Source organism: Vipera berus (assembly GCF_964194415.1).
Source record: "Vipera berus genome assembly, chromosome: 1".
Classification (NCBI taxonomy): domain Eukaryota; kingdom Metazoa; phylum Chordata; class Lepidosauria; order Squamata; family Viperidae; genus Vipera; species Vipera berus.
This window is the reverse complement of record NC_138202.1, coordinates 107,806,618-108,080,043: the sequence shown is the minus strand read 5'-3', so window position 1 is coordinate 108,080,043 and position 273,426 is coordinate 107,806,618. Positions and strand designations below refer to the sequence as shown.

The window sequence follows — 273,426 nt, the reverse complement described above, 5'->3', positions numbered from 1 at the left end:
CTCACGGCAAGTTGCAACTCTGTACCTGGGGATGGTCAAAGATATACTCTGGGTAGGCATGCCCCATAGAGCTCTCACCTCTATGGGGCTGCAGATGTAAAAGTCAGCCACTCTCCCACCATGGCTGATACCCAGGACCGACCAAATCCAAAGGGGAGAGGGGGAGGCAGACAAAGTTATATATTCAGGCAAAAGAGTAGACGGGCCAAATAGGCGAAATGGTCTAAAAGCGTCACCGCCGTTAGAACGGTCCAAAGGTGGTATAAAGACCGCCTGTTGCTCCATTGAAGCGGTCCAAAGACGCCGTTGCCAACACAAGCGGTCCGAGGCAGCACAGGAAACATCATCGCCGCTAGGATAACTCTCAGTCGCCCTCTCCGCCGCCAGAACGGCCCGAGGACGATGGAAGGCTGAGTCAACCTTGAGCCAGTGAGAATCAAACTGCCGAACTACTGGCAGTCAGCAGTCAGCAAAAGTAGCCTGCAGTACCGCATACTAGCCACTGTGCCACCAGGGCTATTACAGATATGAGATATGGGTCACGATACATCAGATGGGGCCTCACATGGCAAATTGGATAGCAAAAATCAGCTTCACTAGCCAATTCTGTGGAAGAGATGATATTTTATGTACTCTTATCTATCTGTGTCTATCCTTTATTAAATGAGGTTGCTTGATTTAACCAGACAGTCTAGAAGTAGCAACAAGAAGCAAAGGAAAAGCAAAAACAAAACAAAACAAAACAGCTAAACATTGTGCTTTTAAAACTAGGTGACATTTGGATTATTGCAAGCAATTCATGTTTAGACTTCTAAGTGAAAGGTCCGTTCCATCATCATCATCATCATCATCATCATCATCATCATCATCATCATCATCATCATATTATTGTTGTTACTACTACTATTACTACTACTACTACTATAGTATGAGACATCTCCTGCTACATTAGACAATCAAACTTCTTTGGAAAGCTAGACTGCAAACAGCCAGAGAGGCATTCAAGAATACAAGGATTTCTGATAAAGAGGTTTATTGTAGAAAAGTTAATGAAGCCATTACAAAACAATTCCAGGGACTGCGGGTTATCAAAGGTAAGTCGTGTTGATAAAGAAACCCAATTTCACATTCTTGTGCCTCTTTCTGCCTTCTGAATGTAAAGAGCTAGAAGCCATTTCTTCAGGGTCAGAGTGATTTCCACAAGCACATAAAGCAGACATTCCTTCATGTTATTTATCTCCCTTCCCCATTTGTAACATTTGTTGCAAGATATCAAAGAGTCTTGACTTTTGTGGTAGTTCCTCAAATTGAACTCCATAATTAAAGCACTTTTGGTGTTCAGTGTGTCATGGTTCCGATGAATGAGACAAATCAAACAAAATGTTTGTTAAAATAAAATAAAATAAAATAAATAAAATAATAAAATAAAATAAAATAAAATAAAATAATAAAATAAAATAAAATAAAATAAAATAAAATAAAATAAAATAAAATAAAATAATAAAATAAAATAAAATAAAATAAAATAATAAAATAAAATAATAAAATAAAATAAAATAAAATAAAATAAAATAAAATAAAATAATAAAATAAAATAAAATAAATAAAATAAAATAAAATAAAATAAAATAAAATAAAACGTATGTTAAAATATAAGCTCTGTTGATTTCAATTACATATGGTCCTAGTTTATTTAGTGAGAACAGTTGGGACTTGCACATACATAGATTTTTAGCTCCATTATGTGAGACAGCTAATTTTGACTGCATAGCTTACTTACCAAATATATCTTGAAAATAAAATGCACATAGCTATGGGAAAGCATGTATATGTATAACTATATATAATAGAAGTATACACACACATGCGCGTGCGCGCACACACACACAATTAGAAAGTAAGTATAATTTAGAAAGTAAAAAATAAATACCCTTATCAAGCAAGAAGCCAGCATAATGTTCAAATTTTCAAAATTTAGTACCACCTACTGAGAAAAATGTGAATATATTCCTGAACTTCAAGGCATTTTTTTTGTTGACACTGATGTAACAACCAAATATGTCACCATACAAATATTCTAGTAATTTTCACTATTCATGTAAGTTAAATATGGATATGATAGTCAACTAGCCCACCAGTCAAGTAAAAAAAAGGATATCAAAGGATTCATTGTAGTTAAAAATACAGGGTATACAGGCCCATTTTTAAATTACTTTAATATTTCTGCACAACAGAATTTGAAAACTGATCTGTTTACTTCAATGTTTCAGTTGCTGTAAGTGTTATAGCCTTAAATAAGATGTATGATGCATCAGCAGGAAGATATCTGAATGCAAGGGTGTAGTCCAATTGAAATGAAGTCCAGAATACAGAATATAGATTAATAAATTCAGTTGCATTAAAACTTACTGGGTGAAACCATAAGATGAAAAGAAAGTGAGCCACATGCAAAGCAGGCCATCTGTGGGACACCCAGAAGCAAAGATGGAGGCACATGCCCTTTTCCAGAGCCCTTTGCCAATGACTATTGTAATGGCAGGCAGGAACAACCTTGAGATACAGGGGAAAGAGCCACAGCTAGAGCACTAGAAGACCTCCAAGATCAATTCCAACTCTGGTGTTCTATATTCTGTGACAAGTGGCAGCTTAGCCTGCAGAAGGAATGTGGACATGGCAAACATTTCAGAAGGGACCCTCCATATAATCTTGGACTGTAAAAGTGGGGGAGGGAGAGATGTATTTTTAGACTTGCGAGTTTCAGTCAGGGTAACCTAACAATAAAGTTAGAGCTAGTACTTCTGGGTGTGTATCTTGTTTGAACACCCCTGCAAGGCTGACAACTATCACCCATGTGGCACATTCACTGTTTCCAGGGTACAAGAACAGATAACTTTGTCCTTATCTCAATCTCAGTGGTCCCCACACCTTTTCTGTATGCTTGAGTTTCAATTCAGAACTGTTGTTTCCCAATCTAAGTTGCCATAAACTCTTCTCCAGTACTTTGTTCTATTTTAATAGCCACCCCAGCTCCCACTGGCTGCCATGCCTGTCATGTCTGTTGTCCTCCAGTGGTTGGCCATGGTTCTGGGTAGCCATTTTACCCTGAATTATCAGACCTACGTTCTTTGATGCTTAGCAGGAGATCCAATGTTAACCTGTTAAGTCAATGGACTATCCTTAACCCTAAAGACTCAACTCAGTTCAACCCTTTTATCTCATCAGTGGGCATCTTTTCAATTTCTACCTAGGCTGGGTAAAACAAACCTTTGCTTTTCCAGTCCTTTTCTTGCAAAACTTCCTTTTCTTATTTTTTTTTTAAAAGCATCTTTAGGTAGCAAAATAAGTACATTGCCACTTTGTTCCTGCAAAGGAAGAGAGGACCATAAAAGCAATTGTTCTTTTTGTATTGATTATTGTAGGATTGGAACTTTGAGGGCATCATCATCGGGGAAGGGAGGAAAAGTAGGGACATAGGAGGTAATTGGGAAGGGGCTACAAGCATCCACATGTGAAACATCTGGAAAAGTAAAGGAAAAAATTGGGGACTAGTGAGAAGGAAACCCAAGCAAGGGTTAAGACTTGTAATGGCTGAAGTGCATATTACAGTATCCACACAGAGAACCGGTTGTTCACATATTTGAATCCCACCACTGTCAACATATTATAAACAGACTGCAGCTTTCAAGACCATCACCCAGAACACAGAAGCACAGACAAACTCAGAGCACTCAGAACACAGTAGTAGTATTTTGCACACATTAGGGCCAGTGAGTCATTGTTTAAACCCACTGTGAATCTCTAGTCTATGTACTACTAAAACTCTCATTGTCATGACCTTTAACTGGTGAAATGGTGCGTCACAGGGCAACAATTTTTAAAGCCAAGTACCTCAAATGGGCTAACTTACAGAATGTGTTCAAACTCTGGGATCTGTGACTCCTGAGGAAGTGAAATTTGGAAAAGATGTGACTGCTTCAGTCCCTCTGTCTCCTGCTATGCCGCTGGGTTGTTGCTGCAATTACATGATCCTCATTTGCAAAGTTCTGTGGCAGTTTCCCAGTCAATCTCGCCATCCCTCACTGCCTCCCCATATATAAAGAACATGCTTTCACCAAAGTTTTATATTCAGAAAATTATATGGAATGAATGAGGTTGTTTCTATCTAGCGTATGCACTTGGATATCTTCATCACAGTATCTCAAACTATTCAGTCTTCCAATTTTTTTTTCTTGCAACATGCTAAATCTCTTGTAATCTCCGATAAATCAGATGAGCAGTTGTCCTATAAATTCAGACCATTTTTTTCCTCCAGAGTTTACATTATAGTTTCATACTCAGTTACATGAACAGTGTTGAATAAAAAATGTAATGCAAGGGGAAAGGTGGTTACAGAAAAGTAAAAGGAAGATGATTCTGTATGGTTGGCAAATCCAATCCTGCAGATTTAGGGTTAGGATTTGTTCCTTTTTCACTTTTCCACAAACTGGATAATTTTACTTTTCAGTGCATTTTTTATGTTTTGTGACAATCTGATGTTATTTTCCTTTCCTCCCTCTTTGCTTCAATGGGTCACAGACATGTACCAATTCATTTGAAATTTCTTTTGATGGAAGTAAGTCACTGGTCAGTCTTTGGGACCTGTTTGCCTTTAAACCATGATGTTTAGCATGCTATAACATTTATAGCACAGGTTACTAAAGTTAATATTCAGTGGATAATATATTGCAAAAAATGCAGTTTCAAGGGCTCTCTCTTTATCGAAAGATGGTAAGGTTTGTAACCAAACGGCCCATACAGTTCATTGCAATAAGTGGAGCTATTTCCTGAATTACTTCATGTGTACGTTTTGAAAGTGTTGTTTTCAGGCAATGCTCTGACTCACTGCATTGGTCTGATGAAATGTCCCTTGCATAGGAGATGCCTCATTGAACTATGATTTCACTTAATCCAAATTGCAGAAGGAATGTAGGTAACAGAATGAAGAAACTTCTTGGATGAGAAGCAAAATGTCTTCAAGGAAAAACAAAGGAAGTCCAGTTGCTTTTTGAAAAAGCACCTCTGGGACAACGATGAACTGAATGACAGAATCTCTACAGACATTTAGCTATGCACTTTGGGATGAGCACCCTTCGAATGGTGCAGGAGTATGAACGGATTTCCAGAAAACATGCAGACTACAGGAACCATTTGCACTTCAGAGATGCAGACAATACAGACTCATCCCCAACAGCCTGCACCTGTATTCAATAGTGAAACGACATAGGGCAGAAAACAGGCAGGCCTCAATGACTCTCAGAGTGAGTGCTAACGACCAGATGACTGCAATGAATCCTTCCATTCAGTCAGAACTGATGAAGCTTCTTGAATGAGAAGTGAAATGTCTTCAAGGAAAAAGAAAAATTCCAGTTGCCTTTGGAAAAAGCACCTTTAATAGAATGAATTATAAAGTTGTTCCTTTTTTAATATTTTGAGGAACTGTTTTGCTGCCTAGAAACTTTGAATAATTCAGGATAGATTTTGATCCTCATTTAATTCTCATTGAATTGTCTGCCTTGTCCTTATGCCATGTGTCTCTGGGGTAGGATTGAGGGGAAAGAGAGTTAGTTTAAATACAAAATAGTCCTGGAGTTACACGGGCTAAATTAATTCTTCCTGGTTAGCTAAGTTGCTCAAATAGGAATGAGATGATTAATCCTTTTGTCTTTTGCATTTTTAATATATATTTTTGCTTTAAACCCCTCCCCCCACAAAGATAAAAGTACATGTCAAAGAAAATGAAAAGGAAAACCACTCAGTGTTCTTTTAAAAAATGAAAAAATACAAAAAAGAAAAAAGTATATGATTTTAACAGTAAAAAGAATTCTTTATAAAGTTATCTAATGCAATTATTGAAGTGTATGTATGTATATATGTGTGTGTGTATTTGTGTCTCTGTGTGTATCTAACACATTTATATAGCTATCATTTTAATGTACTGTATTTTGTATAAATGAGTCCCATAGTTCATTATATTTGTCCATATACAAAGCCCAGGTCTATAGGCAATCTGCTCATAAATGGCAAGTGCAATCAACTCTTCAAACCATTGGTCGAAACAGGCCATACCTTTATCTTTCCAGTGCTGCAATCTCACTCTTTTGGCCATGGTAAGGGCATAATGGTAAGGCCATTTATATTGTCTGGTTATCAGATTTCAAGTACTAGGGATATAGTTCAAAAATATTATAATCTGAATTTTTTGTTTTTGTCACACAACTATATTTATATAATTCAATTTTTTAAAAAACCCAAATCTAGGTAAGTGTAGGACATTGCAAAGACATGTGTTTCAAAGAAGCATGATCTTTATTGCATCCCCAACAAAATTCTGATTTTGTCTGTCCTTTTCTATATAAATGTAATGGAGCCCAATACATACTAAATTGTACTTTTTGTTGCATTAGTTGTTATTGACATTCTTGCTATGAAAGTTAAAATACTGTCCCATTGTCTAGGCAACACAGAAGCCTCTAATTCCATTATTCCATTCAGGTCTTAACAATTCCACATCACATTAATTTATTGATAACAAGTATCCATAGAAACTCATGGTTTTAAAGGATTTAACATGTTGTTCTAGTGCAGGGATAGGCAACCTTGGCTGGCTCAGGAATTCTGGGAGTTGAAGTCCATGTGTCACAAAAGAGCCAAGGTTGCCTACCCCTGTTCTAGTGTCTCAGAAGCTAAAAATGCTGCTTCTGGTCCAAATGTACTTAACAAATGTTATAACTATAAATATTGCCGTTGAGTTACACCTGGGAGATTGTATTTGTTTCTTAACAAATATGTTAAAATTTGTCTTCATCATCTATCAATTAGTCCAAAGTCATTATCTTCCATCCCTTCTTCTCCCTCCTCCTCCTCCTCCTCCTCCTCCTCCTCCTTCTTCCCCAGTTTTTAAAGTTGAGTTTCCCCATAAATTCAATTTAGCACAGGAAAAAGAGTCGAATCTTTTTAAAATTAGATGTGGCATTCCATAGTTTTCTAAGTGATATAATTCTTTCCAGAGAGAGAACTAGAGTTTTATTATATTTAGATCTTAAAGTGTTCATGCAACCAAAGGTGTTTCTCTAGGCATTCTCCTCCTCTTTTATATTTCACCTCAAGTTCTGACTACTTGGAGGAAAAAGTTGGGTATGGGTGAGCTCCTGAACCTTATAGATCATGTAGTTGCTGACTTTGATTAGGTGACTCCTGCTTTTTCTGGAGACTATCCCTTCTTTTTATTATATTAATTTTGCATCCTACCTTTCTATTGATACATTTGCAGTGGGCTAAGACAATTAAAGTGCAAATTATAAAACACAAAGGCACCATTGCAGTGGGATGGACAGGAAAAAATAAATAAATATATGTTAAATGTAAAAATTAATGTCACCTAAATCAGTTCAGTCAATAACTTGTGTAAGAGATTAAATTTTGCTGTTTTCCTAAATACTGGACAAATGGGGGTGGGGATGAGGGTGACAAATATACTCCATTGTGGAGGGCATTTTATAGCCTAGCAGCCACGTAGGAGAAAGGCTTTTCCCACTGTCAGATACACGAGTTCTAGCAATAAAGGTGCTCAAAAGGATTTCTTGCTGACGTAAATAGCTGAAAAGGTTCAGAGTCAGGCTTAGTCAGGCCCTAAGCACCATTGCTTTAAAGATCAATATTAGCATCTTAATCATTGTTCAGATTATCATTGAAGATCTATTGTTTCAGGCATCCTGTAGTCTCAATATCTTTCACTGCATTTTATTCCAAGTGTGATTCTAGGACATATTCCAGGAATATTCCCATGGAAGGCACCTTGCAGTAGTCAAGAGGGTGTGAGCACTGGAGGTCAAGGAGCCCCTCCATACTTCAAATTTATTCTTTCCAGGGATGTGCAGAACAATCCCTAAATTCACTTTTCTTCTACTGACAGCATCTCTGCCTGACCTGTATTTAAGTTCCCCTTGTTCTCCCTCCCCATTATCTTAGGTAACATTCCCAGGTGCTAATTGTTTCTTTAAAATTAGACTGCAGGGAGTAGTAAGGCTGACTGTCATTAGCATCCTAATAGCACCCCACTTAGCACTCTACATGATCTCACCCACTGGTTTCATTTAACAACAACAACAACAACAGAGTTGGAAGGAACCTTGGAGGTCTTCTAATTCCTCCTCAGGCAGGAAACCCTATACCATTTCAGAAAAATGACTGTCCAATCTCTTCTTAAAAACTTCCAGTGTTGGAGCATTCACAATTTCTGGAGGCAGGTTGTTCCACTGATTAATTGTTCTAACTGTCAGGAAATTTCTCCTTAGTTCTAGGTTGCTTCTCTCTTTGGTTAGTTTCCATTTGTTGTTTCTCGTCCTGCCTTTAGGTGCTTTGGAGAATAGCTTGACTCCTTCTTCTTTGTGGCAACCTCTGAGATGTTGGAACACTGCTATCATGTCACCCCTCGTCCTTCTCTCCATTTAGATGCTAAACAGCATAGAGGGCAAAATAGAATCATATATAGGGCATCATAGGGTTAGTGCCCTAGGTGTCAAACGATAGCCACCCAGCACCACCTCCTGGATGCGTCCAAAATAGATGAATATGTTTTTTCATATTCAGAGCAGAGCCATCTATAGTGGAAAGTCTGTAGATCTTCCAATTTTCTACCATGAATCACTCTCTTGAAGGTTCCTGCCCATGCCTGGGGCAGTTTTACATAATGGTGATGCTGTTCATATGTGTTAATTCTGTTCTGTAGTCCATACTAGGGGGATGTCACAGTATACCAACAGTTTCATGTACTCTGAGTGCATACTTTATACATACTGGCTTTGCTCCATCTCCTCAGAAGCTTGGTGTTTTTTTTTTGGTTTGGGAGTCACTTCAGGCTCTTGGGGCAAGAGGTGGGTGGTTCAAGAAATGTTAACAAAGGGAAGAAGGTGTGCATGTGGAAACAGTCCTAACTTCTGTGACCTGAGGTTCTATTCTCACCATACCTATTGATTCCCTTCCACGAGGATCTGTTGGCATTAGCTGGATCGACTGTCTTCTGCTGCTGTTTTGGCTGCACCATTACCAGCAGGTGGCAAAAGGAAACTATCTTGTCTCCAACAGTGATGTACAACTTGGGCATTTAAATATTAAGGAAGGTGCCTTTCTCCATTGCAAATATAAATATAAAAATATAAAAAATATAAAAAAATGTCCACTCTTCTGGCAAGAAGGAGCTATGCAGAATATGCTCATCTGTCTTTTCCCTGCTGCAATCTCCATGCAGGACTGGGGGAAAAAAAGTGTTAGTATATAGCTGGCATCTCAACAGAATGAATGAATTAGCCCTTCTTTTTTCTGTCTGTGGTTTAATGGAAATTATAAATCAGATATTGGAGCTTTTCTCAATCTCATAGCTTTTGCTTCTTATAAATAAGGCCATACTTCTTTACTAACCTCTTGCAGTTAAAAACAACAACCCTATATTCAAGTTCTGAATGTTGAGGTAGTTTTAAAATTGAATTTTAGCATAAGTTGACAAATTATTAATATAAACTACTGAAAGCAAACTTTAGAAAAGTACCCCACCCCCAGCCCACATAGTTTGAGAATACATGCAAATATATTTCTAATCTTAAGGAGAGATGTAAAAGTTTAAATATCCATGTGAACTTATTTATTTATTTCCTGCCTATGAAGCATGATGGGTCGAGTGGTTAGGATGCTGGGTTGACAAGGAGCAAGCCCGTGTTCGAGACCCAAGTGCTGCCATGGGGCAGGGTGAGCTCTTGTCCTTTGCTCCAGTTCCTGCTGGGAACATGAACAAAGTTTGAAGTACTTCCTCTGAACCATTTTTGAAGTGCACAGCCCTAATAAAGCACCCACTCACTTCAACCGAGAAGTCAGGAATTCAGAATTCCCTTTTGCAGCAAACAAACTAAGTACTGTATTTCCCCTTAAAATATTACATGGTGATATTAATATAGATCTATGCTGGAGGTTACTTAAATTACATTTCATGAATCACACAAACAGTGGTGTAAGAGTCTCTCAATGTGTGGCATAAAAATTTAGTAAATAAAAAAATAAAAGCAAGTATCTGTGTTCGGCCTAAGCTACTGTTATGTACTGAGCTTTTGGGGGCTTAATCACGTGTGCTGCTGGAGAACGTCTCCAGCCTGGCAGCAGTTAACATGGCGGGAATAATGGGTTCAATCTGATTGGTTGTTCAGAGCATGTGGACTATATATATTGTGTAACGTTAACCCAAAAGCCCCAGTACAGTTCATTCTAATTACAATAAAGCTATGATTCTTCTGTACTCATCTGCCTAGCATCTTTCCTGCTCTTCTACACAACAGTGGCAACGAAGGTGGGATCCTGCTTCACCATAAAGAACTGAACTCACGAGGGGTCGGCTTACGTGCTGGTGGAAAGAGGCATCTTTCCTCCCCCTCCTTTGGCTAGCTAGCAAACTATGCTAGTGGCCGTTTGCTCAGAATCACCCGTCTGAGCTCAAGAAGCAGGATCAGAAATGCAGGAAATTAGTCAAGATGCCAAAGGTCGGCAAATTAAGGGAGTTCAACATTCACCACCCAGAAGAATGGCCGTTGTATCTTTCTCAAGTCGAGAATTACTTAAGGGCAAATCAGATCGCTGAAGAGGGGCTCAAAGCTGCAACGCTGCTATGCGTCTGTGGGCCAGCAATGTTCAACCTCGCCAAAAACCTGTTTGCCCCCACGCCAATCGAAGCAGTATCATTTGCCGACCTCAAACAAAAACGTAACAGACATTTTAAGCCAAAAATGTCAGAAATGGTGTGGAAATTCAAGTTTGACCAGAGGGTACAACGTCCAGTAGAATTGGCATCAGAATAAGGGGGAGGCCACCATATCAGTAAAATTTAAAGCATTTTTGGGGCACCTGGATGTCATAGTAGTAGAGGGTCAGAGAACAAGTCTTATAGGACTTGACTGGTTTGAGGCTTTAGGAACTCAGATAACAGGCATCAACCGAACGCAGAGTACTGACCTCAGAGCTGTCTGTGAGGAATATGCAGATGTGTTCGATTCTAAATTAGGAACTTATACAGGCCCACCTATTTCATTTAAATTAGACCCAAATGTAATACCAATCAGAGTCAAACTGCGCAGAGTTCCTTTTGCATTAAAACATAAAATAGATTGCTAAGCACATTGATTTGTGCTTTAGATTGTAAGCTGCCCTGAGTCTTCGGAGAACGGCGGGATATAAATGGGATAAAAAAATTGATAAATTGATGGAGAAAGTGGTATTACAGCCTGTTGAAGGGGGAGAGTGGGAGACCCCTATCATCACCCCACTTAAACCAAATGGGAAGGTTCGCATTTGCGCAGACTACAAATGTACCCTAAACAAAGCTTTAAACCAGCATGCCTACCCGGTCCCAATAGTCAGCCATATTCTAGCCTCTTTGCAAGGGGGCGCCATTTTTGCTAAGCTCGATTTAGCGCAGGCATATCAACAACTGCCAGTAGCTGAGGCCACAGCAGTGGCCCAGACAATAGTGACTCATAGAGGAGCTTTCAAAGTCAAACAGTTGCAGTTTGACGTAAGTGTAGCACCAGGGATATTCCAAGTGTACACTAGTGTTCATGGAACTGACCCTCAAGGGCATTCAGGGTGTTTGCCCGTATTTTGATGATGTTCTCATTGCTGGAGAATCCGCAGAAGTATTAGCACTTAGGCTCAGGGCTGTCTTCCAAAGACTTCGCGAGGCGGGCCTTAAACTGAAAAAGAATAAATGTAGTATTGGGGTCTCATCAATGGAATTTTTGGGGTTCTGTATCGATGCCAGTGGAATTCACCCCGCAGAATCAAAGGTAAAAGCCATCAAAATGGTTCCTAGTCCTAAGAACAAAGCGGAATTACAAGCATTTTTGGGGTTACTGAATTTTTATCACACATTTCTACCTCATAAGGCAGCTATAGCAGAGCCTCTCCACAGGCTACTCAATAAGATAGCTGTATGGCAATGGACTAATGTACATGAAAAGAGTTTTCAGGACCTTAAGGCCCTCTTATTAGATAAATCCACGGTCACTCATTACATAGAGTCTAAACCTGTATGTCTTGCATGTGATGCATCCTTATGGGGTGGGGGCAGTTTTGAGCCACATAGAAAAGAATGGGAAACAAGTTCCCATAGCATTCTATTCCAGAACTTTATCTGCTGCTGAACACAATTATGCACAAATTGATAAAGAAGCCTTGGCCATTGTGGCTGGGGTCAAAATATTTCATGATTATTTATATGGAAAAAATTTCACTGTGTACAAACCCCTTTTGGGATTATTTACAATAGATAAACAAATGCCCCACATATTATCCCCAAGGATGCTCAGGTGGTCTATATTTCTGTCTGCTTATAAATTCAAGTTAATTCACAAACCTGGAAAGGAAATGGGCCATGCAGATGGCCTCAGTAGACTACCACTGCCAATTATAGATCCTGACCCAGCTCCTGCTGCAAGGATATTATCTATACAAGAGTTGCCTGAGTTCCCCCTCCATGCTGGGGACATTGCTGCAGAAACGGCCACAGATAGAATCCTAAGCAGGGTATTGTCATGGGTATTCACGGGATGGTTAGAGAAAAGTCCAGGCCCTGAATTCCAAAGTTACTTTGTCAGAAGGCATGAATTGTCTGCAAATAAAGGATGTTTGCTTTGGGGAAACAGAGTCGTTATTCCCTCAGTATTAAGGGACAGAGTATTACAGTCCTTGCATGAAGGACACCCTGGTATAGTGCGCATGAAAGCATTAGCTAGAAGCTACCTTTGGTGGCCAGGTTTAGATAAGGCTGTTGAGGAGCAAGTACACGGATGCTATATCTGCCAGAGGTCAAGGCCTGAAATGCCCCAAGCGCCTGTCCATAGATGGGAGGAGACTCATACTCCCTGGTCCAGGATTCATATTGACTATGCTGGGCCCTTTCAAGGACAGCTCTTCTTAGTAGTAGTGGATAGTAACTCAAAATGGCTGGAAGTGATTCCGGTTCCTAATATGACTACTGCTAGGACCATCCAGGTGTTGAGAAAACTCTTTGCTACGCATGGGCTACCTGATGTCATGGTTTCAGATAATGGGGCTCAATTTACTGCTGCTGAGTTTCAGGTTTTCCTCAGAGCGAATCTAATCAGATATGCCACATCTGCGCCTTTCCACCCATCGTCGAACAGGCAAGTTGAACGTATGGTGAGAACAACCAAGGACACCCTCAAGCACATCATCACAGGGGACTGGCATTTAAGACCACAGGTAAAAGTCCGGCGGAGCTTCGTTGGGGTAGATGACTCATCACTAAACTGGATAGACTTCATCCAGACAGAGTGGCATCAGATGCTTCTCAACCCAAACTCCTGAGGGGGCTACAGACTGGTGATTTGGTATGGGCCAGAAATTATGGGCCTGGGAACTTGTGGGTCCCAGGACAGGTGGTTGACAAAACTGGACCCCTATCTTACACAGTAGGGGTGGAGGGAGGGTGGCTGGTCAGACGGCATGTTGACCAGTTAAGGAAAAGAGTTCCAGAATGGTCACTAAGCTAGAACCTTGGCACAAGTCCCTCCCATAGTTCTCCAGCTGGCACACAAGCAAGCTCTCATCTGTACCACCAGTATTTTCAGCACACAGTGGAATTCGAGTCCGAGGAGGACCAAGACAGCTCTGAGGTGCAACATGGGACCCTTGATCAGTCAGATCAGCCATGCATCAGTGACAGTTGTGCTCATTCTGCTCCAAGTCTTGACTCTGGGGTGGACCAACCTGGCAAGGCCAGTCAGAGCAGTTCTCCGTCTTCAGATTCTGCAGCACAGGAGAACATGAATTCACATGGAATGCCAGATAAGCGGGTAGACCACAAAGTGGTAGGAACCCCAAGGTGTTCCTCATGGCTACACAAACCTCCTGCATACCTTACAGACTATGTTGTTAAATAAAGGACAAAGTATTGTGTAAAATGATTACCAGTTCTTAGTTGCCTGCTCGTGTAAGATATTTTTTTGATTCTTTTGTTAATCAACACAGGAGTGGTGATGCATTGCATACTGAAAAGGGATTAACAGAGGGCAAGTCTTTTCATTGAGACAGTTTTTAATTTCATTGTAGCTATCATAAGGTACTGTTAGGTAGTGTAACACTACTGGCAGAACAGCAGAACTGTCATTAGTCTCATTGCATGCAGTTGGGCATAGCACGTCCGAGAAGGTTGCATTATGAATCTACTATCTTCAATGGGGTCAAACATTCACTTACATATTGGAAGTTGGGAGTGAATTGTATTCTTTAAACTTGTAATTGGTTATATTATTTGTTCTTAAAAGGGGAAGGGGTGTTATGTACTGAGCTTTTGGGGGCTTATGACACCAATGACAGTTCTGCTGTTCTGCCAGTAGTGTTACAGTACCTAACAGTACCTTATGATAGCTACAATGAAATTAAAAAATGTCAAAAGTTAAAAAAAGTTTCATTTAGCTTACAAATAGATTTTATATTGTTATTTTTATTAGTAGTTTATTATAGTGAAATTTTTGATTAGTTTAATAATAAGGATATTATTTGTTTATGTTATTGGTATGTATATTCCAACTTGGTTTGTATTTTTAGTTTAAAGGGAGTTAAAGCACATTAAGAACTTGGTTACTTACATAGTTGGTTAATGTTAGTTAGATTATGTTTATTTTATTTGTAACCCTGTATTCAACTCTGGGAAGCGAGGGAGGGTGGAGGGTGGGGTGGGCTGGGTTTATTTTGTAACTTTTATAAAATTAATAATAATAAAAAAATATCTTACATGAGCAGGCAACTAAGAACTGGTAATCAAACCCAGACTGGACGTCTCCAGCCTGGCAACAGTTAACATGGCGGGAATAATGGGTTCAATCTGATTGGTTGTTCAGAGCATGTGGACTATATATATTGTGTAATGTTAACCCAAAGGCCCCAGTACAGTTCATTCTAATTACAATAAAGCTATGATTCTTCTGTACTCATCTGCCTGGCATCTTTCCTGCTCTTCAGAACTCACTACACAACAGCTACCTCTCTCTTCTTAAGGAAGGATGTGTAGAACTTAGATAACACGCACGATTAATGCACAGTTCAGTGGGTGTATCTTCTTATCCCTCCCATTCACCAGATTAATTTTCCCTACTTGTTGCCTAAAATCAATGACTGACCCACCCATAAACATTCATATTTCTCTTTAGGAGGATTGCCTGATAGTGCCTGATTTCTCCAGGGCTCCTTGACGGTTTCCCAACCTAACTGCATTAACTGAGGGTGGTGATTTGTATTTCTGGATCCTTGCACTCTATTGGTCTGAGGAAGGCTTCATGCCCTTAAAGAGAGATTTTTTTTTGCTGAGCTGTTTAAGAAACCCATTTATACCTCCAGAGGAAGCCGACTGCTTGTGGCTTGCCAGTTGAACCTGCCCTCCCACCAGCGCTCTCTGTTTTTCTCCTTGGGACTTGGGTGAGCCCTTTGCATGTCTCTTACTCATCTCACTTTACCTTTAAGAGAGTAAAAGGAAGGAATAGAAGTGCTCTGGTGCTTAGATTAACAGTGTGTGCTTGGCTGAGTGAAAGGATCTAAACATGAGCATTGAATCAAAAAGCTGTTCTCCATCACTTGTCAGGAAGTCCAGTTTCTTCCCCAATCCCCATTTTTAACCTACCTGTTTTCATCCGACATTCTCCCCTCTCTGTTTCTTTCTGCTCTCACTCCTTTCAAGAATGCCGGTTTTGTGGCACTTCAGAAGGAAAATGCTTACATTTCTTCTTCACTCCTCTCTTCTAACTCTCATATGCTAAGTAAGAAAATTGAAAAATGTAAATCTGCATGCTAGCTAAATTTACCTGAGTTTTTTTGTTGTTGATTTTTCTTCATCCAGCCTTGTCAGATGAGGAAGCTTGGCCAAAAGCATCAGTTTTTACTTTTCCAAAAGAGGTTTTGGGGCAGAATGAAATGGAACGGATGCTCTGTTCAAGAAGCAGTTTGAGGCTGCAGGCAGCAAGCACTAAAACTGCTTGTTCAAAGGGAGCGGGGGAAGTTATCACACTAGGCTGCCTGTCTTTTTCACATTTGCTGGCAAAAAAGAAAATTAGAAGGGAGAGATGGCTTTTCATTTTAGGGAAGCCAAGCTGTGCCGCTTTCCCAAGCTGTGGGGGCTGACATTTTTTGTCAAACTTATTGTCACTCATACTTTGGGCTCATGCCGTTGCCACAGTGACTCCCTCACAACTCGTGTCATTGGGACTGGAAAAGGCTACAACCCAAGGAGACAGCTGCAGTTCCTTACAAGCCATTTTTAGAAGCACTTTCTTCTCAGTTATGTGATAGGTCCTACACATTTTTAGGATAAGATTTCTTTTGGGAGTCTTGCCACTGCCTTCTGGATGCCCTTGCTAGGCAACTTTTAACTGCTCATCTTATTCCAACTCAAAAGGACATTGGTGGTGACTGAGGCTAGCATAGAAAAGGACACCACCATTAGCTTCTCACTAATAAGAGAAAATGTCACCTTATCATCCTGACATTCTTCAAACACAAGTAGTGCCTAAAGTTATAGTTATGCTCTGCGCTAGTGAGCACACTCACTAGTAAGTATGCAAACATTGACTACAGAAGATGCCATTGGCCAAGAATCCTTATAATAAATATAAGATGTTGGATTAAAGCTCAAAACATATTTTGCTGCCCTGTACGTAAATATCCCCTGCCATAAAAAAGTGCTTGCCGTTATTCAAGCAGACACTATTTCTAGGAAAAAAGGAATAAAGCTTGGGAACTTTCTGAAAGGCTTGGTGGACCATGGTTTTCTCCAGCTATGATTAACAACACATTTGGCTGCTGTCCATAGATGTGGTAACTGTGTCTCCACTCAACAGAAGGAGAAGAGTTAGGGAAGCAGTTATCACCCAGCTGGTTTTCTTTTTAAAGCAGTGTCCAATAATTACTAATCTGAAGAATTCAATTTTATTAAAAAAGCTTATTCCTTCTGCTTTATTGCAGGGTGTCATCAACAAAACCAAGATGTCAGAGTAAGTTGGTCTTTGCAATATGGATTCTTTTTTTATGAACTACAGATTCAAATGTTTTTAATTCTCAATTTTTTAAAAAAAATAGTTTTTTGTGCCCCAATTCACCTGGAGTTCTGGCATGTGGATTTTTTTAATTATTATTCTTATCTTCATCTAGAGATGGGAAATGCATTTGCAGTTATGGAATTCCTGCACTGAACTTTTTCCTCTGCTTTCTTTGTTCCTACCTCGTAACCTTTGGAAATATTTATCAGTGTTGCCTTTAATGTCTCATGGTTGTTTTTTCAGATAATGGTGCCTATATTTCATTTTCAGACCTTCAGACTAATGATCTTTTTTTCCCCTCCCTCCCTTCTTTTCTTCTTGTGATCATCTCTTCTTCTCTATCAGCGAAGAAGTAAGTTTTACTTTGTTGATTATTTTGGGGACTCAATTTGGAATTAGAATATGATTAACTTGATAATACCATTGACTTATCTAAATTTTCTCTTGGGTAGAAGAAACTGAAGGACAATGAATAGTTGATAGTTATAACAGATCTTCTAGCTTCTTCATCTTTTCCTATAAATGCCAGTTCAGTTCAGTTCAGTTGTATTACAGAGTTATTTTTATAGATTAGTAGACACCCCCCCAAACACACACACACAAACAGACACCCACACTGTATACTTATTTAGTTAAATCAGGGTAAAGTCAATCCTGCTGGGTTGAGACTCATTGTTTTATACTGAAGCCCTCTATTTCTGGCCCAAAGTCCAGCTGATATGACATCACTGTTCCCAACATTGCATCACATATTCTTGGGTGATAAAAAAACAGAATCCAGAAAAGCAATCTATACAAATGAAGAAGAAGGGTTACATACATAGGATGAAGGCTTATGTTTAATAGCTAGATCAAAAGAGCTGCGCTGTAGATGAGACTGTTCCCAACATGAATATTTGATCTTACTCCCACAATTTAATAAAGTGCTACCATTTTGGGAATATACTGTCATAGCAAGGGAAGGTCTCCTTCCCATTTCTGATAGTAGATTGCATATTCTTTTTGCAACATCCTGCAAAAGGGAACGACATTCACTAATGACTCCTTATTGTTAAGTACCATGCAATCAGTATTTTAGGTAGCACACAAGTAAAATATTTGGATTACAATAAATTTCCACCCACTGCCCCTCTCCTTCCATTTCTTGGAGTGGCTATTTCATAGTTTCAAATGGGAAGCTATTGGTGTAGTTCTCTGGAGTGCATGCTGACCTCAGTACCTTGCTCAGAGTGACGTTCACACACTGCATCCAGGATGGCTTTGCTGTTCCAAAGGATTCCTCTACGTTCTTGAGGGTAAAGCTTTTGAGTAATCTGATGAATTATGAACAAACAAAGCTTTGCTTTGAGGAGTCCCAAAGCAAAAATTTAAGGACTAAAGTAAGCCTGTTCCACCCTACCATGCAAGAAAGCAGCTGGAGCAGGCCCCTAGGCATGCTTCAGGCAAAGATGACTTGCTTTAAATCTTTTAATACCTCAGAATTCTGCACTCTCAAGACCCATTGAAAGCAGTGCATGTTGACTGCAAACCCAGTGAAGGAACAACAGCTGTAGCAGTAAAGTAGGGGAAGAATGATGCAGCCCTTCCTCTTAAAGAGTCTCCTTGGACCACTCTACACACTGCATGGACCAGATAACTACAGTTATACAAGTCATCCTGCCAAGCACAGCTTTCCTTATATAATAAAAAGCTATTAAAGCAACTTAAAAAGCTTAAATAGACAATACCTTAAGGGTTCCTTCTCTCCTGGTGACTATCATGGCACTGTAATAAGGCAATCTGTTTTCTTATAAATTGTGTGGGTAGCCTTGAAGGATTTGCAAAGTTGCTATCTGAAGAGCTATTAAAGGAGGACGTAGGATGAAATCAATTGCAAAGTTCATCCTTCCTTCTTTAAACTTCCATGTCCCTCACCTTAATAAGAACTAAAAAAAAATACAACCTTAAATCTGAAGATGTTTACAGGCTGAACTAAAAAGCTTCTAGAATATATACAGCCTGCCCCTCCCTGTTATGCTTCTACAACTACTTTTGCTACAGTTGGAATCCTGTTTTCCAGAGCAAATTTTTAGTAGCCGAAGAATTTGCTCTATCTTTAATGATATTTGTTCTCTTTATGTAATTGCTTTGTAAATTATTTGAAGAATTCTAGACCAACAGCTTTTCTAAGGTTGTGTATTACCAGGAGGTATTGAATTGGTGAAAGGGACATTAAAAAAAAAATCATGATTAGTTTTTTTTTTCTTCCCAACCTTCTTACCTTGAATTGAGCTAGATTATGCCAAATAGTAAGTTGCATTCAAATATCCAGTTAAAATCAGTAAATAAAACCAGTGTGTCAATACAAACAAGCTGACAGATATCAATACTATAATGCTTGGCTGCATTCTCAAAGGTTTCACAGGAAAAATATAAAATATATCATTTTCATAAAGAGAATGTAGATTGGCTGCTTCCTTTGAAAAGAGTTTAATGTAGATTCAATTCCAGCCTTTAGCAATGATTGGAAACTCTATCTTGAGTGTCATAATTCTTTGGTAGAGCACATGTATGCATACAGGAATATCCTGGCATTCAGTTCTGGGCATTTACTCAAATCATTACCGCCTTTGGACCAAAATGTCAGAAAAAGGTATTGTTTCACTTTCAGAGAAGAAAAATTATAGTATAAAAGTTAAGTCTCTGATTAGCATAATTTATGGGAAAATTATCTTTACTTCTGTATAACATGAAAAATATATGGGTACAGATATGACAGAATTTATGGAAATCAAATTGGGACCTAAATATTTCCTATCTAATTGTTCAATCCTGGTCATTTCCAGGTGAAGCTGGAAAGCTCTAATTGAAAACCTAACATTAACTCTGCTAAGCTAGAGGGACCAGTGGTCCAGGTTGACATAAGCAAACTCTTTTTGTGTTCCAGAATCAACATAATACACTGAGCTCAAACTGAAGGAGTTCTTAATCTAATAACTCAGAGAATATAATACAGCTCTGCATCTAATTAAGTCTCTTTAATGTACAGGGTTTCTTTTTTAATAGCTTCAGAGCTTCCATTTTGTTTAATCTCATATTTATTGAATTGGAATATCTATACACAAGAGGAGCTGCTACACAATTGGTTTCTGGAACAGCCATCTTAGAGCAAACATATAACTACAAATGATAGATTTGACCAAAGCTTACTAAAGTTGAGCCAGGTCTTTCCATGGCTTTCAAAAGGCCAAATTCTGAGCTGAAGCTGTCCACATACTGAAGTGACCTTATCAGATTTCTTAAACATTTTTAACTTGGATAAGAGGCCCTCAAATGAATGTGCAACAAGCAGCATATGAAGCTATTCAAAACATGAGTAACTATTCCCATTACACCAAACCATTAGAGACAAATATATGGTTGCCTATATTTGTAGGCAACCATATATTTTGTAGAAGTTAAATTTGTAGTCAATTTGTAGAAGTTAAAGTTCTTACAATTCAAGGACACATTTTGACATCTATATCAGCTAATTTGAAAAAAAGATAGCAGGAGTAGAAATAGGACAATATTAGTAGGAATCAATTTTTGACTTGACTATTTCCTGTCCCTAGAGTGTGAGGGACTGTAATTCAATCTTTTCACCACTTTGAATTGTGAAAGCAAGTCTGAGAAAAGAGAATTTTGAATAGCAAATGGCAGGACAGAAGAGAAGTGGGTTTGTCGCCTACTTCAACTATGGATGTTTTTCTTGGGTTGCTGTCACATGTTTACATGGGAAGGGCAGTCAGATTTCTAGGAAATATGTATGCAAAAATGTGGCTCGTGGAAAAGGTACTGTAAAAGCTCAAAGTCTTCTTTTTCTTTTTCCTAATTTTAGAAAAAGAAGAGGGCTATCACTGCCCGCCGGCAGCACCTCAAGGTATATATAAATATATATATATATATATATATTATTTGTGGAGCTCATTTTTAAAAAGCTATGCTACTTTAATGCCTTCTTGCCTTTCTCCTAGAGGAGAAGGAAGGTAATTGTGAAAAGTCCTATGCCATGCAGCATTTTTCTTCTGGAATGTCTAGCAAAACACTCCCCCAAACAATGTCTGGGCACCTGAGACAGAAGAAAACATGTATACAGATATCTGCTGTCAGTCATTAGCAAAGAATGTTTCAAGTTCTTGAACAGTTTAAGGTTTCTGTCCCATTTTCAATATAGGAGCTGAAGGTTAGTTGTGATGGTGACAATTCTGACAATACTTTAAATGCAAGTCTGGCCCAAGTGTTAGGAGTGGATTTTCATTCCCTTCCCTCCATTCCCTTCCCTTGTTCCTAAAAGAAGAGGGCACGTGAGGAAGAAGTTTCTCCCCATACCAATTACCTTCCATGCACCCCATTCCAACAATGCATTTTGCTATTGAAGTAATTTCTGATATCAAATTAATCTCAGGGGGAAAATGCTCTGGAAAGATCTACAACCAGTAACCTACTGGTGACTGGGGAAAACTTCTTGCTTATGGACAAATTCACTATGTTACTATGTTCAGACTTTCATTCCATCTTCCTACATGATTGGGGTATTTCGTTCGTTAAACTAATGGACATTGTGCTTAACACCTAGTAATGATGAACATAATTAATAATCCTGAATAATTACACATTTTATTTTAAACACCTTCTATTGAGACTTGAGTGATTGTGATTTGCTGAAAATCTGTTAGGGAATTCCTGGTGTAGCCTCACCATGAATGAACATTCTAGATGTAGGAATGGAGAAATGATGGTCTTCATATTTTGTTGAACCACAAATAGTAGCAATCCAGTCCATTTGGCCAGTGCTGATGGCTACTAGGAGCTGTAGTTTAGTAACATCTGGAAGACCATAGATCTCTCATTCTTGTCCTATGTTTTACTTCTTAGATCAGGGGTCTTCAAACTTGGTCCTTTTATGACTTGTGGACCTCAGCTCCCAGAATTCCTCAGCCAGGCACGCTGGCTGAGGAATTCTGGGAGTTGAAGTCCACAGGTCATAAAAAGGCTAAGTTTGAAAACCTCTGTCTTAGTTAAAGGACCACTATACTGATTCTGTTCTGTGCTGCTTTCTAAGCCCTGACCTTTGTTTTGATGTTAGCAGAGGTGATTGCTGTTTTGGACACAACTATACATCTTATGATGCCTTCCCTTCTCTTCCTTGATAAATACTTTTTCTGTCAATGTAATTCGACTTCTTCCAACATTATCTTCCAGAGTGTTATGCTCCAGATTGCTGCTTCTGAGCTTGAAAAAGAAGCTGTAGCTAAGGAACAAGAAAAAGCCAATTATCTTGCAGAACACTGTCCACCTCTGCACTTGCCAAGTTCCATGCAAGAACTGCAGGTAAGGATTTAATCCCTTTCATCCCATATGCAAGAACAGGAACATTTAACTTCATGTGTAATGCATTAGTTGATTTGCTGATTTGATCTGACAATTAGTTTCTTTCCACACTAGGTATTTGCAAACTATAAAGAGTAAACACCCATCATCCCCAAATATAAATATATGTTCTTAATTTGGTTTATGTGATATTAAAACTTAAATTTATATGTTTGTATTAGGGATCGGGAAAGTAAATATCTCAGGGTAGCATTTATGTGATAATGTCAATACGCTAATGTTGCATTTTGATCCAACTGCAGTTTGCTGAGGATGCTTCTTAGTGTGGAAGGACCAGTGATGAAGAACTATCTATCTATCTATCTATCATCTATCTATCTATCTATCTATCTATCTATCTATCTATCTATCTATCTATCTATCTATCTATCTATCTATCTATCTATTTATTTATGGAATTTGTATGCCGCCCTATCTCCCAAAGGACTTAGGGCGGCTAACAATGATAAAAAGACAAAATACAAACATTAAAAGGTATTAAATCAAATTGTCCCATAAATAGTCCAACTAAAAATACAATAAAACAAAATTAAGAAAACCTCCCTTCCATCAGTCCAGGTCGGCCTGTGGTCACGACGAAAGGAATGGAGATCCAGGGCCATCCGGAGCTCCAAGGGGAGTTGATTCCAAAGGGCAGGTGCCCCCACAGAGAAGGCCCTCCCCCTGGGGGTCGCCAGTCGACATTGTCTGGCTGACGGCACCCTGAGGAGGCCCTCCCTGTGTGAGCGCACAGGGCGATGGGCAGTCGTTCCTAGCAGCAGACAGTCCTGCAAATATCCCGGACCTAAACCATGTAGGGCTTTATAGGTAAGAACCAGCACTTTAAATCTCACCCGGAGGACAACCGGTAACTAATGCAGCTCACGCAGGAGGGGTGTAATATGGGAGTATTGGGACGCTCCCATCACAACCTGTGCAGCCACATTCTGCACCAGTTGAAGCCTTTGGGTGGTCTTCAAGGGCAGCCCCATGTAGAGAGCATTGCAGTAGTCTATACGGGAGGTAACGAGCTTATGAGTGACCATACGTAGGGCATCTCGGTCCAGATAGGGGCGCAACTGGTGCACCAGGCGAACCTAGGCAAATGCCCCCCTGGCCATGACTCCTATATGATCTTCTAAACTGAGTCGTGCATCCAGGAGGACACCTAAGTTGCGCGCCCTTTCAACGGGGGTAACACCTCTCCCCCCATAACCAAAGATGGAATATCCTGGATTACCCGAGATGCCGGTACGTATAGCCACTCAGTCTTGGCCAGGTTGAGTTTCATATAAAGATGTGCAAAACCTTTTTTGTCCATGAACTGCAAACCAAAAGCCTAACTCCAAAATATTGGTGGTGTTAAGCCAAAACTAGATTTGAAAAAAAAAATAAACTTATATAAGGGGTGTCTGCAGGGTATAATTTAAAAAGTCAAGATGGTAATTACAATGCCGGGCAGCACATAATAATAATGCAGAGCTTTGATCCCATCTCGTGATGCCATTTTTAAAAACTATCTCTGTGGACATCTTTGCTTATGTTAACCAGAATTAACATGAATATTCCTCTTTCTTAATATTTTCCCCTTTGGTTGCATCCGATATAAAAATTCAGTGGCAAATTTTGGAGATATAATGTCACATCCAACGCTTTGGGGGGAGGGAGTGTTTGAAGTTGTGTACTCTTATTTTAGATGATACAACTATTATTGCTTATAGGTTACAGGTACAATTACAGTGAGACATTGGGTTACAGCTGTTCATATTTTTATGGAGCATTCCCTCCCATTTCTTTCCCTGATTGAGGACCTCTTTTTTTTAAGAAAAGTAGTTACATTTATTCTCCCCAAGTCCTGTTGTGTTCAGATCTCACGTGGTTTTATTTTATTTTATTTTTTTATGGTATTTGAATCTCAAAGTAATAGCAAATGAATTGCTGAAAGGCATCTCCTCCTGCTTCTTCTTCAGCCAAACCAAATTGAATGGCCTTGAAAAAAACCCAAACAAAACAGTGACCACAAAGTGACAGGGAATCCCATCATTTATTAACTCTATTTATGCCTTACTTTTCTTCCCAGAAGTCCATGCTATGTATATACATCAGCCAGGTAGCCTTACATTTGAAACATCTTTAGGCATCTAATTGTTTTGATCTAACAGTTAACTATATCACATCATTTTAAAAACTAAATAGTTTAGACTAAAACTTTACCAACCTGGGTTATGTAGGTGTATAGGTAAAGGTAAAGGTTCCCCCGCATATGCGTGCTAGTCATTTCTGATTGTAGGGGCCGGTGCTCATCTCCGTTTCAAAGCCGAAGAGCCAGCATTTGTCCAAGGACGTCTCAGTGGTCATGTGGCCGGCATGACTAGACACCAAAGGCGCACAGAACACTGTTACCTTCCCACCGTAGTGGTCCCTATTTTTCTACTTGCATTTTTACGTGCTTTCGAACTGCTAGGTTGGCAGAAGCTGGGACGAATAACAGGTGCTCACTCTGTTACGTGGCACTCGGGATTCAACCTGCCAAACTGCCGACCTTCTGATCGACAAGCTCAGCGTCCTAACCCACTGAGCCACCGCGTCCCTTAGTGTGGGTGTATATCCCATCCCTAAAGACACTGTTGGCTTGGTATACCTCACATTTTCTCAGTGTGATGCAGGACCAATTCGCTATATCTCTACTTCTTTCTTCATAATTATATAATTTTACTTGACTTATGAAGAGGATATTCACTTAATTCCAAGAATCAAAAGAAAATAAAGATGTAGAATAGACTGAGTAATTCTGAAACTGCACATCTACAGTAAACATATCATCTATCAAATACAAGTCTGCAGAAGAATTAGGAAGGTTGGCATAAAAAAAAGTTAAGTAAGTTTGAGCAACCTTCTTTAATAATCACTTGTTCTTTCTCAACAGGAACTGTGCAAAAAACTTCATGCTAAGGTAGAGCAAGTTGATGAAGAAAGATACGACACAGAAGTTAAATTACAGAAAACTACCAAAGAGGTAATTATCTTACTACAGCATCCATACATATGTTCTATTGAGTGTGTGGGCAATTTCTAATCATTTGTGTCTAAGTGGGTTGAAATTTACTGTGGCCATGAGGAATGGGGTTAAAATAATAAATAAAATAGGTGCAATTGAATGATGCAATTAAAGCCACACCCCTTTAAATATTTAAGTATTGTGACACATATACTGTACAAAAAGGTTGAGTCTGATCACATGGTTTGGGCTACCAACTTGACTTTTTAGATACCCTCCTTTGCTCAAAGTAGTGTAGGCTACTTTGACATTGCAGCTAACTTTGAGCTAGAAAGATTGAACAGAGAAAAAAACTTTATTAAATAGCTGGACTTATGTTCCTAGATAGACTGTATCTTCATTGCTCATCTTCTCCATTTTAGTAAACATTTAAGATGTATACCTAGTAAATGTAAGTGGGATAGGAAAACACTCAGAATATATGCATCCACATCAACAGCAAAAAAGTCTGGTAGGGGTGTGTTTGTGTACACACACACACACACACACACACACACACACACACACACAACATTCTAGTTACAAAAAAGCAAAATGGTTAACCCAGAGGAAGAGCCATGGGAAAATAGTTGAAGCCTTTTTTTATAATATACAGATTAATTGTGAGCTTATTTATTTGAAGAGGTAATTAAATTCCAAGCACAGGATTATAAAGAAGATATTTGAGGTTAAGGTGCAAAGTGAGGGGGTTTGTATGCATTTTATTTCAGCTGATGCAGAACTGCCTGTGTGTGATTTTCTGTAACTCTTCTAATATTATTTTCCCTTTGTCTTCACAAGCACTTGCTCCTATTGTTTCAATATACTTACAGTTAGTCAGATTCTCTTCTGACTATGGATTGGATTCCTCTGGCAGCTCTTTGTTTAAAATTTGATTTTGCCTTCCTTTGCCATTCTTTTGTCATTTGGATATTTTCAACTCTGTCTGTAGCTTGAAGATTTGAGCCAGAAACTGTTTGACCTGAGGGGCAAATTCAAGAGGCCACCCCTGCGTAGAGTCCGCATGTCTGCTGACGCTATGCTGCGGGCCCTTCTGGGTTCCAAACACAAAGTCTGCATGGATCTTAGAGCTAATCTGAAGCAAGTCAAGAAGGAAGACACTGAAAAGGTACCTAGATAGTTGAAAAGTTGTAGTTTTTGTGGCTTGGCTTTTAAACTAAATGCATCTCTCAGGAATTTCACTGCAAACCACCAAATAACTTGATGGCTTGGGTATGTTAAACTTATGCTCAGCCATCTATCATCCTCAATATTTACCTTGGCTGTTCAGTCCAATATTTGAGGGAACTGGGTCTGTAATAAAGAGAAGGAATCAGAGTGATATGGTAGCTGTCTTCCACAACTGGAGGAACTGTCACAGAGAAGAGGGGGGGTCAACCTATTCTCCAAAGCACCTGAGGGCAGGACAAGTGGAATATGATTAAGGAGAGGTCCAACCTAGAACTAAGGAGAAATTTCCTGACAAAGAGCCTTGGTGGAGCAGTGGGCTAATGCCTCCTTAAGTAACACCAGCTGCCTGCAATTAGTACAGGTTCGCATCCCACCAGGCTCAAGGTTGACTCAGCCTTCCATCCTTCCGAGGTAGGTAAAATGAGGACCCAGATTGTTGGGGGCAATAAGCTGACTTTGTAATAATGCCGCTTGGGGGGGGAAAAGCCCTAATAAGCAGGCATATACATAGAATGAAGGCTATTGCTAAGCACATTGATTTGTGCTTTAGATTGTAAGCCGCCCTGAGTCTTCGGAGAAGGGCGGTATATAAATGGGATTAAAAAAAATAATAATTAGTGGAACTGCTTGCTTCCAGAAGTTCCAGAAGTTGTGGGGGTTTTCATTTGAGGTTTTCAAGAAGAGACTGGACAGCAATTTGTTCAGAATGGTATAGGGCAGGGGTCAGCAACCTGAAACAGTGAAAGAGCCACTCGGAACTGGTTCCCTCACAAAAGGAAAAACTGGGAGCCACAAAAAATGTGTGCGCATGTGTGTACATGCGCACATGCGCAGAACAGGGTTTGACTGAAGAGTGGAGCCAAGGCAACTTTTTTAGTCCCACTTTTTTTTTGGGGGGGGGACTGCACGGCAGAGGACTGGGAGCCGCAGGAGACAGCTGAAAGAGCCGCATGCGGCTCCGGAGCCGCGGGTTGCAGACCTGTGGTATAGGGTCTTATGCCATGGGCAGGTGGTCAGACTAGAAAACCTCCAAGATCCCTTCCAATCTTGGTATTCTATGTTCTACATTCTAATACTGAATGAGTACACTGTGTGCTATAGTTAGATATGCATTAGATCAGGGAAAGCTTTCAAATCAAGGTCAAAGTAGAATCCTATGTTGTCTAAGTAAGGCCAATCATGCTTACTAGGTATTTGATTATATTTGCTGACTTGCAAATAAAATGAAATATTTAACCATACATTAAATGACATCATTTAAGATAGAGGTCATAGTTAATATAATCTTTTTTTTTTTTAAAAAATCACCTCCTCCTTCTGCCTAATTGTCACTTAGGGCTTCCTGCTAGAAAGATAATATTATTAAAATATGATAGTCAATACGTGAAACACAGAATAAAATTAGATATTAATAATTGTTTCAAGTTCCATCAGAACTGATAGATCCTTCCTTCCAAGAAAGTCTCCCTATGAGTTTTCCAGATTGCATACAGGAAGCTTGCCATGCAGATTTCTAGAGAGTTAGCAGCTACAAATTGTGTCATAGCATATTGAACACAGGGACATTAGATTATAGACGGACATAGATGATAGATGATGGATGGAGAGAGAGAGAGAAAGAGATACAGTATATATTGAATATTTTTTTAAAGACTTCTAATAGTGAAGATTCCAAACATGGTGTAATAAGAGAACTGGTAGATGAGACATTCAGCTTGCAGCTTTACCATCATTATGCGTGAACTCAACCAATGTGGAATGTAAAGAATAATATATAGTTTAGTGCACTGTGTGAACCATGGTGTTTCATTAAACAATCTATGACTTACTAAAGTTTGTAAATGCAGTCAGTGATGGTAAGAATGGGCTTTCTGACTGTAATATATCCAAAATACTATAGAGTTCTCAGCAGGATAGGCAGTTTTAATTTCTTTCCAATTTACTGTCTGTTGAACATTTCACTCTTTTGGAATGTGTTGGTAAGCTTCCAGCTTTCTTGATGAAAACTTGTGAACCACCACAATAAATATTAGCACATTTGACAGTCATCTGTGAATGAACAGAGGGTTTTTCTCCCCAGGGAGACATCGTATCAATAAGGCAAGGGTTGCCCCCTGCATGAGCCCTGTCAAAGGCACTATCCAACCATAACATTTTATCTCCTGTCTTCCCATAGGAGAAGGACCTGCGTGATGTGGGTGACTGGAGGAAAAACATTGAGGAAAAGTCTGGAATGGAGGGCAGGAAGAAGATGTTTGAAGGCGAGTAATGAGATCTGCTCAACTCTATAGTCCAGTCCTAACGCCTATCCAAATCTTCTGCAAACTTTTACAGCGCTGTTTTTGGGATGACTTTCCTCATGACACAGTTGCATTCATAGTGCAGCCCACCATACAGAGCCTACCTGCTGTCTGACCCCTTTTTATTTCTGAGTACTAGGCCACAAGATCCTTAAATACATTTTACAACAAAGGTAGTTGTATGCACTTCAACTATTCAGTCTTCATTAACTCTTGTCATTTGGTAGGATCTGGTGTTGCAACATGAACTAAAACTGATGTAAATAAAGCTTTGAAAGTATGGCTGCTATCTTAAGATTTGGGAAGTCCAGGCATGAAAGGGCTGTGTGTCACTTGGGCTTTGGTTGCCTAATAAGGAAATTGTACATAAATTTTCTCATAGATAGAAATTACCTTTGATGTTTAGGAAAGCAACATGAAGAACCCGTCAGTAAATTAACTGTACCACTGAGAACTATTTCCGAAGCTGAATGCATCAAGTTTGCTATTGCACTCAGATTTATTCTTGAACTAAATCTTATGGCAAATGATCAAATGTTTGTGAAACACTGGAGGATAATCATAGGTGGCAACAGGATGATAAAAAAATGACAGAAATTGTTCATGAATGGGTGAATAGTTTCTCAGATGCATTCACATATTAACTGAACAATTCTTCTCCTATGGGAAGCAACTCCCAGTACTGAGAATAGTCAGAACAAACTGGCACCTATTTTGCCCTGGCATTAGGATGATGATTGCCTGCTTCAATTCTCCATTCTTCTGGATCAGTCCAAAGGGTTTAGCAAGGAACAGCATGAAGGGTATATATCCCAAAATTTCATTCAGCAACAAAAACAGTTATTGTGAAGTTATTGCTCATCAACTCTTGGGCAAATTTCCATGTGATTCAGAGTGTGTACCTTTCAAACCCCATTTCTCTCTATCATCTGAATAAAGGGAGATGTGAAGATGCCTGGATAAGGTGAGAAGGAAGAGGTTCTATGGTTAGATGAAGCCTGGTGTGTGCATATGTGTACACACACACACACACACACACACACACACACACACAGAGTCAATATATTTTGGTCAAGTTGTATTACTTCCAAGAAAGCAGGCCCATAGCTGGGAGCTGTTTCTAGGCCCAGCTTTGTTGCCAGAGAACCAGGTGGCCTCAGCAGTGTTAAATGCTTTTATTAAAGTTGCCTGGTTTATCAAGTTATAGCCAACCCTGGACAGGAATATTTTGCAACAGTCATCCATGCTCTAATAATTTCTCAGCTGGCTTCCTGCAGGATTCTCTCTGTGGGCCTTGACTATAATTTGAAAACATAAGAGTATGACTTCTGGAATTCTGGCAAGTATAATCAAATGCATCACATCTGCAATTTACTTCTCATTTATTTCTTCTCCCTTGTGACTTCATTTCAAAGTATAAATATTATTTACTCTAAATCCTAAATAGTTGAACATTCAAATGCCTCTTCTCATACAGGTTTGTGTTTATTATAAGATTGTCAGCCTTTCTTCAATTGCCTACATTGTCAGAAGAAAATTATTTAAAGACACAGGAGAGGGATGTTGTAGCATCCAAACCATGATTTTGAAAGTCCTCCTTAAAGGGGATTGGCTGGCACCTTCAGGGCAATAGTTGTAATTTATCCCAACCTAATGTTTTTCTATCATTTTAGGCTGTGGAATGGGTTCAATTGATATATTGATTATAATATACGGTAGTACAATTTGCATTATGATAGTCTTGCATCAGTAAAATACACTTCTGAATGCAGACCACTTTGCTTTTCCAAGGCCAGCTAAATGGTAGATTCCCTGTATTAGGGAGGCTCTGATGTAATATTGGAAGTAGAGTACGGCTTTATTACATAAGGGTCAACTGAACTGAAGCATCCACTCAGGGCTTAACATGGATTACATCTGTCTGTCCTTCTATCTGTCTGATCATACAATCATGGAGTTGGAAGGGACCACAAGCATCATATAGTCCAATTCTCTGCAATTTGCAAGAAAATTAATTAAACTATCTACGAGAGGCAGTTGTCCAGCTTCTTCTTAAAAACCTCCAGAGATGGAGAACAAAACCACAACGTTAATAGACAGATTGTTCCACTGCTGTGGAGATCTTACCTTTAGAATGTTTTCCCTTATAGTTAAACAAAACCCAGGTAGCTGCAATTTATACCCATTAAGCCTATTTCTGGTCCTAGTTTTTTGTGGCAATGGAAACAGCTCCTAAACATTTTTCCTTTTATGTATCTGAACCCTAATATATTGTCTATGGTTGGTATGTGGGTAGAAAGATACAATATCTGAATATGTGAAAGGAGCAGACAGTTGGGAAAAGAGCAAGAAAAGCTAGTTTTGTAAAGATTTTGCAAAATTAGTTGGGCACTTGTACATCCCCCAATACTAGGCCGAAAGGATAAAAGGAAGAAAGGAAAGAGATGAGAGAGAAGTGAAGAGTGAAAATCAGACAGAGAGATGGAAAAGAGGATGAGGATACATCGCCTAGTTTTAACTTCACTCTTAAATAAAGCTAGCATTGGTTCTGCCCACTCTCCAGATATGGACTTGATAGATTATTCCTGAGAGTCTGCAGTCTAGTCAGGAAAAAAAAATATTCTTATTTTTGTCATGTAGGTGTATTCTAGAATTATAGGAAAAAAGGGGGAAACTATTCAGTACATATGCTGCAAAAAGAAATGGTGCAGATGACCAAAAAGGGTTGAAAAGCAACCCATGATCAGCAATAAAATAACCCAGTGGTTATTTTTCCTCTTCTAGACCACCAACACTTTTATATTGAAAAAAAAATAGCTGGCAATTAAATTTTACCCATTACCCATTTCTTCCACAGATCTAATAGTTCCAATAGCTCTTTTTTTCTACTGTTTGTTCTCCCATGCGATCATTTTCTATGGGAACTCAATTATCTGTCTCCCATTCCATATGTAGCCAAAGTGGCATTTCTCACACACTTGGGAAATATCAGGAGGCTTGAGGAAAATTATGAGATCTGCAGAAGTACCAAAACCATGCCACATTTATACAAGGAATTTTTAGGGAGGAGGGGAAAAAGCATGCTTAGTGGGTATGAAGTAGAGATGGGTTAGGAAGGGGAGGCTATAATGGAAGAGACTGCCTTGGAAGAAAGCACATCTGTATTGTAGATACAGATTGTAATATTTTCTTGGAGATTTCACTTGCATATCATAAAACCAGATCCAGAACTGCCATGCGGGATCAGCTTTATAATATATGAACAACGCAGCAGAAAGAACTGGTGATGATTAGTCTCCTGGGATGTTTTCTGCTTAGAAAGAGATAATTCAGTATGCTGCTGAAAACAAACATTTCCAAAGCTGACTACTTCCTTATGCTTCACTGATAACATTTGAAGAAAACATCCAGATACAGGATAATGAAGCAAACCCTTTTCATGTTTAGGGATCTGGAAGAATCAGTCAGAATGTTCTAAATCTAAAGAGTTCTTTGTCAACTTTTCAAACTCTGAGGACAGGAAATACATATTTCTGAGGCTCTTTCCTATGACTGTACTGATATCTATCCTCTAGTCCTTGAACTGGGAGAAAACATGCTGGCACAAATTAAACTGCCCCAATGGCTGAACCCTTTTCTGCCTTAGTGCTGAGACAGTGAGTGGAGCTGCCTTTATAGTTTTCATGCAGGAAAATTCAGGTGCAGTGATTAGTGGTTCTCCTGGATGCGTTTCCCCTCCCACCTCTTGTCAGCAACTGGTGGAAGAAAGAATAGTGTCCTTGATGCGTCATTAATATGTGTAACCCATGGTGGGATTCAAACAGTTTGCACCACTTCGGCAGAACCGGTAGCTAATTTTTTGTTGCCCAGGCCCAGAATGGACTTCCGGAAGCGACATCCACACAGAGAACTGGTTGTTCACATATTTGAATCCCACCACTGCGTGTAACCATGCTTAGGGGGCAACCCAAGAGGCTGCCTGAGAGGGGAAGGATTGGATTGGAGGCTTTAGTCACCTTTTAAATTGCCTAAGTGACAGGTCATTGGTGTGAAGGTTCTTTCTACCAGTGACCTATTGCTCAAGCTCAGTAGACAAAGGTCTACTCTTTTTCTGGGAGAGTATTAAATCTATGTCCAAAAATAGCCCAGCTTACAGATTGGTGGGGAGGAATGCAACATGAAGGAGAACTGATGGTTCCTGGTTCATTGCACAAAACTCCCTTTATTTCATCTGACACCCTTTCTTTAGTCCATCAACCTGTTAGCTGGGCTATTTGGAGGTATGGATTAAATGTTCTTCCAGAAGGGTGGTAGACCCTTGTTCAAAAATAGCTATCATGACAGATCACTGGAATGATGGAGGAGTAGCAAGGAACATTAAGGGCTCCTTCTGTGTCACCCCATGTCCCTCTGTCCCACATTTGACTTTCACATGGGCTAAAAGTGAAACAGACAGAACGCTTTTTCCCCCACAGCTCCCATATCTCCTAAGCTGGTAAGTAGGCAAAATGGCATTGAAGGAGGACAAAATGGCAGCTCCCTACCCAAAAAAAATACAAACAGCACACTCATTGCTGGCAGAAGCAGTAAACATGTGTAAGACACACATTTTGGATAGAATCAGCAATGCAGACCTGGGAGAACCTGACTTTCTTCCCTGATTTAAAAATCAACTTTCCGTGAAACACAGGACTAATGCTTTTTCCAAGGAGAGGTAGTTCTATTTTTAAACACAAAACCAATATTCTTTCAAACTAAAGCTAACATTATGTTTTCAACAAACAGTTCTAGTCTGTTTTAAAAAGCACTGAACCCACAAATATAAAAAGCACTAAACCCATGTATTTAAGAAACCTGAGTAAAGCTGAATAAGCAACAGACAGGCATTGCACACACAGGCAGGTGCTTCTGCAGAAAAAAAAAGTGTCTGATCTCTATCATATCCCAAACAAAAGTGGCCGTAGAAGGTAATATCCAGTCACTGGAGAGAAGGGGACATGCACACAGGTGTCTAAAGTGGCTTATAGAAGTGACTGTGTCATCAACAAAATCAGCAACAAAACAAACGTCATTGATTGTGTACTGTATGTAGCAAGGCTTGTGTCAGTTGAAGAGGGAAAATACTTTTACACTCGAACAGCTGAAGATGAACTTAAGTTGCTTTCATGGTCAGATAGGGATGAGCAGTGCTTTTTTTGTAAAAGAAAAAGGTGCTGGAACTCACACATGTCATACATCCCGCCTTGCCTACCCTACAAGGTTCCATCCAAAAAAGGTGCCAGAACTCCGTTCTGAGCGTTCTATGAGAAAAAAAAGCCCTGGGGATGAGACAAAGGCAACATCAGCAGACAGGATCATTAAAAATGGCTATCAGAGTATCTTCCTGCCATGACTAGGAGGAAGCAAAGATGAGTCTTTGATGATGTGAAAATTAATATGGTGTTGAGATCTGCTTTGCAATTTCTCAAGTTTACTTCCTCTGCAAATAGTACTTCTGTTTTTTCTTTTTAAAAATAATACTATTAAATTACAATTTAAAAATAAAAACGAATTGTTGTTGTTGTTAGTTGCGAAGTCGTGTCTGACCCATTGCGATCCCATGGACAATGTTCCTCCAGGCCTTCCTGTCCTCTACCATCTTCTGAATACAAAGTAAAAAAAAGAAAAATGAAAAGAAAAAATAGAAAGTGCAAAAAAGAAGAAATAGAAGGAAAAATAGAAAAGAAAGAAAAAATAAGAATGTAATAAATAAAAAAGAAATATATAAAGAAATTACTTCCCTGTTCACCACAAGTACAAACAATGTTAGTAATTTATTACATTCTCTTAAAATATAACAAATGATGTCTTCCCATATCCCATCACTTGTCTGTGAACATATCCTTAAAGCCTCATCATTCAGTCCTGGTCAGCAAAAGTCCATTAAGGGTTATCAGAGAAAACAGCATCTCTATTTTAACACTGACCAAATAAACCAATCCATATTCCTTCCTTTTACTAACTTTTCATCTTTAGTCCCTTCATATAATGTCCTGAAACTTGATTTATTTTCATTTTTTCTTTGTTTTCTTTTCTCACAAAATTCTTCAAAGGTTTACCAAATCTGTTTTGTAAATCCAATAAAGAAAAAAATATCCAAATAACTCCTTGGGTCTGTTATTTGAATATCCCTTTTAATTACAGTATTAAGACATCACCCAATTTCATTTATATATCCATTCCAACGTCTTTTTCCATATTGTTCTTATAATCTGCCATTTTTAAAACTATTTTCAGATTAGTCTCAGCCTTGTCCAGTAAAATGAGTTCCTCTTCCATAACATCTTTTTAAATAGGATTTATCTGTAGAGTCTGTCTGTTTCTCTTAAAATTAACTTCTGGGGCCATTGCTTAAAAATGTCTAATGTTAAAATATTTTGTCCTAGTCTGAACTAGTAAGTCAAATTTAAATGTTCTTCTTTAATTGTAAACTTTTATTCCTTCTGATTCCTTCTAGCACCAAGTCTCCAAAGTCTCATCCTATTGTGTTTCTTTTTTAAAAAAAAGAGATTTAAAAAAAACATTTTCCACAGGAAGCACTCTTATAATTAATTTCAATCCCATCTGGAACCCTAGTCTATTTGTAGCTTCCCAAAATCAAAATTCTAATGACTCTTTTGCTGTTTATTACAAAAGAAAAAAAATGTCTTTAAACTTGTGTTTAATACATTTTTCACTAAGGATTGAAGGAAACTCACCCACTGTTGTAAAACATGTCAATCCAGAGGCTCCTAATAGCTGAAAAGCAGTTAACAAACTATTTCCAAAAGTGATAAGGGAGGGAAGTATGTGAATCCAGTGTCCTTTTAAAAGTGTCAACCACAGTTTCAGCAAAATGTTTATTCTCTCATCTCTCAAAGTTCTAAATCTAAATAGTTCCTCATGAAGAGGAACTGTCTGGAGCATTTGTGAGTAATCTCAAGTTCTTTTTTTTGTCCAAAGAAGAATTAAGAATGAGTTAGTCTAGTCACACCCACTCTTCATTTTGTCATGGTCATTGTGGAGCTGCCTTCACTTGTCCCTTTGTTTCCTGGAAGTCCCTTCAGGAGAAATGTTGTTTTACTAGACACTGCTGAGAGTGATTGGAGTGGCATATAAACATAGTAAAATCAATAAATGCAACAATAAGTATCATTTAAGCATGAAGGAATGTTGGGAATTTAACCAGCAATGTTTTCTTTTGAGATAATTCCTCACTCATATTTTTTTATCTTTACAATTCCTTTTCTCTTTCAAACTCCATACTTCATAATCAGAAGCAGCTGCTTAGTCTAAATTTCACTGCATATAAAGCATAAGGAACAGTTACATGGAATCAAAAACTCATCCTTCTGCTGTCTCAAGATGTTTTTAGCATTATGCTGTGTTTTTCACTGTCTGCAATGCTGTAAAATACAGGTCCCGCTTGCCATTTTCTATGTTCCATCCTGCTGTGGCAAACTTGCCTTCTTCCCTAGCTGCCAGAGAATGAGAACGCAAGTGCTGGAGTGTGGGACTGGGCTACATTAAATGCAAGTTCTCACATTTGGGTGCTGCCAAAGCAAGAATAGAGTAGGCAAAATGGCGCAACTCTCCCACTCAGTAGTGTCATAATCATAATGCATGGCATGAACATCTGCAGAATTGCTATTTTGTTTGCATCTCCATATTATAATTATTTTATAGTTGCATCAGTGGGAATCTATTTTTAAGTGCTGCAACCACAGCTTTCTACATTGCAATGTCCACAAAATAACAAGAGATGTCAACCTGGATCTTTGCTGTTTATTTTCCAGATTACCTGGATTCCCTAACCCTAACCCTAACCCTTAACCCCCTCCTCCAGCAAGCTCCCCTTGAAATGAAAGACCAGCTTGCCACCAGTTACTCAATTTCAATTATTTTTATTTTTTATTTATTTTAATCCCATTTATATCCCGCCCTTCTCCGAAGACTCAGGGCGGCTTACAATCTCAGCACAAATTAATGTGCTTAGCAATAGCCTTCATTCTATGTATATGCCTGCTTATTAGGGCTTTCGGGGGCCCCCAAGCGGCATTATTACAAAGTCAGCTTAATTGCCCCCAACAATCTGGGTCCTCATTTTACCTACCTCGGAAGGATGGAAGGCTGAGTCAACCTTGAGCCTGGTGGGACTCGAACCTGCACTAATTGCAGGCAGCTGGTGTTACTTAAGAAGGCATTAGCCCACTGCTCCACCAAGGCTCTATCCATTTTTATAGAATCTAGCCAGTTGGCCAATCTTCTATCTTTCTGGAATTATTTTTGCATTGGTGTCTTCTCTTATGTTTCTTTATGTCATATAATTTTAAATGTGGGAGATGTCCAAATGAGAGGTAAGAGAAGGAGCAGATAAACTAGGCTTATATGGAGCCCCAAAGTCAGACCCATCCCGTTTGTGCTGCTCTGTTGCATTGGTTGATCTTTTCCCTATGTCAGTGACAGGAAAACTGGAGGAGAAAAATTAACACCTTGCCTGTAATAAGTGGTCAACTCATCAGTCAAGACAACCAATCTGCCAATGACCTGAATCATATATAACAGTGGCAGGATAAGAATTAGCAATGTGCATGGCACATTTTGTACCATTATTACTTTATGCTGTCTCAAGAAGGAAAGTACTTTAATTCGACAGTGGGAAGGGCAATAGACTGCACTTTTAATTCTTCTCTGTGCTTTACTTCATGACACACCACCCATACTTCTGCCCTGATGATGATGGGATGTGTTGGGATTATTCATGCTTGCCCATGCACCACAATCTTTGTTTGCATTCTGTTCCTTGAGGTATCCCCCAATATCACAAATGCATTCCCAACCTTAAACAGCAGTGGTGGTTGTGAAAAAGCAGTGGTGGTTATGGCAAAAGCTTTTTGAATCTTTTCATATATCAACAGCAATTGTGATTTAATTTTTGTGGCTAGACTTAATTTAATTTATTTTATATTGGATTGTTTTTAAATTTTGCCTTGTAAACCGCCCTGAGTCCTTTGGGAATAGGGCGGTATATAAACCGAATAAATAAATAAATAAATAAATAAATAAATAAATAAATAAATAAATAAATAAATAAATAAATAAATAAATAAATAAATAAATAAATTTGAGTGGGAGCAGAATGTTTTTTGATTTAGTTTTTTTAAAAAAATGGATCGCTGCTTCCCATCTAAATGTGTGAAGCAATATACAAAACTTAAAAAGATCCTGGGCTAGCTATAAAAATCATTCCCCGAAAGACAGTTTAAGAACAGAAAATGGCAGCAGTCATCACCTTCAAGTGGAGCCAATTGCTTATGACAGAACAACTACTCTTAAGAATGCTGACTTGACTACTGTATATTCTTTGTCAGGCTGAAACCCCAGAACAAAATAATAATAAATAAAACATATGGCTAAAGATATATCCAGAATGTGAAACTTAGGAACTAAAATCAAGGGTTTTTCAGGGAATTTGTACCAAACTGTGAAACTTGGCACTCTTATAACTGATTTATATTAAATACTTCTTTGAGTCCCATTGAATAATGAGCCATTTTGTGCCAAACAAAAGTTCTTATCAAGTACAAAGAATGTGATATTCAGCAACCTGTGCAATACAAGAATTGGGAACCAGGTGGCAAAAGTACATATTTGAAAGGGGAGGGTTACGTGTAACCCCTATGATGTAACTCTTAATGATGGCTATATCAATTAGAATTACATATAAAGCTATGTAACTGCTGCAGGTTTATTCTACTGTTATTAATTTATCACAGCACTGTACAATATCTTGCCACTTATCCTCCATATCTTGGAGATAGAGAAATAGGACCATCTTCAGCAGATGGCAGCACCTGGTCAACTTAGTTTGGTCTGGGAAGCGAAGTCACGGTCTGTCTGGGTAATTCTTAGATGAGAGACCTCCAGAGAATTCCAGAGATGTAGATGTTGTGTAGCCAGTTCTTTGAAGGCAGTAAGCGAGATGGAAGGTTGCAAACAGTAACATGCTTTATTTAGGCAAACAGGAACAGAACTGAAACAGAGGCTGCTGCACAGCTACTTATATGGTTGGCCACTAGGCAGTGGCCAATAGGTTTAAAGGAACCCATTCCCATCCCAAATCAACCAATGATCTTCTTGGAGACAACAAGTCTGGCTTAGTCAGTGACCGTTATACAGACACACCATTGAGCAACCTTAAGCAGCATTCAAACAGACACGTGAATCAGTTCAAGTAAAAATCCCAATACATTACAGTAGACATGACTGAGACATTTAAAGATATGTACTGGAAGAAGGCAATGAAGCAGAAGAAACCACTTCTATGCTCTTGTCAAGAAAACAATATGGCCATGTTTGTTTGAATCAAAAGACTTTTCCTATGGCTGTCCTTCTGTAAAACAAGAACTGGCCTGTTTAGAGAACATTAACATGCAAGACGGATGAGATTACAAACATATCTCACATCTTCAGACCCACTTTTATGAGTTTCCACAGAAGTTTAAAGACCTCTGGATTGGGTGACATGCAAATTAAGTAACTAGCATAACATAACATGTGGGATAAATGTGCAGATTCAAGATGATCATTGGTTTTAGAGAAATATTTGGCTGTGGAGAATCATTTAAAGTGCTACCATTTGCTAACAGAATACAATATTTCTGCATCTATTCAGTGCTTCAGGCTGCAATCCTATGCATAATAAACCAGGAATAATTGATTTCTCAATTGACGTGTAAAATATGAGCTTCTTAAAATTTTCTAAGCTTTCCACATGCTTAATCTAATTAATCCGAGGATTCTTGCTTAAAGGCAATCTCTCTCTTTTCACTAACTTTGTTCAAGAAAGAATACACGGTTTCATGGTTTCAAACCACCCGAGGTACTGTAAATTATATCGTGCAAGCTGTGTGTTAAAGGCCTTGCTTCACATATGAACTTAGAAAAAAATGAGGAAGATATTAACACAAAGGAAAAGAAGACAGCAAGAGGAAGTGGTAGAATGGTGAGCATGGTTGCTTCATGCTCTTATTTCCTCTTCCAGGGAGTCCTATCTGTGTACAAGCTGTTCCAACGAAGCAGTTTCATTTTCCCCACCCTATATACTTCTAACCACAGTTCTTTCATTCAGAGCCCCAAATGCTTTGGATGAGATGCTTGTAAAGTGCCTAAAGCAGGGATGTCAAACTCAATTTCATTGAGGGCCGCATCAGCATTGCGGTTGCCCTCAGGGGGCTGGGTGGGTGTGGCCTGGGTAGGCGTGGCCTACTGGGTGGGCATGGCTAAAGTGCATATGGCCTACTGGGTGAGCATGGCCAGCTCTACATCATTCCCATCAAGGGTGCCTATGGGGGCCTGGGCAGGAGTGGGACAGATCTGAGGGTCTGTGGCAGGAGAAGGGTCTCTGGGCCAGGGCCAAGGCAGTGGGGGCCGTTCCCTCACTGTTTCCAGGATGGCTTCGCGGGCCGGATGAAACCACTTTGCGGGCCGGATCTGGCCCCCGGGCCTTGTGTTTGACATGTCTGGCCTAAAGGAACACAGACAAGCATTTATACCATTTTGTACTAACACTCCATAAATTCACTTGTGCAAGCACTGAAAGTACATTGATCATCAGTACTTATGCAACAGAGTACAATCAGCAAGTTTTAACAATGGTGGTTCTTGTCAAAGAGCTTGATTGGCTTAATATGATTAGACAAGTAATGTTTTACTGGGCAATCCTAATATTTGTTCAGAAATAAGTTCAGTTGAGTTCAGATGGCCTTTCCCAGGTAAAAAGTTGTAGAAATGTGATTAATGTGCTCCAGGAGGATTTCCGAACACGCTTTAGAAAATAATTGCACTGTTTTATCCCCTTTTTTTTAAAAAAAGTATACAGTTTAGGTGCACTTTATACCATAGCTGTATTTATATTTTAATTGCTACTGATCTTGGTAAAAGAAGCAACTAAGTTACTACATTACAATGAAAGCAATTTGCATCCCTTTTAAGCAAAACATGCAAACAAATTTATTAGAAGGGGTAAACTTCAAACTCTTAATAAAACTAAATATTGGATTTCTCACATTTTAATTTTATGAGTTTAACCTAGCCAGACAGGTATACAATATGTACTTGCATCAGCAAAAAAACATTATGGAGAAATCCTATCCGGAAACTCAAGACATGCTGAAAATGCTAGTAACCATTGCTTCTTTTAAAAATCAAAATTACATTTTCTTACATCCAGGTTAATTATAGGCCAAGCTTCCTCCATATTGCAAAGTTTTCTTTATAACCTCTGCATTATCACACTGAGGTTCATATGGAATATGTAATTCCTGAGTTGAAACATTTTTGTACAATGATATGGTAACAAGAAAAAAAAACTTTTGAGGAAATTTGCTTTCTCATGCTTACCAGTACATAATAACAATTTTCAACAGTAAAAACTGATAGTCATTAGTTATATCAAAAAGTCAAGTGGGCAGCCATAGCCATGTGATCAATATATCACATCTTAATGCAATGCATGTGATAGATTTTGTCAGAAAGCTTAATAATTCCTAATGAGAGTAAAATGATTTGTCAGACATGCCCAAACCACAATTTTAGTTTGAGAAATTGGAGAATTTGTTTAAAGTACAAAAAACATTTTTGTGGCTTTTTTCAATTAAACAGAAGCAATCTATGTATAGGTTGACACAAGGACAATAAAAAGTATTAAGGCCATAATTTTTAATAATATAAGACAGCAATTCTATGCACAGTTTCCTAAAAGGATGTAGATCTTGCTGAACTTATTAATAGGATTTATTTCTGATAAAAAGAACAAACCCAGCAATTTTATTATTGCCTACAGTTCATTTTAGCAGATTTTGGAATAAAGTCCTATAAAAAGAATGCTATAAATGTGGAATCTTTGGTGCTCTCTGAGCTTGGTTGTTTCTTTTTACATTGTGCACTGAAGATGTTAGCTAGTTGAGTAATGAAAATCTGGAAGCAAACAAACAGCTCAGAGCGCATCAAAACCCCCCACAGTTCACCTCTGACCTACAGATATTCTCTTTTATTAATATTATACATGCACACATTTCTTGTGAGTTAGAAGAAAAGAGAGAAGAAAACTCATTTTAAGATTTAACGCTCATGGGTTAAATTAAGACTAAGGTTTTTTTTTATCAGATTACATACTTTAGCTAGCTATGTAGTCCAAGGCAAGAGACAGGATTATTTTAGAAGGGAGCAAGCATAAAGCTGAAATTCAGCTGTGACCAGTATGTTTTTGATGCCTAGAAATGTATGAATGTGGCATTCTGGATACATGTGAAAGGTTCTACAGGTACCAGGTCAGTAGTAATAAAATAAAAGTTACACTTTTCTAATAAATTGGTTCACTCTCTTCTCTGAAAAAAAATCTGTCTGGATCAATTGGTGGGAAATGAAATGTTTAAGTGGGCTAATCCAAAATATTTTGCTGTCCGGAATAAACACTAGTACATGAGAGTCCTCAATTCTTTCAACTGAGTCAGCATTTTTTTTGCGACGCTCATTCCATTTTTAATCTTCTGAAATGGCTCGTCTCACCCGTATCTTCTTCTAAAAGTAAAAACATTAAAAGAAAACCAAACAGCCATGCAATGTCCTCTCAGGAAATTTGAAATTACCTATCCTTTTAAGGAAGTCACTTGGCTGATTGGCAGAAAAGGACTGTTTCATGTGGTTAGATGCATTATATGTAGTTAAAGGTAAAAGGTAAAGGTAAAGGTTCCCCCGCACATGTGTGCTAGTCGTTTCCGACTCTAGGGGCCGGTGCTCATCTCCGTTTCATAGCCGAAGAGCCAGCGCTTGTCCGAGGACATCTCCGTGGTCATGTGGCCGGCATGACTAGACGCCAAAGGCGCACGGAACGCTGTTACCTTCCCACCGTAGTGGTCCCTATTTTTCTACTTGCATTTTTACATGCTTTCGAACTGCTAGGTGGGCAGAAGCTGGGACGAGTAACAGGCGCTCACTCTGCTACGCGGCACTCGGGATTCGACCCGCCAAACTGCCGACCTTCCGATCGACAAGCTCAGCGTCCTAACCCACTGAGCCACCGCGTCCCTCCTTATATGTAGTTAAGGTTGCTTAATACTGATTAAACCTTTAACACCCCTACCCCCACACACATACCCCATTAACTTGAACAGTATCTCTTGCTGTCCTATACATGGCCCCTCTGGGCAGGTTTGTTTTTTTTTTCTTTTGCAAGACTGTGGATTTCTTATTCCTTCCATCCCTTCAAATATGCAGCTTGTAGATACTTGAAATTGTGTTGCAACTGCCCAGTCTTCCAACCCTGTTATTTGCTCTAAGGATCCTTACACAGACAAAACACAGATAAGGTTGGAAAGAAGAATGTGAGGTATCTAAAGTTTGCAAGTACAGATGTGCTGCTGCTTTGTGAGTTTGACTTAAAACACCAAGATTGCTCTGTGAGCTGCAATTATGCTTTGTTCCCCTTATGGCCTGCATTAGTACTTGAGATTTTTTTTTCTTTTTTTGGAGGGAGAGGAGGGATCAGTTCTCTTCTTTTAAGACTTTTTTTTTTAAAAAAGAATGATTCTTTCTGATTAAAAAGTAAACTCACACCCCCAGTCCCACATGGTTTCCGGTGCATCTGGCTTTAGAGTCAATACAGGAAGAGTGGTGAGAGAACAACTGCACTCTTATCATTCTTACAAAACAGTTTGGAGAGAAAAGTGACTCAACTCACCATCTTAAGCCAGCAAAGAAAATGGCTGAGGAACAAGAATGTTTGAGAGACCTTGAGGGTGAAATCGGGGAACTGGAAGGTGCCGAAGGAGAGACCCAAAGGTAGGGAAGTTCAGTTTACTAGTTAATCCCTTTTTCTTCTGTTTTTCCCCCCCTTTAAAGTAGCTAAAATGAGACTCGTTAGAAGAAAGAGGGAATGACAAATCCAGAGGTATATCAGGTAAACAATTTGGGATACAGGGTCCAGCTTCTTTGCTACATTGGCCTTCTTGACTGTAGTTGAGTTTGCAAGACACTCTTATGGGTAACTTAATCAGTTAACCCAAACTCCTCGGTACACATGACCCACACATTAACCACTTGGTTTGGGTTTGTACAACAAGTTAGGTAAAGATATGATTGGCTAAATTGTGTTTCATATGAATCCACATGGTCTTAAGTATTAAATTCGGACTTTTAGGAGCAAATTAGATATCACAGCAGCAGACACCATATGTTTAAACCTCAGTCATGAGAATTGTATGGGAGCTGGGAAATGAACCAGCCCATTACCCTGATACCACTTTTCTCTGAGCTAGACTCCATACTATGCAAACTACAATGGGCTGATGGGAAAGCAACAGGGAATACTGTAGCTGCAGAGTTGACATTTTGGCTAAAAGATAATTTTATGTAGTCCTCACGGCAGTACCCCTCTTGCTCCTCACACTGGCCTCTCACTTTCTACAAGACTGTGGGAGATCTATTTTTAAAAAACCTGATGCCTAGCCTGAGTCTTATGTTAATGGTTATGAGACACAGAGAGGCTATGCATCTTATAGCATAGTGGAAGTTAATACAGCTACAAATCTTAAGCCTTTCAAATTCTTGATGTCCGCCTTGGATTTCAGAAAATGCAATGACTATGAAGATGCTCATGATGTTACAGTCCCATAGGAATCTTGGCCTTCTTTTAAGTATGTGTGTGCATGTCTTCCCTAGTAGCATTGATTTAAATGCAGAAGAAATTATATTTTCTCATCACAATTCTGAAAATTCAGATGCATACCTATGCTTCCCTTGTTTGTATGTACTTATGATTTTGGGTGGGTAGATTTACGGTAGCACCTATTGCATGGGCAAAACTAAAATGACCAAGACTTAAATTGTGGCATATCAGATAGGAAAAAAAGGTTTTCATCATCTTCCCTCCATATTATAATCTTGATGAAAAATTTCCACCACTATTACCACCCAGTTCCAATTTACCCTAGATGGGGATCTTTCTTGAAAACCAAGGGCTTTAATGAGGAAGAGATTTTGTTTCCTCTTACAAGTATTTTGTAATTGTAAGCATAGATTTAGTGGTATAGTGTCCTAGGAGCAAAGAAGCATCAAATAAGACCACTCTGCAAATGAAAAACAGTAGATATGAACTTTGGGCACATGGTAGTTTGTCATTTAACCAAGTTGGCATTCTTCAGCAGCCTCGATTCTTGAGTGCCCTTGGGAAACCCATTGCCTGGATCTTCCAGTATCATAGGCACAAGCATTTGGTTTGGCCCCTCATCACAAATGAATGAAAAGTAACATTTTGGAGTGGACAATTAGAATCAGTCACATGCCCTACTTTGCTTCAATACTGTATATCTATAAGTTTTGCATGAAGTCAGTGACGGAGTAAGAAGCAAAAATGAATGTAGAACAATAGATCAATCATTTTGGTAACATTTTAAATACTCTCCTTGCAAAGAGTCATTAAAGCACACAATGGATAATTCACCTAATCTTGAGAACTCAGAGATAAAGACTGGAATCATAACAACAGGGAATTGATTCAAGTGTCCCTGGATTTTGCTTTTGGTATTAGGTTATTACCAATCTCCTCCCTTCACCATTCTAAAAAGCAATGTATGGAATTAGTAAAAGAAACCTGTTTTGCGGAACAAATATGCTTAGGTGTTATCTGACAGAAAGTCTCAAGGTCTTTGCAGGACTTCATCTTGATTTGCAAAGACTCCCAGTCATTGCTGTTTCCTAACCACGGACTTCCCCTTTATGTTTTCAAAATGACAGGTACATGGCTGAGTCAATGTTGAGTTGCGGGGTGTGTGTGTGTGTGTTGTAGTATTTTTATTGAGGTATTCTTTTTATGATTTTTTTTCTGATAGTCATTCAGAACCTTTGTAAGAAACATAAAAATGTGGCAGCACTGTATGTAAGTTAATACATAAAATAGATGGAATTGTCTATGCAAACAGATCCTATATTTTTTTTCCTTAAAATCAAATCTGTAGACATCAATCTTTCAGAGTAAGAGGCTAGTTTGTGGTAATCGTTGTAGCCTTTATGAACATATTGAAGGTATTGATTCTACTTACCCTATTTGGGAGCTAGTTCTGATTTTTTTTCTGGATGAATTGAAATTGTTTGGAACTCATGAATAGCAAGCATTTTACAAATTCCAGAGATAGTTTTGCCAACTAGCCAGCATTTAAAAATTTAGCTGTCTTGAAAAATGGATAGATGGATTTGAAAATTATAGTCTTAGAATTATCCATATTGATAGATATACCTGGTAAATGATCACACTGGTTCAAGACTGGGGATCTATTTCCTGTCCCCACTGAGGGAAGAGAGTTTATGAATGGGTAGCCCTAGAAACTGAAATTATATTGATCAAACAAACAAATAACCAACTCAGAAAAGCAATTATAGCAGTGGATAATTTCAAATTTATTCAGAAATGCTTTTCAGCACCTTGCATGAATTCAATTTCTCTTTGTGACAATTCCAGCAGCCATGCCTTTTCTAAAAAAAAAAGTACAGCTGCTTTAATGCATTAATGATTGATGTGATCTTTAAAGCAGTTTAGAAGCTTAGTGATGTAAAAAAAAAGCAGAGGAGGAAGAGGAAGAGAAAACTATGGCAGAGATGAGCAGGACTTGCAGATTTGAAACACTTCTGTGGCTTATTTTCAAAGCATGCATAGTCCCAATTCATAATGTTCAAAAGGACAGTTTTCACACTGTAAAGTAGCAGTTGCCAGTCACCACATATTTCCTAACGCATTCAACAAGTTTTCAGCACAAAGGCACGAGTATGTATGACTCATCTACAGACCTGCAGTACTCCTTAGGGGAGGCCTTATAGGAAGGCCTGTTGCAATGAGAGAACAGTTGTATGATTTCTTGGGCCATGTTGGTGCATGTCTCTTTCAAGCCGGTCAACTTGTTCCAACTCTAGTGAGGATCTCCCATTAATTAGCTGGTGTTTATAGCTGGTAAGTAGAGCCAGAAAGTATTTGTGGAACTCATGTAGACTTCATGCTTTGGGCCTAGATAGATCATCTCACCAGAATGTACTTAAGAGGTTATTTCCACACATGATTATTTGATTTTCAAAAAACACCAACAATTCTTCCATATTTTTGGATTTCTAGTCATCCCTTTAGATACCTAGGGCAGAAGCTACATATTATATATCTTCAAACTGTAAGGAATGGGTCTTTGGGCAAAACTGCAAAGTTTTCAGAGGTTTTTTTTTAGTAAAAAAACCTGGCATACTTATTTAGGTAGCCTTTGGGGTTTTTACCCCCTTTAAGGAATCTATTTTCGTCTCAATTTTAAAGTAATACAAACTCAACTTTCTTGAAACAGGACACTGTAAACTGCATATTGAACTTTATATTTGAATGAAAATGACAGCACTCAATAGAAGTGAAATACAAATGAAGAAGGATTTGTGTGTATGAGAAAAAGGGTACTTCCAGACAGATGTCCCCTACAATCAAAAGCTTGTGTGGGTTTCTTCCATCTCTGTTTTCTTTCATAAGAAAAAAGATGGAAGAAATGTTGTAGAAAAATATGGGAAAATTATGCTGATAGTGAAAATGATGTTGTTTGGATAACTTCCCTTTTGCAGAATTCCAAAAATGGAGATGAAGGAACATCAATGCATGATAAAAGTCTTCCCTGGAAGTACCATATGAATAAAGGTTGCTTTAAGATGCTTATACTGTAATCTTGTGACTATTAAATCAGAACTAAATTCTTCTGTATTTAGTGGGGCATACCCCCAAGCAAAGATGTAAAAATTACAAGTGCATGCACCATCAAATATTGTGTGTGTGTACATGTATGCACATGTGTGTTTTAATATATTTCCATTGCATTTTCCTTGAATACCTGCTTAACCTGAGGTAATTATATCTGCTATAGACAAGCAATGGTCTAAAAGAATTGCAAGGATCTGAAGTAGACTTCCCTTTCTTTAACTAACTTCAGCTCTTCAGCAAGAAGTGTGAGCAAAAAGGACTGAGTCAGAAATTCAGGAGAAGTGGGATCTACAACAAAAATGTTGCAGTAGGTTCCAGATTAACCGCATGGCCTTTTTCAGGATGTCTCCTTCCCCCTTTCCATTTTTGTCATCTTCCCATAAAACAGTATTTTATACTCACTTCACACGCTCCATCCTCACTATTGTGTAGTGGGTCCGACGCAAGGAAGAGACGCCAGCCGGTGTGTAAGTTCAGCTCTTTATTGGAAGGGGGAAGTGAACTGGGGAGTGAGGGTTACCTGGCCTCCTTAAATACCCGGCCAGGTAAGCGTGCAGCCAATGAGGTTGGTCCTAGGTTTCCCGCCGAACTAGGTTTCCCGCCGAAAACCGTCCAGGTCAACGCCCCCTGGTGGCTGTTGCTATGCAGGTGCCTGCATACATAACACTCACAGTTGCCTTACTTCCTCTTTTTTATAACTTTTTAAACTGTTGTTTTAAAAATACTGGGAGTTTTCCCAAGGCTGTTAATTCCTCAGTCTTATCCCAGAGGTGCTTTTTCAAAAGGCAACTGAACTTCATTTTTCCTTCAAGTTAAAACAGAGTCCAGTTGCCTTTTGAAAAAAGCACCTTTGGGACAACCATGACCTGGATGACTGACAATCTCCATAGATATCTCAGTCTTATTCACTCTTTGTTTATTTATAAATGATGCATTTTGGTTTATTTATTGATGGATGTGTGCAGAATGCATATCAACATACCTTGCCATGCCATGCCATGCCATGCCATGCCATGCCATGCCATGCCATGCCATGCCATGCCATGCCATACATACCCTACCATAAATATAATGCTATGTCTTTCCAATCTCCTATAAGTTAAATAGCTTCAATTGGTTGGGATTCTTTTTTAGCTCTCAAATGCAGCAAGAGTCACAACTTCAATTTTATATATTAGCTAAGCTGTCAGTTTGAGGAATGAAGTAATGTCAATACCATACAAACAGAATCTGGCATAATATTCTGAGCAAATTAGGTACTATTATTACTATGAAGGTACGGTATTATTTCAAAGATTTAGAACCAATTTAAATGAGTTCAGGAAATCTCTTCTGATCATCCAAGGAAAAATAATGCCAAATGATGTAAATTCTTTGGGTGATTTTCCCCCCTCCCCCTTAACCTCCAAATCATTGCTGGGGAGCACACAATAATGCCTTGGTTGGAAAATGCTCTCCTAAGCTATTAGAACAGCAGATAAAACATCAACAAAATGTAACAATCTAAAAAAGACAATGCCCAGCCTTCCCTAACTGAACAGTCTTCACGTATATTGGATTAGAACTCTCACAATCTGAAGTTAATACTGCCTATGTCCATCTTAAATGAATGAATGATTTTGAAATCTAACATACTTGGCTATTCTAATCCATTATTTTAATATTGATTACATTTATGCAACACGTTTAGCCATAAAATAGCCAACATAGTTGAGCTAACTGTGTTGTGCATGTGTAGTATATGTAGTTAGTTTAAGGTTGCCACCTAGTGATGGTTTGGATTTTGGCAACACAGATGCAGTAGTTTTAACCTGATAAAGTCAACCATGTCTAAGCATATGATGCAAATACAGGTACAAAATCATAGAGTCTTAGCTTAATCCAGCTCTTTCTGTTGTGAAAGGAAGATCTGCTGGCATAAATATATATTTCCTAGAGTATTTTAGCTCTCTGTATTTTGTACTTACTTAATGAGAAGCAGGGATAAAAAGCTATGCAAATCATGATGCGAGTGTTGTGATTCAGGGTCAGCCTGTGGGTTCGGCAGTTGGGTCGGACGATTCAGAGGAGGAGGAGGGGGGTGTTGAAGAGCTTGCTGAGAATAATATTGAGGCTCCACAGAGCCCTCAGCCAGGCCCCTCCCATCTGGTCACGATGCAGACCCAGCTGTGTGAGCCTGACAGCGTGGATGAAGATGACCCACAGCTGGTCCTGTTCAAGGATGCCCGCCGCAGGAGGCAGTCAATCAGGAGTAAACAGAGGAAGGCAGTGGGGCACCTCAGAAGGAAGCAGAGAGAAGCTACGCCCTGAACTGTTTAAAAGGGGAATGTGTGGGAGGGCTGGTTTGCTGAAGGCAACCGTTTGAATAGCTCCTGTTTCATGGTTCGTGTCTTGTTTTGCTCTGTTTGCTTTTGTGTCCATAAATTTGGCAGGCTTAGTTCCAGCCTCTTGCCGTTTGTAAAGGGGTTGTCCCTGCCTTTTCTGCAGGGCCGGTAGTAGGCTAGTACAGAACAGCGAGGATGAGGCAAACGAAGGGTTGTGAGGACACAGAATAAAATTGGCTGTATCACTTGGTACATTTGGCAGAAAACTCTAGCAGCATAACATTTGCTGAACCTGTTACCCAGTTACCTTATGCTGTCTCAATTTCCTCTGTTCTCATTCACTGCAGTTACCTCTCTCTTTCCCTAGAAGGAAATGGGTGACAAAGTCTTTGAGATTTTGCCCTTGGATGGGGTTAGAACGAGAGTACTTCATTATAAACTACATTTTCTTGGTGATGGCACAGGATATGGCAAAAAAAAAAAAAGATTATCAGGATGTGTCTTTGCTGTGGTTAGCTGCAACTGGAGAAGACAGCTTAGTCTTTTTAAAGAATAAGCTCGTTCACATCCGCAAAAATCTTAAACTAGTATTCGAATGCTTCTAATAAAAGTATAAGGTTAAGCACAGGGCCCAGCTTCTTCAGAGGCACCCACATCAAAAACACGAAAATAAAAATGAGCGAAAAATACTTCAATATTTTGATCTTTTGAAGTAATTACAATGTGGAGCTAAGACATTTTGAATTGGGGGATTGATGCCTGCTCATTTGAAGACTTTTTTTTTCTTTTGAAACAAAACCGAGCCAGTGGTTAAGGCACCAGGCTAGAAAGAGGGAAAATGAATTCAAGTCCTGCCTTAGCGGTTGAAAGTCAGCTGGTTGACCTTGAGCCAATCATTGTCTCTCAGCCCAACCCACCTCAAAAGGTTGTTGTAGGGAAAATAAGAGGAGGAAGGTGTGTTGGATGCATTCGTCACCTTAAATTATTTGTAAAAACAGTGAAGGCTGGACATAAATAAATTGTTGCTGCTTAACATTTTGGGCTAGACTGTTCTCTAAAACTGAAGTGGCATTCCTGACTAACTCAGCACAAAATGTTCCATAGAAATGGAAAGGAGTTTTAGTTATTGTTTGGTTACTAACCTTCCTCTCCCTCTGAGGTAGACCTTTCTCAACAAATATGTGTCTTGCCCTAAATTTCCAGTAATTCTCCTCCCCCAAAGTCACCTTAGGGGGAGAATAAATGGGCTGGCAAAAGTGTAGGTTTAAATAGTGCCTCCAACAAATATGATAACTGAGGGGGTTGTCTTAGCATGCACGACAAATATTCTCTGCCATTCATTTCAGTCGATAATTGAACTTCTGCATTTTGCATAAATCAAAACTGGACGCAATTAGAGAGAACACCAATTGCAGGGAAGTGTGAGCGCGGGCTGGTGTTGTGTGAAGGAGTCTCACCATTTTTGTGGCTCGAGCTATGAGCTCGTGAACTAGAAAATAGTTCCTTACAGACATGGTTAGTTATCCCTGCCCAACCTTCAAGGTTGCCTCCTGCTCTGGCTTCTTGTTCTCAATATCTGGAGGCTGCCCATATATGGTCGTTGATTAAGACTTGCTTTGTGGGGCCAGTGAGCTACAGCCTTTCCTTTGCATGTTCATCCTCAGCTGTCCTGAATTCTCTAGATCTCTTAGAGGAGACTTGGAGAGTCCTAAGTCAATTACAGCAATGGCTAAAAATATCCAGCACTGGAAGGAGATTGTCTAAGAAAATCGATACCCAAGGAGGCATCTTTGGACTCCTCAGAACTGCATTCTGTGGGGGAGAGCAGAAGAGGTACTGCTCTATGTTTAACTCCAGTGCCTGGGGCTGTATTAAAGATGGTAAAAAAGCTACACATTCTATTTTAGTGAATAGACCCCTTCCTGCACGTACTCTTTTTCTTGTCACGGCTTACACAATTTGTGATAATGGGTTTTAAGGAAACCAGTTATTGGTGAGGTTGCCTACCCTGGACAACTGAATGTTCCAAGTGAATTGATTTTTACTTCCTAAGTTTCCATGCTGCCCACTGAAGGTTGCTATTCTGTTATCAGGTTAGGCACAACTGCTAATTTAATAAGTTTTTGTATCATGTGGTAATGGAAATAAACTATACATGTTCCTAGAAAACTGGTAAGAAACACAGAGAAAAAAGAACTGGCAGTTTTTCTTTATGCCATAAATACTTACAGTTCTTTCTTGAGTATGAAGAAACAGTTTCTTGCTCCAAAGAGTTTACAGTCTAAAATTCAATATAGAGGAAACATCAGAGAAGGTGGGGAAATGGGACATATCACGTTATGACTATTTCAAACAAAGGTTCTCCTTTAAAATGCAAGATCAAGCAGTAATTTTTCTGTGTGATACAGGATAATGGCATTTGGACTAAATGTTATTAATATATGTTGCCATGCCCAGATAGATAATCTGCCACCATTTTTTTCATTATTATTCAGCAGTCTTTCAAGATAAAACTGATAACTGTTTTATCATCATAGGACTGTGTAACATCTATAGTAGAACAAAGCTATATTTTGCTACAGTAATTGCCAACTTGATCAACAAGTAATTGATCTTTAGACAAGATGCACAACATAGTCTTGATGCAACAACATAGTCAAACAACTCTCTGCTGAATGTCTCAGACAATTTTCTGGGCTTTGTGACAGATAGCATAATTGCCATACATTGAGCACAAGACCAATAGAAACAATGATTATTGATGGTTCTCTGAGATCCTGGGCTAAAAATCTTACCTCTACAGATGTAAAACATCATGGTTGGAATCTACAGATGTAAAACATCCTGCTTGGAAGTAGTCTACAGATGTAAAACATCATGCTTGGAATCTCCAGATGTAAAACATCATGCTTGGAAGTAGTCTACAGATGTAAAATATCATGCTTGGAATCTAACATATATAGTTGATGTGCTGTGTTGTTAAACCCAAGATCATTTGCCCTATGGATACTTTCTTTGGAGTGGGCTGGCAAATTCTATCATGAAACAACAAATTACTGCAGAGATGTTCAAACTGTGGTTTGACAATCCAGCAGTTGGCTTGTCCAGATGACATAGAACAGGGGTGTCAAATTGCAAGCCCACAGGCCGGATGTGTAATGGCAAAACTGCACCCACCCCATTGCTGGCAATGGAAAAAAAGTCACAATACATTGCAACACATCATGTGGCGCTGTGGGTTTGACACCTCTGACGTAGAAGATGGACCAACTGGAACGCAAGCTGATACTGAACCACTGTTTTGTAAATAAGCATAAAGTTTTCTTGATGGACTTCTAGACAGAAGCAGCCTATATCCTATGCTAAATATTAATACAATGTTATATTGAATAGCTGTACCTAATCAACTGGCTCTCTGAGTAAATGAGAGAATACAATAACTCTTTCCTTTGCCTAAGATACTTTGCTACTAAGATTATTAGCAGATTACAGATTTCTGATTAAGAGAGGAGATAACTTCAACACTAGAACTCTACATTTATCATTGGTGATGGGGAGGGTGGCAGCACTGAAATTTTAAAATACCCCCCTCTCTCTCTCTCTCTCTCTCTCTCTCTCTCTCTCTCTCTCTCTCTCTCTCTCTCATATAAACTTAGAAGAAATTACAGCAGACATAGATTGAATGATACATTCTTAGAAAATGAAGATGGCAGATGGCTTTAACTCAGCATTTTGCTTATAAATATACCTATATGTCCAGAAAAAAGGCAAAAGTAATTTGTGAGCTGATCATGAGAATCCTGGGTTGCAATGGAAAGTGGCAGAAATCTACCTCCTGATTTGTAAATGACCGCCCTCAGTGGCAGCCATTTTGGAAATGGACAAAGCTTTTCCCCAAGGTCAGCCATTTTTTTTGAGTGGCCATGTATTTTTAAAAGGTCAAAGGTGGCACTATCTAAAATATTTGGGAGCCCCTTACTGACCTGACAATGTCAAGTATATGCAACTGAGTTTTACAGTCATAATAACATAGCAGCCAGGTATGCTATTCTTGTAAGGGTGCAAAATCCAAGGCCTTTGTCAACTGTGGAAAAAGTTATCAATACAATCATATAGATGGCCCCAATTTAGGATTACCAGTTCTCTGCTTCCAAGTACATCTGAGCCAGAATTCATTTTGATTTAATGTCAGAGCTATAAACTTCAATTAATCACAAGCTCTCATAATTGTAAGCTTCAGTGCTTCGATTATTAAAGTATGGCCTTTGCGGAATTCTTTGTGAATTAGCTTGGCAGTAACTCATTGGGACAATGTTGATATTAAAGAATGACTGGTGTTAGTTTAGAACAGTACCCTCATCCACAAGAGATTAACCCAGGCTGGAAAAGCAGCTCAGCTTCATCATCCTGGTATTTGTAACTCCATTGGACTACAGTTCCCATTACCTACAGATACCATACCCTCTGGCTATGTTATGTGGAATTAACAGTTACAGTTATGCAAAACAGCTAAGGAAGACCAGAGAGCAGAAATGTAGACAAAATATGTACCAATATATACAAATAAAGAAGATTTGGTGACACTTCAGTTGTCCTGTTGATTGATTGATTTCAATTTTAATTTTAATTGGAGCTTTATATACTTACTTAGGAGAAATTCTGATGGAACTTTCTTCTCAATAGGTATGCAAGATTACAACTTTTGAATCATATTACTCTTTTAACATACAATCTTTGCATCTGTCAAATTATATTTGGAGTGGCCTAAATATAAGAATATGCATCTGAGAGTGCATATCTTATTTCTGTGAGGTACTTCTATTGCACAAAACATCTCCCTGCTTCTGGGAAGACCAGTTCTAATATAATCATTTTTCCAATTGCCCCACCTTAATGGCTTTAGGCACTGAAAAGTGGATGAAGTGCTGGGAAAATGCAATAGGGTCGATGATCACTGCACAAGCAAGATAACATGAATGAAGCAAAACATTGCACTAGTAAGGATCGCTTTGAAAACACCCCCACCCTTCTAAGCAGTAAGGAGTCAGATGCATTTTCTTGCTTGCCCTCAAGGGGGCAGGCTCCACTGTGTCATTTTCTAAAAGCAGCTGGAGAATGGTGGCTAGTGCAACATTAGAGGCAATCTCGGAATAGAGAGAATTTCATTCACTTTGCATTTTAATGTGATGTCACCTAATTTCCCTATTTGCTTCAGAACAAAACACGTTAGTCTTTGGTTGTTCTTACTTTGCAATGCAATTTTAGAACTGAAAGCCAGACTGGTGTAGTGTTAACTAAGCTACAAACCGGCAGTCTCGTTCTGTATTAGGCACAAAACCAACTAAGTGACCTTGGCCCTGTCAATCTCTCTCAGCCTGAAGAAGCCTGAAGAAGCCTGAAGAAGCCTCTGTCAGCCTCTCTCAGCCTGAAGAACCACTTCCAAAATCTTGCCAAGAAAACTTCAGGGTCTTGTCCAGCCACTTTCCAGTAGTTAAGACTGATTCAAAGGTGCCCCTCTCCCACTGACACGAAAGCTGTATACAAAAATACATTTATTAGTGGAAATGATGTATCCACTTTGCACATGATTCATTGAATTGTTCATCAAAATAGACAGGTGGTCCTCAACTTATGACCACAATTGAGCCTAGACTTTATGTTGCTAAGTGAAAAATGTGTTAAGTGAGTTTTACCCCATTTTATGACTTTTCTTGCCACATTTGTTAAGTGAATCACTGCAGTTGTTCTATTAGTAACACGGTTTTTAAGTGAACCTGGCTTCCTCCATTGACTTTGCTTGTCAGAAGGTCACAAAAGATGATCATATGGGACACTGCAACCGTCATAAATATGAACTAGTTGTTAAGCATCCAAATGTAAATCATATGACCCTGGGGATGCTGCAACGGTCATAAAATGGTGTGAAAAATGGTCATAAGTCACTTTTTTCAGTGCCGTAACTAAATGAAGCATTGTAAGTCGAGGACTACCTGTATACCTTAAGAAAAAAAAATCCGTGCAGATGGCATGTTGATGAGGAACTGGTTTCAGAAAAATATAAGATGAGAGAAGGTTTATCAGTCCCAACCTTAACACAAGCAGAAATATTGAGATGCTGACATCTGTGAAGGTTGCTTTATGAAAGTAACTTGGTAGGAAACCGAAACACTGTTTCTCACATTCACACGCTCATGAGAATCGAACAAGCCTTGCTTCCTTGGTAGTTGACTCCCTTTGGTGTAAATGGCTACACTTTTCATCCGCAGTGGCTCAACATTTGAACGGGCAGCTTCTAATACAAAAGAAGGACAAGATGGCCTTGATCACCAATGTCAAATGACTTCCACACTGATGTTAATTTCTTCACGTTATTCATGTGAAATTCCGAGGAGGGTAGTTCCCAAAATACAGTAAGCCTTAAATAGACTTTCTGCGATATGATGATACTGTAGAAGACAGATAAAGTGAGGAGGAAACAGAGGAGAATTAGACATGGAAGACAAGGCTGTTTGGTGCAAGAAATCACTGTTGAAGAATGATTATCCGGGAGTGGAAAATGCAATTTAAACTACATGTACCAGTTCCTTGAATTCTTAGAATTTCTTGTGTCGTTGTTAATTGACCCAAAGCTTCAGATTTCTTTTCTGTAATGTACAAAATCATCCTAAGTGAAGACAGATTACCAGGGGCTTTGAGATGGCTTATAGGTTCCCCATTCAGTTCCCTGCTGCGTTGGAACTTAAGCCTATTTTTCTCTTACATGAAAGGTTGGTTTTGTTCATGATTGTTTTCCACTTGAGATTGTGGATCTATTCACTGTTCCCAGTCCAGTAAATCCACCACAAAGCTGTGATTGTTCCCTCCACTATGCCAGCCCCAGCCCAGGGGTTAAGCCTTTTCTTGCTTCAGATTGGAAGCATGTTTTCCTTGTCAATATATCTGACTTAATATGCTCCAGATGTGTCAGACAGCCACTTCGGCATCTTAATCTTCGTTTTCAATATAGTTGGAGTTGTCTTTTTCACAGCAAGGAAGACTGCGGATGGAGACATCTGGGAGATTTATGGGACTGAATATTGGGGTAGAAAGTTGAGCAGACACTCCTCCCTTCCCACATGAAAAATGTCTGTTATGCTTCAGGATAACAGAAGCAAAATTATTATTTTGTAAACCCCTTCTTGATGTTGAAGGTCCCTGACAAGAGCTGTATTCATAATTCCATCATTTCTCATTTTAATGGTGCAATATGTAAAAGGCATGCAGAAATATCTGTCCTCTCCATGTTGGGGACTCGGAGAACGTACTAAGCCCACTAACATGCATTGGAAAACTGTGGCAAATTTGAGCTGTTGATTGCACTCAATTAGCAAACGAGCATTGTGCTTTTCTGCCCAAGTCTCTAAATTGAGCCCTCAGAGTTGCTGTGTCTTTACCCACCAATTATCTCACTACTTATTTTCAATAGATGCCTGTGTAAATTGCATATTCAATCACATTTTATACTCACTTCATACTACAGTAGTGAAGAATGTACTAACTGGAAGAGAACTGCATTTTCCCAGTGATGATGTCTCCCAAATAAAAGAACTTTGCAAAGTGGAAATCTGAGTGAAGCTGTGCCAAGGGCAAAATGCAACGAATGCAATAAACAGAAGATATGATGGAAAATTGTCGGCAATTTGAATGTGATTTTTTATTATTCCACTTACACTGTTGAGCACTAGGTATTTCTCCAGTGATCAATGAAAACAGCTGTCATTTTTTAAACATCTTAAAGATTTCTATGTGTACATGCACAACACACACATCTCTGTCTTAATACATACATATGCACAAACACGAACACACACACAGAGGGATTGAATGGGGTTAATGTTACAAAATGCCAGACAACAGCCAATGGTGATACTTAATTACTCTGGTGTCATCAAGGGGGGAAACGTTATGTCTAAGGGGAAAATGTAAGTAAGAAAGGAAAGGCAAATATCATTTTCCTGCCCAAAACAGAGCAATGCATAAGGGCATTTATCTGCAGATTAAAATGTAGACAGATACCTAAGGCCAATGAAATTATGGTGCATCTCTTTTGCTAGCAATTAAAAAAATGGAAGTTATGATCAATTAAATAACCAGTCACTCCCTGTTCTTTGGGATAACCCCAAATCAACTTATTTAAACTAGAATCAAGGAGAAATTTCCTGACAGTTAGAACAATTCACCAGTGGAACAACTTGCCTCCAGATGCAGCGAATGCTCCAACACTGGAGGTTTTTAAGAAGAGACTGGACAGCCATTTGTCTGAAATGGTACAGGGTTTCCTGCCTGAACAAAGGGTTGGATTATAAGACCTCCAAGGCTCCTTTCAACTCTTGTTATTCTGTTCTGTACTAATCTTCCTGATCCGTCTAAGCATCAAGTGAGAGATCATTGTGTTCCAAAGATCACTGAAGGCCAGTTCTGTTAGGTGGAGAAGCTGTGTGGACTCTAGTCCAGGGTCCCTGTGGGCCTACAAGTGCCATTCATCAGAGGAAGATTTACATCGATAGGTTTCTGCAGATCCAAGCCTGGCTTGGAAACTCCTCAGGAACAGACACACAGATCTCTTAGACCAGGGTACAGGTGGTTCTCGACTTAACAACCCTTCATTTAATGACCGTTTGAAGTTATAACAGCACTGAAAAAAGTGAGGAACAATTTTCACACTTATGACAGTTTCAGCATCCCATGGTCATTGGGGGAAGCTGGATTTGCTTAGAGACCACATGATTAACTTAACAACCGCAGTAATTTGCTTAAAAACCATGGCAAAAAAGGTCATAAAATTGGGCATGACTCATGGAACAATCGCCTTGCTTCGTAATGAAAAGTTTGGTCATAAGTCAAGGACTACCTGTAGTCCTGGTGACCTCCTCTGTGATGCTTTGCCACAGTGCCTTGTTGCAGAAGGAGTCAAAGGGATCAGGAAGGTTTACCACCTGAGACATCAAGTCCTGTTTGTGCTACCGCTGACCATTTTGTTATGCAAGGCTACACTGAAGAATCACTTAACAATATTTAATCAGTGAATGCACAGAATTTAACCCCATCTTAACTTACTTGAATCCTGAGTATTATTATTATTCCTAACCCTTTAGCCATTATCTTGGACTCTATTTCCTAGTGACAAAAACTGAAACATTGTTTTAAAAAATCCAAATCTTAGGGTCTAGAAAAGATGCTGGCGGGTGTCAATACCATTTAAGATGACTGTTATTTTGAAATGGAGACTGAGGCCTAAACTATTATCATCTAAACAATTGCAAGCTTTTCAAAAATTATGCTAAAACTGTATTTTTTTGCATCCATCTCCAGGAATAAATACATATGTATAGCATTTTCAGAGATGGATGCAGTACACTACAAATGTTCTAGAACAGGGCTTTTCAACCTTTTCACCTATTGTACCACATTTAGGATATGGCAACATCCGAGTAACGCCAGTCGCTTAGCAAGCTGTCAAAAACTTGATGACCAAAAAAAAAGGAAAGGAAAAAAGTGATGAAGTATAGGTAGTCCTCGATTTACAACAGTTGGCTTAGTGACTGTTCAAAGTTACAATGGCACTGAAAAAAGTGCTCCCCAAGCCACAGCCAAGCAAGAGACCTGTGTGCCTGCCCGGCAGCATTCTTCCTCCTGTCCGAGGTTTTCATTGTTGTGAGCATTTCTGTTGAGGATTGGCAGCTGGGATGGGGTGGGGTGGGGGGTGTTTGGTTTTTATTCCCCCTGGCTGCATGGTTGCAGCAGGTTTTGGTCACTTCACGTGACCCTGGTACACTGTGACCATTATAAATATGAATCAGTTGCCAAGCATTTGAATGTAAATCACAAGACCCTGGAGATTCTGCAACATTCCAGCTGATTGGCGCTTCTTCTGGGCTCAGCAGAAGCACCGGGATTAGTGCCGAGCTCCAGCTGAGCCCTGACAGCCCTGCAGCTCCAGCCGTCTCTCGCTCAGGCTTGTGCGGTGATGCCATTCCCTTCCCCTGCTACCACTTTTCTAGGATGGTCACGTACCACCTGCCAGGTGCCAATGTACCACAGGTGGTACCTGTACCACTGGTTGAAAAGCTCTGTTCTAGAAGGTGTGTATGTGTGTCTCTGTTTATTATTATGAAGACTGGCCAAATCATCATCTTTTGTTAAATAGTTAAATAGCTTTGATTTTTTCTTTTTTCCTTCAGAAAGGTCTGATCATTTGTGCTACCTAGAATCCCCAATGCCAAATTGATATTGTAACTAATAAATGGACACTGATGGCAATGCTAATATTTTTTTAACCCTAAGCTTGTAATGAATTGCTAAGGCTTGCTACTATAAATACCCACAAAACGTGATTCCTTTGATTACCCACCAGATAGAATGGAAAATAGGACATTTCTTCCTGCATGGAATGGGAGGGAGCAGAGACAGCTTTTGTCCCACAGATGGAGTTTACATAACAAGCAGAGAATGTAATGGCTGTTTCTGTTTCTCTGTGGAAAAATAATAATTTACTGAGAGACCCTCCATGACATAAATTTCTGACTCCACTTGGACTGCTCTGTTCAGGAAATAGTATTTGAGTTTACACTATTAGGCCTGCTGAGAAATAATTTATGTTTTTCAAAAAGGAAAAAAGACTGTCTCATTCCATATTGTCCTTATATGTTTTTTTTCATGCACAGTATTATAGTAGCCAAATCAATAAGAGTCGTTAATGTGGTTTAGCTAACATTTAAGAACCCATTTCTTCAATTACATCATCCAGATCATCACAAAATTAGATTTTCCAACTTATTCTTTTTTAAGCATATTATATGAAATAATTCATACAATCTGATGTTGCTTTTTCCATACAAATGGCCCAGGAAAGTCCCTACTATTTAGCATCATAGATAAACATCTCTATGTGATCTCTGAAATCCTTTAAGGGAGATGTATGAAAAAAACTACATTGGATTTGTCCCTTTACATATTTTCCTCGCCCTTATTCTCTGTGAATAAGAATGGATAATAAGGAAATGTGACTTAAAAGCTTATTTTTTGATATCTGCATCCAGCACAAAAGTGATAATCTGCAGCTTCTCGTGATGTCTTTTACTGTATATTGCTTCTATATTGGATTTTTGAAGAATGAAAAAAGAGAGCGTAATGCTCAGTTTGAATGTGGGATTGGAATCTACTGGAAATGTTCTTCAAATATGCAGGAGCCGCATGTTAAAGTTTTCCCTCCTGTCATTTGAATCTAATCTACTTTGGAAACATGTAATTGCAGAGAACTGAGAACTGTGTGATATCTTTCCAAACCCAAAGCAGCGAAATGTAAGTCTTATGGAAAAAAGGTGCTATGTGCTTCATAAATCAACATAGCATACCTGCTTCAAAGAGCATACATTGAAAAGTCAGAATAATTTTTGCCTCCATGGTTCATGCTGGCATAGCAAGTGTGTTTAAGCATGATGAACCAGGCTAGTTAGCTATGGATTTTATAGCATTAAATCAAAGAACTGGATTTCAGGAAGCAAGGCATGAGCCCTGGTACTTAGACATGGCAGTTTGAGGTTTTTCTTTATAATTCCTATGATCCAAAACAGATGCCGTGCTGCTCTTGCAACATACTTTCCCCATCATCCTCCAACTTGCAAGATGGATTAGACAAAGAGTACTTTCATAGCAGCCATAAGTAAGCCCTTCTTATCACCTGCTGCAGTTTTGCAACCATCCCCCCCACAAAAGTTTGGATCATTATTACAGTTGGTTTGCCTGGATGAAGGAAAGAAAGGGAGAACTGAATGCCCGTCCATCTGGCCAATGGGAGGGCATATAAATTGGTAATGAAGTCAACACACTCTTCTGCTCATTTTCCTCATGGGGAGAGAGAGAGAGAGAGAGAGAGAGAGAGGGAGGGGGAGAGGGAGAGGGAGAGGGAGAGGGAGAGGGAGAGGGAGAGGGAGAGGGAGAGAGAGAGAGAGAGAGAGAGAGAGAGAGAGAGAGAGAGAGAGAGAGAGAGAGAAGCTATCCACTCAAATGACTAGGAAGACTGGGAGAATGAAAATTCCAGGACAAGGTGGGGATTTCTACCAACTGGAAACCATCTTGTCCACAATTTCATAGAGTTAGGGCTAAGCCCTAACAGTGTACCTCAACAGTCTTAATTAGTCTGCTTCCCAAACCTAAGTTGGTCAGCCCAGGCCAGGCCAAGTGGGTCCAGAGAGGCAAACAGGATAAACAACAGGAAAAAGACACTCAGTGGCAGCCCCTTCATTCCTCCCTTCCTCTTGTGTCCTCTGCTGTTTTTGATTACATCTTGTTAGGATTAGGAGGAGGCAATGGCAAGAACTTCAGGTGTCAGAGACTCTCTGCTTGCTGGAGTCTGAGGATACCAAGTAGCTTGGCTGTTCAGCACAGAAGGAGATTGGCCTGGGGCGGGGGAGAGGGAATATATGCTCCTTTTCTCTACCCAAATTGGCACCCATACTCACATATTGCTCAGATTGTCATTAGTTGTTGGCACAGGGTCAGCACCAATTAGCCATGCTAGGAAGGCAAATAAATTGGTATCAACAACTTTGCCAAATATTTTAGGTTTCCACATCTTCTAGTCTAATCTCCTGCTCAAACAGGAGACCCAATACCATTCCAGACAAATGGCTGTCAGTATCATCTTGAAAAGCTCCAGTAATGGAGCACTAACAGCTTCTGGAAGTTCTTCGTGATGTAAACTGTAGTCTGACCCATTCAGAGAACATCACTTTAATCAAATAATGGGAAAAACCAGAATAAATATTATTATGTGATAAAGTTCTAATTCCAGCTTCCCTCAATCTGGTGTTGTCTTCCATTAATAAAACTAGTACCAGTGTAGTATGTTAGGCATCAGTTTATGAGCTGGGAGACCCAGGATCAAGTTCCTATCAATCAAGGCCTTACTGGGTGATCTCAAGCCAATTAGTGCCTTTCAGCAGTTGGTGAGGAGAAAATGAAGAAATGGCCTCTTGTTTGTTGAGTCCTTAAAAGGAAGACAAAATAAAAAGAGAATGCATTCCATATAATAGCCATCACTCCCAACCAGACTGGAAAATCAAAGGTTGAGGAAAACTTTTGTTAGCACTTTTTGTTTTTTAAAAGCCTGCTCCTTTATTTTCTAAAATCAAGAGAAGCCTGTTGAAAATCATTCCAATTAACAGCCAGTCTGAAATGAAACATAATGTTGCCTCATGAATGAGGGGAGAAGACTGGCCTCAAAACACCAGGAGGGTCATTCTAGCATTCCGATAATGGATGCTGGATTGAAGGTGTGGATCGCAGGAAAAAGAATGGAAGAGGAAGGAAACGTCTGAGGAGTAAGAAATATATGCCCTGAAATCACAATTCTCCACAGCATCAGTTGCATAGGAATGGTGGGGAACAAACTGATTCTCGTCACCCTGGCCCCACAAAGCTGTTCAGACTTGCTGTGAAAATATTTACATTGAGTTTTCCTGATTGCTTGGGCAGCAGCTGCAGTTATGCTCCCCCCCCACACCCTTTAACTTGTCACAGACCCAAACCAGACTCAATTGTAATAACTTGGCATCTTACAGTGCGTTTCTATTTTTTAACATTCTACATGTCAGAAATTCTCTGTGGTATCAGAGAATTTTTATAAATATTTTCTTAGGTTTCCTTTTCCCCATCCCTTATTTTTTGTTTGCGTTCTCCGGGTTTTTCCAGAACCATTCTTGTGGCTAAACACAGGAGATTTTATAAGAGATCAACATGCGGTTAGTCCTATGTATTGACGTTATTCATGAAGACAGCCTAATCTATGCCCTTGCATCTACATCCTTGCAATTGTTATTATAATGGGCATGTCTTCAGTTGGTTAAGAACACACATTTTATACATGTCCAAGTTCTTACAGCCTTCATCAAGATATTATATTCAATATGGCAAAAGCAAATAATGTGAATTCAAAAAGATTCAGGTATAGTAAATTGTGGCAATGGAATAGTTAAACTTTTCCCCACTAGTGATTTACAGTAAGGTTGGAATAGCTAACAATTGTAGTTTAATCTTATCTCTTGTCATGCTTTACTTAGTCATAGCCCATTGTTTTCCAGATTGCCAAACTCATAAGACGGAGAAGAGATTCAGGACAATGCATCGTTATTCTGACATTGATCTTTCTATCCTTATAACAGTGATTTTGGAAAAGATTGCAGCAAGGAAAAAAACCTCTGTAAAACAGACCTTACTGAATTGTCCTTATAAGATGGTCAGGGGAAAAAAAACCTGTTTGACTTGCTAGATACTTATCCTGAATTTCTAACATTTCCTGGAGATGGCTTAAAAATAGATTCTGGATTGGGATATGATTTTAAGAATCAGATGATTTGAAATCCTATGATAGCATAAAGTAATAGAGAGTTTGGAAGTACATTGCCTTTCTGAGAGGAGAACAGAAATGAAGTGTCATGCCCTTCATCCACATCTATACACTGAGGCGTTCTCAGGACAAGAAATAAGATTTGATATTGTTACCACCCCTTAGAATTACAACATTGGGAAGGAATTGGGAAGGAAATTGAGTCCAGTGACCTGCTTAGAGGAAAAATCTAAATAAAAACATCCCTGACAGAGGCTGTCTAGCTTTCCTCAAAAAACACCAATGAAAAGAGGCCCATAACCAATTTTTTTTTATTTAGTTAGATTTCTATACCGCCCTATTCCCGAAGGAAATAGGGCAGCATAAAATACAATATAAAAGATAATATAAAATTAAAATAAATTAAATTAATTAAGCCCAACAATTAAAACAATATTTAAAAAGCTAAAACCCCTTCAGTCCAGGCCTGATAAATCGAAAAGCCAGGTTTTCAGGTCCCGGCGAAATGAACACAGATCGGGGGCGGTCCGGAGTTCCACAGGTAAATCATTCCAAAGGGCAGGCGTGCCCACAGAGAATGCCCTCCCTCTGGGGCTCACCCGCTGGCACTCCCTAACCAGCGGCACCCTAAGGAGGGCCTCTCTATGGGAGCGCACAGGACAATGGGAAGTTGATGCTGGCAGCAGGTGCTCCCTAAGATAATCCGGACCCATGCCATGTAGGGCTTTATAGGTCTTCACCAGCACCTTGAATCTCACCCGGAGGGCAACTGGAAGCCAATGCAGCTCGCGGAGAAGAGGCGTTACACGGGAGTATCGGGAGACTCCCATCACAACTCGCGCGGCTGCATTCTGCACCAGCTGAAGCCTCCGAGTGGTCCTCAAGGGCAGCCCCATGTAGAGAGCGTTGCAGTAGTCTAACCGAGAGGTCACGAGCGCATGAGTGACTGTGTGTAGGGCATCTCGGTCCAGATAGGGCCGCAACTGGCACACCAGGTGAACCTGGGCAAAAGCCCCCCTGGTCACGGCACCTATGTGGTCTTCTAAACTGAGCCGTGAATCCAGGAGGACGCCCAAGTTGCGAACCCTATCAACCATTGTTATGCCCACAGTTGAATGGCAATTACTACTAAGAAGGTTTTCTTACTGCCCCATATTCATTCCTGTAACTGAAATCTAAAGAATTGATTTGGTGTAGAATTCAAGGTGTCAGGCTAGAAACCAGGAGTTCTAAGTCCAGAACCATGAGTTCTAGTTCCACTCTTGGGCACGAAGTCAACTGGGCAATCTTGGGCCAGTCACTCTTTCTCAACACCAAGAAACAGGCAAGGGTAATCCACTTTTGAACTCTTGTGTAGAAAACTGCAGGGACTTGTCCAGATGGTAGCCAGAGGTCAACATTGGTTCCAAGACACCAAAAAATCCATAAATCTATTATTAATTTGCTATAATAGAGAACAGATCTCAATCTTTTTCTGTATGACATTCAGTTATTTGAAGGGAGCTTTAATATTCTTCTTAAGTCTTCCTTTCTTATAGCTAAATATTCCCACTTCTTTCAATATTTCTTCATAGGACTTGGTTTTGATCATCATTGTTGCCTTTCTCTAAACCAGTTGAAATTTAACTGAATTATTCTTAAAATGCGTAGATATAATATTCAAGAGGAGACTGACCAAAGTACCTCTTGTGATTTGGAAACTAAGTTTTAACTGATACAACCTAAATATGTATTTTTGCATGGATATCAGCCTGTTGACTAATATTCAGTTTTTCATATATTTTGTCACTGATACTATTGTCAAGCCAGATATATTCTGTTCTATATTTGCATATTTGTATGTTTTCTAATGAAAAGCATTACATTTATCTCTATTAAATTTCATGCTGCTATTTCAACCCATTTCTCTAACCTATCAAAATCATTTTGAATTTTATTTTGATATTCTAAGACATTAGCTATTCTACACAATTTTGTGTCATCTGTAAATATAATAAGCAATCCATCATCCAAGACAGCAATTAAAAAGTTTGAGGAAAAACAAGGCCCAGAATTGAATGCTAACTGGATACTTTTAATTGTCATTGCAAACCATTCCTCACTTAATTAGCTTGGTAATCAGAAAGTTACAAAATGCTATATCAAATGCATTTGTCAAATAACATTAGGTCTTTTGTATTCCCACAGTCTACTAAAGTTACTTGATAAGAGAGTGAGAGAGACAGAGACAGACAGACAGACAGACAGACAGACAGACAGACAGACAGAGACAGACAGGCAGACACACACACACACAGAGAGACTGGAAATAAATGTTACTGTCAAATCTATGCTGATTTCTGGTAATTACTGCATTGTTTTCAAGATGGTTACAATTTTGCAACCTGTTCTTGCTTTATTAAACTAAAATTTGTATCATACTCATCAATGCAGTAGACATTTGGTAATACGTATAGGACAAATTAGAGGTACAGACTAACAAATCTTTACCTCTCCATTGGATGGGACTAGCATAGCACATTTTGGTTTACCATAGCCTCATAAAAATATGCAACAACAGTAAGGCTTTTGGTTCATCACCATAATCAAATATCAATATACTTTGTCACAACCTTAGCATTCTCTTCTTGATAATCAATCACCTGCAATTGGATAACAACTTCCTCAGAAAGATCTTTCAGTCTTTTTGTAATCTCCAACCTCCATGAATGTTGAAATATGATCACATAACCACTCTTTCTATTATCTAAAGGAAGCTGAGTTACTAGCCACTCCAGTGACTGCATCTGAATTATGCACGAGAAAGTTGTGGAAATGAAAATCAGTTTCAGGATTCCAAGGCATCTGTTTCAACTTTGAATTTGGATATGAGCCTGTGTATTGTATCCTCCAATCTAAGCCTAAACAATTCAAATTACCACGGCACATTCCCAAGAAATTCTAGAACTGTAGCTTTGTGGGATCTCACTTAGCAGTGCTTGAAATAGGTAGGGAAGAATACTCAAACACTGAATGATAAGCCTGAATCCCCATCATTTCAATATTACCAGTGATAGAAGGGAAGGGAAAGAAAAGGAAAGGAAAACCATTAAGTTTCCTTATTCTGGTTTGCCCAGTAGCCACACTTTAATCTTATTAATTAATAATACTTTCTATTATTCTCATTTATTTTGGGTTACTGTTGTTTCACAAGATCACAGGGATGTTCAAACCATTGAACAAGCAGGGACAAAATGATGGCCACTATTTTTATTCGGAATACAGATAGCCCTCAATTTATGACAGTAATCGAGCCCAAAATTGTGGCTGTAAGTCATGCCTGTTGTTAAGCGGATCATTATATCACCATGCTCAATTTTATTATCTATTCTGCAGCAGTTCTTAAGCCAACATTGTCATAAAGTGAACTCCACTGTTGTTAGCACAATGCCGCAGTTGTTAAGTGAAGCCATATAACTGTGGGACACTGCAAATGGCCATAAAAGCAGATGGGTTGCTGAGCCCCCAAAAGGCAATTATGTGACTGCAGAGGGTTGTGTGGTGGATAACGACCATCAAAACTGAATCTAGGTCATAAGTACCTTTGGGTCTGTTGTAACTTTGAATGGTCACTAAATGACCTGTCATAAATCAAGGACTACCTCTATGTTAATTCTACTAGAAGCACAATGAGATTAGTTTTTACCTGCAGAAAACTGTGCCATTAAAAAACCAACATCTTCCCACTGATTTTTTTGCTACATGCAGCTTAGAGGCCATGGCTTTCTCACCTCCTGTTCAATTTCCTTGTTCCCTAACTTGGCAAGCATGAAATATAACTTTCATCCCAATATGAAGGAATGGATAATTCAATTCACAGGGAGGATACAAAATTAGAGAAAGTTGTTTTAGATCCTATAATCCAGGCATGTCAAACTCGCGATGTCACGTGATGTCACGTGACGTATCGGAACTTTTCCCCCATTGCCGGCAATGGGGTGGGCGTGGTTTCAGCATGATGCATCCAGCCCGCGGGCCGGCAGTTTGACATGCCTGCAAAAGCACTATGTATAAATTCCATTCGATTTTAATTGGAAATTAGAGTAACACAATAAAGCCTTTCCCTCTCTGTATAGGCATGTTGTCACCTATTTCTACATGAGAAACCCCATCCGTGTTTTTCCTCTGAAACCATGTCTCCATGCGATTGTTACTGATATTGCCTGAACAAATAAGCTCTTTTGAACTAGTTCTCATTGTTTCCTTAGGTTTCAAGGCCAACTAATGTGGCTAACATTCACTATACAGTTATTTTGATCACATTCAACAACCCAGATTGCCCTAAGCATGGAGCGTGCTGGAAGTTGCCTGATAATAAACCTGGCATTACAGGTTTTCTTCACAAGCTCAATCCATCATATAAAATGAATTTACTCTTTCAAGGTGTAAATGTTCCTCCTCTGCACACTTATCAGCCACATCTAAAGTCACCTACACAACTCCCTTTCCTTACAAAGCTGTTACAGATTCAATGATCACGGGAATATGTTTCTCTGCAAAATGTCAACCAAACCACATGGAGCAAAACATCTCTCTTATTTTTTTAAATTTATTTATTAGATTTTTTTTACATCTCCTTCATTACTTTATAAGTAACTCAAGGCAGTGAACACACATAATATTTCCTCCTTCTCCTCCTCTTTTCTCCTCAGCCACAACTCAATGAGGTGGGTTGGGCTGAGAGGGACTGTCCCAAAGTTATCCAGCTGGCTTTCATGCCTAAAGTGGGACTAGAACTCAGTCTTCTGCTTTTTACGTCAATTTAATCACTACTACAAACTGGCTCTTCTTTTACTTTTAATTACAATTACAGTTCTTCTTGTTAAAATGGTGAATGAAGAACGCAGAAGCTTTGGCTATAAAGGTAAATGAAAGAAAGATATTCAGCATACATTTGTAAAAATAACCACAAAAGATAGTTTCTCACTATTAGTTTGCTAAGCTGATCACCTCTAGACCACCAGTTTATTTTTCTCTTCTCCCTAAAATCCCAAATGTTTTTTAGCTTGTTGAGACTTCCCTGGTGCTCTCTGAGCTGGGTTGTTTTCTTGCAGATGTTTCATTACTCAAACTAGGTAACATCATCTGGTGATATTTCAGCCCTGAACTACAAATATCCTCTTTTATTGACCAGCTTGTTGTGCTAGCTGTTACGATGAACTATTATTGTGCATATAACTTCATATTTTTTCAACATTCCCTGAAATACTTGTTGCTAGCATGTTTATCTCATTTCCTGCCCTTTTCCTCTCCCCTAGCCCTGTGCGTTCCCACAGAGAGGGCCTCCCCAGGGTGCCCCCGGTCAGAGAATGTCAGCTGGTGGCCCCCAGGGGGAGGGCCTTCTCTGTGGGCGCTCCGGCTTTATGGAACCAGCTGCCGGTTGAGCTCCGGACGGCACCGGACCTTCGCTCTTTCCGACGCGGTCTGAAGACCCATTTATTTGAACAAGCTGGCCTGGCCTGATGGGGGAAGTTAGGGTTTTTAATTGGGTTTTTATATTGTTACTGTTTTATCTGGGCGATTATTTAATTCTTTTTTTAATTTTTGTATCCTCTATTTATATGTGCCCTGTTCACCGCCCTGAGTCCCTCGGGAGAAGGGTGGTATACAAATTTAATAAATACAAATACAAATACAAATACATGCATGCTAGTCGTTTCCAACTCTAGGGGCTGGTGCTCATCTCCGTTTCAAAGCCAAAGAGCCAACGCTTGTCCGAGGACGTCTCCGTGGTCATGTGGCCGGCATGACTATACAAATTAATCAGAGCTTGGTCTTCTGTGCTTGTTCCTCATAGAATGTATAACCTATCCTTTCTCTGTTTGTAACACACACTGACTTTGTAGATACAAATGAATATGTTAACATTTAGGGGCACTGAATGCTGTCTCTCAGTGTAGAATAAATTTGATAACCTTCAGTCTGAGTTTATCCTGAGTTTATCTGAGTTGGTTTATGGGATTGTGCCCTTGATGAGTACAAGTTTGGAGTCTGTCCCAGTGCCAGGCTGTTCTATCTTAGAACAGAAACGATACTGGGAAAAAGAGACCACTGATGAAATAGTGAGAGCAGCATTTCAAAGCCCCACTTTCATAGAGATTAAGTTCTAGGCTCTTCAACTTAATGAAAAGAATTGTATTACATTCAAAGGTTAGCAAGTCTTGCCTAGAGTAGCACAAGCATAATCATTTATATTTTTATTCTTAGGGGGAAAGGATCATTGTCTTTACTTACTTTCTTTTTCACTGGGGATGAAAAAGAAAGTTGTCATCTAGGCCAAAATAACTTCTTGGCTGATTTGTAAGCAGCTTCTTACAACTATCTTAATTTGCTTTCAGAAGAACTAAATGTTTGCAAGATGTCGTAACTCTTTAAAAATTATTATAACTCTACTGTTTCTTTTTTTATTTAATGATAAGTGTGATCAAACTGGAATAGGAAGCTTTCTCATAATCTTCTCCATTTAACTTTAATTGTTTCCCATTCCATGGCTGAAACAGAGCTAGAGGCATGGTCTCATATTTATTGATGGTGCTAGATAGTGAAATATAGATTCAGCCAAAATATTAGCAACATGTGTTGCCACTTTAACACACAGAGTCAACCAGAAATTTCTGATACAGGGAGAAAATGGTAAACAGGGAACTGATTAACAAAATAAATAGAAAATGCCCTTGAAAAGACAAAAGATGTGGAAATGTCAGATAAATTAAACATTTTTTTAAAAAAATGGCTCTGCTGTCAAAGGGATAAAGAGAAATTCAATAAAAGCTATTTGTCTGTATTTCAGAAAAAATCTGGCTCTGCTCTGAATAGCTTCTCAATTATTTTATTGCTTCCTGACTGCCATTAAAGATCAAATCTCTGTCTCTCTCTGTCTCTCTCTCTCTCTCTCTTTTTCCATTATGTTGTATTCTATCCACTTCTGTCCCTTTTTACTTTTTGTGAGCTATGCTGAAAATTTGGCAGGATCCATGTACTAATGCCTTCCAGTTTGAAGACTTTAGTTCACCATGGAGCTGCTCAGATTTCTTGGAGCATATTGGAGCATATCACATTGTTCCCACCCAACATAACAAGGGGTGCTAGTTGACCCTTGATTTTTACCTATCAGATTGCTAAAGATAAATGAAATGTTGCAATCTCAGAAATACATTGACTTTTCTCCACTTATCAGTAACTAGCAAAAATATAATTTAGAGAAGATAATTTAAAAGTGTTAGCTAAAAAGGGCCATTAGGCTAGCTAAGGAAATATCTAAACAGAGACTTGGTACTTGTGAGGGACCCAGAGAAAATCCTGCACTGAGATTTACCAACACCTGAGTTAGTAGTTGCTTTTGCTACAACTTCCCTCTTTGTACTGAAATACTATATGTTATTCAGGGGAAAATATGATCTCTCTTACTTACATATAGGATTGCATTGGTAGTGACTTACTGGTTTTTAGTCTTCAAATCCCTTCCCCTGAGGCAACATGGTAGATGTGGAAAAGCAGTTTAAGGTTCACAATGAAATGTGATAGTTTCTTTACCAAAAAAATAAAATAAAAATGAAAACCCATGAAGTTGATGACATTCCCAATGTATAAAAACCTTTTCCAAAATTATTCTAGCATGTTTTATTTTATAAATATGTTACACAGTCTTGAATTAATATGGCCTGGAGCCATGAAGGTAATTTGGAATCCATATGACTTCATTAACATATGATATTGGTTGGAAAGAACCTGTTACAAAATCTGTCACTTTATACAAACACTTTTGAGCTTTCCTCATATCCTGAAAAGCTGGTGTATATACAGTTGTACATGATGCCACAGGGAAAAATTATCGGAAGTTTAGGGGGGAGAGATTTTATTACAATAACATCCCATTACTTTACTCTTTCTCTTTTTCATTTAGAGCCAAGGAAGTGATAGAAATACTTAACTACTGTATGCCTGGATGCCATGAAATATTGGATAGTCCACATAAATTAGACCATCTGTTGGCTTAGGGGTGTTTTTTTAGTTTTTTATCCCACCTTTTTTTTCATATACAGTGCAAGGCAGTGAACATACCAGTACTCTTACCTATTTTCCCTGCAACAATAATTCTGTGAGGTGAATTGGATAGAGAAAGAGTGATCGGCCCAAAGACACCCAATGAGTTTTTCATGCCTAATGTGGGATTAGAATTCACAGTTTCCTGATTTCTCGCCCAGCTTCTTAACCACTATATCAGACTGGTTCTCTAACTCTAGCTCTTTGGTAGGATAAGGCATTCCAAGATTCACATTGCAACTTGTTATGAATCAAGAAACCCTCATTCTGAAACCAAGATTAACAATCTGGATATATCTTTGGACAAAGCATTGTTTCTAAAGTGCCCAGATGACTTTTACTATGTTTTAATTATTTGGCAATATAGAATAGAATCCACATTTTACATATAACCATTTATAGAAAGTATGAGACAAGCATCATTTGATATATCCAAACAACTTATTTATCTTGGCCATTCCTGAGCAGGGGTGAAAGCAAAATTAATATGTAGCCATTTTCTTAATTTTACTACATTGGCTCTCATAGGACGCACCCATTTTAAAAACTGGATCTTGGGAAAATGGACTGGTTATTTTTCTTGACCATCCATACGTCATCCTGAACTGCCATTGTGGTGATAGCGTTTATTTGCTTAGGACTTGAGTTTATTGACTGAGTTATGTTTGGTGAGTGACCACAGACAGTGTTTGAGAAAGTTCTTGACTAAGTAGATTGCAGAACCTCATACTCCATGCCATTTGCCTGTGATACATACTAGTATCTCTGGTACTATAGTTTTGCATTTTTTTGTGAATGGGCAGTATGCAAGTCCTATGTGGATAGTATTATACTGCATATGTCCTACCCTGAGATCAGTCTGTTGCACTATGTAATAGAGGAAGATACTTTCCATTGTCAGGGTTGAAATTAGATTCAACTAATATATAAGAGTTTGGAGATGGAGTTATCTTGTCTTCCTCCTCAGGTTTTTAGGTATTATCAACCAAGTAAATTCCATTCATCATCAAAATCTATGGTGATTACTTTGAATCTAAGTAAGATTAAGGACTTTGAAGTGTTTATTTGTTTATTGAGATTAGTTTCATCTCTTTATTAATTCAGTTAGTTGTATGGCACCAAATCTGTTAGATATATCATGGTTTGCAACAGTGTATAACACAATAATAAAACATTCATGGTAAAATGGCAATTTGCAAGATAGTTGTATATGCATAGAGAAGAAGAAGAAGAAAAAAATGACTTTTAACGCATGAGGTTTTGGTTACTTAGCTGCCCTAAGGAAAAAAAAGAGAAAGAAAGAAAAAGAACTCTCTTCTACTCGATCTATTCTGTTTTGTATTTTAGCAAACCTAGGGAATGTCTTCTTAATTTTTTTTGTTGTTCAAAAGCTAATTTTCATAGGGAACACTCTGTTTCATTGACTGGAACCCATACATACATAACGGTGTCTCTGAGAAAAGGCTGAGCTAGTGATGAGTTTTGCTTAGATACTTTAGTCTTCTTGCCAAACATGTTTTAGCTTTCTGATGATTTTGCAACCACCCCCACATAGCAAAAGAATTGTGTAATGGATAGAGGCTGGTGTGCCTTTCACTCTTGGGGACTTTCTCCCTCCCACCACAAAGCCTGAGTCACTTCCTCCCTTGAAGTAGTTTTCCTTACCTTGAAACACTTCCTTTTTTTGTAGGGGAGCAGATGAGTAACTCCCTGGGTGTCTTCTTGGTTTGGCTGCATATTTACTGGAGGGGTTATTGTGCAGAGTCCCCCTCCCCAATGTCCATTTCCTCATATTTTACACTACATTAAAGAGTCCTGTAGCAATTGAAAAATACTTTATTTTACAAGGTATCTGCAGTGAATATTTATCTTTTTCTGCTATAAGCCATCCCAGGAATCTATCCCTATTTCTTTCTTTTTTTTTTGCAATTACTGGGAGAGGACTAAACCATTTCTGTCTTTTGCTGCTTCAGCAGCAAAGATGGGCAGAATGACAGAAGAAGGATACCTTTTTAGCTTTGCCACAAGGACTGGTATCAATAGAGGGTTAGTTGTAACTAATGAGCCAAGATATTTTGCTATCTGAACAAACAAACAAACAATAAGAAAATTGACAAGAACCTTGGAGGTCCTCTAGTTCAATTCCCTGCTCAAGCAGGAGTCCCCTATACCATTTCAGACAAATGGCTGTCCAATCTCTTTTTAAATGCCTGCAGTGATGGAGAACCCATAATAAAAAAATATCCCAAATAACAAAAATATCCCAAAATAGTGCCCATCTCCCATTGTACAAAAGCTCACCAGATTCGTTATCACATTAGCTGTTCTAATACCATCTACTTTTAACATACCTCAGGCCAGCTTAGAGATTGCAAGGTGCTTTATATGGAGCACACACAGCTTTCACTTTGCTCTTCTTACCCTCCCATAGAATTCATGCCCTCCCATAGAATCTCATTCTGCCTAATGCAGAACCACCTGTAATCCTCCTCTATAACAGTACTGTTTTTCTTGGGTGCTGACAGAGACAATTTTACCAAGGAGATGGTTGTATGAAACAGATTAGGACTTAGTTTTGCTTCAACTGTATCATGGTGAGGGGTTCTATGGCAGTATTATTGCTGTTGGAGTAATATTACTCTCAATCATGACAATAGGCCATCATCTAATTGCCCTGATTTACCTATGTGAGTTTTCCCCCACTTCATCTGAGGTAGGTGTATTAGTCCCCTTTATCATCAAACTCCAATGAGCATTCTGTGTCAGAGTTTTATAGATTGTTTAATCTAGCAGCTCCAGAGGGGATTAGAATGAGAAAGACCATCCTATATGCTTTTCTCACATTGTATTAAATCTTTTTTTTAAGACTTAAAAGAGAGGTGAGAGTACACTCAGAAGCGCTTTGCTTAATCTGAGTTGAAATAGGGAGCAAAAGATCTGAACTGGAAGTCTTACTCCACATGTAAGTGAGAAAGAAGGGAAAAGGAGAAAATAGTGGCTAAGTGGGCTTGTGTGTATTTTACCTTTTATGGAATTAATGTTTCCATTGATTTGTCTTCACTATCTAGTCTCATCGCCAAATTGATCTTTCCTTGGTCATAAATGTTCTATAAGCTTAGGAAATACATGTGCTGTGAAAAATTGTTGGGCATTTAGCTCCATAAGCTGTCTAAAAATTGAGATGGGGGGAGCATAGTGTTAGAGCTGGAGGGGGTGATTGAAAGAAATATTTCTGTATATTTAGTATTACTCAGGTAGATAAAATACTACAGGCCATTTACAACACACCTTTAACATGAGGTTGGCTTATGTGATTCTAAACCATGGTTAGTTTATGGTTGGATAAATTTACTCGGTTTTGTTCAACTATGGGTTAGGGCACTGTGTGAACACAGCTCCAATCTCCACAAGCCACATTTACCAGGATTTCAAGATACAGCCTTCTGCTTCTCAACACTCCTAGTTGTGGCAATTGTGATGCTAGTATAATTTGTGCTATTGTTTTTTGAACTCAGTCCTCGACTCCTACCCCAGATTTGCCATGCTTGTTATGACTATGCCAGGTGTCAATACTTTTTCTTCTCAGCAAAGTCAGCTTTTCACATTCCTCTCTGCCCCTCCTCAGTTTGCTATGACTTCTGCTGCATACCAGGCTATAATAAGAACAGGATGACTGTTGGTCCATAGTTCCATTTCATTCCCATCTTTGCTGGTGATGGCTTGACACTCTGGTTTCAGCCTTTAAGTGGATAACTCCAGGGCAAATTTCTTGAAGCCAGTGGAATTGCTTTAGGCTATATTTTGAAAGCAAATTTGGATGTTATTTGTTGAGGAATCTGAATATTCTGTTTGAGATTAAGGATAATACTTGCTCTAACTCCAGGGATTGAGGAAAGGACTGTTAACCCTTTGAAAAATATATATATCAGCCTGGTTTTCTGCTCTACTCAAATCTAGAATCCACAGGATATGTTGACATATTGAGCCCAAAACTAGCCATCGTTTGGCAATTTTGACCCAGTATGTTGTTTGAGGACAGTTCATGGTTAAGAGTATCATGCAAACCAAACAAAAATGGGTTGGTTTGATAAAATTATTAGTTAAAGGATTACAAGTCTTCGGATTGTTAGCAAAGCCACAGAAAATGATGGATTAGTAGATTTGATGCCATAGCTTTCTTTAAATACACAAATGTTCCTTGGCATGCAGTTGACTGTATTTGTCATTATTAGAGTGAGAAGTGGTTGTTGGCATAGCCCAAATTTACAGACTGTCAATAAGGTGAGCTGCTATGAAACTTAAAATTGGAAGTGCTAATCCTTTTACCACATCTTCAGCAAATATTGGTGCACATAAATTCTTCTTATAGCCATCAAATTAATCCTATGGCAAGGTTGCATTAAAAAACAACTTCTGTATTAACTTTTCATCACATAAAGAGGCTATTTCTCCATCAGAATAAAGAATTTTGCTTCTCTAGATGTCTATAGAGATTCTCAATCATGCACATCATGGTTGTTTGATTTTTTTTTAGCTGTTTCCTATGGGACAATCCTACAAATGGTTGTTTGTTTGTTTGTTTTTAATTACACCTACTTTGGAAGTCCACACAGGGAGCAGTGGCTGCATGGATGTGGAGCACATCCATTCTACATATGCATGCATGTTAATCCATGGATCTGCTGAACCTTTACATTCTGCAAAGAAGTGCTTCCTCTGGAGAAATTAGGGAACGCCGCTCAATAGCCCCAGTTTCAGTTGTATTGCCTTGGATCAGACTAGAATAGCTTTCTGTTAGTTCCAATCTTGGCCAAAGCTTCCGCAAAATCTGGTGGAGTTGGACAGGCTTACATCCATGCATTGGAAGAACTCTGCAGAGCATCTTTAGATGCCGGTTGGTTCTTCTTTGAAGAGAAAGCATCTCTGATCCAGTTTGACATTCTCAACAAGTAAACTTTGGATTTTGATGGGATGGAAGGAAAAGTATGTATCTTTGTGTCTGGCAAAACTGTAACTTGACAGCGTGTGTTTTTTGGCGATCAGATGGGAGCAAAGGATTTCTTTGTCTCTTGCCGTTTTTTCCAAAAGATCCTTCGCCCCCCCTCCCCCCCGGAATGCTTCTTCTAGTTTGAGAAGGAGGGCGTCGAGGTGAAAGAGGGGGCGTATTAGAACGCGAGTGGGATAGCGGGCTTAGAGAAACAAAAGGAAACCAGCCGCAGAACTTGCTGAACTGGGGGGGGGGGGAAAGAGTGTGAGATAGGGAAGGGAGAGAGAGAGAGAGAGAGAGAGAGAGAGAGAGAGAGAGAGAGAGAGAGAGAGAGAGAGAGAGAGAGAGAGAGAGAGAGAGAGAGAGAGAGAGAGAGAGAGAGAGAGAGAGAGAGAGAGAGAGAGAGGGGTGGGGTGGGGGAACAAGCCGGTCCACAGTAACTAACAAGAGACTTAAAAGCTGGGGTAGGGATTGGGGTGGGGGTGGGCAGAGAAGAAGGCGGGTTCGCAGGCAGGAGTTCCGTCTGCTCCACATTCATTGTCGCTCACCATGACCAGTGCGATCTTGAGGCGGAATTCCAGCAAACAGGGCTTGCAGAATCTCATAAGGTAAGCCCTTACCTGCCGGCGGCGAAGAAGGGGTGACCTCGACCCCTGTCTTGTGTGTGTGTGTGTGTGTGTGTGTGTGTGTGTGTACCCAGGGGCTGAATCCCTCACCCTACCCTCCGCGGTCTCCCCGATAGCTGAACTGGGTCTGGGAAAGCAGCTCCGTCCGTTTGCAAGGCGGCGGGGCGATGTCCAGCCTGTGGCAAACGCATTCCCGCAGGCAGGAAGAACGGGCGTCAGGACGCAGCGAGAAGGGGGAGCGGGAGAGAGAGGTAGACATTTAGGGATCTCTTTCCCTGAAAACACCCCTAGACAATCGTTGCCGGCTCCTGGCTCTTGGCCTTGGTAATGTCACTGACCCGGCATCTGGAGCGAAAATCGTGTTGGGAAAAGGGAGGTCGATCTCGCCCTTGACGCGTATTTGAAGGGGGACTTGTGGCGGGGGGCGGGGGCGGGGAGAGGAGCTGGAGCTGGTGGCTGATGGCTAAACTCAACAGGGCAAATCCTTGGAAGAGGCAGTCTTTCATCCGTTTGAAAGACGGGGTTTTCATCCCCGGGGAACTCTTCCCATGAACCACGGTGGATTTCATTTGTAAGCGAGACAAGGTGAACTGGAGTTCTCTTCCGAGACTGCCTTTACGGCGGCCCGCGACCCTGAGCGCTGGAAGGAGTCCAAAAGAATGCAACAAGTTACTTCTGAGCGCGTAAGCTGTGGGCAGAGGGATTGCAAAGTTAATGTTAAAAGAGAAAAGAAAAGAGGGCTAAATAACTGCACGGCTGTGTACCTTCGATTGCGAAGAGAAGGGGTGATAAAGTGCCTTCATCTGGGACTAAGATGACAGATCTTCTTGAATAGTGACCATTTGCTAATTAGTTTGTGGGCTTCTCTCTCCCTCTCTCGCTGCATGTTTGTATGTGTACACACACACACACACACACTCACAGACCGTTGTCTAAGAGTGTATTCAAAAACAAATTTTAACAAGCTTATTGCATAGTGGTTTGGATAGATTTATCAGGGACATTTAATAGAGAGTTCATTCATTTCTTATTGTTGGTTAGTTAATTAAATAATGTTGGCCCAACAGGAAGTCCAACTTTAAAGGGGGGGGGGAATCATCTGGTCCAAGACAGAGAAGAATGTCTGTCATGAGATTGCTTTCCCCTCCTCCGTCCTCCTCATCACAGCACAGTTGGCTAGTAATACTGGGAATCACCATCCCAACCCATCTGAAGTGCACCAATTGGGGCAGGCTAATTAAAACAGTTTGGCCAGGCAAGGCATAGCAGATGGCATCTATTGTATGGCGAATCACTGCTTAAGCATATTTCATTGGAAAGTCAACATTTGTTTGGAAGCATTGACAACATGGTGGATTTTTACGTATTTATGGAAGTGTGAGAAGCTTCTTGACCATGTGGGGTGCCTTTGAGCAGTGTCCATATGGTTAACAGCCTTCACACTCAGGTTCTCACGCAATTCCTGGACACCACTGCTCAGGCTGGTTACAAGTTTTAATGTACTTACTCTACTTTAGCATCTCTTTCAAAGAGTATCCAAAAAGAAATATGTTTTTGTCAATGATGGCTCCTCCACCTCCTCCTCCTCCTCCTCCTCCTCCTCCTCCTCCTCCTCCTCCTCCTCCTCCTCCTCCTCCTCCTCCTCCTCCTCCTCCTTCTTCTTCTTCTTCTTCTTCTTCTTCTTCTTCTTCTTCTTCTTCTTCTTCTTCTTCTTCTTCTTCTTCTTCTTCTTCTTCTTCTTCTTCATGTTTCGGTACCCTTGGTGGCTTACAGAATGAAAAGAGAACTATGCAACCAGGCCAGAAAAAAAATGAGTATGGTGCTGAGGAATGCAGCTCTGTAAAAAAAAAAATCTGAACCCATTCTCTATGTGTTATTTCTCCCTAGGCAGATTTTTGTCTCTCTATTTTTATGCGTATAAAAATATTGTTTCTCATTTGTCTAGTTATGCAACTGTTTGTTGAAAATAAGTAATCAACTGCAATAGAAACCCAAGCATGAAATAAATACTTGCAATATTGATTAATCTACTCATTTTTCTGAAACAAGTTTTAAGTTGCTAGAAATTCATCTGTTTTAACATTTGCCAGAAGTTGGGTATGCTTTTTTTAAATGTTCAAGTTCCAGTTAAATCAATGGGCATCTGTTTTAGAATGATCCTATTAAGAGCAATGGGCTTACTCAGACAAATGCACATTTTATCTTCTAACCAATGTTTAACATTACACGTTTTGGAAGATTTATTCAAACATATGCTGAGTGGGACTTATTCTTATATAAATATGTGTTGGGTTGCAGCCTACATTTCACTGACATGTTAGCATTCCTCCTTTTATCTGGACTGTGGCCAAGATTTTTTTAAAAAAAAAATATTCATACAGGTTTAAAAGGCTAAAGTGAAAGAGGGATATCCTTTTCTCTGCATGAGACATAAAAACAACCAAATTGTACAGCATCCTATTTTAGAATTTTTTAAAAAATTAGAATTACATCAGTGTTATCTGGACTGATATATAATACAGTTATGCATATGGCTGTCCAATAGAATTCTAGCATTCTAGAAAAGCCAAAGCATCATTTATGGAAAATTAAGCAGGGTCTCATTGGTTAGCAATGTTGGTATCAGACTAATAGATTAAAGATGCTCTGATTTTTTTAAAAATCCATGTTACAAAATAGCATACAAAGTTGAGAATAAGAAAAACTTTTCTCTCTTTACCTGCACACACACACACACACATCCCAATTAGAATATGCTAGTCTGGGTGACTTTGGACTAGTCATCTGAATGATTTGTATATACTTGTACTGTATGAATTGTCTCCATCCAAAAATAATTGTCCAGTATGAAGTAGTGTGAATGTCATGGTGGATTCTGAAAAGATGGAAAGAACTGATTCCGTCTCTGATTTCTTGGTCAAGGCTGAGACTTCAGCCAAGAGACAATCGTCTATTGCTCTGCAGCTCTCCTTCTGTCCTTCTTCTTCTGGTGAAGATCCAGCTAAAACAGTAATGACATCACTGATCAACAACTATAAAAATGTTATTCACACTGTGTCAGAAGGCACAAATATTGCTTTTAATGGAGACAGTTCATACCAGCATATGCAAATGAAGAATGAAATCACCAAATGATCTGTTCTTGCTTATCAATTAGCTCTTAATTAAAACAAGCTGATCAAGAAACTAGCTGACGGATCAACTACTAGGTTCATGAATAACGAACTAGCAGCATACATTCTTTGGAAGACTTCCATCAGAATTTGGATCAGCAAATAGCAGCACTAAATTTTTTTGATTTTTTTTTTAATTGAATGAATTCAACATTTATTTAGCAACTGTATATGGCCGCCCATGTCATATCTCTGGATGGCATGCAAACACAAAATGGTACATTAAAGCATTCCCTCCCTAAAAGAAGAAGGGAAAACAAACCCCAAAGTTCATTTTTTTCCTATCTCTACAATACTGCACCAGTGCCTGTTAAGACCTTCAGCTTAAAGTAACAGCAGCAACATGCCACCTTCAAGCTCACAGTTTTCCCAATGTTTAACCAAGGTTAAAGTTTGTGACTGCCTTTTTGAAAATAACCACTCGACAATTCAGTGTTATGTGATGTATAAACTATGTCCAGTGGCCCAGTCAGACAGTTTTTACTGGAAGCCCCATCTGGAGGGAGGTGAAGTAATCAACAGTAGGCTCAGAAGCAGAAGTGTGTGTGGGGGGGAGGGAAACACCCATTATCTCTCTAGTATATCTCTTTTGTCCTTTGTTTTTACAATTCTATTTTGTAAATTATTTTTTATCTACAGGCAGCTACACTCTTATGGCATTTTAAATACACACATTTATTGTTATGATCAGGATAGGGCATAAACATTTGGGAAACAAAGTGTTGACAACAAATGCCTTGATGAAATATGTCTAGACTCTTCTGACATCATTGTTTTTTTAAAAAAAACATGCCTTTTGAAACATACTTTTGAATTAAAATGCATCTAATGCAATTTATAAAATATGACAATCACACATTTTCCAAACGAGAGCAATTTCTCCATATGAGCATTTTATAATGTTGCCAGCATTACACTTCTCTTTAAGCAGTTGAGTGTAGTGACCTTCTGCCATATTTGTATGATAGTGAATACAAATCAGTGGAAATGTTTTTATCTGAAATAAGAATGGCATAGTAATCATCTGTAACCCATCATTCCCTCTTGGGAGGGGAGGGGGGGTCAGCAGAAGTTTGCAAAACACAAGAAAGAATGAAAATTAGTGGGCAAATGAATTTGAAAGCAGAAAATAAGCTATGTCTAGTTTAAAGGTAAAGGTAAAGGTTCCCCCGCACATGCGTGCTAGTCGTTTCCGACTCTAGGGGCTGGTGCTCATCTCCGTTTCAAAGCCCAAGAGCCAGCGCTTGTCCGAGGACGTCTCCGTGGTCATGTGGCCGGCATGACTAGATGCCAAAGGTGCACGGAACGCTGTTACCTTCCCACCGTAGTGGTCCCTATTTTTCTACTTGCATTTTTACGTGCTTTCGAACTGCTAGGTTGGCAGAAGCTGGGACGAGTAACAGGTGCTCACTCTGTTACACGGCACTCGGGATTCGACCCACCAAACTGGCGACCTTCTGATTGACAAGCTCAGCGTCCTAACCCACTGAGCCACTGCGTCCCTATGTCTAGTTTACACCAGGTCAATTCTTGCAAGCTGTTCTTGCTGTCACTGTCTCTCTATAGTTCATGCACTCTCTTTAGTTTTTTCTTGAATGCCTCCATGGCAAGGCCTACCTTTGACAAGGTAAAAGGACCATACCTCTCAACCCTTTTCCAATCTTCATTTTGCTCCTAGAAAACTTTGAACTTTCTTCTATAACAACTGGCCTGATCAGCTGGGCGTAGTGTATTTAGAAAAATCCATCTCCTTCTCCTTTTGTAAAACACATATTATGTTCTTTGTTTCCTCTTGCTACACTTGTTGCCATTACATGCATTTAATCTGCTAACTGTCTGGATGTCACAATGCGTCCACTTCTTACAACAGCCTTGGGAAACACCTCCTTAGACTTTATAACTGGCCTATCATGTCTCAAAAGGTTTGGGTGCTGTTCTGACAAGAGGTGATCTCTTCTAATACTCTTTTGTGGCCTCCCCTCCATTCCTGAAGCAGTTTGCCTATTCATTTAGTAAGTTTTTCAGAATTATAGATGAGCCAGTCTCTCATTTGCAAGAGAGTCCCATATGCATGGCATATTTTGGGAATTTATTTTAGCAGTTGGGTGCAGTGTTCCATGTACCTTGGCTCCATCGTCAACAGTCAGATAGAGAATTGGAAATCTTAAAACAATATCTTTATTACTACATAAACATCCCTCAAAATAGTTGGCCTGACATTTGGCTGAGTTCACCTATAATAACTCAGTTTAAGCTTCTACCTAGATGTCATTGTTTCAGACCACTTATGACTACCATCTATTTGTGCTGTTGAACTCTTGCTGGCTCTCCTCTGTTCTAAAGGCTTCTTGTTTTCTCCATAAATGTCAAGCCTTTCCGTATCTCCTTAAGGATGAACTGGATTACACAAAGGGTTTCTACCGATGCTCTGTTGAGCATCATTTTCAAGCAGACCCTGCCATCACTGTTGGAGATCACGTTCAGCTTTCTACCAGATTTCTTCCCTCCAGGTAACATTAACCAAAAAGATGGAGGATGAGAAGCATTTGGCATCTCCAGATTCATAAATAGGGGGAAAGGAGAAAATAGGGAAAGAGACAGTATAAGAGCTGAACCTGGCATATTTGGAGAGCCAAGATTCATTACCAAGATCTGCTTTTTAAAGTTTGTCATCTTGAGATATGCATCAGCTTCATCCTACCACATTATTTTCTGTCTTCCTATTCCTCCTGACGTTTTTGCTCTTTTTTCCATGTATTTGTTTTGCAGTTGGTCCTCATTCATTCTCAATGTATAATAGAATGATTAATGCAAAAATGAGAATCAGAGACAGATATATTATTTTTTATAAAGCTCCATATATGATTGTGGGAGGTTTTGGTAGAATGGAGAAAATTATTCTGATAGAAAAAAATACACACATATCCCCATTTGGGGGCTTTTATACATACTTACAGACATTGCTCAATGTACAAGACTAGAGACTTTGATGATAAGGGGAAAATCTTCTCACTGAAAGACTAGCAAAAGAAAAATAAATGCTGTTATTATGTTTTGTTTGCATAAGAGAACTCTGAATTCATGACCATATAATATAACAGCTAAAATGATTAGAATAACACCTTGAGGTATGAGTGGTCCTTGTTGCTCTCTGAATTTGGTTGTTTTCTTGCAGATGTTTCACTGATGATGAAACATCATCACTGATGATGTTACCTAGTTTGGTCAATGAAACACCTATAAGAAAACAACCAAACTCAGAGAGCAGCAAGGACCCCTCATTTCAACCCTGAGTTACAAATATTCTCCTTTGTTGGTAACTTGAAATATATTCAAAATTAATACTTAGAACTATTATATATATAGATTTATATACTGCTTCATAATGCTTTACAGCCCTCTCTAAGTGGTTTACAGAGTCAGCCTATGGCCCCCAACAATCTGGGTCCTCATTTAATTGACCCTGGAAGGATGGAAGGCTGAGTCAACCTTGAGCTGGTGAGACTTGAACTGCCGAACTGCTGGCAGCCGGCAGTCAGCAAAATTAGCCGGCAATACTGCATTCTAACCAAAGAAAGGATTCTAACATTTTCTAAAACCGGCCAAGAAATTTGACCAAAGATCTAGTCAGATTCAAGTGACAGTTCTACGTTACAGATAAACAATACTGAAGCCAAGAAATTAGCATTTAGCCTTAGGCTAACCATGATAATTATTCAATTTAACCTGCTTTCATAAAAGGAAGTCTCATTTCTTCTTGCCCACCCTTTCAGCAAAGGGTGTAAGTTTTGAATTCCTTACCTTGGAGTAATCTTGGTTAATTGAAGACCTTCGCTCCAAACTGATGACATTTGAAATTATTGGAGTTGTCTGGGGAGAAGGATCTTCACGCCTGCAGCTTTGATATGCACTGCATAATAATAAATGGTATTATTGAGGATAGAAAAAGATAAACAAAATGAAGTTGGCTGCATAAAACTGAACAAACCCCAAACCGAATACATTTTTTGTCAGTCTCCAAGCCTGAGAGAGGGAAAATTTATTAGAGAGAAACCTGGACAGTGTTTCAACAGTGTCCAGTGCCACAGAAGTGCCAGGCATTGTTGCCATTGTTTACTTATACACAGGGATAAAGCAACTCAAAGCAATTCACCACCAAACAAAGGCTCTGTTTGACAAGCCTGGCAGAAGCTGGAAGGGAAGGCGAGCGAGACAGATAACATGGTAATTGACCATTCTTTCCAAAGTCATTCCCATTTAATTACACTGTCGCTGGCAATAATGTCTCTAAGGAATTGCAATGGGTACTCAGAGCTTCCTTAGCTGGATTTGCCGGTCTCAAATGCTCACAGCTCTTCAGCTGTAAATGGCATCTTCCTCCTAGCAAGTGTTTCCGTACAAAGCTATGCTTTCTCTCCCTTTTCAAAGGTCAGAAAGAAAGGATGCAAGGATACAAGCCCTTTCTAAAGCATCATGTTAGAGCCGCTTCTCATACTGAAAAATGGAATTTTTCCACAATTTGCCTTATGTCACATAGGTTCTTTGTTTTGTTGGTCGGTTAGATGACATCAACTTGTGAACACCTGCCTTCAGTTTTTGTAGAATCATAGAATGGTATAATAGATTTGAAGGGAAGTAAGAGATTACTCGTCCCAGCTTCTGCCAACCTAGCAGTTCGAAAGCACGTAAAAATGCAAGTAGAAAAATAGGGACCACTACGGTGGGAAGGTAACAGCGTTCCGTGCGCCTTTGGCGTCTAGTCATGCCAGCCACATGACCACGGAGACGTCCTCGGACAAGGGCTGGCTCTTCGGCTTTGAAACGGAGATGAGCACCGGCCCCTAGAGTCGGAAATGACTAGCACGCATGTGCGGGGGAACCTTTACCTTTACCTTTTTAAGAGATCAGCAGAAGGGACGTGGTGGCTCAGTGGGTTAGGACACTGAGCTTGTTGATCAGAAGGTCGGCAGTTTGGCAGGTCGAATCCTGAGTGCCGCGTAACAGAGTGAGCGCCTGTTACTCGTCCCAGCTTCTGCCAACCTAGCAGTTCGAAAACACGTAAAAATGCAAGTAGAAAAATAGGGACCACTACGGTGGGAAGGTATGAAAGTTCTGTGTGCCTTTGGCATCTAGTCATGCCGGCCACATGACCACGGAGACGTCCTTGGACAAGTGCTGGCTCTTCGGCTTTGAAACGGAGATGAGCACTGGCCCCTAGAGTCAGAAACAACTATCACACATGTGCGGGGGAACCTTTACCTTTTTTTACCTTTAAGAGATGAGCTGTTCCACCCAATCAATTCTGGATCTATTACAACATCTTTGATTGATGACCATCCAGTTTCTGTTTGAAAATCTCCACCCAAGGAGAACTCACCACTTTCTGTGGTAGCCTGCTCTACTGACTGACAACTAATATGTTTTCTAGGTTCTTCAAATCTTTTGGGCTATAAAATATATTTTATCACTTTTTAACTACCTTGAGGTTGATGAGAAGGTAATTTTAACATTCTATGATGCAAGGGAAGACTGATAGATAACCTGATCTTCCAACCTATTGCTGGTGCAAGTCAACAATTTCTTGCCAATCATGATGATCTCCTGACATATGATCACCACATGAATTGAATTGCATTGAAACTGAAAAGAACCAGTGAAGATGTGTGATTTAATGATGGACATCACAGTGGTCAATAAGATGCCTATACGTAAAAAAGTAAAGCCTGTCTAGTCATGTCTGACTCTAGGGGGTGGTGCTCATCTTCATTTCTTAGCCAAGGGATCCATTGTTGTTGGAAGATGCTTCTGAGGTCATGTGGCTGGCATGAATATATGCCAAAACGCATGGAACACTCTTACCTTCCCATCAAAGTGGTACCTGTTTATCTACTTGCATTTACTTGCTTTCAAACTGCTAGGTAGACAGGAACTGGGGCGCGGTCAGTACCTCACCCTGTTGCACAGTGCTTGGGTCTTCAACTGTCAGCCTTCTGGTTGACGACCCTAGCATCTTAATCACTAGGCCCATAAGAATCCACAATATGGTCACAGTGACAATAATTTTTTCCTAGTCTTGTTCTCCAGTAACTGATATTTGAGATTATGGAGTTAACATTATATAGCAGCTTTACAGCAGCCCACAAGCACCTCAAGGAACAGGTCAGAGTTGTTCTGCTGTTGAGTTATTTAAGTGTTTTCAATTAAGGTTCATAGTTAAGTCTATTTGAATGACAATTAGAAAGGTTTTAACTCATTTGATTGGCCAAAAGAATTCTGTAAACTGGATTTAGTGTGCATACTAACCTTTCTTAGATATTTCAAGGGTCAAATAACTGCAGTGTTCATGATTTTGGGGGGGGGATGAGGATGAGGTTTAGCAGTTAAATTTTCTGATGAAAACCAGCTATACCCTCCATTTTTATGCACTAAATCAGTGCCACTGCCAGAAATGGAACAAACCACCTGATTGTCACACAAAGAACTTGTTCACAGCTGGAAGAGTTAGCAAGCAATAGCAAATAAATGAAATGATGGTATGTACATTTAATGAAGAGTAGATTGGATGCTTCCAGCGATCCTTTTAATATGCAATCTTTCTGCCTCACTCATGCTATTTTACAAGGGTCCCAGATGACACTCACTTCTATTTACAATCCTCTTGTGTTTTCCTGCCATGCCTTTTCTTATTAAGAAAAGATTTATTAAGGAGATAGCTTTTGAAGCACTGCTAGGGCTAGGAACCATTTCTTTGGGGAAAACCCTAAATTATAGATCATTCTAAAAATAGAGTTCGACTCCATTTCTGATTTTTTTGTTCTGTTCTAAATTATCTTCAGCAAGTAAGCTCTATGTTTATGACATTTTTGGTGTGTCCACCACACCGCTTTTTTGGCATGTCCCAAAAATGGTGTGTCCACCATTTAGGCTACCTACCGACCTGATACCAGTCCATCATTGCATAAATAAATCCTCCTTAGTCCTGAGGAGTGGAGAATGGGAAATATCTTGATCATGCTTATTTTAAGCTAATACTTGAATACCATTTCGCTGCCCATGAGATATTCATGAGACATGCCCATTCCATTTTGAACGCTCATCTGTTCTTTGGAAGCCTGCTGGCTGATTCATCTCTTAACAATGTAAGAATATGTGAGCATATATATTGCATGTCATCATTCCCATATAATTTCCTGTCACAAGTTCTGCAGCTGCCTGAGTCCAGCTCATTATAGTAATCAATATTAGGTTGTTATTTTGACATGCTCAGTTAAAAATCACGAAATGACTGTACCTGAATATTAAACAGCCTTCTTAGGTATGTGTGGGAAGTAGACATCATAACATAGGTTAGACATTCAAGGGTGAAAGATAGTCTTGTGAAAGAGGGCTGCAACCAAACATAGAAACTGAGAGTGGTCCACACTTGCAGCTGAAGGTATGTAGAATGGAATTTGTCACTTGCAACTGTGGATCAAGGATGGTAATTCTGAATGATTCTCAACATAACTCTTCCCCAAAATGAAACCTCCATCTTGGATGAAACTGCTCCTGGAATTGGAAATAAATTGCCTTGGTGGTTACTCTGTGAAATAAAAATTTCAGAGAAGAACTATGGGGCGATAGGGAGTCAATGAGAATCAATGGCAAAATATATGGCTGAAGGGAATGAAATTTTCTAATCTTAAAAATAAGTTTTATAAAATGATGTATATCTGGTATTTGTCAGAGGAAAAAATGTTTAGAATGTATAAAGGTATTTTGAATCTTTTCTGCAAATGTGAACAACATGGACATTTTATCATATTTGGTTGGCATGCAAAAAAGCCAAACAAATTATATATATACTTACAATAGAGGAATGGTTGGTGAAGATGATGGAACTTGCAGAGATGGCTAAATCTACAGTACATGTATGGCTGATTGGAAGCCCTTTATAGGTTTTTTGCATGAAACAAAAAATACACTTATGACTTGTGGTTATGATTATTAGAAAAAATGGATAATAGAAAAGTAAGCTTTTTTTGTAACCATAGAGTAAGAGATAACTTCATAATCATCTGCTGCAGAATTAATTGGAAACTTGTTTCATCCTTTTTCTGTATACTTTTCTTTCTTTCTTTCTTTCTTTCTTTCTTTCTTTCTTTCTTTCTTTCTTTCTTTCTTTCTTTCTTTCTTTCTTTCTTGCATTAGTTCATTTTAACTTTTAATAAAATTCATATAAAAATACAATAATTTTACCTTTAAAATGGCATCTCCACTTGAATTTGAAATGATGCAGTTCATTTCACCATTTCAGGACTTTGTTCTCTCTCCTTAATTTTGCTACACATGCCAACAAGTCCATATCTTTAAATCTCAAATCATATATGAACTCTCTCATATGAAAAGATGGTATGAATTTGCCAAATTCTCTTTTGGCCTGATATCAATAATACAAAGCCTCGCAATATTAGTTTCATTGAAGTATGAAAGGACTTTTATTTAGGTTAAAAAAAAAATCAACATTGGCTGCTTGAAAAAGCCCAAGAATATTCTGTGAACCCAGGATTCTACTTAGATTTTTCTGTAAAAAAAACACATGAACCAAGAGCTAAAAAGCCAAAACAATTCTTTTGCAATCCACAATCTGTTTTTAATAATTGATGCACCTTCTAAGACAAAACAACAACAACAACAGCAACAAATTATGGCATATATGAATATAGCTTCTTGCTTTAACCTTCTGCAGAAACTTGTAAAGAGAATAAAATAATGATTTCCTGCTTGAATTCCTTAAAAAGAAACCCAGGCTATATATGAGCTCTAAATGAACAAAACAGGTATCTGGCATGAAGCACAGGAAGGCCCATTCTCCTATGGTACACCGGGAGTTTATAAGTACAATAAATTGTTGACTCCTCCTGAAACTTTCAAAAAATCTGCAGTCCCTTGTCTATCTTGCTGCTATGTCAATAATCACTATGTGCTAAATTGTTCAGCATCTATAAATATAATTTGGAATCTGGGAATACTGTGATCTGGAATAAGTATTCCATTAAAATAAATGAATGGTGGTGTTGCAACCCAAATCCATAAGTTGTGTGGTTTGTCTGGTGATATCCTTGCCCTATGCTAAGTAAATAAATGTGATATTCCGATACACGTTTAATCTTTTGCACCCTGTTGCTCCCCCCTCCTGCCTGGTATATATGGATCTGAACTGAAGTAGCTTTGTGGATGAGAAGCAAAATGTCTTCAAGGGAACACAAAGAAAGTCCAGTCGCCTTTTGAAAAAGCACCTTTGAACAACCATGACCTGGATGACTGAGAATCTCCATAGATATATGGATCTGAATCTATTAAAATATGTGAGAGGTTCCTCCCCCTCCCCCATAGGGCCTTTGCAAACAACTGCATTTGTCATCTTTTCAGATGCATTGAGGTGCATTACTGCACACATCCTTCTATGTGCCCCTGGCCACTTCATCCCTGGAATATTTGCAAGTCAGGATCTCCTCTCCTTGGATTGTCAAAGTGATCATGCCCTGCAATTTCATTCAGTTGGGTAGTCTGTGAAAATTCTCCTTCCTGAACTCGACTTTAACATTCCTGTTTGGCATTCTGAACTAAGTCTCTTCTTGCCTTTTATGCTTTGGGAATGAATAAATCATTTGTTTCAAATTTAGACAAATTTCTTTGCCTAAATGACAGTTTCTCTTTTAGAATGTAATGACCTGCAGAATGACTTTCAGTTGTCCTGTGTTTTGTTGATTTTTTTAAAAAAATAACATTACTTGGTGTGACATTTTCCACTGAATTCTATTTCCCAAGTAGTTTGTCTTGAGATGTGATATTACTTGTCTCATACAATCCCTAGATGAGAGACTGATATTCATAACTCTTCCATTTACCAGCAAGTGAGAAACGGGAAAAAAAGACAATTTCCTAGGTAATTGATGCCAATATAAACGGAAAAGTATGAGGAGGATCCTGATAGAGATTTGGTTAGAAATACTAGATGTGGATTGTAAAACTCCAGATGATCACTAGATGGCAAAATGAGGAAAAAAAACTAAAACACTTTGCTGCCATCTAGTGGCTGTCTGAATTTTAGCAATTCAGATGTTGTAGCCATAAATTTGGCAGACGGCCATTGCTCTACTACTACAGAAGAAGGGGAACCAGACTGATTTGAGATTAGTTAAAGAGTTGAGCATTGAATAATAGATTTCTGAAAAAATGCAGTGAAGAATAGTACCCCTCCCACTGGTTGGTTAAAAAAATTAACTTATTCCTTTAATAATTTCAAGGAAGTTAGGAACCAGATAAACCTGTCCTTTCTTCCTTTAAGGTTAAAATAAACCTCTCCCTCTCTTATTTTAAAAACAAAAGACATTCTAATTCAATTAGAAATAGCTACCCAAGATGTTCACCATTATTTCTATCTGTACCTATATAGCCATCCTCTTCTGAATGTAGAGTCAATTCAAACTTTATCCAAAAGTTAAGAATTCTACAGCTTTTTGCAACACCTGAGACTTCATAGTTGAGGAGAAAGCCTTGACCAGTCTAATCACTAATCTCTATCTTTTTTTGGCGGGACTTCAATTTTATTTAGTTTTATTCATTTATAACATAAAATGTGAAAATATAAAAGCGAATAGTAGGAGACAACAGTAGAAAAAGGGAAAACAAAAAGTGTGTGAAGAAAGGGAGGGAAGAAACAAAAGACACTGACTTCCAACTCTCTCTGTTGCAGTAAAATCAGACATTAAATTCAAATCTCAACTTTTTACATTTCTATAGTAGTATGCACTAGTCATTTCTGTATTGGCAAATCAGTCTAATCGGTAAAACCCACCTAATCTCTACCTTAAGTCCCAATATTTTATAATGTTTCCAGGTCCTTTAGAGCTACTCGGCTGTCATTTTATATTGGTTTTCTTCATCTACTGTGATATCTGACATGTTGTATTCTGGATGTCTAGAAATATTATTATTTCCCAGCTCTAGATCTACCAGGTCTGCTTACAATTTGTAACATTCATGAACAGTTCATTTTCTGCATGGCTCATGTCTGACTAATCAACTTTATCTCCATGTTTCTGGACCCAGTATTTTAATTCAAAGTAGTGGTTAGTTAGGATGTTTGCACTCCCAATGAAGCCTCCATCTCCTTTCTTTCTCCTTTCAATAATTCATTTCTTTGTCAACAGAGTATTAGTCCATCAAGAGGACAATCTCTGCCTCTGACACATTCAGTTGATCCTATTGTCTGAAATATCCATGAAAATACCCAGGGCCTTTCCTCACTAGTGATCCTTAGCAGAATCAAGATTTTGCTAAGAGGATAGATGGAACAGCCTTGATGCATTTTTAGGTAAAGGTAAAGGTAAAGGTTCCCCCGCACATGCGTGCTAGTCGTTTCCAACTCTAGGGGCTGGTGCTCATCTCCGTTTCAAAGCCGAAGAGCCAGCGCTTGTCCGAGGACATCTCCGTGGTCATGTGGCCGGCATGACTAGACGCCAAAGGTGCACGGAATGCTGTTACCTTCCCACCGGAGTGGTCCCTATTTTTCTACTTGCATTTTTACGTGCTTTCGAACTGCTAGGTTGGCAGAAGCTGGGACGAGTAACAGGCGCTCACTCTGCTACGCGGCACTCGGGATTCGACCCGCCAAACTGCCGACCTTCTGATCGACAAGCTCAGCGTCCTAACCCACTGAGCCACTGCATCCCTTATGATGCATTTTTACCTAACACTTTTTTCTTCCTTCTGGGTTTTGTGGTATGGTTATTTGGTTATTCGATAAGACCAAGGTTATGGTGATGGAAAGTAACAATGAAGTTAAGGGTGAATTATGTCCACAGTTTCAGCTCTACTTGTATTTTCTTACTTTTCTGCCAAGAATGTGAGAAGGCAAGATAGTAAGCAGAGATGGTGAGTGATGGGAAGAATCATGGAGTCAGATAGAGTATAGATAATCCTCGACTTGCGAATGTCGTTTAGTGACCAAAGTTACAATGATTGCCTCCCCCTCCTCCACTGCCACATGACTGAACTTCAGGTGCTTGGCAACATACAACCACATTTATGGGCATTTGTGGTGTCCCACAGCCACGTGCTGAAAACCGACACTTTGGCTAAACCCATAGCAAACCATTGATTCACCGACTGCCATGTTCAGACTGGGCATGTGATTGACCTGTTTTGTGACCATCAAGAATTAGAAACATGATGGGCAGGCTCCATTACAATCGTAAGTTGAGGACCACCTGCAATTGTTGTTGTTGCTTTGTTTTGGCTGTTTTTTTTTCTAGTTCTAGCTGGACAGATTGGACAATCTCTGAGAAGAGAAAGTTCTGGAGGGTGCTCTTTTTCATGAAGTAACTATCACCTAAGGACTGGAGGCATAAAAAGGAAAAGGCTATATATATAAGGACCATATGGTTAAACCATCAAATAATATGCAGGAAAAAACCTGAGCAGTAGCTAGTGCTGTCAGCACCATGAAGTGCTTTTAAAGGCACACACTGGCCTAAATGAATGGGTACAGTTCAGGCCCTATGAAACCCAAAGCTGTGCCTTTCCACAATGCTCATTCCTTGGTCTTTAGCATCTGCTTCAGGAGCTCACTTTTCCAAAAGTAAAGCAGCCCTTACATAGCACCCTGAAGTGTTCAATTAATAAGGTCAGATATTTTCTGTTTCCAAAAGCATGGAGGGATTCTACTCAATCATCTGAAGGCGAATCCTGTACATTTTGTTTACAATTTATAGATGGAACTGAATTTTCATTAAATATAAAAAGGTTTTACAATAAAGCCTAAATAACATTAATACTGAAGAAGTCAATGCACAACTCCATGAAGGGAATGCATGTCCTGTCCAGCTGCCCTTTGTTAATCATTCTATCTGTGAATCATCCTATCTCTGAGCAAGGTCATATGTCACTTTACTGAAAGATCTTGAGCAGCATTGGCAACCCATATTTCTACATGGGGTGGTAGTTTGATGCTTTTGAGGAAAAGCTAGTGCTCCTTACATTTTTGAGGAGGTAACGAAGTCACAGTTTCTCCCCAAAGTTGAAAACGAAATGCCTCAATTACTCATTTCAATATTTGAAGCATTATCGTGCAGTGCTATGGAAATAATGCAGTGCTTTGAAGCATGAAGAGTGTGAATACTGTAGTGTCCATCTGAATTTTTTTTACAGTAGCTGCATCTTTCTGCAGGATTGCACGGCTTCCCTCTGTAATTCACATGTGATCTTAGGACTGACACAGCTGCTTTAAAGAGTTGATCATGAGTTCCAGCCCTTATAAGCTCTGAATCACTGTTGGGGAATCAAATCTGCACAACCTTAAGAAGTACATCTCCTTTTATTTATTAAACTAAAAGAAAAAACAAAACCCTGCCCAAATACTGTAAAAGGACAGGTGGCACTTATTTCAAGATCCAGCTCCCAGGATGCCAGCTGGATGAGGGCAATCATAGGCTCTATTTTCAGAAGGGTTTTGTTGTGCTACTGTTACACATGGAACAACTGGCCTTCAATTATGTTCCATGCAGTCAGGACAAACAAAAAGCAACAGTTTGTGAGCTTGTGAGATCATGGAGTGAGACCATTAGTTACATCCAACTAAAACAAAAGGAGTAGCTGAAAGAATGGCAAAATCTCAGCAAGAAGGCTTGTCTCATGTTCCAAATAGACTCGTAGCTCCAGGAGGAAAATGAGAACTGCAGTCATTCTCTCTGGAAATTTTGCAAAAAACCAAAAACAAAAACAGAAAAACAGCAGCAATGAAATTTTATGTAATTTGGGAAAAACATACATGCAAGAGTAACTACTTTCCTTTCTTGCTGGAAAGGAAAAATTTGGAGAGTTGGAAAATATGGGGCTTAGAGCGTTTCTGACTTGGAGCTTTTATTACAGATTTTTCACAGACACTGGGAGCAAGAGAGAGGTCAGGATCACAGGGCGTAGAGTCAATGATTTCATCTAGATTCTATTTCACTTTTCAAACAGAGCCCAACACCTTGGCTTTCTTCCAGATCCCAGGCAAGACTGTCCAGGGAAACCATGGGGGGAAAAACACAGCAAATTTGGGTGCAGATGGTATAAAGAAAGCGGTTTTTCAGGTTTTGTTTCTGATGGTTTCATCTTCTTTGTTCTTTGCCCTTTCTGAGTTCAAAAGGATGATGAAATCATGAAAGAGAATGGGAAGAAACAGAGAGAGAGAGAGAGAGAGAGAGAGAGAGAGAGAGAGAGAGAGAGAGAGAGAGAGAGGAGAGAAGGTACCAGGAAATGCCTCTTTGTGTGTGTCTGTGTGAAAACCTCCATAGTGAGAAAAAAAATGCATGATGTCACCTAAGTAGAAAAGGAATAGTCTGTATGGTTTTAGACTTCACTTTTTAAATTCTGCTGAAAAGGCTTGTTTACAGCTCTTGGTGTCCAAAGAAACATTTGAATTTCACTTTGTCAGCTTATTGGCCCCGGACCTCCGGTCCTTTCGCCGCGACCTCAAAACTTTTTTCTTCCATCAGGCTGACCTGGATTGATGATGGGTTTTTAAATATGTTTTAATTTTTAACTGTGTAGTTAATTTATTTCGGGGCTGTTATTTAATTCTTTTTTAATTATTGTATTGTTGTTTTTTATTGTTGTTAGCCTCCCTGAGTCCTTCGGGAGATAGGGCGGCATATAAGTCCCAAAAATAAATAAATAAATAAATAAATTTGAAAAAGAAAATGTTGGCATGGAATCCCAACCCTGCAAAATGAGAGGTCCCAAACTGTTCACATGTCATATACCGTGTTTCCCCGAAAATATGACCCAACTGGAAAATAAGCCCTAACATGATTTTTCAGGATGCTTGCAATATAAGCCCCAATCAAAAAATAAGCCCCATTTAAGATAGTCAGCCAGATGGATGCATTTAGTACCACATTTCCCTGAATATAAGCCCCAACTGGAAAATAAGCCTTAATGCATTTTTGGAGCGAAAATTAATATAAGACCTGGTCTTATTTTCAGGGAAACACGGTACATGCACTCGCGTCTCTTAACAATCCTCCATAGCAATCAGATTAGAAAAGGTAGCAAATGTGGCACCATCAATCTCAAATAAATGACAGCTATGTTTCTGAATCTGAAACAGAAGTAACCATTCTTAAGTCCATTGAAATGAACTGTTTCTTTCTTTTTTTTTCTTTCTTTCTATCTTTTTTTGAATTGGCAGAGTGCACAAAGCACCCAATATTTACTTCACTTGTATTACAACATCATTCTTGCATGGCATTCCATGGCATTTATGAGAACTGAGAAGTGTTAAACATAATGGAGGCAAAAGGATAATATTCTATCAGTATAAGAAGTCTGCAATAGAAAGGAAAAGTCATTAGGGTTCCTTGGTGCTCTCTGAGCTTGCTTGTCTAGCACTGATGATGTAACCAAGATTGGGTAATGCAAGAAAACAACCAAGCTCAGAGAGCACCAAGGACCCCTCATTTCAACACCGAGCTACAAATATTCTCCTTTATTAGAAAAGTCACTTCTGGTATTAGAATCTGCTAGTGATAGATTGCTCTCAAGCCATTAATTGAAATAATTATACATCATGTGAACCCACCTTAGGACAGAACCAGTCGTGGGATTCAGCCGGTTTGTACCAGTTCTGCAGAACCGGTAGCTAATTTTTTGTTGCCCATGCCTGGAACGGATTTCCAGAAGCAGCATCCACACAGAGAACCGGTTGTTCACATACACAGCATGGCTGGCTCAGGAATTCTGGGAGTTGAAGTCCACAAGTCATAAAAGAGCCAGGGTTGCCTACCCCTGGCCTAGTGGATGTGTACCAAAAGTTACCAAACACCCTCTGGTAGATGCTTGTGAGTGGATCTTCTCTGTTGTAGTTTACATGCTCTGGAATGTTCTTCCTTCTGAAAGTTGGAAGACATCTACTGTAACATCTTTTAGATGCCACTTTAAATTATATTTATTTATTCATTCAATTTATATCATCACCCATCTCACCTAAATGAGTCTGGGTGGCTTACATAATTAAAAACAGTTAAGAATAAAAACAAAATAAAAGCCATAAAACACAGTTAATTAAAACAATAAAAATGAATTTGTGGAAGAGTAGAATAAATTACTAACAACCAGCAGGCTGTGTACTACCACTTGGCCCCAAGTCTTAAGGAGTCTTCCACAAGACCAGCAGGGTTGAAATTCCCCCCTTTCCACCCAGCTTTCATGGTATGAATGCTGGAAGATTTTACTTTTCTATTTTCCACCACTTTTAAAGTATATGTCACTGAATATTTCATTTTATGTTTTATATTGTGTGAAGCTTTGCTTTGTTATGTATTTTATTGATCTTTTTTTGTTGTAAATACTTTGAAAAAGCATATGTCAATTGGCATAGGAATGTGGTATATAAATCATCATCTTCAACTTTTGCATTCCTAAGTGAAAAATAACCAGGACTGAATATGTAAAATGAATTAGAAGAGTTTTAAAACTGAAGTTGAATGCTGGTAATAAAAGCTATTAATACTTAAGCTGCCTTTGGCATATGCTACGTAACAGGTATTGTTGATTTGACACAGGTGGAATTAGATGCTTTAGAGCAGCGGCCCGCAACCAGGGACTGGATCCTTGGAGAAAGGTTTTTCTCCAGACTGGAGGGAGGCATAGTTTTGTGTGCTGCCTTCATACCATGGAAGGGGCTTTGCTTGTTTGCATGGACTGGTTTCTGGCATGCCATGGACTGCTGCCAGTCCACTGATTGGGGGTTGGAGACTCCTTCTTTAGACTGTAGAGCCCAAAATCTTATGACAATAAATCACACCGTACACAGTGGTGGGATTCAAATATGTGAACAACCTGTTCTCTGTATGGATGCCACTTCCGGAAGTCCATTCTGGGCCTGGGCAACAAAAAATTAGCTACCGGTTCTGTCGAAGTGGTGCAAACCGGCTGAATCCCACCACCGGTCGTACCCTCAAAAAGTGAAATAGATCATTTGTTATTTACCAAGGAAAATTGTTTGTTGTACTTTGTTGCAAATGAAACAGCTAACGAAGGATAAAATCCTAAAACCAAATTATTATATAAAAGCAAACAAAGAGAAGATGTTAAAAATGTTGATAAGGAAAACATTTTAAATGTAGCAGAATCAAAGATGACATACAAAACTGAACAGTGACAACAGTAAATGAAAAACTGGAAACAACTCTCTGCATGGTCAATACTTGAAAGGAACTGAAGGCAAGGTGAATAGTAACAAAACTTGCCAAGATCCATCAAGAAGGAAACATTTGCAGCACCCGAAAAAGCACTAGCAATGCAATAAAAGTTAAAATTAAAAACCCCTCAAAACTCTTATGCAAAGAGAAAGACAAGATTGTTGACCATATAATTAGGGGCTGTAGCAACACTGACCAGATAAGTCAAGATTTGATTTATTGATGAAAATTTATATGGCTGCCCAACTTATTGTTAGTGACTCTGTGATAAAATCAGATGGCAACAATGAATTTTGCAATTAATGCAAAAAACATGGATCTGACACCTCCAACTATTGTTACAACATAATATTGGAAAAATGTTCCAGAATGATTATGTAAAACATTTGTAGGGATTCAAATTCAAATGGTCAGACCTGCCAAACACTCAAGCCTCTAAGTAGAAACAATCCTTGTCTCCATTTGTTGAGAAAGGTATAGTTTTATTAGCAGTCAAGTGCATTGCAGTAGTGCATAGCCAGGACTGAGAATTATGCACCAAAATCCCTAAGTTCAACTTTTTCCTCCCTTAACTGCCTCCAATTGCTGACACACACACACGCATGACCAATCAGGTTTCAGCAAGATGTAAGTTAAAATGCAGCTGCATTCTTCTCCCAGCTGGATGACCTTGAAGCAGCATCTCAGGGAGATACAGAAGTTAGTTTTGTTTTCCCCTAGGCATTCTCCCTCCCCAGAGTTCATGACAGATTGTCACCACATGGCAACGAAGCACACAAGCAAGCATAGAGTGGCAGCTGACACAACATCTAGAGCTAAACCTGCCAAACATAACTGTAGTTAAAGAAAGCAAGTTGTGGTTATAAATGCAGCAATACTAAATGGCACTAGAGTCACTCAGAACACATGGGAAAATACTGTATGATAGCAACAGCAATAGCACTTAGATTTATATACCACTTTACAGGACTTTACAGGCCTTTCTAAGTGGTTTACAGGGCCAGCATATTGCTCCCAATAATCTGGATCCTCATTTTACCGATGTTGGAACAACAGAAGGCGGAGTCAACCGTGAGCTGATCAGGATCAAGCTTCTGGCTGAGTTTGTGAGCAATACTGCATTCTAACCACTGTGTCACCATAGATCTTTTGGGAAAATGGGAAAACATCAAGCCGTTTTCTTTTCCTTTAAAAAGCTATTAAATATTTTTTCATAAGTAAAAAGCAAATCTAATCAATAAAATAGAAAGAAAAGGAAAAGAAGACAATAAAATGCATAGAAAACAAAAAAGAGAAATAATTAAATAAACTAAAGTAGACACTGTCTGATCATTTCAACAGATATTAACACTGATCATCTCCTCTCCCTCTTAACTGTTTCAAAATCCTTCCAGCGCTTTATTTGTCTGTTTTTTCAACCATTAAATCATTTCACTGTTTTTCTTCTTTTAGCAAAAAACCCCATAAAAGGTTTCAAGTCTTTTTTTTTAAAGTTATTGCTGTTTTCTCCCTGACCAAAATGGTCAGTTCCAGGAACCATTCCTCCACTCTGGGAATTTCATTTGACTTCCATCCTTGTGTGTATCTTGCTGCCCTTACCACATACAAAATCAATTTTCCATGGGTCTTTTAAATTTGCTATACATAAGTCTGAGTTTTAAAAAAAAATGTTGGTGTCTTTGTGTTACTAATCTCTTAAAATTCTTTTTATCATTATACTGTATGTATTTGCGGCCAGTATTTCTTAGGCTTTTCACAGGTGAAAAATGTAATGGTGAAATGTCCTTTAATATTTTTTCACATTTTTCACATTGATTTGTGGTACTTTTTTTTTCATTTTTGAGCATTTCTTTGGTATCATGCACCAGTGATACATGATTTTTATTAAAAAAATATTTTAAATTATAATACTATAAATGTTCTTCTGTTTATCCACATTTTACTCATGGATTCATCTATACTTAATAATCATAATCATAATACTAAGGTTGGAAGGGACCTTGGAGGTCATCTAGTCCAACCCCCTGCTCAGGCAGGAAAGCCTATACCATTTCAGACAAATGGTTGTCCAGTCTCTTCTTAAAAACTTCCAGTGTTGGAGCATTCACCGCTTCTGGAGGCAGGTTGTTCCATTGGTTAATTGTTCTAACTGTCAGGAAGTTTCTCCTTAGTTCTAGGTTGCTTCTCTCCTTGATTAGTTTCCATCTATTGCTTCTTGTCCTGCCTTTGGACACTTTGGAGAATAGCTTGACTCCCTCTTCTTTGTGGCAGCCCCTGAGATATTGGAACACAGCTATCATGTCACCCCTAGTCCTTCTCTTCATTAAACTAGACATACCCAATTCCAGCAGCTTTTCCTTATATGTTTTAGCCTCCAGTCCTCTAATAATCTTTGTTGCTCTTCTCTGTACTCTTTCCAGAGTCTCAACATCTTTATTTATTTATTTATTTATTTATTTATTTATTTATTTATTTATATTTATATACCGCCCTATTCCCTGAGGACTCAGGGCGGTTTACAGGGAATTAAAAATCCAAAATACAAAAATTAAGAACCAAATTAAAAAATATTAAATTGACCCTGTAGTCGATTAAAAAGAACCCCAAATTAAAATTTCTCCTCAGTCTGGGCCCGAGAGCTCGAAGAGCCAGGTCTTCAGGCCCCGGCGGAATGATCGGAGGTCGGGGGCAGTTCTCAGCTCCACCGGCAGCTGGTTCCAGAGGGCAGGCGCTCCCACCGAGAAGGCCCTATCCCTGGGTGTCACCCGCCGGCAATCTCTTACCGGCGGGACCCTGAGCAGACCCTCCCTGTAGGAGCGCACTGGGCGAAGGGCGTTTGATGCCGGCAGCAGGTGCTCCCTCAGATATCCCGGACCCAGGCCATGTAGGGCTTTATAGGTGATAACCAGCACCTTGAATTTCACCCGGAGGGCAACCGGAAGCCAATGCAGCTCACGGAGTAGAGGTGTTACATGGGAGTATCGGGAAACCCCCATTACAACTCGCGCGGCCGCATTCTGCACCAGTTGAAGCCTCCGAGTGGTCTTCAAGGGCAGCCCCATGTAGAGAGCGTTACAGTAGTCCAAACGGGAGGTCACAAGCACGTGAGTAACTGTGCGTAGGGCGTCTCGGTCCAGATAGGGACGCAACTGGCGCACCAGGCGAACCTGAGCAAAAGCCCCCCTGGTCACGGCTCCTATATGGTCTTCGAAATTGAGCCGTGAATCCAGGAGGACGCCCAAGTTGCGAGCCCTATCGACGGGGGGTAACACCTCACCCCCCATCATTAAGGATGGAATAACTTGGTTAACCCGAGATGCCGATATGCACAGCCACTCAGTCTTGGCGGGATTGAGACGAAGCCTGTTTCTCCCCATCCAGACCTGAACCGCCTCCAGGCACCGGGACATCACGGAGAGGGCATCACTGGGTTGGTTCGGGGTGGAAAGAAAAAGTTGGGTATCATCCGCGTACTGATGATACCCCACCCCAAAACCACGAATGATCTCGCCCAGCGGCTTCATATAGATGTTGAACAGGAGAGGCGAGAGAACCGACCCCTGAGGAACTCCACAAATGAGAGACCTTGGGGCGGATCTCTGCCCTCCTGTCAACACCGACTGCGAGCGGCCCTGGAGGTAGGAGGAGAACCACCGTAAAACGGTGCCTCCCACTCCCAACCCCCTGAGACGCCGCAGCAGGATACCATGGTCGATGGTATCGAAAGCCGCTGAGAGATCTAATAGGACCAGGACAGAGGAGCAACCCCTGTCCCTTGCCCTCCAGAGATCATTCACCAGCACGACCAATGCCGTCTCCGTGCTGTGTCCGGGCCTGAAGCCCGATTGGTACGGGTCCAGATAATCAGTTTCCTCCAGGAACAGAGGGAGCTGATGCGCCACCACACTCTCAACAACCTTCGCCAGAAAGCGAAGGTTGGAGACTGGACGGTAGTTGTTTAAAACAGCCGGGTCCAAAGCAGGCTTCTTGAGAAGGGGTCTCACCACCGCCTCCTTCAAGGCGGCAGGAAAGACACCCTCCTTCAAGGAAGCAGTTATTACTGCATGGAACCAGCCTCGTGGTCCTTCCCGAGCCGCATAAGCTAGCCAGGAGGGGCACGGATCCAACAAACAGGTGGTGGTGCTCAGTCTCCCCATGATCCTGTCCACATCATCAGGGGAAACAGGGTCGAACTCATTCCAGATAACATGCTCAAGACCGCCTGATTCCTCCACATTAGACTCTGCCCAGTCAGAGTCCAAGCCGGTCCGGATCCGAGCGATTTTGTCCGCCAAATGATGACTAAACTCCTCGGCTCGTCCCTGCAAGGGATCCTCTCTCACCTCCTGATTAAGGAGGGAGCGAGTCACCCTAAACAGGGCGGCCGGGCGATTATCTGCGGACACGATAAGGGCGGCAAAGTAGTTAGACTTCGCCGTCCTTATCGCCGCAAGATAAGACCTTATAAAGGTTCTTAACTGCAATCGGTCGGATTTGGATCGGCTGGATCTCCAACCGCTCTCTAGACCTCGTCTCCGACGCTTCATCTCCCGGAGCTCCACAGAGAACCATGGGGCCCAATGGGATCTGCGTCGGGTCAGAGGTCGCATGGGTACAACGCAGTCGAGTGCCCTGGTGGCTGCCGTTTCCCAGGCCTCCACCAGGGCATCGACTGGGCTGTGGGTAAGGGTGATAGGTATAGGCCCAAGCGCCCTCTGGAACCGATCTGGGTCCATTAGGCGCCTGGGGCGGAACCACATCGTGTGGCCTTACCAAGGCATTGTAAAGTGGTATTAATACTTTTTTTAAATTCCATTTATATCCCGCCCTTCTCCGAAGACTCAGGGCGGCTTACAAGCTTAGCAGTAGCCTTCATTCTATGTATATGCCTGCTTATTAGGGCTTTCACACACACCCCAAGCGGCATTATTACAAAGTCAGCTTAATTGCCCCCAACAATCTGGGTCCTCATTTTACCTACCTCGGAAGGATGGAAGGCTGAGTCAACCTTGAGCCTGGTGGGATGCGAACCTGCACTAATTGCAGGCAGCTGGTGTTACTTAAGGAGGCATTAGCCCACTGCTCCACCAAGGCTCTTCATGTGATCTTGATTCTATCCCTCTGTTAATGCAGCCTAGCACTGTGTTGGCTTTTTTGGCAGCTGCAGCACACTGCTGGCTCATATTTAAGTGATTGTCCACTAGGACTCTGAGATCCCTCTCACAGTTACTACTACTGAGCAAGGTACCCCCTATACTATACCTGTACATTTGGTTTTTCTTGCCTAAATGTAGAACCTTACTTTTTTCACCATTGAATTTCATTTTGTTAGATAGCGCCCAGTGTTCAAGTCTGTCCAGATCCTCCTGTAATCTTAAGCCTTTTTTTTTCTTAATATCGCACTCTTCACATAATGATTTTTAAAACTATATTAACTTTATCATACCCTAAAAAGCTATGCCAACTAAACTTCCAGTTAAGTTTTCCTAATTCTAACATTCTTCTATTCTTCTATTTCTCAGCCACACCCACTCTCTCATCCAAACAGGATGTAAAACACAATCTAAAGCAAGGTAATACTAGTCTTCCTCTAAGCAACATCATTCGTGTTTTATCACAGAGTTTCTACCAAACATCATCAAACATCAATCTTAATTGAAATATAGCAATTAGAAAATAACCCAGCAAAGGTTTTTCTGGGTAATTATTGGAACATCTGGAAATATAGCAAAGGAAATGGCAAAACATCTTACTAAATTAGAATTATTTGACCTCATATTTTGTTTATAAACAATTTTATTTAGAACCCCATACATATTACAGCAGGGGGGAAAAATGCAGCCTGCTGCTAAAAGAGGAGAAAAGTGACTATGGCTCTTGATATCACATATAAATCCATTTTGGAATGTTACAAAATTATTGTTACAATATTATCTCCTCTGGATTCTGTCAAGGAATTGCTTATGTGGTGCCTAGGAGATTATGACGGGCTTTCAGTCTTATGTACTATGGAAGGAAAACCTGCAGTAAGATAGTACATGGTGCCCCTCTCAAACAGTATTCCTTTGTAAAATTTCAATTAAAACGCAATGCTTTGGGGTGAAAAAAAATCTGTTGAAATCACTCAGTGTTCAGAATAGCCTTTTCTGGAGATGTTGTGACTCAGGGCCAGCCTGTGGGTCCGGCAGCCGGCTCAGATGTCTCGGATGACTCAGATGAGGGGGAGGAGGAGTGTGTGGAAGACGAACCGGCTGATGATGGTTTGGAGGCTTCGCAGAGCCCCCAGCCGGGGCCCTCTTCTCAGCTGCGTGAGCCCGATAGTGCGGAGGATGATGACCCACAGCTGGCCCTGTTCAAGGACGCCCGACGTAGGAGGCAGTCGAGCAGGAACAAACAGAGAAAGGCTGTGGGACTCCTCGGGAGGAGGCACAGGGAGGCCACGCCCTGATCTCTAAATAAAAGGAGTGTTTGGGGAAGGGCTGGTTGCTGAAAGCAACCCTTCTGTTTGAGGATTCAAGTTCCAGTGTTTTTGTTTCTTGTTCTGTTGTTTGAGTAATAAATCTTGGCAGACGCTTTTCAGCCTCAGACGCTCTCCAGTCTCTACTGTTTGAACAGGGGTTTGCCTTATTGCAAGGCCGGTAGCAGGCTGGTTCAGAACAGTTTGCTTTCAGCCTCCCACCCCTTATTACTACGATGGAGCAGCTTCGTGCCGAGAATGCTCAGCTCACCCAGCAACTCACTTTGCTGGCAGCTCAGGTGGCTCAACTGCAAGCTCAGGTACATGCTGCACCCCCACTCAGGAGGAAATGTCAGATAGCAATGCCGGATAAATTTGCTGGCAATCCAGAACTGTTTCCTGCCTTCCTGGGACAATGCCAGCTTTTTATCAGCGTGAGAGCAGCTGATTTCCCCACTGACCGGGATAAGGTGGGATTCGTGTTAAGCCTTCTGTCGGGGGATGCAGCTCGTTGGGGCACACCTCTGCTGGCACAACCTAGCCCTTTGTTGGATAACTTTGGGGGGTTTTGTGACCATATGCGCCTCATGTATGAGGACCCAATTAAGGCGCAGACTGCCACCCGACGCCTGAAAGCTCTGAGGCAGGGTCAGCGCCCCCTACAGGCCTATATCAGCGACTTCCGGCTGCTTAGCCAGGATTCCGCCTTGAATGAGGCTGCGCTCGTGGATGCCTTCCAGGATGGATTGTCGGAGGAGATGTTGGATGAGCTGGCCCGTGTGGACATTCCCTCAGACCTGAATGGGCTGATCCATCTTTGTCTGCGGATCGATGCCCGGCTGCAGCAGCGAAAGAGTCGCCGTGCCACCCCACAGACCCCTGCCGCCCCTGTTGTGCGTGAGCCCCCAGTCCAGAGGGAGGAGCCAATGGAGCTGGGTGCCGCCAGGTCCCGTCTATCGGTGACGGAAATGGACAGACGACGATCGGGGGGGTTGTGTTTTTACTGTGGGGACCCTGGACATTTGGCTGCTTCTTGCCCAAAGAAGCGTCAGCGGGCATCAGTGACCAAGCCTGCCCCGAGAAAGTCCCCTACTTTGCTGTCGGGAAACGGCCCGAGCCCGATCTAGACGGTGTGATAGATCGGGCGACCCACAACGACCACACCGAGCGACGCCGTTCCGATGGTGCCTGTGAACCTCCACGGCATTTGATTTTGGAGGCACGTCTGATCCTTCCTGGCAAGCCAGAGGGGATTCCGGTCCATGCCTTAATTGACTCTGGGGCTACCACAAACTTTATGGACTCGGCCTTTGTGGCCAAATGGGCTGTTCCCCAGTGTCCGGTGGATCCGCCCATGCTAGTGGAGACTATCGATGGTCGAGTGCTCCTGTCCGGGCCTATTACGGCCGCCACGCAACCAGTGTGTATGGCCATCAGTTCCCATGTGGAGGCCATCCAGTTCTACATCACTTCGGATCTGCACTTCCCCGTGGTCTTGGGACTGGCGTGGCTCCGGGCGCATGATCCACAGATCTATTGGTCTCAGAACTTGGTCACCTTCCCAAGTTTGCAGTGCGTGGACCACATCCGCCATATCTGTGCCGGCCAGGTGGAGGGTTCCCCAGGGGTTTCCTTGCCTCCCGAACTGTCCGACTTTGCTGATGTGTTCAGCGAGTCAGAGGCGGATCAATTACCCCCGCACAGGCCCTATGACTGCTCCATTGATCTAGTCCCTGATGCGCCTCTCCCAGTGGGGCGTTTGTACTCCATGTCGGAGCCCGAGTTGGCTGCATTGCGGGACTTCCTGACAAAGAATTTGGCTCGTGGTTTCATCCGGCCCTCGTCCTCGCCAGTGTCTGCGCCCGTGCTCTTCGTCAAAAAGAAGTCGGGCGAGTTACGGCTTTGCTGTGACTACCGGAAACTCAACGCCATCACGGTGCGTAACCGTTACCCGCTGCCCCTCATCCCCGAGCTCTTGGACCGACTCCGGGAGGCTAAGATCTTCACGAAACTGGACCTGCGTGGAGCTTACAACCTCGTCAGGGTTCGGCCGGGTGATGAGTGGAAGACGGCGTTTGGTACTCGCTATGGACATTTCGAGTACACGGTGATGCCGTTTGGCCTGACCAACGCCCCCGCTGTGTTTCAGCATTTTATGAACGACATCTTTCGGGATCTGTTGGACCAGTTTGTCGTGATTTATCTGGACGACATCCTGATTTACTCCCCGTCGCGTGAAGCGCATCATCAGCATCTCCGTCAGGTCCTGTAGCGCCTCCGGAAACATCGGCTGTTTGCCAAGTTGGAGAAGTGCCAGTTCTACCAGGTGACCATCGATTTCCTGGGTCACCGCATTTCTCCTGAGGGCATCGCCATGGAGCCGAGTAAAGTTGAGTCGTTGCAGAGTTGGCAACCCCCGCGTCGCGTGAAGGATGTTCAGCGACTTCTTGGATTTGCCAACTACTATCGAACATTCATCCCTGGCTTTGCTGCCTTGACAGCCCCCCTCACCCGGCTCCTGCAGAAGAAGACTCGGTTCCAGTGGAACGCCCCCGAACAACAGGCGTTCCAGGCTTTGAAGGACGCTTTCATGAAGGAGCCCATCTTGAAGCATCCCGACCCGCAACGGCCGTTTGTCGTGGAGGCGGACGCCTCCGACATTGCCATTGGGGCCGTGTTACTCCAGGCAACGACGCCCAGCGGTACCCTTTTCCCTTGCGCGTATCACTCTCGGAAATTGAACCCCTCGGAGCGCAACTATACCATCTGGGAGAAGGAGCTGCTGGCCATCAAGGCGGCGTTCGAGGCTTGGAGGCATCATCTGGAGGGGGCGCGGCATCAAATCGAGGTCCGGACGGACCACAAGAATCTGGAAAGCCTGCAGACCGCTCGGAATTTGAACCAACGCCAGATCCGGTGGTCCCTTTTCTTTGCGAGGTTTGACTTCCGGGTGTGGTACATACCAAGCGGCCACAATCAGAGAGCGGATGCTCTGTCCAGGAAGCCCGAATACACCCGAGTGGAAGACAAGCTTCTGCCCAGGACAGTGATCCCCGTCGAGTCTTTTGCTGCGGTGCGGGAGCCGGTTGATATACGGGCTCGGATCCGGGAGGCGCAGCAGCAGGAGGCGTGGGTGGCTCAGCGGAAGGAAGAGGTGGGGCCAGATTCACCTTGGTCGGTCACGGATGGACTTCTGTATTATCGTGACCGGCTCTATGTTCCGGGAGGGCCACTCAGGGGACTCGTCCTCAGCCAGTGTCATGATAACCCGGCTGCGGGGCATTTTGGCCTGTTCAAGACTCTGAACCTGGTCTCCCGTACCTTCTGGTGGCCCCGAGTCCGACACGACGTCCAGTCTTATGTCACCTCCTGCATCCCATGCAGGCAGGCCAAGTCAGCGACAGGGGCCCCGCCTGGTTTACTGCAGCCTTTGCCAACACCCAAGAGACCCTGGGGGGCTGTGTCCATGGACTTTCTGACGGATCTACCCCCATCCTCCGGCTTCACGACAGTGTTTGTGGTGGTGGACATGTTGACCAAGATGGCGCACTTCATCCCCTGTCGCGGCTTACCGTCAGCTCGCGCCACTAGTCGCATGTTCATCCAACAGGTGTTCCGGCTGCACGGCCTTCCCGATAGAGTCATCTCCGATAGGGGGGCCCAGTTTACAGCCCGCTTCTGGCAGGAGTTGATGCGTGCGTTGGACATTAAGGTTTGCCTCTCGTCCGCGCATCATCCTCAAACTGACGGGGGTACCGAGAAGGTCATCGGTATCTTAGAGCAGTATCTGCGCTGCTACGTCAACTTGCAGCAGGACAATTGGGTGGACTATTTGGCCATAGCCGAGTTTGCTTTTAACAACTCGCAGCACACCTCCACGCAGATGACACCGTTCTTGGCCAATGTGGGTTATCACCCCCGGTTTTTCCCCCTTTCTCCCGTGGACTCACCGGAGCCGGCAGCGAACGACTTCATGGCGGAGTTACAGGCGATCCATCGGTTGGTGCGACGGCACCTGGAGAAGGCCAAGGCCGACTACAAGAGGTTCGCCGATCGGTCGAGAAGGGATACGCCTCCACTATCGGTGGGGGATCGGGTCTGGCTGTCCACCAGGAACCTACCATCCACACGGCCGGCGAGGAAGCTGGACCACCGTTACCTTGGACCGTTCCCAGTCGAGGCTGTCATCAATCCGGTCACCTATCGTTTAACTCTGCCACGTTCCCTGCGCGTGCACCCCGTCTTCCATCGGTCCTTGTTCGTCCCCGAACAACCGGCTTGTCCACTTCGCCAAGCGGAACCTCCCCCATCAGGACCTCGTGATGGAGGCAGCACCCCTGAGTACGAGGTCGCCAGCATCAGGGATTCCCGTTGGCTGAAAGGTCGCTTCCAGTACCTGATCGAGTGGAAAGGGTACGGGCCGGAGGACTTCACATGGGAAGACGCGACCGCCGTTCATGCCCCTGCGTTGGTGACTGCTTTTCACGAACAATTCCCATCCCGACCGCATCCGGATCGGCAGCCCCGGGGGAAGGGCCCTGCGGTGCGGGATAGTGTTGTGACTCAGGGCCAGCCTGTGGGTCCGGCAGCCGGCTCAGATGTCTCGGATGACTCAGATGAGGGGGAGGAGGAGTGTGTGGAAGACGAACCGGCTGATGATGGTTTGGAGGCTTCGCAGAGCCCCCAGCCGGGGCCCTCTTCTCAGCTGCGTGAGCCCGATAGTGCGGAGGATGATGACCCACAGCTGGCCCTGTTCAAGGACGCCCGACGCAGGAGGCAGTCGAGCAGGAACAAACAGAGAAAGGCTGTGGAACTCCTCGGGAGGAGGCACAGGGAGGCCACGCCCTGATCTCTAAATAAAAGGAGTGTTTGGGGAAGGGCTGGTTGCTGAAAGCAACCCTTCCGTTTGAGGATTCAAGTTCCAGTGTTTTTGTTTCTTGTTCTGTTGTTTGAGTAATAAATCTTGGCAGACGCTTTCCAGCCTTAGACGCTCTCCAGTCTCTACTGTTTGAACAGGGGTTTGCCTTATTGCAAGGCCGGTAGCAGGCTGGTTCAGAACAGGAGATTCAGTGGAAACTTTAGTTGTTGTTGATGATGACGTCATTATTTAAACTGATATTGTATTTTTTTCTCCGTTTCACTGATTTTTATTCCCCATTTGTGTCAAATGTTTCCTGACAGAATAATTTCCTTCTGGTGTCCCTTGTTTCTGGTGAGGATTTGGTAATAGAAACATTAGCAAATACTAAGCATGCATCTGCATATTTTCTCTCTGACTGGTAGGCTGACAGCTCAATGGAGTGTGGAAGATGAGGAGGAAGCTGCAAGGGAGCGACGCCGAAGGGAACGTGAAAGACAGCTGAGGTCCCAGGCAGAAGAAGGGCTCAACAGCACCTCTGAAGTGGCAGTACAAGAAAGCAAGTAAGTCTGTGTCTGGGATATCAATGGAGCCATGAGAGTCAGACTGAACTACTGTAATGCTTTAAAGGAAGTTAAGAAATTTCAGTTAATGCAGAACTGGGATTTCTCACTAGGTGTTGACTCGTAGGACTCTGAATATTGTCAATGCTCAGCTAAAATGCCGCTTTAGTTGGAGAAAAGTCTAGTTTTATGAAGGACTATCCTTATCAACCTGACTTCACTTTTGTATCAGCAAAAGTGGCTTACCTTAGTCCCCTGTCTTTGAGACCAGGCAGTTGTCAGGTGTGAGGCACAGATACTTACCTGCAGTGGCTCCAGCTTTCTGGAACTCATTATCAACTGATGTTCATCTGTTTCCTTTGGTGCAGGCCTTTAAGAAAACCTTCAGATTTTCAGCCTTATCTTTCCCTATATAGTTGTGGGGACTGCAGTTTTTTTTTAGTATTAATGGAAAATAGGGATGCTTAATTAACACTACCATGGTCAGTGGGATTAACTTGTGCATTAATTGTTTGCAGAGATTTGCCTCCCAGCTGCCTTGAGGGGGGTTTGTGGCCTAAAAGGCAATTTTTAAACAAAATTATTGAATGTAAAGTTGTCCATCAGCTATCATCAGTTATAAATGAATATGTGGCTGATAAAAGAAATCTGTAGGTGTCTTACTAGGAATAATTTAATTTGATGCATATAATAACACACACACAATTTCATACTGAGAAACAGGAAAACATGATCTGCATATTATGCCAGCACAACAGCAAAGAACAAATGAATCAACTTCATGACTTTGCAAGTTAAGTACAGTAAAATTACTGAATGCAGTACTATTCAGGAATATCATGGACTTTCTCTAAATTTGGCTTGCCAAATCTAGTGAAGACTATTCCAGGGATATAAGAGATTCTTAGAATTCCCAGCATAGCTCTCTTTGTGATAGATCAGGAAGCAACCATCAACCAGTCAGTATAAATGGGATTAATAAGTACAGTCCCTGACTTACAGAATTTCATTTAGTGACTGTTTGAAGTTACAACATCACTGAAAAAAGTGACTTATGATCATTTTTCACACAACCATTACAGCATCCCCATGGTCATGGGATCAAAATTCAGATGCTTGGCATATTTATGACAGTTGCAGTGTCCTGGGGTCATGTGATCACCTTTTGCAAACTTCTGACAAGCAAAGTCAATGGAGAATCCAGATTCACTTAACAACCAAGTTACTAATTTAACAAGTGCAGCGATTCTCTTAACTGTGGCAAGAAAGGTTGTAAAATGGGGCAAAAGTCACTTAACAAATGTCTCACTTAGCAACAGAAATTTTGGGCTCAGTTGTGGTTGTAAGTTGTACCTGTATCATATTTTGTGGTGTTCCATGCAAGTGCTTTAGAATGCACTGCATTAATTAGCTTGCCCGTATTGGCCAATTTGGTGGGTTGTCAGTTCTCCAAACTTGGTTTAGAGCAGCCATTCGCTGGACATTTTTTTAATAATGCTATGTACATACCCATACATTTTTAGTTATTTACAAATTGTAAATACTTATAAATATTTATATGTAAGATGCCCAGGGAAAGAAGAAAATTATATTGCTAAAAAGACAGTGAGTGATTTTCAGGCAGGCCTCTTTAGAGAGGATATTTCAGAGCAAGTCACAAATAGGCCCTCTTATCTTGTAGCCATTGGCTGAAGTTCATTTGGTAGTGGGACTTGGAGGACTCTGTCCAGTAGCTCAAACTTACAATTGAGGATCCCAGCAACAAAGATCCCAACTATACTTTGGAGAAGGTGTTTGAATGAACCCTCACTGCAAACTCATCGTTTTATTCTATTCCTTCCACTTCAGAAGTGCCAAAACCCTTAGATATTTCAGCTACTTGAAATGCAGAGCTGCTACCTGAGGTTTAGGATGCAGTGACAGCCTTCTCCAAAAGATGTCCAGAGTGATTGCTTCAAAACTGGTTGTGAGACAGCAATAGGAGACTGGAAGGCAAGCCACAAAGCATTTTCACTATCATTGCTCAGCATCTTCCACTTTGGGCAGTTACATCAGTGTGCATAATATAAAAACTAATTTTAATGAAGTATTTCTTTACTAGTTTTCTAGTTTCTAATTATGAAAATGCCTATTGTATATTTGCTGGTAGAAATCATAGACAAATCTATGTGTGCCTTACTTAACTAAAATGTATTGATTTTTATGAAGATTCTGAGAGATTCCTGCCTATGTTCTCCCAGAGCAGAACATAATAAGCCACAAACACTGTGAAAACCAACATTTTCCACTAGATCAGTGGGAGGCGTCCAAACTTTATTTTTACAAAGCCATTTGTAATGCAAAGTCTACATCAGTCAAGGCAGTCTGTCAGCCAGTTGCTTCTCCTAGCAAATCTTGTTGCTGGTAGAGAAGTTTTTTTTTTCCTGAACGCATAAGCCAAGGGCTGGTTTTGGCTACTGCATGTAGCAGCTTTACTTTTGTTCTTCAGAAATGGGGACCTAGAGAAGGAGCTCCAGTTGAAGTATAATTGAAGCAAAGCCCCTCTTTTAAATTTTGCACAGCTTTTTATCCCATTTATTGTGGGAGCTTCATTTACGGAGAGATTCGATGTTTTCACTAGAAGGCAAGAACCTGGAGGGGAAAGAAACTGATTGAAGAAGTGGAGAATAGGAGGGGCATTATTTTGCTTTGACTTGCCCGCCAAATATTCCCTGCAAACATTCCACCAACCTAGCTGGACCTGGCCCAGGGAACAGCAATGGCCAAAGGCAACTGAACTGTGGTGTACATGTCAGTACTCCTTCACACGTTTCAGTCCATTGTTAGAAGGGCTCCTCTCACTCCTAACTTTTCATTGGCTAGGACTAAGCCAGGGGTAGGCAACCTTGGCTCTTGTATGACTCATGGACTTCAACTCCCAGAATTCCTGAGCCAGCTGGCTCAGGAATTCTGGGAGTTGAAGTCCATGAGTCATACAAGAGCCAAGGTTACCTACCCCTGGTAAGCCATATGCTTGCTGAGACAACATCCAATTGGAAAACAAAGCCTCATTGATATCTAGTGGCAATGGGAGTGGTTTTGGAGAGGTTAATCAAAAAGAAATACACACAAGGAATTATTTCAGAAAAACAACAACAAATGTTCCCTTTTCTTTTCCAATGGGCTTGATGGTTTCATTCTGATCCCTAGCCATTTCTGCAGCTGTGATTCTGGCTTCAAAAGCCAGGATGCTAATACAGATTTTTTCTTCTTCTCCCCTTCAGTAAACTCAACTCCTCTTTAAAGTGACTCATTCACTTCTGGTAAGCTGTGTTGCTGTACATAGCCCCTTCCAAAACATCATAAATTGCCTGAAGGTCCAGGTTACCTTTGCTTGACATCCCTTATTTAGCTTCTTACTCCAAAGCATCCATTCACAACCAGATGTTCTCCAGATGTTTTGGCTTACAACTTCCCTAGCAGCAGAGTTAACTATCAAGGCTGATGGGAGTGGTAGATCCCCAAATCCGGCAGATATGGAGCTGAGGGAAGCTGTACTGATCTCCATGTTTAGAAGTTAGTCACTTCTGAGTATTGTAACTAATGTTTTGGACACAAGTAAGGGAGTGTGCATTGTGTCCATGCCTTTGTGGTTTCCTGAGCACCTGGCTGATTACATTAAGGAGGAAAATAAATACTTCACTAAATTTGTATTCAGACTTAAAATTCCAATAAAAATCCTCTTTAGAATAGATTCTAAATCTCTTCAGTATTTTTTCTGTTTTTGCCCCTATGAAATGACTGTTTCAATTCCTTTTTCCAAGTTAGCCCCTCCTAACAGATTTCAAATGAATTTACATTTTTCCTAACAAAAGACTGCCGTTGTGAACATGCCATGAATTTTCTCCACTGAACAGAAAGAAAATAGGGGATGTTACTTCTAGAAATGCCTCATCCCAACTTCTCTATTGTTCTAGATCAGGGGTGTCAAACTCACAACGTCATGTGATGTGTTGTGACGTATCACAACTTTTTCCCCATTGCCGGAGCTGGAATGGGTACAGTTTTGGCATGATGCATCCGGCCTGTGGGCCAGCAGTTTTTTTTTATTCCATTTATATCCCGCCCTTCTCCGAAGACTCAGGGCGGCTTACAAGCTTAGCAGTAGCTAACACCCCTGTTAGCAGTAGCTAACAACCCTGTTCTAGATTCTTTTTGCCTTGTTTCTTGAGCAGATAGGTGTTGTGTCAAGTTACATCCCACAGAGTGAACATTTTGTGGTTTAATCTTCTAGCAAGCATGTTATGTATTGGGCTCAATGGTAATACCACGTGGGTTGCTGGAGCAGCTAACAGCTCTCCAGCAACCCAGACTACAAGTCTCCAGTGCTGCTATTGGCTGTCCCTAGGCAGCAATGGTTGCTTCAAATCTATTGGGTGCCACCTAGGGGCTAGACTATATATTGCGGCTAGTTACAGCCCAATTCTCAGTTCAGATTCTGGAAGCAAATAAACATGAGTTTTCCTGAACTCACTTGCCTCGTCTTCATTCCTGTGCCAAAGAACCCGCTACACAACACTGGCGACGAAGGTGGGTTCTTGCTTCCCTGAAAAAGAGCTGAAGTCTTAGAGGGGAAGGCAGCACACGCCAGAGGGAAAAGGCATTTCCCCCCACTCCCGCAAGCTATGCTAATGACCTCGTGCTCAGTGGACTCATTCCCTGAGCCTGGGAAGCAGGATCCGAAGAAATTGCAGGAACCAGCAAAAAACAGAATGCCGAAGGTCAGAAGACTTTGAGAATTCGATGTGAAGCATCCAAAAGAATGGCCATCTTATTTATCCCAGGTAGAAAACTACCTCCGGGCAAACCAAATCACGGAAGAAGGCCTCAAGGCCGCAACGCTACTCTGCGTCTGCAGCCCACCAACCTTTGATTTGGCTGAGAACCTCTTCACTCTGACACCAATAGAATCGGTCTCCTACACGGACCTCAGGAAGAAGTTAACTGAACATTTCCAGCCCAAGATGTCTGAAATGGCCTGGCATTTCAAGTTTGACCAGAGAGTGCAGCAACCTCGTGAATCAGCTTCAGAATTCATCACGGGCCTGAGGCAGGCTGCACGCCTTTGCAAATTTTCAAACTTAGAAGAGAGACTACGAGATTGGCTCGTTTGCGGCCTACAGAACCGAACGCTTCAACAAAGACTCTTTGCCAGACCAAATTTAATGTTTTCAGAAGGACAAGATGAAGTTTTGGCCAACGTAGCCACCGGGGGTGCAATTCAAGCAGTCCAGCGTGCCAAAATGACAAAGCATGAAGTAACGGTCCACCACGAGGACGCCAAATGCCCCGAAGAGTCCTCCGAGGAGGAAGAACCAGAAATCAACAAACTTCAAAAGCAGACCAACATGCAACACCGCAACAGCCAGCAGCAAGAGAACACTTACAAGGCAGTTCTCTTACCTAGATGTAAAGGGTGCGGCGGCAGCCATTTTTGCGCCGATTGCAGATTCCGGTCAGCCATGTGCAGAGCCTGTGGCTGGACAGGCCACATCGCAGTGGTTTGCAGAGCCCGCCAGAGGGACCGGCCACCCAAACACCAGTTGGAAGAACCGACTAGGAGAGGTACTGGGGCCCAGGGTCCGGTTAGTGTGGGGTTTTTCAGAAGCCGTAGAAACGTGTGCCACACTGGGGCCCAAAGCCCCCTCAAACCTAAACTCAGACTCCTGGTAGAGGTACAAGGAGTTCCTTGTAAAATGGAATTGGACTCTGGCTCTGCAGTCTCCATTATCTCTCAAGACACTTTTAATTTCGTGTGTAGGCGCAGTAACAATTGGGCTAAACCGAGGCCCTCAGGCTTAATTCTAATTGACTTTCAAAATGCTCAAGTTAAAGTTAAGGGAGAAGCCACCTTGACTGTAAAATTTAAGGGGTTTTATGGGCACCTGGATGTCATAGTAGTAGGGGGCCAGAGAACGAGTCTCATTGGACTCGATTGGTTTGATGCCTTAGGTATTCAGATTACTGGTATCAACCGGACACAAACTGCAAACCTCTCATCAGTATGTGAGGACTATGCTGACATTTTTGATTCTGCCCTAGGAACATACACAGGCCCGCCTATCTCATTCAAGCTAGACCCCAATGTACTTCCAATTAGGGTTAAGCCTCGAAGGGTCCCCTTTGCCTTAAAACATAAAATTGATTCTGAACTCGACAAGCTTGTAGAACAGGGCGTTTTACAGCCAGTTGATGGGGGGGAGTGGGAAACTCCTATAGTCACCCTACTTAAAGCCAACGGGGAAATTCACATTTGTGCTGATCATAAATGCACTCTAAATAAAGCCCTCAAGCAACATGCTTACCCAGTTCCAGTGGTCAACCACATTTTAGCCTCCTTGCAAGGGGGTACTATTTTTTTGCTAAACTTGATTTAGCACAGGCCTATCAGCAATTGCCGGTTGATGAGGCCACAGCTGCAGCTCAGTCGATCGTGACTCACAGGGGGGCTTTCAAAGTAAAACGCTTACAGTTTGGAGTCAGTGTTGCCCCAGGCATTTTCCAGGGAATAATGGAACGCACTCTTAAGGGCATTCAGGGCATCTGCCCTTATTTTGATGATGTTCTTATTGCTGGGGAATCCCCAGAAGTGTTAGCCAGCAGGCTCAGATCTGTTTTACAGAGGTTTCATGAAGCAGGCCTCAAATTAAAAAAGAGCAACTGTAGTATTGGCGTTCCTTCAACAGAATTCTTGGGATTCAGAATTGATGCTAACGGCATTCACCCTGCTGAATCTAAAGTGAAGGCTATTAAAATGGCTCCTAGGCCAAATCCAAAGGTGAGCTACAAGCATTCTTGGGTCTCCTTAACTTCTATCACACCTTTCTACCTCATAAGGCAGCATTAGCAGAGCCTTTGCACAGGCTTTTAGATAAGAAAGCTCCATGGAAATGGACTAATTTACATGAAAAAAGTTTCCAGGACTTAAAAGCACTATTGCCAGAAAAGTCCACTGTAACTCATTACAAAGAGTCTAAACCTGTATGTCTTGCATGTGATGCATCTCCCTATGGGGTGGGGGCAGTTTTAAGTCACTTAGAAAAGAATGGAACACAGGTTCCTATAGCATTCTACTCAAGGACATTGTCCTCTGCTGAGCGCAACTATGCTCAGATTGACAAAGAGGCCCTAGCCATTGTTACTGGAATTAAAAAATTTCATAACTATTTATATGGCAGGGACTTCACGGTCTTTACAGACCACAAGCCACTGTTGGGACTTTTCACAACAGACAAACAAACCCCACACATACTGTCCCCAAGAATGTTGAGATGGTCTATTTTTCTTTCTGCATACAGTTTTAAATTGATTCACAAACCAGGCAAAGAAATGGGCCATGCTGATGGCCTCAGCAGACTACCACTGACACTAATGGAACCAGACCCAGCTCCTACTGCCAGAATTCTGTCCATACAGGACCTGCTTGAATTTCCCCTCCATGATGGGGATATTGCTGCTGAAACAGCTACAGGTAGAACACTTAGTAGAGTACTTTCATGGTATACACGGGGTGGTTGGATAAAAGCCAATTTCAGAATTATTTTGTCAGAAGACATGAGCTTTCTGCCCACAAAGGGTGCATTTTATGGGGAAACAGAGTCATAATTCCCTCTTCCATAAGAGACAGGGTCTTACAATCATTATATGAAGGTCATCCAGGCATTGTCAGAATGAAAGCTTTAGCAAGAAGCTACCTTTGGTGGCCTGGCCTTGACAAGGACATTGAGGGACAAGTCCATGGTTGTTATACATGCCAGAAATCTAGGCCTGAAATGCCACAGGCTCCAGTTCACAGGTGGGAGGAAACGCATACTCCCTGGTGTAGGGTTCACATAGACTACGCTGGGCCTTTTCAAGGACATCTCTTCCTTATAGTAGTGGATAGCCACTCCAAATGGCTGGAAGTAATTCCAGTCCCTAACATGACTACTGCTAGGACCATCCAGGTGCTGAGAAAAGTCTTTGCTACACATGGGTTGCCAGATGTCTTAGTTTCAGACATTGGGACCCAATTCACTGCTGCTGAATTTCAGGCCTTCCTTAGAGCAAATCTCATCAAAAATGCAATGTCTGTGCCCTTTCATCCGTCTTCTAATGGTCAAACTGAACGCATGGTGAGGACAACGAAGGAATCACTCAAGCGCATGGTAACAGGTGACTGGCATCACAGATTGGCAGATTTTCTACTCTGCCAGCATTCTATGCCCTGCACTGCTACAGGCAAAAGTCCTGCAGAACTGCGTTGGGGGAGGTGATTGATCACTAAACTGGACAGGTTGCATCCAGATAGAGTGGCAGCAGAAGCCTTTTGACCAAAACCCCATAGGGGGCTGCAAATGGGCAATTGGGTTTGGGCCAGGAACTATGGTCATGGGAATCTTTGGGTTCCTGGTAAAATTACCAAAGCATCTGGTCCCCTATCTTATGAAGTGGGGCTGGAGGGAATGGCCACTAAGTGAGGACTGCATCATAAGTCCCTCCCAAGGTCCTCAAACTTGTGGCCAAGCTAGTCCTCACTTGGACTATCAGGACTTTTCCTTCATAACCGATGAGGAACCAGATGGAGAAGTGCGGAGTCCAGGAATGCAACACGGATCCCCTGAAGGAGCAATCCAACCGGACTTCAGCAACCGCTGTGCCTACTCTGATGATCAGTCTGCTCTGGGGTGGGCCAACCTGGAGAGGCCAGCCAGAGAGCATCTAATCCCCTTGACTCAGGAGCAACAAGGGACATGGGTCTACCCAGCCCACTGGGTAAGCTGGTAGACCACAAAGTGACTGGAACTCTGAGACATTCCTCTAGGGCACACAAGCCTCCTTCATATCTTGCTGATTATGTTGTAAAATAAAGATCTATAATGTTGTTGTATTGCAACTTGCCACTGTACTTCAGAAACTGGGAGTTATGATGTTAACTGTCTAGTGTGCCGTGAATGAAGGCCTATTCATTCAGATGCTATGATGATAACTGTCTAGTGTGCTGTCAATGAAGCCTATTCATTCAAATGCTGTAAGTTAACCTTGTAACCTATATGGCTTTATTTTTTATTGTTTTGATAATTGTATTAAGACTAAATTGTGTTACAATATTGTCTGATCTAAGAGGGGAGGGGTGTTATGTATTGGGCTCAATGGTAATACCACATGGGTTGCTGGAGCAGCTAACCTAGGTCATCTTGAGCACCTGAGAAGAAAATAATTGCTAACTGATTCCCTTTCATTTCTCTCTTTGTTTTCCTCCATCATCTTCCATGTATATTTATATATAGAAATGTAACATTTGTATAGTATCCTTAATAGAACTGGGTTCAGGTTAGAGGTGCCCAGTCCTTCTGCTCAGTGGGACAAGGAAACTTCAGTGATAAAAAGGAGAGGAAATCAGAAAAAGAATAAAGCAATGCTCCCTTCCATTTGCTTGTATTCCATACTAGGATCTCCCTTTTAGTTAACAGTGTTCTAGAGGCTTGTGCATCTCTGTACTGAATTGCAATGGATCATAAGTTTGGAATGCAGTCTGTATATTTTGAAGGCCAATTGCTGGACTCGGGCCAGTTGTGTTTAAGTGATTTTTTCCTCTCTTCCTTTATTAATGAATGGCAGAGAAGAGTCATTTTTTATCTTCCTCCCTCCCACCATCTCTCTCTCTCTCTCTCTCTCTCTCTCTCTCTCTCTCTCTCTCTCTCTCTCTCTCTCTCTCTCTCTCTCTCTCTCTCTCCCTTCCTCCCTCCCTCCCTCTCTCTCTCTCTCTCTCTCTCTCCCACACACACACACACACACACACACACAAACACCACACAAAATAAAACATGCATTTCAGCTTTAGTGAACTGCAAATGTATCAAGTGATTTGCTTGCTTCAGTTTTAATTGTCTGTGTGAATTAGTGTTTAGCGATGGGAAAATTTTCTGGTGACCTTGCTAGGGAACACTCAGAAGTCCACTGATAGGCTATTTGTTGGTAAGTTTTAAAGGTAGAATTTGGACCTGCTGGTTATTTAAGAGCAAACTCCTTTTTCCCCTGAGGCAAATTTAAAAGCGAGATAGTGTCTTTTTTATATTCTTGATCCGGTTCTTGCTGGTATTATCCAAATGTCAATGTCAAAGGTAGCTTCCCCAATGCAATTATTTCAGACACACACACACACCATGCCCAGCTTTATTACCCTCAGTCCCTTTTACCCACAGTTCCAGACCCTTTAGTCTTCATTCCTCGCCCTTCCTATGCATTTGGGCAAGTCCTGTTTCTAAGAGGCTGTTCTGCTCTGAGCCATCCCTGCTGTAAGAAATCCAGCCTCAAAGTTTGTGGCCTCCTTGCCTTCTGGAATCTTCTATCTGAGATTTAGTTTGCACAGTAAACCATGATTTGTTTAACAAAGGGATGCCAAATATATTACACTTCATTGATTTATACAACACTGTAAGCCAGGGGTGTCAAACTCAATTTCATTGAGGGCCGCATCAGCATTGCGGTTGCCCTCAAGGGGCAGGGTGGGCGTGGCCTACTGGGTGGGTGTGGCCTACTGGGTGGGCGTGGCTAGAATGCATATGGCCTACTGAGTGGGCATGGCCAGCTCTACATCGTTCGCATCAAGGGTGCCTATGGGGGCCTGGGCAGGAGTGGGACAGATCTGAGGGTCTCTGGCAGAAGGAGGGTCTCTGGGCCAGGGCCAAGGCAGTGGGGGCCGTTCCCTCACTGTTTCCAGGATGGCTTCGCAGGCCACATGAAACCACTTCGCGGGCCGGATCCGGCCCCCGGACCTTGTGTTTGACATGTCTGCTGTAAGCCCTGCTTTACAGATCAGAATGGCTGAGTTCACAAAATATACTGAACATAAATGGCTTTCTCCCTTCCTTTACCTTCATTTCTGAATGATATGTAGAAGTGACTCAGGCATCCTTGATTCATTAAGTGCCTTTTCTTTGATCCCTGTGCCATTGTGAGGGAACAGAAATGGGTCGGAATGTAGAGGATAGCCTTCCTTCTCCATCTTTACATTTTCCTGATGCCTCAGATAACTGTGGGGCAGGGCAAATGGTGAAACATTTGTCATGTTCCACATATGTACCTATATCAGATGTTGGGATACAAGTAAAGGACCTATGTACCTGTATCAGATACTGGGATGCAAGCATAATTGCTGTATTTATGTGACAATGTCATCATACCTGTTTTCATTTTGGTCTCATTGTAGCTTGCTGTAGATACCTTTGAAAATCCCAATGTTTCTGAAAGAAACCAAGTTGTGAAATGTTCCCTTAAAATGATAATGTTAATTATAAAGCAACTGTCTTAGTATGATTTGTAGGCTTAGCTTATGCAATATATCACCAGGCTACATTTGGGGACTAAAGAATAATTTCTAACATTAGGAAGATCAATGTTTTGGAGGGGAGCAAGGGTGAGGAAGTAATGAAGGCATGTGGCAGCATCAAGAGGCAAGCTCTGCCCTTGTGCACTTGCAGACAACATTGCATCTCAAGTACAACATGGCAGTACTTGTCATAATGCCACCATGCATATCACTCTGGTTAGGACCAGAAACCTACATTTTTTACATAAACAGACACAATGTTCATAACTTTCTGTATGAACCTGGTGGTGTTCAACATCCTTTTTTCCCCTCATGTTCCAGGATTGATGGGAAGCCTTCTAAAACCTCAGAACTGGAAGAAGATGAAGGCTTTAGTGACTGGTCCCAAAAACTTGAACAGCGCAAGCAGCAATGGGGAGGAGAGGGAATGCAAGAAGGGGACCAAATTCACCAAGGGGAATGCAGAGAAGCTCAACAAGCAGAACCTATACAGGGTGAAGAAAGGTAGGGAATCTTTTTCACTGCTTGAAAGGAAGTAGTAACTAAACATGAACCAACCAGAAAACCTGGAAGAAACGCAGCAGGTTTCTTGAACTTTGAAATAAGACCCACTCAACTTGCTCCAGATATGGCATACTGTGTGTATGCTCCAAACATACAATACTATATTCTGCAAACCAGGCAGATTTCTGTTTAACATTCATGTTAGCTTGGTCAAATGCAGCCTAGCCTGACCAACTGCCATGCCATGGCTATAGTCACATGTCAACCTTAACTTGGTTAATTTTCCTATGATTAGTCAATTAAACCCACTTTTCTGGTTTTATACAACTTATTTAACCATAAGCTAAGCACCTTGATTAGGGGTGGGAGAGCTACAATATACTCGACAACAGTGTGGTGGTTAACTTGCAGCTTGGTATGTTCTGCAAACAGAACCAAAGAAATTGCCTGGAACAATGAAACAGCCTGATTGTTTCCGTGTTGTTATCAAATTTATTTATTGTCAAAATTTGTTGTCTCCCATCTCACAGTTTGAAACAACTCTGAGTGGTATATTGTAGAGATTGGTTTGTTTTTCTTAAATGGTTCTTAACAGAAGTCCTTTACCTTTAAAAACTTCATGACTAGGAAGAACGTTAATCAAACTATAATTAAATATTTAAGTCACCTGGGCAATTCCTTTCCCGGTGGTAAAAGCATAGAGCATTTGCCAGGGAAGAAGACGCCAACCCAGGCTTAAGGTAGGCTAAAAGAATCTTATATGACTATATTACTAGCTTCATAAACAAGAAAAATTTCCATATATTAGTAAAGTCACCTTCCACTAATCTTAGCCATGTAGTTGCCTTAAAAATTCCAGGTCTTCCTTTAGTATGTAAGTCATTTTTTTAAAAAAAATATTGCCTCTACTTAGTGGCTAAAGGTACAAAACAGTATCTTCTTTTGCTCCAGGTCAACCTAAGTGCTCCTCAGCAATTAGAGAGGTTTTGGAAATAGCAAAGAAAAAAGTCTTAGCTCTTGTGATCTGCAAGCTTTGTCTTAGTATGTTGTATGAATGTAGTTAGTTGTAGTTTATTCCACAACCTGTGGTTAATCATAAGATGCACTTCAACTGTTGGTGCAGGGGTCTTCAAACTTGACCCTTTGATGACTTGTGGACTTCAACTCCCAGAATTCCTCAGCCAGCGTGCCTGGCTGAGGAATTCTGGGAGTTGAAGTCCACAAGTCATCAAAGGGCCAGGTTTGAAGACCCCTGTGTTGGTGCTTCTCAAATGATTATGTGTGGAACTAACTTGCAGTATGTATGTTTGTGAATTTACTTGCATGATTGATAAATTTGCAGGCATTAATTTTGCCATCCCATCTTTTTTATAAAAATATAGTTGCATACAAACATGTGTTTGCAGTAGTAAATTATTTCAACTGGTAGAAGAAAAATGTAGAACACCTGCCACAGCTGAGAGCAAAGGAGGAGGAAGGGAGTTATCATTTTTAACTGAGGGAATGCATTTAGGAAGGACAAAACTTAAATTTTCTACTTTGTGGACTCAATTGAAAGTGAGTAGATTCCTACAGCGTGTTTTCTAAATTGTATTTCTATTTCAAGGCCTTTAGTAAGATACCTTCAATTTTATCACCCCCATGTTTCCCAATCTCATGATTTTATTTTTAGAGTTTCTGGGGAAAAAAAGTTCTGTAATTTCAAATGTTAAAGCAATGATGTCATTAGATTTTTCTAATCTAAAGGAAGATTTTTCCTTTGGAAAACTTAATTCATTGTGCTTAAGTTTCTTTTGGGGTCCTTTTTCCCTTTTATAATGATCCAGGAATTGTGTACATTAAGCAAAATTTCTCCTACACATGATATAGATGCAAATTCAAGCAGCTCTTCTTCCAAACTTCTCTGGTTAACTCATTTTCTTCAGCAAATAAAGAACTGGATAAGCTCCACCATCCTTTTTCTGTTGTGTTGCAGGCACTGGTTTTATTTTTAGATTTCTTTTCAATATCTTCAAATTTACTTCAGTGAAACTGAACAAGCAATCATTTTTAGCAGGGTTGCACATTTGCACTAACCTAAGAATACCACACACACAAAACAGACTGCTGAGAAATGATTCAGGAAGCAATTATTTGAAGCAACTGTTTGGATAAGGGTGAGGAGAAAGAATTAAAAGGAACTGCTGCTTCTGCTCAGGAAGACAGAGCAGAAACTGATACAGTTTTAAGTTTGAAGTTGGTTTTTACTTACCCCTTGAAGAAATTCCTTTAATGAAATAAAGCAATGACTCTGAAATTAAAATCCCCCTGGAGAATTGGTGAACAAGGTTTGGGCAAACAGTATTCCATGCTATCCCACTCCATTCTGTCCCCAGTATGGTATTTGTGAGTCGTCCTATGTCCATTTTCATTAAAAAAAAATCAAACTTATTAAACTGTCATGTTACAGCTTAATATCTCTATTTCCATGAATTTTGGAATTAAAAAACATTCTTAAAAATAAAGATGATAGACTTCAGTCCTTTGCTTGTTTTGGATGTGGCCTTATGTACCATTCACTACCTTGGCAAATGAAATCAGCTTTTCAAATTGTATTGCTGAATTGGGTGAATGAAAATATATTGAAAGGAATGATTTGGAATTTGGAACCAACCAGATGTTCTTTTCACAGAGTACATGTGATATAGTGGTTAAGGCACCCAGCTAGAAACTGGGAGACTGCGAGTTCTAGTCCCACCTTAGGTACAAAGCCAGCTGGCTGATCTTGGGCTAGTTGCATACTCTTAGCCAGAGGAAGCAAGCAATGGCAAATCTCTTCTGAAAAGTTTGCCAAGAAAACTACAGGGACTTCTATAGGCAGTCTCCAGGGGTCAATGATAACTCAAAGGCACCAAAGAGGGAAAATAGTTTAATGTCAATGACTCAAAACAGACCAGGTGTCTCATAAATATAGTGACATAGTTTGTCTTTTTTTCCTTAGTAATGTAACTCAATATAATGGTCTTCTTCAGAATATGCTTTGTAGGTTGCAAATGATTTTTTTTTTGTTAACTTGGTCCATAATTCATGTGGGTTTTGCTTTTGATCTAGGCGGGGGAAGATAGTCAAAACATTAAGCTGTCATGTTACAGCTTAATATCTCTATTTCCATGAATTTTGGAATTAAAAAATAGTCAAAACAGTACATCTAAGATACAACTAGCATTCAACAGAATAATTTGGCAGGTGCATTTGTTTTGCATGTTCTCTCGCAGTAATGTGCTGCTCTTTAGAATAGTTCGAAGAAACTATATAAATACAGTATAATATTTTGTACTGCCTACATGCATGCCCAGATGTTTCTGGTATGGACATTGTGGGTCAGATGCTAGTTAAGTCAACTTCAATTTAGTTTTTACATGCAAAAGTAATTATATAAGCAAGCTCCAAGTAATGGCACTTAGGTTTAGGAAATGGAAATAGGAAATGATTTGAGGGACAAATGTGATGCTTGAATTTTCCTTGATAAATTATAGCACTATTCCATGGGGCTAGATGTCTTAAATGAACTCAAACTCTTCTTTTACAAGGTAGAAAACTGGTAGTGAATTTTCTACTGTCATAAACAGCTTATGCCTTCTATGCCCTTGAAAATCATAAAATAGGATTTGGAAAGCCTTGTGCAGGCCACATGTGTATTAGCTGAACCTATTCTGGTTCAAAAATTTCTAATTATTTTAAATGCATTAGTGCCAACTTCGAGGAGAAATGAAGCTTGTGTGACTTTCAAGTATAGCTTATCTTTCAGAACTGTAGTAGTTTGTAGTGAAAGCAAAAAGTTTGCTATTAATATTGGCTGATGGGGATCTAATTGCTATAGAGTGATGCAGAATTACTGTGTAAAAATGTCTTTGAATGAGACTATTTCAGTTACTCAAATAACACTGTAGACCAGATTTGTATTAAATGCTAGGTTTATGCCCAAGTCTGAAATACTTTGGAGTAGCAATTACAAACTCCTTAGCTATAGAAGAGCAATTCCTGCTTGTTTTAAAATAGTACAAGTTTCTTATTAATGCATGGATGTAGATTTACATTGGAAGACAAACATGGAGTTTTGTTCCAAGCTAGCAGGGGGTGAGGTGGGGCATTAAATTATGTTCGTGTTTTTGCCCTTAAGTTGTTAAGATTTATTAAGCCAGAGCCTATCTTCAGTCAGATGGCTTTTCCTTTCCTACCCATTAGTGCTTTGCATTGAATTGGCTTTTAGAGGGAGCTTTCATTCTAAGCAGTAACACAGATTGTGTCCTTCTCTGGTGAAGTATGATCCAAAGGCCACACCACAGTTTGGTCCCATGTCACTGGATGACTGTAATCGTAATTGGAAGCAGGCTAGAGATTTCCAGCTGTAAACTTCTGCCCATGCTGATCTCCATCTCAAACTTTTTCAGCCAGGGTGCCTTTTTTTGTTTTTGTTTTTTGGCTGAAGGCTCCACTCATCCTTTGAGTTGGTGGGATTCAGCCAGTTTGCACCAGTTCAGTAGAACTGGTAATTAATTTTTTGGTGCCCAGGCCCAGAATGGACTTCCAGAAGTGGCATCCACACCAAGAACCAGTTGTTCACATATCTGAATCCCACCACTGCTTTGAGTGCTATGCTGCAGGCCACTCTCCCCCAAAATCAGTGGGTTGGAATTGGCTGAAAAGCAAAGTGATAATAATGACGATCATCACATTAATTATAATGAATAGGTTCTAGTTATGTTTTAATGTTTCCTTTCTATCATATTAAACATTATAATTGGATTACCTCTTTTAGAGCAGGGCTTTTCAACCAGTGGTACGGTTACCACCTGTGGTACATTGGCACCTGGCAGGTGGTATGTGACCATCCTAAAAAGTGGTAGCGGGGGAGGGGAATATGCTGAACTGGTGGCAGCACCGCACAAGCCTGAGCGAGAGATGGCTGGAGCTGCAGGGCTGTCAGGGCTCAATGGAAGCTCCAGGATCAGTGCCAGGCTCCAGCTGGAGCTTGGCACTAATCCTGGCACTTCTGAGCCCAGAAGGCAGGTGTCTTGCTCGGCTGTAGCTTGGGGGGCACTTTTTTCAATGCCATTGTAACTTCAAACAGTCACTAAGCGAACTGTTGTAAGTCAAGGACTACCTGTACTTCATCAAGTCATCAAGTTTTTGACACCTTGCTAGGCGACTGGTGGTACTCGGATGTTGCCATATCCTAAAAGTGGTACGGTAGGTGAAAAGGTTGAAAAGCCCTGTTTTAGAGGTCACAGTAAAGCCAGTAAATGTAAATTCCCCATTGGAAAAAAAATATTCTTGCACAATGAAGAAAGACATTTGGATACTCTCCTATGGGTGTCCAGGTGATTATGTTATACCTGGGAATTAATGTCTGTTACCTGCAGGATATCACTTGCTCCACATAAATATTTCCAAAATCCTTTTTACTATGCATGAATAATTGTCTTGGCTATTATAATATTCAGCCTTCACAGATACACTTCCACTTCATCAAGCAATTGCTTTCCTAAAAAATCAAACGGGTAGAAATTATTGTCTTTTAAATGAGTAAAGTAAGCTTTATTTATGATTTTTAAAAAAATATTAAAAACTGCACTTCTTTCTTAAAGAGAAAAGGTCATTTGGCCTTTCTCCTCTTAATTTTTCCCACTTGCCGATTCTCTCTCCTAGGACACCAAGGCACTCCTACGGGGAAGAAGAGGGCAATCTGAAGGAAGCAGAAGTGATGCTGGAGCAAGTCCATCTGGATGAGGAGTCTCCCACCTTCATCCGATTTGAAACCGGACCGTCCAATTTCCTCAAGTTTGTTTCTACTTCAACTTCAGAAGATCAGCCTGAAGCAGAGCTGGAGCAACAGCAGCAGCAGCAGCAGCTTAGGGAAACCTTGGAGCTGGGAGAAGGGAATCAGCATGCTGAGGACCAGCTCCAAGAAGAGAACATTACAGAAGAGAATAAGCCTGAGGAAGAGGAAGAAAACCAAAAGGTCAGAGAGAAAAAAATTCTGCCATCATTCATTCATTCATTCATTCATTCATTCATTCATTCATTCATTCATTCATTTATTTATTTATTTATTTATTTATTTATTTATTTATTTATTTATTTATTTATTTATTTGATTTCTATACCGCCCTATTCCCGAAGGACTCAGGGCGGTTTACAGGGCAAAGTTAAAACAGTTAAAACAGTACAAAGGTTAAGATGAAGTTAAAATTAAAATAGGATTAAATAACAATAGTCCAAATGTAAAATTTAAATTTAAAATTTAAAAATATAAAACCCCTCAGTCCAGGCCAGATAAATCAAACAACCTTCTTTTCCCCTCCTCCTTTGTATCTGAGTTTGAGTGGTCATAAAATGAAAGATGCATTTCTAAAAAAAAAAGGCATCTTTCAAGTATCCTTACTACATTTTCCAAACTGAAGCTGTCCAGTTGAATGATAAGAAGCTAAGAAACATAATTTTAGCCGAAGATGGCCATTCTTTATATATATATATATAAGTTTTTTATTGATTTTTTTCATACATTGTTCGACAAATATGCTGTCTGAGTTTACATTCACGAATACAAGTTTAATTCCTAATCTTTTATTCTTTCCTCTAGCCATTGATAAAGTAAGTCCCAAGTTTGATAATATTCCGTTTCTTCTTTTTCCATCTCCACGCATTCTAGTATTTTTTAAATTATTTCTTCATCTGATGGTATTTCTTCATTTTTCCAATACTGCACAAATATAATTCTTGCCACTGTTGGTACGTGTAAAATCAAATATATGTTTTGTTTATCAGTCTTTTCTGGCATTATACCTAATAAAAAAAGTTCAGGTTTAAAATCTACATATTTTCCCAACATCTTTTCTAGCCACGTATACATTTTTTTCCAATAACTCTTTGCTTTGGCACATGTCCACCAAACATGGTAATAAGTACCTGACTTATGTTTGCATTTCCGACATCCATCTGACATGTTTTTAAACATTTTTGCTAATCTTGCTGGTGGCAAGTGCCAGAAGATGACCATTCTTTTCTTATGCCTGCGAATGAAGGGGCTAAAATGAAAAGGGAGTAGCTGGACAATACAGAAAATGGTCAAAAGAAGGCTAGGAGAAAGCCAAATTCTAAACACATGTATGACTTTATATTCTACTGCCATTAAACAGTGAAAATGGTATAAAGTTTTCTGCCTGAGCAGGAGGTTGGACTAGAAGACCTCCAAGGTCCCTTCCAATTCTGTTATTCTATATTCTAAATTAGCAAATTATAAGAGAAGGATGAAAGTTTCCAATCCTTGTCAACCCAAGTCTTAATCTGGTCATTAAGCAAGGACTACCTGCAGTGCAAATTCAGCCATTGTAACTTATAAATAATTATATATGGCTTAGCACAATATAACTTAGTGTGATACAAAAATATCCAAGTATTTTATCTTGATAAAACTCAGGTTTTTAAAATTTTTGGTAGAGAGTATTTGAGAGAAATGGCATAGAACTGGGAATGGGCTCAATATATGTGTGAAAAATGGTTGTAGCGGATCTAGTAGTATATGTTTGAAAAGCAAATTAAAAAGAAGCAGGAAAATGAGATTTTAGATTGCATTTGTAGGAATATGACTATCTTAAAAATGTACTGGTGAAATATAACAGAAAAAGAATATGGTATTAAAATATTGATTAAAATGAACTAAAAACTATGTGCTATTGATATAACACTCATTCCTATGGTATATTATTAAATCTAGCAACACAGAACTCCATCTTATTAGTGTTAAAATATTTTCTAGTCATTTAAAAATTGACAATACAACTCTTGAAGCTACTCTTCAACATCAAGAGTGTAATTTTTCCCCATATATATATATGTGTGTGTGTGTGTGTGTAGATCTTTGGTCATTCGGGTTTTTCCCCACGTAGAATTGAAGGTATAAGAGCAACGTTTCGACGAAATCTCATCCGTCATCCTCAGGCTGGTGGCTTCAGCTTCGTTCTTCTGGGAGAAGTGTGTGGTAGTGGCTGTTTGTTCCTCTTTTTTAAACTAGTTTAAACTCTTCAAAACGTTGCTCTTATACCTTCAATTCTACGTGGGGGAAAAAACCCGAATGACCAAAGATCTACATACAAACACCCACGAAAACCTCAGAAAACACACACACACACACACACACATATATATATATATATATATATATATATATATATATATATATATATATATATATATATATATATATATAAAGGAATATATATATATATATATATATATATATATATATATATATATATATATATATATATATATATATATATATATATATATATATATATATATATATATATATATATCAAATGCTTGTTAACTATTTAGATTACCTTGGTAGGCCCCAAACATGGGACAAATCTTTATTTCCTGTTTCAGCCTATCATGAAGGCCATCAAACAGGCAGTAGTCACACCGGTGACAGCTCATATATTTGTGTAAATTGCTAACAAAGAATTAAGGGAGACTGATATGCATTTCAAACTTATTAGTTTTCATCAGTCAGCCATACCCTTCTGAGATTCGAACCTGGGCTGATTGCACATTAAGCAGTTGTTTTTACCTCTAGGCCACAGGATCTCTCTCGCTTTGTTAGCTTGAGAAGCAAGGGGAGATATGTGTCAAATGCTTGTTAACTATTTAGATTACCTTGGTAGGCCCCAAACATGGGACAAATCTTTATTTCCTGTTTCAGCCTATCATGAAGGCCATCGAACAGGCAGTAGTCACACCGGTGACAGCTCATATATTTGTGTAAATTGCTAACAAAGAATTAAGGGAGACTGATATGCATTTCAAACTTATTAGTTTTCATCAGTCAGCCATACCCTTCTGAGGTTCGAACCTGGGCTGATTGCACATTAGGCAGTTGTTTTTACCTCTAGGCCACAGGATCTCTCTTGCTTTGTTAGCTTGAGAAGCAAGGGGAGATATGTGTCAAATGCTTGTTAACTATTTAGATTACCTTGGTAGGCCCCAAACATGGGACAAATCTTTATTTCCTGTTTCAGCCTATCATGTAAAAATCTAAATCTAAATAGTTAAAAATCTAAATAGTTAACAAGCATTTTGAACTCTTGCTTTGATAAAGCCAAAGTTCTGTATAAAATTTGATAAAAGAAGTGCTTTGAAACTTGCACAAGGACAACAGATTTCTCTGCTGTTACTTAGACAAGATTCCCTTCCCAGGATTCTGTGCTAGCTTGAAAATAACATGTGGCTGGGCTGTTTTAAATGTGTTTGTGGCAGAGTTTGTGCTTATGCATATTCCAGTCCATTTGAATGATGCCTAGCCCTACTAGGAATAGCTGAACATTGAAGCCCTTAATGTAGGAGAATCAGGTTCTGTCTCCCATCTCCATCTCAGATCTTCAAACCCTGCATAAGTTGCTTCCATAAATACTTCAGATTCAGTTTTCCAAGAAAGCAACTAGACTAGAAAATCTGCAAGACTCTCTCCAACTTCATACTAAACAAGCTTTTTTGAAAGCCAGGATTTTTTTAATTAAGTCAAAAGTAGCTGCAACTACATGAAAGAGTAAGCTATAAACCATGTAAACAAAGCCACAGGCTTTGTTCATAAACAAATCCACAGACTCGCTTCACATCTGTCAGACCAAGCCAAACTTAACTACGTGCTGATTTCCCGTGACATACTGTATGGTTAAACATGCTGAGGTGGGTTCTTCTTAGCATGTTGTTGCTTTGTTGTGTTGACTGAGACAAGAGAGAAATTGATTACATTGAGCAAATGCTCCCCTTTTATGCATTTTTTTCCCTCCAGGTCAAGGAAAGATGGCAATATGAGCAAGAAGAGGTCCCAGAAAAACAAAGAATCCCAAGTAATTCCAGTCAGGAAGAGGAATGTCAAGGTCCTTTAAGCCCAACATTAAAGGTATGCACTGAGTCGTGTAGGAAGGCATGGGAAATCCCGACTAACAGATCAGTTTATAACCACAAGCCCAAAGCCTTATAGAAGTGATCAAAGTAGAGGAATACCCCCAAAAGTTTTCTTTCCATGCAATCAAGCTCAACAAGGTTTGTCATTTGAGGACTTTGAATGGTATGCTAAGCCCTATTTGAGGAGGGAGTTACAAGAGTTTTTAAGGGGGTAGAATAAGTACTTTAAGCATATCTATGTTTTCCTGTCAAATCCCCTAAATGTCTGGCAGCATAAGAAAGGCAGCAAAATCTTGGCCCTGCCCATTCTTTTTTGGAAAGGAAGCTGGCACCAACTCGCACTTTGTATTTTTCCTCAAGGCAACTGTCCAATGAGGCTGTTGTTTATGTTTTTTAGATCACGGACAGAACTGAATCCCTGAACCGATCTGTGCAGAAAAGGTAATTTCTGATGAAATAACGAGTGTTCCAAGCTGTATGGCCTTTGTCCTTTCAGTGGGCTACTGGTAGCTGTCTCTAAGCAATTTTGTTTTCTGGAAACAATCTTGCCAAGTAACTAAAGACAGAGGTAAAATCTGTTATAACAACATGAGTTGTTCAGTTCAGCAGTATATGTTCAATAAAATGAGATTAAAATAAGAAACTTTTAAAATGCCGCTTCAAATGCCAAATACGGTGTACAAGAATGTGGATAACATTTAGTAGAAAGCTCGAGTTATGATGCCCCATATTGAAAGAGCTTTGCTGTCAGCTCTGCAAATTATTCAGAATGATGCTTTGTTCATGATCATTGTGTGTCTTAAAGGTCACTTTTCAATGTGTTGAGCTGCAGAAAATATTTCCTGTTAAGGCATTTTCTCCATCTCTCCAGTATTCTATTATGCATTCCTTCTAGGCATTCAGAATTTATCAAACAAGTTAAAAATGTTCATTGGAATTTACCGAACCCTAATCAGGGTTCAGTCAACAAATCACTCTGAATTGTTGCTGCCACTTGTTCTTCTTGTGTATGTTTATATAACGTATTAAGCTCTAGTTTACTTCACTAAAGGCTATCAAATGAACTCCTTTTGATACAGATACAGTCAGTGCTTTTTTTGTAAAAGAAAAAGGTGCCGGAACTCACACATGTTATTCAACCCGCCTTGCCTACCCTACAAGGTTCCATCCAAAAAAGGTGCTGGAACTCCGTTCTGAGCGTTCAATGAGAAAAAAAGCCCTGGATACAGATAACCACGAATCATGATTTGCAAATCATCCTGGCTGGGTTCATACAAAAACTAAGCCAAAAATAAGTAAGCGACGTTGCCATCTAGTGTGATATGTGTGATCTATGCAAATTGTGGAAATCACTGATCATAATTCTGAATAAACAATGGTGATTAAGCTCTGAAATGTTGGTAAGCATCTATGGTAAGCCGCCTTTCTACCATCTTCTCTCCATCCAGTAACAGTATGAAGAAGACCCAGGCGCCACTTCCAGTTTCCAAGATTGACGATAAGCTTGAGCAATACACTCATGCCATTGAGGTGAGCTTAAACTCACTGATTTTGACAAGCTTTTCAAAGAGACACTTTTGGGGTCTTTCTTCTTCAGAAATGAGGCATAGCAAGTCCATTCAAAAGCCTAATTCCAGTGATTTTTCAATCATTGGCAAGTGAACTGAGTACTGTTGTCCCCCATGCAAGATTTTAGCTTTTGATGTGCTCTGAAGATGTCCTCCTTTTCATGGCAGCCAAAAAGTACAGTTGGGTTACAATTTTTTTGTTTGGCAATTAATTCCCAATGGGCTAAAATCCAACTTCTAATACCGTAACCCTTGCTTATGGATGCTGAACCTGACTGATGGCGTTCTCTTTTCTCTTATGTGATGTAACTGATTTATGGCTATGAAATGAAGGTAATGTGTGCACCACAGGTGTCTGAGCTGCCGTGCAGTTTTTCTCTGCATGGCCATTGATGGGAGATTACAGCCCTGGTGGCACAGAAGTTAAAATGCAGTGTTGCAGGCAACTCTGCCCACAGCAGAGTTTGATCCTGACTAGCTCAAAGTTGACTCAGCCTTCCATCCTTTCGAGATGGGTAAAATGAGGACCCAGATTGTTGGGGGGGGGAGCAATCTGTTGACATTGTAAACCACCCAGAGAGGGCTGTAAAACACTATGGGATGGTATATAGGTCTAAGTGCTATTGCTATTATATTGGCACAAAGGCTGTCAGGAGGAGACATTTTTTGGATCAGTTGCTGGAGTGAATTACTACCATAATGCTGGTTCTTCCTAAATGGGTTCATAAAGATGCTTGACTATCAAGGAGAGGTGGTTTAACATTTAACATTTTAACATTTATTATATTTGTATACCACCCTTCTCCCAAAGGACTCAGGGCGGTGAACAGGGCACATATAAATAGAGAATACAAAAATTAAAAAGAATTAAATAATAGCCCAGTTAAAAACAATAACAATATAAAAAACTCCATTAAAACTAGTGAAACTAGAAAGCTAGTTCTCCCTTATATTATTTTGCAGATCTCCAGCAAAACTCCAAAGCCAGCGCGCCAACTTTCCATCGATCTTCCTATCAACATCACAGCAGTGGCCAGCACAAAAAACCTTTGGGAGACTGGGGAAGTGGCTCAGTCTTCTACAAAATCAACGCCCTGCAAGGTAATTTCTTTTCTTTTTTTTTTGAACTGTCGTCAAACCCCTACTATTGGAAAGATACAATTTCTTCTACAGATATTGATCTTGTGATGAAAATAATGTCAGGGTATAAATGTCACCAACCAAATGGTCCCAATATGGACTCTAGATTGGATTCAAAACATAAGACTTTTTCACAGGGGACAGTTCAAACCTCTCATCACATCTGTGTTCTTCCTAGGACATTGTGGCTGGAGACATTGTGAATATAAGAAACCTTTGGGAGCAAAAGGAGAACTCCCAAACAGATGCAAATGCGAAGGTGAGGATTGCTGTTTCCTTTGGGAAAAAATGCTACGATGAAGCTACTTTTTCTGTCTAAGTGACCAAGTTGTGCTCCGCCTCCTGGGGCTTTCCTGGAAGAGGGCCCAGAAGTGATGCAAAATGAAACAGCACAGCAGCTTCATTTCACTCTTCCTAATGCAGCTTTGAAAAGATGCTTCAGGTAAAACAAGGGTGTCAAACTGCTGGCCAACAGGCCGGATGCATTATGCAGAAGCTGTGCCTGCCCCAACTCTGGCAAGGAGAAAAAAGTCACGATATGTTGTGACGCATAACATGACATGGCGAGTTTGACACCACTGATGTAAAGCATTGTCAAAGCACCCTTCAAGGACTTCTATAGCCATCCTGCAAATATTAAAAAGATTGTTCCATTATTGTGGCTGAATGCAGTTGGATCTTCCTCAGTTCATTGAATGCAAGCTCTTCTGTTCATGGTATTAAAGGAAAATTGTTCCAATATATTAAGTGAAATATGTATTTAATTTAGTGTTTTATTGTGCCAAAAGCAAAGCAGCTGCTTGGGGAAGCCCACAACCAGTCAGGCGTGTAATAGCATCTTCCTGCTTGCATTTCCCAACAAATGACATACAGAGGCATATTGCCTCTACCTATGGAGCTAAAAACAAATGTTCACATTGATTAATCCTGGGTCACACATTCCTGCCCAGTTCCTCCACACAAATCAGAATTCTATGTTCTTCATTGCCATATCTCCATCCAAAAAGGGGATAGAAAGGGGTTGAACAGAGGAAAGGAAAATTTGCAAGTAAACTAGCTCTACGGTAGTTGTGCAAATTTTCTTAATTTTCTATGAAGCTGGATTGGTTATATTTTTTAATTCCAGGTGAGTGGCCAACTGTCTTTTTTAGCCCAACACCTCAAAAGGTGATTATTGTGGGAAAATGGGAGGAAGAAGGTGTTTTGGATATGTTACTTGTAAAAATAATAAGGCAGGATACAAATTAACAAATAAAAAACAAGTTATGAATCGTTCCCTTATATGCAACATATCACACAGTAAAGCAGATTCAGGAATTTGGCATACGGTTGTGAGGAAAAGAGTCATGAGATTGAAAACAATGGATGACTTAAATAGATATAAAGAAAAACCTCCAATGCTTTGTAAAGTATAGCATAAATATTTAAGGAATAAATATGGGAAACAGAATGGGAGAGAGAAGGAATCACCAAAGTTCCCCTTTGCAATGTGTATACTTATCTTCTCTTTCCCACTTTGCGTCTTCTATCTTTATTCTTGACCCTGTTCTCATTTTAATTATTGCATTTATTTTTCCGGGTGGGTGGGTGGGTGGAAGGGAATGTATACAACTGCATATCTTCTATAAATAATTCTGAATGACTAACAACCAGTTCACAAGAAAAACAATGCAATGTAAAAAATAACAAAGAAGTATCATTTAAAGCAGCATCCCCAACTTTTCTGGCTCCATGGACTGGTGGTTATCGGGGCGGGGGGAGGGGCAGAGAGGATGGTTTCTCATGCCTACTTCCCACTTTCAAGACTTGGTTCCCAACAGGCTGCAGACTGATACCCATCCATGGACCAGGAATTGGGGACCTCTGATTTAAAGTGCAGAAGCAGCTAGAATAACCATTCAGCAGATTTGCTTGTTAACTTCTGAGTTATCTTTCTGTGGAGGTTTGAGGTGGTTTTGCTTTTGGATACAGAGGTCCAGGTTTTCTTGGTATCGAATAATGAACTTTAGTTTAAACTTTCAGGCCAAAGAAAAGGGAGCAGAAGCACAGTGCATCAAACCAGCCCATATTTGATGGCTGATGGTCAAACTGAGGTTTTTAAAAGCACTTCAAAAACTATAGGGTGGAATGGTGGTAGGGATTTGGGATTTAACCACTGAAATTGCAATTTCTCATCCTCATTTTTAGGTCAGGACTCCTGGCAAGAAATATAAGTATGTGGCAATTGGACATGGACAGTACAAAAGGGTGGCAATTGAAGATGATGAGGTGACGGAAAAATAGCTGTCCTGGTACCAAACTCACAGGTAAAGGTAGGATGATGTATTAAATAGCATTTGCAAATCCTTTCTGCATATAAAAAAGGTAAAGTTTCCCCCACACATGCAAGCTAGTCATTTCCAACTCTAGGGGCCGGTGCTCATCTCCATTTCAAAGCCAAAGAGCCAGCGCTTGTCCGAAGACGTCTCCGTGGTCATGTGGCCAGCATGATTAGACACCAAAGGCGCACGAAATGCTGTTACCTTCCCACCGTAGTGGTCCCTATTTTTCTACTTGCATTTTTACGTGCTTTCGAACTGCTAGGTTGGCAGAAGCTGGGATGAGTAACAGGTGCTCACTCTGTTACGTGGCACTCGGGATTCAACCCGCCAAACTACCAACCTTCTGATCGACAAGCTCAGCGTCCTAACCCACTGAGCCACTGCAGCCCTTGTTTTCTGCATATAGAACGTGACAAACAATCACTTTATAAAGAATTCTTCACTACTTGTAGAATTCTGATAGCAAAGCAAAACAGGATATGGTGAATAGAGTATTATTGACTTTTTTTTATAAATCAGTAATATTCACCATGTCCCGTTTTGCTTTGCTATCAGAATTCTACAAGTAGTGAGGAATTCTTTATAAAGTGATTGTTTGTCACATTCTCACTTACTAAGATGACGAACAATGCAAACGAAGACTTTTATTGGCCCAGTCACATTTTAAACTCAAAAATCAACCTGAGATTGGATTTGGAGTATTTAAGGAATAACTCATGTGGTGTATTTTAAGCAATGTATGGGAGAGGCTTGTGTTTGCTTAGGGTAGCATTTCTTGACTCTCTACTAGCAACAAGAATTTTTTTTTCCATAGAAACACTTTATTCAATCTACATACTCAAAAGTTTATAAAAATTGTTCTTGAGTCAGGATTTCATATGAATTGCCTTTGAAACGTGTGGGTCTATAGCCATGAAAAGAATTCTCTCAATGTTTCTGTAACAATGACAAACCATCCTAGCTTATTCATAGTAAGTTCAGAAAAAGCCCAGAACATCTTTTGCTTCCATCATATATGGCTGTTTCGTTTTTTACCATATTACCTGTTTCTCTTAAGAACCAAATATTTCTATTTCCACATTGCTCAACATACCTTCCACTTCTTATATTCTCATCTCAAAACATTGGCACTTGCTGTATCAGACATTTGAAACCTTAGTGTGGTTTGTGTACTTTTTCTTTACTTAGAATTCTCTCCCGACCCAACTAATTTAGGCTAAAAAAAACATATTTGAAGATGTCTGAAACTGAACTTGGCTTTTATAACCATTTGAAAGAATAAGGCAGCTCAATCAGTCCAGGACATCTTTATCTCCTACTACATTGCCCTTAAAGTTAGGACAAAAGACATTGCTTTACTTGCCTGCCCTTTTTGCAATACAGTATGTGATACCATTAGATTCTTACCTATATGTAAACTTTAAGACACTGTTAATATAAATAATGAATAGAACACACCAATCAAAAGTGAGCACAAGCATATCAGTTGACTCAGTTTTGGTAAGCTGGGTGGAAGGCAAAATTCTGCAAAATTCAACATTTTAATTCTTAGCCCTGAGGTACTGCTAAATACATGTGGCTAAGAAATTCTGGTGTTCCATGTATTCACAATAAAGGAGACTGAGCTCCATGTCTCATATGCACTTTCGAGATTTCTTGAGGCAACAGGCAGCTGACACAAAAACCTGTTTTCCAATGATCTGAACAAAAACTATTATCTACTATTGCATAGCATATGCTGAGAGTGTAAATACTAGAGTACGAGAAAAGAACTCAGGGATTCCCTTCTATCCCTTCTGTGATGGCATTTTTGGAATTCTATGTTTGCTCTCATTCTTCTGGCAATTCTTCTGAAAAACAGATCATGAGGGGATGGTACTTTGCTTCCTATAATATAAAACAGAGGACCTGCAAGATAACTATATTAGCCTAAAATCTGCTATCCACATCACACTTTTCAAAGCATCAATGCTGGAGTAAAAATAGGGCATACAACTATATACAGTGAAACTCAACTCATACTAATACTCTTTCTAGCTAACCTGAATGTGAAGGATCTGTGCCTTTTTCACAGCCTGGAAGGATTGAGTGGCACTCCTCCTGATGCACTCTACTTATTCACAACATTGTGGAATGGGATGGTTGAGCATTCATTGCTGCAATGAAGTGGTTAAACAAGCAAGACAAAGAGATACCTGTAGAGTCTCTCAGGTAGATGCTACTTTAACCAGCTCCCATTTTTCCATTCAAGTCATCCATTCTCAATTTGTGATTGTGTAGAGAAACAAAAGCATGAGATTTAGGTGATTGATACATAGAGGAAACAGTAGCAGGGACATCTTTATGTTGATAATTAGAAATCAGTGTAGAGCATATGCATACACAGCTTAGCTCTATGAGGGGAGAGCATCAAGGATTCCCAAATTCACCTTGAGTCTAGTTTGATAGTCAAGACCTTATATGGATTTTGGAAGGAAGGCTTTCCCCTAAATCTTTCCAATTCTGATAGTGGATACTCGTGTTTTACTACTGCCAATGGGACAATGATAGTGAAATGGCTGAAGATCTATGGCATTAATCGCAAAACTGCCAAATTCGGTTAGGTACAAAATAGGAGGTCCATGGCTATTTCTCTGCTACATCAATAGCCATTGGCTACTTCCAGTTTTGCAGTTATCTTAGCATTTGGGATATTAAAATGCCAATTTAGCCATAGGATGATTATAATATCTTTCCATAAAACAGTGATATGAATATATGACTTGTCTGTGTTCTTGCAGTATCTCAGTGAAAAACATTCTAGCACATTACTCTTTTATGAATCCATGGCTAGTGATGGCGGTGATGATAGCAACAGTCTTTTTTTCCAGGCTTCCTCCATGACTTAAAAAAAGAAAACTTTTGTTCATCTTTTGGAGCTGATGGCTTAAGCATTGGCAATTACCTGACATCACTTAAATGCTAGGTTCAGCAGGGTAAATTGATATTGGCACAGGATTTTCACTTTTTTGGATGTTTAAAATTGGTCTGCAGCTGCTTTCTAGGGCAAAACATCCTTGATGTGGCCATGCTACATTTTGCAAATGGTTTAAATTGATTTCACTGCAGTTAAGAGAAGAACAGAATTGTCTAGATTCCACAACACAAGTTTCTCTTGAGGTGTGCCCAAGAAAGAATATTATCTTGACTTTTGTGGAATCAACATTGCTTGCCCTGTTTCTCAGTTCAGTGTTTATTTTGTGATGCTGCAAATGGCCTGGTTACCAGAGCACCTTAAGGAAAACATATCTTTATTAATGTACCTATTCATTAAGAGCCTTATCAAAGGCTCTACTCTAGGAAGTTGCATCTATGAGATATTGAACCTATCAATGATTCTTTTGATGGAGAAACTGAAATTTTCTCTCTATGCTCATGTGAGCTAAGCCAAACAGTTTTATCTTTTTAATGTCATATTTTAAAAATATGAAGCCATCTTGAAACTTGTTCTTGTATAACTGCTGAGTTCAAATTGTAATTTTGGGTGCATGTTAGTATTGCAATTTAGATTTAGGCTATATATGAGAGACACTTTTTTTCCTGCCAGAAACGTGAAAGTAGCTTGTGAAAGCAATCATTGCTCCTACTATTAGATATAATTCTATTCATCTTGTCCTCTAACCAAAAGGTCTAAACCTGTGGACAGCTTTTGAACTCAAAGGGGGATGGGGAGAGAGAGAACCTGAACACGTGTACCATGATGTGGGATGATTGCTTAGCTCTGTTTAAAACGCCATTGACTGTACATGGAAGAAAAACCAAGAACTTTGGCATTATTTTAGAATAACAGATAGGATTGGTGGAGCAAGCCAATACATTTCTGTTCCATCCTATATTTTATTTCAGCAAATGGTTTTAACTTCTTATTTCTATATAGGCTGTTATTCTAAAAACAAGGTTCTCTCTCAAGCCCCATGTTAAGCCTGAGTAAAACAGGCATATGCATCTTTCGGTATATAGATAATAATGCTGTGAAGGATTTTATTTTATTTTATTTTTTCCCCTCAAGTGCTGCTTTAGCAAAATCTGGATTTATTTCAGATTCAGCCCACTGATCATCTTCTTAAGGAAACATCTATTCTTCTCTTTCCTTCACCTGCCAACCAGATGCCCTCCTATTAAAACCCATCTGTGTTTCTTCAGGTGTTTGGTGTTGGATACGACGCACATCAAACAGAGTAGTGATCTTTGTCATGGGTTTGGAAGCCAGCTCTTTCAGTTTCCGGGCGTCAAAGCGTGGCCTGTGGAGAAGCAGTGGTAAACGTCGCCGGAATGAAAACATCCCCTCTTTTCTGATTTCCTTTTCTTCCTCAGCTTGTTGCCTTTTTTCCTTGCTGACTGTCATCTGGTACAAGATGGCATCCCACATCTTGATGGCTTTTGACTTGGTTCCTTTTTTCTCCTGACCTGGGTCGGCTGCTGAGATTTCCGTTACTGGCTTTTCGCTCCCTTGCTCTGGCTCAGATTCTGAGACTTGGAATTGAGGGACTTCAGATTCCACTACCAAGTGTTTTTTGAGACGAGACCAGCCACTAAGTTTGCTTTTGGGCGGCACTGCTGGCTTAGATTTGGGTGACGAGCTGGCAGGACTCTGGGAGACAGGTGGTGGTGGTGGCGGCGGCGGTGATACAGCCTGCTTGTTTAACCTTTCTGGCAGGACAGTGGACGGTACAGGAAGGGTCGTTTCTGGCCTCATGTACTGTGGTGTGTTGGAGCCTGACTGTCTCTGGACTTCAGTGTGTGGTTCAGGGCTTTTGCTGATTCTTGGAGTTACAGGCCTGTCCAGCTGGTGAGTTGGGGATGTAACCATGGTATACTGCCTGGGGATATGGAGTATTTCAGCTTTCATTTTTCTGGCAGGTGGTTCAGGGGGTGCAGAAACATCTAACCTGGGGGTAAGTGACCTGGGCTGCTGTACAAAAGATGTGTCATATGTCTGGCTTGATAATGAAGCTGCATGGTTTGTTTGCAAATGGACACGACTTGAATATTCTTCTGGCTGTCCTATTAGTGGAGACTTGACCCTAGGTGCTTGCACACTGTGAAAAGAGGAATGCGTTTCAGCCACATGAGTGGCCAGGACTGGAGTCTCCACTTGAGGAGTGGAGGAAATGGGATGTTCGTGAAAAACAAAGGCAGGGGACAAGAGAGTAGGGGGGCCTGATGGGAACTCTGCGGATTGCCTCGGTGACTCGGGAGTTGTCGGTCTGTGACGTGGAGATGTGGCAGGTGAGACGGTTAGCTTGAGATGCTCTGAAAAGCTCCTCTGTTCTGTAACTGTGAATGCGAAGGGCCTTCCTTTAGGGAAAGGAGAAGGAACATGATGGATGATGGGCTTGACTGAAAAGCGGGGTGGAAGATTGATAGTGAGGCGGGCTTCAGTTTCTGGTGGCTTGAGTGGGGAAGAGTGTTCATTGTGCTCCAAGTCTGGACTAGCTTCACTTACAGGAGACAGATTAGACCGGAATGATGTGGTTGGTTGTGCTGATAAGGTGGCTTTCTTCTTTGCTGCTTTTTTCATAAGCTTCTGTAGCCTAAGGTTGTCGGTTCCAGGTTTTGGTAGAATAGGTGGAGGTGGAGTCTGTGATTGGAGAGTGATAGGTTCATGGGGTGGCGTCACCGTTATCAGCATTTTGATCCCCTAAATCAAAACAGAAAAGTGGAATTTTTTTTAAAAAAGTTACTTATTTTATGTTTCTCATATAGGGTTGTTGATATGAACATTTTGTTCAGGAAAGATTAAATCCATTAACAAGATACCTGTTGGAAATGAACCAGGATAGGAATCAAAAGGTTTCCAGGCCAGGCAAAACCATTATATCAGCATTTAGCAGATGGCTTCCATTCTCAAGGCACTGAACAGCCCAATTTTTTATTGAAAATTTAAATTTTGAAACCCAGATACTTATTTTTGTGTGCACATGCATTCTATCTTGTCTGCAGCAAGAAAACTTATTTAGCCCTGTTGTTTCTGCTATAAACAAGGTTCCTAAAAGCAGGATTGCAGGTCTGCAGAATCTAAATTTATTGTTGTATTTGGCATGAAGCCTGAAATTACAATTTTCAAATAATTAAAGGTAAAAATGCTTAAAAATGCTAAAACCTCTGGAGGAGACCTCAAATTGATATCAATTAGAAAAATGTGGGGATTGGTCTAGGACAGGGGTAGGCAACCTTGGCTCTTTTATGACTCATGGACTTCAACTCCCAGAATTCCTGAGCCAGCATAGCTGGGAGTTTATTTATTTATTTATTTATTTTATTATATTTATATACCGCCCTTTCCCGAAGGACTCAGGGCGGTTTACAGGGTGATTAAAACAAAAAAATACAAAAGTTAAAAACAATTTAAAAAATTATATCCGTCCCTGAACAAATAAAACCCCAGTTAAAATTAAAATTAAACTTAAAATTCTCATCCTGGGCCAGAGAGCTCGAAGAGCCAGGTCTTCAGGTCCCGGCGGAATGAACGGAGGTTGGGGGTAGTCCTAAGCTCCACTGGCAGCTGGTTCCAAAGGGCAGGCGCACCCACTGAGAAGGCCCTATCCCTGGGTGTTGTCCGCCAGCAATCTCTTACCGGTGGTACCCTGAGAAGACCCTCCCTGTTGAAGTCCATGAGTTATAAAAGAGCCAAGGTTGCCTACCCCTGGTCTAGGACGTCTCTTTATCACATTGGAAAACTCCCATTTCATGTACTTCACAAAAATTAGTCACAGTATCTCAGAGCTGCTGCTTTTCAGTGGCTGATTGAGAAAATCAGCTTCTTGACCAATGGCTTTAACCATCCAATGTAGATGGAAAATGGTAAATGAATAATGACAAGTTTTTATGATTCTGATTGAGCTGTCTTCCAATGTGTTAATCATGCTCAAACATCCTGAGAATTGATAGAAGAATCTTTCTGTCTCGGGATAAATGGTTCTCCGCCATAAAGAAAAAGGCAGTCCTTATGTGTAGGGTTCTAGCTTTCCACAAAATCAATAGAAGTACTCCATCTATCTTGGAATCCAAAATGCATGGAGCCAGTGCAAGCAGCCTTCTCTTGATCAGATGTTCTCAAACAATATATGGACATAAGAAATTTTTTGGCAGTGGATTAAAAATTGGTTTGAAGAAATATTACGACAAAAAATTGATTTAAAACCAGAAAACTTTTTATTAGGGATTATTAACGATAATCTCAGTAAAGCATCTCTCTACCTATTAGTACATATCTTAACCGCAGCAAGACTGGCATATGCCCAAAAATGGAAAAGAAAGGAAACACCCACTGAAGAAGAAATAATACATTAAATTTTATCCTGCGCTGAAATGGACAGGTTAACCCTAGAGATCAAAAATAAGAACGAAACGGAGTATTATGAAATTTGGCAAAATTTGTACAATTGGTTAGAGTTAAGGAGGATCACTGAGATGAACATTGTTTGATTGGTTGATAATGTAAGGATTTTTTTATTAGCATCTATATAATGGACATCCCCTTCATGGATTACTGCCTTGTCGTGGCGAAGGGGCTTGCGTAATTCAATGAAGCTATGAGCTATGCCGTGCAGGGCCACCCAAGACGGAAAGGTCATAGCAGAGAGTTCTGACAAAACGTGATCCACTGGAAAAGGAAATGGCAAACCACTCCAGTATCTTTGCCATGAAAACCCTATGGACAGTACTAAAAGGCAAAACGATATGACGCTGGAAGATGAGCCCCTCAGGTCGGAAGGCGTCCAATATGCTACTGGGGAAGAGCAGAGGGCTAGTACTAGTAGCGCCAGAAAGAATGAAGCGACTGGGCCAAAGCCGAAAGGACGCTCAGCTGTGGATATGTCTGGTGGTGAAAGGAAAGTCCGATGCTGTAAAGATTTTTTCTCCATAGGAACCTGGAATGTAAGATCCATGAATCAAGGAAAGCTGGACGTGGTCAAACAAGAGATGACAAGACTAAACATTGACATCTTAGGTATCAGCGAACTAAAATGGACAGGAATGGGTGAATTTAATTCAGATGACCATCAGGTATACTACTGCGGGCAAGAATCCCTCAGAAGAAATGGAGTAGCCTTCATAGTCAATAAAAAAATAGGAAAAGCAATACTGGGATACAATCCTCAAAATGACAGAATGATCTCAGTTCGAATCCAAGGCAAACCATTCAATATCACAGTAGTCCAAGTCTATGCCCCAACCACCAGTGCTGAAGAGGATGAAATTGACCGGTTCTATGAAGCCCTACAGCACCTTATAGAACTAACACCCAAAAATGATGTCCTTATCATCATGGGGGATTGGAATGCTAAAGTAGGAAGCCAAAAGATAAGCGGAATAACAGGCAAGTTTGGCCTTGGAGTACAAAATGAAGCAGGGCACAGGCTGATAGAATTTTGTCAAGAGAATACGATGGTCATAGCAAACACTCTTTTCCAACAACCCAAGAGACGGCTTTACACATGGACATCACCAGACGGTCAACACAGAAATCAGATTGACTATATGCTCTGCAGCCAAAGATGGAGAAGCTCTATACAGTCAGTAAAAACAAGACCAGGAGCTGACTGTGGCTCAGACCATGAGCTTCTTGTTGCAAAGTTTAGGCTTAAATTAAAGAAAGTAGGGAAAAGCGCTAGGCCAGTCAGGTATGAATTAAATCATATCCCTGTTGAATATACAGTTGAGGTGAGAAATAGTTTTAAGGAATTGGATCTGATAGACAGAGTGCCTGAAGAACTATGGACAGAGGTTCGCAACATTGTACAACAGGTAGCAACCAAAACCATCCCAAAGAAAAAGAAATGCAAGAAAGCAAAATGGCTGTCTGAGGAAGCTTTGCAAATAGCTGAGGAAAGGAGGGAAGCGAAAGGCAAGGGAGAAAAAGAAAGATATGCCCAATTAAATGCAGAATTCCAAAGAATAGCTAGAAGAGATAAGAATGCCTTCTTAAATGAACAATGCAAAGAAATAGAAGAAAACAATAGAATAGGGAGGACCAGAGATCTTTTCAAGAAAATTGGAGAGATGAAAGGAACGTTTAATGCAAAAATGGGCATGATAAAGGACCAAAATGGCAGGGACCTAACAGAGGCAGAAGAGATTAAGAAGAGGTGGCAAAATTACACAGAAGAACTATACAAGAATGAGCTTAACGTCCCTGATAATCACAATGAGGTGGTCACTGACCTCGAGCCAGACATCCTAGAATGTGAAGTGAAGTGGGCCTTAGAAAAGCTGAGCAACAACAAAGCTAGTGGAGGTGACAGTATTCCAGCTGAGCTATTCAAAATCTTAAAAGACGATGCAGTAAAAGTGCTACACTCAATTTGCCAGCAAATTTGGAAAACTCAACAGTGGCCACAGGATTGGAAAAGATCAGTTTACATTCCAATTCCAAAGAAAGGCAGTGCCAAAGAATGTTCAAACTATCGCACCATTGCACTCATTTCTCATGCTAGTAAAGTTATGCTTAAAATCCTACAAGCTAGACTCCAGCAGTATGTGGATCGAGAACTACCAGAAGTACAGGCAGGATTTCGAAGAGGCAGAGGAACTAGAGATCAAATTGCTAACTTACGCTGGATCATGGAGAAAGCTAGAGAGTTCCAGAAAAACATCTACTTCTGCTTCATTGACTATGCTAAAGCCTTTGATTGTGTGGATCATAACAAACTCTGGCAAGTCCTTAAAGAGATGGGCATACCAGACCATCTTATTTGTCTCTTGAGAAATCTATATGCGGGCCAAGAAGCAACAGTGAGAACTGGACACGGAACCACTGATTGGTTCAAAATTGGGAAAGGAGTCCGGCAAGGCTGTATACTGTCGCCTTGCCTGTTTAACTTATATGCAGAGCACATCATGAGAAAGGCAGGGCTAGATGAATCAAAAGTTGGAATTAAGATTGCCGGAAGAAACATCAACAACCTAAGATATGCAGATGATACCACTCTAATGGCAGAAAGTGAAGAAGAACTAAAGAGCCTCTTGTTGCGGGTGAAGAAGGAGAGTGCAAAACTTGGATTGAAATTAAACATTAAGAAAACCAAGATCATGGCATCTGGCCCTCTCAATTCCTGGCAAATAGATGGGGAAGAAATGGAGGTAGTGACAGATTTTATTTTCCTGGGCTCCAAGATCACTGCAGATGGGGACTGTAGCCAAGAAATTAAAAGACGCTTGCTCCTCGGGAGGAAAGCCATGGCAAATCTAGACAGCACACTAAAAAGCAGAGACATCACCCTGTCAACAAAAGTGCGTATAGTCAAGGCTATGGTCTTCCCAGTTGCAATGTATGGCAGTGAAAGCTGGACCATAAGAAAGGCTGAGCGCCAAAGAATTGAAGCCTTTGAACTATGGTGCTGGAGAAGACTCCTGCGAGTTCCTTGGACTGCAAGGCGATCAAACCGGTCAGTCCTAGAGGAGATCAACCCTGACTGCTCTTTAGAAGGCCAGATCCTGAAGCTAAAACTCAAATACTTTGGCCACCTAATGAGAAGGAAGGACTCACTGGAGAAGAGCCTAATGCTGGGAAAGATTGAGGGCACTAGAAGAAGGGGACGACAGAGAATGAGGTGGCTGGATGGAGTCACTGAAGCAGTAGGCGTGAGCTTAAATGGACTCCAGAATATAGTAGAGGACAGGAAGGCCTGGAGGAACATTGTCCATAGGGTCGCGATGGGTCGGACACGACTTCGCAACTAACAACAACAACAACAACAACAATGGACATAACTGAAAGATACATAAATATAACGCTGAGGACTGAATGACAGTTTACTAAAAAAAAACCCAACAGATCTTATATGTACAGTTTTTTATACTCTGTCCTGTTATAGATTGTATTTTAGGTTTTTGTTATTTCTCTCTGTAACATAAGATAATACTAATAGTAGTGTTGTAGCTAGGGAAGTTGAATCATGTCCACTTTTGTTTTTAAATGTATATTTAATAAAATTTTCAAAAAAAAATAAAATAAAATATGGACATAAGAAAAAAGCTGGTGGTGATGGGGGGGAGGGGGTCACATAATTTTAAGAGATAAAGCTCTAGGAGCCATTCCATGGCTGCAATCATCAATGTGTACAAAGTGTTAGGGTTGTTAAATCATCAACTGAGATAAACTCATATCATTGCCAATATGTTTCATTCTCGGTGTGATCTTCAAACTTCCTTACTATGCCCCAATGCTAGAATTGTACTTGGCTGGCAGAAAAGCCCTCGTGGGAAGAAACTGCAGGGCACAATGAAGAAAATAGGCAAGTTGTCCTAAGTTCTGGCTCTTTAAAGTCCTATTTGCATACTTCCTCCCCCATCAATGTGTTTTCAGGACGCAAGCCAGCAACGTCATGCAAAAGCTTTGATCTGATTGTATTTGAGACATGATATTCGTTCTTGGAAACAAGTTTTTCTCTCTGCATGCTGACAGCCCCATTTCTGCTATAATATCAACCAAGGATCAGCAAACTGTGAAATGTGGAACATGAGAGCCAAGAAGCTCATGCACGAATTGCATTTTAGCTCCTGGCAAGAAATGATATTGGGTTTCACTTGCAAAAGTTCATGAAGTCTGTCCTTCGTGCTTCTCCTTGGTGATCTGACCACAACTGATTTCAGCTGCTTTAGTTTGCCAGCCAAAAGCCATGGCTCAGCTGATAGCTGGTCCTTTGGGAAGAAACTGAGCATCTACAGGAATGGGAAAGCCCTGTGTTTAGTGCATATCCAAGCTTCTCATGTGGACAACAAATGTTTCCAACTGGCTCAAAAAGCATTTGCTTAGGTTGCAAGCTTGTCTTTAAGCACAAACTCATTACCCTTCTGGATAGATGAATTTTTGAGTAGAGAGGCCCAGAGTACACCTTTGCAGGATTACTGTAACTTCCAAGACTCATTTTTATATGCAAAACATTGGCTTGAAAGTGATTAGAAACACAATTTTCGAATCCAGTCACATAGCAAACAATCCAGAGCAAACAATCCTAGGTTTCCCAGTGAATAATAGGACGTGACTACAAATCCCCCCCAAAATTGCTAAAAATTGCAGTTGCTCATGAATGGCTTGCCATACACAACAGCTGCCAAATATAGCCACCATTTACATTCAATCTGTGGGATGTACTGTGGGCTGCAGACTGCTTCTATAGCAGTGGTGACCACGAGCCGGATGCATCATAGTGAAACTGCATCCACCCTATTGCTGGCACTGGCAAAAAAGTCACAATACGTCGCGACACGTCACATGACGTTGCGAGTTTGACACTCCTGTTCTATAGCTTTCAAAGAGTAATTTGCATATTTCCCTCTTATTTGGGTCAGAGCAGGTCCTCTCAGCAGCCTTGAATCAGCTTGTAAGAAAAGGATGACCCCTCTTTTCCAATCACACGTTAAATAATGAATTTAGGAAACAAAATCCCCTGTGCATTTTGTAACTAGCTTCTTGAGTATTAGTTACATTCACACGCTTAAGTCATAATGTAATTTTATTTCATTTTAACTTTGTGTCTGAAGTCCTAATGAAGCATTTGATTGAATGTAGGAATACAATTAGATTGTACACACAGGCTCACTTCAGTTGTCTAAATATCGGTATATTCAGAGTTCCAGTTGTATTTGTTTGAATCCAAACACAGCCTTTAGCATTGCTGTGGACAACAAGCCAACTCAACTCTATTTAGCTCCCTGAAAGGAAAGTTGACAGAATTGAAAGAGTGCAATGTTGCCCGCATATTGATCACATATCTGCATTGATATTTAGAATATTTCATTTTCAGTCATTTTATTTGGCTTTTTTGTTTTAATCCACTTGGGTGGATTAAAGTCACTCGGTTTTCCTTGAAGTTGGATTCCAGCTTTGCAGATCCTATGCAGCTAACTAGGCCATGGTTTCGTATTGATAGCTGGGAGGAGTTTAGTCTGTTGATCTTGAGGAAATGCATACTTGGCATGGTTGGTTTAACTATCCATATTTCAGATCCTTTCTCCTCATTGTTTAAATCCTCAAGGGAGGGACCAGGCAAGTGAATTCATGCAGTGATTTTTTCCACAGCAGGGGTCTTCAAACTTGGCCCTTTTATGACTTGTGGACTTCAACTCCCAGAATTCCTCAGCCAGCATGCCTGATATATTGATCACATATCTGCATTGATATTTAGAATATTTCATTTTCAGTCATTTTATTTGGCTTTTTTGTTTTAATCCACTTGGGTGGATTAAAGTCACTCGGTTTTCCTTGAAGTTGGATTCCAGCTTTGCAGATCCTATGCAGCTGACTAGGCCATGGTTTCGTATTGATAGCTGGGAGGAGTTTAGTCTGTTGATCTTGAGGAAATGCATACTTGGCATGGTTGGTTTAACTATCCATATTTCAGATCCTTTCTCCTCATTGTTTAAATCCTCAAGGGAGGGACCAGGCAAGTGAATTCATGCAGTGATTTTTTCCACAGCAGGGGTCTTCAAACTTGGCCCTTTTATGACTTGTGGACTTCAACTCCCAGAATTCCTCAGCCAGCATGCCTGATATATTGATCACATATCTGCATTGATATTTAGAATATTTCATTTTCAGTCATTTTATTTGGCTTTTTTGTTTTAATCCACTTGGGTGGATTAAAGTCACTCGGTTTTCCTTGAAGTTGGATTCCAGCTTTGCAGATCCTATGCAGCTGACTAGGCCATGGTTTCGTATTGATAGCTGGGAGGAGTTTAGTCTGTTGATCTTGAGGAAATGCATACTTGGCATGGTTGGTTTAACTATCCATATTTCAGATCCTTTCTCCTCCTCATTGTTTAAATCCTCAAGGGAGGGACCAGGCAAGTGAATTCATGCAGTGATTTTTTCCACAGCAGGGGTCTTCAAACTTGGCCCTTTTATGACTTGTGGACTTCAACTCCCAGAATTCCTCAGCCAGCATGCCTGTCTGAGGAATTCTGGGAGTTGAAGTCCACAAGTCATAAAAGAGCCAAGTTTGAAGACCCCTATCCCACAGGCTCTATCAGAGGTGCTGGTGTGCCTTCTCAAGAAACCTTTGTTGGAACCAATAAATCTGGACAATTTTCACCTTGCCTCCAAATTTTCCTTTCTAGAAATCTAGCCTGGATTCAGGCCAGGATACAGTACCAAAAGTGTCTTGGTGCACTTATTGGTAAGTTCCAGTGGGTGTGGGATTGAGGGAGTACATCCATCCTTGATTCTCAGTGGCCTTCAATGCCACCGATCATAGTTCTTTCTGGATTGCCCCAGAAAGTTGGAACAGGGAGTTGCTATAGTGATTTTTCTTTCTCCAAAGCTTATTCTAGATGGTGTTCAGTGCGTCTTTCTAACATGCCTCAGGGGTCTATACTCTCTGCTTCTTTTTGGCATCTAAATAAAACCACTGAGGGAGGTCATTCATCTACATCAGGGGTCTTCAAACTTGGCAACTTTAAGACTTGTGGACTTCAACGCCCAGAATTCCTCAGCCAGGCATGCTGGCTGAGGAATTCTGGGCATTGAAGTCCACAAGTCTTAAAGTTGCCAAGTTTGAAAACCCCTGATCTACATGGAATGCCATAAGTGAGTTAGGGTGCAGTCTGAGAATCATGGACTCTCAATCTCATTTGAAAGAAAATGGCAGCTATGGCCAGGAAGGTCTTTCGACAACTTTATCTGATGTGCCAATTCTACTCATTCCTAAATAGGAGGGTCCTGCTTGCAATCACTCTAGTTACCTTCTGGCAGGCCTTCAGGAAGGCAGTAAAAACTTCACTTTTTCAGCATGCCTTGAGGCCAGGATAATAGGAGCTTCTTTCTGGATGGGGTATAAATATGAATTACTGCTCACTATTAACTCTTTGGATTTTAATTATTTGTTTTGTTTTCCATAGACTACTAAGAGTTGAAATGCTCCAGCTGGGTAACCATACACATTCTTAAACAAAATTAAATGAATAAATGTAAACATTTGAAATCCTTCCTGAACTAGCTATGAAGGAGGAAAGAATTTTCACTTTGGGCTAATCATTTTCTTTCAGCTCCCCTTACCTCCTACTTAGATATAAGTGCATGCCAACTAAAAATATTGAGCCTCCAATTTTTTTCCCAGTTTTGATTCTGTGGCCCTGCTGTATACCTATAAGAGACTCTAGACATCTTTGGCACAGCTTCTAAGACTCCACTGCCTATCTCTTTTCAGTTTAGTGCATTTTTGGCAGATTTCAATCTTTAAAAATTTTACTGCAGTCATTCCAAGAATTTGTATGTTTCACTTCTAAATTGTCAATGGTAAATCTGTCGGAATAAAACATTTTTGGTTTCAGATTTCTGTTAATGCCAGTTTTTATATTTTGAGCCAGACTTGGAGGAAATTTGTTATTTTCTCTCTCTCTCTCTCTCTCTCTCTCTCTGTGTGTGTGTGTGAGAGAGAGAGAGAGAGAGAGACCCTTGGAAGATAGATGTGTTCCCCATTTCTCCCCCATTTTCCAGGTCTGCTCTGAATTCTTCACGCATACCTGAATAATAAAATGCATTTTGCAGGGTCCCATTCAATACAGCCATTTTCATAACTGATCTCAGCTGTATAATTGAATCATACATACATGTATGTTCCTATATAAAAAGAAGCCTAGATAGTTTAACTGTTCTTAAGCTGTACAATAAAGACATAAAAGCATGGAAAGGCCAGAGATTAACAAGCATTTAATTTAACCGAATGCCAAATCTTAAGGAGCCCTTCTGTTCTACTTTATGTCAACTGTATACCCCTAGCTTCAAGAAAGCAGAGAGTCAGAGAGGGAATAGCTTGTGAGAAGGGAGAGTTATTTGCAATCTGTGAGCCAAATGTAGACCCAGCTGTTCAGCTTTGAGAGAAGAGTGACTTATGAAGAAACTGGATCCTAGTGTCATTGGAGCTGAACTACTAAGGTAAAATTGGAATCCCCTCTAATTTTTTCTGCTGTTGTCATTAGACTAGATGGAAAGAAGAATGAAATGCACCTGTTGCAAGCACAATATGTGCAACAGATGAGAGCCTCTTTTTTGTAACATAATGGTTCTTGATGCAATGGGTGGGGAGAAAGAAGTTTTAGCCTTCTGTTCAAACTTCACTGATTATTGTCACAACTCGGGAAGAATGGAAACTATTAAATTAACAAAAGATAAGATTAAAGGCATTACTCTTTGCCTCTCCTATAAGAACAGTCAATGAAATAGTAAGATGATTTAATTTAATTTAATAATTCTCCCGAAGGACTCAGGGCGGTGAACAGGGCAATACACAATAAAAATCAAGTACAAAAATTAAAAATCCATTAAACATCATGCCCATAAAATCAATACATATTAAGTTAAAAACTAATTTTAAAAACCCAACCCCATCCCGTCAGACCAGGCCAGCTTGTTCGAAAAAGAATGTTTTAAGATCGCGCCGGAAGGAGCGAAGGTCGGGGGCCGTCCGGAGCTCAACCGGTAAGCGGTTCCAGAGGTCTGGCGTGCCCACAGAGAACGCTCTCCCCCTGGGGGTCACCAATCGGCATTCTTTGATCGGCGGCACCCTGAGGAGGCCCTCTCTGTGGGAGCGCACTGGACGGAGGGAAGTTGACGCCGGTCGCAGGTGTTGCCGTAGGTAATCCGGACCCATGCCATGAAGGGCTTTGTAAGTCATAACTAACACCTTGAACCTCACCCGGAGAGCAACCGGTAGCCAATGCAGCTCGCGGAGCAAAGGTGTAACATGGGAGTATCGGGAAACTCCCAAGACGACTCGCGCGGCTGCATTCTGCACCAGCTGGAGTCTCCGGGTGGACCTCAAGGGCAGCCCCATGTAGAGAGCATTACAGTAGTCTAGACGAGAGGTCACGAGCGCATGGGTGACTGTGCGCAAGGCATCCCGGTCTAGATAGGGCCGCAACTGGCGCACCAGGCGAACCTGGGCAAAGGCCCCCCTAGTCACAGCTCCAATATGCTCTTCCAAAGAGAGCTGTGAGTCTAGAAGGACCCCCAAGTTGCGGGCCCTATCTACGGGGGGTAATAGCTCACCCCCCATGGCCAATGATGGAATAATCGGAATTTCCCGGGATGCCGGCACGAACAGCCACTCAGTCTTGTCAGGGTTGAGTCGAAGCCTGTTCCTCCCCATCCAGACCCGGACCGCCTCCAGGCAACGGGACATCACGTCGAGGGCATCACTGGGGTGGTTTGGGGTCGAAATAAAAAGCTGGGTATCATCAGCATATTGGTGATACCCAACTCCAAAACCACGAATGATCTCACCCAGCGGCTTCATATAGATGTTGAACAGGAGAGGCGAGAGAACCGATCCCTGAGGAACTCCACAAATGAGAGGTCTCAGGGTCGATCTCTGCCCCCCTGCTAACACCAACTGCGAACGTCCCAGGAGGTAAGAGGAGAACCACTGGAGAACTGTGCCTCCCACTCCTAACCCCCTGAGACGTCGCAGCAGGATACCATGGTCGATGGTATCAAAAGCCGCTGAGAGGTCTAAAAGGACTAGGACAGAGGAACAACCCCTGTCCTGAGCCCGCCAGAGATCATTCACCAGCGCGACCAATGCCGTCTCCGTGCTGTACCCGGGCCTGAAACCCGATTGGTACGGGTCTAGGTAGTCAGCTTCCTCCAAGAACAAAGGGAGCTGATGCGCCACCACGCTCTCAACAACCTTCGCCAAAAAGCGAAGGTTGGAGACCGGACGATAGTTGTTTAAAATTGCTGGGTCCAAGGCAGGCTTCTTGAGGAGGGGTCTCACCACCGCCTCCTTCAAGGCGGCGGGAAAACTACCCTGACTCAACGAAGCAGTAATCACTGCCTGGAGCCAGCCTCGTGTCCCGTCCCGGGCTGCATAAGTCAGCCAGGAGGGGCACGGGTCCAACAAACACGTGGTGGAGCTCAGCTTCCCCATGATCTTGTCCACTTCTTCAGGGGTCACAGGATCGAACTCTTCCCAGATTAAATCGACAAGACCGCCCGTATCCTCTTCGTCAGACTCTGCCCAGTCGGAGTCCAAACCGGTCCGGATCCGAGCGATTTTGTCCGACAGAAATCGACTAAACTCCTCGGCTCGACCCTGCAAGGGTTCCTCCCTCACCTCCTGATTAAGGAGAGAGCGAGTTACCCTAAACAGGGCGGCCGGGCGATTATCTGCGGACGCAATGAGGGTGGCAAAGTGGTTAGACCTAGCCACCCTCAATGCTGCGAGATAAGTTCTCGTAAACGACCTTAGTCGTAACCGGTCGGATTCGGATCGGCTGGACCTCCAACAGCTCTCTAGGCCCCGTCTCCGACGCTTCATCTCGCGGAGCTCCATGGAGAACCATGGGGCCCGTTGGGATTGTTATGTACTGGGCTCTTGTGATACACCACGTGGGTTGCTGGAGTGGCTAATGGCTCTCCAGCAACCCAGACTGACTGTCTCCTGTCCTGCAGTTGGCTAGCCCCAGGCGGCAATGGTTGGTTCAAACCTATTGGCTGCTGCCTAGGGGCTAGACTATATTTTATTTATTTATTTTATTTATTTATTTATTTGTTTTTATAAACCGCCCTTCTCCCGAGGGACTCGGGGCGGTGTACAGAGTAAGGTAGGCAAACATAATGAAACAGTACTGAAAAACAATAAACAAACAAACTGGGACCCCAATTAGAGCTATCAAGCCAGGCCGGACTGCTGGAATAGGTAAGTCTTCAGGTCGCGCCGGAAGGTGCGGAGGTCAGGGGCCATCCGGATTTCAGTTGGTAAGCAGTTCCAGAGGGCTGGCGCACCCACTGAGAATGCCCTCCCCCTGGGGGCCACCAGTCGACATTCCTTGAGCGGTGGCACCCTGAGGAGGCCCTCTCTGTGGGAGCACACAGGGCGGTGGGGTGTTGACATTGGCAGAAGGTGCTCCCGTAGGTAGTCCGGACCCATGCCATGTAGGGCTTTGTATGTCATTGTTAGCACCTTGAACTTCACCCGGAAGGCAACTGGAAGCCAGTGCAGCGCACGGAGGAGAGGTGTGATATGGGAGTATCGGGAGGCTCCCAGAAGTGTCCGTGCCGCTGCACTTTGCACCAGTTGAAGCTTCCGAGTGGATCTCAAGGGCAGCCCCATGTAGAGAGCGTTACAGTAGTCTAGGCGAGAGGTCACAAGGGCATGGGTGACTGTACATAAGGCATCCAGGTCCAGATAAGGCCGTAGTTGGTGCACCAGTCGAACCCGGGAGAAGGCCCCCTTGGTCACAGCTCCTATGTGATCTTCCAGGGAGAGCTGTGAGTCTAGGAGGACACCCAGGTTGCGGGCCCTATCAACAGGGGGTAGTAACTCATCCCCGATGTTAAGGGATGGGATGCTCTGAGTAACCTGGCTTGCCGGTACGTACAGCCATTCAGTCTTGTCTGGGTTCAGTTGAAGCCTGTTCCTCCCCATCCATTCCCGGACCGCTTTCAGGCAGCGGGACATCACGTTGAGGGCATCACTGATGCTGTCTGGAGTTGAGATGAAAAGCTGGGTGTCATCAGCATACTGATGGTACCCTACTCCAAAGCTACGAATGATCTCACCCAGCGGTTTCATGTAGATGTTGAACAGGAGAGGCGAGAGGACCGACCCCTGAGGGACTCCACAAACGAGAGGCCTCAGAGTCGACCTCTGTCCCCCTGCCAGCACCGACTGCGAGCGACCCTGGAGAAAGGAGGAGAACCACCGCAGAACCGTGCCTCCCACTCCCAGTCCCCTGAGGCGCCGCAGCAAGATACCATGGTCGATGGTATCGAAAGCCGCCGAAAGGTCTAATAAGACTAGGACAGAGGAATGTCCCCTGTCCCGGGCTCTCCAGAGATCATTCATCAGAGCGACCAATGCCGTCTCCGTGCTGTAGCCCGGCCTGAAGCCCGATTGGCACGGGTCTAGATAAACCGCTTCATCCAGGACCTGAGGAAGTTGGTGCGCCACCACGCTCTCAACAACCTTCGCAAGGAAGCGAAGATTGGAGACTGGACGAAAGTTATTCAATGAGGATGGGTCCAAGGTGGGCTTCTTGAGGAGAGGTCTCACCACCGCCTCCTTCAAGGTGGTGGGGAAGTGTCCCTCACTCAAAGAAGCAGAGATGACCGCCAGGAACCAGCCTCGTGTCCCCTCTCGAGCCGCATAAGCCAGCCAGGAAGGGCACGGGTCCAGTAAGCATGTGGAGGAGCTCAACCTCCTCATAATCCTGTCCACTTCCTTAGGAGTCACAGGATCAAATTCCTCCCAGATGATGTCGACAAGACTGTCCATGTCTTGTTCTTCCAGCTCAGCCCAGTTGGAGTCCAGGCCGGTTCGAATCCGAGCAATTTTATCCAGCAGATATTGACCGAATTCCTCGGCTCGACCCTGCAAGGGTTCCTCCCTCACCTCTTGGTTCAGTAGGGAGCGAGTCACCCTGAACAAGGCAGCCGGGCGATTATCTGCGGACGCGATGAGGGTGGAAAAGTAGTTGGATTTTGCCACCCTTATCACAGCGAGATAAGACCTGGTGAGGATTCTTAATCGCAATCGGTCGGATTCGGATCGACTGGATCTCCAACGGCTCTCTAGGCCCCGTCTCCGACGCTTCATCTCCCGGAGCTCCGCGGTGAACCATGGGGCTCGCTGGGATCTGCGCTGGGTCAGAGGCCGCATGGGTACAACTCGGTCCAGAGCCTCCGTGGCTGCCTTTTCCCAGGCTTCCACTAAGGCATCCGCCGAGCTGTGAGCAGGGAGTGCATGTGCGTCCCCAAGCGCTGCCTGGAACCTATCAGGGTCCATTAGGCGCCTAGGGCGGTACCATCTGGTTGGCACCGTGCACCCACGGCAGGGGGTGGCAAAGGGGAAGTCTAGCCATAGGAGGTGATGATCGGTCCATGACAGGGGCGTAACAGTCGTGGCACCCCCACCGATATCATCACGCCACCGTCCAGACAAGAACACCAAGTCTGGGGTGTGGCCTCCCTCATGAGTCAGTCCAGAAATTATTTGCGACAGGTCCATGGCCGCCATGGAAGCCATGAACTCCCGAGCCAGTTCGGACGATCCTCCCAGGGACGGTAGGTTAAAGTCGCCCAAGACCATGAGTTTTGGGAATTCAACCACCAACCCTGAGAGGACATCGAGTAGCTCGGGCAGGGCTGCCGCTGCACGATTAGGTGGTAGGTACGCCAGCAGCAGGCCCAACTGCGCCCCCTGGCCATATCTCAGAAGGAGAGACTCACACCCGACCATCTGAGGGACGGTGGTCTCTCGCAGGCTAAGGGACTCCCTGATGATAACTGCCACTCCCCCGCCCCTCCCATGGGTCCGAGGCTGGTGCAGCACCTGGAAACCTGGCGGGCAGAGGTCAACCAGAGGGACACCACCCTCTGGGCCCAGCCAGGTTTCCGTGATGCAAGCCAGGTCCGCGTGCTCGCTCTCCACTAGGTCACGAACGAGGTGAGCCTTGTTAGCTACGGACTGGTTGCAGCCCATGCTCCAGTACAGTTCTAGCAAGAAATAAAAGTATGAGTTATCCTATACTCAGCCTCGTGTCTTCATTCCTGCACCAAAGAACCCACTATTTAACAATGATCACTAATGAAAGTAACCTTTGTACAGAATTTCTTTTTTGATTAGCAAAATGAAAGGTTAATCCGCTGACCTTTTTTTTAAAAAAAAACCCAGTCTGACCAGCATTTTCTAGAGTACTGTTTCTCAACCTTAGTAACTTTAAGATGTATAACTTCTACATGCTGTTGGAGAATTCTGGGTATTAAAGCCTACACATCTTAAAAGTTGTTGAGGTTGAAACTCATTGAGCAAGCGAAAAACATACAGCTCAAAGAAGTTGTAAAACTGTCTGAAGTGGAAGTGAGTGTTTGGCCCTGTGACAGAGAGACTTTGCTTCAGACAGAGATCAGATGCTACTGGCAGATGTGAAGACCGAAAATAGCTCCTTTGAAGCTCTGCCTCTCTGCTGCTTGTTCAGCACCAAGTGATGAGAAGAACAGAAAGAAGCTCCAGGCATAGACTTTTATCCATACAGTGGATGTCCTAGCTAGCTACTGCAGGTTATTATAGATTACCAGCAAGTTTCCATTGTCCCAAAGCCAGACAATGAGAACTAACAGATTCCCCTTTTCTATCAAACTTGCATATTCTGCTAGGAATACATTAGAGAGAAACTATGTGAAATTTTTGGGTTTAAAGCATTACATGGATGTTAGATAGTGAAATGAGATTTGGTTTCAATAGATTGGCTTTCAGCTTCCTTGGCTATTGAAAGATAGAACAACTACCGGTATATTTTGATAGAGCACCTTGACCTCTTTGTTCTCCATCCTTAACAGGGCAACAGATGCATGAACAATGTATCTTCTTACCACACAATGGTTTAGGGTTGGTTTTGTGTGTGTGTGTGTGTGTGTGTGTGTGTGCGTGTGTGTGTATATATACAAATATAAAAGTCATAGCCCAGTGAAAAAATTTTGTAAGCAGTTTTACTTCCAGAGGTTCTACCCTCTTTTAACTTCTTGAACCAAAAAGAGTTTCTTCTAAGCAAGAAACTCAGAAATCTCACTAGCAGGGTTTATTAACATGAAAATAATAGTCATTAAAGAATTCCAGCAAGTGAGCTATTTTAGGGTGAGGATTAACAATAGAATCACAGGGTTTATGGACCTTGGAAGTGTTGAGTTTAACTCCTAACCAGAGCAGGAATGCTCAGGCCATCCCAGTCAAATGCCGGTCCAATATTTGTTTAAAAGCTTCTAGTGATGGAATACCCACAGCTCCAGAGGCTTGGCTATTCCACTGTTTAATAGCTTTCACAGTCAGGATATCAGTCCTTATTTCCTATTTGGACCTCTTTTTGTACATCTTCCATCTGTTGGCTGTTGTTTTATCTTCAGCATGACGGACAACAAATCTGTACCCTTTTTCCTATGAGAGCTTTTCAAATATTGTAAAACTACTATAACATCTCAAATTCCCCTTTTCTTCTTTAGGTTAGACATTTTAATTTAATTTAATTTAATAATTAAATTTAACAATTTAATAATGAATAATTCCTCACAGAATTTATCCTTAGCTCCTCACCCTCTTTGTCATTCTTCTCTGTATTCTTTCCAGTTCCTCAGCATCCTTCTTGTTTATGTCAATGAAGATTTGGCGCAGTATTTCTGACCAGCACAGCCTTAAGCTATCACTTCCCATGATCTTAACACAATGTTTATGTTGATGCAGTCCAACACTGCATGGTTTCTTTGTGAGCTACCACACACTACTGGCTCACACTTAATTTGTGATGTACTAGGAGCCTAGATCCTTATCACAAGAACTACTGCTAAGTTAGGTACTATGGTAGTATTCTAAATGTGTGCATCTGTTTTTTCTTTCCTTAAGTGCACAACCTTACCTTTCTTCCCAGTGAACAATATTTTACTGGATAGGGTCCAATGTTCAAATCTATAATATATTTTTTAACTTGGAGCCCATTCCTTAGATATTAATTATCTGCTGAAGTAGTAGGGGTGTAATGGGATCATCCTTCCTGCTTTATCAAGAAAAACATTATCAAATGCCTCACTGTAGTTGAGGTATACTATATTCACAGCTTCCCTTTGGTCTACTATAGTTACTCTGTCATTGCAATTTGTTTGGCATTTTAAGAAACCTGTGCTGGCTTTATACCTTTCAAAATACATGCAGGCCTACTGCTTAAGAATCCTTTCTAGGATTTCCCCAATTGCTAATGTCAAGCAGACTCCCAGGTTTACTGTTTCTCCTTTTAAAAGACTGAAGCAATGTTAGCTCTTCTCCAATGTTCTGCCAATTCCCTTGTACTCTACAATCTTCAGTGATTACAGCCAGTGACTGAGATCACAACTGCCAGTTCCTTCAGCCCTTTGAGATGAAATCTACCCAGACTTTGTGACTAAAATTCATTCAAAGCAGCTGGATGTTTTCTCTCCATTACTCCCTGTTTTTGACCTGCACTCCTCCTCTTCCACCCCATGGTGAGTTCTGGAAGGTTGGACTACTTTTTCCTTTTGTGAACACACAGATGTGAAATGAGAATTAAGCAGTTCAATGGTTCTGTTGTCTTTTACTATCTTGTTATCATCGTCAAGTAGCAGATCAAACTTTTCCTTGGCTTTCCTCTTGTTCTGCATGCACCAAAAAATCCCTATCTGCTATTTTAGGCTTCATTGCAAGCCTCAGTTAATTCTAAACCCTAGGTTTCCTAATCCTATTCTTTCAGATTATTTGCTGATATTTTGCTCCTGTTAAATATCCTTGTTACCATTTTTAAAACATATCCTTTTTGTTTTTCAGTTTATGAGAACATTCTATGCCAACCACATTGGTCTCATCAACTGTCTCCCATCTTTCTGTTTGGACTTTAATCATGATCTTTTCCTTCCAGCCTTCCTGAACTGTTTTTCACTTCAGGATGGAATCCTTCATGCACTTTTCTTCTTAACTTAGTAAACTCAGCTTTTGTGAAATTAGTATTCCTCACCTAGAACACCAATCTCACTAGTCATTCTCTCCCAAGGTTCTTACATTTCCTCAACTTTTTTTTCCTTACTAGAAAATATTAACTTCGGTATAGCTGAATTTCAGGAAAGAAATGGTGCACCTGAAAGGGGGTTCATCTAAAAAAATGGAGCATCTGCATCCATGGGTTGGTTTTAGAATGGTTGCTTGAACCTTTATCCTTTCATCCAGCTAAAGCAGTATTTATAAAAACTATATTTATATAGTTTATAAAAACTAATAAATAAAATAAATAAATTTGATACTGGCAAAGTGTTTCCTGTCAGTACAGACCAGGAATCTATATTATTCTGCAGTATGTTGGTTATACTGAGGCTGATGGGATTGGAAGTAGCCAATGGTACAGATAAAACTGGATTAGATAGGCCAGTGATATACCTTGATATGGCAGCTTTCAAAACACTTTATTCCTACCTCTTGTACTCAGTAAGAGTGCACATCAGCTCCTAACTGCTATACACAAAGTAATTAATGCATGCATTTTTTCAGCTTGGTATGCCCATGACTAAAGGCTTTTAACAGTTTACAAGACAAAGCAATTTAAGTGCAAGTATGAACAATTGCTAACATAGAAATTAGGTAAATCAAATATGGTGAGAATTGAAAGAATCAGCAATTAAAAGCCTCTACTCAATTATGTGCTAATTTTGTCCTAATCACCCTAAAAGCTGATAATGAGATTAGGCCTGCTCAAAGTCAGAGGGAGTCCATTCTTAAGAGCAGTAGCACCAGAGGAAGAATCTGCGTCCTCACCAGATGAACTCATAACAATTTTAGGTAAACCTCTTGAGATGATAACTTATTAAGATTTTTCTGGATGGAGATCTGGATCTGAAGAGGGCCTTCAAGATAATGAGCTGGTACTTTTAGCTGGAAGTGAATTGGTAGCTTTGACACAGAATGTGGGAAAGCATCCAGTGAAATATTTAGAAAAAAGTCACAGCCAAACAAAACTATTTTATTTGTGCATGTAGAGAGTCCCCATCCCATTTGTCAGTCATTAAATGCAATACTGACAATAAGGAAAAAGTGTCATCAAAGACAGCACAATTGTAGGAAAATGCATTCATACCAACAATTGAGCATGCAATTTTATTTTCAGCTGAGCAAAGTTCTTACCCTACCTGGTTACAAGGCTACTACCTTTCATAGTCTAATGATTGTGGTATCTAATCCTGTGTTTTGATAGTTAGTCTGCCCTCTTCGATCAGGAAAGTATACATGATAGTTACAATCAGCATTTGCATTAATAAATTCTTCTCATGCTACTGGGCATTGCCTTGGGGAAATTCATTTTAATTACAAGTACGGTATGTGATGCCATTTTAACATGTGTATTTTTTCCCCCCTCTTTGCAGCCCAGCTTGGAAACCCAAGAAAATACTTCATGCAACTCTGATGTTTCCCTGGCTATAAGGAAACTATAGTGAAAGGATTTCTTCCCTCCTAGCTCAAACTGGCAATCTGCTTTAAAATCAGCTATTGATTTCTTCACATATGGAAGCATTTCTCCAAGCTGGCTTCATTGGAACTTGGACTTGGCATCAACTCCAGAAGCAATAATAAATTTGAAACCCTTTCAAATCAGATTTTTATTTTGAGAAATTAAAAATGTGTGCTATATTGAGTTTTTCTTTTCTTTTCTTTTTTTTAAACTGAATTCCTAGCCTTGACTAGGAGAAAAAGGAAAAACTCCCGCTCCATCTCTCCTTTTACACCCTTGGTAAGGAGGGAGGAATCTTCAGGTTCAAGATAGCTAGTGTAGATTTCTGAGATCTGAGAATGTGAACGAAAGTAATTATTGAAATAACATTGAGGGGTAAGAACCGTAGCTGATGCTAAGGATTCTTGTATTACTCAAGCTTATCAAATGACAGGAGATACCAGAATGCCTATTCTTGACCGTAAGATGATGTTTTGTAGGTGGGAACATAACTTCTTAATACCATTCTTAAGTTTCAAACATGAAAGCAATACCACAGAATTCTAAACTTAAGACTGTTTAGTGCCACTCTATTTAAATATTGCCCTCAGTATTCTTTTTGGAATGAAGATTTCAAAGATGGTTTTTGTGGCGAGACCTGACTTGTTTCAGTTATGGTTCTCTGACTAAAAAGCACTTCAGGAAATACCTTCTCCCAAAGTGCCTATCCTAATCACAAAGTAAGAGCCATCTTGGCTTGCTTTGCTTTATTTTTTTTCTTCTGATGACTTTAATCATGTGAACAAACTAGAGCCTTTATTCCCTTAAGATCTATACTCTTGGAGGTAGACATTGAAACTGGAACACTGCACTGTCTCTTGAAATATTCTCCCTCCCTCTCTCTCTCTCTCTCTCTCTCTCTCTCTCTCTCTCTCTCTCTCTCTCTCTCTCTCTCAAAAAAAAAAAAAAAAGGCTAGAGAGTAAGTGCAGGCAATTATCCTGAGCATGAGTGGAGAGCCAATGTACCATTTGACCTTTCTCTTATCTAAATAATTCTTGCCTTGAAGGAGACATGGGGTAATTGAGGTGCAGTTCTTACTGTGCTGCATTTAACGAGAGGAATGGTAGCCCCTAAGGACCAGTCATATCACAGGACAATCCTTCACCTTCCCTCCCAAAGGCTGCTGATGCCTTTTGACCTAGTTGAATAGATCCATTCCTGGAAATATCAATGCATCTCTTTGCCTCTCTATTACAAATAGTATTTGCCACCCTGTGGGTTAAAAAAAAAAGGGCCATTATATCCTGCTTCTCCTAAGACTTGCATTTAGAAAACAGTTCTTTTTTGTATCTTTCATTTTCCTTTTGCTTTCATCTGTTAATTTTTTGTGTGATCTGGAATGTTCGCTAACAATTTAATAAAAATTCTGTAAAATACAAATGAGTCCTATAGTGTCAGTTACACTGAGTCCAAACATGAGGGACTGTGGTTTAATTGGTTTATTGAATTAAAACAAAAAAAAAACAAAAACAAAAACAAGAGGCTTAATTGCTCAGCCTACCAAACATGGATCATGGTTTAGAAATAATACAACATGCTAATTCAAAATCAAATTAATCATAGAATGGGAGGGTCACCATGTCTTATTAAGCCATTATCTTCAAATTTTTGACAATTCTCCATTTGCTCAACTCTGAATTTGAAGTAAATTCCAAATTACTGTAAATATGTTTATTAGAAGCAGGAAAATTTGCATGCATAATTAACAAAATGGGTTAATTTTGTTAATAAAAGTATTAGGGTTGGTGTTTTTTTAAAAAAAACTAAGTTTATCTCAAATTTCTCCTGGCTTAAAATAGTATCTTTCACCCACCCAGCTCAGCTTTAAAAATTTCTGATTCCACCCCCACCCCCCATCCCCATCCCCAAAATTTCTAGGAAAATGGAAATTACACACAATATCTAAAAACATTGTAATTGGAAAGAATTACAGCCTACACACTGGAGTAAATGCTTCTCAGTCTTGGTATGAGGTTTATATCAACAAAATTTCATTAAAATTGCCAGACTTCAATTAACTACTTAACATACTTGGAAATCAGCTACACTAATTTTTCACTTGAACCCTCTGTAAAGATGTTTTATCTATTACCTGGGAACTAATCCAATTTACAATGTATACACTTCTGAGGACCATAACCAAGGTAAATGTTTTATTTTACATTGTTAAATATATTCTATGTTCAATAAGGTTAGAAAACTTTGGTAGCTTAAAAAATGAACTGAAAAAGCCCTTAAATAAGGATGGTAAAATCTTCTGCTATGTAATTAATATTTATTATATTTTTTAGGAGAAGAGGCTAATTTCATGCTATAGCTGATGCAGGTTTTCAACATTTTTGAAGTGTGCTGATCTCATTTCTCAGTTATTTAGCTTTCTCATAATATTCTGCAAATCCGTTTTCTCAAGATCTCAATCTTCTCTTTTAGCAAGAACCTGTTCTGTACCAGCCTGCTACCAGCCTTGCAGAAAAAGCAACCCCTTTACAGACGGCAAAAGGCTGGAATACGTCTGCCAAATTTATTACAAAAACAAAACATGAAACAAGATACCGGAGCTTTGAAACTCTATCGGAGCGGTTGCTTTCAGCAAACCAGCCCTCCCCCAAACATTCCCTTTATAAAGAGTTCAGGGCGTGGCCTCTCTTTGCCTCCTTCCGAGAAGTCCCACAGCCTTCCTCTGCTTGCTCCTACTTGACTGCCTCCTGCGTCGGGCGTCCTTGAACAGGGCCAGCTGTGGGTCATCTTCATCCACACTGTCAGGCTCACACAGCTGGGTCTGGGTCTCCACCAGGTAGGAGGGGCCTGGCTGGGGGCTCTGCGGAGCCTCAAAGCCATCATCAGCAAGTTCTTCAACACCCCCCTCCTCCCCCTCATCTGAGTCATCCGACCCAACTGCCGAACCCACAGGCTGACCCTGAATCACAACACTATCCCACACCGCAGGGCCCTTCCCCCGGGGCTGCCGATCCGGATGCGGTCGGGATGGGAATTGTTCATGAAAAGCAGTCACCAACGCAGGGGCATGAACGGCGGTCGCGTCTTCCCAGGTGAAGTCCTCTGGTCCGTAACCTTTCCATTCAATCAGGTACTGGAAACGACCTTTCAGCCAACGGGAATCCCTGATGCTGGCGACCTCGTACTCGGGGGTGCTGCCTCCATCATGAGGTCCTGATGGGGGAGGTTCCGCTCGGCGGAGTGGACAAGCCGGTTGCTCGGGGACCAACAGAGACCAATGAAAGACTGGGTGCACGCGCAGGGAACGTGGCAGAGTTAAGCGATAGGTGACCGGATTGATGACAGCCCCGACTGGGAACGGTCCTAAATATCAGTGATCTTTCTCACCGGCCGTGTTGACGGTAGGTTCCTGGTGGACAACCAGACCCGATCCCCCACCGATAGTGGAGGCGTATCCCGTCTTGACCGATCAGCAAACCTTTTGTAATCGGCCTTGGCCTTCTCTAACTGACGTCGCACCAATCGACGGATCGCCTGTAACTCTGCCATGAAGTCGTTCGCTGCCGGCTCTGGTGAGTCCACGGGAGAAAGGGGGAAAAACCGGGGGTGATAACCCACATTGGCCAAGAACGGTGTCATCTGTGTGGAGGTGTGCTGCGAATTGTTAAATGCAAACTCAGCTATGGCCAGATAGTCCACCCAATTGTTTTGCTGCAGATTGACGTAGCAGCGCAGATATTGTTCCAGGATACCGATGACCTTCTCGGTTCCCCCGTCAGTTTGAGGATGATGCGTGGACGAGAGACAAATCTTGATATCCAACGCATGCATCAACTCCTGCCAGAAGCGGGCTGTAAACTGGGCCCCCCTATCAGAGACGACTCTATCAGGGAGGCCGTGCAGCCGAAACACCTGCTGAATGAACATACGACTAGTGGTGCGGGCTGACGGTAAGCCGCGACGGGATGAAGTGCGCCATCTTGGTCAGCATGTCCACCACCACATACACTGTCGTAAAACCAGAGGATGGGGGTAAATCCGTCAGAAAGTCCATGGACACAGCCCCCCAGGGTCTTTTGGGTGTTGGCAAGGGCTGCAGTAATCCAGGCGGGGCCCCTGTCGCTGACTTGGCCTGCCTGCATGGGATGCAAGAGGTGACATAGGACTGGACGTCGTGTCGCACTCGGGGCCACCAGAAGGTACGGGAGACCAGGTTCAGGGTCTTGAACAGGCCAAAATGCCCCGCTGCCGGGTTATCGTGACACTGGCTGAGGATGAGTTCCCTGAGTGGCCCTCCCGGAACGTAGAGCCGGTCACGATAATACAAGAGTCCATCCGTGACCGTCCAAGGAGAATCTGGCCCCACCTCCTCCTTCCGCTGAGCCACCCACACCTCCTGCTGCTGTGCCTCCCGGATCCGAGCCCGTATATCAACCGGCTCCCGCACCGCAGCAAGAGACTTGACGGGGATCACTGTCCTGGGCAGAAGCTTGTCTTCCACTCGGGAATATTCGGGCTTCCTGGACAGAGCATCCGCTCTTTGATTGTGCCCGCTAGGTATGTACCGAACCCGGAAGTCAAACCTCGCAAAGAAAAGAGACCACCGGATCTGGCGTTGGTTCAAATTCCGAGCGGTCTGCAGGCTTTCCAGATTCTTATGGTCCATCCGGACCTCGATTTGATGCCGCGCTCCCTCCAGATGATGCCTCCAGGCCTCGAACGCCGCTTTGATGGCCAGCAGCTCCTTCTCCCAGATTGTATAATTGCGCTCCGAGGGGTTCAGTTTTCGTGAATGATATGCGCAAGGGAAGAGGGTACCGCTGGGCGTCGTTGCCTGGAGTAACACCGCCCCAATGGCAATGTCGGAGGCGTCCGCCTCCACGACAAACGGCCGTTGCGGGTCAGGATGCTTCAAGATGGGCTCCTTCATGAAGGCTTCCTTCAAAGTCTGGAAAGCCTGTTGTTCTGGTGCGTTCCACTGGAACCGAGTCTTCTTCTGCAGGAGCCGGGTGAGGGGGGCTGTCAAGGCAGCAAACCCAGGGATGAAAGTTCGGTAATAGTTGGCAAATCCAAGAAGTCGCTGAACATCCTTCACGCGATGCGGGGGTTGCCAACTCTGCAAAGACTCAACCTTACTCGGCTCCATGGCGATGCCCTCAGGAGAAATGCGGTGACCCAGGAAATCGATGGTCACCCGGTAGAACTGGCACTTCTCCAACTTGGCAAACAGCCGATGTTTAAGTTTAAGTTTAAGTTTTATTTAATTTGTATACCGCCCTTCTCCTTGGTAGGGACTCAGGGCGGTTCACAGGGCATATATAAAAAAGACAATACAAAAATTAAAAAAGATTAAACCCATGCCCAGTTAAAACAGTAATACAAATCTAAAACAACAAATTAAAACCCATAATCCCCCGTCAGGCCAGACCAGCCATTTCAAATAGGTGGGTCTTCAGGCCACGACGGAAAGTTCGGAGGTCTGATGCCGTCCGGAGCTCTACCGGCAGTTGGTTCCATAATGCCGGAGCGCCCACAGAGAAGGCCCTCCCCCTGGGGGCCACCAGTCGGCATTCCTTGACTGGCGGCACCCTGAGGAGGCCCTCTCTGTGGGAACGCACAGGGCGGAGGGGAGTTGATGCCGGCAGCAGGTGGTCCCTGAGGTATCCCGGAGTCGGAGTCGCTGCAGGACCTGATGGAGATGCTGATGGTGCACCTCACGCGACGGGGAGTAGATCAGGATGTCGTCCAAGTAGATCACGACAACCTGATCCAACAAATCCCGGAAAATGTCATTCATGAAATGCTGAAACACAGCGGGGGCGTTGGTCAGGCCAAACAGCATCACCGTGTACTCAAAATGTCCATAGCGAGTACCAAACGCCGTCTTCCACTCATCACCCGGCCGAACCCTGACGAGGTTGTAAGCTCCACGCAGGTCCAGTTTCGTGAAGATCTTAGCCTCCCGGAGTCGGTCCAAGAGTTCGGGGTTGAGGGGCAGCAGGTAACGGTTGCGCACCATGATGGCGTTGAGTTTTCTGTAATCGCAGCAAAGCCGTAATTCGCCCGACTTCTTTTTGACGAAGAGCACGGGTGCACACACTGGCGAGGACGAGGGCCGGATGAAACCGCGAGACAAATTCTTCTCCAGAAAGTCCCGCAATGCAGCCAACTCGGGGTCCGACATGGAGTACAAACGCCCCACTGGGAGAGGCGCATCAGGGACTAAATCAATGGGGCAGTCATAGGGCCTGTGCGGGGGTAATTGATCCGCCTCTGTCTCGCTGAACACATCAGCAAAGTCGGACAGTTCGGGAGGCAAGGAAACCCCTGGGAAACCCTCCACCTGGCCGGCACAAATATGGCGGGAGTGGTCCACGCACTGCAAGCTTGGGAAGGTGACCAAGTTCTGTGACCAATAGATCTGTGGGTCATGCGCCCGGAGCCACGCCAGTCCCAAGACCACGGGGAAATGCAGGTCTGAGGTGATATAGAACTGGATGGCCTCCACATGGGAACTGATGGCCATACATAATGGTTGCGTGGCGGCTGTAATAGGCCCAGACAGGAGCACTCGACCATCGATAGTCTCCACTAACATGGGCGGATCCACCGGGCACTGGGGAACAGCCCATTTGGCCACAAATGCTGAGTCCATAAAATTTGTGGTGGCCCCAGAGTCAATTAAGGCATGGACTGGAATCCCCTCTGGCTTGCCAGGAAGGATCAGACGTGCCTCCAATATCAGATGCCGTGGAGGTCCACAGGCAGCATCGGAAAGACGTCGCTCAGTGTTGTTGTGGGACGCCCGATCTATCACACCGTCTAGATCGGGCTCGGGGCGTTTCCCGACAGAAAAGTAGGGGACTTTCTCGGGGCAGACTCGATCACTGATGCCCGCTGTCGCTTCTTTGGGCAAAAAGCAGCCAAATGTCCAGGGTCCCCACAGTAAAAACACAACCCCCCCGATCGTCGTCTGTTCAATTCAGTCACCGATAGACGAGACCTGGCGGCACCCAGCTCCATTGGCTCCTCCCTTTGAACTGGGGGCTCTCGCACAACAGGGGCGGCAGGGGTCTGTGGGGTGGCACGGCGACTCCTTCGCTGCTGCAACCGAGCATCGATCCGCAGGCAGAGATGGATCAGCCCATTCAGGTCTGAGGGAATATCCACACGGGCCAGCTCATCCAACATCTCCTCCGACAATCCATCCTGGAAGGCATCCACGAGCGCAGCCTCATTCCAGGCGGAATCCTGGCTAAGCAGCCGGAAATCGCTGATATAGCCCTGTAGGGGGCGTTGACCCTGCCTCAGAGCTTTCAGATGTCAAGTAGCAGTCTGCGTCTTAATAGGGTCCTCATACATCAGACGCATATGATCACAAAACCCCACAAAGTTGTCCAACAATGGGCTAGGTTGAGCCAGCAGAGGCGTGCCCCAACGAGCTGCATCACCCGAAAGAAGGCTTAACACAAACCCCACCTTATCCCGGTCAGTGGGGAAATCAGCTGCTCTCACGCTGATAAAGAGCTGGCATTGTCCCAGGAAAGCAGGAAACAGTTCTGGAGTGCCTGTAAATTTATCCGGCATTGCAACTTGGCATTTTCTCCTGGGTGGGGGTGATGGTGGGGGTGCAGCATGAACCTGAGCTTGCAGTTGAGCCACCTGAGCTGCCAGCAAAGTGAGTTGCTGGGTGAGCTGGGCATTCTCCGCACGTAGCTGCTCCATAATATTAGTAAGGGGTGGGAGGCTGAAAGCAAACTGTTCTGTACCAGCCTGCTACCGGCCTTGCAGAAAAAGCAACCCCTTTACAGACGGCAAAAGGCTGGAATACGTCTGCCAAATTTATTACAAAAACAAAACATGAAACAAGATACCGGAGCTTTGAAACTCTATCGGAGCGGTTGCTTTCAGCAAACCAGCCCTCCCCCAAACATTCCCTTTATAAAGAGTTCAGGGCGTGGCCTCTCTTTGCCTCCTTCCGAGAAGTCCCACAGCCTTCCTCTGCTTGCTCCTACTTGACTGCCTCCTGCGTCGGGCGTCCTTGAACAGGGCCAGCTGTGGGTCATCTTCATCCACACTGTCAGGCTCACACAGCTGGGTCTGGGTCTCCACCAGGTAGGAGGGGCCTGGCTGGGGGCTCTGCGGAGCCTCAAAGCCATCATCAGCAAGTTCTTCAACACCCCCCTCCTCCCCCTCATCTGAGTCATCCGACCCAACTGCCGAACCCACACGCTGACCCTGAATCACAACAGAACCTATATTTCCAAACATATGAAGAATATCTTTCTCCCTTTGAATCATTCTTCATGTAATACAATATTACATATCCAATTATTTTACTTTTACTGACTGGAGTGTTCTGAGTAGTACTTTTATATATGCTTTCATTTTTAGTATTTTCTAGTTTTCCATTTCTGTATATATATATTTTTAGCTTCTAGTATGTTTTTTAATTGAGTATACTCCACCTCTCCAGGCTGTGGGGAGAGTTTACCTGCGACAGTCCACTTAATCATTGTGCCGCCAAGAAACTGGAACTCAATTCTTGTTTCTGTAAAGTTTTATAAAATCACTTCCTTTTTTCTTAAAATAGGATGTGCCAAAACAGATGTGTGAATTGGTCTACTCTTTTCCTGTATATTTAACCAAAGTACATCATAATTCGGTTCCAAATCTTATTTCTCTTATTATGTGTGTGTGTGTGTGGGGGGGGAACCTTAATTTTCTATATGCCTGCACTTTTTAATTTTGCATTGAGTCAGAAAACACTCCCCGAATGCTTTGGTAAAAGCATTTTACCAGCTTCAGGTAGAACTTGGAAATCTGAAATGTGCCAGGAATTCAAACATTATTTTTAAAATAATGTTAGGGTCATAAAGTGATGCATTATTACTGTTAAGAGTTCTCCCTGGTTAGTTATCCTAGGATGTGTGAAATAAGAAACTAAAGATGGAATTGAGGAATACCAGGCATTATGAGTCAGATCCTTTAGTGGAGGTAGATTCTTACATGTCAATTAATTTAATAGAGCTTCTTTGCAAAAGTCACCGCAAAACAAAATATCTGGAACTGTCCGATTATGGGCTCATCAGCTTAGTATTAATCTTAGTGTTTGGGTTATTGGTGGCTCTCCAAAGTCTCAGTTAGAAATCCTTCTCTATGTCTACTACTGATTGTTTTAATCAAAGATTCCATTTGATATGATAGCATTAGCAGCATCAGCTCCAGCTTAGTCAATATTAGATTACATTAGTCCATTAGATTAGCACTGATGATGTTACCTAGTTTGGTTAATGAAATGCCTGCAAGAAAACAATCAAACTCAGAGAGCACCAAGGACCCTTCATTTCAATCCTGAGCCACAAATACCATGTTTCCCTGAAAGTAAGCCCTCCCCCCAAAATAAGCCCTAGCTGCAATAGGATCATCACCCAGACCGGGGGGGGGGCGTGGCCAGCTGATGTTGGGAGTGTTTGGAGTGCCTATGGGGGGGGAAGGAAGATTTCTTCACACAAACACCCTTACCTTTTCCCCAAGCATTTGCCACTTGGCTCTTAAAGGACTGCAGAAGGGGCTACAAGGGAAGAAAGTAAGTCCATTCTTCCCCGGATCAATTTCAGAAGCTGCCACAGCTGCCATCTGACCAGCGTCAAGGCTGGGCTGCTGTACCTGCTGCTGTTGGGGGCTGGTGGTGCCCGGGGCAGGCTGCTCTTCAGCCAGACTGATAGGTGGTGGTGGAGTCGCTCCCTGCATGGGCCATGCGGCTGCTGTGCACCCTGCCTATGGTTGCAGCTCTGCTGCTGTTCTAGCAGCACCCACGGGCCAAGCCCTTGGCATCCCTCAGTTTCTGCCCACCATGTCTGCTGGTCCTTCTGCTCCTGAGAAACTTATTGGCCACAGCGGACACCAATCAGGTGCCTGTGCTGCTTCTGGCCTTGAGTGGGCTGTTTGTTCTCCTGGCCATGCTTCTGCCTGGCACGGGGCAAGTTGTCCCAGATCTTCTGTTTGACCTCCAGAGTGCCCCCCCTACTGCCAGCCTGCCAGGCCCCTTCACCAGTGGCTACCAGTGGAACCGCACTGCCCGTGCCTCCGCCTTTGGGCTGCTGAGCACCAGCTTGCATGCCTACTCAGTACTGCAATCGCCGGGCTACCGGCTGAACCTGGCACTCTTTGGGGCCTGGCAGATGCTGCTGCTCTCAGGCCAAATGTGCACTTTTGGCCTCTACTGCAGTACTGAGTAGACGTGTAGGCTGCTGTTCAGCAGCACAAAGGTGAAGGCGTGGGTGGCATGGTTCCACCGGTGGCTGCTGGCGAAAGGCCCTGGCAGGCTTGGGATGCTCCGGCGGTTGAACGGAAGATCTGGGCTGACTTGCCTCGTGCCAGGCAAGGGCAGCCCAGCTGGGCAGCCCAGAGCAGTGCAGCCAGGAGGACAAAGAGCCCCTGCAAGGCCAGAAGCAGCACAGGCAGCCACTTGGTGCCTGCCCTGGTCGATAAATGTCCCAGGAGCATAAGGGCCAGCAGGCGGGGTGGGTGGAGACTGGGGCATGTCGAGGGCTTGGTTCATTGCGGCCACAGGCAAGCAGACGGTGGGATGGAGACAGTGGGGCTAGCAGCGCTCCCTTTCCTGTCGGCCCCCGTGCTCTCCGTCTCCTGTACGTGAAAATAATACGCCCTACCCTGAAAGTAAGCCCTAGTGCTTATTTCAGAAACCATTTTGGGGAAACACGGCATTCTCCTTCAATGGGAGTTAGTTGACAGCCTGTGATTTGGTCTCATTCACATGTAAATTGGGTAGCTTTGAGGTTTTGGATTTTTCTTTTGCTCAAATGCAGCAGGACCCTCAACAGAAGATCTTTATTAAGCAGCTACCTACGATGGCTATCCGGACCTCCTTGTAAGTGACCTTCATGGAAGACACAGTATCACTCAGACTAAGATATTTTCACTGGTCTAAAAGCAGCTCAGCAGCTGTGAGCAGGGTTCAGTTAATTTCTGGCTCAGTTTCTATGCATCTAAAATCATATAAAAGGCAATATTTCCATCTGCAGTGTTGAAGTCCTAGAGAGCTTGTAGGAATCTGTATTCCCATTGCTGGGGACTTGCTTCAACCCACCTTCAAGTTTCTTCCAAGTGACTTTCCCTTCTTTTCATATAGGTGGGATCTTTGAAATGCGAAAAAGGGGTAGTGCCTTGGAGGCAACTCTTGTGTCTCCCGCATTTAGTAACTGTTATCTTTTTTTGGAAGGGGATGGTGGGGAACATAACAGGCTAATGCCAAACAATGCATTCTAAAAAGCGTTAACCGGGGGGGGGAGTTGAGTATTGCCAATCTCTGTGTCTTCCTATCAGATAGAAAGGGGGGGGGGAGAACTGGTTGGCTCCTGTTATTTTCCACACGCTGAGATTAGTGGTAGGGAACACAACCACAGAACGAAACCAGTTTTCCCCTTGGAAAGTGGAAACGGTAGAGCTATGAAATTATTCTGATTGCAATAATATCAGAAGATGAAATTCAGAATTAGCTCAAGTGGCTTCCTGCATTTTGGAGATAGTAACAATGCTAGAAGAGAAATAATAAAACCTAGCAGAATGGAGAATTATCTCATTGGGATTCATCAGAAAAGATCGAAGGGTTATTCCCTGAAACAGCTTCAGATATATACATTGCATAGACTGATTGAAGATCATGGGACCTGCAGGCTGACTGATCTGGAGATCACTAGTTTAGGAGGATACTTCCAAATTTAAAAATATATATACAAAGGTGATATTTGGGGATTAACATGGCCTCATTCATCATTGCAGCAGAGATGGAATCTCACTTCAAGTGACATCTTCCTGGAGACTTTAACTTAGTGGAGTGCTTAAGGGATCTCTCCTTTCTTCACTCCTTTTTACCATGAAGCCACTGGGCTAATCATCTTTTGGCACAAGGTTCAGTAGCAACAAAATATGGATAATACCCAGTTATACATTTTGTCCCTAGGCCAGTGATGGCAAACCTTTTAGAGACCGAGTGCCCAAACTGCAACCCAAAACCCACTTATGTATCATCGGGTGCTGGGTGGGCGTGGCCCTTTGGGTGGGTGTGGCCCATTGGGTGGGCATGGCTGCAGTGGTAACGGCAGACTGGATAGGACTAAAAAGTTCAATCAAGCAATTCCAACTTTGCGACTATTTTTTCCCTGCAAGAAGTTGAAATTGATAGATTGATTGAACCTTTTTTTTTCTTGCACATGGTGGCAGCAGCCTAAAGCGAAAAGGTTTTATAAAACCCAGCTGAAGGCCTAGGACTGGGGTGACGGCGTGCGTGCCCACAGAGAGGGCTCTGTGTGCCACTTGTGGCACCCGTGCCATAGGTTCGCCAACACAGCCCTAGGCCAAACCGATGAAGTGGTAGCAGTGCTATCCCACTGCTTAGAGGCTATTATAGACTGAATGGGGAGGAAGAGACTCCAGCTTTACAGCCAGAATTATTCCAGGGAAATTCCATCTTTGACTATGAAAGGACTGCAGGGCTTTTTTTCTCATAGAACGCTCAGAACGGAGTTCCGGCACCTTTTTTGGATGAAACCTTGTAGGGTAGGCAAGTCAGGTTGTATGACATGTGTGAGTTCCGGCACCTTTTTCTTTTACAAAAAAAGCACTGGACTGCACTATCCTGCTCAGAGCTGGTCTGCAATTGGGGAGTTCTCCTAGATTCACAGTTCTGCTTCAGGAACAGGTGGCAGCTAAACCCTTGCAGAAAATTTTGTGCACCAGTTTCAACCTTTCCTGGACCAGGATACTCTCTTCACAGTAATCCACACCCTAATCTCCTTCCAGTTGGATTATTGTAATGTGCCCTGTGTAGAACTGCCCTTCAAGAACACTCAAGAACTACAGAATAGGATGGCTTGGGCCGTAAAAGACTACGGAAAATGAAAGAATACATCAATAATGTTTTTTAAAAATGGAAAGGAATGAAAGGAAAAGGGACTGCCTGGGAAGAAAATATCTCTGCTTTACCTTGTGTCCTCTAGCTTCATTGGATTAAGCTGCCCAGGACATTCAGCATGCCTGTGCTGTGTTTGGTAATCTCTAATGTAATCTGTAAACAGTGGTTTGAAGCCAGGCCAAAATTATCTTTAGTCTGCTAACCTTGAGATTCTGGAAATTCTGTAGTGCCCGGACTTTTAAAGGAGAGAAGGATAAAGTTGCTGGAAGATAAAATGAAATGAGAGGCAAATCCAAAAGCTCTGCAGAGCTGCAGTGCTAGTTTTGTGGAAATTTAAAATAAACAATAATAAAACACAGAAGAAACCAACATAAGCTCCCAGAAACAGTGTATATAATGAGATCAGTAGCTCAAAAATCCTACTTGGAAGTCCCCTAAATTTAATTGCTATATGACATCTTATTTGCTATAATGAAAGCCATCATGCTGGACAAAGCACATGAAACTGTTAGGATGGAGAAAAATGATAATAGAAAAGCGTATACATAACAGATATAAAACCTGGCTTTGGTCCCAGGCGTGGGGTTAATGTATTGGGGAGGATGGGGTGGGAGTGGAGATGGCTCTTATTCTTAATTTTAATGGTTCATTTTTAATCCAGGCTATCTGGTTTTATGTTTTTTTTTTAATTTAATGCTTTATTTTGTAAGCTGCCCAGTGTCCACTGGAGTGGGTGGCTATGTTAAATCTAATTGATAACCATAATAATCAGTGGAACATTATTACATATCCCTAAAAATTACTTGAGAAATTAATTAAGAAATGTTTATGATTACTAGGGTTGATGCGTATATCCTGGGTAATAATATGATGAAATTCATTCTATGCTAACAGTAGGAAGCAATGAATATGTGACCTGTGATGCTGAACAATAAAGTAACACATATATGTTTATTTGTTTGCTTGAAAGCCTTGAAAGACGAAACAGAGACAGCAGCAGTTTGCATGTTGTATAAGTCACCTAAGACTTTGCCTTGGGAAATTCTGTGAAACAAGACAAATACGCATTTCTGTCCAAGATACCTAGAATCTACCAGATCAATGTTTCTCAACCTTGGCAGCTTTAAAATGAGTGGATTTCAACTCTGAGAATTCTCTAGTCAGCAAGCTAGCTTGGGAATTCTGGGAACTGAAGTCCACCTATCTTAAAGCTGCCAAGGTTGAGATACACCGCGTCAGATACATGCCCTTTAAAACCCATCACCTCAGCTAGATTTCCCACTGATTAAGAATAATGTGAGCTTTATCATTTAATGCATCCTGAAGACATTAGATTTGGGAAGACTAATAGACTCGTGAATAAATATTGGCCTAGTAGATGAATCATGCATAATATTTTAAAGGACCCTTTGAATTTGGTTGATGACGTAAAAGCAGGTCTACCATAGAAGTCATATAGTTGTTTAGTTGGTTTCATGAGATGTCCAGAATGTACATGAAGTGGAAAGCTGTTTATATTAGTAAAAATGAGTGAACTCTCAAGCTCAGTGTGTTTTCTTTGACTTTACAGGAATTTTTCAGGCAGAAATCATTCCTGGCCCAACAGCCCAAAGTCTGTGAACTTGAGATGGCAGGGACTAAATCAGAGGCATTCTATATATAAAGCCTTCCTTTTGTTAGTAAGCTATCAGTCTTCCCTGTGGCTGGGCTATTCTTCTACATGGTAGTCTTTAGAATATTTCACTTTTTTTCAGAATTTTTTTTCTACATTCCCTTATCTGCTGAGCTACAAAAGATGGGTTCTGCTCAGCTGCACTGCAATTTGTAGAGATTTTTTTCTAAATGGGCAGACTTACAAGGATTAATTCATTTCAGGAGCATTTGCTGTATTTGGCCTCAGAAATATATTTAAAATGACTTTTTAGTAAATGTCTTGGTATTAATTTTTATTCCTGATATAGTACTTTATGATTTTTACTTCTCCTCAGCTGATTTGAGTTCATTTGGCCATAATAAGTCAGAATAAAAACACTGAATTAAAACAACAGTTAATTTCACCAACTATTTCAGTTGCTTTGGGGAATCTAAAACTTGTGATATGAGCAGTCCAAATAAAGATGTTCCAAATTAAATAGCTGACATGTACCAGAAAATCAGATAATGCAGAGATGTTATCAGCCCAAGGGTCTACAAGTCAAAAGGGAAAATGGAGGGGCAAGGCCAGTTTGCCAAATTTCAAAGCATGTATCATTTCAAATGTTCTTGCCTCTTTAGATAAAAGAAATAAAATTACTTATCCACCTTACTGGGTACACTACTGTGACAACTCTGCTTCATTTTATGTCATGCATGTTCACAAGGATGATCCTTAACATAACATACAGGTCTGTAAGACACCCCGAAAAAGTCAAGCACGTAGCAGAACTATCAGTCGGAAGATGAGAACAGTAAAAGTCTCACTATCACCGTATAGCAAGGCACCTCAATTTTACCCTTGGCTGCCAGTAGTAAATTTTGCTGCCAAGTGAAACTTGAATCATGAATACACACGGGAAGCAGGCAATAAGGAATGAAATGAACAAAACTGAAGAACTGGATAAGAACAGAACTAGCCCATTCCTGCTGGATTGAAGAGTGCATTTCTCCCTTCAGTGCATAGGAACGGATTATGCAAGTGAATGAATCTCTGTTCAATACTGAAAACAGGGGATCTTTATCCACTGCATCTGAAGGCAGCTGATTAATTGAGAAGGTGCAGAGTAAGTGTGACAGCATGTCCCCTGAGTTCCCCAAGATCTTGCCACTGTACCCCAATCCCGAGTACCTCCCAGGTGAAACTGTTCTTGCAACAAGTGAGAGGGCTGCCCCTAAGTCAAAAGTGAGCTGTAAGCCAACCGTTTAAACTGAGGCATGCTCATGGGGATTAATCTTTTAAGCAGGTGCTAGAAGGGATTGTTTTTGTTTCTTTGACGCAACAAATGATGCAATCCTGCAGATATCCCTTTTTCAGCCCAATGGCCTATAAAAAAGTACAGAGTGCAGACTAATAGTTCATCCCATACTACCTCAAACCGATTCTCAGTTGTCTCTTCCAACCCTTAAAATGAAGCTTACAGCATTGGATGGTGATGATGATGATGATAAAATTTTTATTCATAAAACATGAAACTCAGTCAACTGAACACTCAAATTGACTGGCACTAATGGTTGACACGGGTTGCTCCCAGCATCCTAGGTATCAACCAGGTATCTCCTTAAAATGTAAGATGTTCCGAGTAGCACAGTCTTTTGTAGCTTTGCTGGAGTTATTGCAGAAAGCTGTAATTTCTTGATGTATATCAACCAGGTACCTCCTTAAAATAATAATAATAATAATAATAATAATAATAATAATAATAATAATAATAATAATAATAATAATAATAATAATAATTATTATTATTATTATTATTATTATTATTATTATTATTATTATTATTATTATTATTATTATTATTATTATTATTATTATTTAGGGTACCTTTACAAAGAATTGTATCTAAAGGTAGTCAGATGTTCAGGCATTTTGTAAGTCAGATGCTGTCTACCGTCATGCATATAATCAGGGAGTCAATAGGTTATCTCTGCTGCAAGATTTAAAAAGTTTCCTTACACATTTTGTAACTTTTTTTGAAGTCTAGCATTCTAGTAAGAAGCCAGGTCCGGAAAGAGGTTCCTGAGATCAGGGGAGCCTTTGGCGCCTCTCTGAGTTTGGTTGTTTGCTTGCAGACGTTTCGTTACCTGACCAGGTAACATCATCAAGGCAAGGAAGCAGCCAAGCTCTGAGAGCACCAAAGACTCCAGGTTGCATAGCACTGGGCAGTAAGCTGCCAGCCACTAACCGAGCTGAGTGTAACAAGTGTTTTAGTTTGCCTTCTCAAAACTCCGCAAGCAATACAGTCCCGAAGGCCTGATCGACAGCTGGTTTGCAACGGGGGGGGGGGGGGGAAAGCATCTGCTTAGGCAGAGTTTAAAAGAAGGCGAACCCGGCTGGCGCAGGCGAGGATCGTGCGCACGAATGAGCCAGCTACCTGCACGCTCACTCCCAGATCCCAAAGTTTCAGATCCAAGACGAAGCGATTTCCCATCTCTCCCTCTCTCTTAATGTGCCTTCCCACCTCCCCCCCCCCGTTTTTTGTTTTTGTTTTGGTCTTCTTCTTCTTCTTTTTTTTTGCTCCCCTTTACACAGAGCGAGATTTCGATACAGTTTGAAACCTTTGCCTCGCCAGCAGGACCTTCCCGGCTGCCCCTTCGCCTCAGAGGAAAAGGGTTTGGTTTGGTTTTGTCCCCTACAACCAACCGCCAGAGAGAGAGAGACACCAGAATTTGCTTTGCTCTGCATTACTATACCTGGTGAACAGCGCCGGAGGTTTAAAGGCTGCAGCTTGCCGCGCTCGGCTCCGCGGGTTTCAAACCCTGTCGGTGCATCCTTGCTTGGGCTGTTCCTTTCCAAGCCAGGGAGGGGGCAGGCAGGCTGATGCCCAAAAATAAAACCTGCCCCCGCAGCTCTTTTATCGAAGGAACTTTCTCCCTTCTCACAGGCTGGAAGAAAGAGGCTGGCGGAGGGATCGACCCCTTTGAGGCAGCGGAAGGCTCCCCGGCAAGGGAAACTTGCCAAATCGGGTGTGCATATTGCGGGAGGGGGGGGGAGAGAGAAGGGGGGGGAACAAGCAAGGCACCAGGGAAGGCAGGCGCAGAATTTTGGAAGCTCAGAGGCGACGGAGGGGCGCTTATAGCTGAGAGCCGCGAGCCCCCTAGAGGCAGAAAGAGGTAAAACTTCCACTTGCTTAATCTTTCTTGCGGGTTGAACCAACTTCAGGGACTTGAACCAACATTCAGCATCCCTCTCCGCGTCGTGACTTTTGGGTGATTGGTTCACGCGAAAGCAGCCTGCCGTCCCAACCTTTCAGATCTGTATTGCGAAAGCCATCCTTAGCAATTTCCATCCCTCGTTTGAAAGGGTCTCTTTCCAAGCGAGGATCTTTGAAGAATTATTATTATTATTATTATTATTATTATTATTATTATTATTATTATTATTATTATTATTATTATTATTATTATTATTATTATTATTATTATTATTATTATTATTATTATTATTATTATTATTATTATTATTAGCTTTTTTGTAAAAGAAAAACTCACACATGTCATACAACCTGCCTTTCCTACCCTACAAGGTTCCATCCAAAAAAGGTGCTGGAACTCCATTCTGAGCGTTCTATGAGAAAAAAAGCCCTGATTATTATTATTATTTGTCAAAAGGGCAACAACCATCAGTCTGCAATAGATTTCCCAACCACAACTTGCAAAACATTTACCTACATGCACAGTTGTTTCAGATCCATCCAGGTGTTTAGTCTGTCACAAAACCTTAAGGACTGCATTGGACTGAACGTGTTGTTATTCTTATATATAATTATATATATAATTTAATTGTTTTAATTGATTTTAATTTTTTGTATTTCATGGTTTTAACTGCCCTGTAAACTGCCCTGAGTCCTACGGGAATAGGGCGGTATACAAATTCAATAAAATAAATAAATAAATAAATAAACACATATTGTGGTTGTTGGAGGATTCATTATATCAGAGGAGGATGCTTTATATCAGATATCAAGCTTCTCTCAGGGTAATCTTTTAATTTCTCTTTTAACTTTTTGGACTGGCAAGGCCAAGCCAGCAACTTCACTAAGTAAGTGGCCGAACCTGAATCCCCTCTTAGCTATTCTGATGGAGCCAGTTGCCTGGTCTTGCAGTTCTGTCTTTAAAGGCCTCTTTAAACAGGCCTTCCCTTAGTTATCCTCTGCTTACTCCAGGAACACCTTCTGCCCCACTGCCTTCTCTGCCAGCATTACAGTTGCACCCTATGTGTGCTGTTGGAGTTAGAACAATTCTGGGACTAGACAAGCTTTAAAATATCATAGGCAACTGATCACCATGCTCTTCACGGCATACATGACAACCTCTGGCTCCTTTGAACTGATTGTCGTTTAAATTTCGCTGGCCTGATGGGATTTTAAATATAGAAAGCTAAGCTATATGGTGTTTTATTTTTTACTCTCGCCAAACATGTCCCTCCCATCTTGATCTAGGACAGCTCCTTCAGCTGCTCCTATACTTGGGCTGACCTTTTCCCACCCCTCTTTCTTTCCTTGCTCTTTCCCTCCTTACTGTGGTGAGCCTGGTGGCCAATGAGCTTCTCTAGAAGATCAGATGTCACTATAACAGGGGGACTTAATTGCCTGCTGGAGTTGGCAGAGCCTGCAGCCTGATCCATTCGGCAGAAAGCTCCTTGCTTCTCTCAGCTCCCCCTCTCAGGTAAGAAAGAGATTCAAGAGAGACATATATCTGTAAAGTATAGGGGAAGAGAAGGAGAACGCATGTCCAAAGTTGTCTTACTCAGACTAGGATGGAGTGCAAAGCAGGAAGGCAGTGGTTCGTGGCCTACAATAAAAGTAGGCTTCCAGATCCTACCACACAGGACTTCTTCTCCTTGAAAGGGTTTGCTTCAAGCTAGTAACAATAAGCAATATCAGCTGTCCATAAAAAAAAAGGGAAGGTGATCCAATGAAACAGGAATCGTTTTATGAGAACCCTGCAAGTGGTCAAAAATGATATGTATCACCTACACAAAACACTCAAAATTTTCAAAAGTTGTCAGCTGAAATACAACCTAAACGGGGTTTTCCTCCCTGCTTGAATTCCCACAAAAAGGGATTGGGTGGAGAGACCCTGAGGATTGCTTAAATGTCAGTGGGAAACCCATTGAATAGAAACATCTCTCAGATTATTGTAGAAATAAAGCACTTGAATATGATGGATAATGTGTATATTTTTTTAAAAAGAGTATATTTCAGTAGAGTGTTAGTTTCAGCACGATTGGTAAAATAAAGGGTTGCAGCGACTTTATTTTTCAGTTGAGGTTATTTCAGTTGTGAACTCGAAAATCAGCTTGTTGAGTCATGGAGTTCAGGCAAGGAAAAAAGTTAGAAGTAGTAATAATTAGTTATCATGCATTTAGCAATTGAGCTTTGTTTGACTTGCACTAAAAATATTGCCCCATTGGGATGATTTAACCCCAGCTAGATACTGTATATTTTAGTTAGACATTCAATTCTGAGAATTGTTCTCAGATCTTATGAGCAATATTAAAAATTACAGATTTCCTTGCAAATTATACATGTTGTGTTGGACTATATGAAAGGGAGAGACAAGGGTATGGCATTGTTTGATTCTGAACTGAAAGTAGCACATGTGAGTTAGGCCTTTAAATTATTGTAAAATGTAAGAATCAAAAGCATATATCTATCTTAGCTCTTTAAACAGGCTGGATCAATAAAGTCTGCAAAAAGGATTAATGTTTAACTATGTAATTGACTGAAATATAGTTGTCTTCTTGGAAACTGCTGGCAGAGATGAAGTGGTCCATGGTTAATAACAGACCTGGAAATAGTCAGGAATCAGTGTTAGATTTCTTCTTAACAGAATCTTTTCAATGGTGTGTGGAAACATAGAAAACTGATGACAGGAAAAAAAACAGTGGTCCATCAAGTCTGCCTTTTGAATTTTTTGTTTGTTTTTATTTTCTTTTTAATTAATTAATTTATTTTCAATTTATCTATCTATCTATCTATCTATCTATCTATCTATCTATCTATCTATCTATCTATCTATCTATCTATCTATCATCGTCAGATGTTATTTTCTGATGATGAGTGAATCACTGAGGTAAAATTCTAAACTATCCCAATTATTGCATCTGTTCTGAGTAATATTCCTCTTATTATATAATGGCATATTTTGTTATGCCTCCCAACATGAAAATACTTTGATGCTTCTAAAAAAAGCAAGATAAAAAGCTGACTATCTGCTCCTGATTGGATATGGCTGAGGCATGACCTAGGACTATTAACTACTGTACCTTCTATGTCCCGTACGGCAGCTGTCCCATGTTGGAAACCATTTCTATATGGTAGGGAGATTGGATACCTTTCTGCACATCATGGCAGATCTTCTTTGATTGGGGCACTATGGAGGCAGTCATCACACGAAGACTGCCACCATGTGGTACTTTCAACATATGCACAGTTCTTAGTCTGACTAGCTAGACTTCTTTGTAAGCCTTTTATTGGTCAATTGCTTTACCCAAATGTAAGTTCATGGAGGAAATGTAATGGCCCAGATTTTGTAGCTCTCTACTTGCAACCCACTCCCAACCCCATTTTCTTATGGTGTTTTGTTTGTTTTTGGTTTTTACAAAATATATAAAGAAATCCCATTAAGAAGAATAATAACCATACTTTCTGGGTAATTGTGCTTCACCTTGCCACACAGAGCATTTCCCTTGTTTTCTCTCTAATAAAATATGGCAGGATGCAAAGCTCTAATGCCTCATCCTTAAGGTTTTCCCCATTCGGAAGTGCCAGAGTTCCAGTATATGGCCACCATGTTTTGATTTGAACCTAAGGATAAGCAGACTTTTTTTTTCTTAGACTCATAGAGTGGTATTGTTAGAAGGGGCCTCAAAAGTTATCTAACTCAACTCCCTGCAATGTACAGGAAATCCAATTAAATAATAGAATTAATTAATAGATAACAGATAAATAGGTAGTAGATAAATAAATAAATAATAGAAGGTATTCTTTTTATTCTTATGGTATATTCTGGCACTTTTCTAATAACATAATGTTACCATGAGTTTGCCTGTGTTTGGATTGTTTTGTAAGCAGGGCTTTTGCTTCTAAGAAGAGAAAGGCTTACCTGGGCTACATAGGTGTCCATATCTCCAGCTGTTTTAATGCAACGTTGTTGGCTGTAAAGTTTTGCCTGCTCTCAAACTTCTTTGTAATTGCCTATCCATCCATGATGTTTTGTAATAAAATAGCCACATCAACACTTGGCGTAAAAGCATTTATGACTGGCTTTACTAAGGAATATTTTTGTTTAGAGAGTAAGGTCTTTAATGCTGCACACAGTCCCTTGAAGAACGCTTCTAGAACCTGAGTAGAAATGTCACGAGCCTACACAGCTATGTGGAAAAGGATCAGAGAGAGTTCGTTTTCGTCTTGAGACTCTCTTCTTAGCGATCTTGGTTCTTTGGAGACAGATTGCTCATAAATATTTGAGCGTAAGATCTGGACAAATGGATGGGGTTAAAAATGAACCTCTTAGGCTTCCCTTGTTTCTTTTAAAAGCTCCAGCTGCTGGTTTCTTGAACCACGTATAGAATGGTGTTGTGGCCCAGCTAAAGTGCCAAGAAGAATTATTGAGACAGTGAAAAAAAAACAAGGGCACACACAGTAAAACATGCACCGGAGACATCAGATTGATTAAATATTTTGCCAGGAGAATGGTTTCATCTGCCAAATGGGTCTATGAACCAATTTGCCTTTTCCCTCCGATATCCAGCTATGCCTATCAAGCCCGTTGTTTAGCACCACCAGCTTTCCTTTTCATTCTTCTTCCTGCTTCACCTTGTATGGCCAAAGAGAGAGAATGATTGATGGGAGGACAGCTATTTTCATCAATAGTCTCTGAGATGAGAGGGAGTGAATTCAATATACCAAGGGGAAGATGGGTACATTCTCAGCTGTTAAGAAGCTCCTCAAGTGATGGGGTCTGGGTGTTTTCAGCCAAGAATTGGAACAGATTTCAGCCAAAAGGCACATATAGTTCAGAGCGGGAAGGAGAAATTGGTCAGGGATTTATGTGACAGAATTATGATCCACCTTCTCTGCTGCAGATTGGCTCAGTATGAGGCATTTATTTATAACATTGGCACTTCATTCAGAGCCTGTCTGATTTATCTGAGTTGAATTTTTCTTTAAAAAAAAGTGAGTTGGTTTGCTAGTGTAAACACACAGGATACACAATTGAGTCAACAGTATATATATATTTTTAGAAATGACTTACAAATGTCTCAGGAGTTTCATGTCTCAGGGATTTAATGGTTAGGTCTCCAGTTTTGTTTTGTTTTTAACCTTGAAGCAGTTACTGTGCGCTCTGATTTGATGAAGCAGAACTGAAAGAGAAGGGCTTGCTTTAAAAAAAATTACTTTTCTCTTAGTTTTGCTGGGGGGAAATCTCTACATAATACAAAAGATCATCTCTCCCCCCCCGCCCCCTGCCTCTATGTTTGCTTGTAGGTTAGGTTTAGGTTTTATTTGATTTGTATACCGCCCTTCTCCCTAGGGACTCAGGGCGGTTCACAGGGCATATATAAATAACGATACAAAAGTTAAAAGGAGATTAAACCAGTGCCCAGTTAAAAAAAACAATAATACAATATTAGAAACAACAATTTAAAAACCCATAATCCCCCATCAGGCCAGACCAGCTAATTCAAATAAGTGGGTCTTCAGGCCGCGACGGAAGGTTCGGAGGTCTGATGTCATCCGGAGCTCCACCGGCAGTTGGTTCCATAATGCCGGAGCGCCCACAGAGAAGGCCCTCCCCCTGGGGGCCACCAGTCGGCATTCCCTGACCGGAGGCACCCTGAGGAGGCCCTCTCTGTGGGAGCGCACAGGGCGGAGGGGAGTTGACGCCGGCAGCAGGTGGTCCCTGAGGTAACCCGGACCCATGCCATTGTAGTGGTGGACAGGTCGATAGAAGGGTAGTTAGAAAGAATTTTGAGAGCCCACAAAACTTGGGAAAATGGATGGAGAAAATCAAATAAAATGAAAGAGATTATGCTAGTGTTTTCCCATATGTCATCAGTCATGGCCTCAATATTGTATTGATTTATCAAGGGCAATAGATTGCTAGCGTTCTTATCATTTAATGTATTTGGGATATTCAATGCCAAATACGTAATTTTAGGATAAAGTAGAAATTGATTCATTTTAATGAGGCTTCCCTGGACTTTAGTTTCAATCGCTACAACTGATTCCCACAAGAAGCTCTGTTGATGGGCTGGAGTCAGGAGACGATCCAAAAAATACCATAAGCACCATTTGCAGACAATTTCAGTATATGATCACACTGGATCTGAAAACTACTTTGGGACAACACTGGAAAGGGGATTTGGATTTATCTGTTTTGTTGACACCTCTACATTGTTTGAGTTCCTTATGTGTTGGCTCAGCCTTGACAGGAGGATATTTGAGGGGAATACTAACCTTTCACATAGACAATATTTAAAAATTTGTTTTGTTTTATCAAGCTAAAAGAATATTAAGCACAATAAGAAACCATAATGATGCAAACAAGGAAAAATATCAAATCCCTATTTTGATGCTATTTATATACCTGTATAAGACCACTACGGTGGGAAGGTAACAGCGTTACGTGCGCCTTTGGCATCTAGTCATGCTGGTCACATGACCACGGAGACGTCCTCGGACAAACGCTGGCTCTTCGGCTTTGAAATGGAGATGAGCACCAGCCCCTAGAGTTGGAAACGACTAGCACGCATGTGTGGGGGAACCTTTACCTTTACCTTTATATAAGCAAAACTAGAGAACAGATTGGTTAAGGAAATTTAAAAAATAATTCACGAAGGTTCAGGATTCATGTAGGTGCTAAACAGGTAAAATATTTCAACAAATAGCATAGATGTGACCTGGATCCAGTGTTCAATGCTAAAACTTGGCTGAAGTCTTTGCAATTGTATTAAGAAGGAAATTAATGCTTCTAGAGGTGGATGTATTGCACTTTTGCTTAACCATAATATCACTGGAGGATAAGGAGAAAGAGTGTCCTTACAGTTGTAATGTTCATCAAATAATCCTAGTTTTCCTGATGTTTTTTTCAGCATGATTTCTCAACCAAAATAATGTACACCTTATGTGTCATCCTGCTCTAGATTAAAATTTTATGATGGCTTGTTGTGGAGAAGGATTTCTCTGAAGGGAAAAGAAAGGACAACACTTTGTTGGAGTCAATACAGTTCCCTGAGACAAAAACTCATATCTATGTGAGATTGGGTTGAGTAGGATTGAGCTATTCATTCCTGGGCACCCAATGATATTCATCCAGTTCAGTCTCCCTCATTTTTAAAATGACTGTATTACAATAAACATAGAAATAAGGAAAACATCACGACACATGACATTTGCATGCCATCTTACTTACCTGTCAAGTCATAAATAGCTAAAGGCAATAATATTAAGCAAAACTTTAGAAATATTAAATCTGTTGGCTTAAAAGCCACTTTAGTATGCATATTTCATGAGACATAAGCTGAATGAAGCTTTTCTGGAGATGCAACTGAATGAATAGTCATTTTTAACCCCAGTCATATATTTTTCTAGTGAAACATCAAATTTATATGAATCATGCATGGAGCACAGCCTTATATATTACATGCGTATATTTAAGATAGTGATTATCTGTATCATCTGAATAACCCCAGGTCATTTGGCTAGGGGCTGTGATTTTATTAGTTTGTGTGGCACAGTTCTGTGTTTGGGATTGTTACACTTCCAAGGCTTATCACAGCTAAGTCTTTTATACAGAGAAATTACAAAGTATAATGACGCTCATAGAATTGCCAAGAGTTGGACACAAATGAATGGATAACATCATCATTATCCTCCTCCTCCTCCTAACTATTTCACTGACAAAAAACAAAAAAAACCCCACTGAATGCTGAATTATTATTTGAACTATGTGAAGATAAAACATTTGTTTTTTTTAACTTTCATTTACACATACAGGTTTTTATACTGTTAATTGTTTCGAAAAGTGAAAGAAACAAGTGAAATCAAGATAGATTGCCCTTCCTTTCCATCTCAAAAAAAGCAAAAGCAAAAAGCAGTGGCTTAATAACTATGATTGACTCTCACCACTGGGTTCACACAACACATTGAGCCACTAATTAACCAAGAGGGCTGCATTTGCATAAGCAACAATACTACTGTAAAATGAAGTAAGAAAGCTTTAGAAAAACAAATAAAATATTTTTGCTACCATCTAGAGACTGATTGGATTGAGCAATTATACAAGCTATGGAGAACAAGTTTGTCTAGAAAAGAAGCCAGGCTAGACTCGAATTGAAATATTTCCTAGGACACTTTTTTTGGCAACTTAGGTTAGTGACTTTTTTCAGTTCTGACAATTTACTGCTTTAACATTAGAAACATTGGCTTGTGCTGCCTTTCCATAAACATGAAACTGAGAAATATTTACTTAAATATGATTGCCTGTGTGATGACATCACTAGGATGGATAGCTATTTCCATCAGAATCAACAAAATGATGTCAATATGGCAGGCAGGCAGCCATGCTGCCGTAAGAGATTGGCAATTCACCTGAACAGAAATCAAAAGTTGCACTGTGAGATAACCAACTTCTTTCAGGTATATTTTGCCAGAATAAAACATGTTCATGAAGTTCATATGGTCAATTTTACCATTAGGCAGACTGCATCTTAGGAAGCGAATTTAGCCAGCAAATTCTTCATTACTGAAATTGTAACTGTATTTTCACTGCTCTGAAGAAAATCCAATAGGAGTTTCCTCTTTAGAAACTTTATAGGCTGAGGTTTGTATGAACTTAGACTTGAAGGCAAGGTGAGGAAACATTTGACTTCTAGTAGGAAAATGTGTTGAACTGAGCCTACACTTTTGTAAGCCAGTTCTTGCTTTTATTTTCTGCACAACAACACCACAGTGAAGTAAGTTGGGCCGAGAGAGAATGACTGGCCCAAAGTCACCCCAGCCAGCTTCCATGCCTAACATGAGACTAGAACTCTCTGTCTCTTGGTTTCTAGACCGGTGCCTTAACCATTAGACCAAAGTGCTCCTCATTCATTATGTGTGAATGGGGTATTGTTCATTGAGAAGAGAAAGTTCTCTGAAGTCTCTCTTAACTTTCTCACATCTAGACACTGTGGCAGTGCAGCAGTTATGTGTACCTTCACCAGTTTAATAAGTTTAAGAAACTGGCATTATGTCCTAGGCATATCAAGATTGGCTGAATCAGTGGGCTTCTAGTGTCTTTTTAAACTAATATTTATTAGGCATTTGAATACTGGTGTTAGGCTGAACCCTTGGTATAGTAAAGTTGATTAATGACCACATGCTAAATTTTTATCCCAGATTGGCTAATTTAGCCAGATTCTGCTGGGTGCTTCTGCTAGGTTACCTTGAACTATAGTTACCAACTTGATGCAAGGGGGAAAGCAGCCCACAATTGTAGAGGGTGTTTATTAAATAGAGGAAAAGCCATACAAGCTAGCAATGATGTAACAGAAGATTTTCTGTGCCCTTGTGCTTGTCTCAGAACCTTACAAATCTACGTGAGCATTTTTCGAGCATGATAAAAAGTTGAGACGTTTTGGACTGGGACACTTATGCATCTTAAAAATGAGATTATGCCCTTGCTGTCATAGTTTTTATTCCCAGGAACTCTCAGTTGTGGGTCTGCCACATCTGGAGGAGTCCTTGCAAACTTTTCACTTCTCTTTGTATTATATTGCTGTTCAGGGGTCCTTTCATTTTAGAAATCTGAGGTCAAAGCTAGTCCATTCATGAGAGAGATTGAAGTCCCCATATTAGATAGTGATTTGGAGAGGCCAACTTTTTCTTCCCAAATAGGTCAACCACAGTTGCTTAAGCCTATAGGACTATCTTTAAGATGCCTTAAGCAGTGTGATTCTAATCCAGCACCATATTGTCCTTGAGAGCAATTCTGGGACCTATTGTTCTCAAAGCCAGTGTTCTTGGGAACAGTCAGTTTATAAACAAATATAGTAAGGATTCAGACTCCAGATGGGCTCTTTCCCATGACAAGTCAGTAGAATAAGAATAGGAGTACTGAAGGGTGTCATAAAGACTACTTGAAAACCCACTGTTATTTATTTTAGATGTATAGGTAGTCCTTGACTTCCAACAGTTCATTTAGTGACTGTTCAAAGTTACAACAGCACTGAAAAAGGGACATATGACCGTGTTTCACAGTTATGACCTTTGCAGCATCCCCATGATCATGTGATCAAAATTAAGATACTTGGCAACTGTATTTATGACTGTTGCTGTGTGCCGGGGTCATGTGATCCCCTTTTGCGACCTTCTGACAAGCAGAGTCAATGAGGAAGCCAGATTCACTTAACAACCAGGTTACTAACTTATCAGTTGCAGTGATTCACTTAACAACTGAGGCACGAAAGGTGGTAAAATGGGATAAAGCTCACTTAACAAATGTCTCACTTAACAACAGAAATTTTGGGCTCAATTGTGGTCGTAAGCCAAGGTCTCCCTGTATCTTAAAAAGGTTTATATTAGAGCTGTAAAATCTCCACTTTCTACTAACATATTTTAGGCCCATTGCCGTGAAAGAAAGATATAGGTGTCTAGTACAAATCACGATGACAGAAAGGAACAAAGACAAAACATGTATTTTGATGTCATGATGCACATTTTGCTTTTGCCTCCACTTTGCACACAAACCTACAAGAAATAAGATCATCATGAAGTAATTTATGTTTCTGACTTAGCATCTGGAAGTTTGAGGAACATGAGCCCACAGTCCAGAAGTGATCAGTCTAGGATTCCTAGGTCACACATGAATTCTGAAAGCCTTAAATGTGACCCAGGAGATCATAAATTTGTAATTTTAACATGATACAGTGGTAGAAGTTTTAAATTGCTAATTATTGTGTGAATATTTCTTTCAGTATTAATACAGTTTTATTGTAAATAAAATGTCATTAGTATTAGATTTCAGCCTGACCTTACTCTCATCTAAAATGTGATCAAGAAAAGTGAGAATAAGAGGTGCACAAATTTAATAATTATTAGAAAAACTTTAACAATTATTAGAATAATAATAACAGTGAGTTGACACTAATTATTGGCCAATTTTTAATACTGAGCCAACAGTAGAAATCACCACATTCTTTCAGCTACCTAAATTAGCTTTCAGGTTCTGTCAGTATGTTTGGGCAGCTTCATGTATTAACTTGTTCATAGATTCAAACTACGGTAATTTGAATTAGTTTATACATTTTGGAGCACCTTCAATTTGGAGAATAAATTCGATCCACAGATTTGATCAAAGTAGCTCCAAATAAAGTCTGTTCATTTCTTCCCTAATATGAATCCACCAAAAACCAGGAAAATTTTAAGAATTCTGTAGATAAAAAAGAGCTGTGATGGCAGAATGGTTAGAATGCAGTATTGCAGGCTAATTCTGCCAACTGCCAGGAGTTCGATTCTAACCAGCTCAAGGTTGACTCAGCCTTCCATCCTTCTGAGGTCGGTAAAATGATTATTGAGTGGGGGGGGTGGGGGGGGCAATATGGTGACTCTGTAAATTGCTTATAGAGGGCTGTAAAGTGGTATATAAGTCTGAGTGCTATTGTTATACTGTGTTAAAAATGTGTAAGTGGCTCTTTTGATTTTTTTATTATTATTATTACTTTCTGTATGAAATCAGCCTGCTCTGTCCTCTTAAACTAAATTAATATCTCCCTTGATTTTTTGATTTTTTTATGATTGGAACATCTGGAACTTCAAAATGTTGTACAAAAAAAAGCCAAGTAAGTACACAGTCTTCTTGGTGTTTACGGTACATTGTACCATTAAGTTTTGTCACTTGGAGCCATGTACCATCCCTTATATGGCAAGGTGATTGCTTCCAGGAATATTTGATCTTCTAAAATAGAAACCTTGTAAGCTGCAGATGTTCTTTGGGACATCCATCCATCTGCTGCTCCTTCAAGAATCCTCTCAAGTATCAGCTGAGTAATTAAGTTAAGACCCAGGCTTGGGTTTCCTTGGTAGCAGCTCTGTTTTTTCTAATTAAAGCTTCATCCCTCTGGGACTTTGGTGGGTGTCAGAAAAAATCTTCCTATAAAACCTATCAGTGACCTCCTTGAGGTTTTTGAACTCTTCAGAAACTATTCTGCAAACATGTACTTATGTCTCCCAAGAAATTCAGCTGTTGTGCTTTCCATCCTTATCTGAGATGCAAAGGTTTGCTTTGCACAAAGTAGGCAAAAATTCTTCTTCTTTGAGGTAAAACCTAAGCCAAAAGGCACTAGCATTTAGTTTCCTAAACAAAGAGAGGTCATCTTTGCTAGTATTTTGTGAAACAAAGCGATGTTCTGAAGACAATCTATCTATGCTATTAGTGAGAATAAAAAACTTCTCATGATTTTCATACCCTGTGGTATGAAAGCTGGTTGTTGTAAATATAAGGACTTGCGGAATAATATTACTTAAATAGCCTTGTAATTTCTGGCATTATTGTTTTCATCGTAAGTAGAGATGCAGCTGATCTGGACATATTTGTCTTGGTATGAATACAAGCCTGGTAGCCATAACAACTACTCTGTGTATGGGAAACTAAGGGTGTGTCTGGACATGGTATATACATACTATATGCATACTTCATCTGTGTGACCTAGTTGATAAAATACTGTGCTTGGGCCTGGAATAAAATGTCAAATCAGTCCCACCAATTTGCAATTTCAGTTCTTGGGAAGATAAATAAGGGCGGTGGGGAGGGGGGAACCATGAAGCTTTATAGTATTGTGTATTACAAGGATCTCTCTGTGAGTGAGATAAATCTGGTAAGTAAGTAAATAAATTATAAACCACTTGTATGATCATGAATGCTCCTAGAAAATTGTTCTCTTGCATTCATACAGCATTATGGGGGTTCACCCATTTGTAACCGTTCCATCCTGTTTTTTATTTTACTTCATAGAAGAAAAAGTGAGGGACTGTCTCCACAATGCCTTTTGTTTGATAGCCTTAGGAATCAACAATCTTGACACTTATTAATAAGAAACATTATTTGTAGATTATTAAATAATATTAGACTGTTTTCTTGTTGCTAGGGTTGGCATGATAGTTCTAAAGCACCAGTCTTTAGCCTGGCATACTAGAGATCAGATTCCAGGTTTACCTGAAACTTTCCTAATTCCCGATCAAGACAATTTTTGGTTATACTTGCAGAGAATTATTGAAGTTGTAATCAAGCACATCTGGAGGGTAACAGATTGCAGAAGGCTAGTCTCATGGAATGTTCCACTTTATCAAACATGACTTTAGCATGATTTAAGATGCTATATATGTATAGGACATGTTGTAGGTTGAGATTTTTTTCCATTGAACCTAATAATTGAGTCCAGTTGGGTGAGCTTGATGAGGAGAGTTTTTGGTATTTTATCCTGATTGGGAGTTCAGTGTTATAAAATATAGAGGAGTAAGAATTAAGATTCTGCTTCATATGTGACAAAACTAGCTTTGTGCTGTATAGAATATTTAAAGTTTATGAATTGTATTATTTTTTTTAAACAGTCATTTTAATTAACTAAACTGCCATTGTTGCACAAATAAATTATTTTAAGTGTATGCACTGAGGCTGACTCTGGCCTGTATTTGTTTTTTCATCTAGAAACCTGCCAAAATGTCTGACACCGAAGAAGTGTAAGTAGAAACAAACTTGTTAATTCATTTGTAAAGATCTTTGCTGACTGGCATTTTTTGATAGAGCCAAACTACTAGTCTTCATAGGTACAAGGATCAAAATTCTGTTCCAAAGACAATGAATCAAAGTGTTTAATAATCAAGTAGGTTAATATGTCAGAGTTGCTTGATTCAAATGTCCGAAAAGAAAAAATAGCATTTTGCCTTCTGTCAAATGCAATTTTATTCAATTATAAAATGTATATACTATGCTATTTATTGCTTGCATGAGTCTGTGCAGAATGTAATTTCTTAACAGTATGTATTGTAATTGTGAAGGAGAGAATGTGGAGATTATGTAAATATAACTTTTGATATCTTAATGTGTGTGTTTGTGTGTATAAATATATACATATGCATGTATGTGTGTATATAACATGTTTCCCTGAAAATAAGACCAGGTCTCCTATTAATTTTTGCTCCAAAAGATCCATTAGGTCTTATTTTCCGGTTAGGTCTTATTTTTGGGGAAATATAGTATTAAATGCGTCCGTCTGGCTGTCGATCTTAACTGGGGTTTATTTTGGGGGTAGGGCTTATATTACAAGTATCCTGAAAACTCATGTTTTTCGGTTGGGTCTTATTTTCAGCGAAACACAGTATGTATGTGTGGACACCTGTATATAAGAAAGCAGATAGAAAGCATTCTGCTTTTAAGTGATCAGATGCAAATTGAGGATGGATCCCTGTGTCGTTAATAAGTGTATTACTAACAAGTCTTCCAACAACCAGGTAGACTATGGAGATTTCAAAAGCTTAGTTATAACAGCAAAAACATGACAAGAGCCTGAACAGATCAGAAACTGCTCATGTGCAAGTTCTGAGTCAAATTAAAGTGGAAGAAGAAAATCAAACTATTTCCATGATGTAATCTTGACCCACCGGATTAAGGATAACATCGGGAATTGCTTTGAACCCCATTGAGAGAGAATCAGAGAAACTGGAATGAAATAAAAAAAAAGTTGTTGAAAGATGAATGTTAAAAAAACCCTGCTACCGGTACACACTAAGAAAGAGGAGAAACAAACTGAATGTCATAAGAAATGGTGAAACTGCCAAGAAGAAAAGAGAAGACAGAGACAACAAAGGAATGATCTCCAGAAGGAATTTAATAAAAAAAATTCAGAAGAGAAAAGAAACAATCTTATAGTGTCATCTGTGAAGACATTGCTGATGGAAAGAAACACAGAAAAGTTTTCCAAAGCACCTCCAAACTCCGAAGGTGATTTCAACCTCAAATCAGTGTGCTAAAAATGCCAGTGGACAAATAGTAACTAATTCAAAGACATCAATAATACTAATAATAAACCTTTATTGTCAAAGTACAACATGTGTACATTGAGATTAGCTGAGCCTCCCCCCGTGCTCTCTCCCCCCAACACACAGTGACAACAAACCCTCCATCCCACCACACTATGTGAACCAACTACACCACACACCGGCCTCCCAAGTCAATTCTGCATAAGATTATGTCCCATTTAAAAGCCTAACAGCCCACGGATAAAAGCTATTTTTCAGCCTGTTGGTACGGCTGGCTATATTCCTATATCTCCTACCGGATGGTAGGAGAGTAAAGAGTAAAGACAATGATAGAAGAAATACACTGAAATTCTGTACAGTAAAGATATCAATTTCCAAGATACTTTAAAACAGGGGTGTCAAACTCAATTTCATTGAGGGCCGCATCAGCATTGCAGTTGCCCTCAGGGGGCCAGGTGGGTGTGGCCTGGGTGGGCATGGCCTACTGGGTGGGCGTGGCTAAAGTGCATATGGCCTACTGGGTGGGCATGGCCAGCTCTATACATCGTTCACATCAAGGGTGCCTATGGGGGCCTGGGCAGGAGTGGGACAGATCTGAGGGTCTCTGGCAGAAGAAGGGTCTCTGGGCCAGGGCCAAGGCAGTGGGGGCCGTTCCCTCACTGTTACCAGGATGGCTTCGCGGGCTGCATGAAACCACTTTGCGGGCCGGATCTGGCCCCTGGGCCTTGTGTTTGACATGTCTGTTTTAAAAGATATTTCCTCAGTGGTGGGATTCAGCCGGTTTGCACCACTTTGGCAGAATTGGGAGCTAATTTTTTGTTGCCCAGGCCCAGAATGGACTTCTGGAAGTGGCATCCACACAAAGAACCGGTTGTTCACATATTTGAATTGCACTACTGTATTTCCTACTTATAAAGACTTAAGTGAAATTAGATTAGCCCTCTGGTCATTGACAGTATGTTAGAAGAAAACAATTTTATAAAGTTTAACCTTGGTGGCTGAGGTGATGTTATTTAAGAGGACCATGAATTAGTTGATGGCAGAGCGATAATAAAGGTGAAGGTAGAACTGGCTCACAAAATTGGATTTTGGAGAGAAACCTGAAACAGCTTAATAAAATGAGCTAAGAATAATGATTCAAGCATGAGAACAAACTTTCTTGCCAAATTCTGGGAGGTAAATTAAATAATATTGCAGAAGGTTGGAAATATGGATTGGCTTTTCCAGACTTGGAATATTCCAAATATATTGGGAATACAACATTGAACCTTCCCTACCACTATGTTCAAATTGCAGATGCAGTATAACACATCGGAAGGGTGCACGTTTGGAGATGACCAGATTAACTACCAGTATATAAAAAGCAAATAATGACTAAAATGTAAAAAAATCTATAGTTTCCCAGAATTAGGCTTCATGAAAGTTTGTCTTATTTCTAGACAGGCAAATCTAGTCTGATTTCTTTTTCTTTGTTTTTGCTTTCTTACAGGGAGCAAGTAGAGGGTGAGTAATTAGTTATATGTATGTGCTGTAAAATAAGTCATTGTTCCAATTTAATTTTGTGGTCCAATGTATTAAACTAACCAAACTTTGACCAATAAGACATACTTTAGCTTTTAACTGAGTTGTCATGATTTATATTGTGGAGATCAATTTTAAATAAATTGATCTCTCATGCTTCCTTATTCCACCTGTTGTCCCACTGAGTTTGAGATTACTGGGAAATAAGACCATTCAATACAAAAAAGGGCATTCAGGAAACACACAGCCTGTTCCTCATCGCCCTTTTGTGGCTTTGTTCCACAATAGCTCTTACTAGTTGTTATTTAAGATAAGCCATATCAAGTCACCTAGTTTAGGTCCAACTGCCTCATTTCCATGCTGAGGGGAAAGGATGGAATTTCAGCCTGCTCCCTGCCTTGAAAACATCATGTATGGTATCTGTATGCTCCAAGAAAAATTTCCAAATGTCTTGTGCTCCGAGTCCCTTAATTTTGAAGCCGGAGTATGTATGTGCTGTGTGTGCTTTTTTTAGACATATCTGTGTTCAGCAGATACAGCAGATAATTGTAGTTAGCCTGCCGTTTTATAGCAGCATTTTCATAGATGCACAAACTTATGGCCTGTATTGAATTTACCAGAAAATCAATATCTGTTTGAGTTTCCAGACCATAGGCATCTTATCCTATTCCATCTTCATCCTGCCCGTCTTATTTTTAATCTTCCTGCTTTGTTGTTATAGAGCTGCTGCTGCTGCCATCTGTTGGTGACCTATTATAGAGTGAGGGAGCCTTTTAAAATGTGTCTAGCATAGCAGGTTGGGAACGATTACTAGATACTGCTTAGTTTTGTGTCTGTCTTCTTTGAACAAGGTTGATGAGCTAAATACATCGATCATTTCCATTAATACGTTTTATGTTAGTTTCTTGCATTTGTGTATGTTTGTCTGGAAACTGACTTTGCTGTATTTGCAAACAAAAGACTTTATCAGCTTTGGATGTAGCTTTTCCTCTCTTATTTTCTTTGGATCAAAAAAAAATAACATTCATTTTTAAAAGTCTTTTGCTCAAATTGATACTATTTATGGCATATTGAAATCACAAAGCTCTTTTGCTTGAACATATCCAAGGGGACATATAGAGTGAACTTTTGTATTGAGGCAGGATCTGAAACAGACATCTCTGACAACTCATGTAACACAGAAATTCCCCATTCTGCAGGTCTCCAGAGATATTGAACTTCAGCTGCCATAATCTCTGGCTAATACAGCATGGTACATAAGGGTTGAGGATTAGAAAAAGCTATTATGGAATACCATATTTCTAAAAGTCTCATCCTGGGCAGATTTACCTGGCTGGTGCTGAGCTCCTATAGTTTTTTTTTTTCCTGAAGAGTTTTTTTTTGGGGGGGGGGCTCAGTGTACATTCCTTCTAATGCTCAGACTATTTATTTCTGTTTTTACTTACTCTTATTTTATAAAATAAGCTGCCCAGAGTTATCAGGAGTTGAGCAGCCTCTAGATACAAAGAAATAAAATAAATTCCCAAGGATTTCAACTGGATGGGTTATTTTCTGCTTAACATGATTACAATTTCAGTTTGAGAGCTAGTCTGTGATTGCCCTCAGTGGAAAGTTGGTTTATTTAAGCAGTCCTTAAAAGAAGATCAACCTGAACATACATAATATAGCTTAGCTGGATGAATTTTTCCTGACTTCATTTGTCATCAATGAACTTAGGTGGTACATTAAAATTAACTTACAATTTAAAGTATAACTTGTGTGAACAAAAGGAATATATAACTATACTTTTACTGTAATTGTATTTCCTCATACTGTTTTGCTCCCAGTGAGTTACCATGAACAGAAATAATTCTATGGAAGAAAAATGTGTGGGTAAAGGCAAATTCAGTACCCCTTCCCCACATTTTTAAAATCATATTACTTCCATGACTTTGTCATGAGAGTTTTCTGATACCTGAATTGTGCTCAGGTATTGTCTTATTGTCCCTTAGCTGGGTTCTAGTCAAGAAGTGATGTAATTTCTCAAGAATGGCTTTGATGCCATTGCATAAGATGGCTACCTCATACAGATGCCTTTTTATCTGCTTTGGTCAGAAGTCATTCACCAGAATCTCCCTAAAGAAATCTGAGATGAAGTTTTATTTCAGCTTGAACATTTGAGAGGAACAGATATGTAGGGTGAGCCTGTTTATGAAATATCAGCATGGAATCTTAGTTTTTAAGCAATCATCATGTGATTCTATCATATCAGAACAAAAATATATTGTTACCATTATTCATTCCATGCCCCAAAGAGAGCAGGAAATAATAATAATACAGTGTATGTGGAGAATTCCCATTAATATGACAATCAAAACAGCAGCAATATTTAGTATATTTATAAGAACTCTCTATTGCTGAAACAGTAGATCACTAGAATACTTTCAGTGAGCATATCCATAGAAAAGTTTCCACTGATTTCAACACATGAGCACATTTTAATTAAGGGAAAACATTTTCTGGAGGAAACTGCACTATCATTTTATTTATTATTCAAATTTATAACAGAATAACAGAATTGCAAGGGACCTTATAGGTCTTCTAGTCCAACCCCCTGCTCAGGCAGGAAACCCTATACCATTTCAGACACATGATTGTCTAATCTCTTCTTAAAAACCTCCAGTGTTGGAGCATTCACCACTTCTGGAGGCAAGTCTTTCCACTGATTAACTGTTCTAATTATCAGGTTATCTGATGACAGCTTATCTGATGGAGGGTGTTTCTGGGCACCATATAATTAAAAAAAAACAGTCATTAAGTCATTCCCCTAGTCACTAAAGCTTCAATGTGGTTCAAATATAAGCATAATCAATTTATTTTCAGATTGAAAACAAAGTCTTACCAAGTTTTGCACGTTTAATGTTTTTAGAGGCAGAGCTTAATCTAAAGCTAGAATTTCCTTGTATCAGAGTAGTGTTGGGCAGGCAATAAGGATATCCACCAGCCTGGGGCTTCAATTGTGTGGTTGTAGTCACTATTTTGACTTTTTTGACCCATCCTCAGATGTCCTGGTTAGCCAGTGAATTTCTTCTTCCAACCAATATATTTTTACTTTGCAGAAGTATAAGCTTGCTATTTTAAGTGGGATTCTTACATCTTGGAATCTTAGATTGGAATTTAAAGTCTCTTCTGCAAACTCTTATTCAAATTTCTCATTCTTACAGGGACCAAATGTAGTATTATCATTATTATTTTTTTGCATTTAATTGTCTCCTAAACTTGATTTCTTTTATGATTACGAGAAGTGGTAGTTTTTTGTCTTCTGTCCTTTCGTAAGAAAGGTTGGTTTTATCCTCAGCAAGTGTTTATCTTCCATGTCAGTCTTTGTGTTGCAGTGCTAAGCAATGTTTTTGATCCTGCTGCTTTTCTTGTTTCCTTTTTTTGTTTTTCTCTCTCAATGCAGAGGAATATGAAGAAGAAGGTAACAGAAACTTACCCTGGAATGAACCTTTTCTTTCTCTGATGATCCACTGATCATCGGTTCCTTTCACTGCCTGTTCATCCATCTATCTCTTTGCTACTGTTTGTGAAAGATGATCTAAAATCCTGGGGGAAAATGGAAACCCAATTACTATGAATTGGCCTCTGCTTTTAATTCTAAAGGCTTAAGATCAGAATGTGGAGAATAAAACTGGAATTGAAGTGGGAATTCTTTGTGGGATTCCCACACAGGGGGAATCATAGTCTTTCTTGGAGCTAAATAAGTCCTGTACCTTGCACCTAACTCAATAGGGAAAACCATGTTAAAAACACAATTACAACATAATAAAATATTAGTATTATTAATAGTTCCCCTGAATAATTGTGCTTGGTCAAGAAAAATCCAATGCTTGCTAAATGAATGAAGGCATCTTTTGAACTCCATCAGCACTTTATTACAGTTACAAAGAGATAATCAAGGATGCTAACCTGATACAGGCAACTTCTCAAAATGAAGGGCTTTCTTTTCTTCCTAATTCTCTTTTTTCTCTTTTTAAAATATCTCTTGGCTAGATGGATCTATAATCTGCATGCCTCTTTCACTGGAGGGTATTTCCTTTGTATCTTTTTGTTGCTGGTTTTACATCTTTGCCTAACCTGTATCTGTCTTCTTCTAAGGTGGTCACTTCCAGTTTATATATTCTCTAACCTTACATTTCTCTAGTCTTAACTCACAACTATTATTGCTCTGTTAAGTATATTAATCTTTTTATCTTTCCCTCTTCTTCCATTATGTCCCCCCATCAGAAGAAGTCGAGGAAGAAGGTATGTCATAGCTTTTGTATTTCTCTCTCTTCCTTTTTTAGAAGAGTGCAAATTTGTTTATATAAATAAATCCTGAAAAGACAGAAGAAAAGGCACATGAGAAAAGGGACAGGGAGAAGTACACATGAGAATCAAAGATCATTCATATTGTGGCTTTCAATCTCCAAATGTTCTCTTATCATTGTTGCTTAGCAAGAAGAAAGGAGTGTGTGGGTTTGTGGGGGAGGGGGAAGCATACACATTGAAAAGGCATGTTGTACAGGCTTGTTTACATGTTGTAAATGTTACATGTTTACATGTAGTAAAGGTTTGTTTTCTGGACAATTATCCCATCAATCTGGTGAGGTGGAAGAATCCAGAATATTCCTTTGAATATTGTTTTTCAAAAATTGAGACACTGAGAGCTTACCTCACTTGGATTATAATCTTCCTCAATGACTTTCTCTTAGGAATTCAGCATTTGAGAGACACTATATTAGTATATAAACTAAAACAATGAATTTACTTCCTATCCAAGTAAAAGAGCCAAATAATCAACATTTCAGTTTACCCTCTGCATATGACTTGTTTTATCTATTCTACAGTATTTTAATTGTTCTAAATCCTTTCCCTTTAACTTTATGCTCCTCACACAGTTAAAAGCATTTTAATTTCATGCTTCTTCTTTTTCACTAACCAAAAAGTGGGTTACAAATCAAATAAACAAATACTGTACAATAATAGTATTTACTTCTGCTGTTTCTCTCTTTATTTTTAACAATGCTTCCCACCTGAAGAAGCTCAAGAAGAAGGTATGTGTTGATGCTGTTCATTTCTGAGCATTTAAATGGATATGATTATGGAAGAAGAGAAGATGTGGTTACAGTAGTATCCTTACTAATTAAATGAAAAGTAAACAGAAGTAGCTGTAACTTTCATAAGGCAGTTTCCCCCTATTTATTCTTTTATGGATTTGCTGGATTACAACTCCTGTCCAAACTCTGTGACCAGTGGGCTGGTTAGCAACTGAGGACAGGTGAGAAGGTCACTTTCATTCAGTGACTGATTTTATGGTATTTCAGCTAGCATATGTCTGGAATAAAAAAAAATGACATTCTGTATCAATTAGTTAGATAAATACAATTTAGACGGCCCTTCCTTTGAACAAACAGTTCTTACCATTGATTTATATGGCTGCTAATTACAATATAACAGATGTTCAAGAAATACAGGAAGGAAAATGCTAGTGAAACAATGATAAACTGGGGTTTTAAATTCTCCTTTTTCTTTCCATGCATGACAGCTTTTATTTATGTATTCATGGTTGAAAATGTGGTTGCCAGAATGAGCTTTTAAGATGTATCAGGTATATAAGTAGTTGCTTCCTGGAACTCCTATGTGGATTTCTGGCAAAATGCAGTTCAAAGCATGAGCTTGTGAACCAATGTAGATGGCCAAATTATCTTGGATGAGCAATCTTGCTTGCAGCAATTTGGTAGACTATATGTTTCTGAAATGAAATATGAAGAAACAATGTACCATATACACAAGCAGGTTCAACATTATGCAAAGACATAATATGGTTTGGCTGGTTTTAACTTAGTGCCTTATGTGATTTCAGGCATTGTGGTTTGCAATCTTGAACACTGATTTTTTTTAGGTTATGCCAGCCTAGCCAGTTGGTTTAACTAATCATAGTTAAACAAACTATGATTTTGCACGAGATTTGAATCTATTACAGATATGAGATTTGAAAAAGGTGACAAATGGATTCCTGCTGTACCTTTTCCAATTCATCTTCCTATCAAATTTGCCCTGCATTTTTCATGTGGCTGAAATTTTTGTGCTTTTAAAGCTACCTGTTTACACACACACACACACACACACACACACACACACCTTTTAGTTCAGCTTAAGCTATCAATCTGTAAAGTCTGGTGTTTGCAACTCTAATTCAGGTTTTAGTAAAAGATTTATTCTCAGTGTGCACTCTTGCTTCTTCCTGGGTCACCTGTAGATTGGCTTCATTTTGCCATGTCTCCCAGCAATCTCACAAATACCTACTACATAGGGGCATCTAGAACAATAGTTGCTAATTTCAAAATGGCCATAGGGACTGGACAATTAAAGCCCCACCTTTTTTTATCATGCCTTATGCATAAAAATTGATGAGATTTTGATCACCTATTTGTGCCTAGCATTTGGAAGCTCACTGCAGATGCCTCTGGCCTTCAGACATGTAGATAATGATCTATTTTGCAGATAAGGAATATTTGTATCAATATTTCTGCTAGAAACAATACTGGCCCTGTGATGGCCTGATGGCACAAGAGGTCTTGGGGTTCTAGGAACTTTGTTATTTTCACCTTCTTTTGCTGGGATGATTTAAGACATCATCCCTTGAAGCTGGTCTGCAGCAAGAAATGAAAACTAACAATTGGTCTCCAGAATTTTCAAACAATAGAGCAAATGTAACAACATTCTCATCATATTGTGTGATTAAACTTCTGTAAACCTAAGGGTGGAAGAGATAAATAGCATTTGCTCCTGGTTCTGGCTGGACTTTGCACAGGCAACAAAAAAACAGAAATTGTTCTGCTCTTGTGTGTCAATAGTATAAGCTAAATTCATATCCTATCACCCTCTGTATTCTCTGAGAGAAAGTATGTAAGTGTATGTGTGTGAAGGGAATGGTATAAACTGAACAGCTGGTATATATATAGACTGTGGAGCTGGATATGCTCCCCATAAATTAACTCAGTACCTGAAAAATATGCCTGTGTCCTTCAAATTAATCTGTATTTACTGGCTTTCAAATCTTCTGCAAGTTTTCATCTTTATGTTTTTCTAAGCTGCCCTTGCATGCTCTGCATTCCAGTAAAGCATTTGCTAATATGCCTACCATATTTCCATGTTTTAAGATTTAACTGCATTACCCCTTTCTATAATAAGCCATAGTCTTTCTCAAAACTGTCCTAAAATACTTTATCGCTGTTGCATTTTTTCCTTTTCTAATATTCTTGTTTTCTATTGTCTCAATTTTATTTCATCCATGATACTTCCCATCTGGTGAAGTTCATGAACCAGGTATGTGACTTGACTTCTGAATTCTTCTCTTTCCATCTTATATTGGTGTGTGCAGAAATGTGAAGTTGATGGAAGAGAACAGGAGAACAACACATTACCTTAACAACTTGTCTTCCCTAACTATCTCTGTTGACGTATAAACTGTGCAATTACTGTGTACAAGGACATGCAGCCTTGTCATTAGCATGTAAAATTGTTATATAAGCGTGCGTATATATATTATATATATATATAATGTTTGTTAAGCATTCAGAATACACTTGCTTAGTCCCAGACACGGGACAAATCTTATTTCCTGTTTCAGCCTAGCCCAAGGCAATCTACAGGCAGTAGCCACAGCACTGGCAGCTCATATTTGTGTAATATTTTTTTTTTGGCTTGCTTCCCTTTGTTCTTTATTAGCAAGCCAAAAAAAAAATTACACACACACATATAAAACAAATTTGGATTGTTAACAAAGAATTAAAGGGAGACAGATATTTATTTATTTATTTATTTTTATTACATTTATATCCCGCCCTTCTCCGAAGACTCAGGGCGGCTTACAAGCTTAGCAGTAGCCTTCATTCTATGTATATGCCTGCTTGTTAGGGCTTTCACACACACACCAAGCGGCATTATTACAAAGTCAGCTTATTGCCCCCAACAATCTGGGTCCTCATTTTACCTACCTCGGTAAGCTTGTGTGTGTGTGTTTATATAAGAACTTTGGGATATAAAATTATTGGCAGTACATTTTAGGATTCTTAGCTGAAAATTCTAGAACTGGAAAAGTGATACCTTTTTTGGCTAGGGGTTACATTCTTTACATAGTTTAGTGTAGTGGTGTTACACTTAGACTTTCTAAATTTAGGTTCAAGTCCTTAACTCAACACAGATTTCACTAGGTCATCCAGTGAGTTCTTGGTAGAGTTAAGGACTTGAACCTACATTTGGGTCAGCCTCTGTCTTTAACCTAAAAATATTTCACAGGGTTGTATTGTAATAAAATTAAGAGAGATTCCCATTTGTGCCACATGGAATGCCCCCCCCCCGAAAAGATGGGATATGTAACAATAACAAGCAAGAATAAAACATTTGTGAATAGTTTTTTCATGTAAATATTGAAAAATTATGTGAATTGTGGCATCTAGAACTATAATTCTATACAGGCTATTCAGAATAAATCACACTGAATTCCAGATGACTTATAAAATTCTTTTCCCCCCATATATTTTATTGATTTTTAAAAAACATAAATCACTTAATAGTTGGTAAACAGTGTGTTTGCTGGGTTTACATTTGTAAAGAAAAACCTTATCAATTGGTTTCTATAATCCATAATCCACATAGTACATTTGGTTGATTTCCCTTTTTCCCCAAAATGTCTTATTTGCAAACTTTGAAATAATACAGTTCTTATTATTTTGATAAATAACAGTTACATACATGATTTTTCCCAATATTCCTAGAAATAATGATCACATCAATATAATATTTCTTTTCTATCTAATCATTCTGGTTGCCTCATCTTATATCCTGTTACAGTCCTTATTTAGATTTGTTTCTCCCATAATGTTCAAAGTATTCTTGCTGGTTAAGATTGTCTCAACAGATAATTACATTTAAAGATTTAAATCCATTTTTCCCATATACATCATCTCAACACTTTTACATTTCTTAAAGAATAGGTAAACAGTAAAGAAAAGGAAAAAGAGCAAGAGTAAAGAAACATAAAAAGTAAAATACTACTTAATATATATATATATTCCTCCTAAGCTAATATATATTCATTCCCAAAATTTCTCATTATTTTTAACCATGATTAAAATATATATTTAATCTTTAAATATTCCATTTAATGTGTCTAGTCATCTAATCCTTTAACTCTTAATCAAAACATTTTTTCCTTTTTTATACATTATAATTTCCCTAAATTCAGACACATTTAATTATCTAAAACATTTCCTTCATCTAGGCCATTTCAGCAGTATTTTATTACTTATATCAAGAAATAAAATAAAAATGGGGAAAAAAGCATACATTATCATTTAAGGAATTCATCTCTCTTAGAATGACATATGTATTCAGAATCTTTTCTATTTCTTTAACCATAGTCAAACAAATGTTTCTTTTTTAAATATTCTCTCTGGTAGATCCCATCATCTATTTTCTTAATTTTCACTTCGATCTTTTTCCTTTGAGCAGTATCTTTCTTGATCAATGTGTTTTGCTGAACCAAAAGGTTTTTCTATATATTCATGACTGATGCTGTAGATATAAGAAGTAAATTGAATAAAATGTCTTTATGTGTGGCTTTTGCTTTCCATGTTTCTTGGAAATCTTTTTCTCCTTCTTTGCTTCTCTTATCATTTCCTTTCTCTCTGATGTTTTCAACATCTCTACATTCCATTTTATCCAATCTGGTTTTTTTGTCCTAAGATTTATTTTGTTGTCTTAAGGGATGTTTTTTCCATTTCTTGTAAATTTTCCCCGACTAGGATTAAATTATGTTTTCTTGCTTTGTTAAGTTCCATCTTTGAGTCTCTATTTTCAATTTTACGTCCACTTATTTGTTTTGTCTGCTTCTTCTCTGTTGTTATTTTCTGGAAGTTTTTTGTTGTTGTAAAGTTAACTTAGAGATAGATTGATTTGTATTTTCAAAGTTATTTTGGATTTCTTTGTGATTTGAACTCAGTGTTATTTGAATTAATTGCAGTATACTATATATCTCCTCCTGAGAGGTATTTATGTTTTCTTGGTGTGTTCTGTCTACATGTCTCTGATCCATGATGGCCAAAAGTTGAAGTTTTCCTTCTTATCTGTAAATATCTTTAGAGTCTCGGTTAAATAGATATTTGTAATCTAAAGAGTTAAAAAATATTTTTCTAAAGTTTGTAATTTTCTCTTTGTCTGCAGTCCAGATTGGTTTTTTTTTTGTCACAGCTGTTTTTTATTATTAAAGCTTTGAAGGTCGCAAACAGAGATTAGCTTTTCTCAGGTTTTGGCAAGTTCTCTATGGAAATCATAGCTGTCATAATCTTCATCCACCACTAGGTGTCAGCAGCTATTTAGTTTTCAAAATGAACAACGGTCTTTAAAATGACAGTCTTAACCATTCAACAATCTTAAACTTGTCCAAAGTTAAATTTTAGCTTTCAAGTTTATTTATTTCACTACCATATATTTTGATCCTGCATAGAAATTTTAATTTGCTGCTTCCATTAGTATAAGGATGGGGCGGAAGGCCCTTCCTTCACTTTCGGAGGTATTTTGCTTCTTGGGGATCTTTTCCAGGAAATTAAGTGTAGGATAGAAAAGGGAAAATCAGATTCCCCACCCAGTTTCAAGCACGCTGTTTACTGTAGTGATGGTTAGTTCTTTTGGACTCTGGTTGCAAGTAGCTTGGGCTGATCGATGAAATACAGCCTTTCTCCTGTTGGGTTAGAAGGCTTTCCCCAAGATGAACGGAATGACCGCTGTCATTCCAGAGTCGCTGGGGCACTCTTCTTTCTTTGCCACCTCTCCAGCTTGGATCCATTAGGGTCTCCAGGCAGGACGAAAGTTAGTCGAGGGGGTGTGATGGTCTGCAAGCCCGCAACCAGTCGCTACTGTGCAAGACCGGAACTCCCAGATGACTTATAAAATTCATTGTTAATTGACAACATGACTCCTTTCCATGGTTCTCTACCCTCTGCTCTTTTTGCATATGCTTTCCCTGCATTTTTTTCATTCACATTTGACTCCCCTTTATTTTTCCCACACATTATTGATTTGCCTTGTTTTTTAGGCAAATTCTTATCAGTTAAGAATTTTAAACTTGCCAAAGTTTAAGGTTATTGTACCAACCCTGTATTTCTTCTTTATTTTGTCTTCCTTTTCCCTTATTGACGCCTTCATCTGAGCCAGATATGTGGCATGACTTCTGAAATCCACCAATTGTTTTAAATAGAAGTGTGGGCAGGAATTCAAAGGTGAAGCAAGGAAATGGAAAATAACTCTTGCTTGGTCTTAATGATACTCCCGTAAAATCCTTGATTTGACAATAATGCTGTTTAATATACATTACATATAAGAGAAAAGGGTATGGAATAGGGAGCTGCCCAGAACCTCAAAGGACAAAATGACATAAAACTGGGAAGAATATTGCAGATTTAATGAGGGACTGATCTCACTTCACACGACATCACACAACTGCCCCAATTCAGTACCTTTCTGGTGTGTTGAGGCTACAAGTTCCAGAAGTCATCATTACCTAAACCAAGAGGTTTTAGCTTTTGGAAAAATAGGATTTCTTTTAATTCATGCTGTAGGGGGTAGGGAAACTGACATGGTAGCCATAACCCTGCTCCGCCTTTGACATTAATGAGATGAGGTGAGATGAGATGGAGAGATTTTCATACATCAAATAATGTATGTTTTTATATTGCATAAAAAGTTTATATGTATTCATAAAGGACTATTCCTTGTGAATGTTTTATTGCAAAAACACTGTTTATGTTTTAGAACTTGATCCTAGCTTTATGTGGTCCTGCAGAAATGAATTTTGGAGGGTTTTTTCCTTCTGGAATTGGAATTTATTGGTCACAAATATTGTAACATCTACAGAAGAATCTTTATTTCCATTTATTAGGGGAAAATGAAATATTTGTTAAATAACCATAGCAAGGGCTTGCATTCTTTGATATTAAAAAGCTAAAATCAAACATAGTGAGCCTAAGATTATATGTACAGCTCTATGAACATTTTTTTTAAAAAAATGAAAATATGACACTCTTAGCAACACCTTATTCTGGAGAATTAATGCATTCTTAACATAAATATAGTTTAGGATGGTTTGGGAGTAAGATGGTTGCTGAATCCCTATCAGTTATTGGGGGAGGGTGTTGTTCCACGTAGGGGGGACACTTATGTTGTGTTATTCTGGACATTCATCATCTTTTTTACTTGTAATTGGGCAGCTTCTGAATCTAATAGATAAATGAATAAAAGTACACCATCTAGCCAGAGAAAAATAAAAAATAAAGAAGAATGTTTATTTCCTGGAAATAATTCTCTGTGAGCACTTTTGATATTACTGTGCTTCAACAGAATGAAAGGATATCTGCATTCCCATAGCATCCTGTTATTTCAATCCCAGATGTCAGCATGACAGTCCAGAGTAATCATTTGCAGAATAAGACTGTGGATTCCTTTTTGTTTACACAAGGCTGACAAACGAATCATGAGCAAAATAGCATTAATTCTATGGCTTGGCAAATTCACCATTATGGATTCCCTATTTGGCTGCTTTTACATGGTCTATTAACTTTTTTTTACCAATGACTACTGATTATGCTTACTGCTTTTTTTTTCTTCCTCTGTTCAAACTCAAAAGTTCAAAGACGCTCATATTAACATGTCACTCTTGTTTTTGTTCTCTTGCGGTTTGTTACATCTTGATCCATGATACTTCTTACCTGATGAAGTTCATGAGCCAGGTATGTGACACAACTTCCAAATCCTCCTATTCTCTAATATGTACATAATATACATTTGTGTGAATGGGATATTGAAAGAGAAGAAACAAGATCAACGAGTACTATTAACCTACTACATAAACAAGTATGTTTTCGCTTTATTGCTCCATACTCATAGCTGCATTAACCTGCCATTACAATTTTTCCAATTTCCACAGCTTCTACAAATGCCTGTGGACCTTTTCTTTTTTTTCTTCCATTTTACCCTTTAATCACCCATTCTACCCATTAGGCATAAATATGTTTATATTTTTACACTTTTTCCTTTTTTGCTTCACATCACTATTCTTTCCATCATGATGCTTCTGAAAGAAGTCTGGGAAGAAGGTATGTACTATCCATTCAATCAACTTTATTTTATCTCTTCATTATTTTCTCTAGGGTGGCACCAACAGTGTTCAACAATGTTCCCAATGACTTGAGGATAAGTTGGACGATGTTAAAATATTGAATTTTTCTTCCGAGATTGTTCTAGAATGTTCTGCATACACACACCAGAGGTCCACACTGTCTTTAAAATATCTTGAATTCTTTAGAGACAAAAGCAAAGTTGAAATATATTTACATGAAATTTAAAAGTGTCATAATAAGAAAAAGAGCATTGTTAGCATGATAGAAGGGATTTTTGAGGGCTTTCTTTCAGAAAGGATGAGGCTAACTCTTTCTGATGATGTAGCCTTGAAAAACTATCTTCCCAAAATGCAAAACTGCTGTTAAGTCTGCTTGCATTCTGTGACAGTGGGAATATCCTCACATCCAACCAACATAGCCCCTAACTGTCCTACTAACTATTTTTAGAGTACATGCCTCCTGACATAGCCTTCATCTTGTCCCCAACTCATTACTTACTTTTGGGGGGTATTTTGGAATTAAGATAGTATTTTTCCCTTTTTCTGTACCTTGCCATACAGATATTCCACAGAGCTTCTCATGAAGTTGATGTGGTTCCATTGGTCATATTCAGCTATTGTGGGCACTCCTCCTTCTGACTGAATGGTGTGTGTTACATGTGACAAAGAACTGTAGTATAGGACAGAAAGTGGGCTTGAATGGAACATATCTGTATATGGGGGAAAAACATTGAAGAGGCATTGCCTATAGCAGGGGTCTTCAAACTTGGCCCTTTTATGACTTGTGGACTTCAACTCCCAGAATTCCTCAGCCAGGCATGCTGGCTGAGGAATTCTGGAAGTTGAAGTCCATAACTCATACAAGGGCCAAGTTTGAAGACCCCTGGCCTACAGTTTGGACTGCATCTATATTCCTGGCCATGAATTCAGCCTTTAGGTGGAAGTATTTTCTCCCGTCATGATCTAATGAGAGTGGTGTTCTGTGAATGAGTTGCTTGTTTGATTATTATCCATTGCATCTAGACCTAGACCAAGTGATACTCCAGGAAGATCTGTGTTTCTAACTGGCATTCCTCCTTCTACTTAATCAAATGTTTAATGGCAAATGTTTAATGGTTTGATGGTTAGATAGTACGAGGTTAAATCTGTCAACTAATATTAACAGGAACACCTTTTGTCCTCAGATGGGATGCCCCAGACCAGGGGCGTCAAACTGCTGGCCTGTGGGCTGCATGCATCATAGTGAAACTGCACCCACCCCATTGCCAGCAATGGCAAAAAAAGTCACGATACTTCGCGACACGTCACGTAACATTGCAAGTTTGACACCCCTGTCCCAGACTATGAGCTCATTTAGCTTTTATTTCAGAAATACATGTAGAAACCTGAAACTCAAAGATCCAGAGGATTCTACTTCTGTCTTATTTTTCTCCTCTAATTCTTGAACAATGCCAATACATCTCAATCCATTTTGCATGCAACATGGCAAACAATCTGAGAAACTAGAGGATTGGAAAAAAATAAAGACAAAAAATCAGTTTCTTAAATGTTAGGGTGATTTGTTGTTTACGGGTGGTAAGTAAAGCCCTTGTCTACTCATATTCTTGGAAGTTTTTTTGTTCTTTTCTGCCAAGGATATATATTCCAAGGCTCCTTTCATTAGTTTCAGATCAGTACAACCTTCCCCCCCTCCCCAATGTCTCTTCAGTGTTATAGAGCTCTGAGGAGCTTGGGAAGACCAGGTGATTAACACTTGATTTCTGCTCCAGAAGGAACATTATAAAGACAGTTTTGTAGCATCCTTCAGCTGCTTTGTGAGGATGTTAGCCTAATTTAGTCTCCCTTCCCCCTTTCATGCAAGCTGTCCTAAATGTCTTGGATTGCACATAGCATAACCTATTCTATAATAACCAAGACATGAAAACCTATTGAGGATATGTAGAACAGGACCTTGATGGAACTGAAAACCAGCAAGACTCTACTTCAGGAGTTTATGGCTTAGATTCTCTTTAAATGTCTCATTATACACATACTTTAAATGTCTCACTGCACACGCCCAAGGAAGGTTAGAGTTTCTTGGGTGTTGACCTACAATAAAAGTATAATCTAGCCTTCAGAGATAAGAATAAGGGCAGAAGGAATTCCTTTGCCCATTATGGACTCCCCAAAATTTGAAGGACTGAGCATTCATTTCAGAGCAGATTTGGAAGAAGTATGGAGAACTAAGGATAGGAAAGGAGGAGAAATGTCTAAAATAGTTTTACTGGTATTTCAACAAATGGATTCTTCAGATTGACTTGAAAAACAGGACAATTGACAAATGGTGGACATGGAGAAGGAGTATTTGATTGGCTACCTTCCTTTGTCTTCCATTTCCATTTGAAGAAGCAGAATATGATTGTGGTATTTTGGTGGATGTTGGAGGCAGTATATCCTTGTTACTAACACATTTTTTATTCTGCATTGAATCCTTACTCATCAGAAACTGGACCAAATACTTACGGTTATAACACAACTGGTATTTTCATTTTGTTAGGAGTAAGTTTTATTGTAAACCAAGCCTTCAGAAATACAGTCTCTATAAATCCCAATAGATGAAAAAGAGTTTTCATTTAGGGCCAAAATACCTATAATATGGTGTTAAATGCATCCACTATCCCACAATCCAAGTGTAATTGCATGGAGTATTAAACCCTTCCTTCACTTGCTATGGTTTGGAAAAAAAATTCCTTGAAAAATAGCATCTCCCCTGGAAGAAAATCCCTTAATGACAGTCCCACTAGGTAGATCAGACCAGGAAATCAACTCCACGGTAAGGTAAACCCACACTTATTGACCTGGGCTACAATTAAGAATTTTGCAAGTCTAATTGTGCCAGCCCTTTTCTTATACCCCAGTGAGCTGGGGAAGCATCTTCCTGAGATGCATCCAAATGTTGCTCCCACCTTAAAATATGTTTCAGTCCCATTTTGCCTACAAAACAGTACCTGCATATTTCCACCAACATCAGCCTCCATATACTTCACACACCTACAGATATAGCTAGTCCTTAACTTAACAACCCTTCTCTAGTGACCACTCAAAGTTACAACGGCACTGGGAAAAAGTGACGTCATTTGTCTTTGCATTTACAACTGTTGCAGCATCCCCACGGTCCTGTGATCAAACTTTGGGCACTTGGCAATCACCGTGGAGTTACAGCTGTTGCTGTAACTGTGATTTGCCATTTGCCACCTTCTCAGCTGGCTTACAATCACGCAGTGGGAAGCCATATTCACTTAACACCTGAGTGATCCACTTAATGACCGCAGTGGTTTACTCAGCCATTGTGGCAAAAATGTAAAATCTGGCGTAACGGACTTAACAGCTGCCTCGCTTAGCAGCAGAAATTCTGATCTCAATTGTGCTCTTAAGTCGAGGACTACCTGTATTTAGCATTTATTCGCAGTCTGACATTTTTATTATGCCACTAATGAGTTTTTCTAAATTTAAGCTGTCCTATTAGAAAGTTAGGGACGCGGTGGCTCAGTGGGTTAGGACCCTGAGCCTGTCGATCAGAAGGCCGGCAGTTTGGCGGGTCAAATCCCAAGTGCCGCATAACAAAGTGAGTGCCTGTTACTCGTCCCAGCTTCTGCCAACCTAGCAGTTCGAAAGCACGTAAAAATGCAAGTAGAAAAATAGGGACCACTACGGTGGGAAGGTAACAGCGTTCCGTGCGCCTTTGGCATCTAGTCATGCCGGCCACATGACCACGGAGACGTCCTTGGACAAGCACTGGCTCTTCGGCTTTGAAACGGAGATGAGCACCGGCCCCTAGAGTTGGAAACGACTAGCACGCATGTGCGGGGGAGCCTTTACCTTTACTTTATTAGAAAGTTATAAAGGACACTATGGATGAATGACAGCTGTTTTTATTAATGAGTTTTGCTGCTTTCTACATTTCAGATTCTGAAGGGAGACATCAATAACCTTTCAATTTCTTCTTTCTTTTAAAGCTCCTTTGTTTATCTTCCACTTTTTGTTTTGTTTTGCTCTTTTTAAGGATGAGCTTTATCTTTTGGCAGGATTTGTGTAGGAATTACAGTATGACTCTGAATATTTATATGTAAGAAAGTGACTGAGATAATTTTTTTTTAAAAAAAGGACATCAGAAGGATTTTGCCACGATGATTCTTTATTTGTATGTTTTAGCTAGTTTCTTCAAAAAGAAATATCCTAAACTAAACTGAATTAGAATTAACTTTTATTTTCCTTTGGTTTTAGTCTTATTTCATATTCTGGAAGTATATAAATATTTGATCTATTCCTGGAACAAATAAAAAAAAACTTTTTAAAAAACCAAATGTTCTTGGAAAACTTCTTAAAAGCAACAGCCACTTAAGCAAGAACATTATACAATATATAATTCACCATAAATTTACTAGCAATAGAAGAGAATAAATGCAGCTCGGGGTTGAACTGTGGAGTTGTTTAAAATATACTAATAATTAGATAATTATGTTACCTTAGTTGTGTGGAGATATTTAATTAACCAACTAGGTAACATAATTATCTAAATATTAGCTAGTTGGACAATGAAATGTTTCTAAGTAACAACTAAGCTCAGAAAACACCAAGAACTCCATATGAATGTAGCAAATATGTTAAGATGTAACATGATTAGAAAAAATCATGAGTGGTCATGGGAGTTTTGTTAAAAAGCAAAAAAAAAAAAAAAGCAGGAACATTCCATAATTGTATGAAAGCTATTTTGTGCAAGAAACAAATAATGCTTTTCAACCAATGGGTTTTCTTCTTGTAATTTGTCATAGCTTTCATATCTCATTTTTCCCTTCAACATTTATTATTATTTTTGCATAGTTCCTTGTCTGGATTTGATTGGAATAATTTAGAAACTGGATAAAAATAAATGTCTATATATAAAATTATCAGGCAATTCTTACTCAGTTTTGTTACTTTCCAAAGCAACTTGTCTATTTTAAAGCTGGTGCTATTATTAAATGTTACTTTCATTTAGCAGAAAGGAAGGCGAGAGTCATGTTTTGCTTTAAGATGATTGGTTTTGAACTGAATGAATAATTATAACATTTTTCCCCCCAATAACTTCTATACCTTAGACCAGGGGTGTCAAACTGCTGGCCCATGGGCCAGGTGTGTCACGAGTAAACCGCGCTCACCCCATTGCCAGCAATGGGGAAAAAGTTCTGATACGTCACGCGACTTCACGTGACGTCGCGAGTTTGACGTGTCTGCCTTAGACATTTTATACATTCAGAAGCAGAATGATCATTTTTTTGAAGTTAGACTATATATCGTACAAAGTACTCCGTCCAAAAAGCAGTGAACTTTTTACTGCTGAAATATCAAGACAAAACCAAAACAAAAAGAAAAGGCAGTAAGAACAATGCAAGACTGAATTCTCTGAATTCATATATAATGTATGGGGTTATTGAAGATACTTAAGATTTTGAAAACTAGGTGCAGTCATTAAAAAAAATATTGCTTTCTGGATATTATTCCAAAGCTTTCACCCAGACTGCTCTTTTATTTTTCTGAACTTTTTTTCCGTCTAAGTAAAATTAGTTTGTCAAAGAGTGTCTTTATGATATGTGAAAAGTGTAAATAATATATTTAATTTCATAAAACTATGCATATCTTTTGACTTTAGCAAATGAAGTAAGATTTATTCTATTCTTGTTTCTTGCTTCATCTTTTTTCCCCCCTTTTCTCCCCTGCTCACTTCCTGATTTGCTATATTTAGAGAAGAAACCCAGACCACCAGTACCAACGTAAGTTTAGGACATGTTTAATGGAGTAATATTATAAACATTCTTGTAAAGTTCTTTGGTTTTAAATGTTCATGGTTCATGTATTGTAAATGAGGATAGCCAGTTAGATATTTTGTGTCTTTCACATTTAGTTAGCTATATTTACCTGTAATTTCCACATATTTCATACTTCATTTTTAGGATGAAATGTAAAGATCTCTTGAATACAAAAGAAGTTTTCACAGATGTACACATGGTCCATCCAGTAATACACGCAAAGATACAAACATATCTTATTGGATATGTTGTAACAATTGTCCTTAACCTCATACCTGCAGATGTTTGGGGACTATAAATTCCAGAAAACCTAGCTATTAATTCTGTGTATTGGAGATTATGGAATTGCAATCTCCATACATCTAGAAGGCACCAGATTGAGGAAGATTAATTTGGAGAGTGACTAATAGCATAAATATTTCCCTAATGTTTTGAAGGGTGATGTGAGAAAAAAGACCTTCAAGCTATTTGGTAAAGCAGGATGTCAGAGAAAAAGAACAGAGGTTCACTCACACTTTCCACTACATCTTAATTAAATGAGAGATATACAACATCTTCATTCAGATTCATTTCTAGAGAGCCAATGTTTTCAGCAGACCAAAAAAATCAAACTCAATCATGATTATTACCGTATATACTTGAGTATAAGCCGACTCGAGTATAAGCCGAGACCCCCAATTTCACCCCCAAAAACTGGGAAAAGTTGTTGACTCGAGTATAAGCCGATCCGCCGTTCTGCATGCCTCGGAGGCTGGATCCGCGCTCTGCAAGCCTCTGCCGCCAGCAGAGGCTCGATCCGCCATTTTGCAAGCCTGAATACACAGGAATACCCTGTGTGGCCGCGGCTCTCGGGGAAGCCCTGGCTGTCCGCTTCCTCACTCCACGCTGCCATTCGGGGCCCGCGCGTTCCCTGGGCAAATCGCGGCGCCCAGCAGGCGAGGAAACACGCCCGTTCCAGTCGCCCCCCCCTTCCCTCAGGAGACGCGAAGCAAGTGACCGCCCGGAGCTTACCGAGGACTTGCGCGCGGCCGAGGCTTCGGTACTTCCAGGATCGCGCGCACCTCTCCCAAGCCGCCGCCGTCTGGAGACCTGCCGAAGTTTGGGGAGGTTTGGGGAGGTACGCGCGCACCTCCCCAAACCTCCCCAAACGTCGGCAGGTCTCCGTTCCTCCGCGCAGACCTGCCGACGTTTGGGGAGGTTTGGGCGCCTCCCCAAACCTCCCCAGGTCTCACTATACACATTCACCCAGAAGTGACTCCCTCTGTCCTGACAGGGGATTATTCCCCTCCAAGTACATCTAGAATGGTAGTCAAAAGAATTGTTAAGTAGTTTTTACCTTTCACAAATCTCTTTCAACTTCTTTAGTTGATTGCTTTGGCATTCTTCTGCTACATCTGTTAGCTTTTGTATAAGCTTAGGAGGGGGAAAAAACAGATATGTCATAGACTGTACCAGCCACACATTCTGTTGATAAGTATTGCACAGATAGTCTTCAGGTTGTGACCCTAATGGAGACTGCCATTAAATAATGTTAAATGAACTGCCTCAAGTAATGACCAGCCATACGTATTCTCCTCAGTGCATTCATTAAAGAGTGCAATGGTCATTAATTGAGGGTGGGGGAGATCCTGGGAGGCCTAATGCAAGCACCAGCCCGCCTGCCTCAGGTCTCCCCCACCCCCAGATACTGGGCTTCAGCACAGCTGGCTGTCTTGCCAAAGAGAAACATCTGGGAAGGAAAACCCTGTCTTACCTCTTTCCCAATTCTGCCTCTGCCCTTCCTCCTACCAAGGTGTTCTGGGACTAGTTCCCTAGCCTTTTGGAGCTTTTGGTGTTCGCCCATCAGCTGTCTACGGGGAGGCAACAAAGCTGCCTCTCTAGGCTTTGAGAAAAGGCCCCTTGCACAAAAGGCAGCTTCAGGACGAGCTTCCAAAAACCCTTTCCTTCCTTAACGCCCTCCCCACCTTCCCCCAGAAAGCCATATTTCTTTTTTTTTTATTGAAAATTTTTATTGAAGTTACAATATTATCCCCTCCCCAACCCACCCCAGAACCCCTCCCCCTCCCCCATATTTCTTCAATAACAAAAACATAAAAAGCTGGTTGGGATGTACTCGCTGATTTCCCCCCCCCCTTTTTTTTAGATGCTAAAACTAAACTCTCCCTCTGCCTTCCAACCAATATCCCTTTTTAAAATCTTACCTTGGCTCCAGATGGAAGAGTAGAGGAACTAAGCTAGTAAGGAGAGAATTTTTTTCTGCAACTTTTTACTCCTGAAGTAGTAGTAGTAGTAATAGTAGTAGTAGGAATAATAATAAATCCCTAAAAGTTGTGCCAGAAAATGGAGGACGCTGGGTCTTTGCAAGTTTTAGCTGTCTGTCAGACTGCCTGAAAAGGGCGGCCTTCAGGCAGCCAGGCGGACAGCTAAAGCTTGCAAAGACCCAGCGTCCTCCATTTTCTGGCATAACCTTCGGAGATTACTTTAAAAAAAAAAACAAAAAAAAACTTCAGAGGAAAAACAGCTGCAGAAACATTTTGTCTCCTTGCTGGCTTGGTTCATCTACTCTTCAGCCAGGAGGGAGTCCAAGGCCTAGAGAAGGAGAGCTTTGCAGCATCCCTATGGACAGCTGATGGGCAGACAGCTGAAAGAAGCAGGCAGGCAGGGCGCGGAGGAACGGAGACCTGCAGGTCTCGGACGGCGGTGGCTTGGGAGAGGTGCGCGCGATCCCGGAAGCACCAAAGCCTCGGCCGCGCACAAGTCCTCGGTAAGTTTTTTTGTTGACTGGAGTATAAGCCGAAGTGGAATTTTTCAGCCCAAAAAGTGGGCTGAAAAATTCGGCTTATACTCAAGTATATACGGTACATTCCACATTTTTAGAACTTGTCAAACTATTTCTGATGCTTCTCTCTCTAATAGAATTGGAATTGATAATTTGTAATATTAATGTTTTGCACTTAGAAGAAAAATATGATTATTGCTAGACAGTGCATCAAACCCCTTAGCAGTTTTAAGTTCAACTTCCCGTATCCTGCAGCATGATTTTATCAGAGTATTTGAGCAAATTTATTTCAGTGAAATTGTCATACAAGAAAATCTTTCCAAAAATATCTCTTCCCTTTACTTCTGAAATATTTTTTCTCAAGAACTTACGGTATGTACTTTTCTTTCTCTTCATAACATCCACAAAGGTTGACTGCACCTAAGATCCCAGAGGGTGAGAAAGTAGACTTTGATGTGAGTATTGCTGGTTCTTCCAGTGAATCTCTTGTCTTGCCTGTCCAAATTTTAGACAAGAAAGTGGTTTATATCCCAGCATGAAAATCATTCTGCATACGTTCCATAGCTATGAGAAGATATAACTGATGCAAATGATTGGTGTTTCAATAAATGGGAATATGTAAAGTTTTTTCTGTGGGGGGAATCTACACTATCCCATTAATTGTACTTGGTATCATGGAACACCCGTTCTTTCCCCAGGACATTCAAAAGAAGAGGCAGAACAAAGACTTGATGGAGCTTCAAGCCTTGATTGATAGCCACTTTGAAAGCCGGAAAAAAGAGGAAGAAGATATAATGGCTCTTAAAGATAGAATTGTAAGTGTTCGTCAAGTAGTCAACTATTGTAAGGTCTTCAGCACAAGGATAGATCATGAAGACAAATTAAATGTTAAAGGCCCTATGATATTTTTTTGCTGAACATAAATTGCATGAAATAATTGTTATAAGTAGCCATGTTTTCTAAGTGTCTATATGCCTGTTTCATACAGCTTCAAAGGACAATATATAATTCTTACACAGTGGTGTTACTAGTCATTTGGGACCTAAGAAAAGTAATTTTTTTTATTGTCCTCTTGAATTTCCAGTCGTATACATTATAGATGTTAGAAAACATTGTTGGCCTTGATTCAGATGCCTCTGAGTTGTTTTATTAGTACTATCAACCTAAGAACATTTTTGTCATAACAGAATAATAGAATGATAGAGTTGGGAGGAACCGCGGATGTCTTCTACTCCAATCCCCTGCTCAAGCAGGAAACCCTATACCATTTCAGACAAATGGTTGTCCAATTTCTTCTTAAAAACCTCCAGTATTGGAGCACCCACAACTTCTGGAGGCAAGTTGTTCCATTGCTTAATTTTTCTGTCAGGAAATTTCTCCTTAGTTCTAAGCTGGTTCTCTCCTTCATTAGTTTCCACCCATTGTTTCTTGTCCTTTGGGTGCTTTGGAGAGTAGGTTGACACTCTCTTCTTTGTGCCATTGCTATAGCATTGCTATATCACCCCTAGTCCTTCTCTTCATTAAACCAGACGTACCTGATTTCTGCAACCGTTCTTCATATGTTTTAGCCTCCAGTCCCCTAATAATCTTTGTTGCCCTTCTCCGAACTCTAGAGTCTCATCTTAATACTCTTCACAATTTAATTTCAATTGTTTGTTCTGAGGAGCATTTTTCAACACCTTTTGTTCTGGAACTGAATACAATTCAAACCAAATTACTGCCTTTTGTCTGCAATGCATAGGAAAAACGTAGAGCTGAGAGGTCTGAGCAGCAAAGAATCCGAGCTGAGAAAGAAAAGGAGCGTCAGGCCAGACTTGCTGTGAGTCTACCTTACAACCTTTTGTCATTGGTATCTCATTGCCCTGAATGTAAAATGATGCGTTAAGAGTTGTGACTTTGGGCTTTATCTTACCACTTTCCAAAAAATTACGTCCCAGACCCAAATGCTCTGTTCTGCCTTTATGAGTCCCAGGTATGAAGCAGAGTTTGTTCCTTTCTGTTTCACAGGAGGAAAAGGCAAGACGAGAGGAGGAAGATGCCAAGAGGAGGGTTGAAGATGATATGAAGAAGAAGAAAGCTCTCTCCTCTATGGGTGCCACATACAGCAGCTATTTGGCTAAGGTAAATCTACTGATGGGCAGAGAAAGCCAGAATGTGATCAAGAATGAGCACAGCTGATCTGAAAATTGTTCAAGAATTTCTAGGAATTCTTTAATTCTACAATGGCAAAAACTTTCACTTTCAAGAAGAGACCAAAGATGTTCACCACAAGAAGGACCTGCTAGTCTCTGTTTTAAGCTCCCCACCCTTTTTTTCCCTTTAGGCTAGAGAGATAGAGTCTTACAACGTTCCATAGTTTTGATCCAATGGCTCTTCAGCCCTGCAGGAGAAGTCTTATGGCTTCTCTAGAGCATTTCCTGCAATGAATCAGAAAGACATGTAAAGTAGGCATGTTGGCAAATTCTTAGCAACAATTACGGTTAATTTAGTGCTAACCTGATGGCATCTGAATATATCAGATTACAATCCAGGCACTACGTTTAGTGCATTGATGGAGGATGATATGAATTGTGATCAAGCATTTTTACAATTCAGGATTACTGCTCTACTGCCAGGTTTTGATGTTCTTCATTAATTCCTTCAATGGTATGCATCCAGTGATTATTTGTTTATTTATATCCCATTAATTTGTCCAACACACCTTCTTCCTCCTATTTTCCCCACAACAACAACACCTTGAGGTGAGCTGGGCTGTGAGAGAGTGACTGGCCCCAAGAGACCTAACTAGTTTTCATGGCTAAAGCAAGACTTGAACTCATGGACTGTTGCTTTCTAGCCTGGTGCCTCAACTACTAGATTTTGGTTTTGGTTCTTTAACAATCTTTAAACTTGCTTTGCACAGGCTGATCAAAAGAGAGGAAAGAAACAAACTGCAAGAGAAATGAAGAAGAAAATTTTGGCAGACAGACGCAAACCTCTGAATATTGATCACCTTAGTGACGACAAACTTAGGTAAAAAAAAAGATAGCCCCCACTTCCCCCACTACCGCTTGTACTAGACACAAGATTGAGTTTATGCTCAAATTTGTTTTAGTACTTTTTCTGGTATTAAAAAATAGGAGGGGATATTTAAGAAAACAACATTTGTTATTATGCAGTTAAATATTTAATCCTGATGAACTATCAGATTTGATTTAACAATAATATATAATATTTAACTTTAATGGGTAATTTAAAAATAATCAATGTAGTAAGAAAAAAAAACCAGATTAAATTATAACTTCTGCCTGCAGTTGCAACATTTGTAAATTAGTAAAAAAAACCACCCAGGCACAGCCTCTATATTTAGATAAATATAAACAAATATAAGTAAATGTAAGTAAATTATGAAAAAATGTTCAAGCATGTCGAAAGTTTTTCACTTATATTTTAAAAATTATTCCTGTTAATATATACGTGGATATTGTTCTCACAAAGGCATATGAAATATTTCTGAATAAGATTAGCAGTTATGAAAGCAGGGAATAAGAACAAATAAACAAGTATTTCTAAAGGAGAAAGTAAACAATATGATTCCCCCATGTATCTGTACTGAGACCAAGATACTTCAGTTTTTTTCATTAAGTATCCAGAAGTGGTCAGGCTCTTTGTTGATATTTAGGTGTTCAAATAACTCCTCATAAGGAAGAGTTACATGAGGGATTAATTAAATCCACAAACTGGAATTGTTGAGTTGCGTTGGACTTCTATTTGAATAGCCTGCCAACCAGTTTGATCATAAGTTTAAGAAATAGTGAGCTTATGTAAATAGATTTCTTTGCAGTTGCCAATTGTTTGAGTTGTATATCATTCTTTATTATATCTCCACTTCTTCACAAATAAATAGGGAGAAAGCCAAAGAATTGTGGGACTCGCTGTATCAGCTGGAGACGGAAAAATATGAGTATTTAGAAAAGATCAAGAGACAGAGATATGATGTGAGTAGAAAAAGAGATGTTGGCTATGGTTTTTGTTTATTTCCAGGGTGAAATCAGTTATGCTTCTAAGGGGGACCTGGGCTGAAGACCATAGAAAACCAGAAAAGCCCATATGCCATTCTGAACGTTTATCAACAAAATTCAGTTTATTACAGAGTGATAACTTCACAATTATACACCTAGGGTGGATTTCTGCCTTCTAATTAAAATATGTCCTCATGATATGGCTGAAAATGTTATGTAATAACTTTGTCATATTAATTAACATGCTCATCTTTCTTTTTGAAGGATTTTCATAAACCAGATGGCTTATTCATGATGGTTAAACCCCATCACAGCCAAGCCAAGTAGGGGAGCCAATCATCTGTATAAATTCATAGGCAGTGTCCGCACTGCACTGAAATGTCTATGAGATCAATAACAAACCCACATCTGATGTCCCCAGCCTCTATTAACTCTCCAGCCTTATCTTCATGTGAATTTATGCAGGCAGAAAAGCCAGCCCCATTCTCTTTTGTTGTCTTGAGAATGCTACAAGATAATTAGCATTTTTTTTAAAAAAGTATAGATTATATCTTCTTCATATTGTATGGAAGAAAATACTCCAAATTTGTCTATAAACTATGAGCACGGTTACAACCACTCTACCTATGGTTTAATTCTGTCTTTGTGGATAGAGCCAAATAATTTGTCATCCAATTGCACATTTAATTGCTCCTCGGTAATAGTACATGCTTTACATTCTGCACAGAGGGGCCACAAGAAGCTAACCTAGGAATGAAGGAGAACTGGTGGATTTCACAGTTGTGCAGAAAATGGGACGTTATTGCTTTGCCGTGCTTGGAATTTGATTTTGGAAATAGGGAAGAATAAGTCATCCTTCTTACAGCAGTTATCTGCTTTTATGATGTTGAGATAATGCTTTGTAATGCACTCACAAAACAATGACAGAGTTCTGACAGTGTTAAAAGGCGAATGCTTTTCTGTTTCTGAGTACCTATTGCAAAAAAAATTCAATTTGTTAAGAACCCCAAAGCCAATAATGATCTTAATCTTTCTTAGATTTTATCACTACGTTGCAGGGTGCAGGCACTGGCCAGGTTGTAAGTACAATGGGTTCACTCTGATGATATAAGCAGCAAAAGATTTTTACATGCATGAGCCTCTTGCATGTTGGGAGTCTGGAAAGTCAGAATTTGCATAGATAAACAACAGGGTGGCATTCAATTCCTGGCTTACAAAGCAAGAAATAGCCACATTTCTTCCTCTTTTTTCTCATCGAACTTTATTGCATTAATTCAGAAGTGCCGGTAGCTGAATAGAAATTTAATGTTATATTCTGTAGATCAGCCTTTCTCAGCCTGATGTGTTGGCTTTCAATCCAGGAAACATAGCCAAAGGCAGCAGAGCACAGCAGATTGGAAAAAATGTGGTCAGTCATCCAAATCAGTGTTTCTCCACTTTAAGAATTCAACTCCCAGAATTCCCAAGCTAAAATTGGAAAACATTATTCTAAATTAGGGGTCTTCAAACTTGGCCCTTTTATGACTTGTGGATTTCAACGCCCAGAATTCCTCAGCCAGCGTGCCTGGCTGAGGAATTCTGGGAGTTGAAGTCCACAAGTCATAAAAGGGCCAAGTTTGAAGACCCTTGTAAATGAATGCAGGACAATGAAAATAAGTGATGTCAGCAGAAAAATCAATTTCTTTAAAGTGATCTCTCCATTCAATCATTATCTTAGTTTCCTACTTCACAGAGTGGCTGTAGTGTCACAAAAATAATTTCTATAAACCAAAACATCTGGAGTTGTGTGTGTGTGTGTGTGTGTGTGTGTGTGTGTGTATAAAAATACTACTAATAATAAGGGCTGCAAATTATACACGGTAATTTCCCACATGTCCAAAAAAAAAAAAAAGGAAAAGAAAATAGAAAAAGGCAGTCTCAAAGGTGCCTTTTCCCCCCCCTTCAAAACGCAACTGGTCTGTTTTTCTTGAGGAAGAAGAAGAAAACATTTTGCTTCTTGTTCAAGTGATGAAGCTTCTTGGATAAGAAGAGAAATGTTTTCTTTTTTCTTCCTCAAGAAAAAAACAGTCCAGTTGCCTTTTGAAGAAAAAAGCTCCTTTGACATAACTCTGACCTGGATGACTGAGAATCTCCACAGACATTTAGAAAAAGACAGGTAAGAAAGATCAACTAGCAGCTCAAAAGCCTTTTTTTGTTTGTTTGTTTGCTGATATTTATACAAAAAGCACAGCAGAGAGTAGGTGAGAGCCAGAAGACAAAGAGGCAATTGTTTTTCAGATTTGTCTTGCAAATTTAGAGAAATCTATTGGGTTATCTATTGGGTTAATTTTTTAACTGTGTAGTTAATTTATTTTGGGGCTGTTATTTAATTCTTTTTTAATTTTTGTATTGTTGTTTTTTATTGTTGTTAGCCGCCCTGAGTCCTTCGGGAGATAGGGCGGCATATAAGTCCCAAAAATAAATAAATAATAAATAAATTATATTAATGATATGGAAGCAGCACTAGAAACCTTTGAGTGAGAGTTCCCATTAATCCCTGACAATTGAGTAAATTAGCTACAAATGATTGGAGCAGGCATCAAACAGCAACTAGAGAAAACTGAATTGGGAGATGGAACTTGTTTCTGATCCACCATGGCAACTCCTATGTTTTTTTTAAAAAAAGGAATTGTACAATTAAAGGTAAAATTGCTATTATCCTAAGAACAGTTGAGCTGTAGCTGGATAGCAAGGAAAGTTCATAAGAAAGCAAAATAAAGGAAGCACTGCTTTAGAGCCATTTCTTGCCCAACTTTGTTACCCAGGAATCCAAGTGCCATGCCTATTGTCTATCTTACTTCACACGTAGAAAAGAAGGTAAGTCATAAGCATCAATAGCAGTCTGGTAAACAAAGTTCCTTAAACAAATACCTGGTTAAGAGGAGGATTCAATATTAGTTCCTCCGTTCCACAAGGCACGTGTTCAAAATCTACAAGTAAGCAAGTAAGTATATTGGGCAGCTGAGCTATCCTTTTTCATGTTGTTGTGTTGCTTCCAATGTTGGAGTCTCCTGTTTATTCTTGTAATGGAAGAAAGTCCCACCTTGTGAATCCAAGATGGTGAACAAGACATCTTATGGTTTGAATATTGTGAATTTACTGTACAATAAATTGTATTGCTGAACAATAATGTTAAAACTACTTAGAGGAAACCTAGAAGAAAAAACTATTCTCAGTTTGCCAGCCGTCTCTTAAGATGCAATCAGTGTGTTTATTACATAGTGAACAAAGCAATGGAGATAATAAGGAAGATGCTGTAAATAATGGTAAAATTTTAATTCTCCCCCCCAAAATCTTATTTCCTTGAGCCAGAAATTATATTTTGATTTCTATTATAATGGAAGCACTTTCACCTCATAAAATTGCAATTGCTCAAAACCTGGAAAATGGTTTTTAAATTTCCAGCATGCTTCCTCGTCTGTCTTTACTCCAACCTGGAATATTTCTTTCCTTTACTCTTTGGAAAGCCCTACATTGATTTGTGAAATAACAGGATCACTTTTGAATAGGAAGTGTCTGTTCACAGCTGGTAATAGCCCAGATTTAACTTTTTTAAAAAATTGGTCGGCCTTTATCCTGACAGAATTGTAAGATCTGGTTTTCTTTAGTTTCTTCCTTCGCCTAAGGATGATTAAAATCACAAGCACAGAATTAAGTCAGTTATAGAAATATTTTTTTCCTCATTCAGCTAGGCAGAGAGGTGAGAGGAATTCACCCAAATAAATTACGGTAATCTTGATTATTATGAGGTCAGGAGGGGAAATCATGATAAAAAAATTAATTGTGCTGATATAAAAAGGCAGAGATAATCTAATTCAACACCTCAAGAAAGAAAAATAGATTAATGATCCTTGCCAGTTATTTAAAAGTCAGAGTTTAATTCAAGTTACTGATAAGATATATCACCAAACTATCTCCAGAGACTGTGTTATTTATGCCTTGTATATTTTGTAAAAGTTTAAACAATTGCAAGCAACTTGTTTGAACCTTAGCATAGACCTACCCAGGAAAGGTGCTATCTACTAGCTGGAAAAAATCTGGAGGACATCCATAATTACCTTGGATAAGGAAGATGGGTTCCCAGTTACTGAAGAGATGTCCTTTGTCCTTTTTATATTCCTATTGTTGCCTTGTCCTGCCTTTTTATGCTTTGCAGTCAAAATTATTCTTCTGCTCTGCTTTGCTGAACAAATTCTTTCAGCTTTGACTTCATTTTGTGCATATTGCTCTCGAGTCCACAACCTACTGCCCATACCTGACTGAGGCGAAACAGCTGGTAAAACCATCTCTCCATGATGAGAAGCAGGTCATTTTTTAAAACTTAGTCATATTTGTTTGCAGATTACTACCTTCAGAAATCGGATTGATCAGGCACAGAAACAGTGAGTAACTAGATTACTTGTCCAGTCTGAAGACTGGAATATCCATCTTTTTGCAGTAGTCACTTCAGTCTTCTTCCAGATATTTCTTATTGGAAGGGAATGAAGTGGAAAAGCACAGTCGCTAAAGCCCACTCTTTTCTTTCCTTTAAAAAATACTTTGGAAAAACTGAAATGAATCTATAATCCTCCCCCCCTTTCCCCCCCAAACAATCTTGGTTGAGGCTGCCAATATGCTTTATATTGGCACGGGAAACATACTTTCCGAGATTGTAAGGAACAGGATTTAATAACACTAATATTCAAATTTGCCACTGTCACATGGAAATCACGTGGCATGGTGTGCCCAATGGTTCTTTTGATGCATCATATAATCTTATCTCCCTTCACTTAATTCAAATTATTTCCTGCTTGTTTTGTTCCATAGTTTCACTGCTGCATGTGTCAATTCATAAACCTAATGCTTTAAAGATAAAGGCAGTGGCGAAACAATAATCAAATGAAAGCAAGGGCTGAAAGGGGATAGTTCTAGAAGAAATGACTGTATGGGTGGATGAATTCTCAAAACTTCTCTTCTCATGCAGGGAAGGAAAACCAGTGCATTGATATGCCTGGCTCTATAAAATGCATATAATTCTAGATGTTTTGCTTATTTGTTTCATATTATGTATATCATTCAATGAATGGTGCTTCGGGCTCATTAATAGCTCTTCATTGGCCCTGTTAATTCATAAACAGTTGCAGAACTGGAGGCAATTCAGATAAATCTATGCTACTTTAAAGGCAATAGGACATGCTGAAAGTTACTTGGGATGATGTGCCATTCTTTAGAAGACAAAACATAAAAAGAATACAATTCTAAGAGGGTTGTTAAAGATTATGAGCTTCACGAAATGATCGGGCTGCAAAATCTTACAAGGAAAAAATAAAAGTAAAAGAAACTAACAGGAATAAGGTATACCAAATTTTTGCCAACTGCATCAATAAGGTATTTTTATAATTGATACTTGTGGACATTACTGGAAGATACGGTAGCACATATGTCTATTATCGTCAGAAGACACACAACAGCCACTTGTCTCTGAGGACAAAGGCTGTTTTAGGGGAGAAAAAGTCCTATGTTGAATGGCAGGTAAAGTATTCGCTGTTTGTGTGTATGAATGGTGATGTCACTGACATGTTCCCATATGTAAAACTACCACTGTTATCATGTAAGCTTTAAAGATACTCCAGTTACTGTTATATTTCCCTATCTCTCACATTCCCTGGAAGATTTCATATTGGAAGTGTCCCAATAGCACATAATCTAAACTCTAATTCACCAAACACCTAGCTACTAATCCAAGTTAGCTTGTTGTGTAACTTATAGTACCATCTAAGGATACACAGCATGCCAATAACAGCATTGCAGCTAGAATTTGTTACTGGGCCAAGTGTGGTGTTCTGTACCAAATTAATGTACTCATTTGGAACAACAGTACATAACTGAGCTCATAATTAAGGTACGTTTTGCATGTTTCAGATACTGTTTCTTTTGCATGCAAAATAAAAGTTTGAAATCTTGTCAACTATAGTAGCACAATTTAAACATGAGGTTTTTTTCTGCCTGTCTTTTGAAGAAGTTTTTTTTTATCTTGATGAAGTTTAAAGGAAGTTGTGCTACTTTGAAACATAATGCTTTGTGGACTACCATGGTTTATCAGAAATTCTGAATAAACGTTTCGACTCTGCATCTAGTTTTTATTAGTAAAGTCAAATTTGGGCAACTTCTGGATTTTTGGTGATGACTTTAATTAGGTGATAATGCAATCACTTTCAGACTAAATTGAAAAGTTGGCAGAGGCTATATCATTTATTAGTTTTAATGCACAACTATAATTGCATCTAAAGTTCCAAGATAGCTCTGCCATTAATGTATGGAACTTTCATTTCTGACAAGACTGATTAGAACTCAGACAACTACTGCCTTTAAAAAAAACAAAAAACATGTTGACTGTCACCTTGAGATAAAATAGCTTCAGGAGCCAGATTGAACAGATTGCCAGCAGCTATTCCTTGATTAAGAGATGAGCAAAATGGAGTAGAACTCTTTGGCATTTCATCTGCTTCAATGGTAGAGTGACATGAAACAATAAACTTTTTGTTGAAAAGGCAAGGTCAAGAGCAGGAAACCGTATCTGTATTGCAGCAGCAAGACACATTTTTACCTTATTTGTATTACAGCAGCAAGAAGGCCGGAGCCAAGGGCAAAGTTGGAGGACGCTGGAAATAAAGATCTGGAAGGTGCCTGCAGGAAGATTCATCAATGGTGGCATGGCCAAACATCACTGGCTCATCTTCCCTATTTAGCTACCAATTCCTCTCTCTCGCCTAAACAAAACCATAATTGCAACATCAGCCTGGATTGCCTACTGCTTACTTTTAGGGTGCCCACATCTTTCAGAACCTCAGCTCTGACTGACGATGAGCCCCTGCTGATACCTGTTGTCCCACATGTGTCTTTTCCTAATTCCAGCCTACACTGCCACACAGATTGCAGTGTATGAATCTTTTGGTTTTGTAAATAAAGCGTAGTCAATAATATACTTCAGACCTGCAACTCCTGTCTATCCATTCATTTTTCCCCCCATTATGATGATTCATTTACCAAACCCTGGAATTTATTGGCCTTGTCAATAAAATCTGGCAAAGGACCACTGAGGTAAATAGATGTATGCTAGTTTACATCCACCAATGACTGTAAGCTATTTATGTGTAACTTAAATGCTAATGCTATGCATATTTATTCAAAAGTAAACCTCACTGGCCCATGTGATTATGAAGAACCCATAAGATTGCGCTCACAAAGCCAAAACAGCTCAATTGAAAAATCAAGGTAGTAAGGGTGGTGGTTGTGGTATAATCATACATATATCTAAGCTAAAACATTTCTTTTTCTTTTTTCCTTCGAGTTAGATGGGTTTTGTTGTTTTGTTTTGTTTGGACTCCTGGTGACTGCCTGGACTAGTCCCTGCAGTTTTCTTGGCAAGGTTTGACCAGAAGTGGTTTGCCACTTCCTTCTTCACTGGGCTGAGAGAGAATGACTGACCCAAAGTCAACAGCTGGTTATGTCTCTAAGGCAGGTCTAGAGCTCATAGTCTCTCTATTTTTATCCTGATGCAACCAAACTGGCTCTCAAAGCTTTCTAGTCTTTAATTATTTACTATGCATACATTGAAGTCCTTATCGGTTTGGCCACCTCTAGAGGAAAGGGGAAAAACTGCTGCACACTGCAGTTTTCCACACATACTTTTGCTTGTGGGTTTTCCACTGACCTCTGTTTATACAGCATTTTGGGAAACTATTCCAGAAGAAGGCTATTGTCCTAAAATGTAGTGTCTATTATTCTTAGGGCAATATGGCAATCGATCACCATCTCCATCTTGAATTTGTCTTAATTCCCTTTTAAAGCAGTCTAAAGTAATGATTGCCATATAATGCCATCTTCTGGTTGCAATTCCACAGATGGCATTGAAGAATTTCTTTTGAAATACCTGTCGTGCAGTTTCATTGGGTAACTCCCAAGTTGAATGAAGAAAGACACCCACTTCCTTTACATAATTCATAATTTTATATGCTGATCATTCACCTTTTTCTTATTCATCAATAGCCCATATCCATAGCTCTTTCATTTTTTGGCCTATTTCTACACAACACATGAGCGTACTGAAATGACCATAATTCCAGATGTGAATAGATCTTAGATTTCTGTAATGACAATACAGTATCGGAAGTTTTGTTTTTAATCTCTATCCTAACAAATTTTTGCTGATTCCTTATTTTCCCAGTTATTCTCTACAGAACTATTTGTCCATGCAAAAGGCGAATTCTTCAAATAAGTCAATGAAGCAGCCTTTGCTTCAACAATCTCACAATACAAATAAAACATCATTAAAAAGTATGATGTTGACAGCATCTAACAGAGTTCCTTATATCCCTGGGTCAGGGAATCTCCCTACTCCTTTGCCTCATGCCTCAGTCCCACAGAATGTCAGGAGAAAGCATCTATAGAATATGTGAAGTTGTTAACAAAGATATCCCTGGGAGGATTAATGTCATCTGAAATGTCAAACAACAGAAATGGTCTTGAAATTGTTTTAGATGGGCTGTTATACTGGAAATAAACCCTGCCCACTGTGAAGTTGGGATCCACCCATCACAGTCAAGATTATTTTCCTGAAAGATGCTGCCCCTCAATTTGAAAAGCGTTCTGGGATAGATGGTGAATATACTCCTTCAAGTATATTCTGCAAATATTATTTTATCTCAAATAACCCCATTCAAATGTTTAAAACCAAGGATATGCTAAACCAAAAAAAAAATGCTGATGCTGAAATATGTAAGTTTTATTTTTTTGAAAAATTGCTGGAATGCATGTAAAGCTGGAAAATTGCTGTTACATGATGCATTGTGGGCATTCCACAAATGTTCATTTACAGAATAGCTTAAATGCAGGCTGCTGGGGAGCAAAAAGATTAATAGACGTGTGGGATTCAAGAGGACCATTCTGGAACATGGAACGCTAGATTAATTATGATTTTAGACTTGACACAACAGGATACTTCGTTATCTTCTTAGAACTGTCCTTCAGAATAGGGGATCAAATATGTCAAAATGTGTGGAACTTTGCACCTTGCAAGACCAAATTTTTAAAAGTCTCTTTTGGAATATTTATTAGAACACCTGCACTTTTTTTCTACAAAGCAAGGGATGGATGGATAAATAGTGAAATAAATCAGTCAATAGCCATGGAATATCCTATCACATGGATTGGCTTCTGCTAGATTAGATCCAGGAGTAGAACATTTGCCATCTGGTCTTGCTAATAGTCATGGGATTATATTATAATTGTAAGCCGCCCAGAGTTACCTTGAAGTAAGATTGGCAACCTATAAATTTTATAAACAAAGAAGCAAACAAACTACTAAATATTGGGGCTACTCTATGTGGGCTGCAAAAATCCAAATAACCAAGGCACAACAAAAATATAAAAACTTCTTAATTCTATTTCTTGATTTCTGTAGTTCAGATATGGTAAGGTAAAGGTAAAGTTTCCCCCGCACATGCGTGCTAGTCGTTTCCAACTCTAGGGGCCGGTGCTCATCTCCGTTTCAAAGCCGAAGAGCCAGCACTTGTCTGAGGACGTCTCCATGGTCATGTGGCCGGCATGACTAGACGCCAAAGGCGCACAGAACGCTGTTACCTTCCCACCGTAGTGGTCCCTATTTTTCTACTTGCATTTTGACGTGCTTTCGAACTGCTAGGTTTATTTATTTATTTATTTATTTATTCGTTTTATATACCGCCCTTCTCCCGGAGGACTCAGGGCAGTGTACAGAGCAAAGTAAGTATACAATAAACCAACAATAAAACAAATAAAACCCCAGATCTACAAATAAAACCCCAAATCTATCAGGCCAGGCCGGCTTGCTGGCAGAAGCTGGGACGAGTAACAGGCGCTCACTCTGTTACGCGGCACTCGGGATTCAACCCGCCAAACTGCTGACCTTCTGATCGACAAGCTCAGCGTCCTAACCCACTGAGTCCCTTGGGTCAGATATGGTAGCCTTACTTTATACGGAAATGTAACTACATGACATATAGAGAATGAATTTCCCACATTCTCCTCAAAATAAGCAGCAAAACCATATTCCTGAAAAAATGCAACTAAAAACTATTGTTTCTTCAGTTATAAATATATTATTTCAAATGGATTTATATTCAAGCTGGATTGTAGCCTTTAGCTTCATTTTTAAAAACTCCACAGAAAGCAGTTACAGTATTGGCTCAAAGCACAAAACAAACAAATAAACAACAATAAAATCTCTTTTCTCAATTTGATAGAATTTGCAAATTCTTATTAAATAATTGATATATGTATCTCTACCTGAAGGGGGTAGCAGTGGAATAGACAATATTTTTACATTTATATCCATATGAAGTTTATTTACTAAGAGATCTTATAGAGATAGAAAAAGTAAAGAGCTATACAGTATATATTTGCAATAGTTTTACTTTTCAAATGACAGTTGCCATAGTAGGCAGCATTATAAATCTTGCTGTTCCATTTGTTTGTATCAGCTATCTCATGCTAAAAATTTGGAAAAGAAAAAAAATCCAACCTGCAGTTTTGGAAAACAATAAAGCATTCAAGTTGATTATTCATCAATTAATTTTAAACTCAAATCCAATCCAGTAATCTAATTTGCTGCATTTTTCTTATTACCGTATATACTTGAGTATAAGCCGACTCGAGTATAAGCCGAGACCCCCAATTTTACCCCTAAAAACTGGTAAAAGTTATTGACTCGAGTATAAGCCGAGGCTGGGAAATGCAGCAGCTGGAGGCTGGATCCCCCGAAAGACGTCTCTGCTGAGATGAGAGAACGGGGTGGCAAGCCGCCGAGAGAATGGGGCGGTGGAGTGCTCTGCCGAGAGAATGGGGCGGCTTGCTGTTCTCTCGGTGCAGCACGGCAGAGGCTGGATCTCGCGAAAGAAGTCTCCACTGAGCGAGAGAATGAGGCGTCTCAGCGCCCATTTTCTCGGCGAAGACTTCTTTCGGGGGATGCAGCTTCTGCCGCCCCTTTCTCTCAGCTGCCCAGTAGAACAGCTTGCCACCAGAAATCAAGAGTGCTCCATCACTGGAGGTTTTTAAGAAGAGACTGGACATTCACCTGTCTGAGATGGTATCGGTCAGTGGTGGCGAAACTTTTAGAGACCGAGTGCCCAAACCGCAAGCCAAAACCCACTTGTTTATCACAAAGTGCCAAGGCAGCATCGGCATTCTGGTGCCCTCGGGGAAGGGGACAGGGAGGCGCCTCTGAGTGCCACCTCTGGCACGAAAAAAAAGGGGGAGCAAAAAATGGGCCACCGTACCGCAAGGCACAAAAACGCCAACCGCCGCGCCGCAGGGTGCAGATACAAGGCACCACACCACGTGAGAACGGGGCTGGGCTAGTGAGTATCACGCAGGCACTAGCCCCGCCCCCTTTGCAGCATGTGCCTGCTCGTGGCCCCGTGCGCGCATGCACGCATGTAAAATGCTTCCCCCTCCCTTTTCTTCCAGTCCACCAACCGACAAGGACCTGCTGCTGGCAGCGGTGGTGGCGCACGTGCCAACAGAGAGGGCTCTGAGTGCCACCTCTGGCAGGCGTGCCATAGGTTCACCACCACTGGTATAGGTCCTCCTGCTTGAGCAAGGGGCTGGACTAGAAGACCTCCAAGGTCCCTTCCAATTCTATTCTATTCTATTCTATTCTATTCTATTCTATTCTATTCTATTCTATTCACTTTCTATTATTCTATTCACTTTCTATATTTCTATTCTATTCTATTCTATTCCATTCACTTTCTATATTTCTATTCTATTCTATTCTATTCTATTCTATTCTATTCTATTCTATTCTATTCTATTCTATTCTATTCTATTCTATTCACTTTCTATATTTCTATTCTATTCTATTCTATTCTATTCTATTCACTTTCTATATTTCTATTCTATTCTATTCTATTCTATTCTATTCACTTTCTATATTTCTATTCTATTCTATTCTATTCCATTCACTTTCTATATTTCTATTCTATTCTATTCTATTCCATTCACTTTCTATATTTCTATTCTATTCTATTCTATTCTATTCTATTCTATTCTATTCTATTCTATTCTATTCTATTCTATTCACTTTCTATATTTCTATTCTATTCTATTCTATTCCATTCACTTTCTATATTTCTATTCTATTCTATTCTATTCTATTCTGTTCTGTTCTGTTCTACGTTCTGTTCCATTCCATTCCATATTTTCTATTCCATTCTGTTCCACTGTCAGAGCCCATCGGAGGCAACCCAGTCAGCCCAAACAGGAGTTACACTAAGGCTACGCAGCCTCTCCTCTCAACCTGAACCCCTCCTTACCTTTCCTTTTATCTGCATCCTATTTTTAACTGCCGGCTCTGCCCTGCCCTATTTTGTCCTTGAGCACTCGTGAGCTCATCAAGAACAGAAGGTAACCGTGGGGGGAAAGGCAGGGCAAGATCTGCAAGATCCCCATTTGCATTTGACTTTGCCATCCCATCTGGTTTGAGATAACACATCACACACACACACACACACACACACACACACACAGAGAGAGAGAGAGAGAGAGAGAGAGAGAGAGAGAGGATGAGGATGAGGATGAGGATGAACGAATTTTGCAGCGCGTTTGCTTTCAGCTTTCAATGAAGAAGGGAATGTTCTCCACTTCTCGCCTCAACTTTTTCTTTCCTCAGGAACCAGAGGCAAGGGCTTTCTGTTTGTTTGTTTGTTTTACCACGAGTTGACAGTTGGGCAGAAACCAGAGGGGGGAAAAAAAGAGTTTCGGGCTTCGTGGGAACCGAGGAAGCAAAACAAGATGCAAAGTCTAAAATCTATAGGCTCATAAACCACCCCAGTTTCTTGAAACAAACCGGGATTTCTCTACCCCAACCTTGAAACCATGGATCGAGTGAATCTCTTTACCGAAGAATGTGATGAACGGGAGAAGGTGAGTCTTCGCCGAGAAAATCTCAGCGCCCATTTTCTCGGCGAAGACTTCTTTCGGGGGATGCAGCTTCTGCCGCCCCTTTCTGTCAGCTGCCCAGCTGAGAGAAGGGGGTGACAGAGGCTGGATCCCCCGAAACAAGTCTCCGCTGAGACGAGAGAACAAGGCGTTTCTTTCTCCCCCCCCCCGCTTTTGCCGCTTTTGTGTGTGCGTGTGTGTGTGTGTGTGTGTGGCCCATCTGCAAAGCTGCCGAGGAAGGAGAAGCAGGATACTGGTTGGGTGGGGGAGCGGCAAAAGCGGGGGGGGGGGAGAGAGAAACGGCTCCGCCTTTGGTTCCCCCTCCTGAAGGTTCCCCCTCCTAAAGCACAGGGGCGCTAGAGAAAGTTTGGAGTTGGGTAAGGAAGCGCAAAATTCAGGAAGAAAAGCGGGGCGGCGGGCGAACGGGAGACCTGTACAAGGGGGAAGGAGAACTCTCTGCTTTTGTGCGTGCGTGTGTGTGTGTGTGTGTGTCCCATCTGCAAAGCTGCCGAGGAAGGAGAAGCGGGATACTGGTTGGGTGGAGGAGGCAGTGGCGGCGGCGGAGGCGGCCGCAGCACCGGCAGCCTTCCGCTTTTGCCGCTTTTGTGTGTGCGTGTGTGTGTGTGGCCCATCTGCAAAGCTGCCGAGGAAGGAGAAGTGGAGGAGGCAGTGGCAGAGGCGGCCGCAGCACCAGCAGCCTTCCACTTTTGCCGCTTTTGTGTGTCTTTGTGTGTCTCCTTCCTCGGCAGCTTTGCAGATGGGACACACACACACACACACGCACACACAAAAGCGGCAAAAGCGGAAGGCTGCCGGTGCTGCGGCTGCCTCCGCCGCCGCCACTGCTTCCTCCACTTCTCCTTCCTCGGCAGCTTTGCAGATGGGCCACACACACACACACACACACACACACACAAGCGGCAAAAGTGGAAGGCTGCCGGTGCTGCGGCCGCCTCCGCCGCCGCCACTGCCTCCTCCACCCAACCAGTATCCCGCTTCTCCTTCCTCGGCAGCTTTGCAGATGGGCCACACACACACACACACACACACACACACACACAAAAAGCAGAGAGTTCCCCTTCCCCCTTGTACAGGTCTCCCGTTTGCCCGCCGCCCCGCTTTTCTTCCTGAATTTTGCGCTTCCTTACCCAACTCCAAACTTTCTCTAGCGCCCCTGTGCTTTAGGAGGGGGAACCAAAGGCGGAGCCGTTTCTCTCTTCCCCCCCCCCCCGCTTTTGCCGCTCCCCCACCCAACCAGTATCCCGCTTCTCCTTCCTCGGCAGCTTTGCAGATGGGCCACACACACACACACACACACGCACACACAAAAGCAGAGAGTTCCCCTTCCCCCTTGTACAGGAATGAAAGGCCCCCCGAAGGAAGCCCAGCCTCTTCACCGCACCGATCCGCTGAGGAGGAAAAAAGCTTATTTCTATTGCCACGTGCAAACTAAATTAAAACAACTTGGGAAGCTCGCCCGTGGGCTGCATTTAGAAGGATTTGGGGGCTTTTGTGATTTGCTTCGCCTACAAGTGCCTTAACCACGACTAGCCCATGGCTCCAATTCAACAAAAAATGCTCTCTCGGTGCCTTCCAGATGCGCGAAGGTCACCCTGACTACAACCAGCCTGGGATTTGGAAAGGCTTCCCAGGTTATTGGGACAGACTGGCTTGAATACTTGGGGTAACATTTTTCAGGAGGAGGATCCTTATGTCCACCCCAATAGGGCATCTTCCCCTCACAAATCTTCCCTTCCCTTCCCTTCCAAGCGGGAGCCCCGCAGCAAATGACCCAGCGTTTGGACAGCGTGTGAATGGGCGAGCATCGCCGTCCCCAAACAATGCAATTCCTTGCAGCGATGCGGACAAGAGGGAAAGGAAGCCCAGCGGCCAGACTGCGCTCCCGCCCTGCCTCCCCAAGGGCTCCTAATGGCTTGCTGCCCCGCGTGAGCCCGCTGGCTGACGCTGGCTCGTCTCTCTCTCTCTCTTCTTTCCTCCCTCCCTCGGTCTCCCCCTCCCCCTTTTCCGGCTCAGCCCCACGTCACCAGGAGACCAAAACGGGGACATCATGGCAGAGCGGAGGAGACACAGGAAGCGGATCCAGGTACCGGGCTGGCTTATCTCCTCCCTCTTTTCGCAACCGCTCTGCGGGATGACTTTCCCTTTTCCTTCTGGCTCACCCCCCCCTCCCCCGCCCGGTCACCCTTCTCTCCCTCCTCCCCCTCCGCCTCCTCCGAGGCCGCCGCCAGTCAGCATCTCTCCTACCGTTTTTGCGGCTTTTCCGTCGCCCCCGCCGCCGCTCCCCCTTCCCCGCAGAGCCGGCCGCATCCAGCGCCTTCTTCCTCTGGAGGGAAGCACCGAAGCCTCAGCCACGCGGAAGTCCTCGGTAAAAATTTTTGTTGACTGGAGTATAAGCCGAAGTGGATTTTTTCAGCCCAAAAACTGGGCTGAAAAATTCGGCTTATACTCAAGTATATACGGTACCTCTCTGTGTATGATGGTCCTTAGGGCATTCTACTCAGTAGACATTTCCCACCTGTACCTAGCCATTGTACAAACATATCCCAGCAACATCTTTTCTCTGACATGTGCCCAGGATATTGTCATAATTCATCCTCAGAAATTGTTAAGTCATTCATAGCTCTGCTTAATTCTGCTACTGATTATGTGCTATCAAGTCAGCATCAATTGTTAGAGACTACATGAAGAGATCCCTAGGGACGCAGTGGCTCAGTGGGTTAGGACGCTGAGCTTGTCGATCAGAAGGTCAGCAGTTTGGCGGGTCGAATCCCGAGTGAGCGCCTGTTACTCGTCCCAGCTTCTGCCAACCTAGCAGTTCAAAAGCACATAAAAATGCAAGTAGAAAAATAGGGACCACTATGGTGGGAAGGTAACAGCGTTCCATGCACCTTTGGCGTCTAGTCATGCCGCCCACATGACCACGGAGACGTCCTTGGCTCTTCGGCTTTGAAACGGAGATGAGCACCGGCCCCTAGAGTTGGAAACGACTAGCACGCATGTGCGGGGGAACCTTTACCTGAAAAGATATTTTCCACATCTGTCTTGAACCTGGCCCTTCAAGTTTTGCAAGGGTGCAACCATTGCTGCTATAATAGAATTCATCCACTTTGCTGCCAATTGTCTTGTTTTACTTTTTCTTGCCACTTTTCCCAGCATTACAGACTTCTCCAGAGAGCTAAGTCTTTGCATTTTTATTTATTGTAATTAACTTTAAAGGGCTACCCCTTTCACCATAACAACTCTGGATAATGACAATATTAAAAACAAGTAAAACACAACAGCTTATTAAAAAAATGAATGCTGACATAGAAGAATCAACATATCCCCACCTCAGATAGAGGATTCTTGAGAACTCCACAATTAAGTTTAGTCCAAGGTTTGGGGGAAAGGGCAGGTTTAAAGAAGGGTGGGCCTTTTTGTGAACGTTCAGGATGGAATCCATGGAAATCTCAGGATGAATGCTATGACAGATCTGGGGCAGAGCAACTACACAGAAGACCTGCTTCCGGGGTATCATGAAATGCTATGGTTTTATTGGAACCTAAAGTAAGTCCACTGTATGCAGTCGAGAAGGACGGGCAAGCACCACGGACAACAAAACACAACGACTTCATGGAACCTTGATGATGTTAAGATGTTCTTAAACTTTTTGCCATCAGACTTCCCTCAGTATAATTTTAATGTACACAGCTCCCTTAAAAATCAAAATACCAAAATGAACACAAATGAACAACGAAAACAATCCAATGCAACTTTGGGAAAGTTGGATTTATTTATTTAAATTTCTACACCATCCAGATCACCTAAGCGATTCTGAGCAGTTTACGACATTTATTGTAACAGTGCACAACTAAAAGATTCTTCACGCCTCCCCTGGACTCTGTCTAGACTTCCCAAAAGGAGGTACACCTCACAGTTTGGGAAACCCTGCTCTATGCTGTACAATTATTTCCGATTGCATAATTCCTAGATGTGCCTCTCACTCTCCCAACAATTCCAGTCCTTCAATTCACAGCTTTGATATTTCCAGACCGGGTTCTGCAGTTATTGTTTTCGAAATGAATCAAGATCATACAGATGCCTCTCCTAAGATGGGCTAACTCAGAACCCACCTGGCAGAGCGAAATAGCCACGCACAGAAAACAAAAATCAGAATATTTCGTATTTACAGTATGCTATTCTCTTTTTTATTTCTGACTTTTCGATATAGACATATAGAAAAGCTACCCTGGGCTCTCTTAGCCTTGCAGTTGGAAATCTTAAGAGAAATATCCCTCGCCAGAGGCGAGTCCAATGTTTAAATGTTTCTTAAATAAGGAGATAAGTTTAGGGTCGATAGAAAAAAACACAACGATGCTTGCCTACTTATTTATCCAGCCGATGGAAAGCCGAATGCCGACTTTGCAGCTTCCTGACCGACTTTCGCCGCTTTCTTGCAAAATTGGAAAAAAGCGTGTAAACTACTAGCGAGTTCTAGTTTGCCGCGCTTGGGTGTTGCGAGTCTTGTCTTTCCTACCTCTAGACGGTCTTCGTTCCCCGGATGTTCTTCTGCTCTTCCGCAGCGGATGAGTGTTGGCAGAGCTAAGTGAGAATCATGGCTCGGCGGGCTTAGTGAGTACCCCCCCTCCCTTCCCCAACCCGGGCATCTGAACGCGGGGGAGTCTCGTCCTGTCGACGTGTTCTCGTGGGCTCCCCGTCTGCAGAGCCGGGATGGCGGGTGCCTTTCCAGGGTCGCCTGCCTCCGCTTTCCTTTTGGGCTAGGATGGTTTGTTTGCAAGTTGCAAGCTCGCCGGTCGCCCCGGGAGCTAAACATTTCGAAACGGGAAATGCTAAGTTTTGTGTGCAGTGCCTTATTCCAGGAGGTATTTCGTAATGCACGTAACGCCTTCCCACGTGTTCGGCTTCACTTGTTTTCAAATGAAAAAGAGAGGGAGAGGGTTCCCCCCCCCTTTTTTCATTATTCTCTCCTATGTGTCTGAAGGTTGTATAACGCTTTTTAATATATAAAAATATATATATAAGATAATGATACTTAGTGGTTATTAAATATCATCACGTTGGTTTCATTCCAGGCGACTGGACGAATGCCCACCATTTCAATCTGTTTCTAGTCACAATTTGCTGCTCTTCCAAGGACATTTCAGTAATTTATTTGAATCTGTCCATCTACCCGATTGTATTCCTCTTCTTATACTTTTATCAACCTTGCCAAGCAAAATACAGGTTTCTGATCCAAAATAACCTCCCATCACATGCTCAAAAATGTGCTCCTTTTTGCTTGCTGATCATCCCCTCAAAGGACCTATCTGTCTTTATTCCATCCAAGATGGATTAATATTTTTTTCTTGCTGTTTGCTCTTAGTATTTATCTCTTAAGTCCATAATTCAGAATGAAAGTACTTCTTTCTTCATGTATAACTTTCATAGTTATTTGTTACCCATGAAATAATTCTTACTTTATTGTGATCATCATTATCCCAGTATCTTATTGAAATGTGCTTATTAAGGTTGCCATTGCCTTTTCTCTAGGATTAATCTGTTTATTTCAAAATCAGATTTAAACACATCAGTGACAGTTCACATCCTACTTCACAGTTACATATTACAGTGAAGCCAGACCCCATATAGATATGAATGTGATTACTTATCCGAGAGATGTGATTTAAATTTGCAGGGAGACTCAATTAAACAATTTATAACTTTGGTCAAGAAAGTTATATTAATGATTATTTAGTAGTAAAAATGCACAGTAAGAAGAGGGAGTCAAGCTGACACCCAAAGCACCTGAAGGCAGGACAAGAAGCAATGGATGGAAATTAAAGAGAGAAGCAGCCTAGAACTAAGGATAAATTTCCTGACAGTTAGAACAATTAATCAGTGGAACAACCTGCCTCCAGAAGCTGTGAATGCTCTAAAACTGGAAGTTTTTGAGACTGGACTGGACAACCATTATGTACTTGTAGGGTAAGCCTGGGGGAAGGGAATTATTGGGAGGAGCTGCGGGAAGGCATTAGGGAGACAGCGGAGGAAGAAAGTAGCGATGATCTCTTCCCACCCTCCCCTCCCTGGTGCTAAAAGGGAATTTGGGTGTACCCGGAAAATAACATTGTCGGCGGGATCTAGGCGGATCTTTGGAAGGAGTCTAGCTGTTGCTGGAGTCTTGTCTTCTAACCCTCTCCATAGTGATCTTGCTGGAACGGAAGGTTTGCTTCTCCAGGAAAGCTAATCAGTATTAGAAAGTTAGCACAGGAAGCGGTAGCTTCTGTTCCTTTCACAGCCAAGAGCCGGAAAACGTTTCTTCCAAGATTTGGAATCGCAGTAGAAAAATAACTAAATTTGGAACTTTTCAGCATATGGTAAACGCCAAGAGAAATACAAACAGGTTGAATGGATTTTCGGTCTGGCCAGCAAGATCCAATGTTATGTATGCTAACTAAATCATAATCAAAGCATTAATATATATCCAATATGTGTGCACAAGACAGAGATCTTAGCAGGGCCGTTATTTTACTCTTGGGTTCTGCTGGCTCCCGCCCGACCTCTTCCCTCTTGAGGCAGCATCCCCGAGGACTCCTTAGGAGCCGGGGAGCAATGCTGCCTCAAGAGGGAAGAGCGTCGGGCGGGAGCCGGCAGGGCAGTCCTGCACACACATGCACTCTCCAGTTGCTAAGGAGCAGCCAGGGAGTGCGCGAGTGCGCAGGACTGCCCTGCCAGCTCCTGTCAGACGCCAGCCTGCCCTGCTTCCTCCACAGTGAGAGGGGAGGGCGTGCCTTCCTGGGCTCCTTGCTGATTTTCCGGCGTATAAGGCGAAAAATCTTAAAAATCACCTCAAAAGTTGGGGGGTCGTCTTATACGCCCAGTCGTCTTATACGCCGAAAAATACGGTATTGAGTGTCTTAGCGACTTACCTCTCCTTCCTAAGCGCTTCTGTGTCCAAAATTTTGGAAATCACATTAGAAATGATAATATGCCATTTCAAAAAGGCTTTCATTATTGCATTATTTTCTGGTTCTGCAGATAGTTTTTTATACAGACTGTGCTATTATATATCGTAATGCATATACAAATCCCATTTAATTTCCAGAGGACATTATTTGTACAAGGATTTTATAATAATTTAAGTAGATCTAGAATATAAGTGCTGTAAGTATAAAATTATTCTGGTGAAGTGTTTTTATTGTCCTTTATTATCTTCCTCATTTGCTGTATTATGATTATAGTTATTATTAACCTGTTTGCTTCAGATTGTTTAGATCTAATAAGATAGCCATAAGATTTCCTGTAAATTAAATATATCTGCTTTTAACATAAGACTGTAGCTTTCATAATTATTCTGCTAGCTATAAATTCATATGGTACTCATTCTTAGTAAATATTTACACAAGGAATAGTATAACTGTTTTCTTCTTAAGAGATTTGGAAATTTTCCAAATAGTCTTCTAGAACATATGGGGATATTGATGGCACAATTGCTTTCTGAGCATTTAGTTTAATTATAATGTATTACATAGAATAATTTACTAATTTAATAATAATTTGCCATTAAGTATGGACCTATGTACATGGATGTTGTACATCACCCTAACACCTGAAATATTACACCAATATTGAATGTTCTGAATGAAGGATTAATTTCTTACTGCTTTATTTTATTATTTTATTCTTCACTTTATTCTGCTATACCATTGAATAAAAAGCCTAATTAATATAGTTTTATTCAGGGTTGGAGATAATTATTGAAAACATAGCACATTAATTTTTATTGCTCCCTTTATCATATATGCCTAAGGCAGAAATACTGCTTATTTTAAAGAAAATTTCTAGTCAGTTTTTACGTTCTCCACATGTTTACATTTACAAGAATTCCATATTCTCAGAAATATTTATTTTCTTTGTCTGTAGTTATCCCCTTTATCAGTTAGGAAATCCTCCAACAAGAATTTTCCGGACAGATTACTTCTTGACCCTGGTGAAGCCTGGTGTCCCACAGCCAGAAGATACGGTACAGTTCCGCATCCCCATGGAGTAAGTACATACAGTGAAGAAGATAACATATTTCTTCTTGAGTTAAAACATTCAGAATAATGTTATCCAGTTTCTCAGAGTGCCATAGTGGTGAAGCAAGTACATTATGCAAAGTTATCAGTAACAACTGGAGCCGGTTTGTTTGTTGATCTGTGTGTACACTGTGTTCCCTGTAGGCTGCTCCACAACTTTGAGGATTTCTTATAAAGAGCAATGGTTCTTACACTTCCCTGTCCATATCTCAGTGGACTGATTCTTTTCTATTGGATCAGATAGAGACTTGGGAGAATTTTGAAATAGTGTGTTTCCCTTCCTAGGTGCTGAGTTTGGGAAATATAGATCTATAGTAGAATTTTCACGATTGAACCTGGAAGCAGATCAGGATTGCATATTTTATAAATGTTTAGGTTCCTGGAAGTTTTTCCTCTGTATTTTTTTATACTTATGGGAAAAAGTGAACTTTTTTTTTTTGCTTGCTGGATTAGCCCTGTAAACACACCATGCTGCATTATTACTTAACTGATCCTAAAAATGTCAGGGAAGAATCTTCTTCTCTTTACAGACCCAAACAATACTGTAAGCATTCATGGATTTATTATTTTTTTTTAAGTTTTAAAAAAGCTTTGCCAAAACGAAAAAAATTAAACAGTGTAACCGTGTCTGTCCCCAAAATGGTGGTCAAAGGTGAATGCTAACTGAACCTTCATCTGGATTACTCCACTCAATTCTTTGTTTACGTTCCAGCAGAAATCTCAGGAGTATCTCTCTTGGGAGAAAGGTTATGGTTAACCATTCCTCTCTATCTGTATGATCTGCCATAAGATCCTTTACCTTGCCTGGCTTGATCTTTCTTACCTTTCACTTTGTTATTAAAACAGTTGCGCAATATATCAGGATGCTTCTTTCAAAGTCAGGAATTACTAAGTAACATTATACTTACTGAAGTTAATATTCTGGCATTGTTCCTTAATGTGCTTCAATTGTTTGCTTGCTTTTGGTACAGCATGACAAGAGTAGAATTGAAAGAATACCTTGAAAAAATATATAATGTGCCAGTAGCTGCTGTACGAACCAGGATACAGTTTGGTAAGTCTTCAACCAAAGAACAGTGGTTATTCATTATTGACAAACTCTCTTTCATATACTTTATGTTTTCTAAATCTTTGCTATTTAAAGAAGCAATTGCAGCCTATTGATTACTGCAATTTATATTCTTTTGCAAAATAGTCAATTCCGACATGAATTGGAACTTGTCATTTCTTTGTTTTTAAGAGAATCAATCCTGAGATTATATTAATTTTAAACTGATGCTTGATTTAATCTTAAATGAAGTTATTTCACTTCATATAATCAGGATGAAAAGACTCAAACCTTGTTGGGTTTGTGCAAGGCAGAATTGTAGATTAAATGCAGAAAACTTGGGTTAAGAAAGCACATCTGTAGAACAAGGTTGGAAGCCAGTTTTCTGAAGAAAATAGCTCATGACTTTCATTATCTCGAAACAAATGCTGAGACTATGAATTCAGTAAGATGACTTTAAACTGTTAACAGAAAAAAGACAAAGATAATTTAAAGATGTAGCAAACAGAGACTGATGGGATGACTTCCACAGCTTTAGTCTAGTGAAAAGGAACAGATAGAATAGAATGGAGTGAAGTAAAGTGAAAAGGAATTGCGTTGTATGTTCAAAATATCCACACCTCAGAAATTCTAGTGAAAGAACTTAGTGACACTAGAACATTTGGGTTAAAATAAAATACATGGAGGAAATAAAATAATACAGAGGAAATGGAGAGGAAAAACTCCATTAGGACATTTGGGTTAAAATAAATGGAGGAAATAAAAAAATACAGAGGAAATGGAGAAATGAACTTTGCCAGACTTGGGCCTTTCACTGTCATTTGTTTCTATCACAGAATGGAAGAATGCACAAACCGATTGAGTACCCTGGACTTGATATCACTCTGTAACAAAGTTGTACTTGTAGATATAGACATATAAAAATAATGGGGGAAAGCGACTGTGTAAAATTAGGAGTTCTCGATATTGAAGAATACTGAAAAGAGCTGATTGTAATTCAACATATATCTTGAACTCTAAAGAACTTAATTTTTCATTTAGAACAGTGATAGAAAAAGTTGCTTATAGTGGATGAGAGTCTGTAAAGCCACAATTACAAGCAAATTAAATGAGGGAGGATAGCAAAAGAAGCAAATGTTTGAATCTGAATAGCAATATTTAATCATTGGCTACCTTGAAAATATTCTCGGGGCTTCATCAAACATTATATTGAGTGCACTGCCCACAGAAGTCGATATTTGTATTAATAACTTACAATTTATATGGCTGCCCATCGCAAAGGCAGCAATTGAACGTTAAAATAAATTACACAAATTAGAACATTTATAAAAAAAGACCTTGGAACACTAATTGACTGAAAAGATGAGTGCAATGCAGCTATAAAAAAAGGTTGCATGAATAAAAGGATGGTTTCTAAATCACAAGAAGGAGGGGAAAAAATCCTCATGTAACCCTTCAATGATCAGTCCCACCTCCGTAGTGGGTTCTGTTCTGAGCACTTTGTATTCTGGAACAGAAAACATACTTGGTTATTGGAAGAAACTGGAACAAATTTAGAAAAAAGCGTTTGAGGAAAAATATTGAAATAGATTCAGAGAAGCAGAGCAAGGGAACTAGAAACTAAATTGTTTGAAAAGAAATGCAAGACACTGGGAACATTTAACCTTGAGAACATTTAACTCTTGTTTCTTTGTCAAGACAACTGTAATGTGTGAATATGAGAGTAACTTGTGAGCGGTAAAATTGCTGCATGATTAATGTGCCCATCCTAAATACTTCTGCTCTGAGAGAAGAGTTTACCCACTTAGGAGTAGCCACAGACTCCTTTCTAGACATCACGTAAATATGATTCCTGTTTTCTCTTAACTGAAAGGGTTGGGGAAAGGAACCATTAGCTTCTTGTAAGTCAATATGTTGGTCTATTTAACAGGCTCAAACAAACAGAGGGATGACAGAAATGTACGAATCAAGAAGCCAGACTACAAGGTTGCCTATGTACAGCTGGTGAGTAAATGCATCTGTTTGGAAGCTGGGAAAGTGAGGGAGTTGTGGTAGATTTTAGTTGAGTCAATTATTTATGGGTTTCAAAATTCTGTTATGAAGACATTGTTTTTCTAAAGGGCATTGGAAGCGATTGAGCCCAGGGGAAACAGGATGCAAATTTCAGCCAGGCTGGTCTGAAGGATCTGCTCTTAAGTTCTTTGAAGGCGAAACTGCTACTTGGAAAAAATCCTAGGCATTAACTTGGAATGGCATAATGTTGAAGAAGTGAGAAATAGTCAGAAAGTTGTCACTGGTAACTTGGCCTATTACTATTGAAAATGTTTGGTGTTGGTTTTTTTTCCCCCTGGTTGGCATGTGTAGCATGGTAAAAGGCTCCATGGAGATTTCTTTTGAAAAGCTTCATGACAATCTGCATTACAAAGCTAAACTGGGCTTTAGCATTTAGGATAAAATGTTGTGAAGTTCTCTAATTGAAAATATATGGATTTGCTGTAAGTTTCCTAGACAAAAATTATAAGGGTGAAACTTCTTTCCCCATTAGCTCTCAGAGCATCTAGATCAAAAGAGAACAAATCCTATAGATTGAAAACTATTGAGGTAAATATACGGAGGTTTTATGTATGTTAATTGTATGGTAGAATATAAGAGAAGGCAATACTTTTGAGGATAGTGGGCACGTTTGGGTTTTTGTAAGCTTGATCTGGGCCTTCTGATAAGCTGACTGTTGTGGCGAGGGTACTTTCCTGCTCATAAAATGGCTCACCCATAGCTTTTTGCAGAAGAACATATGCCCCAAAGGGTAAACTAGTGATTTGGTTACCAGTTGCTCCCTCCCTGCTTATAGAACTAACTCTTTACCTTTTCCTCTTTTTTCTGGATAGATGGGTAAAGTTGAAAACAAAGCATTGGACTACCGCTACTCTTTATTTTCTAGAAATACCAGGGAGATCTTTTTTTATGGCTCAGGGATATTCTTGTCACTTAATATGAAATCAGAAAATCAAAGATAGATTAGTGCTCTATTCCTAGGTCATTGATGGATCTCAGTAAGCTGCACGTTAGAGTGATTTCCCCACCGCACTGCTAGTTCAGTTGTTTTAATAGCAGCTGTTTCTCCAGTAAAGAAATAAAGATTAAAACTACATCCAGTTACCGATTTCTCTGCTCCGTTCTTTTAGTGTTGGCTATCATGGACTCAAGATGACTAACCTGCTTTGCTGGCCCTGAGTAGGTTCTGCTATCTTATAAATACTTGGGTAGGAGAGTGACTGAATCACACATTTTTGAGTAGGAGAACGATGAAAGTGATAATATTTGTAGCTGCTTGTCTCTTTTTTTTTTGGATAATGCTTATTGTAAAACCAATCGTCTACAGCTAACTCCGTCTTCCTTCAAAGGGCAGGATTTCATCTCTGAAGAATGCATCAGGCAGAAGTTGATAAAAAGCATTGGGGCTTTTGAGTTTCTCTGAAATTCAGTCTGGCCGAGGGTCACTGTTCCTCTGGACTTGAGAGAAGGACAGGGACACATGTCTCTTTCCCCCATCCCCACTTTAAAATATGTTTACTTACATACCTAAACCTAAATTGTTGTTGTGTTTTTTGCTCTTGGCTTGTCACTCTGAAGGCTGGATGTTATGGGACTCCCATTTTGTGTGTGTGTGTTTTGTTTTTGGCATCTTTATGATTCCTAAGAATCTGCCATACAGGCTAGTGTGAATAGCTGATCTTTGAAATGACTTTTATCTATTTTTAACTGCCTGTAGACCAATGTAATGCTTCTTCAGTCTTAACAAATGTAGCCTTACCTATATAATACTTTAAGCTGATTTTGATCTTATTCTAAACACTCACTGTTATCTGCTCCAGACTGGAAAGTATTTCACCAATAATATCTTCTAAGAGTTGTTTATAGTTATAGCTAATTCTCTAGGGTTCCTGTTTCAATTTTGTAGCTAGCCTGTTTTTAATTCAGTATTCCATTAAATGTGGGAAGAAAAATATTATACTTATTCTTTGATGTATCCTGTCACTTCTGTGCTGAAATGGTTACCATAATTCAGCAGGCTTACCTAGACTTTATTTACATAGGTGAAGTAAGAGGTTTTAATTTTAGATTCCTGCATACCTGCTGATTTTTTTAAATATCTTCCCTGTTTTGCTTTAATTCAACCTCTGGTTCACCCTTATATTGGTACAAACAAATCCATGGCTTAAGCAAGTTCATGTTTATGGCAAGTTCCAGGTAATTTTGTAAGAAAGCCATCTGTTTGGGAAAGTTTTTCATGTTGGCTTTCTTAAATAGTCAATAGGTGGCAGCATTATTCTTCCTTGTATTAGTTTCCTGACTAGTTGGCATTCTTAGGTATCTGAGAAATACTGTTTTGTCTTGAAGACAGCAGTTACCGTATGGTTCTCTACTCTGGAAGTCATCAGCTTCTGATTTCAAGGCCAACTTATGCAACATAATATGCACACATTAATCATTGCATTCAAGTATTGGAAGATGAAAACGCTGATGGTTGGACAACATATAATACATAGCAGTATGGGTGAAAGGAGAGAATTAATCCAGGTTATCTTGAAGACAGAGGTCTTTTTCTCTCATACCCCAAACTTGGCAAATGAGGGGGTAGGGTTTTTCCCTCTTTAGTTCAGATAGTATTTGTCTGCCATTGCAAATGACCTCAAATTATTGCTTGTGGTCAGTATCACCTTATGTAGTTTCAGTTTGTTCTTTATGTGCTTTTCCCTCCTCCTCCTTAGGAGAAAACATTTTGTAACCTTGGTTATAAAACAGAACTATTCCTTGCCTTTTCTGTTTTAAAAGTTAGAACCAACTTCTTCATTAATATGAAAATTGTTTTTGTACCTTGAAAATTGTGTTCTTGTTTCTGCTTGCTTGCAGAGTCAATAATTACCTCTATTAGAAAACCTAAACGTTATTTTTTTTTCCTGATTTGGGGCCAGTCATTTATATTAACCAGATTATTATGAAGTTCCATAGATGTGCTTCCTCAATGACGGTATGGAAGATGTGACAATATCCCTAAGAACAAGTTGAGCAGAATTTAATTGACTTGGAGCCTACATTTCCCTTCCTTCTATAAAGTGTTGTGCTACTAGAGCAGCTTATTAGCAAGTGGCCATTAGCCATTTTCTTCACTAGCCCCAAATGATTGTACCTATTGCAGTTACTCAGATGTGACTTCAAGTGAGTTAAAAAGACTTTTATGGTACAGTTATTCCTGGAGATATGGTTCAAGTTATAGAACGGTCAAAATATACCAACTATTGAACATGCACAGTAACTATTTTTCATAAAGCTTTCAGCATGCAAGAGTCAAACCAGTGCAAAATTTCGCTATTGCGGAGGATTTATAAAGCTTTCAGTTTTGAGAGTAATATCTTGGCAGTTTCAAATCCTTTCTGGCTGCCAGCCAAGATCAGCATTTCTCGGCAAAACAAGGGATGGAAAGAGCCAAATTGTCTGCACTGACTTTTGTTTATTAAAAGGTTTCAGCTACAGATTGACTTCGGCTCAATATTTGGTTTTAACCAGCCTTGAAATGGCAACTGTGGAGCATTTTCTTAGAGAGCTTGCAACCACCAGGTTCTCCGTTGTGTCTGAACGTTCCTCCATTGCCTTAAAATGAAAAGGTAGGATAATATATAGTGCTTCATGGAAACATCCAGTCTTGAGCCATTTGCTTTATTAATGTAGTGACAAATGTAACAAACGTAGAAGAGAAGGGCAAGGACTAGAACCATGGTTCATCTTTGTAGGCCATATCCTTCCTTTTTGGACAGAAGGGCTGTGTCTATCATAGACAAGGCCTCTCAGTTCTCACCTTGGCCACGAGCCAAACCCTGGTACGCATAGCAACATCAGCCAGTGATGATGTTGTACATGCAAGTATAAATGCAAGTGGCAACCATACAAACGTTGCCTGATGGGTTTCCAGTGCTGTCTTTGGAGTTATATTTGTTGTTTTAGTCATTTTTTTTTAAAAAAAAGTCTCTATCCTGATGCATCCTGTTAAAAGTAATGAGAACAACCACCATATTCAAATAACAAAACCCTTTTTTTCAGCCAATAAGAGCCAGTTCGGTTTTTCCTTAAAAGAAACAAGTAAACAACAGCTAATATATTGCTTCTGGAAAATACCCAGGCTTTGATTTCAGTAGACCACTCCACATCTCCACTTCAGAAGAGAACGTTCGAGAGCTACGCAACATCTCAAAACACTGCCCGGTCTTTTCTTGCTGAAGACATATTGTGGAAATGACTTTTGGCAAACCATGGTGATGGCACTGAGTAGTTTTTGTAGCTTGTGGAAGGAGTATGCTGCTTGGGTCAAAGCAGAACTTAGAATTGTGCCCCAGTGTTGTACATTGAGGTCCTGTTCACTTCAATCACAGCATTAGAAGGGGCAATGCTGAAAAATCTACTTCTGTAGCATTTCTGGAGAATCATGGTACCGGAAAGGGGTGGAACCCATTGTTCTTGTTCAATGAGCCCACAAAGAAATAGGACGCTTGTTAATGCATACCAGCAAGTAAAATTGAAACTTATAGCTGCACTTAATGTGAGTCCAATTGCTTTCTTCATAGCTTCAGATTAATAGCTGAAGACTAGATTGGTTGGCAGAACCTGGTTCATTTGCGAGTAAAGGTTTTGATTTTCAAGGATAGCAAGAGTGCTTCTACGGTCTTACGTTTATGTGCTGATTTTTAGTTCTTTTTTTAGTTCTTTAGTGATGGCCAAAAGCTGTTAAGGTATTCTGGAAAATACTATACAAAATAGCTCTAGACATTATTTTTACAACACATCTTTCTGTGCCACACTATTGTCTGATAGTTTTATTAGTCTTAGTCTTCTACTTGAAGAGAATGGAAAGCTGACAAGAGTTGATTTTAGCAAGATTGCCAACACTGCATACAATATGGAAAAATAGATAATGTCAACAGAATAAAATACTGTTGTTGAATAATAGGTTCCTGCTGCTAAATAAAAGCTAAAAGGTCAGTAGATTATTGTTTTCCAAATGGGAGACGTTGAGTCTGTGGCAATGCTCCGTGTTGGCATTGACGTTCTTCATTATGAACAGTGACTGCTAAAAATTTTAATACTGCATTTCAGGAATTACATAACTCCACAAATCCCTTTTAAAGTCATATTATTTATATGGTTCTGTTTGGTATATTTTCTTTATGCAACAAACACAGAAACTAAATAGGCATGACCCATGCTTTAATGCATGCTCATGGTACTTTCTATTTTAATGGTAGAAGCTAGAGAAATGAAGTTGAACTACTCACAGTTGTGTTTAATAGATGTATTTTAATAGCAATTCTGTTGATAATATTCTATTCCCATCACAGAAGAAAAATCTGAGCCTAGCAAAGAAATCTGCATATAAATGTGTACCGTTCTAGTGCATATCTTGTTAAGCTCCCTTTGTTTCCCTTTCAATTTTCTTCCTTGCCCTTGTTTTCTATGGCATCTACTATGCCTGTCCGTTCTTTGTGAAGCCCTTAGGTGCGTGTGCACCCTTCCTTTGTCTTGTCTTAAGTCTCCATTAATCTGGTGTCCATGGAATTAAGATATTGTTGGTCCTCTATAATCATATGGAAGAAAATAATGCATTCTGAGACTGTTGAAGACCTTAGCTTGTACTCATGCAGTCACAGCTGCTACAGCTGAGAACTGTGCTCTTCTGACTGTAATTTTTTCCTCTGGTTAAAAATGAATATTTTGGTTTTTAATTGAGAGCAAGTGTGGTCTAAGATTAAGGTGCTAGACCAGCCTGGGGAAACGGGACTTCTGTTCTTGTCGTAGGTATAGGCACAAAATCAGCTGAATGACTTTGGGACAGTTACTCGTTCTCAGGCCTAGGAAGAAGGCAGTGGCAAACCGCTTCCAGAACGGTTACCTAGAAAACTGCATGGGCTTGTCTACATAGTCACCAAGAATTAAGATCAAGACTTATAAATGGAAGGCCAAAAAACAAAAACCCTAATCCCTCCCACCAGTATTTAATACGATCAGCTTCTTTATTGCTTGGGGTTATTTTAAGTAGTACAACAAACACTTGCACTAGATTTCATAAGTGATTGTGTTTCCAATGTAATTGTGAGTCTTTTGAATTAGCAATGGATATTTGCCTGTTAACTGAGCAGTCCAGAACTAGAAAAGATAACGTGATACACTGTTTAGGATTTCGGACTATAACAGAGGTGACTTAGGTTAGAAATTCTGCTTATCCTTGTGTTTACTGAGTGAAGTTGAGTCAGTTACTGTGAGTCCCTTGGCAGGAAGACTGATAGAATAAAAGATAATATTCCGCATCTTTTCCTTTCTGGACTAACTGAAACTTCCCATGGTTATCTGAAAAAAACAGATACTACTGGAACACATGATTAAACGTTTGTCTTCTGTCTTTAGGCCGAAGGACAGACTTTCCAGTTTCCAGACTTGTTTCCAGACAAGAACAAAGCTCCTGAGCCTGAGTCTTCTGAAGAAATTGAGAAAAAAGCTGATGAAGAGAAACAGAAGAAAATTAACGATCTTAAACGTGGAGATGTTCCTAACTGGTTTTGGCGCTGATAGAAGATCAGCTGTTTTAGGCTGGGGACCTTGGCGGGATATGAACACTTTCAATCAGTCTTAGACTTCCTTTTTAATGCCGTTGTATTCGCAAAACCTTTACAAATATATTTAATCCCTAGTTTGTGCAGTAATTATTTTGGTAAAAAAATGAAGAGCTCTGGACATAGAAGGTGGCAAGCGTGGGACAAGTTCATCAGCTTCCATTGTAGTTCATTTTTGTGCTTGGAGGGAAGGAAGATTTACCTACTATATCTGTCCTTCATTAAACCGTCAGGCAATATCTACATGGGTATTGCAGTGATAAGGTATTAAGAGTTGGAATTATCCAGTTACCACTAAAATGAGACATGCTATATCTTTGGCAAAAGGGACGCGGTGGCTCAGTGGGTTAGGACGCTGAGCTTGTCGATCAGAAGGTCGGCAGTTTGGCGGGTCGAATCCCGAGTGCCGCATAGCAGAGTGAGCACCTGTTACTCATCCCAGCTTCTGCCAACCTAGCAGTTCGAAAACACGTAAAAATGCAAGTAGAAAAATAGGGACCACTACGGTGGTAAGGTAACAGCGTTCCGTGCGCCTTTGGCGTCTAGTCATGCCGGCCACATGACCACAGAGATGTCCTCAGACAAGCGCTGTCTCTTCGGCTTTGAAACTGAGATGAGCACCGGCCCCTAGAGTTGGAAACAACTAGCACATATGTGGGGGGAAACTTTACCTTTACCTATATCTTTGGGTGGGTTGGACTGCTGTGGGGTAATACCCTTGGAGTGTTAGATGGAATATAACTCTTCTCATATTAATAGAGTATTTGTTTGGAGGTTGAGATGGTATAATGTGTTCTTGGAGCCTAAAGTTCTCAAAACATGCATATTCCAACTGAATTTCATCCAGTAAAAGCCATTGTCACCCTATGTTTTTTATTTGTTGGCTCCATCTCTAGTGAATATGGAATATAGAAATGGAAAATGATCATTTCTAAAATTCAGGGCAAAGTAGCCCACTCAAAATGTTCTGAGTAGCCAGACAGAACAAAATTTAAAATGTTTTTAGCATCCTGGCTATAGGAAACAATAGAAGCTTGGAACCAATCTCATTGTTCCCAGATTTTCAGTTCAGGGATCACGCCAGGTAGATAGATAGGTGCTATTCTGACCTCCAGATGTGAGCTGCAAGAAAACTTTGAATCGATTCATTTTCTGAAAAACTTTCCAAGGAATTTTTCTACATAACTCTAGTGATCTTATTTAGCTCAGTGTCCACAGTCTGCACAAATATTTGAGTTACATGCTTTTGATGTAAGGGAGGGAGATCCATGAAATTCCTGCTTTTTTTTTTAGAACAATAACTTCAAAAACAAACATACAGCATTGAAACTCTAAACCTGCCTAAATTTTGTTGCTCGCATCCCTACTTAACCCTTGACTATTACATGCCATTCAGTCTACAGATATCTCAGCTAATAGGGTCATTATTTTCAAAATAAATATATATTGAAAATATTTTTTTTAAAAAATCCTATAGTAATCAAAAGAAACAAACAATTTTAGCAGTCCCTTTTTAATACATTGTGGCTAATAAGCTGAAGTATATTTAGCCGAGGGGATCTTCAACCTTGGCAACTTGTGGACTTCAACTCCCAGAATTCCTCAGCCAGCAAAGTACTGGACCCCTGTTTAGCCCATAAAATCTTGCTTTTTGCTGGATCTCTGTTCCTGTATTTATTTATTTATTTATTTGGATTTATATACCACCCCTCTTCGAAGGGACTCGGGGCGGTGTACAGGGCAATTAAAATACTATAAACAACACATAATGTATAAAAATTAAAATGAGATTAAATCAAATAGTCCTAAACAATAAACACATGCTAAAATTTAAAATTTTTAAAATTTAAGATCTAAAATCCCAGTCCCTCAGTCCAGGCCGGCAAGTTCAAATAGCCAAGTCTTCAGGGCGCGGCGAAACGAGCGAAGGTCGGGAGCCATCCGGAGCTCAACCGCAAGCTGATTCCAGAGGGCAGGTGCGCCCACAGAGAATGCTCTTCCCCTGGGGGCCGCCAGTCGACATTCCCTGACTGACGGCACCCTGAGGAGGCCCTCTCTGTGGGAGCACACAGGACGATGGGAAGTTAACGCCGGGAAAAGGTGCTCCCGTAAATAACCCGGACCCATGCCATTTAGGGCTTTATAAGTCATCACCAGCACCTTGAATCTGACCCGGAAGACAACTGGAAGCCAATGCAGCTCGCGGAGCAGAGGTGTTACATGGGAGTATCGGGAGACCCCCATCACAACTCGTGCGGCTGCATTCTGCACCAGCTGGAGCCTCCGAGTGGTGTTCAAGGGCAGCCCCATGTAGAGAGCGTTGCAGTAGTCTATCCGAGAGGTCACGAGCGCATGAGTGACTGTGCGTAGGGTATTCCGGTCCAAATAGGGCTGCAACTGGCGCACCAGGCAAACCTGGGCAAAAGCCCCCCTGGTCACAGCTCCTATATGATCTTCAAAATTGAGCTGTGAGTCAAGGAGGACACCCAAGTTGGGAGCCCTATCTACGGGGGGTAACACCTCACCCCCTATAGATATGTATGCATTAGGAATGTTAGAAAACAAAATACTTAATTTCCCTTTTCTATACGGCAGCCCCTGAGATATTGAAACACTGCTATCATGTCACCACCCCTCATCCTTCTCTTCATTAAACTAGTCATACCCAATTTCCGCAACTGTTCCTTATATGTTTTAGCCTCCAGTCCCCTAATCATCTTTGTTGCTCTTCTCTGTACTCTTTCTAGAGTGTCAACATTTTTTTACATTGTGGTGACCAAAACTGGATGTGTTATTCCAAGTGTGGACTTACCAAGGTATTCTAAAATGGTATTAACACTTCACGTGATTTTGATTCTATCTCTCTGTTAATGCAGCCTAGCACTATGTTGGCTTTTTTTGGCAGCTGCGGCACACTGCTGGCTCATATTTAAGTGATTGTCCACTAGTACTCTGATCTCTGTCACAGTTACTACTATTGAGCAAGGTACCACCTACTATACCTGTACATTTGGTTTTTCCTACCTAAATGTAGAACCTTACTTTTTTCACCATTGAATTTCTTTTCATTAGATAGTGCCCAATGTTCAAATCTGTCAAGATCCTTCTGTATCTTAAGCCTATCTTCTGGAGTGTTGGCTATTCCTGCCAGCTTGGTGTCACCTGCAAATTTGATGAGTTCCCCATCTATCCCCTCGTCCAAATCATTGATGAAGATGTTGACGAGCACTGGGCCCAGAACAGAGCCCTGTGGCACCCCACTACACACTTCCCTCCATGTAGATGCACTTTCATTGAGGACCACATGCTGAGTATGGCCAGTCAGCCAGCTACAAATCCATCTGGTGATGCTGTCTAACCCACATTTTTCTATCTTATCAAGTAGTAGGTTGTGATCTACTTTATCAAATGCCTTACTGAACTCCAAGTAAATTATATCACAGCATTTCTCTGGTCCATGAATTTTGTCACTTGGTCAAAGAATTCAATAAGATTTGTCTGGCATGATCTGTTTTTGACAACCCATGTTGGCTTTTGGTAGTGACTTTGTTTGCCTCTAGGCTGATTCGTTGTTTGATTGTCTTTTCCAAAATCCTCCCAGGTATTGAGACTGCTAGGTCTGTAGTTTCCTGGATTAATTTTTTTCCCCTTTTTTGAAGATGGGAACTACATGATCTTTGAAAAATATAGTTCAGTGGTTCTGAGATCACATCTGCCAGTTCGTTGAGAACCTTGGGGTACAATCCATCTGGTCCTGGTGATTTGAACTCATCTAGAGTGTACAGGTGCTCACTTTCCATTTTCCATTTTCTTGCCTATCTTAACTTGTGTTTCTAATCTGTTTTTTACAGTACTGTTTTTGATAGGTTGGACTGTTTTTCCCCTTTATGTAAAGACGATGCAAAAAACAAGTTAAATAGTTCTGCTTTCTCCCTGTTCCCTGCCTTCTCCCTGCTGCCCCAGTACTGTGTTTGTCAGGAGGCAATAATCAGTAAACCAACAAAATCCGTAAAATCTACATTCAATCTATATAGAATTAGAACACTGCAACAATATTTGCAGTGCTTGTGCATTACACATAATGAGTACGTATTTGCATCTGCCTACCAGTTCCTTGCCCATAAAAATACAACCCACATATATGGGCTTGAACCCATGGACTTTTAACAGCAAATAATATTTACAGGAAAATGATAGAGATACAGATACTGTATAAGCAAATTGCTTTAGTCATCTTGAACTGGCTGCCCAAATTGCATCTATTCATTATCCTGTATGTATGTATGTGTGCCGTGGGCCTCAAAGCTAATGCAACCTGTCAAATTCTGGCAAATTTCATTAGCCATTCATGGCTATTTGAAAGATGGTCCATGGAGGCTGGTGGCTGGATCTGTCTAGTTCAGATGATGCTACAGATTGGCAAGCATCACTCCAGTGGTGTGAGCTAATGACTGGGATGGAAGCAGTAGCTTATGCCACTGGCTGATGCAGGCTGAAACGTAAGTCAATTGGTAACAGTCATCAGCTTATGCTGGCAATGGAGACTCTCAGCCTTAAGCTGGCAATGGGTGGGTGACTACTGGCCTGGAGACTGAGGTAAGGGTCTAACCTTCAGGATAAGCTCCGAGGGGAGATTGGTCTTTAAGAATTGTTCCAACAAATTCATGTCCAGGTGTGAGTTAATCTTGACTGCTTTAGTAATGTTCTTCCTACAGTAAAGGAAGTGATTTATTGACTGAAGAGGATCGGTAGAAACCAGATTAATCCATTTTAAACACGCCAAAAGTACATGCTGCAAAAGAACTGTCAGAGGAAATTTAAGCAGGTTAGTAATTCCTCCTGCTCAACAATGTACTGAACAGACATTTAAAGCAGGGAAAGGGAATAGAGGGCCAAGTCTGTCCTCCCTCTAAAATGGACTGCTTGTAAGTTCTACTGAGAGAAACACAATTCCTATTTCCTAACTTTTGAAAAGTTTGCCTGCTGCATTTTACAGATAAATATTTAGAGATACAGATACTGTATACTGTATACTGGCCCAGGCTGAGGATTAATTTTATTTTACCTGGGGTTTTACTTATACAGGGATAAATTTATTTATTTTTTTTAAATTGGTTTTTTAACTTTTGTATTTTGGTTTTTAATTACCCTGTAAACCGCCCTGAGTCCTCCGGGAAAGGGCGGTATATAAATGTAATAAAATAAATAAATAAATAAGCAGATTGCTATCCTTACAGCAGATCCTCTTAAGAGATGGCACCACCTTTTCCTCTGGCATGACTAAACACACTGCCTTAAGAGGGTACTGTTATTCTTGTGCTAGCCAGCCACAACCCTGTTCTTAAGTGGTTTTTGCTAGTGGTGGGGCATCAGCTGGAGATCTGAGCCTCTTCCTCTTGGCTGTTTCCTAGCCTCTTTGGCCTAGGACACCTAAACCACCAGAGAAGTTGTCATGGCTGACTATTCTCTGCTTCACTGTCTGGCCTGTTCCTCAGGGGCTTCAAGCATCACAGAGTTGCAGTGTCAAGTCAATTTGCCAAGTGTCTGGAGTTCAAGGCTTTTTCTAGTAAATGAATTATGGGCATTGCCTGTTGGAGCACAACCTGGCCTGAACTCAAGTGTTTGGTTGAAAAGAAGCATAGGTCAAGCACAGAGATTTCAGCAGTGTGCTTGGAGACAGGTATCCCAGCAGGTAAGAGACACAAAATGTACAAGGTGTCATAGATACTTTGTTTCTTGCTGTTGAGAGAAAACCCAGTGTTGCTCCCTGTGTTGTTGCTCCCTGTATCGCTGATTCAAGGAGGGTAACATTTGCCTAGCCAAGTTCATATGTAGGAATCTTATAGTAGGGAGTATGGAGCCGGAGAGGGACGCGGTGGCTCAGTGGGTTAGGATGCTGAGCCTGTCGATCAGAAGGTCGGCAGTTTGGCAGGTTGAATCCCGAGTGCTGCGTAGCAGAGTGAGCGCCTGTTACTCATCCCAGCTTCTGCCAACCTAGCAGTTCGAAAGCACGTAAAAATGCAAGTAGAAAAATAGGGACCACTGCGGTGGGAAGGTAACAGCGTTCCATGCACCTTTGGCGTCTAGTCATGCCGGCCACATGACCACGGAGACGTCCTCGGACAAACGCTGGCTCTTCGGCTTTGAAACAGAGATGAACACTGGTCCCTAGAGTTGGAAACGACTAGCACGCATGTGTGGGGGAACCTTTACCTTTACCTTTTTATGGAGCAGGAGGAAGCCCTAGGAAGCCTGTGTCCTCTCTTCCGTGCGGAACTCTTGCATATCCAAAGTTGTCATCAGTACAATGTCGTGGTTTTGTACTGATCTCACCCTTGTAGTAATGATTTGATACTATTTCATCCTCTTTCTGTGAAAAGCTACATTGCTAACTGTGACAGAACTTGCTGCTAGTCAGCAACGCTTATTACAGCTGTCAATGGGAGAGTCAGTTCTAAAAGTTATTTCTCCCAAACTGTATTCTGCAATGATAATGAGCAACATGGTATATTCCTCCAACCTCAAACCACCTCTATTACTCTGGGAAGGCCATCCCTACCCTCCAGCATTGAATATTACCTCTGCTTCATTCATAATGCCCATCCAGTGACATTTCCTGCTACCAAAGGTTCAGAAATATTAACTAACGCCCCACCTCCTTAGAGTTGCCTTCCATTCTCTCTCTTGCCCTCTCCCTTCTCAATCAGGGTGCCTTTGGCCAATGGGATTTTTATGGAGGTAGGGAAGATGGAAGATATAGTTAGTCATCCCTAAATTGGGGAAGCTTAATTTACAAAATTCTAAATTTAATTAGAAGGAAGTGACTGTTATTCACCCAAAAAAGTAAAAATATCTTAGAGTCAGATTTAACTACCTATTGTTTTCTTGGCAGTGCTGTGCTACGCCACTGGTGCCTTCTGGCATTTTTCTTCTGATTCCTAGTCAACAGTTTGGATTTTCTAGATTGTTCTCTCGCCAGGTAATCTGCCTTCCAAGATCAGCTGGGGTTGGTTAGGTACCACCACTTATTGAGACAATTGGAGATAATTGCTCCCAAACAAACCTACTTTATTGATTTATTTATTGGATTTTTAAGGCTGCCCAACTTGACCAAAGTAATGGGAATGCTTTACTGAAGAGGGAGGATTGGGGTGGGGGGGAGAAAGAGTAACATAGGGGAGACAGAAATGCATATAGTTTTATAAATGGAGGGTAGGGGAATTTCCTCTTGTATAATCTACCAGGCCTATACTTCTTTCAGATTAAAAGAAAAGTTATGTGATGGGGAAGAAACATTTGGAGTAGTCAACAGGTTTAGGCAGGGCTTTTTTTCTCATAGAACGCTCAGAATGGAGTTCCGGCACCTTTTTTGGATGGAACCTTGTAGGGTAGGCAAGGTGGGTTGTATGACATGTGTGAGTTCTGGCACCTTTTCCTTTTACAAAAAAAGCACTGGGTTTAGGGCATTGACCTCCAACAGCAGTTTTAGTAGCTCTCTCATTTTTCCAAAGGTGCTTTTTTCACGAGGCAACTGGACTTTCTTGTTTTTCTTTGAAGACGTTTCACTTCTCATCCAAGAAGCTTCTTTAGCTCTGACTGGATGGTGGGGAATGGCAGGATTTATACTCCTTGCAGACTGCCAGTCACTTGCAGTCCTTTAGAGAGTAGTCGAGGTTTATCTGTGTCCTCAGGTCACTTGAGGTAGTGCAAATGGGTGTGGAGCCTTCTTGGAACTGTTGAAAGGACTGCTTTGTAGACTGGAGATAGATTATGTCATATCCCTCCCCCTCTGTTGAGAGAGGGCTGTTCAATTTTGACATAAATGGCCTCTGACCCCCTCTTTCAAACCAGTTGTCCTCTGTCCAAAATGTGGAATTTGGAATTGTGATGATTCTGTCATCTCCATTTCTGGCAGCATGTACTTTAAATGAGTGCTGCTTCTCTTCTGCTACTCCCTCTCCATCCATTCTCAGCCAATAAGACCAGGGAAAGAACTGGTCTCTGCTGGAAAGAAACAGTGACTTACATGATATATTGATGCTGGAGTGTTCTAAGGATGAAATGTTTTGAACATCCTTATTTTGCAACATTTGTAAATTACTCCCCAGTATTTAATTGTTAGGTACTCATTCAACCAACCTAGAAGCTTAGCTGATTTTTAGAGCCAGATTTGCTTTTCCTCTTAACATTCAAGTTTGTTATCAATTAAACTAGTATGGCACAACATTCTTCTCTGTGAAAAACTGATACTGTGGCTTGTCTAGGCCAGGGCTTTTCAACTTTTTCACCCATTGTACCACTTTTAGGATATGGCAACATCCAAGTACCACCAGTCGCCTAGCAAGGTGTCAAAAACTTGATGACCAAAAAAAAGGAAAAAAGTGAAGTAGAGGTAGTCCTCGACTTACAACAGTTCGCTTAATGACTGTTTGAAGTTACAATGGCACTGAAAAAAGTGTCCCCCAAGCCACAGCCGAGCAAGACACCTGCCTGCCCGCCTGGTGGTGCTCTTCCTCCTGTCCAAGGTTTTCACTTTTGTGAGCATTTCTGTTTAGGATTGGCAGCGGGGGTGGGGTAGGGGGGTGTTTGTTTTTTATTCCCCCCCCCCGTCTGCTGGGTGGTTGCAGCAGGTTTTGGCCACTTCACATGACCCTGAGACACTGTGGCCATCATAAATATGAATCAGTTGCCAAGCATCTGAATATAAATCACAAGACCCTGGAGATGCTGCAACATTCCAGCTGATCGGCGCTTCTTCTTGGCTCAGCAGAAGTGCAAGGATCAGTGCTGCTTTCCAGCTGGAGCCTGGCACTGATCCTGGCGCTTCCGTTGAGCCCTGACAGCCCTGCAGCTCCAGCCATCTCTCACTCAGGCTTGTGCTATGCTACCACCGGTTCAGCTCATTCCCCTCCCCCGTTACCACTTTTCTAGGGTGGTCACGTACTACCTGCTAGGTGCCAATGTACCACAGGTGGTACCCGTACCACTGGTTGAAAAGCCCTTGTCTAGGCAGTATTAGCTCAATCTGTTGTCGGCTTTTCAGTTATTTAACTAACTTCTCCATGCTCTTTTCCTCTCACCAATTCTTTTTAATTTAGCTAAATTAATAGCTTCTACACTATTTACCATCTACACACAGGAAAACAGACTATCCATGATTCGGGCTACCGGATTAAGGCTACTAGTTTAGATCACCATTAAATTATAGAAAATATTGAGTGGTCATCCTGAGTTTGGCAGCCCAATTCTGGTAATCCCAGCCAAGGTAATGTAACCATACGGGCATTTTCCTTGGGTCTATGACAATTCACTGAGGCCAACTATCCATGGCCAACTCACTGCAGGACAATTTGCCACAGCAAACTTGATGCAGGACAAGAGTTGCTCTAACATCAAATAAATGGTGGAATAGAAAGGATGCCAAAGGAGGGACAAAATGAAATGCGAATGGCAAAAATTTAAATATTTTTTTATTTATTTCAAATAATTAAATAGAATTGTTAAATTGTCCCGTAGCAAGTTGCCCCATGGTGAATTGGCTGTGGTGAGTTGTCCCACAGTTGGCCATGGGAAGTTGTCCCATTCTGGTTCTCCCCTCCCCTTCAACTTCTGTGTGGACTGTGTTCAGCCCAACATGTATTCAAGAAGCATAGGTCCTATTCAGTGCTTTTTTTGTAATAAAAAAGGTGCCATAACTCACATCTTGTTAATCTTTTATTTAAAAAATTATATATTCAGTTCTTAACATAAATTTAATTTATTGTATTTAAGGCAAATGTTCATAGTATTTACACTAAAATTTTAAAAAAAGATTTTCAATTCAACAATTTTTTAAAATAAAGAAATTATTTACTTTTCGCACGTAGTGAACCACTGTACACACACCCACACACATCAGTTGTGTAACAAAACATAACTGTCGCTGCCCACAGTAAACACTCCGTGTGCAACCAGACAACCCATCACAAGCCGAGAATGCCACAAGCCGAGCATCACCATCACAACCAGCGCGGATGAAGTACACATGCATGGGACTCAACACACAAGCAGCCCGCATGCCCCCCTTTTAATGATTTTGCCGCCAACCTGCTATGCTCGACAGCGTAATTCAAGTCCACATGGACCAAACATCAAATATTCAAAAGTTACTTTTAAAACTTGGAAAATCTGTCAAAAAAAGGTGCCGTAACTCTGTTCCGGTGCGTTCCATGACAAAAAAAAAACTGGTCCTATCACATACCACATATTTTTTTCTCATGATGCTTTTAAGCTTCAGTATAGGGATAGGACAAGGGGTCCAGCACTTGATACTTTGCCAGGTTTCCACAGTCTCTAACTGGTGGCTCTTTTGCTCTTCTCCTTACTGCCTACTCTATCAGAAAAGTTAAGCAAGGAGAAAGAAATTACCTAGGCCAATCTCTCCCAATTTCCCACTCTTTGAGTTTGACTATAACTGCTAGAGGTTGCAGCAAACCTCCATTAGATCCCAGGCTGGGCAACATTAAGCAAAGTTTTATGTTACTTTTGTTATTCCTGGCCAAGGAGAAATGGAAGCAAGTACTCGTAGAACAAGAGAGCTGGCTGAGCCTAGTGGTTAGGCACCAAGTTAAAAACCAGGAGACCACGAGTCTTGTCTTAGACACAAAGCCAGCTGGGTGATCCTGGGCCAGTCACTTTCTCTCAGTCGTAGGAAGGAGACAAGGGCAAGCCACTTCTGAAAAACCTTGCCAAGAAAACTCAAGGGACTTTCCAATCACCTCTAATTCAAAGGCCTGAAATAAGAAATAATAGCCATAGAAGAGCCTATTTAGCTTCCTTGTTTCATCAGCTATACGGTGCAGTGCAGTTGAATCCGTCTCCCTATCTGAAGATGAAAAGTGGTAGAGAGACAGGAATTGCAAAGGGAGTGGATAAAAATTAAACCCCACCTATGTTTCAGAGCCTGGATGTCTGGACTAGAGGATTGTCTGAATTGTATTGAATTTTGGTGCTAGTACAAGCTTGTGTAATTCTTCAACAAATAGATATGGAACTAAAAATGGCAAAACTTGATAAATTTCCGAACATGATTTTTCTGCTTCACTTCAAACAAACTGGGAGGGTCAGTTTGCAGATTCAAATACCAGCCCTTAAATATATTGTTGCCAAGTGATGTCGATACGAGTTGTGAGCCAAGCACAAAAAGGCCTTCATAAAGAACAATGCTTCAAAAGAAAGGAGGGATATATCAGCCCCTCCAAAAGAGAATGTGGTGCTTGAAGAATGCAACCCAAAGGATCAAAAGCTTGGAGCACTTCCATTCCAGGGAAAGGCAACATCATCTGAGCACTTTTAGCTGAGGAAAAGTGAACTGAGATGAGGAAACTGGATGAAGATCTATAAAATTATGATGGCACCTTATCAAGAGCAGCTTTACAAAGTGATAAGTAAAATTGGAGCAGATGAAAAGAAGCATCATTTTACATAAAGAACAAAGTAATTGTCTAACAACCTAGGCTAGGAATCCTCAACCCCCGGGATGTGGCCCATTAATGAGCCATGGTTTGTTCAGAACCGGGCCGTGTGAGCAGCTGGCTGGCGCATGAGCATGTGTGCGCATCTCAACTTGCACAAGTGGCAGGCTGGTACACGCAGCAGCCTGCCCTTATGCATGGCGGTTCCCTTCTCCCCACCCCGCTGCCAGGCCGCCAAGCCATAAACGTTGGGGACCACTGACTTAGGTAGCTTTTTTTTTTCTTTAGAAAATTAAGGAACTAATTTTCTGGAAGGATAACGTTTATCAGCTAATAAGGAACAATTCAATAGAAACTCCATTTTTATAGTATTTTAATATTGGTTTCGGGTTCTAAACAATGAAGAAAATCTGCTGCCTTCATGCTCTTTTGGGAACAAAAAACCTGCAGCTTTTTTTGCACAGACACTGAAGGGGTAACTCGGTCTGAAATATTTCACCTGAATGTCTGCTATTCTGACACTATTCTGTTATGCAATGAAGCTTTCTCCTTGACACCTTTTTCTTTCTTTGCTTCTTCCTCTCACCCTTGGCCACAATCATTGTTTTTCATTCAGATTTGAACACTGAACAACTCGAGTGTTTACAAGGACACAACTGTTCCTCTGAGAGACAATCTAAATAGGATTTTATCCACACCCTTCAGCCCATTAGTTGCCTCTAACTAGCACCACACCCAGCCTCTCCTTTTGTTAATCAGATGCGGAGTTGGTTGCTTACAACTCTTGTGAGCTGCCTACCCCCTTTGAGTATAGTAACCAAAACAATATTGCAGAGTGCGTCATGATCAACTTAAATTAGCAGAAAGGTTGATCCAAAATAGATGGGGATTGGTAACAATAGTTAATAAGAAAAAGTCCTGGCTCCACCCACAGCGATTCTTAAAAATCCAAACCTTTGCAAATGTCCAAAGGAGAAAGAGGGAGATGATTTCCTGTTTGGGGCAAGTCTTTTTTTTTTTTTTTTTGTGGTGCAGAATCATTGGTTGTAGCTACACTATGCTGGGTTAATGCAGTGCCTTGTAGCCAAAACTAAACATTTTGTGCCATCTGTATGCTAGATGTTGCATAAGAGGAAGAAAAAGGACCTTCCTTAGCTTAGAATAGAGTCCAGAAATACCAGCTTTGGTGTTAACAATAGTACTTTCATATTCAGAGGCAGCTGAACACTGCCTACTAAATGCTTTGAATAGCTCCAGTTCACTGCCGTTGAAACTTGGTTGTTGATTTAGTAAAACAGTTTTTATTCTCTTTCTTATATTGATAAAATAATGGAAGTAGAAGACTCAACAGGTAAATATAGCCAATTGGGAGGTAATCCCACTAGACCTGGGGTGTCAAACTCAATTTCATTGAGGGCCGCGTCAGCACTGCGGTTGCCCTCAGGGGGCCGGGTGGGTATGGCCAGGGTGGGCGTGGCCTACTGGGTGGGCGTGGCTAGACTGTATATGGCCTACTGGGTGGGCGTGGCCAGCTCTACATCGTTCGCATCAAGGGTGCCTATGGGGGCCCGGGCAGGAGTGGGACAGATCTGGGGGTCTCTGGCAGAAGGAGGGTCTCTGGGCCAGGGCCAAGGCAGTGGGGGCCGTTCCCTCACTGTTTCCAGGATGGCTTCGCGGGCCACATGAAACCACTTCGCGGGCCGGATCCGGCCCCCAGGCCTTGTGTTTGACATGTCTGCACTAGACTTTGCTGAGGAAATTAACCATATGCAAGGACTATTAAAGAACAGGTAGAAGTCAGTTGATGAAAACAGGGCAGAATGTGCTTTTCCAAGAGATCTGGCCATATTAGCTGAGAATGCCAGGTGAACTGAAGTTTGTCAAGTCTGTCGGGAGTACTAGATGGGCAGAGATTGGAGTAAAATGTTGTGGCTGAAGGGTAACATGATAATGTTGCTAGACCTTATTGCAGAAGAACCTATTTCTTAGCCTACTCTCTCCCCTATTTCCACTCATTTCATAGAAACGAAGATAAAGGAAGATCGCTTTGCAGATGGCACACCACATCTTGAATGGTGCTTTTTGGTTTTGCTTTCCTTTCGGTGTGCGTACCTCTTTTAAAGCAAGAGCAAATCCTCCGATAATTTAAAGTCAGCCATTGGATTTCAGTGTTGGCCTTCTGCCTCCTTGTTTGCTATACAGTATGACCAGGATGAGCCAAGACATTAGCAGTGCCAGCTGGCTCTGGAAAAGCTGTCTGGCATTCTCCATTCCTGCCTCCCTCAGCAGTAGTCAGCTAGTCTTGGGCACAGAGCCCACTGGCTCCTCACTTTGAAAAGCACATGAATGAGTATTCTGTAATTTGAATGATGCAGTAGAGATTTTGCATCAGGTACCAAATACCATCTGTGCACAGCAGCATCTCATGCAAGGTTTGACTTGAGTAGTGGCTAGACAGTCGTTTGTCTGGAATTCTTCAGTCTGCATTCTTGTACTGAATAAGGGCTTGGAATAGGTGGCAGAAATAGCACTTTCTGGTTCTATGATTCTACATTTCTAAGACAGTTTGCTACCTGAAGATGGCTTCCCACTATAAGCAGCTGACTGTCGCATTTTTCTATGAGATGGGTCATAGGAATACTACAATAACAGAGTTGGAAGGAAACTTGGAGCTCTTCTAGTCCAAATCCCTGCAGGAAACCCTATACCATTTCAGACAAATGGTGGTTCCAGGGCTTTTTTTGTCATAGAACGCTCAGAACGGAGTTCCGGCACCTTTTTTGGATAGAACCTTGTAGGGTAGGCAAGGTGGGTTGTATGACATGTGTGAGTTCCGGCACCTTTTTCTTTTACAAAAAAAGCACTGGGTGGTTCCATTTTTTTTTAACAGCCTCCAGTGTTGGAGTGCCCATAACTTCTGGAGGAAAGCCATTCCACTGATTTCTTGTTTTAAAGCATCCTCAAACAAACCTGAATGCATCATCCTAAGTCATCCTTGTTCCTCTTCTACCCCACAGACATATTCAAGTTTTGCTACATAAATTGAGTGTTTTCTTCTGCATAATGGAAGGGCCAGCACTGAAAATGATACCTGATGGAACATAGTGGGTTAACAACTGATTGTGCCCTGGGAAAACATTTGTTTAGATTTCTTAACCTTTAAAAACTCCCTAGGTGGTCTTAGTCAAGAAATTCACTGGCAACATCGGTTCCAATCTGCCCCCAAATGATAGTCAGGTTGGCCTACTTAAATGTTTTTGTACTGAGTAGTTCCTGCACATGTAGTACTTTAAACATTCATGGTTATTTTATATTATAGGATCAGGAATGGGGCTTCTGGTACATTGACTATATCGTGCAACTATGCCAACAAAAGGGAGGACATTAGCTTGGCTAATACATCCATTGCTTTCATTTGTCTTCCATGAATATTTGCTTGTCAGCTCTACCTCATGGACCACCTCTTGGAACCAAACAGAGTTGAGCTTTTTTCATAGTGGAAATAAAACTGTGTGTGAATTTGGAGGGCATTCAGAAGGCAGAAGCTAATGAAAATCCAACCAGTTTTTCAATTCAGGGAGAAGAGACTGCGTAAGATAATGGATTACAGAACACAAAGGCTCATGCAATTCCTAATGTTTGTACAAAGCAATTATTTTCAGTATCTTGTGTTTTTGTTCTTAGCTTCTTGACATCCAAATTTCACTCCCCTAGGAACTGCCCTACAATAGCCAACAAAACCATTAGCATCTGTTAGGTGGGAGTTGAACATAGTTATTCAGTTCTTGTAATCAGGTATGATTGTGTCTTTTCTCTCATGGGGAGGGAAATGGGACTGGCAATTGCTTAACACTCATGCTGAATAAAATATTCATAGTCCCAGCCCTGCCAAAAGCATTCTATATAAATTACAACACTATAATTTATATAATATATGCTTGGCCTTGCACAGAAGTACAGAAAATTCAAAACTAGACATAGGTTCTAACAAGTCCTCTGAAGTGCAGCTAGTTTTATTTCTAAATGGGCAGTAGGAGGGAATTAACATCAAAACTTACAGAGATTCCCAAATATGGCCTCTGAGGGATGTCACTGGTTAAAACAGAATGAAAGATGGAATAAAAAAAATCCATTGGTTAGCAGATGCTGATATGACCTAGCCAGCATCCCTTTCTCACAGAAATAGGATACATGAACCACAGCCAGAAAATATTTATCATTTTTATGAGCTGGCTATTGTTACTGACACTGACACTGGGTGCTCCCCAAAGGTTGCATGTTCCGGGGTCATCTTTTCCCATATTTAGAGAACCAAATGTAGAAAGACATATAACATTCCTTTCCAAAGCATGCCATGTTTGGGATTTGAAAGAAGGTCTCTTTAGTCTTTTGAGGGGTATCCACTCTCTGAGTAACATCCTACTTGAGGTTTTTTAGCCTTCCTCTCCTAGTCTCCACACAAACATCCCAGCTCCGATCACCCCTCTGTATAAACTGTTCCTTGTGGGACATGGGAATTTCCCAACTTCCAGCTGGTAACTGGCTTCTTTTGGTGGCTAAAGAGACCAATGGCCTCTGGGTGCCAAAGTGGGCGCATGTCTCTGAAGAGTGAAACAATTATTTGACAACAGTGCCTGGAATGAAGCAATATCATTTCTGGAATGACGCACAAAATTGTTTCTCACATTTGGCACAGGAAGGGCTGCAGCTGCTGGCCTTCCTGTCAAGTCGTGGAGCTGTGGAATGGATTCTTTCCCCTCTGGCAGATCCTTGCAAGAAGTGAACTGGAGAGAACATGAAGGGATTTATGTCGTCTTGCTTCATCTACAAGGGCTGGATGACTCTCTGTCTGCTCATGCTGAAGGCCAACAAAGGGCACTGACTTGATTAGATTATCTCCTAGCACTTGATCATGTAATCCTATGCATTAAGCTTCAATGATGCACAGCACAGAGGTCCTCTTGATGGCAACTTGAGTATCTAAAGTCTGCCTCTAGTTCTAAAACAAGCCTATGGCTTTATGTGAAAAAAAAAAGAAGATTTGTCATTCTTGTACGAAGACATGATCTCATGAAGCAGTAAAGCAAATGACCTAGGATTACTCTGCATTTGCACACTGGGCTTAGAGTTCCATTTCCATGTCTACAGCAGGTCTCATACCTAATGTTCAGTGAACAAGCAAAGATAACACCATTTCAATCACATTTTCATAAATTGATCTTTGGATTCTTTGACATCCAAAGCAGTAAATGAGGAAGTAAAGAATAAGACTTTGGATTCTCCACACCAATGTCTCTGGATATTTTTCTTATTTTTTTGTTTTGTTTATGTTGCTCAGAAAATCTCAGCCTAGGCCAGGGGTAAGCAACCTTGGCTCTTTTATGACTCATGGACTTCAACTCCCAGAATTCCTGAGTCAGCTGACTCAGGAATTCTGGGAGTTGAAGTCCATGAGTCATAAAAGAGCCAAGGTTGCCTACCCCTGGCCTAGGAAGAGTCCTGTGTGATTCCAAAACTCACAGAATTTTTAAAAATATGATGTAATTTAGATGTAACTGTTACCCTACAACTTTCTGTCATTTCTCTATTGTGTTCCCTAGTTGGGTTTCAGACCAAATGTATGGACATACCTTATGAAGCCTTTTAATTTCTTTCAGAATGGTGAAATTCAGGAGGAGTCTGGTAACACCTTTTCAGAATAATATATTTTAATAAAAGGTGTAAACTTTCATGAAGTATAGCTCATTTTATTAGATGCATCTTAAGTGGGGTATAGTTCATGGATGCTTTATGTCTTTTAATAAAATGTGTTAGTCTGAAAAGACACTACCAAACTTTTTCTAATGTATTTACCATAGACTAACAAACTATAGTTTCAGAGAATTGGGAAACATAGTAGGCAACTCTAGTGTTAGAGAAAAAGGAGGAGTTGATTTCAAAGGTCAGCAATTAAAGATGGATTTAGCTTGGAACATTCCTCTTTGTTCTAGACAGTGAATTAAGAGGGAGCCATAAAAACTTCTGTTTGTTTGTTTGTTTGTTTGTTTGTTTATTTATTTATTTATTTATTTATTTATTTATTTATTTATTTATTTATTTATTCGGTTTATATACCGCCCTATTCCCAAAGGACTCAGGGCGGTTTACAAGGCAAAATTTAAAAACAATCCAATATAAAATTAAAATAAAATTAAATTAAGTCTAGCCGCAAAAATTAAATCACAATTTAAAAACATTAAACCCCTCAGTCCAGACCAGATAGCTCAAAGAGCCAGGTTTTTAGGTCCCGGCGAAATGAACGAAGGTCGGGGGCAGTCCGGAGTTCCGTTGGCAGTTGATTCCATAGGGCAGGCGCGCCCACAGAGAACGCCCTCCCCCTGTGGATCGCCCGTCGGCAATCCTTGACCGGCGGTACCCTGAGGAGGCCCTCCCTGTGGGAGCGCACAGGACGATGGGAAATTGACACTGGCAGCAGGTGTTCCCTTAGATAATCCGGGCCCATGCCATTTAGGGCTTTATAGGTTGGACACTTAGTTTTCTTCCCTTTTTTCTGCTCATAAGACATGTGTGCATTGGGCATGATGTGGTTAATGATGGGTTCCACGGAAGGAAGGAAGGAAGAAAGGAAGGAAGGAAGGAAGGAAGGAAGGAAGGAAGGAAGGAAGGAAGGAAGGAAGGTTTGGAGACCCTGAGCACAGTTTTTGTTTCATCACAAAAGAACTCTGATTGTAAATATGGCAGGAATATTTTATTCTCTCAATAATCCAAGCCCACTTGCTTGCTTTGCTTTTCAGTACAGGAGAAGTTGTTTACTTTGCTAGGAAAAAGGCCAGATGCAAGAGGAGCTGTTTTGCATGCAAAGCTTTTATTGGAAAGATTGTGAAAAAAGAGGAGGGAAGGCTAAGGAAATTGTAAGCCTTGAGAAACCTTTTTTGTTAGTTAAAAATACATGAAAGTAACACTGAATGATCGATATGTGGGTAAAAACTTATCAAAATGGCTTTCTACGCTTTAATAAGTTAATAGCGTATTTCATTTATGATCAGAGATCAGCAGTTTGGTTAATACATAAGACTTGGACATAAGGGCATATTTATTTTATTGCCACTTCTTTTTAATTTATACTGTACAGAGGCAGGTTTGAGGAGCCTTAATGTAAACATATTGGAAAATTAGTGGTGGAAACAATAATATGCAGATAATACCACTCTACTGGCAAAAAATGAAGAGAATATAAAACAACTTATCCTAAAACATAAGGCAGAAATTGAAAAGGTTGGACTGTGCTGAAACATCAACAAGACTAAATTAATGACTATAGCTGGAAATGGTGACAGCCAGATAAAAATTGGCAATGAAGAAATTGAATCAAACAAAAACTCTTTCCCTCAGTTTCAAAATTAACCATGCAGGAAATACTGAACCAGAAATTAAATGGAAATTACCACTTAGGTATACTGTAATGACTAGCATGGAGAAGACCTGGAAAAGCAAGGTCATCAGGCTTAATACCAAGGGCAGAATAATAAATGCTATGGTTTTTCTATAAAAACTCATAGTTGTAAAAGTTGGATAATTAAAAAAAACATATCAAAGAATACTATAGCCCATTAAACTGGGCTATATCTGGGGCAGAAAAAATAATAATAATGAGACCACATCTAGCCAGAAATATAGTTGGAGGCTAAGATTATCTAACTAAAACTGTCTTGCTATAGTTTGTTCAAGTCTAGAAAAACCATTATGCTAAAAATGGATGGAAGGACTAGAAAAGGAATGTGGCAAACAGCACCTTGGATAGAAATGATTGCATAGGATACAGCTTTAAAAGTAGAAAATTTAAACAAAATTATGGAACAGCAGCAAATGGAAAAT

The 273,426-nt window shown here is 40.6% G+C and overlaps 5 protein-coding genes and 1 long non-coding RNA gene across 13 annotated transcripts; 5 read left to right on the top strand and 1 right to left on the bottom strand.

The window, feature by feature from the left end:
* The first annotated feature begins 15,466 nt into the window (after positions 1–15,466).
* On the top strand, positions 15,467–29,327 carry TNNI2 (troponin I2, fast skeletal type). Of its 2 annotated transcripts, XM_081313370.1 has the most exons (7): positions 15,467–15,513; positions 17,053–17,089; positions 20,986–21,027; positions 22,350–22,478; positions 25,444–25,533; positions 26,507–26,683; positions 28,922–29,327. In XM_081313370.1, the coding sequence occupies exons 4-7, from the start codon at positions 22,356–22,358 to the stop codon at positions 29,012–29,014; spliced, it is 483 nt and encodes a 160-aa protein (XP_081169496.1). In that variant the 5' UTR covers positions 15,467–15,513; positions 17,053–17,089; positions 20,986–21,027; positions 22,350–22,355; the 3' UTR covers positions 29,015–29,327. The 2 variants fall into 2 exon arrangements, with proteins under 2 accessions (XP_081169496.1, XP_081169497.1); XM_081313371.1 differs by lacking the exon at positions 15,467–15,513 and having other exon boundaries at positions 17,071–17,089.
* A 13,968-nt stretch (positions 29,328–43,295) lies between these two features.
* Positions 43,296–163,518, top strand: LSP1 (lymphocyte specific protein 1). 4 transcript variants are annotated; one of them, XM_081331846.1, is made up of 11 exons: positions 43,298–43,904; positions 110,388–110,525; positions 122,197–122,379; positions 128,068–128,380; positions 132,215–132,325; positions 132,728–132,771; positions 133,779–133,860; positions 134,862–134,999; positions 135,217–135,297; positions 137,226–137,344; positions 163,254–163,518. In XM_081331846.1, exons 1-10 carry the CDS (start codon positions 43,825–43,827, stop codon positions 137,319–137,321), a joined length of 1,266 nt encoding a protein of 421 aa, XP_081187972.1. In that variant the 5' UTR covers positions 43,298–43,824; the 3' UTR covers positions 137,322–137,344; positions 163,254–163,518. The 4 variants fall into 4 exon arrangements, with proteins under 4 accessions (XP_081187974.1, XP_081187972.1, XP_081187971.1 ...); XM_081331845.1 differs by having other exon boundaries at positions 137,226–137,350; XM_081331847.1 differs by lacking the exon at positions 43,298–43,904 and adding an exon at positions 78,103–78,225 and having other exon boundaries at positions 137,226–137,350.
* Positions 140,810–180,868, bottom strand: PRR33 (proline rich 33). Of its 2 annotated transcripts, XM_081331829.1 has the most exons (3): positions 180,664–180,868; positions 152,087–152,166; positions 140,810–143,039 (listed from the first exon to the last, which is right to left on the bottom strand). In XM_081331829.1, exon 3 carries the CDS (start codon positions 143,028–143,030, stop codon positions 141,474–141,476), a length of 1,557 nt encoding a protein of 518 aa, XP_081187955.1. In that variant the 5' UTR covers positions 143,031–143,039; positions 152,087–152,166; positions 180,664–180,868; the 3' UTR covers positions 140,810–141,473. The 2 variants fall into 2 exon arrangements, with proteins under 2 accessions (XP_081187955.1, XP_081187954.1); XM_081331828.1 differs by lacking the exon at positions 152,087–152,166 and having other exon boundaries at positions 140,812–143,039; positions 180,664–180,867.
* A 1,188-nt stretch (positions 180,869–182,056) lies between these two features.
* LOC308670395 lies at positions 182,057–197,498 on the top strand. Its single transcript, XR_014027010.1, has 3 exons — positions 182,057–182,637; positions 194,665–194,696; positions 197,485–197,498. It is a non-coding gene; the product is annotated as an uncharacterized lncRNA (long non-coding RNA).
* Positions 197,499–210,344: 12,846 nt separating this feature from the next.
* TNNT3 (troponin T3, fast skeletal type) lies at positions 210,345–230,336 on the top strand. 2 transcript variants are annotated; one of them, XM_081331880.1, is made up of 10 exons: positions 210,345–210,449; positions 216,476–216,503; positions 219,728–219,773; positions 220,017–220,133; positions 221,060–221,137; positions 221,326–221,439; positions 222,221–222,330; positions 223,205–223,295; positions 227,700–227,740; positions 229,961–230,336. In XM_081331880.1, exons 4-10 carry the CDS (start codon positions 220,050–220,052, stop codon positions 230,007–230,009), a joined length of 567 nt encoding a protein of 188 aa, XP_081188006.1. In that variant the 5' UTR covers positions 210,345–210,449; positions 216,476–216,503; positions 219,728–219,773; positions 220,017–220,049; the 3' UTR covers positions 230,010–230,336. The 2 variants fall into 2 exon arrangements, with proteins under 2 accessions (XP_081188006.1, XP_081188005.1); XM_081331879.1 differs by lacking the exon at positions 227,700–227,740 and adding an exon at positions 224,358–224,398 and having other exon boundaries at positions 210,419–210,449.
* Positions 230,337–240,873: 10,537 nt separating this feature from the next.
* MRPL23 (mitochondrial ribosomal protein L23) lies at positions 240,874–254,175 on the top strand. Of its 2 annotated transcripts, XM_081327288.1 has the most exons (5): positions 240,874–240,947; positions 244,239–244,361; positions 245,365–245,447; positions 247,372–247,445; positions 253,893–254,175. In XM_081327288.1, exons 1-5 carry the CDS (start codon positions 240,931–240,933, stop codon positions 254,052–254,054), a joined length of 459 nt encoding a protein of 152 aa, XP_081183414.1. In that variant the 5' UTR covers positions 240,874–240,930; the 3' UTR covers positions 254,055–254,175. The 2 variants fall into 2 exon arrangements, with proteins under 2 accessions (XP_081183414.1, XP_081183413.1); XM_081327287.1 differs by lacking the exon at positions 240,874–240,947 and having other exon boundaries at positions 243,832–244,361.
* The last annotated feature ends 19,251 nt before the right edge of the window (positions 254,176–273,426 follow it).

Coding starts and splice junctions, on each gene's coding strand:
- MRPL23 (XM_081327287.1), top strand. CDS start 244,117: ATGCCTAAGGCAGAAATACTGCTTATTTTAAAGAAAATTTCTAGTCAG. Junction 244,362..245,364: donor CAGTTCCGCATCCCCATGGA/GTAAGTACATAC, acceptor CTTTTGGTACAG/CATGACAAGAGTAGAATTGA. Junction 245,448..247,371: donor ACGAACCAGGATACAGTTTG/GTAAGTCTTCAA, acceptor TCTATTTAACAG/GCTCAAACAAACAGAGGGAT.
- TNNT3 (XM_081331880.1), top strand. CDS start 220,050: ATGGAGCTTCAAGCCTTGATTGATAGCCACTTTGAAAGCCGGAAAAAA. Junction 221,138..221,325: donor AGCGTCAGGCCAGACTTGCT/GTGAGTCTACCT, acceptor TCTGTTTCACAG/GAGGAAAAGGCAAGACGAGA. Junction 223,296..227,699: donor TCAAGAGACAGAGATATGAT/GTGAGTAGAAAA, acceptor ATTTGTTTGCAG/ATTACTACCTTCAGAAATCG.
- TNNI2 (XM_081313370.1), top strand. CDS start 22,356: ATGCTCCAGATTGCTGCTTCTGAGCTTGAAAAAGAAGCTGTAGCTAAG. Junction 22,479..25,443: donor GTTCCATGCAAGAACTGCAG/GTAAGGATTTAA, acceptor CTTTCTCAACAG/GAACTGTGCAAAAAACTTCA. Junction 26,684..28,921: donor AGAAGGAAGACACTGAAAAG/GTACCTAGATAG, acceptor GTCTTCCCATAG/GAGAAGGACCTGCGTGATGT.
- LSP1 (XM_081331846.1), top strand. CDS start 43,825: ATGGCTGAGGAACAAGAATGTTTGAGAGACCTTGAGGGTGAAATCGGG. Junction 122,380..128,067: donor CCTATACAGGGTGAAGAAAG/GTAGGGAATCTT, acceptor TCTCTCTCCTAG/GACACCAAGGCACTCCTACG. Junction 135,298..137,225: donor AAACAGATGCAAATGCGAAG/GTGAGGATTGCT, acceptor CCTCATTTTTAG/GTCAGGACTCCTGGCAAGAA.
- PRR33 (XM_081331829.1), bottom strand. CDS start 143,030: ATGCTGATAACGGTGACGCCACCCCATGAACCTATCACTCTCCAATCA.